Below are 288,358 nucleotides of genomic sequence, written 5' to 3' on the forward strand. Positions count from 1 at the left end.
AGTTACCCCAACTGCACTGTGTCAGCTTTCTGAACCAGAGCGCACTGACTTCTGCTGCTGCTGGGGGTGGAGGTTACCAGTTACCACACTGTGCACATTTGACTCTATAATATGTCACTTTCACCTGAGTGTATCACAGAATATTCAACATTCAAAGTGAGTGCATGGTGACTTCTAATTGGAACGCTTACTTTACATTTATGGCGGGATTTATGGAGCAGCACACATCATTACCTTCTCCACACATGAATGATCATAACTCCTACCTCATTATACCTCCTAATCTTATTTCCCCTCCTGGTCAGTTGTTTATGAAGGCAAAATGAAGCAACGGATCAACCTTTCTTCACCATCACGTTTGTCTGCGGCCCACTCACTTCTCTTCCCCCTCTTCATTTTCATCTACTAACTGTAAAAGAAAAGAAAAAGTCATTGCCATTTAAGAGACGAGATCTGACATTTGTCAGAGAAATAGCACTTGAGTGCTATTCTAACTGTAGGAGCATGGGGTAATGTGTAAGAATAGTTGCCATGACTACATTGACATCATTTCTGGCAAGCAGGATTGAGGGCTTCTCAATAGAAGGTCTGTGCAAATTCTGGCGGTGCGTACGCATTGAAGGGACTTTGTGTGGAAAGGCTGTGTTTTGAGGTCATCTTCAAGCTCGTATTAGATGATGTTTCTGTTCATATCTAGTAATGATGATGCTCGGTGTTCGCTTAATCTGACATCATCCAGTGCAATGCCTGCCCAGGGATGCATCTCACCCACACAAACAGGGAGGGAAGACAGAAATCTGTTTAAAGGAGCGTGCAGCGGGTGCGGGGGAGAGGGTTACAGTCCGAATAGAAGATGTGCAGACGGGGGGATAAAAATACAAATCACAACGACAGGGACAGCCTGCCTTACTGTAGCACACTCCATTCAGTATTCATGGAAATGTGACACATTCCCACAGCAATGGATGGCTCTCACTCCAAAACCCATTCCATCCACAAGCACTAGCTGTTCATTTCAGAGCGTAATTGAATTCCTTTAAAAGTCGATCTGACTGCAAGGGCATGGCTCTGCCATGTAGTGCTACGCTGAGGCCGGATGGCAGCAACAACACTGTGCGATTTTGTCTCTCTGCCATGCTCATGTTATTAAGCTTAATGCGACTCTGTTCTGTCCTGTTGGCTGATTCATGACACAGCACCCGGCATGCTAAACATAATCCTCCAACATGAAACCAAACAGTAGAGCAGAATGGTATTTAAATGGGAGGGGCCCAGCTGATCCCCTATTGTGTAACCTTCCTTCTCCTCCAGATGGCTTGATATGAATCTTTCCAGGGGTCAAAACACTGTAACCCGGCTCAAATATAAAACCGCTGGGTGCTACATGGCATGAATACGTTCAGTATTCTACACGGGAAAACATTTCATCCCCCTCTGCAGATGCACGGCCAGTAAGCTGAGTCTCAGACTCACCGAGAAATGTCTGTGTTTGTCCAAGCATGCAGGCACCAGAGAGTGTCAGGGGGGGCTGTGGATGCAAATATTACCACTGCTTATATTAATGACATTCCAGGCTCTGGTGTGAAAAAGAGCCTCCTTCTGCCTGCCACATGATTTGTAAACAACTTCAGAGGAAGCAGCACGTAATACCCGACCCCCAGGAACACCCGAAACATCACAGGCATGTACCAGAGTAAAGACTCATTTGTTAAAATTTTAAATAATTTGCTAATCATCCCATCTATGCTGCAGAGAAGTCCTTTTTTGTCTACTTTTATCATCACAAATCCAGTGTTTAAAGACAGCATTCCTTTGAATTGAAGTGAAGAATAAAGCAGGTGTTTGTGCATGTGTGCACGAAGCTATAAATTCCAGTGAGCGGTGTAATCTTAGATTGCTATCGCTACAGCTCTGCTATGAATACTAATTAAGCACCACCTCCTCTTCCACGGGTAAAATTGTATTTCAATAACATAGCAGTAAAACTTCTGTTCCACGCAGGATCACATTTATTCGGCTGGTAAATGATATATGCAGGGAGAACTCCTTAACAGATTAAATGACAGACAGAAACCTGCTGCAGAGACTATTCTGTTTGAAAGAGAGGAGCTCAGGAAACAACAGTGAAACACAATTCTGCCACAAACGTGCTCAGAACTGGAAGATAACAGCTTCAGTGAAATGCTGTAGGTGAAGGTTATTGTGTACATTTTTATAATGTTTTAGAATTTGCTGCCATTTTTTAAATATACTGGTGACATGACAACTGGTATGCAGGAACAACTTAATTTTGACAGGAGAGGAAGGAAAACAACTAGTCAATCCCCAGTGAGAACTTTTTCACAAACTATTTGAAGACGTTAATTAAACGCCTATGTTTAGTTTTTGAAATAAACACTAGATACGTGTGTCTAATGAAAGGATGAGTGCTCAGTGAAGAAACCCCTCTTCCTAATAATCCCCCTATACCCTACTGATAAGTTACATAACCTACTTTATGGCCCTTAGTTGCCACGGCAACCAAACATGCGATGCCACCTTCAACAGATCCAGGCTCTGTTTATGCAAGCTAGCCAGTTAGTGACAATGCCAATACTAACTACCCTACCACATGGCCCCATTTTGACCCCCACCATTCAACCGTGTTAGACCGATGGGCAGCCGGAGCCAGTAGGCCTACATCCACAGGGCTGTCAAGTGAGAACCTCACTTCACTTCACTGGTGTTTCATCCAACAGAGCTCAACAATGATCCTGAGTCGAGAAACTACCAATCCCACAATCCATTGCGAATGATTTCACTTCTTGTTAAATTTTACTTTTGTAGTTGTTATAGTTTTTGTGATTACAAGAGTTGTAATATCTTGTAGTTTCTGTTGTCTTATATATATATATATATATATATATATAAATTACATTCACTACGGGATGACAGGGTTAGTACATTTTGTGTTAGCTACCTAGCTAGCTGCTGTAGCCTGCTTGCAGACTACGTGTTCGGATTCTGCGCCGTTAGACTGGTGGAGCTCGCTGTTACATTGCCATGGTAACAGCGAGCTCCAACAATCTGTGATCATGAGTTGTGTAGTTCTTTTCCCCTGCGATGGTTATGACATTATGGCTAATAATCAAATCCGCTATGGAAAAAACTCACTGTTGAAACCCTATGGCCAGGATCGTTTCAATTGGATCACTTAAAAAAACCTTCCAAAAAATCGTATATTTATCGAGTATGTTTAAACATTATTTGTCTGCAGTTGTGTGGCACAGCCGGTTGAAAACACTTCAAATATAAGCAGCTACATTGACACAAAACAGTCAAGTCATTGGTTTCAATTAAATGCCAAATAAAAAACAATGAGCTGAAAGAGACAAACATGCTCAACTGGAGGGAACTGCAGAGTCAATGCGTTACTGTCGGCTGTGACTAAGTGGTAGAGTCGGTCGTCTCTAAACTGGAAGGTCCTGCAGCCACACGTCTGATGTGTCCTTGTGCAAGACACTTAAGCCAGAGTTGCTCTCGCTGCTTCGTCAGCGGTGTATAAATGTGTACCATCAGTGTAATTGGGGTGTGAATGGGTAGGTGTGACCTGCGGTGTAATTATATATAATAATAGTTTGGTCTGAATATATATTAAATAAAGATTCATGCTGAGGCACAATGCTGAAGTCATGAAATGTCGAAAAGAAAAGCAATAAATGTAAGTGAATTGATAAAAAAAAAAATGGCTGCTATAATTGAATGAGGATTTCTTCAAAAGGTAACAGGATTTTAAAATGAACTGCAGGAAAGCTAAGATCCTAGTTATTATCTATTTGTTTTGCCCTTTTGGCCTGTATAATAAATTACTTTTTGATATTCTTAGTAGAGAAACAACAAGATAAGAAAGTGCTTCAGGATTTACCATAAGCTTAAATTGAAAAGGGTAATAAAAAAAGTCTCTATCTTATCCTGCAGCAGAAGGATTTGGAGCTCAAGATATCCAGAGAGCCCAACTTGGTAAGGCATGAAAGAATGAAGTCACCTTTTCCAAAAACATTTGAGCTTTGAAGTCCACTGGAAAGAACAGAGTCTAATAAATCTATCTGAGCTCCCTCAGTGTTAGTCAAATAACCAAAAGAAATGAATGCTGCCTGTGACAGCTTTCATTATACCACATGTTCACATGAGCAATCGTTTTATTGCCAGTTCTTTAACTTCAATGTGCCAAAATCCAATTTCTTTCCATATAAAACATATTTTTTCCCCATGCTAATGTTCTCGGTATTATTGAGCATGTGATGTTACACATACCAGATTAAAATCCACTGACCACATCTGGGATCTGAGCAGAGCTGGTGTGCAGCTACAAAGCAAGAGAAAAGAGAGAAGGATTTCACAGTATTGTGTGAAGACAGGAGAGAAAAATGTCTATGTGAACTGACTTCACTCAAAAATTTGCATGAGTCATGCTAAAACATTTCACTTCATTAGCTGTGTTTACCTCCAGGTCCCAGCCAGACGGACTCACAACAACAGGAGGAAACTACGCCACTAACCAGATCCATACTCTGGTGGGGAATAACAAATAGGTCATTGTTAAGCACCACCTACCCACAGCCAAAACTAACATTAATACTCAGTAGAACAGTGGGAGACTGAGCCGAGGGATTCTGGACCTGCTCGTGATATTTTTTATTTTACAATACTGGGAACATGTATTTCTGTTTTGTGATGCATCATTTACTGAAAATCAAAACCTGTACGAGCATTTGTTCATAGACACACATTTCCTGTGCTTTGAGGAGACAAACACTGTGTCTCCAAGGCCCCCATGGTGTTTGTGCACAGGTTATCCATCACATGAGATCCTCTGTGGTGGAGGGAGTCATCCCTCACCCCTGCTGAGACTCAATCTGGAGGCTGGAAGGACTCTCCATTGTGCCTGCAGCATCCTGCAGCCTTCTGGCTCTCACCCGACTGCATTTTATAACACTTTGTTTATGGCACTGGGGTGTTATACTGAGCTAAACATCGAGTGTGGCATTGTAATAAATCACAATTCCCCTCCATAATACATAATATTATCCTAAATAAAAATTGTCTACTGTTAAAAAACTGCAGGCTGAAAGGTAAAAAGAAATAACACTATAATACAAAAAAAAAAAAATCCCTTGAAGACGAGAACTGCTTTAATAAGCCTGATGAAACAATCCCTCTCTACTTCTCTTCTCTTTGTACTCTGCAGATGCTAAAGCCAATTTTCTCACTGGGGATATAGCAGACTGTCCAAACCATTCTGATGCTTGCCATAATGAATTATGTACTTTGAAGCATATACATTTCTTTTTTGTAGCCCAGCAGAGAAAGATGAGAGGAAATTTTCCATTTTCTCTTTTCTGCTATCATGATTTAATGAGAAACATGGCTTATATTTGCAGAGATGTAGGTATATGATTTGACTGAATCAATAATAATCCACTTATATAGTCTGTTGTCTATCGACTCTAAGCCTGTAGGGAGCAGCTCTCCCATAAAACAGCTCTTAAATTCAGCATTTATACAGACATGACATTTGAGTGGGATTTTGAGTCAGAAGGAGATACTTCTGTGTCTACTCTCCCCCCCCCCCCCCCCCCCTCCAAAGAACAGGCTGTTTCCTCCCTTGCCCCACCAGCTGTATAATTTATGTGGCATTGTATTTATTGTGCAGACACACCGTGCAAGAGCCCATGTTAGGTAAGAACAGGCTGTGGCGTCAAAAACACCTTAGGCCGGACAGGGGAGAGCTTAAGCCCTGCACTGCACAGCTGCTGAGAAGCCATTGTGTAACATCGCATTTTTCACAGTCCACAGACTTTATAATGAAGAGAATTTTATCACAGGTACACAGCGGGAAAAATAATGTCAATATTTACACAGATGGTAATTATGGGATTGCATCTGTTTTGTCAAAAGGGGGTGGAATTTGTGCTGTATCATAAAACTGCACTCTCAGGGAGGGGAGCCTGAGTTTTGAGTCACAGCTACAGCTGGCTCAGGCAGGGAACATCAAAATGTCATTGGAGAGGAGCAGCAACATAAGCAGTGTCAGGTGTGTCCCTCCGCCACAGTGACTATCTAGCTGCATTTAACCCAGCAGTGGAAAGAGCAGGCAAATGTGGTTTCATGTAGGTGGCGACTCTTGTTGGCAACGTGAGTTCTACAGACTGTAATGCTTTATCATTACAATGAACTCCTTGTTCAGCCTTACAGTATGTTCTATTCTCGACGGATTCAGTCGCCTGCAGTAGGAGGATCTTTTAAAAGACTGAGCTTTCCATTAAACGTACATGTCAGTCTTCAACCCTACATCGGTGTTGTTGTTATATTTATTCATATAATGTTGCACGGATTGTATTTTGCCACAAACATAGCTTTAAAAAGATATTTACGGGGGGAAATGCGCTCGAATTAAATAGTCCACAGCACATGAAAGGCAAAGCACAACCGTAAATAGAAGCATGTGGTTGATTGAGCACAAGATCATCCAATCGCAGGGGAAGCTGGGGCGGTGGCTGATGACGAGACGGCCAGCGGCCAATAGGAACACGTTGCTGGGTGTTGACCTCTGCGAGCCGCATCACCACCTCCTCCATGTCCGTGGCGGAGGACTACTATAAAAACAAATCAGCCCAAGTTTTAAAGGGCAGAGTTGTAAAAACTCCCAGGCTGTGGGGAGTTGGCTTGTCAGCCTGTGAATCGGATTTTCAACAATACCTCCAAGAAACAAAAATCGCCTGGAGAATTATAAGATCTTTTGTAACTCTTTAAGAAAGCTTTTCGACAGACTCTGTAGGGTTTTGCCGGCGGACGGATTTCGTGCAAGAAGGACCTGCTGTGAATTTCCATGTAAGTAGATGTAAATATCGTTTTATCAGCGAGAGCAGTGTCTTATTTTGCTGTCATTTCCTATTGATTAGAAAACTTGCATTAATTGATGTTATTGAACGATGATCCTGTAGACGTGTTCAGGTTGTAACCAGCTAAATGCTACTTTACTTAGCCTGCTGTCAGTCGTCGCTGTCAAGCTTAAAGCCAATAAAAACTCAAATTTTCGCTGTGAGTAGTGACGCTTGTTGCCATTGGTGGTGCCCATTTATCTTCTATTACTCGGTACACACACTGTCACAGCGAGGAAAACGCTGATAACCAGCTGGTCGAGCTAAACATTAACAGTATCTCGGCGTCCAGATAGCTAGCCTGCTACATCTGTTCACACCCTTTCATTCAGCTGGCCAGCTAATGCTAACAGGAGAGCTGTGTGTGAGGCGAAACGTGATGAGAAAGCAAGGCGTTTTTTTTTTTCGTTTTGTTTTTTTTGCATTTTTTTGTCACCGTCGCAATGCCATTAGAGCACAAGGTCTGTTTTTTTTTTTTTGCTCTGGCTTTATGGTCGTGGTTAGACTTTGGATGTGGATTATGTAACGTCGCAGGCTCGTACGTGCTCCTCTCTGTGCTGTGAGCTTCAGTCGATGAGCAGCAGGAGAGCCTCCTTTTAGGTTCTTCTAGATTCAGGTCCTCCGCCCTCCGCAGAGGTCAACTAGGCTTGCGTATTTTGTCACACTAGACTGTTGGGGAACACACACTGCTGACACCGTCTCTGAGTCAGTGGCTCCTGTTTATTTATAGCTGTTGATATTGTGCAGCTGAGATGAACCAGTGCTGTGCTCCAGGGGGAAGTGCACGCTGAAAACTGAGCACTAGAAGTTGATTTCTGGGTATTTATGAATCATTCTTTCTCGTACATTGACTAAATAATCGTTTTTTCTTTCGTTTTAGGATCCTGAACCTAACCCTGCTGAAGGAAGGATATTCGTTTTGGCAACAAGCTCTCGATCAGATTTTCATTACGCTGATCACTGCTGCCTTGGAGGTTTTTGCAACACTCGGAAAAAGCAACTCTGTGTCGGAAAGAGAATCACCCTCGCCACTGAAGCAGCTATGCAGCTTGAAATTCAAGTAGCACTCAACTTTATTATTTCCTATTTATACAACAAACTCCCTCGACGACGTGTGAACATCTTCGGCGAGGAGCTCGAGAGACAGCTGAAGAAAAAATATGAAGGCCACTGGTATCCGGATAAGCCATACAAAGGTTCAGGGTTTAGATGCATCCATGTAGGGGAGAAGGTGGACCCTGTGGTGGAGCAGGCAGCCAAAGAAAGCGGGCTGGACATTGAAGACGTCCGGAATAATCTCCCTCAGGACCTTAGCGTGTGGATCGACCCATTTGAGGTTTCATACCAGATTGGGGAGAAGGGACCAGTCAAGGTGCTGTATGTGGATGATAACAATGAGAACGGGAATGAGCTGGACAAGGAAATCAAGAACAGCTTTAATCCTGAGGCCCAGGTCTTCATGCCAATCAGCGACCCTGTTGGGGCTTCTTCAGAGTCCAGCTCTCCCTCTCCTCCTTTCGGGCAATCTGCTGCTGTGAGCCCCTCCTTCATGCCACGCTCCACCCAGCCCTTAACCTTCACCACTGCCACTTTTGCTGCCACCAAATTTGGCTCCACTAAGATGAAAAGCAGCGGTCGGGGCAACAACAACAACAACAACACCAACAGCAGCAGTAGCAGCAGCAGCAGCAGCAGCAGCAGCAGCAAGGTGGCCCGCAGCTCCCCTACCAATAACCTAGGTCTGAATGTCAACACCCTGCTGAAGCAGAAAGCCATCTCCACCTCCATGCACTCACTGTACGGGCTGGGCCTGGGTCAGCAGCAGCAGCAGCAGCAACAGCAGCAGCAGAAGGCCTCTGCGCTCTCCCCCAACGCCAAGGAGTTTGTGTTCCCCAATCTGCAGGGCCAGGCCAGCCCCAGAGCTGTGTTCCCCGGGGAGGGCTCCTTGGGACTCGGCCCTCTGCAGTACAACAATGCCTTTGACATGTTCGCGGCCTACGAAAGCCTCAACGACAAGACCCTTATGGATGGCCTAAACTTCAGTCTGAGCAACATGCAGTATTCTAACCAGCAATTCCAGCCAGTGATGGCGAATTAAACTCATCATCGCGATGTTATTTATGAATGATGGTGGCTCAAAGAGAAGGAAAAACAAAACGCACACTTAGAACTGGACTTTCAAGGATATAGTCTAGTCAGTCAAGCGCATGTGCCCAAGGGTGTTTTTACTGTGCCCCCTTGAGTTTGTTTCTACTAAAAGCTTGTTGTACAAACACATCCAAGCTTGGTTACTTCAATTCAACATGCATCCTTGTTTTTCTTTTTCCTTTTTGCCAACCAAGCACAACATTTTTTACCATGTTGAGAAAAATTCTCCGAAAACGTAAAAAAATAAAATAAAAAATAAGCTTCAAGTTTTGGCCTCTTACAGTATTTTACAGGTGGTAAGACAAGGCTGATTTTTATGAATTGGCACTACTAAGTGGGGTTACTTGGTCTTTTTCTAATTGTATAATTTAATTTAGTACAGAGTTTGTAAGATATCAGAGTATATATTGTTTCTATGACATGGTGTTGCATTTATATCTTTTTACTACTCCAGTGATCTGTGATGGCTGCAGCAGCTTTTCCTTATTTTTTCTTTTTTTAAAGATAATTGTTAAAGAAATCCATCTTCAAAAAAAATCCATCAAATATTCTGAAGATTGTGTACAGAGTATTCCTTAGCGGTGGAATTCAAGTGTAGGAATATTTGCTTTTTTTCCTGAAAGATGAATTGTATTTTCTGTTAAGAAGTTAAAAAGATTTTTGCTATACTATGGACAAAATGTAATCGTATGAATATTAATTTTGTACCTACATTGTGCAATACTTGATAAAAAATACGGTATAACAAAGTATTTTGAGTCAGTGTCTTACATGTCAAGAGGGACTGAAATAGTTTATATTGTTAAGTTTGTATTAAATGCTTAAAAATTATATGCTTGTCTTTATTTTTTTTAATTTCATATTTGCACCCTGGTCTTTTTAATAAAATAAACTACAGTTGAACATGATCTTTGGTTTTTTTGTATTGCTTGTAGAAACACAACAGTAACTTGTGTTTCTTAATAGTTAACCCGTTGCCGTTGGGCAATCGTCAGCCTGAGCAGATAATAGTATTGACAGTCACATGCTGGGAGCTGCCTCGTGTGTCATGAGGGCGACTTGAGGTCGGAAATTGAGTCTCGACTGTATGTTCCATGTTGCGACACAAAGCTGGGAGCTTATGAACTGTAAACTTTGGATCAGTTCAGGATTTGAAGGTGGCGGATAATGTCTCAGTTACGGGGAGGAGTAGCCACGTGATGCTGTAGGTGTGAAGACAGGTGGAGAGCTATTTATAGGCTGTCACACTCATGGTAGCACTATGAAGCATCACCTTTCATTTAAAGCCTCCTGCCTTTGTTTATTTTGAAGGTGGGTATGAAACTGTTGCCAGTTCTTATTTCCTTTTATTGAAAAAAGATTGATTAACTTTTAAAGAATGGAGCACACAGTGCAGGATACAGTAAATAGATTTATCAGCCTAAAAACACAATAAGATTTAGCTAAGGAGTTTCTGCTCTACAGCATCAATAAAAGCTTTTAGCTTTTTCATCTACTTTCCATTTTGAAACGCAGTACTACCATAAAACTTAGCCCCGGCTTTTTACATTTTCTTCAGTATATGAAATGACCCAGCCTTTATGTGGGACAAGCTTCCATGCGAGACTAACCTTTAAATATTTTCAATCAAAACTCGTGCACAGCAGAGATGGGAAAGACTATAAAATTTTTACACCAGAAAACATATTTAAATGTGCACAGAAATTAGGATAACATGAAAATGTCACTGATTTGGTCTGTCTTGGTCCATACCAACCTGCTGCACTGTCAGGAAGAGAGGGAGACCCCCTTGTAGATTTCAAATGAATCAACACTTAATGCAAAGGGGGCGTCTAACTGAGAGCTTCCTTTATTTGTCAAAACATGAAGCAACAGCAGGCTAGTTAAAGGGAAAGTTCACTTTGACAGTGTTTTTGAACATATATTTGGGTAACCTGAGTATCTACTGACCACAAAATGTAAAATAAATCCATCCAGTCCTTTGTTTGTGGTCTGCATAAGTCTTACAAAACAGAGAAAAATGTTCTGTTTTAAATTTGCTCAACTTGTGACGTCACAGTGGGATTCTGGTAAAAAAAAGAATCCCCTCCCCTCCAATGGACTCCACCCCCAGCCTAGAACAAAACTTTTGCGCAGGTCCGCCATTTTTAGTCTTGCTACAGAGGAGTGATGTCTACGGGGAAGACTCAGGGGGGGCTCATTGCATTTAAAGAGACATACACACCAAAACGGAGCTTTATGAAAGAGCTGGTTTTTACAGGGTCACAAACCTCCTCTGGTGCTTGATTCATGTTTTTTTTGACCAAAGCACAGCACATATGTTTCATTTAGACCACAGGGGACTGTTTGAAAAGGTGGAAAAGGGGTATATATATATATGCCCTCTTAAAAGGAACTTGGCCTTAAATTGTGATGGGCTTTTATTTGAAGCTTTACGGTAGTTCTCTTGTTACATTTGATCTACTTTCATGTATAGATGAGTTTCACCATAATAATTGAAATATGGAGCAGGGATTGTTAGCATTAAAACATTAGTGATAGTTTGGGAGAACGTAGTGATTCCTCTGGTTGGCTTTATCACGGTCTTGAATGTCATGTGAAGGAAGAGCGGAGTAAAGAACAAGCCAAACATTCATCAAGAGTTCCAACAGCATAACTAACAAAGGACATAATCACATTTGCAATCATGTATGACTCAAAGCTTAGAGAAGGAAAATAACTCAAAAGATTCCTCCTATCCACTTCCTCGTAGAGTAACGTACACTCAAGTGTTTATGGCTGAGCAAATGTAGCTACCTAAAGACACCTAAAGACAGTTTAATACGCTCATAAAAGACAGACTTACACCGGTATTTACTGGCTGAGTGACAAATGCTGTAGTAGTGTCCTTTATAACATTGTTATGTAACTACTTACACTCAGATCATCTGTAATGCCATGTCATGATTACAATAAATATCAGTCTAACATACAAATACAGAAATACACATACAAGAATAATAATAATTAAAAAATGGGGGAGAAAAAATGGAGAATCAGGTGCTCTTCAAGAACAGGGACAGAAGTCAAATAGCTAATAAAAAAAAAAAAGACGAACAAAGTTTTATGTGTGGAGAGGCAGTCTAAACTGAAAGTTCAAGGCACTCTGATGTCGTATAAAAATCAATTATTAAACAGGGATGTGTCTACGTGTTTCGACAGGACATAATTGACTGCGATAAACACAGGTGCCTAAATAGGATGTAATGTGACCGACGTGATGGTCACATGATACATGTGCAACGTCTGATTTAAACAGTAAACAAACACAGCAAGACATCTGTTATATTACACGAAATACCTCAGAACTTGTTTAAGTAGGGTATACCATGAAAAAACAAGTTTAGAGCAAACACCTACATATGACATTACAGAATTCTGAATTTGTCAAAGACATAATTCATTTATACTAAAACACAAAGTGGAAGCAAAACCACCAGGGCTGCTTCATTATGTGCTGAATCACATCTACATAGAAGTAAAGCTATAGGCTAATGATGGGAATATTTTGTGCTGCATGATGGTGCAGTGGTTAGGAGTGTTGCCTCACAGCAGGAAGGTTCTGGTTTAAATCCCCGTTGGATAGGAGCCTCATTTTGTGGAGTTTGCATGTTCTCCCCGTGCATGCGACCTCCCATAGTCCAAACACATGCTCATTAATTGGTGACTCTACATTGCCCGTAGGTGTGAATGTGAGTGTGGCTGGTTGTTTGTCTCTATGTGTCAGACCTGTGATTGACTAGTGAACAGTCCAGTCCTCTTGCCCAATGACGGCTGGGATCAGCTCCAGCCTCCTGCGACCCCGAATGGGGAAAGCGGTATAGATAATGGATGGATGGAAGAGTATTTCACTCACAATCAATGGGATGCAATTTGATAATTATCTATTCATTATATTTGAATGATTTTCTGAATTGGGTGATGTTAAACATCTTGATTTTGACGATTTATGAAATTTTCTTAGGGGGTCCGCTGTAGCTCCTCGTTCATGACAAACCACCTTAAGGCCCTATGGATAAGAGGGAAAAAAAAGAAATAGAAAAATAATGGTGGAGTGGTGTGGAATGCAATAACGACGGCGGAGGAGAAAGTAAGGTTTGAATTTAGTGGAGGTGTGTGCGAGGTATGGTCCTGCTCCCGAAACTTTGCCATAGAGCGTCTCTTACTTTACTACTTACTTCCTGCACTGCCTGGTAGAATATTTACAAAGGTCAAGATGGACAAGCTTTTTGTTTGGTGCAATAAAGATTCCAAAACATTCCTGGTAGATGTTGTGAGTATGATCAATGCCTTTGTGTACAGAGACAACAGTCTTTGCTTACGTGGTTGCTTTCATACAACACACGCTCTGAGCTTTACTTTCAACTCCCTAGAACTGTGCAGATTATATTAGGATCTATGAAAGTGAGTGTAATGTCTGTACGCTGTGTGGGTCAATACATATTCTGAGGTGAAATCCAGTCAGGTGCTAAGTCAGGAGCTCTTTACTATTCAAACCAAAGTCTATTTCCCTTTTTGTGTGTGCTGCTGTAATTAACTGGGTCGGCCTGTACCAGAGAAACTATTTCAGTCCTCAGCCCAATTTGCAACTTTCCAATCAGTATTGAAGTCTTTCAGTCCTTGCAGTCTGCTGGAAAACAACATTTAAAAACATACACACACAAAATTATTCACACACACACACGTAGTTTCCACATGGCTAGCTCAGCTCTCTGGGATAAACAGGCCCACAGATGGTCTGGTGTCACACCATCTGGGAGACTCCCAGGGTATGGGGTGTTGCCTTGCTGTGACTCCATCTTGTCTGTTCCTTGAGCCTGCTCTCCCCCTGCTTCAGACTGATACATTCCTGACATGAGCTACACATATAACAAGCAGGTCCTTATCGTACGGCATCTCTCACACACCCTGCAGTGTTGTGCTCTCAGCATACAGGGCTCGTGTTTGTTCTGAAGGGTGTTTCTCAGCTGAGGGGAATGCAGTGTTTAAATGTGGCTTCCAAGAGGTAAATGAGCGTAAACATGCTGTTCTTAAGTTTCTAGAACAAATTTGAAGCTTGATTGTTCAGCATTAAGACCCTGAACTTGGGGAAACAGTGAGTCACAAAAACATTTACGCTAACATAGAAAGGAAGTAACTTTAAGCAACCTGATATTCAAATTGTTTAAATAGACATAATTTTGAAGTTTTGAGAAACAGTATGGATTTTATGAACGTGTTCCTTTATTTGCCCTCATGTGCAAAGTAAATATAAAGCTAGAGACCATGTACCACCTTCTGTCCAGTAGCCTATATACTGCATACTGCCTTATAACCCAACCTTTAGCATGCCGCAAAATACTAAACAACGGGTCAACGGGTGACAGATTTCTGGTCCGAGTCTTGAATAAGCTATAGCATCAAGCTAGCATAACAATCAGTCCGTTAAAAGAATTTAACAACAGTAATCATGTTTTCATTATTAATACAGATACATTTTAATTTAAAACGACAACATGTAAAACATATTATAGTACCGTTTCTGATATTAGTATGTAGCTAGTTGGCTGGCTAAAAGCTCGGCCATTAAATCGTCTGAGACGCAATGCACTTTGGGGCGGCTGTGGTTCAATGGCAGAGTTGGTCGTCTCTCAACCGGAAGGTCGGAGGTTCGATCGCCAGCTCCTGCAGCAACATGTCTGAAGTTGTTCCCACTGCTTCATCTTATGAATGTGTATTGATGGATTAGTTCATTTTGTTGGACTTTCTTTAGCAGCCTCTGCCATCAGTGTGTGAATGGGTGTGAATCAGAATCAGAAATACTTCATTAATCCCAGGGGGAAATTTGGTAGAGGTAGGTGTGACCTGTGGGGGTTAAAGAGCTTTGAGTAGTTAGCCTAGCTTAGCACAGAGTCTGAAAATCAGGGAAACAACAAAGTTGTCTGAAGGTTAAATACATTTCAACCATGTTTTAATCCACAAAAAAAATAAAACAGTGACAATATTATTATTTAAAGGGGGACTACTTCTTATAGGTGCGGCTGTGATACAAACAATTTGGTTCAACTTAAAATCAATAGATATGTTTACATTTGGAACGGTTGTGGCTCAGTTGGTAGAGTCTGTCGTCTCTCAACTGGAAGGGCCGAGGTTTGATCCCCAGCTCCTGGGCAAGACACTTAACCCCAAAATGCTCCCACTGCTTTGTGATGGCATATGAATGTGTATGAATGGGTAGGTGTGACCTGTGATGTAAAAACACTTTGAGCTGTCAAAAGACTAGAAAAGCGGTAAGTAAGAGGTGCTTTTGGCAGTTTTTTTTATTACCTTTAGACAGATGCAAGCTATTTATTATCACTTTTTTGCCATTTTTGACCTAAGCTATGCTAAGCTAGCATACCCCTAGCCAATGAGAACAAGTCTCTTAATTAGTCTTTTCCTTTTTTACAAACAGCATTAAAAAACAGACAAGCTAAAAAATGTGCATAAAAAGAGAAATGAATCTGTTAACTAAAAAACAGTATTAAAAGCCTTTATTTCAGACTATTGGAAGAGGATAAGCAAAGCCGTATTTTACACAAATTATGCCGTATTATGTCAAGTCTCTGCATAACAATCTATTCTCTTGTCCCTGCCAACTATTAATAGACTGCCACATAATGCTTGTTGAGCCGGTTGACAGATAGAACAATGCTGTTTAAATCATGCCGCCACGCATATCATCCATCTCATCATCTTTTAGATTTGAGCTTCTCTTCCTGAGAATTCATCACAAAAGCTAAATCTGAATAGATGATGAGACGGATGATATCAGCATGTGCTTAAAACAATCATGTTTCTATCTTTTCTCTTCGTAACACAGAGACTTGACATCACATCTAGGTGTGAGTAAAATATTTATTTATCCAGTGTGAAAGCAAAAACACGGGATGACGGGAGGACATTTCCACTTCACGTCAGTTCTCCTGGCACTGGTCTCATGCAAATAGGGCTTTAGCTTCTATAAAGACTGGAAACATAGTGACACAGACTGCTCATTTGTTAACATGGTAAATAGTCTTTTGTTTAAATGAGAGTATGAACAAAAAGTTGTCCTTTAACAAGAGGATACTCAAAGTGCACCACTTTTTCTTGGCTGGGATCAGTGACTTTCTGGAGTCAGGTCTGGTTGCTTGGCAACTATTTCATGCCAAGAAATTGGACAGAGCAAAGCTAGCTCTCTTCCCCCTAATTGTCCGAAATCACTCACTGTTCACTATGTAGTGCACTATAGTGAATACGCCATTATAGTGGTGTCAGAATGCTGAGTGAGCATAAACATACCCTAAATAGTGCACTCATTGTATCCCACAATGCATTGTTAAGTGATGGTCACTATCCAAGCTGTACCATCATGCTTTGCGTTACAAAGATCTTTCCGATCAGAAACTGGTTTTCTGAAAATAAACTCAATATTATATCAGTTATCACTGAAATTCCTCCTGTTATTTACCGTTATTGTTGATCCTCGGACGGAGTTCAGCTGCACGTTGGAGTTGTGCGACAACCATGACGTCACTGTCTGCGGTCGGTGAGTGGGCCGAGTAGTGTCTGAAATGTTTTATTTTGTCAGGCTGAATGAGTGCGCTATATAGAGTGCACATCCTGGTCTATGTGTGTAGCATGTACAACTGAGTTTCCCACTCAGCATTTAGTAAAGTCTTCTTAAACTTCTCGACTAACACTCTGCAAGAACTGACCTAATTTCAGAAGATTAGGCATCAAGTCTCTTATAAATTTCAAATCCATATGGATTTTCTTGCCTTTCATAAATATCCTGTTGGAATGTTTTTCATCTCGTCTCAAGTTTTAAAGCTAACATTTGTTCCTTTTGAAAAACATTTTATTAAATACTTATGAAGAGAAATTATGTCACAGTTTTTTTTAAAGATTTATTTTGGCTCATTTTTTACCTTTTTGTCAGTTTGGTAGCAAAGAATCAGGATGTCTGATACTTTTACCGTCTACACAGCTAAGGTAGCTTTCGCTTCACCAAAAAGAACAGGTAAGTGTCTCAGCTAAGTAGACAAGAGGCTGGTTTCTTCAACTTAAGTTTTTTTGTAGACAAATGTAATTGCTAAGATTGGAGTTTTTGCAGAGTTCAACAAAGGTCACTGATGGGACCAGCAATGTTCTGATTGTGTTCAGAGCTGGGCACACGTCTGGTAATCCGTCAGTCGTGAATTATAGTCATTCATTTTTTAAATTAATTTTAAAGGCGTAGATGTTAATTTGAAAACACAATTATCGAAACCTTTTACTTCCTGTAGATGTGGTTTCTGTTGACGTCCACACCCTGCTCTTAAATGATAGGAAGGATCGCAAACAACCTGAATAAGAGCAGACAGCCTCCTGTACTTTACAGAGTCTCTGCCCTATTGGTGCTTTTATTGTGAAATGCTGCGTGAAGCTACAATAACGTAATTCTGGTGCATCGCGTGTGTCACTTTGAGTTATCTAAGTCATCATGACCTCTCAAGAAGTCGATTCTCATGACATTGCCAAAAGCTGATGTTTTGTTTTTTATTTGATAACACTGGAATTAACTGGTTAACGTCTATTAAAGAGAACGTGTTAACTGATCAAAGGTAGACAAAGTGAGATTTTTGATAAACTGTGCCCACCTCTGGTTATGTGTTATGAAACTGCTGTAACCTCTCAGATACAAACACTTTACTGCAGGAGGTGAAACTGTAATAGAAAGATTGAGCTGATCTACATCCTGCTGACTTCTCTCACTTGTTTCAGCAATTACAGATGTAAAGATTCAATTTGAAGATCTAACCGGCTGACGTGTTGTAAACAGAGTATTTACAGGCAAAGGGCAAGCCAGAGTGAGTCATACTAAAGAGCAGATGATACAGTTCAACTGTGTGTTTATCACAAAGCTGCGTATCAAACCGCTTCCAGCGAGAACAGATGGGTCCAAGTATTTCAGCGCCGTGCCAGAGCACAGAGAGGAGCAGGCAGGGTAATCTGACATGTTTTCGATTGTCCTTGATAACAGATTAAGATTCTCGATCAGTGCGGCGTGAGCTACAGGCCCATGAAACATGAAAGGAATGACACTTTTCCATCCTGTCTGAGATTGTTCATATAGGTACTGGCAGGTGGCCACCTTGATCAACACTGTCAGTTCTATTAGAAGCTCATGGTCAGAGCTGTTGCCTTCACAAAATGAAAGGAGGAGAGGTTCCGCACCTGTTCCTGGTTATTGAGTTTGGCACGTGCGGTCCGGCTGGAACGTTTCTGGAGGCTCACGCTCCAGAGGAACTGCCACGCGTGCGAGAAGCACATCTGCAATTTCAGGAAAGCTCAACATTTCACTTGATTAAGAAGAAAAAAAAAAAAAAAAAAAGACCAGAGAGAGGGAGGAGATAAAGAGGATATAAAAAAGCCCCGTCCCCGTCTGTGTTATTCCCTGATAAAGCCGTAGCTGAGACTTTAATGAATACAGGCTGTTCTGCGTTTGGCCAGGACAGAACCTCACTCAGTCGCTGCTTTCAAGTCCTGCCAAGTCATTTTAGTAGGGATCATCCATTCGACCCTATTCTTATTCCAAGCCAGACAATCATTCAACCTGAGAGCACCACATCTCAGCAATATGGAGTCATAATCCATATTTCATTGGGGTTCTATAAGCCTGAGAGGAAAGGGAAGAGAGGAATGTATTGTTGCTACTGCACCCTCTCTCTCTCTGTCTCTCTCTCTCTGTCTCTCTCTCTCCGCCTCTGCCTCTCCTGTCTCCGTCTGTTTGTTTTGGTTTGAAGGCGCAGTTGAAGGTTACAGTACTGAAAGGGTGTTGCACACTTCAATAGGTTTAAAAATAGACCTTGCAGAGTTCCTGCGTCATCCTAGGAGAATCCTCGCCTCGCACACTACCCCTCCTCCCTCCTGTTCCCACCAGCCAACCGTGCCTCACTTCACAGCAGGGACTACTTGTATGCTAATACGGTATGGAACAATTCCTTCCCCTCGCACCTGCATCATAACCTGCGCTGACGTAACGCCTGCAGAGGCATGAATACCCTTCTGAGGAGTCTGGGTGGGTCCTGTTTTGGAGTTATGTAGAGTATGCTAGCCTCTCTAAGTCGGCGGTATGAAGAGAAGCCGGAAAATCAGGCAGCTCTGCATGATGATCTTGACAAAGGGAGGGAGATACACAGATGTTTTTCTGGCTACATAAATGGCAAAACCATGTAGCCATGACAACACTTTCCCTTCACCTTTTCATGCTGATAATGGCTTGCTGAAGCTTAAAAAGGAGCTGCTGAATTACGCTCAGGCAATTCATTGTTAATATGACGCAGGAGGTTGAGAAAACACTTCAGGGTCTCTCAAGTGTTGGCTCCTCTACTGCTAATCAGACGGAAAATGGCAGTGAGCAGCGTATGCTTATGTCTGCACCTCCATATTGGAGCTGAAAGCTATCAGAGTTTGTTTTCTCCATTATATAATGTGTTATGAGTTGATACTATACAGTATCTTTACCACACCCTTCAAATAAACTGTGGACTCCACAGTGACATAACCCAGCTGTTTATTAATAATAATAACAACAGAATGTCCAAGGTTTGTCATAAGATGACGAGTGAGCCTTTTTGTGAGCCAGAGGTGATAACACTTAGATAAGAAGGTATGCATCGCTATGTCGTTCTAATTGTTGACAGGTCATTGTTTTAGGGATTTGACAAGTCAAGCATATTATATTGTATCATCTAGTTCAGGGGTTCCCGGCTCCCCCAAAATAAAGGTGCCAGAGACTGGACACACACACACACACACACATGCACACACACTAATAGGTGTCACCCTCTCGCTTTATCCGTCACCCTTTCACCCATTCTTTGGTCTCTGCGCTTTAGCCATTGAATCAAAGAGTACAGAGATGGGCTAACCGGCTTCTTCTTTTAGCTGAGGCCTGGTGTGTTTGGCATAAAGCTGTACGCACTTCTCGCGAGAGAACAACGGCCAGCTGCCAAAGTTACATAGTGCTGAAACCAGGCGACCTGGGGACCCTGTGGACACGGGCTGGATGGCCATTCTCTCTGTTCAAAGTTACTGTACAACTAGAATGACTTGGAAACTACCATTTCATGTAGGAAAAGTTACATATTGTTGCTTTAAATCATTAGTGAATGTTTAGTGAGGTCATAAAACAATTACAAGAATTTGGGTAATTTTCTCTGTGCATTTCTCCTTTTTGAAAAAAGACTCCTTTTTGGGGAACTAAATCTCAGAGAAATAGCTCAGAATGTAAGAAAACGATTTTGGTATTTTGTGTGCAGTGGCCCTTTAGCTTTGACATTTTCTGCTTTGACATTCAAACCACTGGATGGTATCTATCCCTTTAAATATTCACTGAGGTGTTCTTGTGATGAGGCACATTTGTATAATTTTATGGCCACATTACTCCCGTAAGGTCGTGCTTGGTGTGTGTCTGAGGACAAACGGATGCAAAGGAGTTGATGGGTTTTGGTGTGGTACCTCTCTCTCTCTCTCTCTCTCTCTAACCTCTCTAATATATCTCCCTCTCTACTCCCGACTCCTCCAAACACCATCATTCTCTGCAGAGCCTGGGAAGTTTCTCCTGTATTTGATGTTCCCCGTCTGTGTAATTTAATCTCAGCGATTCCCTGCAGCTCTCTGCGACCATAAACCTCTGCTCTAATAATAGGAAGCCCGGGCACAGTCTCGGCTCTAATCTCTGCCTCTGTGTGTGGATGTTTGAGCGTAACTGCTCTTGCCTCTGCACCACAGAGATAAGGCTACATTTGTTTTGGCCACTCCGGCACCGGGCTAACTTTCGTTCACAAATTGCAATAGCGATACAGAATCAGAGAATAGGGAGAAGGAGAGTTTGATATAAGGAAGACCAGACCCTTAAACCGTTAATGTTTGGTGCAACTTTGCTGTTACTGTGCAGGCTTTCTATTGTGAGTATTGTCAGGAGACTGATAGGACACGAGGAAATGGTACCAGTGATGAGTGCAGCGTTAAGACATGAGAGAGGAATTTCACTGATTAACAAGTTATGAAGTGACTCTGTTGGCCTTTAAAACTTCTGCCATATGTGTCTAAAACAGAATACTTCCCACACTCAGCTGTGGCCCATTTGCAAAACATAACAAAACATGACCTCCAAACAAAGTCTATTTTTCTGTAGATGCATAGAGCTGGGAAAATTGAATGAAGAGAAAAAACATTATCCAGTAGGCTGAGGCGATATGTGTCTATACTTCTGCAGATATATCAAAAGCTTTAAGGTTTAGCTTTAGAACTTTAGGGCCAAATTTGGATCGTAAATTCCAGTTTTTAAACTCTGGGCAACGAGCAATTTATGAATGGCAACAAACAGGGGTTAAGCAACAAGGCCAAGTCTAGGTAACGGAAAAGAGTTTTGAAATGTTCAGGTTTTAAGGGCGATAGTTTAACTCAGTGGTTCTCAATCTTTTCCCAATGAGTACCACCTCAGAAAAGATTTGGCTCTTTAGTCCCAGCATTATGCCCAACATTGAAATACAGTAGCATAGGGATATTTAACTACAAATTCAGTTTACACAGGATGGCGTGGACATGGCGCTCTTTCTCTGTACAACTCCCAAAGAATCTTGTAGCTAACGTTGCTACTTGAACTTGCGCTGGGTTCACTTGTGCACTGTCGTCAATTTCAGTTTCTGCTGTGCTGCTGGACATAGCCGCCGCACTTTTCTTTCTAATATTTGCTGTTTAAAGCCACAAATGCAATGTTTTTGAACCGCCATTTTTGCTTTGCATGTCAACCATTTGATTTGTACATTTTTAAAATATAAATTTTTTAACCCCATCACAGCAGCCATAGATTCTAATCTGTCCTCAGCCCTTAACTGGACCCCCTACTCTCCCCTCCCAATGTTTCATACCTTTATCCAATACCGGCAACAAAAAAAAATTCACCCATGCACAGTTTTTGACAATAAAGGAAACAAGCTATACCAAAAAATTTTTTTGTATCAGCCTTTAAACATGTTTGATTCTGTTGTAAAAATGTGCATTTTAACATGGGACCTATTGAAGATTCCTTGGCTTTTTCCGCCAGCCTCAAGTGGACACTCAAGGAACTGCAGTTCTTTGCACTGCCGTCATATTCAACACTGGAGGTTGCTGCTTGGTTCACACATCGATGTTGGCATACGCGAGCTGAAACTATGATACTGTGATTTTAAAAACGAGGGTCTGCTGTTTGTAGGTAAAACAGTGGGTCAGAAAGCCAGTTAAGTTGATGATAGGAATACTTAAGGGCTGAATGTTTTGCATGTGTTTTATCAAAGATGCGAGTAAATAAAAGACAACACAAACCTGTTTCATTTTACATCTTTGAAAGTTACGGTAACAGCTGGAAATGACAACAGAGTGAATGTTGTTAGTGCAAAGTCGCAATGATTCAGAGACTGTGAGATCACCTTTTGTATGAGTCAGATGGAAGGGCGGGGGACCATGTGTGTCTGTATGTGAGTAACCATTCAGAGAGGGAACACCTCAAGACGACTCAGGGCTAGAGAATCCCTCTCTCCAATAGAGAGCGATTTGTTTGAGTGTGGTCATTCAGTTCCTCCAGGGAGTGTTAGGAAAACTGTCAATCACTCTTCCTCTGCCTGAGCGTCTCCCATCCATCCGCATGACTTAAATATAAACAGTGTTTGCAGACTGAACGAGTAGGAGGTCAGGTTGTCAGAGTTTTCAATGCAAAGGCAGAAAGTTCTACATTTAAATACTTAAATAAATGCTCCCCTTTTCTCTCTCTGTCTATGCTTGTTGGGGCTCCATTGCCTCACAGCAATGTTTCATTTATGACTCGCATCAAAATAGAAGCTGCGCCATCAGCTCCTGCTTCAGTTATATTTCTCTCTGAGAGGACAGTGGTGTGGAATCGGCATCAAACTCTTAAGCAGACCTCTCCCACCGTTTAAATATTTCACTAGCCGAGAGAGCAAATGGCATTGTGAGGCGCTACACGATATTCAGTGAAAGGCCAAGGTGGAATGGAAAAAGATTCGCATCTGCGCCATTTTTAGGACTCCTCAAGAGCAAGCGCTGCTGGGAAATCTGCCGGCTGGAGTAACATCAGCTTCAGATCTTTGCTCAGCGGGTCGATACAGCTTTCATACCACTCCTCCAACTCCCAGGTGTTTCTGCAAAAAACAACTCATCCAGCGTTGTCTGAGACTTGTAGCCCTGATGTCAAAGACATCCTGCTCCTGCTGTAACATAATTTCTCATATTCAACATTGTTGTCACTTCAATACATCATGCTTTTCGCAGACAGTTGACCATGGATGGCTAAGCTTTTAAATCCCCGAAAGGAATGTAAGTGTATCTTTCTCATCTGAAAAGAATAGAGATTCAAAGACATACCTTCTACCTCGTCCTTTGTTCGTCTGACAATGACTCGATCTAATTGACTCTAAGTGCACAGGTTACATTTTACTGTCATCCTACTTTGCACTTCTGCATTCCTCCGATTCCTGAAAGAAAAGTGTTATACTCACTGAAAGGATGACACACATTCAAGGGCAACACTCCCTTCTCCTCCCACGTGGTTTGGATTAGAACCTTTCAGCAAACACACAATGTTCACAATGTTCGACTGCTGCTGCTGGAAAACCACCAGGGACAATATTATACAGCAGAGGGATGGGGTGACAGAAGTGTTCCTGCTCGGAAAATGCTTCTGTGAAGTGCAACAAGTGCAGCTGTGTGCTGATGTAAAGGTTAATTCCAGTTAATTACAACATGGATTTTTTTCATAGTGATCACCTAGGATCATGCTCTGCCTACCAAAGTAATTATTGAGAACTTGCAACAAAATGTTATGACAATGGGCGTTGAATTAATTTTTTTTCCAAGGGGTGGACACATACAAGTTAGTATATATGAAGCACTTTAATTATGTTATTTAAGATCAATCATTTTATCAGTCAAAACATCCATCTCATCAGCTAAAGTAACCTCATACACATGAAAGCTAACAACATGTAACACATACTTTGTCATGCACAGTCCCACAAAGAAGCCAACACATTCTCACCAAAGGGATTCAAGTACTGATGCTATCACTGCCCTCATTTCACTCCCATTCAGAAGAACAGTGTCTCTTAAGAGATGTACCCTTCAGCTTCTTTTAAGGTCAAGTGTTTTCCTTTCCAACACATGCTTCAGTCTGTATTAAGGAACAACTTATCAATTATTTTTCTATCGTCATAAACAAGAATTTTCCTGAATAGGTTCATGACCTGAATTCTAGAGTCTGCAGGGGCCCTAGGCAACATTCACAGAGGGGGTCCTCAAACCAGAATTCATCACCAGTTTGTTAGGTTATAAATATGTTACATTATGTCATATAATAAAGACACACTATAGACTGATCTGTGAGTTATAGTAACTTATGTTAAACATCAAGAACAAGCGCCATAATTTAAAGCTAACAGAAGTTATGATATTCAAGTGTCTCACCCCCAAAGTTAAGGTTAGACGAGCAGCATTCAGTCATTTACTGTTTTAATCTTCATCATCTGCTCCACTGCCCTTCTTTTTTTTCCTCTTTCATTTAATGCTCCCAGGTTGATAATTCCTTTATTTTTCCCTCGGTGACTTTCATTGACAGACTTTTCACAAGATAAATGCTTGCGACATTTATCAGCGCTACCAAAGTGAGTGTCAGATGGGGTCCCTAAGCAGTTGCCTGCCTTACCTGTAGACAAGCAGCACCTCTGGCTGGATCAAATTGAACCCTTCTTGTTTGTGAAACATCATTTCTGTTGAAGAATAGTGGCGACCTCATCATGTAGCGGCACATTCTATCCAGTATGTATGGATGTGTTTTGGGCCCAAATACACCGAATCTGTGATGTTGGGGGTTTTGGTCATGCCTCATAAGTTTGGGGACAGTGTTAGTTTACAACAGAGCTAACACCCATGACAGTTGTTTACATCTGAAGAAAGGCTAGTTCTCTGCCCTGAACGTACGCACGCAATGCATCCACGGAAAGCGAGAGTGAGACTTTGAAATTACATAACCACTTTAACTCAACTTTCATGCAGCAGCAGAATTTCAAAATAGCTCACATTAGACATGCAGCCGAGCTGTGAGCGGAGTAGCACTGAAAAATTCACTTTTTCAAAGTCTGAGAGTGTGTGTGTGTCTTCGTCCGTCCGTCCATGTGTGTGTGTGTGTGTGTGTGTGTGTGTGTATATGTGTGTGTTGGAGCCAAACAGTTTCTCAGCATTAGGATTCTCATTACAGGATCAGTGCTTTCATCCTTGGGTTCAAAGCGCCGCCCTAGCCGACGGCAGTGGGCGAGCAGCTACATACTACCATTTGATGGAGGGGGAGGAGGGGGAGGAGGGGGAGGAGGGGGAGGAGAGCAGGAGATCAGAGGGGAACGGCGGGACACAGCAGACACGGCAGAGAGGATGGAGAGATGAGGTATGGGAAATGACAGGTAGGGGAGAAAGAGGGAACCCTGTGGAGGCAACAAGAGGGGATGAAGGAGGAAGTTTAGGGGCGCTATGAAAGGTGGAAAATTAGTGGGGGGCGGGGTAGTTTTGGGATTATGTAACGATAGTAGGGATGAGCACCTGAGTCTACATGCATATGCTCCCTTCTGCAAAATGCAAAGTGAGAGTCCAGTAACAAACAGACCTGAGCACCGACTGAGAGGCATTTGAAATACAACACAGTAGTGTCTCTATTATTCAGTCAGCGGTGGAGGAGCGTGCACTCAGGCAGCTCTCCCTCTCCTTCACTAGCGGGCTTTTCATCAGCAACCTGGTGAGATCACGTTGCATATCGAGTGTTTACATCCAATTGGTGTTATTTTCCTCCCTGTCCCGTGCGCTGGCCTTTCCACGGGGCCAAAGATATTTATTTCTCATTTTAATAGCCTACAGTTCTTACCAAGCAAATCAATAGAGTTACATTCTGCTGGCGTGGCTCAGCGGGTAAATGAGCAGCTCTGCACAGCGGCTGACATCTATGGCCATGTAATGGAGTGGATGGGATTTCAGCTCCGCATCAACCTGAGACATGAGAGCATGTCGAGGTGAGCCGAGCAGGGCTTCTGATTGGGATTCATTCTGTTTGTGTGTGTGTGTGTGTGTGTGTGTGTGTGTGTGTGTGTCCCTCCTCATTGTCCGGCTCCTTTATTAGCAGGGGTTGCAGAGCATTGACAAGGGGGCGGGGTCTGTGTCAGGAGGTGTCCCCTTCCATCTTTCCATACACTGACCTTCTGAGGTGACACGCTCAGCTTGGCTCCACCATACGTTTGTGCATATGTATGTTTGTGTGTCTGTGTGTCTGTGTGTGTGTGTGTGTGTGTGTGTGTGTGTGTGTGTGTGTGTGTGTGTGTGTGTGTGTGTGTGTGTGTGTGTTATTATCACTTTGTGAGCCAATGAATCATTGGCAGTGATGGCTGCTGAGATGCCTTTGAGGTTCAGAGAGCCGAGAGAAGGTCAATTCTCTCATGATTCTGTCCACTGTGCGTATTCAATCAAATCCCAAGGCCCCCCCATCATGCCTTCACACTCCTGCTTCTTCTTGATCAATTTTCAGAAGTTTTTTGATGAAAGTTTGTTGATGTTTATTTCCCCCTGCAAAAGAGGATTGATATCAGTGTGTCTGTCTGTCGTGTCTGTGTGGCATCGTGCTGGAGCCTGAGCGCAGTGAGCTACGATTGTCATAAAGGCTTAAAACTGATGGAAAGCTTGGATCTGACTTAAGTGACGCTAAAGCTAAAAAACGGCTAAATGAGCCAAAGGGAGAGTCTTTCTATAAGATAAACAGTCCATGAAATGAGATGACAGACACACTGACACATGATGACCAAAACAAGAACGTAAAATATTCTTGAGACTCTTTAATCCAGTGACTAAAAAAATAAAGAAAGAAAGGGAAAAAAACTGAAATGCATTTGAGACATTTTACAAGATCCCACAGTCACAGAGGAGACTGATATCTTTTTGGACTTATCTGGAGCCTAAACAACCAGGTCCAGGGACACTTCCTACTGACTGTTACAGCTAAATGGACTAAAGGGTAAATGGATTTGAGCTTGTACTGTATAGCACTTTTCTAGTCTTCTCACTACTCAAAGCGTTCTTTACAACCGCATGTCACACCTACACATTCACACCCTGATGGTAGAGGTTGCTATGTAGTGATACCATCAGAAGTAACTAATCCATTCATACAGATTCATACACTGCCAACAGCGGGAGCAATTTGGGGTTACATGTCCTGCAACATCGGACATGTTGCAGGGGATTGAACCCACCCTCGACCCTCCGGTTGAGGGATGACGACTCTACCAACTCAGCCTCAGCCGCCCAGCTGTACAGAATGTTTCCCTGAGCTGTTTGTCCCTTCTCCCCTCCTGTTGTCTCCAGCCCAGGTGAAGGTGCACCTAGCCTCAGTTTTTTGCTTATGTTGGGAAGAATTTTAGTAGCATAGAAATGAGCAAATGCAAACAATTAAAAATGTTTCAGGCGTTTTCACATTAAAAACAGCTTTGCAGTGAAGCGTGTGTCGAGTGTAATAAAACGGTTTGGCACGTTTGTATTTGTGGCACGACGGGAGGCAGAATCCAGCTAGTCCATGATGACATCCGGGTGCAATCTAAGACCGCAGACATCAGTGACAGTTTTCCAAGCCCAGAAGACACTGATATTTTCTCCACACGGCAGCAAACAACCTCTGTATTTGTTACCTCAGCTTCTCCAAATGAGCTAAAAAGGACATCTTACTCAAACTGAAGATGTTGCAGGTTAGATTTAAGCCCAATACCGACTTTTACTTCACTTTTCTATAATAACTTTATTTGTATTTATAAAATATATTTATTTTTTGTACACTCCCAATATTCAGCTCACAGTTTTTTTTCAAAGGCCAGTTCACAGGCTAATCAGAGTTTTGGTGTTGTGCTGTGCTCCTCTCTCTCTCTCTCTCTCTCTCTCTCTCTCTCTCTCTCTCTCTCTCTTACTCTCACTTACTCACTCAGTCACTGTGATCGTGCATTGGGAACCTAGAAGATAAAGGTCTCCTGCAAACGCTGGAATGGTTCTTGTGTGTACAATAAACGTAATCTTGCCGGTGCCACAGCTCAAGGTGGAACTGTGGTAAAAGAGGAATCACAATTATGTGAAAGTGTCAGAAGTCAAGTTATCATTCAAGCAACAACATCTTCCCCCACAGTAGATTTAAGGGACTTGCACAATCTAAGGATAACCAAAGAGATCCCTTTGTCATATTTGTTTGCCATCCTTTTGTAATCAGGAGAAGATAAATTCTTTTTTAAATGTCACCTATGACAAACACCCACACTGTAGCTCTGGAGAAGGGTGTGTGTGACATTTTGTTTCCTCATAGCAGAACCATTTCTTCAGTTTCATGGTGGTGCTCTGTGTCAGCACCTGATGGACTTGTTGATTTCTGAGTAGGAAGTGTTTGATTATTACTTTACGTTTCCTTCAGTCGTTCTGGGATTCACCTCAGCTGCGTCCTCTTAGCAAAGACGAAAAGGTTAACAAATGTGCTACGTCCAGTTCCGAAAGACTTTGAAAGCCTTTACCAGACTCCATGTGTACACACTGTACCCACTGGAGAATTTATATCAAACAGCACACACTATTTACAATGATTAACTATTGTATTTACTTCTGTGTGTGCACGCGTGTTTTATCTGCTGGTCTCAGCAAAGTGATTGTGTTCAATATTGATGCGATGCTCTTCACGCCTTTATGGAGTGTAAAATTAACGAGCTGTCGGCTATGTGGATGAGATTAAATGTTATATGCGTGTGTGTGTATGTGTGTAAGAGTGTGCATGATTCATTGGTGGTGGGCGTTTGGAGAGCTGCTGTTCTGCATGTTAAACTGACGCCACAGGCGGTGAGGGTCAGCATGCTGCGAGCTCAGGGAAAGAACTCCAGTGGAAGAAGTAGAAGCTGAAAACCATCCCTCCAAGACATCACATTTAGTACATACATTCATTTTATATGTGTTGAGTGTGTTGCAGCCCAGGCTCACACAATTCTTCAAAGAATTAAAAACATAGATTCGAGCATGGAAACACCAACAAACTCTCTTTTTCTGGCACTCAGCTCAGACTGGAAACTTTTTACATTTCAATTTAAAATTCCTTTGTGCTTACAAAATAAAAAGTCAGCTGATGTAGTAAATACAGCCAGCCTGTTGGAGTGTTCAAGGGCAATAGATGGGTCAAACTGGCAAAAAGCCCTGAAAGATTCAGATTCAGATTCTTTATTGTCCCACAATGGGAAATTTGTTTTGCAGCAAGAGCACATTAAAGACAAGAAACACAAGGACAACATCAACGTAAAACATAAGCCAAACCAAATTAAAAAAAAAAATCAAAACAAAATATAAAACCCAATTAAACATTGTAATAAAATCAATCGAGCTCATACCAAGATGGGAATTCCTATCAAGTTAAAGTGCAAAGTGGAGGTGTGCAAATGTGCAATTCAAGTGCAAAAAAGGGCAACCACAGGGCTAATTGTTGATTAATATATGAATTGCATTGGGCACAAATGAGACCTGGAGTCTTTTAATCTTTCTCACAGGAGCTCAAGGTTATGTGTTTTTTTTCTTTTTCTATGTAATGTGCTTGAGCTGACTGATATAAAGACCCTATTGTGTGGCTGGTTTGGAATATACTACCAAATGAAGTACATTAGCTGCAGTTGTGCCACGTGACACTAAAACCTGGAAATATGAGTCCATGCACACAATTCTACATATTGTATTTCCATGATTTCTGCTGTAAAACTGGGAGATATGCTTCTGGGAATGTCAGCTGGTTATTCGGGGCTTCTGGCATATCCAACAGTTAGTTAGGCTTTCTATTCTATGTATCGCCTTAAAGCGGAAACCTCCGGTGAATGAAGCCAATGCAGAAGTGCAAAATCCTGCAGTCCGTAGAGGCTGGCTGCAGAAGCACTGGAAGTCACATACACATCCCATTCAAAAAGCCTGTTTTAATGGCCAAAATCAACATGTTTACAGCCTGGTACAAAAAACGAAATAGGTCTGATTAGCTCATCAGTACACACTCTACGGGGGTAGTCGACTGAAAGTTAGGGTTAAACAGCCTCTCCAGCGTTGATACCACCATCAATGGGACGCCAAAAGGAGGCTTCAGGCTTCATCCATTAATATTTACAATCTATGGTTGCCTTTGTCTACAGTCTGTCCAGCAACTGGAGAATCAAGAATGGAGCTTGTGGTTGGAAATGTATTCTGAAAGTGGACTGTTAGGCGTAGTAGTATGCAGATAACAGTCAACGTTAGGGGTTAAACGGTTCACAGAGGTCACGGTAGAATTGTACCTCGGTTTTGGGGTCACGTCCTGATTAAAAACAAAATCCAAAAGTCCTAGTTGCATAATTCCCTGTTTCTGCCATGTGTGACGGCCCCTTTTCTCCATTTAGACATGTGACTTTTATGTGCATTCATCTTCCGAAACAGTGATGTCTGAACTGTGTTGGTATGGATCAATGACAAATAGTGTAATAATTATCAACGTAAACATGAATTAAAGACGTTGTATGACAGGTTTGTTTTCCTGCATACAGCTAACGCAAACTAAAATGCTAGTAGAGCTAGGGGGAGCTGCTCTACCGGAAGGTTTAGGGTTCAATCTCCAGCTCCTTCTGCATGTCCCAGGTGACCTTGGGCAAGACACTTAACCCTAGTTGCTCCCACTGCTTCTTCAATGGCGTGTGAATGTGCATGAATGGATTAGTTAATAGTGATGGTCACTTTACAAAGCAGCCTCTGTCATCAGTGTGTGAATGTGTAGGTGTGACCTGCGGTGTAAAAGCACTTTGAGACTTCAGAAAACCAGAAAAGCTGGGGTGCAGGATAGCCTAGCAGTTATGTTGTGCACCCCATGTACGAAGGCTAATGTCCTCATTGCAGCAGCCATGGGTTCGAATCCGACCTCGGTCTCTTGCTATATGTCACCCCCCCCCCACCCCCCACTCCCACCCCCTCTCTCTCCCTGCAACATTTCCTGTCTCTCTTCAGCTGTCCTATCTAATACAAGCAAAAAAGCCCAAAACATATATGATAAAAAACTGAAAAGGTTGAAAAGCTAAAGTTCATTTAACTTTACAAAACAACTCATACTACAGTAAACATATAACTACCATACTCTGATTATATGCAGAATTACAGATTAATCAGTCAATAGGAAAAGCTGCAGAAAGCTGTGTTGTTTTCTTGTATTTTTATCTCATTAATATCAGCTTCACCTTCCTGCCTTTTATGCTACTTTATTGGTTAAAATAAGCAGCTGTGCGACAACTGATGCGAGTTCCACTTTTGATGTATACCTCAGTCATTAGGGTTGATAAATATTCCGGCGAGAATCCCTTTACTCAAAGCTGTCACTGTATTGAATTATTGTGGAGGGTAATCCTTCTAAAGAGCAGGTTCACTTATCACAACGTTGCAGTCGCTGTGTAGCTCTATGTTACCTTCAAGCAGTAACAAAATTAAAATCACAACAGTCTTTTACAATATGAACATTTCTACCTCTCTAATTTGAGGGCGTAGAGGCAAACAAGCTCCAGACTCTGAAGCTAAAGCTGACTGCTGCTGTTGTTTAATGCAGGAGGTATTTTGGGGTGTGGGATGAATAAAACATCAGAGCACCTTGTTTATTTCCATCCTTCAACCGTAACTCGTTCTTTACATAATTGAATTCTAGTCCGTTCGAGGCAGTGCATCTAATTGAACCTCTACCCGTTAGCCGGGGAATGATTTGTTTCCATGCTGACTCCGAATTCTGATCCTGGAAGGGCTGCTTCTCTCCTCTTGGAGGGGGGGGGGGGGGGGGGGGGGTCCTCTGGACACATGAAGAGCTTGGGTCAATGTGTCCAATCATGTTTGTGGTAAGAAAGTGGACTGTTTGTATCACCCTTTTCTGCTCGAGGCTCCTTCTAATGTCTGTCTCTGTCCTTGTGTATTTCAGTGTGTGTGTGTGTGTGTGTGTGTGTGTGTGTGTGTGTGTGTGTGAAGCAGCCTCTCTACCTGGCAGCATTTCAACCAGGATGATTTACACACTGAGCTGGACTGCACCCCTTCCCCCCCCCCTCAGGTCAAAGTGTTCCACTCCCTCCCCCTCTTCCTCTCCTTCGTTTTCCACACAATGAGATATTGTTGATGTGTGATTTGTTGCCTCATTGGTTATGTTGCACATTACAGTCGTGAGTGCCCCCCCCCCCCCCCCCCCCCCCCCCTTGACAGGCTTTGATTGTACGAAATGTTTCCCTCATTGTGAACCGAGATTCTTTATGCACCGCCATGCCCTCTCCATATGGACGCCATTGTGGCTCAGAATTAATGATCGCATTCAACTCCTACTTCCGCTTTCTTTCTTGCTGAGGAGCAGTACAATAGCATTCTGCTCCAGTATGTAGCCAGGGGGAGCAGAGGCCTTACAGGTAGTGAACAGTGAGTGAACCTATATTGTTTACAAAAAAAAAGAAAAAATTCGTACTCCCAATTCAACCAAAACCACGGCTTGGTCAGTGACCCTTTGCGTCAAAATGTGTCTATCCAGGTACCCGTCGGGTCTGTCTTTAATCTGCAGAGCTTCATGTCCAAGTAAGCAACAATAAAAAAGAAACTTGGAATTAGACTTTCAAAATAACAAGCACCAATTTTTATTTATGTAACTCTTTCACCTCCAAGTCAATGTAATAATACAACAACTTTCAACAGGGACTAAAGTGTCTCTATGGCTTAAAGGCACGACCCAGTTAGCCCATCTTGATACTGTTTGATTGAGACAGAGAGCATGGTCAGCCACATGTCTGATTTGGCAAGGCATCCTGAGGCTTTATCGGCAGCGTATGACTGTGTGTGAATGGATTAGTTACTTCTGATGGTCACTTTACACAGCAGCCTCTGTCATCAGTGTGTGAATGGGTAGGTGTGACATGCTGTGTAAAAGCGCTCTGAGTAGACAGAAGACTAGAAAAGTGCTATACAAGCTCAAGTCCATTTACCATTTTACCATTGATTGATACATACATTTAGTACTTTTGTTTCTCTGGGTAATTGAACCCTTTTCTCCCGGATGTTTTTTTGACCCAAACATAACCACTAACCACACCAGGCAGAAACAATAAGCTTGAGGACAGCATCCTAGAGTGTCTATAGAAAGACTCCTTTAGCATCACATATTGGGCAACTTTTCAAGCTTTTGAGAACAGGCCGATTTACTTTCCAGCTTTTATGCCTTTATTTGATAGCACAGTGGATAGAGTGGGAAATCAGGGAGAAAGAGAGAGAGAGAGAGAGAGAGAGAGAGAGAGTGAAGAATGGGGGGTGGGAGGGAGCCGCACTTTGGACTCGAACCACTTTGAGGACTATAGCCTCTTTCCTTGGGTGTGACAAGGCTACATTTTAATGTGGTTAAATAATATTTGGTGCAAACTTTGTTTCAATGAAGTGAATGATGAACACTCTTATACTTCATAATTGCACTTGTTCTACATTCCTCTCTCTCTTGGTTAGCTCAGCTTGTACAAAACAAGAATGTCTCCTTGTTTACAATAAATGAAATTGATTTTAATCTTAAGCTGTGTGTCTTTATAAACTGACTATTGTCATCTTTAATGATTTATATAAAATGAACAACTCTTTGCTATTACTTATTACTTGTTCTCCACCCGTTGTGGAGTTTTTCTTTTGTACTCCTGGCCGGCTTGTTTTGTCTTTGTTTGTTTTGATGTGTGTGGTTAAAAATAATTGAGAGAGAGCCATTATGCTGTTAGGGTGCAGGTCCTATAAGGTGCAGTCATCTATTGCTGTGATTATTCTTAGCTCGATGAACAGAAGAAGTTTCACAGAGTGAGTGAATCAGGGCCGTGTAGGTCCAGTTAGGCCGGTTCAGCAGCCTGGCCCTAAATGGATATATGACTCACTTAATGGACAAAATGCCCTGTATGAGAACAGAAAATCTGCCTGCAGCCAAAAAGCTTTTTGGGTATCGATCCATATTCTTTGTGTACTTTGGCTTAATGCCACTCTGAGCATCCTTTGGTGCATGTTGTCTGTCAGTTTTTCACATAATTGATGGTGGCAGACAAATCTCTACTACAAGCTACATTTTTGGAGAAGAATAACATCTTATGCTGCATAAACATATTTTTCCTCAAAGCTTTTAAATGACATTGAACCAGTTGCAGGGTTGGGCACTCACACGTAAATGAAACAGCGAGGTTAGGGTTAGGGTCATTTTCAGTTAACCAGTTAGACCTCTAAAGGCAAATGACTCAACAGCTGATTTTAAGCACGTCGCCAAAAACATACCTGTCTATGAGTCTACTAGTATGGCTTACAGATCGTGGAGCAGGCGGGGTTTTAAATCAAGCGCCTCCTCCTTGGTCTCCGGAGCTAATGTGAGCTGCACCTGGGTCTCCAGTGTCTGCAGCACCGCACACTCTGACAGCTAGTTTAGTAGAAGCGTGTTGTTGTTTAGGTCGGTGCTTTGTTCGTGTGAGAGAAGTTTTCCTTCCTGCAAATAGACGATAACTCACCGCTGTAATCTCGTCGTTTAACTCAAATAGGTAAAATAATGTGGGTATTTCAGAGACAGAAAGCTCACAGCTGAATGATCACTGGCCTGTGTTTGTTTACAGAGTGCAACCTTCTTTCTACCAGGACGCTACTGTGCTAACGTTAGCGTAATCTCGCCCGCTAGTTGTCGGCTGTTTCACATAAAGTAACGAGTAACGAGTGCATTTAAATGTCAGTAATTGTAACAGTGTTATTGAATCTGAGAAGTAACTTATTCGTGACTAGTTAACGCAAATAGTAGTGGTGTGACAGTAACGTGTTACTGCTCATCACAGGCGCTTATCATATCTGCAGCATGTAGCAACATGAAAATACACCTGTTGAATCTAATATGAACTCTGTTCTAAAATAATCAAGAGGAATCTAAAACACATAAATAACTCAGGCAAGTTTGCATTTCTTTTTCTTTCAGGAGCACGACAGAACCAAAAAAGATCTATGTTGAAGATTGATGGTCTGAAGGTTTTAAATCCTTTCAGAATCACTCTGATTTTAAGATGCAACTAACATTTAACTGATTGGTTGGTTTGTAGAGGGAATTTTCATCAGCCTAAGTTCAGTACTTATATAATTTACCTTATGCAACGCAGAAGACTGACTCCACTGATGCTATCTCAAACTAACTTCTGATTAACCTCAGGTAAAAAGGTGGAGCTGGAATGGAGCTTAAGCATGCAGGAGGCTCACCTGTCAGTCAGATCAACAACACGCCTGATCGTGAATAACTCTAACAAGACGATGTACTTTTTAAACCAGCAAGGTTAAATTCAGTTTTACACTCTGTTGTTGAACATGCTACACACACATGCACAAACAGGATCTTATGGACATAATGGAGAGATGTCCATAGGATGTTCAGAGGGAGTGCTGCACACAGCTTTGCTCAAGGACACATCAGCAATTCTCAGGAAGTGAACTGGCACCTCTCTAGCTACCAGATCAAATTCCAGACTTAGTTCGGCACTGGGGCTTGAACTGGCGACCCCCTGATTCCCAAACCCAAGCGCCTACAGACTGAGCTACTAAATTGAGTAACGAAAAGAAATCACTGCTCCGTACAATGTGTGCCTATAAAGAAATAAGCCAATCAAACCAGATCTGTATTTTGAACCAGGCTGTTTATATCTGCTGTCAAAATCAGCATTTTAGAATGGGTGTTATTGGGACTTCCATAGATTTTGCAGCAAGTGGACACTCGAGGAACTGCAGTTTTTTTGCACTTCCACATCGGCTTCAATTTTTAAGACCAGAGGTTACTGCTCGGTGGTGGACATGCATCAAGGGACCAAGATGGGGAGTCGAACATGCATGGGATGCCATTAGAAATATGACTCTGTACGTGGGGCACCAGCTCTACTGCCTGAGTCAAACTAACGCCCCCTTAATAACTTTATATTCAATTTAGACTAAATTTTAGGTTAATTTCAAACTTCAAGACAGCTTGAAGGTGGGAGGAGATGCAGAAGCTGAAACTCTCATACACAAAATGAATCCGTTAGAAGCCAGCATATCTTGTTAAACAGTCAATAGTCTAAACACTGGACCTCTCTGTTTTTTATTCCACTGAATGTCACTCTGTATAATAGCATCCACTAAATTCATGAACGTTGAATAAATGGATTGCATGCTGGGCTTGTTGTCAGGGAGACTACCCTGCAGGGGGAAGGTCAGAGGTCCAGGACTACTTGCAATAACAACCAATGTGCATCAACAGTCATGTATCGTTTAAATGTGACCTTGTAAAAGTAAAAAACACTGCCTTGCCTATCTGCTCACCTCCTGTAAGCTGCTCTGAGAAACATTGCCGGCTTAACTCCCGAGATGTAAATATTGCACAGTTTATTTTTTTTAATGCATCTTCCATGAGCTCATATTACATTCTCTGTCCTGGCTTATCCACCCTGAATGATAAAGAATGATACAGAGAAACAAAAAGTAAGCTGAGCTCTTGTTTTTTGGAGGAAGGAGGATGTGATGGAGGTAGAGGTTACAGTCTGAGTGAAATGAATGAGAGCGGGCTCCTCACCAGCACGACGTATGGGGATCATGCATGTTGTGCAGTGACTGACAGCCGGTTTCAAGTGAACAGGAGGGAAACCAGAGACGAAGAAGGTCACAGACGCTGCACTCACAGGCTCAGGTTGATTGGGTCAGTGTTTCCACTCACACCTCACCATCCTCCAACTGACGGCACTGCAAAAAAAAAAACAACAACCATCAGAGCAAGTCATCTTATATTTTCATTTCACATAGGTGAATCGCCCCACACTGCAGGAAAAAAACATTATATACAGTTCAGTGTCAGCTTACAGCCTTCACAGAGGGTTTGTTTGCCTCTTTGTGCTGATATCCCATGATGCACGACTCATACTGATACCTACAAGCTGTGATGATTACCATGGATCTTTACAGAGATGCACTCTCAAGGATTATGCAAATGTGTTCTGGCTCAGCAGCCGAAGGAGGAGGATACAGGATCCTGGGGAGGAAGTTACTCTAGCTGGGACAAAGAGCCGAGGGCAGCAGCAGTAAACAAACTGAGACGTGACAGTTAGACACTGTGAGAGACAGCCACAGGTCATATCTGTCACCACTCACTGCTCTGTTATTCTTTCTCTTCTCTTGTGGTCTCTTCTTATACTCAGAGACCCCAGGGCCCTCTATAACACCTCAAAAGACACACTCAAAACTATTTCTCCAGCTCCACACTTCATGGCTTTTGCACATTTATGAGACTCGTCCATAAAGATGATGCTGCACTGATGAATTACAAAGGAGTCTTCATATTTTGCCAACAACAGAAAAAAAGGTTTCTCAGTTCATGGAAAAATACATGTTTGGAGATTTAATTCAATAACTTATGACAAGTGTTGCTAGTAGTGTTGATACAGCCAGCTCCAAAATTTAAAATGTGTGAAGGTGAACACATCTTGGCTGTGGCTCATTTGGAAGAGTCGGTCGTCTTTCAACTGGAAGGTTGGGGGTTTGATCCCCAGCTCCTGCAGCAACATGTCCGATGTGTCCTTGGGCAAGACACTTAACACCAAGTTGCTCCCACTGCTTCGGCGGCGTATGCATGTGTGTGACTGGGATTAGTTGCTCCTGATGGTCAAATAGCATCCTCTGTCATCAGTGTGTGAATGTGTAGGTGTGACCTGCAGTGTAAAAGTGCTTTGAGTAGTCAGAAGACTAGAAAATAACTATACAAGCTAAGGGTCCATTTACCATCTAGCCAGGCTCACCAGCAGAAACGGCTGGGCCCCTGAAAGGCCCAGTGAATGTGCCTACCGGGGATATGATTTAACTCAACATATGCACATTCAGTCAGTTGTGTTAGCTCTAGCCTCCTGGCTAATATTAGCTCCCTCTGGGCCCGCTTACATCTGTAACATTACAAAAAGAAAAGGTTCATACCATTTTAAGAAGAGGTGGTTATCATATATTATCATATAACCACAATGTGATATTTTGGATTTAGGTGTAAAATAAAACATGGTTATTGGTGATTGAAATTAGGATGGACCGTGTTTTTTTTTATAACCTCCCCATGCGACTGGGCCCCCACAAACCTTTCACCTTTATCCCCCCTTATGGGCAGTCTTGCATCTTCCATTTCAACAACACCAGATTTAAAAAAAAATGCAGAGCCAATACAATATATAAAAGATTATTTTATTTTGACATCATGTTTCAGGCATTTCATTCTGTTGTCACCATTGTTTGTCGGGAAATGGATGAAACATCATCTAATCAACAATGAATACATAAACAAGTATTTATATTCAAAAATCTGAAGAATATACAGAAGATGATTCAACTTCTTTTTAGTATTGTTTCTACTTTACTTATTTGTATCCCACGATTTCGGACTGGATTCAAAATATATAAATATATTGTCTACTGGGGCTTAAGTTAGCTTAAAGGTAGAGTCAGTGTCTTTTTTCCTAAAATAAGACGGTGTCTGCAGAGTCACTGTCTTCTGTCTGGATTTGAATGTTTTGGTTGACTCGGTTTCTGGCGAGGAGCTGGTGTGTTTCCCCCTCAGCAAATGACAGAGACAGGTGCATTTTGGAGTTGATAACATTCAACTACTTGATTTCATTCAAAACACTGAATATGGCAGATGCGAACAGAGTGCCAATAAAGAGTTAAGTTATCAACTTTTCCATTGCAACAAATGTAATAGTCTCAGGTAGTTTGCAGTGTAGGTACAAGCAGTAAACGTACACTGCAGTGGGCGTGCGCTTCTGTTGGTGATGATCCCAGGAGGAGGGGTCCAGCTTGACAAACTTTTCTACTTACTCCACCTTTAAGCTGTCTATTGTATAAGTTGTCTACTTGCAAGGCAATGATTTTTAAACATGTATGTATGTAATTTATATATACGTTTTAGGGGAAAGTTCTGCATTTGATTTGGCATTATGCAGCACTTATTTATTATTTATTTACTTATTGTCCTCCATAAGAATATGTCTTTATGTAAGCTTCAGTTGATTGATTGAATCATTCATGATTTATCTTCATCCTCCATACAGAGAGGTGTTGCTTAATGGTGGAAGGGGGAGTTATTTTTATTGGTTATTATGAATTATTTTGATGCTCAACCTTAAGGAAAGGAATCCTTGGTGAAATGTTCCTGACACATTTCACACTATGCACAAGAGGCAGTTAAGACTTAACTTACGGTAAGTTATTCTCCATTTCCTGAGGTCACATGACAACACACAGCATAAGCAAACACACATGAATTTTGTAACCCCTTGGAAGTTAGCGTGCACGCCCACTCACAGCCACACAAACAAACAGTGTCTCATTATATCTCAGCTGCGCCCTGCAGCAGGGTGAGTATTTAGACAGTTGTCCGGAGGAGTTTGCAGCGAGTTGCGGTGTTAAGATTCTGAGCAAATTAGTTTGGACCCTGAGGGCTAAGTCGATGCCAGCCTCAGGAGCACTGTGCGTGTGTGTACATGTGCCTGTGAGTGTGTGTGTGTGTGGTTGTACTGGAGGTGGAGGACATCACACGCAGCCCTGTGTGCCTCTGCCAGTTTCCAAAAATAAATGGGCATTTGTGCTGACCCCCTGTTGATGAATTCATCTGAGGGGAAAGGTCAGCGATGTGTCAGCAGTGTGTATCACGTTTGTGTGCCTGTGTTTGTCCTGCGTCGCTCCTCCTCATCGCTCTCACTCTTACAGTAATACACTCTTCACATGTCCTCTCTCGTCTTCCTCCCGTCCCTCTCGTTGTGTATCTGCTGTGGCAGCTGTTGCTCTTTTTTAATTTTAGTCGGCCTGTTGCCTGTCTGGTGATTAATTGGATGGCGGGGCTCAGGTTGTAAATAGACGTTCTATTCTCATGCTTGTTTTCCCGGTTAGGAGACCTCACGGCTGATTACAATCCTCCCTGAATGTGAAACACAGCAGGTGCGAGAAAGCTCAGTGTTAACACACAAGTACAGTTGTCTGTGTTTCCGCCCCTGTGTGTGTGTGTGTGTGTGTGTGTGTGTGTGTGTGTGTGTGTGTGTGTGTGTGTGCGTGTGTGTGTGTGTGTGTGTGTGTGTGGTTCCACTGACAGACTGGAAACATGTGACTATAAGCGAAACACACAGACATGTGATCAACGCACAATAATATATTTTTGCCTGTGCTACACTGTTAACACATCGGCAGTAACCAGAAGGCCCGAGATGATGTCGCCCCTGAGTCATTATCCTAAACGTGCACAACAATTTCATAATTGCATTTCGAAATAGGAAGGCCACCCTAACACAACACAGCAGATGTAATCCGACTGTCCGTCAACAGGCCGCCATGTGTCATAAGGCACTATTACAGTGACTGCTGTGAGGGTCATGTGACTGACAGAGAGACCAAAAGCGTTCTGCACATTCTGTATGAATCACGTCAAATATGACGACATGGACAGTGGGCCTTGGCTTCATAGTTTATCCATATTGGTGTTAGAGCACTTCATTTCTTGGTCCAAAAACATCTAAGAGGTGCGTCCGTTCAATATAAGAATTATACAACAGGCTTTACTCTGGCTCACTTCAGACAAATTCTTTCGTTTTTTTGTTGTCCACACAAACTCTCTTTCCTGCACACACACAAAAGCCTGCTGAGACGAGATTGGTCAATACAGTTTGGTCTACAAATATAGGCTACTACAAGTGCAAACCAGAACATGACCATGCTTTCAGGCCTTCTGAAAATCAAGACCTTTGTGTACGGATTCTATATTTCTATGCAGAATCTGTGAATAGAGATTAGATGCATTAATACACGTGAAACATTTTGTAAGACGCTCGATATTATACAGTTAAGTTGGCAAAAAAGAAAGAAACATCTTTTGAATTTTTAAATTAAGCTTGCATAGAATCATTTCACATTCCCTGCATCATGTGTCTCTGCAGCAATAATTCGCAGTCGGCTGACATGAAATAGTTGCAGTTTGATTCGATTTAGGAACCAAATTGAATAGTTAAAATTTCAATATGTGAGATATCTACTTAATGAAACGATAAAATGACTTTACTGTATCATCAGACATTAAGGAAACATGCAGTGCTGGTTTCTCTGACAGCAATGCAGCAGCCAGTATGTCCTCCTGCTAAGTTTAGAGTCCACTGCAGAATGGTTTCTTTTTGTTTGACCAGAGAAAAATAGATGCTTTTAAGGCATCCCCACACGGCCTTTTTGGACGCCTCACCAACAGGTGTTGTAGTGATGGAAGCTGCCAAGCGAACTGTAATTGAGGAGTTCTATGTTTACTCGAGCTGCTGATCATCCTCTTCTCTTTGCTCAGCTGAAGATATATTTCATTGTGATCATTTACATTTTAATTTCTCACCTTATATTCATACTTTTCCCCACATTCAGCTGAAGATTTTGTTCATTTTCTTGACTTGTGCTGTGTCTCAGCTTTGCTTTTAAAAGGCTACCGCTCTCACTGCAGGCACACTCACAAATGGACAAACGCTTTCCAAACACACGCACTCATTCACATTTAGCACTCACCTATTAATAGACCCGGTTAGGTCCAACGCCTTGCTAACGTCACTCGGCTTGTCAGTAAGTCTGTGCCTTGAATACAGCACCCATGACACCACTGACCTGTCACATGATGAGGGGAAACAGCCAACAATCCAGCTGCCCCATCAGCTGATCCGCGGGAATAAAATAACCTGGAATCACGCAGGGAAGAGACACCATCAGGAATGAAATGTTCTAGTCGGGGGTTAGGGTTAATGTTAGGCAGGAAATTATGAGATAATGAGATGCAAGAAGGCATTTTAATTGAAGAAATGTAATTGTTTGTAATAACAGAATGCTCAGCGTCTCTGCAGACATGGGAGAAAGATGTGTGGATGTCCAGCGATCCTGCTGCGACTGCTGACATCGTCTGTGAAGTTGCTTAAAATGTACTTGGCAGACTCTTGATAAGACGGCAGCCTCCTGATGAAATCTCCTCCTTTAGTGTGAAACTCCAGGAAATTACTATTCAGGCAGATGTGTGTTCTAAAGTCCTCGTTATTTCCCCTGGACACAGAGTTTTTATTTAGTCTGTCAGCAAATGAGGGAATGGCTTCGTTTGTTTTCTGTTTAAATCTTTTTTAGCAGTTCTGTTTTTATCCTGATCGAGAGGTTGCTGTAACTTCTGTCATTTTCCTTTTTTTCCGGAGTTCCAGTATCACGTTTGCAAAAGAAACACAATGTTTTGAGCAGATCTTGGGTTACTAAGCAACAAGGGATCAATTTGGTTTTTGGAAACTTGAAGTTTCTAAGGGTGAATTCACACCTGAGCCGTTTGAAATTAACTCCGGTGCACTTTCACGGATACTTAGTTTTTTTTAGGGTGGTGTGAATGCTCAAATGAACTCTGGTGTGGACCAAAGAACCTAACTCTGGTGTGCTCAAAAACAGGAGTCTCGGTTTGCTTTCGAGTGCAGACCCAACATTCATCCATCATGAGCACTAAGTGACATTTAGCAAAGTTAAAGTGGCAAGAAAAAACTTCCTTTAAGAGGCAGAAACCTCGAGCAGAACCAGGCTGATGATGAACAGCTGTTTGACGATATTGTGTTGGGCTTGGAAAGATGGATGTAGGATGAAGGAGAAAGATAGGGACAAATACGATGGTCAAATTATGTCATCTCTCCCTATTCCTTTCCAAGCCCGGCGCAGTCTAGGCCTGTGAAGGCTGTTTCGTCATGAGCCGGGGATCCAGCTGAAGATTTCTGCCTTTTAATAAGGCAGTTTTTTCTTACCACTGTAACTTTTGCTGCTTTGCTAAAGTGATCATGATGGATAGGCCGGGTCTTTGTAATATAGCGATAAGTAAGGTCTTTTTACCTGCTCTTTTGTAATGTTAAAAGACAAAGAGTAAGGTCTTTTACCTACTTTTTGTAAAGTGTCTCGAGATAACACTTGTTATGATTTGACACTATAAAGGTTGATTGAATTGATGTGTGTAGTATTAACAAGAACAACTAAGTATGATAATAATATTCATGTTAGCAACTATTAATGATGAATAAAACAAAGAGTACGGTCTGCTCTTTTCGTAAAGTGCCTTGAGATAACATTTGTTATAAATTGGTGCTATACAAATAATTGTTTTATGGGGACACATCTAGTTGTATATGTCAGTGTAATGTTCTTAATTGATTTGACAGAAATACAATTGCATAAACATAATATATGTAATATTTATGTAAAGCACCTTCTCCTTTGCAAAAACAAACACACACACATACACACACAAGGAAACACACCTGCTGAACCACAGGCCATAAATATCAGCAGACCTACACTGCATGTGTGTTTGGAAATGCAGGAGTGTGACGCTATGAGGTACGTTAGATTCAGGAGCTAAGTTTGTCCTCTCCTGGAGCGGGTGTTGATGACAGGAATACAACCCCGGTTGCTCTGCACTCTGACAGCACAGAGGCATGTGTGAAACTTCTCTGTATGTATATTTAAAACACTCAGAACAACACTTATTCCTACAGACTTATGTGAAAGTTCATATCGTCAAATTTGTGCGTTCAAAGTAATGAAGGGAATTATGTGCTAAAATGTCCGGTTATAGCTTTCAGTTTCATCTGATCGAGGATGAGTAGTATTTCTGTTTTGTCTGCAGCTTTTCACCAGTTTAGATGAGAAATATTCAATATGACATCCTGACCTGACCTGACCTACCCTTTTGTTGGCTTTATCTCCACACACAGCAACTGTAAAGGTCATTAATCCTGAGTGCTCTCTCATACGGGCAGAGGTCATGATACCACGACACACACACAGGCCTTAGTCTGTTCTGTAAAAAGGATTTCATGTAGCGTACGATAGCTGCTTTCTTGTGCCCCTGAAATCATTATTTCTCAAAGGTTTGTGATGCTCATAAGCAAACACCAGAGTAAGTCTGAGTTGGTTTTAGTTTTTGAGCTGTAAGTGGTGGTAAAAGAATGTTTTAATATGAGGAATAGGTCTTCTTTTTGTGGTGAGCATTACAAGATAACACTGACATGAGTTAAAAACCTTCAGGCAAAGTGACAACAGTGAAATGCCCATGAGCCTGGACTTCCCATCATCCCCCATTATTCTCTCGTAATGTCTCACACCTGTCTGACGCTTGTGTGCTCACATACATGCAAACAAGTCTCAGTGATACAGAGCGCAGAGACACACAGTCACAGTGATAATGGAGAACTGCCGAGTGCTTGCAGTAAATGTATGGATCTATCAATCACAGAGAAGGCACTACCAACGCCAAACAGCCAGTAAAACGGTTCTGCTCTTCCTCATGCCTCCAGGTTATCCCATCTCTTAAAATGAGGACTTACACCAATAGGAGCTAGATGTAAGATTTACGTTTGAACTTAAACATAGCTGGAGCAATTCACTAATTTGTAAGGGGGGGGACAGCTAGTCATATTCTAAAACTGCCATTAACAAAAAATGGCATCTTTGTGTGTTAGAAGAGCATTTCTGGCATTTGTAGTCCTGACCATGCCCTTGTTAATCGCTTATCCGTAATCTCCAGAAACACAGCTGTTATAATTTTTTTATTTGTGCCCCTAAAAACAGCCCCCTCTAATGCTAGAAACTATCTGTGCTGAACAGTGAAGAGATTCTGAGAGCTTGCCAGCCAATAAATGAATTAGAATTTGATCGCTGGCTCATTTAGTGGAAAGAGGTTTCTTGCTTAGCTGGGAGACAATTAGAGCCAATCAGCTATGAACACAGCCTTTCAATAAATCTTATTTTGGAGCAGTGCGGTGCAGAGTCCCACCGCTCATTCCAGTCTTACCTCAAACAAGACATCCCTCCTCCCTCTTTCCTTAAAAGGAACTTTAAGTGTATTGATTTTCTATGTGATTATTATAGCTTTCATTAACACAGGCTTCAGAACAGAGCAGTCTACTCTACTAGTCATGGCACCCCAAGGACCTGTGTGTGTGTTATCGTCCTTAAATATGAGAGAGTGGATCTATTAGATGTTCAATGTATTGATTTGGAGAAGCAGGTTAGATCGGTCGGAGGTTATCAATAATCAGGGCAGCTTTTGCTGAGTCAGCATTTCCGTAGAAACCTGCTAATAATGTCAGAAGCTCCCTAATACAGAACGAATACAATACAATACAATACTTTATCGTCCCCCAGGGGGAAATTTGTTGTCTTTGCACAGTTGGTACACATGTATACATATATGATGACTTGGCACAATATTCTTTTAGTTCAACTACAAATGGAGGGTCAAAGAGATAGTGGATCATTCTTGTTGTGTACAGGGATGCTGAGTAACAGTAGAAAAGTGGGGGTGTGGGATTTTAAGATTTTCATCTGAGAGCAAACAAGCCCTGGACTCAGCGTGTGAAAAGGAAAGAGGGTGCTGGGCTAACGTTACTAACATTAGCATAAGCTGGGACAGGGACTCTTTGATTTAATAATCTGTGCCTGTGGTATAATAGAGTTTAACAGTATGGTTCCTGAACTAGAAATCCCATTCATTTTCTCCTTAGGGGATTTGATTATTAGCCATAATGTTATAATCATCCAAGGTATGGCTAAACACGAGCTCCCTGAGTGTGAAACAATGATATATGCTTCTGTGGAAGGCACAAGTTCGTATGATATTAACTTAGATTTAACTCGAACATGGTTGACTTGCAATCTCGGGGAAGGGAACTACATTACCCACAGTCCTAGAACGTGCAGCGACATCTTCGACTGGTGGAGTCACTGTTACCATGGAAATGTTTACCACCCCTGGACACTTTGGCTGTTTGCTGCTAGTACTGAAGTTTGCAGAGGTTCAACACACTATAAATGTATATATTACAAACACACACAAACTCTACAGTGGCCCTGAACTGCAAAGTACAACAGCAAATTGATTTGATTGATTTGACATTTTCTTCTGGAACCAGAGCTGCCATAAAAGTTGGCGATGACTGTTGACCTCTGTACTGTAGGTTTATTGCTACTGCAGTAGTTAGTTTAGTTGTGGTTGGTAATGTTTAAGAGTGGAGGATTCTGTTTGGTCCAGTGATAAGATGTTGCTTTAAGATACAGTTCATCAAAGAGATGGAAGATAGATGCTACAGAAGCGCTGGGACGCATTATCAGAACTTCATACATTCTCTCACAGGCGACCCTAGCCAGAATTAATCGAGCCTGGAAATGCGTTCCGGCAGCATTAGGCCAAGAATCCTTTTTTCCATCTACATCCATCTGGAGGCTTTTTCTGCTGCCTCTATTGCAGTGCTGGTGGCTGTTCTCCTTAGCAACCGTCTCATGCCCAGCAGGGTGTAGACTCCGTCGAGAGAGCGGCCTGCAAAGCCTCTGCAGCCTACTTCGAGTGGATAGCAGTGCAAAACTGAAAATCAAACAGGCACAGCTCCATTATCAAATAGGTTGAACCAACACGTTCAACAAACTCCTTGTCAGTAGTCGGAGAACCATAAAACCATTTAAGGGACCAATTATGAAAAATCCACTTTGACAGTGTTTTTGAACATAAATTTGGGTAACCTGAGTGTCTACTGACCCACAACATGTGAAATAAACCCATCCAGTCCTTTGTTTGTGGTCTTCATAAGTCTTACAACACAGAGAAAAGAGCTCTGTTTCAAATTTGCTCTCATTGTGACATCACAGTGGGATTCTGGTAAAAAAAAAAAAAAAAAAAATACCCTCCCCTCCTCTGGTATCTCCAACCATGGACTCCACCCCCAGACTAGAGCAAAACCTTTGCGCAGGTCAGCCATTTTTATTCTCGCTACAGAGGAGTGAAGTCTAGTGGGAAAACTCAGGGCGGGCTCATTGCATTTAAAGAGACACACACACCAAACGGAGCATTCTGAGAGAGCTGGTTTATACAGGGTCACAAACTTCCTCTGGTGTTTGATTCATGTTATATTTTGAACAAAGCACAGCACAGATGTTTCATTTAGACCACAGGTGACTGTTTGAAAAGGTAGAAAAGGAGTATAATATGTCCTCTTTAATATGAATTATGAAGGGAACATGAATGTGGGAAGCAAATGGCAGTGCATAAGTGACTGACCTGCCAACATACCATCTAACCTTACAAATACAGTGTTTTGTCGCTAACAGGTTGTCAGTGTTATTGGGGATATTTACCCCTCTGTTGGTGCTTGTCTGCAATGCGTAATGCACTGAGGTGAGGTGGTGGGGCGAAGTTGTCCTCCCCTAATCTACCATCAGAGGTAGTTACAAAGACGTTATTGGGGGAATGCACTGACAACGTGTAGTGTTGCAGCCGGCATGGCGGAGGAGTGGTGTGTGTGCGTGTATGTGTGAGTGCAATTGTTTGTTTATGTGAAGCTCCTGCTGAGTCTTCACACGCTGTAACACCATGTGAAACTACGCACTACACTGGGACACCAAATATGCTGCTGTGGATGCAACGTGCAAGTACAAAGGCATTATGACAGTGGAACTTGTTATGATGCAGTTGCAGAATAGCAATCTCTAAAAGGGCTTTTTGTCGTCTTGCATGGCTCAAAAAGCAAAAAAGTGAAAAAGATCCATGTGTGGGATACAAAGCCTTGAAGGGATGAAAGAGCCGGCAGACTAAATAAGAAATAAAAAGAAATATTGCAGTGTTCTGTAGAACTGAGGGCCTGCACCCCAGCACAGGAAGGAGGAGGCTCAGGAGGAATATTGGGATTCAGCTCCAGTCCTCCTCTTCTGTTTTCTATTCTGTCTGAGTGAAGCAGGCGGAGCAGGAGAGATAGACTGCTCTGTGTATCAGCACTCCAGGGGCTGCATGGCAGGCAGACACAAGTTTCCAACACTTTCTGTACATTCACATGGAGAGCCTGTTTGAGAATTATATTACCTTTGCTGTGCATTTTACAAAACAAAAGTGCATGCAGGTGCAATATTGCAAAGTGACACAGCACCTGAGAGAGCCTGTAGCCTTAAAGCAGAGGGAGAGTAGAGGTCCCTTATGAGAAACATGTGTTTCTATGCACCACAGCTAACCTTGGCTAGGCAGAGGAACTGTTTGTTTTGGGCATTCGTCCGTCTGTGTGTGTGTGTGTGTGTGTGTGTGTGTGTGTGTGTGTGTGTGTGTGTGTGTGTGTGTGTGTGTGTATGTGTGCGTGTGTGTGTGTGTTAGAAGGAGGTACATCATCCCTCCACTTGAGCAGTCAGCTGCCCTTGGGTTACTGCAGTATTTCTCTTTCACTCTGTGCCACTTTATTACTCTCTCTCACGATCTTCCGGGTAATTGTATCAGACATAAATGCAGACGTGCTAGACGAGCATATGCGGTCACACACACACCGGACACACACACACACACACACACACACACACACACACACACACCCTCGCAGGGCAGATGAGCAGGCTTGAATGACCCCTTGTCTCTGAGCCGTTGCTAAAAAAAGCATCTTTCCCCGCTCCGAGTTGATGGAATTGCATAATGAGTGTGATGTCAGCATTGTTCTTCCCACGGTAACAAGTGACGCTGACAGGCGAGTGGAGGCGAGGTGCGGTGGAGTGATTGAGGTGGATGTAGAGGAAAAGAAAAGCACATACTGTAAAGCAGTGAAAGTCAAAACTGCATCCAGAGTTATTTCACGACACAACACAGCCATTTAAATGACACAGTGACACAGCAAAAGAGAGGAGAGTCCCATAAATACAGAGTGGGATGCTGTACATTCTGTTCAAATTGGTATTTACAATTTTCCGCCCACACGAGATAAAGGCTCAGACATAGAGCAAGTCTGTGAAAGCTGAACTCGTCATTAAATATGTGACCTCTCTCATCCTCCTGCTCATAAAAAGTGTCACTGGCTAAGCACGAATGCAGAGTGCAGAGCACTAAAGGGGCTGGAAATCATTAGAGCTGGCACAGAATAAAAGTATTAACTCATGAAAAATGCTAAGATACTTTACAAGGTAACTGTTCTGCATTCAAAACGTTAATCAAAGTCATAATGAGTGGGATTAACTGAAAAAGCAAAGTACAGACTCATAAATTATCCCTCTTAATCATCACTTATATGAGCAACAACAAATGTCTGTTGGCTGTCTGCACAGACCCTTCTCTCTGGATGTTTGTAGGCATCAACTCTTTGGAAGCAACATGAGCCTCATATTTATAATTGTGCCCAGGTGAGGACTCCAAAAAGTAGAAGTAAACAGCAACTAATTTACTTTCTTCTGTTAGCTGGTTCAAAAAAACCTCAAATCAGGGCTGGATGTATGTTAATTTGTAATTATCATTATCATCGTCACACAAATTTTTAGATTTTTGACTTTTAACGTTGAGGTTGAAATTTGAAACACAATTATCAAAACATTTAACTTCCATTTCCAAATGTGGTTTTACGTTAACGTCCAAGCCCTCCTACATGTTTAGATGTTTCCTGAGTACGAGGATACAGCCGTCTGTAGTTTTTACTTTAGAGGCTGATGAGCTTCCTGAGCCCCCTGCTGTAACAGATGGGTGACATCACTCCGGCTTCGTTCATTAATATTTATAGTCTGTGGTTATATGTCAATTTTCAATACAGACACATAGTGCGTAATTTTGAGTTTTCTGAGTCATCATGACCTTTTGAGAACTGAAACAGGGTGGCGGTAGCTCAGTCTGGAGGGACTTGGGTTGGGAACCGGAAGGTCGTCGGCTCAAGTCCCAGTGCAGACCAAATCTAAAAATTGGTCTGGGAGCTGGAGAGAGATACCAGGTCACATCCTGAGCAATGGCAAGGTGCCCTTAAGCAAGATATCGGAGCCCCCCACCAGCTCAGGAGCATCTCCTCTGGGCAGCCCCCTCACTCCGACATGTCTCCATCAGTGCATGTCCATAAGATCCTGTTTGTGCATATGTGTGCATTTCAGTCAATGTGTGTGTGACATTTTCAACTACGGGGTGTAATATTGAATTTCCCCTCTCGGGATTTAAAAAGTACATGTTCTTCTTCTTAAATCTATTTTCTTTGCAAAAACGATTATGTTTGTTTAGTTTTTTTATGAATACTGGTTAGTGTTTATGTTACCCACCTCTGCCTTTAAAATACTGCCACACATAAAGGGTAAAGTGAGGGTGGTTATAAACTGTCTTTTCTTCAGACTCTGTGCACTCTTCTATAAAAGGGGATGTTTCATGCATCACTTGACGGCACACAAAGTTTAGTAACCTGAAGGCCGTCTCCTCCAAGCAACAGGGATGAATGGCAACAAATCTGACTTCAAACATGATTCTGATCTGTATTCAAGTATTCACTGATCTGCATTTTCTGATCTTTATCAATGACAAAAATAATGACTGAGCAAAGCTCCAATGCTCTGTTTGGTGTTGGCAAGATGATCCTTACAACTTATTCTCGATTCATAAAGGATGGAGGAAATATGAGTAAAAGTTAACAAAATGTTTGATCAAAATCAGAGCCTCTTGTGCAGAGATATCCTAACTTTGAATGCACTTTTTAAAGTATATCTTGCTTTATAAAGTTATCAAAGGATCTCTGTGAAGTCTGCATTTGCAAAGTAATTGTAACTTAATCAGCCATGGATGTAGTGCAGAGAAAAAGTCCCGCAGAATGAAGTACAAGGAAAAGCAAAACATTTTTTCCATGCCATTTAAATCCAACTGCATCAAAACACACCTAGTTCTACCTAAAATCAAGTAAAGAATAAATAGGCCTTTATTCTTCTAACAGCAGAACAAGTGTCTGTGATTGTGAACATGGCGACCTCTTTCACAGCTGAGTGACGGTGTTGATTTTCTGCTTTGCTGGATTCATTTGCGGTCATGGTGCTTTAAGTATCCGCTGTTAACTGAGCTCATCTTCACTTATTCATCTCGAATGATCGCTCACTTGCATAGCTCTTCATGCACCCATCACAGTTGTTCATAAACACGCCCCCCTGGTCTGTGTCTCATCTCCTCTTCTGTTTCTGTGTCTGTATACTTGTACAGTCGCCCTGGAGAGAGACATCAAAGCCTTTGTTTTTTCCTCTGCTTCAACACATGAAAATGTTCAGCCTTTTGTTTTCCATTGGCAGAAGTCGACAGCACCTGGAATCTTTTCTCCTTTGACCGAGGCTCCAAGCAAAACGGATCTGACACTAAAAGGTGGTGAAAATGTCAAATGTGAGCAACGGCTGCAAACTCTGCAAAACCTGCCCTCCATTTGATAGACTGGTTTAGTGGCCTGTGGTGGCAATCTTGGAACCCTTCGGCAATCACATCGTCTATCACTATCTGATAACCGATTTATATGTCCGGGAACAGATGTCAACTTCTCCATAATTCCAGTGAAGCCAGCGGTTAGCGTTGAATTACGTCCAAGCAGAACTTCAGAGAGGCGATAACGACTGCAACATAAATGCGGTCACTTCTTCATCCATAACATGCCGGAGTAGAGCCTGCTCATCTGTTTGAATCTCAGGTCTGTTCAATCAGAGGAGCTAGAGTTACAGTTTAGAACTATTTATTTAACAGTTAAGGAAAAGAACATTTTGTAATGTCTTTGGCGATTAGACTCTGATGATGACTTCATGCACTAAGAGGGGTAGAGAGGCCGACAGCAGAATAGGATACCCCCCCTCCATGTAGTCTAGACCCTGGTGTTGGTGGTGATAGAAGAATGCAGGATGTGATGAGGAGTGGGGTTTCTGAGGCTGTATCTGAACTCTGCTGAGCTGGAATGCAGGTGACCGGGGCGGAGGAGGGTCGCAGCGATCGCACCGAAACAACAAACTGACTGCAGAAGAGAGAGGACGGATTTAGAAATTTGACAGAAGCAGGACGATTATGAGCTGCTTCACTCCGAATCACTTCAGTAGTATTAAAATAAATGTTTGGTTTTTAAAAAGTAAAGTAAAAAGTCTTCTAGTTGTATCTTTCATTGCATGAACTTAATGAGTGCAGCTTTAGCTTCATGACACCAAGAAAATATCATGGAAGTGAAGAAGAAGTCATTAAAATCAATCAATTACAATGTGCATGTACTCAGCTTGTGCATGTTTGAATTAAAACAAATATATAGAAGATAAAGCACAGAGAAGTGACATGTGCACAGGAATAACAAAGAAACTGTATATTTCCAGTACACTAGCAGAATGAAGTATAATTATCTTAAACATGACACATGACACGCTTTTTACAGCAGTGTTTTTTCCAATCTGCCCGCTTCCCACTGATGTCACACCTGCTGCTAACCATATAAAATGTCATGACTTTACAGCCCATAGCAGATCTAGATAAATATTACTCTGTTCCGCTGGCAGAAAATATGAAATATAGCCAATATTATCTTGACAGAAAAGAATAACAATAACATCTGGTCCGTTGCTAATCAATTCCTGAAGGATTCTTTCCATTTTTCTAACGGATGTGCCTTCAGGAAGCCTATTATTTTCTTCACGGCTAATTTAAATGTTGTTTTCTTGCAGCATTTCAAAGAAGAATCACTTGACAGTTTGCAGAGAAAAACATAACTGCTATCTGAGTCTCTGGGTGATGACTTTTAAACTTCATTCTTATTATTTTTTGGGTCCAAACATGCTGTTATCCGTCACGTCAGCGGCGTCTGGAGAATAGCAGGAGGAGGAAGTTGTATCCCAGCTCTGACTGGTTGACTAGAGTTACAAATGAGACTGCTCCTAAATACCAGCAGAGGGGAGTTCATCTTCTCTGTTGCCCTTAAGCCATTTCTAGAAGAGAGTTATCACTGGAGTAGTGAGATCAAATATGCATCTTTAAAAGAGATCTGTCATACGCACTTACACCATTAATGATGTCAGTCTGGGACACTTACTGAGCAGCGTTGTGAGATGCATAGCTCAAAAACCTCCTTATTTATTCTACTCTGGTGTCAGTAAAATCCCTCATTTCAGCCTCTGCTTGAAACGTTTCATTTCAGCTGCTTTCTCTTTAGCACCTCATTTCCACATATTCGCGGTCTGTCTGCGCCATGCATGGTTTTGACCTATCGGACATCGTGCGCCCTGACCCACTGGCTCCGTTTTGGGAATGTGACCGCAGCACAGGAGAACTACAAGATCACGCGGGAGTGACGAGAAAAACATGCAAACAACATGCTGCTTTGGTTGAATTTGTTGTCATAATGTTGATAAAGTGATGAAAAATGCGATTGTGAGTCTGTATATTGTGTTTCCTTTTGAAATTGACCTTTACTTGTCTGACTTCCTGTCTGGGTCGTTATATTCTGTCCAGCTTCACTTGTGCATGCAGCGTGCTCTATCGATAGACTAGCAGCTTATTTTGAAACGGTGCAGAGTGCAGTGGTGCTGCTTGCATGCTCAGGAGACGGACAGTGCCGCTCGTTGTGGAAACACAATCATTGGTTAGAGTGGAAGTGAACGGCGACATACTTTCCACACACAGAGTATGTGGAAATTGACCACTGCCTCCCACCTGCCCATTTTCCTCCAAATGGCCAGCTCTGTTTGCAGGCACAGAGAAATTTGAGTGTGCTAGGGGATGGATGTTTCCGGGATGAGCATGTCCTACAACTCTACTCCATGCTTTGGATTAGAGCTGGAGTAGTGGTTTGCCAATACCTCGGCAGAACCTGATGTTCGGGATAACGCCATCAACTGTGTATCTTGTGTTAAAAACAATGTTGCAGAGGTTTAGTATGGACATCCAACAGAGTATCATGAATTCAAAACACAGATCAGCAGAATAGATCTCCTTTAATAATATAGAACATTTGCTAAGTATGGACGATGAAAGGTTTTCCGTTCATGCAGTCGATTATTGTTTTTATGATGAATATTAAATTGATATTAAACTGATCCATCAAGATACAAAGCTTTTTAAAAACAATATAATCCCCATTATTTAAATCATCACTAGTATCAAAAAGTCCATAAATCTTTAATAAATCTTCAGATCGTCAGTCATATTTTAATGAAAAGCTGCTGAGGAAAGGAGAGGAAGCACAGAGTTGGCAATGTTTCTGTCGCAAAATGTATTTGTGCAATTAGCAATATGAAGTGTTTGGCTGCAAAGTTTGGTCATTAAAACAAGAAATCACCCAACACTGGTTTCCTAGCTCTCGCATTTCTGTTGCTTTGATATCAAAATTGGTATCAATACCTAATGTCGTAGTACTCGAAATCGGTCTTAGTCTCAAGCCCGGTCTTGAGACCACTTTTTCAAGGTCTCAGGCTCGTCTCGAAATCGAAAGCATTTATACATAGAGATTTTTGTCTCGGTCTCAGACTGGACGGACTCTGGATTTCAAATCAAGGCTGTCACTGACAGGTCGCATCATTACTGTGATTAGAAGGAAAACGCCTCCATCTATAAGAACAAATAACTTCAATTCATTCATAATTACATTTTTAATCCCCGGTTACGTCCGCAACCTTCTCGGTGTTCATGTCTAAGTGAGTGACACGCCTGCTGCACACAAGATGATGATTCTTCATTGATGTTTATGGTCTTGGACACTTTCAAAACCGTTTAATTTCTGACTATAATCTTATAAAGTTTAATATTCTGGCACCAGACAAAGCCACAAACCAGTGTGCAGATCACAGTGTGTTGACACCGCCTCCTGCCTCCTTCATTAAGTCAACAGGTTCAGGGCTAAAAAACAAAATGATAAACAGTTTTTAAAGCCACAAAACACACACATAAACACATTGTTTCCCCTCCTGCTGTTTTTCTGAAGCCTCGTAGATTCACTGTGCTGTGGGAGAGATCAAGGGTGGCAACATCAATGTATTTCGGTCACATTAAACAGGAGCCAGCCTGCTGATCTGGTGGAATAGCCATCTAATTACAGTGTAGGATTGGAGGAATAATGAGTGTAAGCAATGGAACACAGCAGGAGGGGGAAGTGGATGCTGAGACCTCTATTGTTCAGAGCTGTGGAGAGTCTGAGTTCACTAACAGTCTAATAAGCTGTTTTTAAAGAAAGAATGTACTTTCTCCATCCTCTGCTAAAGATCCCTTTTATTGTTTCATGATGTGACACACGACCTTAAAAGCTGTTTTGACGTGCTTTGAATGTTAAATCCTTTGTGGTGTTATATGCCTAATCTGTTTGTTGCATTCATCAAAGCAAAGCAGACATCAGACCCACTTGAGGACCAAGCTGCAACCTACTGTCCTAAAAAAAAAGAAGCTAGTGAGCAATTCCAAAATACTGCACTTCACTCAAGTGTCCTCTTGAGGCTGGCTCCAAAAGCCTGAGAAGTCACATAAACACCCCATATAAAAATGTCCACTTTGACTGAAATACACAGGTTAACAGCCTGGTTCAAAAAAACTATTTTGGTCTGATTAGCTAATGTCATTATCGGTACACATTGTTCGTTGGATGAATTAATTTTGTGAGCTTAGAAAAAAAGCGCTGCAAGTCCGTCCAGTCTCTATGACAGTCTGTTGAGAACGGCAGCTGTATGCCCGACACAGCCCCAGTGGTGTCAACAGCACCTCCCTGAAAAGCTGAAATAATTTCCACTTGAGCACAAAAAACACTGAGTGCTCGGAAATAAAGGACGCTGCACTTTTTCTCCAGGCGGGTTAGGGTTAGGGTTAGCATGCTGCTGCAAACTCTCTCTAAAGACGCTGGTGCTCAGAAAAAAACGCTAGGTGGACACAGGGCCTTAGAGTTAATCATAATTAGGCTCATGGATAATCTGGCTGATGGACGGGATAGTTGTAGCTGTTTTTCAGGAGGTTGAAACTCCACCTCTTTGCATGTTAGGTTGACCAAAAGTCGGTTTAGAGATCGCTTTTCCAACATGTTGAACACCATGGATGGGCTTCAGAACTTATGGGTGATGTCACTGAGTCTAAATTCATGTGTATACAGTCCATAACAAGAACCTGCCTCTGGTACAGCCATGTTACTATTCTGCAGACGGATTCCAAACCTGAAGCATCATGATGGATTATGTACACACTCTGTTACTTGGCGGACTGCAAACAGCAGGGGAGAACTCCGCTGTGCAAATAAGCAGTGTCTCCCCTGCTCTGACGCGTATGCATTGACGTCACGCAGTTAACACGGCGTGCACAGCAGGAATTGTTCCCAGTTGTGAATGTAATCATGTCCCAGCTGCCCCCGTACACACACACACACACACACACACACACACACACACACACACACACAAGATGTGTTTTCTTACCTCTTTTTAATGTTTAGCTGGGGCCTAGAGATAAGTCCAAATATAGCACAGGAGGGAAATGGGAATGCATGAGTCACCAGTATCAACTAAATGGAGGTCCGCTTGTAAGTTTCCATTTTAATTTTAAACACAGGGGAAAAAATTGGCACATCAGCAGTGTCTGAATCAACAAACACTGACGTTCAATTTTGCCCATGTGGATTAAATTGGATCAGTTGATCAGGATCAGACGTTCAATTTTCTTTTTAGTTACTAAACATGCGGTTTTATGCACTAAAGTGTGAAAAACAAGAGTGTCGTTTGTATATTATTCTTAAAATCTTTATAGTAATGAGTGTCACAAGTTCAGATGCAAAGTCCTCGTCACATTACACCACAGTAGGCACTAATGAGAATTGAAGTCATGCTGTCGAGGTCTCTTTTCAACCATTTCAACCAGCTAAAAACAGTTACAACATCAATGTTTCACAAAACACAATTTAGATTTCTTTTTCATTTTACGGGCTGCAAGGAGGACATAAATGATGATGATAGCTACATTTCTCCAAATCGTTTTACAGTGGTTGCTGAAAACCCTTTCTATAAAGACGTACAATGCATTTTATTCTTCTTCATACAAAAATCATAAAGGGGGCCTTGTGATGTGAACAAGAAAGTTCAGAGCAGTTCAGAGTCATTGTAAAGAGAGCAGTTTCAGACATTCACCGCATAAGAAAACAGAATAAGATTGGACACATGCATGTACGTACTGTTGGCTGTACTGTTCTGACTTGGAGACAGAAACACCCCTGGGTGCGGATGTAATTGATTTATACCTGACAGGAGGGTTGCTTGAAAGAATGTGGTGGCAAATGTTGATAAGCAGCTGACTTCTATGGCGGTAAATGTAATATCAAATCCAACTTGACTCATTAAGTGTTTTGTTTAAATCGTGTTCAAGTACTTACTTATTCATTTGAGCTGCAATTCATGGGATGTAACTTGAAAATTGCTGATAATATGTATGATGAATCTTGTGACACAGGCAGATTTACAGAGGAAATCTTTTGTAAACATAGACATAATCAAACTCTTTAAATAATTCTCAATTTTGAAGGTCTTTTCATCAGAGTTCATAGATGTTTAGAAGCACACTGGGATGATAGGAATCAGATTGTGCCGATTTGACAAAAGATAATTTTCCACAAAAGCTCTGAATATTCCCGAGACAATTTCAGGACTTTCAGGTCCTGATATTTTCTGGAATTACATCAAGAGTTTATCAGTTAGTAAATGTCAAACAGACTCTCATAACTTCACATACTGTTTGCTTTAGGTGAACGGAGGAGGGCACCTGGATAGAGTTTGTAGGAGAAGAAGGAAGAGCCTCCAGTGGTGACCATTTCTTTTTTTATTAAGGTTTACTTTTTAGGCTTCTTTTGCCTTTATTTTAGAAACAGGACAGTGTATAGAGTCAGAAACCAGGGGGAGAGAGAGTGGGGAATGACATGTGGGAAAGGAGCCACAGGTTAGATTCAAACCCATCCGCCCACTTGGAGAACAAAAGGCCTCCGTACATGGGGCACGCGCACTAACCACTAGGCTACTGGTGCCCGAATGGCGACTATTTCTGTGTTCATATCACTCTAACATGAGTGAGGACATTGCTGCAATACAGAACCATATGGTAGAAAACATCATACTGACAACTAGGGTGAGCAGTGAAGAACATAATATAGAAAACTCAGCGCAAAGTCAAACACGTCTTTACTCCCACGCAGTGAATGTTCCAGAGTATTGCCTGCTTTGGTCACACATTAGCTTGACCAGACTACACACCAGTTTTTTATCAGGGGGTGGCAGAAAAAGGTCCACATACAGTCAGGTTGAACAGATTTGACAGTTTGCATTCAAATACGCCCTCATCCCATTCAATGTCTGAAAATAATTCCAGAGTGCAGCGTATGGGTGAAGGGCCTGTTGTGAAGTTACTACTGCACATCAATCAATCAATCAATCAATCAATCAATCAATCTTTATGTGTATTGCGCCAATTCATAAAAAGTGTTATCTCAAGACGCTTTACAAAAGTCATATGGGATAAGATTGTTGTTGTTGTCCACACTTCCTAGCCACTGAGGTGGAGGTCGGAGCAGGCCGTGAAGGAGGACGGCGATGGTTGAGGGACAACACGGTCCGACGGTGGTGGCTGGGCGCCTGGTGATGGTTGGGACGACACAGTCCGATGGTGGTAAACTTGGTTTCCATTAGCGTTCACAGTTGAAAGTCTGTTTGTAACTACACTAGTGGTTTGCCAATATCCAGTTTAAAAATCTGTCAGACAGCAGTGAAGGAAACGGGGCTCAACAGTGTGGTTCCGAAACTAAAAATCCCATTAATTTTCTCCATAGCGGATTTGATTGTTAGTCGTGATGTCATAACTAGCCAGGGCAGACTTACCACAGGCTACATGTGCATGAAACAATGGTTTGTGTTCCTGTAGAAGACACAAGTTCATATCAACCTCGTTTTAAGAAAAACATGTTTCATTTGCAATATCAGGAAGAGAACTACATATCCCACGATCGTAGAGTGTCACAACGATGTCTCTGATTGGTGGAGCTCACTGTTACCATGGTAATGTTTGCCGCCCCTCTGCACCGTAAGCAAATGGGAGTTTTGCTAGCAGGCTAGCTAGATGGCTAGCTAACTTGAAATGTACTAATAACCTTGTTATGCTGAAGTGAATGTAATTTATATATTCACACAACACAAACTACAAGATATTACAACACTTGTATTAACAGTATAAAAGCTAAAACAAAAGCTAAATTTACATTTAAAAAGAAGGGATATCATTTGCAATGGATTGTGAGATGGGTAGTTCCTTGACTCCGCAATTTTTGAATTGCCCCCCGGGGACAAATAAAGTTTTTTGAATTGGATTGAATTGAAAGAAAAATATGAACACAGTCTTGTACCTTTGCCTTTTTCTCAGTTTTTCAATGACGATGGTGCTGAATCACATGTACTGTACTACTGTTGGTTGTCTTGGTTCCAGCCTTCAAAATGTCAATGGAGGATTCGAATGGGGAAATGCACTTCCGGAGCCAGAGCCGCCGAAAAAGTGGGCAGCAACTATTGAGCTCAATATCAACCGATAAAATTGCCAAAAACGTTGGACTCAGTGAGGTTGGTTTGGCAATGTTTTTTTTCTTGCAACATTTACACCCACCCAACACAGCAACAGGCCAGATGTAAGGAAATATAGAGGGACAGTAATTATGTCTTCTTTTATTCTTTACACAACCAAGTCTGTCACTTTTAAAGTTCACACTGAATGTCTTTGAGGAGAAACTGTTTCAGGGGCAAAGCTTTTATCCCCATACGACTTATCATGTCTAGATTAAAAAGATAAAACACAATGATATTTAGGGGAATGGTTAACCTGGCAGTGTGGTAAAGAAAGAATCCGGCTGCTCTGGCACCTTTTTTCATCCCCACTTTTGAGTGTGGCCATCTGGAAAAAGTTTTGCTTAAACTTGAACTTTTCTTGCTTCCGTCTTCTCACAGTGTGTCCTCCACCAAGATTTATTTTTAGTCTCTTATAGCATTCAGGAAGCAGGTGACGTCATCAGCAATGTTCACTTTGTGGAATTGCTTGTTCTGTCTTGTGCAATCCACATCCACAATCTGAAACCTGTGATGGATCCAAAGCAACCCAAACATATGCCAGGTTTGTCACAGATTTTTGTTTGGTAGGATAGGTTCTTTCAATGTTGGGCTCGACAGAAGCTAAAGGCAGGACTCTTATTCAGAGATTATAGAAAACAAAGGGGTGATGGTGTCAGGAATTTACAAGAATAATGAAGGTACAATCAATGCAATGTATAATGTGCTGTGAGTTATTATAAATATGTCCTTGTAGATAAATATAGGTGCCCTGACTCCTCAGTACAATTCAAAGCAACCTGGTGCTCAATCAAAATGTAGTCGTCAAAGGATCGGTCCTTGGCTTTAAGGAACACCACATTTTTCTCGAAAGGTATTTTGCTTTTTATTTATTTTTTAATTCTTTGAGCCCCACTAACAAAGCAAGCTATAGTTTAGGCAGTCAACTCGAGCTCACATTTGACATGCCTCATTCTCAACAACCACCTGACAACACCTCCTCCCAATTAGCCATCTATTTAAGCAGCAAGATTTCCGGTCTCTCCCTCTGCTCTCTCGTTGTCAGCTCTTACCTTGCACCAGTACTACACTCCTGCTCAGACCCCCCACCACCACAGCCTCCACCTGTAGGCTCCGACTGAGAGGGTTTAAGATATCATCCCATCACTCATCAAATTTCTGAAAGTAAATTAAGACTGTGAGGAGTGATGAGGTCGGAGCCTAGACGCCAAACACAAACTAATTTATGTTCTGCCGCAATGCATATTTTAAATGATACAAACGTGAGTTCTCTGACTGAACTCCAATTATACAAAAGTATATTGTGTGAAAGTAAAATATTAGGAAAAAAAAGGATCCATGAAACAAGTCAATGTCATAAGTAGGCCTAGATTAAACAATAGAACACTCGTCATAAACAGGAGTTAGATAATACTGAAGACCTTTTCACGCTCTCTTTCTCTCTGTATCTCTCTGCAGAGCTTGTAGTTTTCAGCACATCCTTCTTGCAACAGCAGAATAATCAGATATGGAGGGACTGAGTAAAGGGAGATTGTCCCACAGATCAGTCTCAGAGGATATTGTTGTTTTGGAATGACAAGGCGTTAAGATATTGTGCTTTAAAGATATTTGCTAGCAGTGAGGTTACACTGACCTTTGACCCACTATATCTAACCAGTTCAAGTGCCAGTTTTGAAGACATATCTGCCAGGTGTTCATGAGATTCCTCGTTCACAAGAAAAACAGCAGACATTTCCTGAACCACTGTTTGTGTTAATGGCAGGGTTGGTAATTTTTGAAAACTAGTATGATTTTAAAAGTAGCATTCCCTCAGTGCTTCGTCAACACCCACCCCCTCCCCTCTGTGCTCCATCAAAAGCCACGCCCCTCACTTACATGCACAAGTGCCGTTGCTCCAGAAGCAGACCTCAGCTCATCGCTTGCATTGTGTAGAAACTACGTCGTCTCAAGTTTCATTCAGGGGTAAGTAAACACTAAAGTTCATCATACATGTAAAAAAAGGTGACTATTTTATTACTCACAACGGCCAACGACAAACTCACAGTATAAACTCCATCATCAGTGACGCGCTCTGAGTGTGGGCTAGTGCACGCTAGAGGTAGAGAATGAGCAGGGAGACAGGGAGGCGTGATAGGTTCATCAGATTGGTACCTCGTGGCAGACATTGGTTGATGTTTTTTCATGCTTACAACTGCTACAGATGATGGATTTTTTCAGAGCACATGACTGGACCTAAAGACAATTTCAATCAAAATCTTAAAAAGTGCATCTGGAGAAAATAACCAACCCTACCTTTAATCTTATCAAAGGTAAATGAGGAACAATGTTCTTTAAAATGTAGGTGAAGCTACCCTTTAAAAGCAGAGCAAAATGCAATAGTGATAACGGATAATATAACTATTATGACTTCCAGACATGTTCAGACATGCACAAGGACATATTGTACAAAAGCATGTACGGTTACAGAGGCATTAACTATAGAGCTGCAATACATGTGAACGTGAGTTTAGCCTAAGGTTAGCTAGATAAATAAAAGAAGAATAAAAGAGGTGCTTCACATTGGCTGCTTCCCTGGAGACCAACCTTAAACCTTGAGAAGACTAGATGAGAAACATGAAAAGGCTGTGACTCATCTCATCTTGTTTTAACACGGTCTCCATCTGTATTCGTGCAGCGCAGCCGTCCTGGACTTGGTCTGTCTGTTGAGCCCCTCTGCGGCTCCTTGAGTTCACACAGGACTGAGGCTTTCCCAATCAAGTGGATATGCTGTGTCACTGCGAATATCGAATGGAGCATTGTTTTTCTTTAAAGACGGACTCATTTAAGTTTCATCAGGCTGCTCCTGAGGGGTTGGGGGAGAGAGCCGAGTCCAGTTGGCAGAAAGGAGGAGGGCCACCGTGGCATCAGCTCGGGCCATGGCTGACCACCAAATCTAACAGAGTGGAGCCTCTTTTCATCAAGTGTCCTTCTGCACTTCTCTCCTGTGCACATTAGTACATAACAAATCTGTTCCAGTCCAGAGAATGAAGCGGTTTCTTCACTACTACAGAGACACAACAATCTCACAGCAGGGCTGGATGAAACTCTTAACAGGGCCCCGGGCCATTGTGACCTGTGGGATCCTGATAGGCCACCCCATCGTTCTTTCCCCCACATGGTTTCACAGTTACTGCACTCATACACTCAGCAGCCAGTTAATCAAATACACTCCACTAAAATAAATAAAATGCATTTCAAAAGTATGGAATTATATACTCCCTTTCTGAAGTTTTGGGTTTAAAGTTTTGTTTGACCCATGTATCATACTGGTACTGGGCACTGACACAGAGTACCCTGACTGTATAGCCAGCTTAGACTGATCAGACCAGACTCAAAAGAAACGTTTTGGTTTACTGTCTGTTTCACCAGCCCCTATGGATTTTGTCACTGCATTGCCCCTGTTGCCTAGCAACCTTGACAGCCACCCCTGCACTAACCCAACACACATCACGTATCTTAACCCAATACTATAAAGGTAGTTTAAAGTGTTTTTTACTTTAGTATTGCTAGCTATTATATTAAGTAGAAGCTCATTACTTATATGGGTTAGTAAGGATGCACCAGTTGGATCCTTTGTTGCCTGGGGAAACGAGGACTGATTTTCCGGTCGCATTTGAAGAAGCCTTTGAAATCGGTCAGCCTTCGACGTCCTATTGTGATGCAGTTGATCAATACCCTGAATTGGTACAAAGCTAGAGACAAGTTTAATTTTGCTTATTTAGATACACCTTGAGGTTCAATCAATAAATCTGTGTTTGTATCAAGCCAATTTTAGCAAATGTTATTTCAAGACAAGACTTTACAAAAAGGGCAGATCTAGACGGTACTCTTTGTTATTCTGTACTCTTTAGTTATTTATCTGTAACTTAAAAAAAAGCTAGGGGCTTGGTCCTTGCTGAATTGGGACACAGTTTCTGTGTAAACCCATAGTTAGCTTAAAGCTGACAAAATTGTGCTGAAAATGTCCCTGCTGTAACTGCACCATGAGTAGCTTGCTGTAATGCAGATGACTCAGAGGCTGGCAGTGCTATTGTTTGCATCCCCCCAGACCCTCCCCTGACACCTCCTAAAATAACTCCTGGGCAGTTACACTTTGCACCTGACTTCCAAAACGGGTATGCTGTGAGGTAAGTTGGTCACTTGCAATTACAAGACGGTGTTTGTTCTTTTTGATGTTCACGATTAAATGCTCGTCATTTTGGCTTGAATAAAAGCAATCCATTTTTACCCAATTATGAATGTAAATAAAAGAAAAGGATTACAACAAAGCACTTGAAGCCCTGCATGATTTTAGGCCTGAGGCAATGCAACAATATGAATCAATACAAACTCTTCTCCTGCCTCATCTTTTCCCTGTTTTAAATTACACTCAAGTTCATGAATTTTCTTCTCATCAAACTTTTTATTCTCTAATGGAACGGACCGCGATGCAACTTTTTACCACCCTATTTATATCAATTAGGGAAGGCTACACAGAAACAGTGTTCCATATGTGGCCTAAATAATCTCGGCACATGAGAGATATGCAATGCTTGTCCGTGAATGGGAATGTAAAGAGTGCAACAAAGATTTACGTCTCACTCAACAGATTGTGCCTTTAACAGGCAGGATTAAAGGAACACTTCCCACAGGGCTAACGCTGTAATCTGTTGCATTGCCTTCAAATCATGTGATGTTTTTGACCAATCAGAGGATTAGCTTCAGAAATATGCGTTCAGTTTGGAATCTTCTTTGGGTATTGTTCTAGATTACAGTTTACACGAGGTAAACAGTTCCTGGTCTGTTGTGGTTGTGTGTTTGTGTGTGTATGTGTGTGTCTGTGTGTGTGTGTGTGTGTGTGTGTGTGTGTGTGTGTGTGTGTGTGTGTGTGTGTGTGTGTGTGTGTGTGTGTGTGTGTTTGAATCTTTAAGTATGTGGCTTAACAGATTGTTTTCAATGTTTAGCCTGATATTTGTGTCAATATGTCTCAACAATTTCAAACAAATTTGAGCGTGGGATTGTTGTTGTGCTGGCATGTGTGTGCTGAGATTGTGTGCCTGTGCTGCTATGTGTGTGTGTGTGTGTGTGTGTGTGTGTGTGTGTGTGTGTGTGTGTGTGTGTGTGTGTGTGTGTGTGTGTGTGTGTGCTGACTGTGTGATAGAGTGAGAGAGAAATAGGAGAGTGAACACGATGTACCCAGGCACAGTTTTCCTGGGCCGGGTCCAACTGTCGGAGTCTTCTTGCAGCTATGTACTTTGGGGACACCTCCAATGCACGACCCCCCCCCCCCCCCCCCCCCCCCCCCCATATTCTCTATCCTTGCCCTAACCTGATCTACCCCTGTGACCTCACTCAACCCCCCCCGACCCTACACATACTGCCACTAATACCCCTCCAATGTCCTTGACTTTCTGTCTTGTACCTCTTTCTCCTCCATTCTCCCCTCTCCTTTCTCTCCTGCGGGCTTTTTACTCTAAACCTGACCTGAGTCATCCCAAGGTGTTATGGAGACTCTTAATGGTTTCTGTAAAGCGACCCCCATCTCCCCTCCACCCATTCAGGCTCTTCTCTCTCTCTCTCTCTCTCCCTCGCCTCGTCTTTTGTCGCTCCCTACCTTTCACTTGTCCTCTGGAAGCTTAGCCGAGTGGAGGGTTTGGTCATGTGAAGTGAATGCTGTCTCCTGTGCCAAGCCTGCAGTCTGGCGCCAGAGGCACAAAGACAGAACAGAAACCCCTAAAATACACACACTGACACACACACACACACACACACACACACACACACACACACACACACACACACACACACACACACACACTTAAGTGTTACACCATCACATGAACCACAAAGTTAAAGTGGTAATCCTTCAGATCCTCTTGTTTTTATTTTGGAAACACGTCTGGTGCTAAGCAGTCATTACAGTGGTGTTTAAACTCGTTGGCGAGGTTCTTTCTGTTGAACAAGTTTTTGACCACTTCTTCTCAATCCGTAAGAAAAAAAAAATCTTCGTTGCAACAGGTTTTTTTCCAGACTGAGCAAAACAATAAACAGTAGGAGGCAAGGTGGTGGTCATCAAGGTGACTTGAGGGTTTTCTCTTGGTTTTCAGTCCTATGAGGGTGGTTCTGTTCTTATAACGGTAGATCACCATGGTAACTTACGCTTGCAGGTTATGTTTGGGATAAGAGATCCTTCACTGACTTTACCAATCAGATCTTTTGACACAGAAGTCTGTGAGCTAATAGTGACAGGGGAGGAGGGAGAGGCCTGATAATAGTCTGTAAACATTAATGGACGTCACCCATCTGTTACTGGAGGCTCATCTGCAGCAGCTGGAAATCTTGTCTCATCCTAACTTTCAGTCAAACTAACAACAGGTTTTAAGCGTCTTGACAAACTGTTACATCGCCCCCACCTCTCAATCATGTCAGCTAAGTGCCTAACAATGGATAACACAAAAAATCTAAACGTTTTCAAGAAAATTCACCCCCTGTACATTGTGTGACCATTATGACAATACTGTAACTTATCACAACTATTTTGTTTTTTGCACCAGGCTGTAAACATGTTTTTTTATGCTGTAAAAACTGCACTTTTTTTGCATGTGACTCATGGGGCTCCTGGAGCCAGCCTCAAGCGGACATGTCGGAGAACTGCAGGATTTTGCACTTCAGCATCAGCTTCATTTTTCAACACCCGAAGTTGTCGCTTGTGCCTGATTCACTGAGAATGGATTGCGCCCGCTAATAGCACGGATGCTATCTGCTGTCTTCACCCTTTGTACTTACTTCTCCGTATGTTAACCAGAAATAGAAATAAGCAAAATATCATACAGCAAGCAAGGAAAACTATACAGTATATCAACTTGGAATTGATTCGGCCATGATAGCACAGAGGAGCAAAGTGGCTACATTAAAAGCATACTATGCGACATTCAGAGCAGAATTTTGGATCAAAACAACCATTTCTTCAGACACACCTCATCCGTCCCTCAGCTCTCCTCTCCGTTCAAGCCTCCACTCTTCCCCTGCCAATCCTGTTTCACCAGCAGAGTTCTGTAAGGCAGAGAAAGCTGCAGATGAGTGCTAATAAACATCTGAAGACACGTTTCGGTGATCAATATTAAGTCATGATATGGATCTCAGTTTATTTAGTTGTTATAAGTTTGTCCTGTCCTGTCTGATCAGGGGTTGACATTAAGTTACATTTTTCACTGGCCCTCCTGGGCCACTAGTTTTGACAGTTCACCGGTCCGATCTTTGTAACCACAGGCCCAAGAACGATACTTTTGATTCATATACTCTTGAACAAATGTAATGTAAAAGTAATTTAACAACGTTTTCTAATTCATTGAGTTTTTCTCATATGACATATTCTGTATTTTATCCTTATATTTATTTGCTCACTTTTATTAACCATGCTTGTAACTGTAAGAGCCCACTTTATGGAACTGCTATTAATATAAGGATGTTATTAAGCTGTAATTGTTTGTGTGATCACATCTCTCTCCATCTTTCCTCTCTGCTTGAGAAACTCTTCAGCCACTTTAAAGTCCTCCTCACTCCTCCTTAGAGATTTTCACTTTAGGAGCTCTCAAGGGCTACGAAGCTTATTGACCAACTTTTATCTTTACCAGAATCTAGTCTTTGATAAAGGGAAATTATTAGAAAGCTTAATCATTCTCAGAATGTTCTTAGAATTGTGTCACTAAGAGTAGGTCTTAGTACAAAAGAAGCTTTGTGGTTTCAGCCCCGGGTCTTCTCTATAGAGTACCCGATGCACTTTTAAGCATGAGGCATACAGTACATTTTGAGCTGCAGTCTGTTCCAGCCAACTCCAAGCAGGCCAATGAAACTGCAATCAACCTGCCCGGACTCAGGATTTAGTAGAGGAGTTCTGGTATGGAAGCTAGGCTATACACCACAACATTATTTATCTAATTTAAAGAAAGTCCCAATCTAAAAACCAAAGTTGGTGTAAGTGAAAGGGTTTGCTATATTCAGAAAATGTTCTGCGAATTCCTCAACCATTAATGTAGTACTTTTAAAAAGTATTCAGTTTTGTGTGAGACCTTTACTCAAGGTTTGCTTCACAGGATGTTTTATATCCCTCAGTGAAGCACAGCCTGTAGCTTGCTCAGTTGATATATTCCCCCTAAGAGGCTAACCACAGCCTGAAATCAAGACTTTATTCATGAATAATACAACATCATTGTTGAGTTTACTGTTCTTATCCACACACACACACACACACACACACACACACACACACGCACACACACATATATATATATAAATATTCATAGTGTAATGTATCATTTGAATTACAGATTTATGTAACATTTCCTTTGTGTGCACTTGAAGTGTAAGTTCAGTTGTATTTCATTATGCATGCCGTGACTTCCTGTTGTGATGTTTTGCAACGAGCTTTACGTTAAGTAGAATGAGCAGGAGATTGGTCATGGTTGGTTTCCATGGCTAATGAAGAGCTGCTGTTCCAGTTGCTGTGATGGATGGAAGGAATAAAACGTGACGTGATAACATACAAGTATGATTCTTTGGAACATGGATGATGAAGCAGCAAACCGGACACTAATATTTGTACTTTTTACTTAGAAAGTATGACTTTTTATCCTGTTATATAACAACTTTTTCCCCCCAAAAAACTCAACTTTATTTTCTTGTTATTTTGATTTTCTTCTCATTTATCATTAGGACTGTATTCTAGTTATATCACAACTTTCTTTTCAAATCTCAGATTTTTGTCATTAATATGGCTATACTACTTAAAAAATAAATCAAACTCCGTGGCACAATGAAAATAACTTTATTGTATTTTACTGTAAGCAAACAACACGTTCCACCTGTAGCTTCACCTTCAGGTTCAGGTTCACCCAGCACAGTCACAGGGCATACACAGGTGTGTTTAATACAAATGGTCACATGACCAATCATCAGGTTGGGGCCACAGAGTTTTGATTTATTTCTCATGGTATGTTCCTGCAACCGTGCACACCTGAGAACGTATAGGCTGTGCACGGGGTAACCTGTTGGCCATTTAGATATGGCTATACTAATGCATGTGATAGCCAAATATATAAATGACAGTTTCTTTGTTACAAGCAAGGCGGAAGAGGATGATGACTCTCAGAGGGGTCTCAGAGTATCATGATACTCAAAGTTGTTTGAAGAACATTCCATCAAGAAAGAGGCTTTGTGTTAGAAGCAGGTTAAACCAGTCAGAGAGAGATTTGAAGTGTCCAAACAAGACCAGATCACTTCTTTAAGAATGGATTTTTTTTTGGCAGTAGAGGCTTTTCATGGTAATAAACCCCAGATCAGGAGGCGGGTCCATGGAGATAAAGAAACACTGGTACAGAGAGCGGAATGGGAGGAAAGATTTAGAGAGCGAGATGAACAAGGGAATGAGGGAACCGACTGGATGAGCGAGGGAAATCTGGGTTTAAGAGCTTTGCTCCGCTTTGACACGAGCAAATTATTCCGAGCCTGCAAACAATGGAGCCCAGAGAGGAAGAGGACTCAGCTGAGATCAACACCATGTAGGAATTAATGAAGTTCTCCGGCAACACGCAGCAGAGAGATTTTACAGTCTGGAGGCTGGAGACGCTCTCCTAAATTGTGTTTTGATAAAACAGAAATGTCTGAAACTTCATTTTCCAATGAAAACAGCTGCACTGATTAACAAGACGATTTGGTCTGCTTTGGCATTTTGTCATTCAATTAGCAAAAGTTAAGAAAGCTCTTCCGTCTGCAGAGACCCCTTTTACACCATTTTTTCAGGGATTGAATTTTAAAAAAAAGTGTGTTGATAAAGCAACAACAGCTGCAGCGAAAGTTAAACAGACCTCAAGAATGTACAATGTACAAAACATGTTTCTTTATTCTCATCTGCCATGAAGGATCTGGTACCATATCTGTGATCAGTGATTTATTTCAAATGCACTAATATGTTTGTTGAAACTTTCTATCTGTTTTATAACCAGCCAGCCTACCTGCATCTCTGCTCACCTGTGCACACTCGCCCTGAGAACTCTTGCAGTGCATATTCAAATAGCAGGAAAAAACAAGGTGAACCTAATTGAGGGGGGGAACATTCATGTTTTTTCAGGGGGAGAGGCTTTTTTAATTGGGACCTTCCTGTCCTGATGCAACCTTTTCTTTATGTAATGTGCAGATCAGAAATTATGTCACACAGATTTAGATTGAGGTGGATCGACTCAGCGCTGCCAAAAATAAATGTTTTGTTTGAGTCTTGTCGAGTTTACCCTCAGTACAGCCTTAATCCCGCAGCCAAATCGGGCTTCTTCATTATGCTTCTGCTGTTCTGATGTTTACACTGCAGCCTGTTGGCTGTTAATGATGAGTGTGTGACATGACCGAGTGTGTAACATCCCTGATAGATCATGTATTGATCGCTCTCTCTCTCTCTCTCTCTCTCTCTCTCTCTCTCTCTCTCTCCCACAGACACACACTCTGTGCCTTTCTGTTCTGCCAACACCCTGATTAAACCTCCAAAGCAGATTGCATAATACACACATCAGAAGCGGGGCAGTGGAGATTTAGAGCAGCAACCTCTCCCTCTCACTCTCTCTCTCACTCTCTCTCCTTTCTATCTCTCTCTCGCTCTCTCTCTCTCTCTCTCTCTCTCTCTCTCTCTCTCTCTCTCTCTCTCTCTGATGAAGGGATTGCATAAGGAAAGGGAAGGGATGGATTCAGGTCATGATGGCTCTGGGAGCCAGTATGAGTGATTAGACCAGACACACTCAGGCAACTGGAGCTCGCTCCCTGTCTGGAGAGGAGAGGAAAGGAGGGGAGAGGAGAGGAGAGGAGGGGAGAGGAGAGGGATGGAGGGAAGTGAAGGAGAGACAGACAGAGCAGAGACCGGCCTCCCAGGCTGTCAAACCATTCCACTTGACTGCTGTTCTATTCCTGACCAGCCTGTGTGCTGTTCCAAAAATAAAACACTATGAAGGAGTGGGCGAGCACTTGCATATGCAACAACACTCCCCCTCCTCCTCTATAAAAAGGCACTGTGCACACTAACTTCTCACATATTGAGCAAGCTTAAATATTTGATTAATCGGGCATTTAGGCAGCCATTTTCATATGTTGGGATTGAAAAGAGCACAACTTCACCAACTAACAAGGTGCATGAAGAGAGAAAGGCTTGAAGAGGTCAAAACGCTCCAGCAACATTTGTAGTATGAAGATCAACGTTATTAACTTTATAAGACAGACGTGTATCGTCTTGTGGCCTTCATCAGGGTCATCAAGAAACACATTGCAAACATCGTTTAAATAGGCTAGGTATACGAAATCAGAAAAATGGTAAAAAAATATCAAAAAGATAAAAAATAAAAGATAACCAATCATATACATCCACACTGTTGAACTGTTTACCTAATGCCTACCATGCGATAAAGAAACTTTAAAAGAATCATGTCTGACCCCCTCTCGGACATTTCAGTCAGACTTTAGATTTTACAAATACTTGGTATCTTACATGCTCATTGTTTAGAGATAACAACTAGATTCCTATTAAAGTTTCTCAAGAACACATAAACTGTAAGCCTGTAAACTTTCTTTTTAGTTTTCTTACATTTATCTCTAACAATATGGAACAATAGTAATAAAAATTCACTGACAATGAGTATTACTACATTTTAGAAACTAGGCTTTTTATATTTCTCGTATTTCTGCACGCTAAAAACATTCCTGGAGTTGGGATATGTTTAGCCGAGCTTAGCAAAAAGACTACACACAGATGTAAACAGATAGCAGTGTTCTTTTCAAAGATCAAATACTCACCTTACAAACCTTTGTACAGCTAATTAATCCAAACGTTAATAGTTCTAAATTAGAAATGTGAATGGCTGAGGATTACCTGCATCTCAAGATACTCTGTTCAATGTTTAGCTTCCTTAAGCTGCTTGTCAAAGTGTCTTTTGGCTGCAACATCATGTGGTGTGTAAATGGGATTGAGTGGCATGTAGTATAAACATAGAGCGTATACATATTTTTAGTCTCAGTGATGTCACCCATTGACCTCTGAAAAGGCATTTTGAAGCCACACAATGGCAGTCGCCATATTGGAAACGATGTCTCTATACCTAACTTGCAAACAATCCAGGGGGCTAACACACAATGAGGTGAGATGGAGGTCAGGCTACAGTGTCCTAGCTAACAGTTACAATGTGCCTGCTTATCAGTCAACTCAGCCATGCCTAAACAAAAACTAAACTCTTAGCATTCATTAGATCAAAACAGATTAGTGCCCCTGTTCAGTTTTTAGAAAAAAAAGAAAAGAGATTGAACCAGGCTTTTTGCTGTAAAAAAAAAATGTTTCAACTGGGAATCAATTTCTGTGGATTTGAATCCATCCAAAGAATAATTTATTCTGCACTTGCTGAAATTTTACCAACACCAAAAATGTAACTCTTCTCAGTTTGCAGTTGACTGTCTCTTGACAGTAGAAGTTGTGTTCAGCTTACCATGAAACTTAGAGACAAACTAGCGAGCATGGCTAATGGTTCAATGTATCAGATTGTTTAACAGGTGTATAAACAAATGTTTACCAGTGAAACTTTGTTAATAGCAATTGACTTACTAGCATACTTAAAAATTAAGTGACATTTGTGAGATTCAAGAGCTGATAGGTATGTTTGTTTTCTTTGATCAAGAAAAATTAATTCACTGCAGAAGTGCAAAAATAACCACAGTTACTCAAGTGTCCACTTGAGGCTGGATTCCAGAGACCCAGAACTCCCATACACACCATTTTAAAATGTCAATTTTGACAGTAGAAATGAAGGTGTTTACAACCTGGTACAAAAAAAATGATAATTGGCTGACCTTATAGGCACATACTGAACAAGGGGTTGAATTTTGAATGCCTAATTTTTGAGTTGTGCGTGATTAGGAGCGTGACTGATCTCACTACCAGCCTTCCTGTTGTATCTGTTTGTTTGGAGGCTTAAAGCCCCCAGTCGCCATATTGGAAACGATGTCTCTATACCTAACTTGCAAACAATCCAGGGGGCTAACACACAATGAGGTGAGATGGCGGTCAGGCTACAGTGTCCTAGCTAACAGTTACAATGTGCCTGCTTATCAGTCAACTCAGCCATGCCTAAACAAAAACTAAACTCTTAGCATTCATTAGATCAAAACAGATTAGTGCCCCTGTTCAGTTTTTAGAAAAAAAAGAAAAGAGATTGAACCAGGCTTTTTGCTGTAAAAAAAAAATGTTTCAACTGGGAATCAATTTCTGTGGATTTGAATCCATCCAAAGAATAATTTATTCTGCACTTGCTGAAATTTTACCAACACCAAAAATGTAACTCTTCTCAGTTTGCAGTTGACTGTCTCTTGACAGTAGAAGTTGTGTTCAGCTTACCATGAAACTTAGAGACAAACTAGCGAGCATGGCTAATGGTTCAATGTATCAGATTGTTTAACAGGTGTATAAACAAATGTTTACCAGTGAAACTTTGTTAATAGCAATTGACTTACTAGCATACTTAAAAATTAAGTGACATTTGTGAGATTCAAGAGCTGATAGGTATGTTTGTTTTCTTTGATCAAGAAAAATTAATTCACTGCAGAAGTGCAAAAATAACCACAGTTACTCAAGTGTCCACTTGAGGCTGGATTCCAGAGACCCAGAACTCCCATACACACCATTTTAAAATGTCAATTTTGACAGTAGAAATGAAGGTGTTTACAACCTGGTACAAAAAAAATGATAATTGGCTGACCTTATAGGCACATACTGAACAAGGGGTTGAATTTTGAATGCCTAATTTTTGAGTTGTGCGTGATTAGGAGCGTGACTGATCTCACTACCAGCCTTCCTGTTGTATCTGTTTGTTTGGAGGCTTAAAGCCCCCTTCATCTCCATCTCTTTGCCTGTTGTTAGGTAGACCGAAAGTTTGATAGCGTCCGCATTTCAAAAATGGCGACCAACATGGATTGGCTTACAAATAGCCCTTCAGAATCCAATGGGTGACATCACTCAGGCTTCGTCCATATTTATATACAGTCTATGGGCCAGATCCACTAAGAATGGATTGCAACTTTTAAACAAAACTTTCAAATGGGGCCCCATCTCCTGGACTCATCACCCCCAGAAGTGCACATTGCAAGATCTCTGCAAAGGGGGCACAACTTTTGAGCTCTCTGCCCACTAACATAAAATTAGAGCGCCAACATAATGCTTTTAAAAAAGGTCTTAAACAATGGCTAAAATCAAAACAACAGTGCTTAAATGAATAGCTTATGACTGGTTTATTGTCTGATCATGTTGCCTTTGCTCTACAGTTCATATGTATTTATTCGTTCTCGTTTTATTGTTTTTTCTCTGTTTTATTGCTTTTGTCCTATCTTAATTGTTTTCCTTTCAAAAGCCTCCTGTGGACAGGTGTATAGCATGTATGCTAAAACACTTAAACAATGCATTGCTTTGTCCTATGTATCTGTGATGTCCATGCAAAATAAAGTCTATACAAAAAGAAGTAGTATGTTTTTTTACTACTTGTTTACTTACTACACGAGCTAACCCCCTGGTGTTTGGCACCTTCCTGTCCAACACAAATCAGAACAATGAGCTTTATCTGCTTGGCGTTTTGCTTCACAATGAATACATTTTCTCTTCTTTGCCGGTTTGTCCCTTTCCTGTCATATTTATCGGTTTGAATCATGTCCAATCGCTGAATTGTATCCAGGCCTCAGCTGCGCGCTGTTACTGGCTAGGGAAAACACACAAGCACACCCCCACCCACAAACGTCCTGTGTCGACCAAAACAAAACAAAGCATCAAACCCAGGCAGAGGACAGGGTCTCTGCAGACACAGTCACCACCACACATGTATAAGGCACATAAAGGACGACTAAGTGGCCTTACTTTTGTACAAGTCAATATTACATTTTTTAGGAAAAAGCTACTGACTGAATCTATAAATGTTTGATGTGAAATGAAACTCCTCCTATGTAATCTTTGCTGATGTTATTCTCCTGAGGATTTCCATACTACACAGTCAGCATCAGATCTTTTCATACATAATAACAAAAACTCTTGACAACAATGAAATATTCAGGAGCAGTCAATCAAGGGAAGTAAGCCGCTGGTGAAAGTGTCACATGGTTACCTCGCCACGACATGACATGAAAATAAATGAAGAGAGGATGCACTTTCTCTCCTCATTCTCCACCAGTCGGTCACTGTTTTGCCTCAAGCAGTGAAACTTGCTGAATGTGCATTGTGTGAATCAGTTTTAGTGTGTGTACGTGTGTAGTTGTATGTTGTCCCAGTCGATTTATTACATAAGGACAGCAGCAGCGGTGCAAACGGAAGTGACCAACGGCTCGGTAAGCGGTTAACAACATGAGCTTGTAAAAAATAATCTAGCAGCTGGATGGCACACAGACTCCTGCAGTCCAATCGCATTAGTGTCTTCATTACATGGTCAATTATCTGGATCTTAGATAAGAGCCCTAGAACTGGATCAGTATCAGAACTACTTTGATTGAATGTGTTCCTGCGTTGCGGCTGATATTTTTTATAAAGCACCTACAGGGTCTTAGTTTGTATCAATGCTTCATCAGTCTATGGCAAAAATACAATAACAGGTATGAAGTGGATGTGAATAATGTTCCAAGCAGACAAATCTGTTTCACTGTGCCTCGTCATGGATGTGAGACGCATTACGTGAGCTTGTGCTGCCCTCTTGTGGAGCCAAAGGTTTGCTGCATCAGTTGCATCTCTGTCGAAACTGAGGAATACAGAGATTTTATTCATGTTTTGTCCTGCTTGTTCTTCTAACCTTATCAGGTCATGTGAGGCAGGAGGATATCCCAGCATGCACCAGGAAATTCCATGAAGTCCCAAGTCAAATGCGAAATGAAGTTATTTTTGTAAAACACGAAGCATCTCAACTTCCCTGCTTTATAGTTTAAATGTTTTCATAGTCTGGAATAAATGCTTTGAGGTTTTTTTGGAGTTGGGTAACATTCTTGTCAACAATTTTTTTGTTTAAATTTTCTTTGTTTTTTAAAAAGATATTAAATTTAAGTTTAAACACAAATTAGAAGAAATGTTTCTTTTGTCCTATTTAATTTTGTGTTTTTCTTCTTGGATATTTCCACATGGGAAGTGATTCCCACATTCTATAATGGATGGACATCTGCATCATTTGCAGCCAAAACAGCTTGATGCAGACAAGCTTCACTCAGCACCAGAGGATGCTGTTGCTCACACAACCTCTTGAAAGAGAGAGTCATATAAACCTACACTGTAAAAACATCAATAAATACACAGTTTACTTGTGAAAAAAAAATTATCCCTACTCAAAAAAAAAAAAAAACTATGCACAATTCCCCCAAATACTCCAACAAACCATTACAACACAACCAAAGAGGCAAAATCACCCACTAGCACCACACACACAGCAAGAACGGTACTATGGCATAACCAAATGTCCTAACACACACACACTAGCTAATAATTACAGTAAACCAAAAGGAAAAACACAACCAAACACTTGTAACCATACACTTTTGAAAAAAATGCTGAATAATTGCCGGAGTCAGAAAAAATAACCACTCCAGTACCAGATAGACAAAAACCACCAAAAAACCACAACACAATCAAATTATACAAAACCACCAAAAAAATAAAAAATACCACAGCACAACTTAATATGGCAACACATCCTAATTCTTCACCGAAACCAAATAAATCACAAATAAATATCAAAACACAACCAAAGAATAAAACACTGAAACACAACCAGCGATTCAAATGACCCCCCCTCAAAAAAGAAAATAACACAGCACAAGAAATATCACAACACTTGTGTGGAATACTACAACCAACCATTACAACAAAAACAAAGAGGCAATACCACGCACTAGCATCACACAGCAAAGCTATATTCCAAGGCCCAACAAAAAACACAACTCAATCAAATTCTACTAAATCACCAAAATCAACCTAAAACCACAACTCAACAAAATTCTACATTGCATCTCCTTCTAACCCAATTTTTTAAATCTCGGCTCAGTTTTGGCAGATGCCTGTTCAACATAAGTCTGGTTTTGCCCAAGATTGCTGCTTTTTAAAAGGACGTTTTTCCTCTCCACTGTACCTTTGCTAAATGTTGCTTAGTGCTCATGATGGATTCATGTTGGGTCTTTTTAGATAATATAACAATGACTATGGTCTTTTACCTGCTTTTTGTAGTTTCTTGAGATACCATTTGTTATGATTTAGCACTATACAAACAAAGATTGATTGATTGATGCAAAACCACCAAAAACAACCAAATACATACACAGAATACCCTAACTAAATCATATACTGCAACTCTATAATACACAACAATGCAGCCAGAAACCAAAACACCAAGTAGCATGACTGCCTAATTTGAATGAAACTGTTCCTTCAATTAACTCAATGATGCACTTATTTTCTTTTAGCATCAGAGTGTCTGTAACCATTGTCAACGATGCATTTGTCCAACTCAGAGTGTGATTCAAGAAAGTGACATCATTTCCCCAACTAAAGAAGAGGATCCAAACCTCCCAGCCTCAGAGCGGCTACCACCTACCAGTTTCAAACCTTTCAGCTGCTGCTGACCCAGGATGATATACTGCCACTGGATCCTGTTCATCTCCAGTCAATGCGTGTGAGTGGCTACTGTATCTTTTCAATTGACATCACCAATGATATGGCCATAACAGATGCAGGTCATGAATCAAAGGTCTTAAACCACCCGGCTAGCTGATCTGTTCAACATGTGCTACCATCAGATGTCCTCTGAAAACACAACATGGACGGACAACATAGAAATACACACAAAGAGGAACAGGTTCTACTGTCCCGGTGTCTGCAGTCTGTTGGATCCTCTCTACCTGAAGCAATTCTACATCTAAGCCTTGCATGGACCACACTGACTATCCAGCCTTGTGTGAACCGAGTCAGTGAACGCAATGACCCCATCACATCAGCAAAGCCTGAGAGGAAAAAGAAAAACTGAGCAAAAATTCTGCACAGCATATCAAAGCATAACTCTTGTACCTTTTTATTTGGCCCAATTTAAATTAGAAGAGCATGAAAGTGTTTGAAAAATAAGGATCACACATGTTTCAAATATGCTGAATTTTAATTGATAGTAAATTGTGCTTTTGTAGACCTCAGACGATGCTCTGAAGTGCTTAAAGGTGTGTTTTTTTGTAATGGACATATGCTGGGGAGTCAAAGAAGAAGGAGAATAATTGATAGAATCTGAGATTGTGTTCATAGGTTTTAGTTTGATAGTTGAACTAGTTCACTTAAATGGACCGTAGGCCTGACTGCTATTTCTATCAAGTTTACCAGCTGGACTGAAACCAAGCCACATTAGAGGTGGTGTGCAGATATGTACCACCAATTACTTTTATGGAAGCGATGTTTATAACCAGTCTGTTGTTTAAAGACCACTTAATCTTTAAATCTCATACTGGGGCCTGTAGCACTTATTTGCTCACAATATTTAAAAGACTAAACCATGTGGATATGTTTTATCTTCTTCTGCATGGTGTATTTGACTGTATGTTTTTGTCGCAATCATATGTCTCTAAAAACTGGAGCTTTAAGTTTATTATTAGCATGAGTAAGTTAGTTTTCTTGCCAACTCAGCAGTTTCCAGTCTGTAGTTTTGAATGTTGATGTTGCTGATGTTTATTAGTGTCATATGTCCCTATCAAACAAATAAGTAATACACTGTATAAAAATGAATTGAAAAGTCCACCAGTACACCAGCATGAAACCAAAACCTTCGCTATTCTCCGTCGACACACCTTAAAAAAGTGTCCTTTGCTCGGGCTGAAATCGCCTGTGGCCTGCATTGTTGTGTTAGCATGCTAATGTTAGCATGCTTTGGTTAACTTATAGCTTCACATTGCACATAAATTGACAAGGAATCACTGGGATCTAAACGCACTTACGTGACATCCAAATTAGCAGTTTGTTCTTCTGCTTTTCTCTAGTCCTCGACTAAAACAGCTTTATACACAAGGCCGTCCCGTCCATTTAAACATGATGTAAACACGGCTCTGACAACATTACAGCTGATGGGACTGAGGCTTCCCACTTATTGTAGACAGTCATGACTCGGGAGACATTTACAGAGGATATACTGGATTTTTACTGTAGTTATGTTTAAAATGTCACACATTCTACCTTTAAAGTTTCAAAATTGGCATTTCTTTACAATACCATGTCGGTATTATGGAGTTACTAGTAAGTATGGAGGAGGAGAAAAATATAATGCTAGCACCAAGTTAGCAAGGGTGCAGCTATGATTACATGTGACAATAATTGGTTATTTTTTGCTGAATGACTTAGACCATAAACAAACTTAATAAATGATACCTATCAATTAAAGTGTACAGCTTACTCCTTACAATGTGTTTTTTGTGTAACTGATCCGTGAACAAGACATTTTCCAGGTTGCTGAGTGCAATTAAGAATAAATAATAAAGGTAATAAACCATCAGAGCTCCCCCTTCTGACCATAAGAAAGAACACAGATTTAAGGCACTTGTGTATGCTTTACTTTCAGACCCTCAGCCACTTCTCCAATGTCTATGGTGAGGACATGAGTTTCTATAAGTTTATTAAACAATGTATAATAAGAGTCGGGATTTGAAGAGTTTTATGGCTCTGAAGATGTGATACTATTCAGTATTTAACAATAAAACAACACAAAATGAGAGATAATGTGAACTGTTCCATTTAACAAGCATTTTCTTGTCATAGTTGTCGCAACTCACCATCACTTCATCCATTCTAGCACGATATAAAAAGTCTAGGAACAAACAAACTGTTGGTACGTTCGTGTTGTTGATATGAAAATGGTTTGTGTTGTATTCATGTTTTGTCCAAGGTGCTGCAGATCTAATATGTATCTGCTTAAGAGGCTCAACAGCTGCTGGAGTGAAGGTCTGAACTCCCTGGTGGTTTTGCTGCCAGTAAAGGAACGCCGTACATGGGCTGATCTCCCGCCTCCCTCGCCAGCCGCTCTGGATGGGAGAAACAGAATCTCATCTGGGAAGTAGAACACCCTCGTCGAAGCCCACCAAGGCCTGTTCCTAGTAACCCAGAAAGGCCTGCTGGCACCACATGAAACAAATACTTCTCTGGTAGTGGATCACAGTTTACAACCTGGGCTCCTTCACCAATTAGACAGAATAATGGAGGCAAAGCAACATAGTTTTTACAATGCCACAGGGGTCTTAAGAAATGGAGGGATTCTGTTTTGGGGGGTTGGAGAGGGGTAGAGGGAGAGGTGAGCAGGGGATACGCTATTCCCAAGTCTCTTTTATCACAGCCTGTCAGAGTAAGCACACAGGTACAAAGAGCAGCTGCTCTCAGACCTCCACCAGAGACCCTGACTCTCAAATCTAACCAATGTTTGACATAAAGTCATTATGAACGCTGACAACAAGCTTTAATATCAATTCAATCTTCCTTATGATTAAGATATTAATTTATATATCAAAGAAAAGATCAAAGAACAATACATGGAGCCTTAAGAAATATCCAAAATCTTTATTTTCTTTGAACGTAACACAAAATACAACAATATGCTGCTTCATTTCTGATGAAATGTAAAGTACAAAAAAAGAGAAAAAGCAGAAAAGCTTTCATGATAATAAATAGCAAAAAGTAAGAGCAAGTAGATACACACATAAATGACTTATTGTGGGAACAAACTGGCAGTTCATTAAATATATTACAACTTATCCACTTTGTTATTGCAGATGCAAGATGTTGTACTGTGTGATGACCTGCACAGGTTTATGGATGTTTTTATTCAACATGAAAACTGAGAAGTATAGGGGGGAAGGTTTGACGTAGTCGTGCTTTCACTTATTATTAGTTCCAAGCAGAAATATGACTGGCAAATGCAGTATTTTAAAAGATTTGTGACTGTCAAATTATGGACTGGCTGAGTCAATCATGTCTATTTGGTGCTTTAATGCAAGTCTGCAACCTCCATTTCTGTCGGAAGCAGAGAGGGTACGAGGGGAGCGGGAGTCTGGGGGATTAAAGTAACAAGGGGATCATGATAGATGTCTCATGGTATTTCAATCAACAACACCAATGACTGCATCTGTTAAGAAGAGTTCTGCTGCAAACACACAACGTGACATGTCATTACACATGTTAGAGCATTCAAAGACTCTTTCAAATTTAGCTAGAGCGGTTCTCAAATTCAAATATTACAGCAACTAACGTTCAAAAGTTACCAGTCTTTTGCAGTCAATTCAGGTTTTTCTAACTCTAATCTTTATGTACAGATTATATAGCTAACCCTACTGAGGGCTGTTGGTGATAGCTTTGAGAATATCACACGTGTTTTTAGATATGACCTCTCTCAGCTTCCGTACACGGCGAGGGCTGGAGGCGCCCACGTAGCTCTCTGGTTGAAGGACGGCCATGCCATCATTCACGTTGCCCATGATGATGACCTGTCCCTCAGCGGCAGCACCTGTGATGTTTGGGCACGGGCAGTTCCAGTCCATGTTCTGGAAGGTTACCTCAAGAGGCTCCTTGCCAAAGAAGCGGAGTCCCATCTTTTCGTCCTTGAGGATTTCTTCCACGATCACAAGGGCGTGCCCTGAGTCCTTCTCCTCTGTGAGCTCCGTCATGTGACCCAGGACAACAAAGTCGCTCCGGCAGAAGCTTGTCACAATCTTGCCTCTCGGCTTGCAGGTCTTGCAGTGGTGATTTTTTGGGTAAGGGCACATTTCTTCACAGGCCTCTTTGGATTCAAAGTTGTTGTCGTTACCATCACACCCTCCGTAGATGAAGGGCTGACACTGCCTCAGGGTGCTGCTGTACGCCCAGCGTGGCTCGTAGGCCTTACATGATCCCTGCAGGCTGGGCAGCCCGCACGGGCCTGACAGCTCAGGGCCACAGCACTGCATACACTCCTCATATGTGTCGAACACTTTCCTGGGCTGCTGGCTGTTGTTGTTACCGTGGCAGTGGGTGAAGGAGAAGCAGTTGTTTGTCTTTGGCTCAAAGTACCAGCTGACTTTCTCCAGCTCGCTCCCACAGTCCTCTGAATTGTCAGGGGGTTTGAGACACTCTTCAGGCAGGCATCGGGTCACATTCTTTGGCTCAGTGGTCTCGGGTGGGTCTGTGGGCAACACAGTTAAAGGATGGTTGGCCTTCACTACACCAGATGGGTTCTGAGCCATGCAGGTGTAGACACCTGAATCATGCGGCTGGGCATTGTAGATGACCAGCTGTCCGATGTTTGTGACCACCATGTTACCTTGCACATGATTAGGCTTCATCACCACCCGCTCTTTACCCTCTAGCAGCTGCTTCTCCCAGGTGATCTCAGGGCGCGGGCGACCTGTCACATCACACAAGAAGCTGGCTGTGTCACCCACATTCACAGTCTGGTGAATGGGGCTGCTGACCACAATGGGTGGCTGTGGCACGGTGGGAGGTGGGATAGTCGCCTGAAGGGGAGCAGTGGTGGGACGGAGAGTGGTCGCCTGGGGCAGCGAGGGGCTGGTGTTAGGCCAGGTGAGGTGGAAGCGACAGGTGACAACAGACAGGCTGATGCCCTTGGAGCACGCCTCTGCATCCATGTAGCATTTGTTGTAGTAGGTCATGCCATCCGAGGCGCAGGTGAAGTGCGGCTCCCTCTCACAGCGGTCTCTGCATTTACACACCGGCTGGCCGTCCCAGATGTCACACTCAGACCCCTGCTGGGTGCACATGAAACTGGCACATGTGGCTACTGCTGGCATTCCCTTTGGGGCTTTGGTCCCATCCACATAACGGGCTGCCACACAACTCCGATTCCCACACACATTCTGGCAACATTTTTCAAAGGGCTCACACTCCTGCAAGAGGAGAAGAGAGAAAAAAAAGTCACAAGACTGCATCCATCTGGGAGGCATTTTGATTCAGAGAGCAATGATGGTATCATAAAAAAAGATTCACTAAATATGCAATTAATTAGAGAGAAGCAGTTAGAGAAAAGCATTTAAAATAAAATGAAATAGACAACAGAAACTGCATGTTGAAAACATCACATTTTAAAACCCTCAAGTGGTGAAAGATATCATCGTATTAGTGTCATTTGATGACATTACCTGGTCAGATTCACACTCTCGTGTGCAGGTACTCATTGCATCCACCCACAGGTTTGGGTTCATGTCATTGGGGCAGATTCCCGCATGAGAATAGCTGATCTGCGACAGAACTCCAACCTGCGTCTCCATCCACAGTGACACACACGCCAGGAACCAGATCCAGCGTGGAAAAAGCATCCACCACATCTCCAGAGCGGAACACAGTTCAGCAAGCAGTGAAGTTATTTAGTTTAAGATTTCTGTGATACAGCAGTGAGGAAACTCTGATTGGAAAGTTGGAGAAACGGAACCACAACTCAGAAGCGCATCACACGATGGTCAGGACGATGCGAGTCAGCTGATTGATCTGTCTCATATCCCACTTCGGCGGCAATGATGCTCTATTTATACCACCGATCCGCAGCCATCACCGTTACCAGGACTCGGCAAGTTTCCCGCAATATGACAGTTCTGGGTTGCTCCTGAAATGTTGGAAGAACTTTTTTTTCTTCAGAAGTGAGTGGTTAGCTTTGGGCTGGACTGGCGGGGCACCTGCCTGTTAAATGGATTGCTGGTAATCCCGTTTAACCCTTTGCGTGCTCGAGAGGCACCAGAGCGCACTGCGCGCAAAGACGCACGGAGAGAAGAGACTCAAAGGCAACATACTGTTTCATTGTTAAAGCTGCAAAAGTTTTCCCTAACGACATCAAATAAGTTCAGTTAACAGAAACGGAGAACTTAGGAATTTGACCGCGGATGATCTGCTCTAAATGTTATTTACGATTGACTTAAAAAAAAAAGAAAAAATCAGCCTGCATGTTAATTGGGGTTATCACAAACTGTTCATGGCGATTTTTAATCACATGATGAAATCCTAACCTTTTCATGACATATGGTTTTAAACCATGTAAAGATATATTAATCACAGTTAATAGTCTATTTCTTCAACATTATTTCCTGCTCATGGTTTGCAGTTTATATTTCATATTATAAGGTCTAATTGTTGCTCTATGTGATATTTCTCTTAATGCTTTACTATATTTGTTTTGTTTTTAATCTGTAAAGTGGTCTGAAAGGTTTAAATATAAATGCTGCTCTATAAATAAACTCACCTTGTTTAACTCATTGGTTTTGTGTCTAACAAACACTTTTTGGAATAGATTTTCAATAAAGTCTCTAGACATTCTATTTTCATTTGATATCCTAAAGTTTTTATGTCAAGATAAATGTATGGAGGGATGAGGAGATTTATTTCTCTCCTAAATGTATCACATCATTTTAATAATAACTGAAAATCTTTCACATTTTTTTTTCATCAAACAAAGAAAGATGTAACTGTCCTGCTTGTTCAATTTGAGATAAAAAATAAAATAAATCAAAGGACCCATAAATGGTGGAAAGAGTTTCACTGAATAGGCCATATGTACTATATTCTATTTTTATTCTTTGGGCATCTTCTGAAGCCTTTTTGAGCTTCTTACCTCCCCACCACCACTGTCATTACTCACTATGGTCATTTTGAATTGTGTGCAAATAAACAAAACTAATCCAAATTAAACTAAACTAAAACACATGTTACTTGCAGGATATGTGGGCAAGCAGAGAGGGAAGCCCTAGAGCAAACGCAAACGTTCATTTCTGCTTGGTTGCTAAATATTAATGAAAGCATCTAAACTAAATATTTAAACTAAAGTGACATTTTTTTCTTGTCAGTTTGTTGCATTTCCACGGATAGTAAGGTGGGCAAAAAACACATGAAGGGCCTTGAACTCTAACTAAATGCAGCTGGTTTGTAAAAAGGATATAATGAGAAGGATGTATATTCAGAGACTTCCTTAATACTTTAGGAATTTGTTTGACTGTTATTTATTTTATTAAAAGTCTGACAACTGCTTGAACACAAGCTGAGTTTATGAGTTAAATGTAAGAGACGTTCAAATACATGTTTAGAAGCTAGTAGCACATTGCATGTAAAGCAAATGTAATATTGATTAATCGTTTTTCCTGTCTCCACAGTCTCTACATGTGACCAGTGATACGTGACTGCTGCTGCACAACCGTTTTCATTCAGCCGTGGACTTACACATAACAGTACACATGCTCTACATCCTACAAAGCTTGTCTTTGAGCACCGGATCAGTTGTGTCAGTGCAAACACTTTGTGTGGATTCAGGAAAAATACACACATTACTGAAAGCAAAGTCTTAATTACATAAAAAGAACAAGTCCTCATCCAACACACTCAGGTCTTCTTTTATTGGTTTGGCTTCACATCCAGGACTGAAAACATTTCTGCATCAGATCACAGACCAGCAGAGGTGAGATGAGGATATGGCTTGAAAAAAATGTATTTAAATATCAGGTGATGTTCTCCAGATTGGGAGTGTTTTTTTGGCAGATGGTTTAATGAATGAAAGTGTTATTATCATTTTCTCTGCTCCCTCCTTTCCTGTGTAAACTCCTCTGACTGGTTTCCTCTACAGTTCAGCTGAGGACAGCTAATAGACCGCCCTCCTGTGCTAAAACGGCCGACTCCTGCTGTCAAAGTGTCGGTGTGGGAGATTGTTCCCGATGCAGACATGGTGGTGGTGTGTATGTGTGCGCGCGTGTGTTCATGAGTGTGTGCAGGAAAAAACAAATAAATAAAACCTATTTATCCGAAAAAGCCTCCCAAGCTTCCAGCTCCAGAGCTGCATGTCTCAATCCTGTAAGAAGGATTATTTTTTTGCACCATTTCCCTGCTAAGGAAACAACAGCTGAACGCACAAACATATTGCATGTATGGTTGACTATACATGAGCTTATTATAACATCCTTAAATTGCATCTGTGTCCTTCCTGGGATTATGAACTTCACACCTGATATTCTCCTCTCATCTAATTCCTGCCAAATCTGACAACATCAAAAAACATCATGGATTAAATCAACATTTTATTAAATACAAAAAATGATTATTGTTATTACCATAAAAAAAGGCTTCATATTTTCTGTCATGCCTCCAGCACAAAAAGACGTCGGCTGATCTTACACAGCCCTCACACAGTCTGGAACTGTCATGTCCAAATTTAAAGTTTCATATGAAGGCCAAATTAAAAAACTGTCAAACCATGCAGACGGCTGTATCTCGGGGCTACAAACATGTAGGTAACAGTAGGAGTTTTATTTTTCAGGAAGGAAAACATCAATAAACAATGCTTTCCTTGAAAATTAAATTACATAGAAACCCTGAAAGGCACAAAATCATCCCAAGGCTCCAGTCAGAGGTTGTTTGAGGATTCGATGTTTGAACAAAGGAACATTCTGTAAACTTTTATCAAACAGATTCTTGTGCCATTTAGAGAATGAAACTCTGAACCAGTGAATTTAGACATATCATCAGTGTAAGTTGCATGTTAGGGTTTATGGTCACATAGCTTTGTACCTAGCAGCTCCAGAAGCTCAGCTTTACTGACATTTGATCATTAAGCACCTGATAATACATTTACCATCATGTACTGAGAATAAGTACAATTATTTGGTGGAGGCAGCTCTGTGTGCACCACTGGAGTCCATGTTACATTCCCCTAAGGGGACAATAAAGTGTATGGTATGGTATGGTACGCTATGGTATGGTAGGTGTGGTGTGGTGTGGTTGAGAGTGGTGTGACATGACATGACATGACATGACATGACATGACATGGTCTGGGATGGTATGGTATGGTATGGTATGGTATGGTGTGGTGTGGTGTGGTGCGGTATGGTATGGTGTGGTGTGGTATGGTTAGGAGTGGTGTGGTGTGACATGACATGACATGACATGACATGACATGGTATGGTATGGTATGGTATGGTATGGTGTGGTGTGGTGTGGTGCGGTATGGTGTGGTGTGGTGTGGTATGGTTAGGAGTGGTGTGGTGTGGTGTGACATGACATGACATGACATGGTATGGGATGGGATGGGATGGTTTGGTATGGTATGGTATGGTATGGTATGGTATGGTATGGGATGGTATGGTATGGTATGGTATGGTGTGGTGTGGTGTGGTATGGTTAGGAGTGGTGTGGTGCGGTATGGTGTGGTGTGGTGTGGTGTGGTATGGTTAGGAGTGGTGTGGTGTGGTGTGACATGACATGACATGACATGACATGGTATGGGATGGGATGGTTTGGTATGGTATGGTATGGTATGGTATGGTATGGGATGGTATGGTATGGTATGGGATGGGATGGTATGGTATGGTATGGTATGGTGTGGTGTGGTGTGGTATGGTTAGGAATGGTGTGGTGTGACATGACATGACATGACATGACATGACATGACATGACATGACATGGGATGGGATGGGATGGGATGGTTTGGTATGGTATGGTATGGTATGGGATGGTATGGTATGGGATGGGATGGGATGGGATGGGATGGTATGGGATGGTATGGTATGGTATGGGATGGGATGGGATGGGATGGGATGGTATGGTATGGGATGGGATGGGATGGGATGGTATGGGATGGGATGGGATGGTATGGGATGGGATGGTATGGTATGGTATGGTATGCTAAGCTATGGTATGTATCATATTATTTATAGACAAAAAACACGCTCAACTGACTTTCAACAAAAAATGGTATCATATTATATCATATCATTTGGTATGATATGACATGGTTTGGAATAATATGGTATGGTATGGTATGGTATGGTGTGGTGTGGTGTGGTATGGTTAGGAGTGGTGTGGTGTGACATGACATGACATGGTATGGGATGGGATGGGATGGGATGGTATGGTATGGTTTGGTATGGTATGGTATAGTATGGTATGGTATGGTATGGTATGGTATGGGATGGGATGGGATGGGATGGGATGGGATGGGATGGGATGGGATGGTATGGTATGGTATGGTATGCTATGGTATGTATCATATTATTTATAGACAAAAAACACGCTCAACTGACTTTCAACAAAAAATGGTATCATATTATATCATATCATTTGGTATGATATGACATGGTTTGGAATAATATGGTATGGTATGGTATGGTATGGTATGGTGTGGTGTGGTGTGGTATGGTTAGGAGTGGTGTGGTGTGGTGTGACATGACATGACATGGTATGGGATGGGATGGGATGGGATGGTATGGTATGGTATGGTATGGTATGGTATGGTATGGCATGGTATGGTATGCTAAGCTATGGTATGGTATCATATTATTTATAGACAAAAAACACGCTCAACTCACTTTCAACAAAAAATGGTATCATATTATATCATATCATTTGGTATGATATGATATGGTTTGGAATAATATGGGTCTCCGTGCTCATCTATGTTCAACAAGCTACAGCAAGTATCAAGTAAGCTTAACAAGACAGGAAGTGGGTAAAGTCCGCCTTACCTTATGAAGAAATGTGAGTGAGAGTGCAACTTAGCATTTAATTTTAATTAAAGGATTCAAGAAAATACATAAATAAGGGCTAAAAAGTTATCTCAGCAAGGTTTGGAGATGTTTAATATGCCATGCATTAATGTCTTTTCTTCATCATTTAAAGCTAGTGCCAGCAGGAGTTTAGCTTAGCTAGTTTGAAAAAGTTGGGACATGTGCTAACAGCAAGCTTGGCTTTGTCTAAGGACATAAAAGTGCTTGTGTGCTTTCTTGTCAAGAGATGACTGATACTAGTTTCCTGTTTGTACATTTACAGAGAAGCTACTCCTAGCAGCTAATTAGCTTAGCTAATCTTTTATCTAAACAGGGGAACACAGCTATCATCACTTAAAGGGCCCATATTATGCTTTTTCTGGTTTTATATGCTCTTTAGTGTGTTTTCCAAGTGTCCTGTGCATGTTTAGGCACATCTATGTGCAAAATTTCAAAGTCCGCGGAAACGCGGCTTCTCCTACGTCCTCCTGTTAGCTGTAGCATTAGCCGCATGTAACGCTCGGTTCTAGCCCCCCTCGATAAAAATTTGTCAGTCCGGAGTCATTGTCAGTGTGAGATCACTGATCTAAGCCCATTGGCTCGTTGTGGCAAGCCCTGCAGCTCATGTTGAAATTTCCGAGACGTGTGCTGAGCAACTGACCAATAACGACAGAGCGGATCGGCAGACCAATCAGAGCAGACTTGGCCCACGTGGGGTCTAACAGTGGGGGCTCAGCAGAGCGTAGCTGACGGACTCAGAGCGTGGAGGGAGCAAGGAGGAGCAGTACATGAAAACAGACACTTTTTTTGGACTTTAGTGTGAACGTGGCTGCACAAGCACTGAAAGTCACACACACCCACTCAAAAGGCCTGTTTTTTACAGCAGGAATTAACATGTTTACAGCCTGGTTCAAAAAACTAAATTGGTCTGATGAGCTCATGTCTCTATCTGCACACGCTGTACCGCAGGGTGGATAGCTAATCCCTTTTGATTATATGAAAGATATTTGTATTCACAGTAAGGCACGTAGCTGACCTGACTGACTGACGGGCAGGCGCACTGCTGGAGGCTTCATAAGTCGTTAGATTGACTGAAAATTAGGATTAGACTGCATTTCCAGCATGGCGACCACCATCGACTACCAAAGCCCCTTGCAGTAACAGATGGGTCACTCAGGCTTTGTTAGTAATATTTACAGTCTATGATATACATACATTTTTATTTACATAAGAAAGATTGCAGGTTTATTGCAGCTTTGCATCTCCTTTTACTTTGATAAGCAAGAAGCTACATTCCTGTCTTGAACAGTTTGATCAGCACAGAAGAATCTTCTTTTTTTTGGTCAACACTTCTCTGAAGTTGTTTTTAATGTTCCTCTCACTTCTGGTTCCTGCGCCTGCAGCATTAAACTGACGGGGCACGTCTGCAGAGAGGCAGAGCCAAACCTCCCTGCCGTTTCATGTCGCTTTGCCCATAGGCAGGGACATTACCAGACAAGTTGGCAGCTGCACACTCATTCATCCCTGTTCTGTCAGTTTGAGCACATCACAGACACAAAGCGAGTCTGTGCCTCGGTATTTGGATCAGCATCTAAATAGACTAACCGCAGCTTCTCTATAGAAACAATCAGAGCACATTGTTAATGTATGTGTGTGGGGGGCAAGAGACATTCTAGCAGCAGAGGGATATAAGGAGAAGTCCTCATGGTGTGTAGTGGAGTGTGTTTCAGTGAGAGGACAGTTCTACCTCTTGATCCTAAATCAACAGTGAGAGCGGGGGACTTCGATTTCTCAACTCACCTCGAAGTGATAAAACAAGATCTGTTCAAATATGCAAAAGGAACAACAACAAATAAAAGGGAGACATTGTTCCTCCGTTTTTCTTAGAAATATTGATATTAACACCCACTTTTGGAATCTTAAATGTTTGACCTCATTTGATGTTATCAGTGTTGTTTATGTCTGTGCCTGTGTTTGTGCACTGTTCCCTGTATGGTAACCTCTATGGATGGTTACCTCTGATACGTCTCAGGTGACTTCTGCACACATTTGACCTGACCTGTCAGTCCAAGTGGTAAAAAAAACAAAAAAACTAAACATCTTCATTCGTACATCTCAAGATTGGTTGATGGTGATACTGAGTGTAAGAGAAGGGGACAGTTGAAAGAAGTACTTGTGTTGGATCTATCATAGACTGAGCGCCCTCTAGTGGATGAATGGACCAATTACAGTTACTTTTCCCCTTCTCTCTTATGACTGATGGTTATACAAACTCAGCCGATTAATCCTCTTTTAATGGCGGTTGTAGTGTTGCATTGTTCTTCTATTTTACTTTTAAAAATGAAGAGAAATGATCATCATGATAATTTGGGAGGATAAAGTTTTGGTTGCTGTTGATAGTTTGCCCTCACCACTCAGGATATTCTGCCTTTGTACCTGCACCCCGACGCCATGGCGCACACTAAGTCATCTGTGGCTCAGTTGGTAGAATTGTCGTCTCTCAACCAGAAGGTCGAGGGTTCTGTCCCCATGTCCAATGTGTCCTTGGGCAAGAATTGCTCCCACTGCTTCGTCGGTGGAATATGAATGTGTATGAATGGGATTAGTTACTTCTGATGGTCTCACTACATAGCAGCCTCTGCCATCAGTGTGTGAATGTGTAGGTGTGATCTGCGGTATAAAAGCACTTTGAGTAGTCAGAAGACTAGAAAAGTGCTAAATACCTATTTATTTACCATTAACTACATGTAGATATGTGAGAAACCAGCTCATACTATGACACTACCAGTATCATTTGGGTTTGACTTTCCATCTTAGGGGTCATCAGTCGTTGGGGACTTGGGTTGGGAGCTAGTGGTTCGCTGATCCAAGTCTGAAAATGTATCTGGTAGCTGCAGAGGTGCTTGTTCACTTCCTGAGCACTGGCACCCCGGCAGTCTGATAACCTGCAGAATAAACATTTCTTCATCCTTCTCTAATTAATAGACATATGACCTCAAATACGAGGGATACATGATACAATACAACTAGATAAATGTATTGAATTACTTTAATTGTGATGCATTAAAGGAAGAATGTGCAACATTTTACACATAAATACAGCAGAAATCAAGTATATCCTGTGTTAATGTCTCTTCTGGTCATGACTGTCTATCATGAGTGGGAAGTGTTAGTCCTGCCAGCTGTACCGTTGTCGGATCCGTGTTTACATGGACGGGACGGCCTTGCAGCACGTTGCTGCAGGAGCTGGGGATTGAACGACCTTAGTAATGATTCTAGGGTTGGTAGGGGCCCGAGGCAAACATTTACAGGGGCCCCTCCAACGGCAACTGACTCCCGGGGGTGATTATCAAACTCGTTCACAGCCAGCTAAGCGCACACATTGACGTTGGAGACAAAATTGACTGTACTGCTAGCATGTTAATGAATATACCATGATGTGATGCTCGCGAAAGTTATGCTATTCAAGTTTCTCTCCACTGCTGTAGTTTAAAGTTGGTCAGTCCTCAGGGGCCCCCTACTGACCAAGAATTTGCCTGCCCCGCTTGTTGACAAGCAGCACCGCTGCACGACCTTCTGGTTGAGAGACGATTGACTCTACCACTGAGCCACAGACGTCCAGTTCAACCTCCAAACATATTGACGAGGAACCTGTTAAGAACTTTCTTCTGGATTAGTTCAGTCTTGTCTTTTCTCTCTTATCTTATTGAAATATCTCCTTTGCAAATGTTCCATTCAATGTCCTTTTCAATGTCATAAAGAGGGAAGCGGGTGTAAATGTTCACATAGACTTTGGACTCTGACTTTCTAACAGGAATCTGAAGTCTCTTTTCCCAATCTGGAATGAGCATTGGCACTTTGACTTGGATGCTTCAAATCATGGATTGGCCTTCCACCTTACTCTTCTATGACGCCTCCTTACAATTCCTAATTTAAAGACACACACACACACACATTGTTTTTCCTTTTTCTTTTTTAATAAAGGCATTATCATATGTCATATTTTGGTGGTACATAATTCAAGTTTTTATAGATTTGGTTCACAAAAGAATCACATTTAACTGAGCAAACTTCCCTAAATGAAACAATTCTGTAAAACGTAGCTTAAATAATGTTAGAGTACAAAAATAAGTGGGTTTATCACAAAGGATGCTTTTCGAAGAGGAAAGTACAGTGGCACAGCATTTTTCTTTGTAGAAAAAATAAAATAAAAAAGTTCCTCCTTTTCTTTATTTTGTCGTTGTTTCGCAGCAAACAGCTGATTACAAAATGATACATTCACTGGCTTTCTTCATCCCACTGGCAGAAGGCACTAAAGCACACACTTGGATCAACTAGTATGTGCACTTATGGCTTGTTTTGTTTCCTATTTAGATGTCAAAGCGACAAATGGTTTTCCACACAGGACAACACAGTCAGTGCCAGAAACTCAAGACAATCACAGAGTATGAACAGTACATGTCCTGTCGTGAGTTCAGGCAAACACTACGTTGCAACTTCTAATTGATCCAAGTCTGCAAAGGAGTCCAGGCTATTTTCAAGACCAGCAGTAAGTGCCCTGATAAGCCTTAGTTCCACTGCCAGCTCTGACGTGCAGTCAGACTGAACTGAGCTGCCCCTCGAGGCTGGTTTGTAACAGTGCAGACAGAAGGCAGTTCTACTGCATCAGCCCTGCATCTTTAGCCATGCCGTAGAAGATTCCTCTCTGGGATATGAGGTTGGTTGGAGTGTCGAACTCTGCTATCTGTCCCTTGTCCAACACCAGCACTCTGCAAGAAAGAAGAGGAGAGAAGAAGTCATTTACAAAGCCTGATGTATGATGTACCAGCATATAAACCGTTGAGGGGAGCCCTGGTATTTTTAAACCGTGTCCCTGCATTGCAGATGTTATATATATATATATATATATATATATATATATATATATATATGTGATTTGGGGTATAAATTACTCGGGGGGGAGGGGGGGGGTTCAAACAGTTTTGGAATTACACTACAGCCAGCTGCAGCAAACTTGGGCGTAATAAGTCTGGAAGAAATTTGGCACTAAAACCACCCGCCGTCCCTGATGCCAAGCCTCCATCATCAGACTTTGTCGTCCCAAGAACCACCGCCGTCCTCCTTCATGCACGGCCTGCTCCAGCCTCCACCTCAGCGGCAAGGAAGTGTGGACAACAGGAAATTGAGGAATACAAAGGAGAAATCCTTCCTGCATCTTATACAATATGCTCTTCTGTAAAGCGTCTCGTGATAACATTTGTTATGCATTGATGCTGTACAAATTATGATTGATTGATTGACTGACTTTAGTCACTGATAGGCTCAGATCGTTACTTGAATTGCATTGTGTAAAATTTACCCTATAGGATAGTGGGATACTTTTTGTGGCCATAAACAATACTTTGACATCACTCCCTTTAAAACTCCTCGACTCCACTGACAAAACATATTTTTTTACAGAACACAAGAGTTGCCGGTCGATCACTGCACATTTCTGCGTAACTTTAAGTCTCTATAAAAGCACAGACCTTTATACTCTTTAGACTTTAAATCATATTCTGTTGAAGTTCCCTGTCTGCAGGAACACGGCTGTTTTACAGCTTCTTACTGTTTCTGCTCTTTTTCTTTGCCAACTGTTTTGCACCAAAGCACCAAGTCAAATGATTCGTTGTGTTTGTAAATGAACTTGGCAATTAAAAAAAACCAATTCTGATCTGATTAAATGAGGCAAAGCCTACGAGTTAGTTCAGGCAGACAACTCGGTCTGCACTGATCTCAAACTTGACAAGAGTCAAGTGAGTCATTCTCAACAATCACCTGACAACACAGCCTTCCAATTAGCCATCTATTTAAGCTGCAGGATTTCCGGTCTCTCGCTCTGCTCTCTCATTGTGAGCTCTGACCTGTGGTGGAGCACTCTGGCTCAGCCCCTGCCTTTCTTAAGGGCACCTCGGCAGTGCTCAGGAAGTAAACTGGCACCTCTTCAGCTACCTGGATCAATTTCCAGATTTGGTCTGCACCGGGACTTCAACTGGCGACCCTCCAGATCTCAACCCGAGGCCCTTAGACTGAGCTACTGCTGCGCCCATGAGCCATTACAGCCTGTGTTTGGTCTGCTGGTCGAGAGTAAATCTACTGAAGTCGTTCAGACCCTTTTAATTATTAAGTCTAGGCTTATAAAAACCTTTATTCCCTTTTACACTCATACGGCTAGCAGGCTCTACTTTACATTGTAACATATCAAATAAATCCTAAATCCCTTTATAGACTCATAACATGCAACACTGGTGTCCTGGTCTGTCTATTGAAGTGCTGACTGTAGATCATTCAGACATACAGTGCAGCAGCGTTGTGACCTCCAGATCGCTCATCTGATTCAGCACTTTGTGCACACTGCTGATTACTGACTGAATCTTTGCTGCTTCTTAAGAAGATTTGAATCAATAAATTCACTGAAATGATTCAACTCAGAAAGATTTTCTCTGGTGGAGTGCTGTTTAAATAATTCTCATGATGGCATGTTGCCTTGAGCTCAGCAGTTCTTCAGAAATCGAATGTAATATAAACTGTCAAACTTAAAGTGCTTTGATTTTTACAAACAGAACAAAAACATTCTGTTCCAAGTGCAGTTCAATCATATAGCACTACTGCACCTTGTGTAATCCATGATTGTGTTGAGTCTGTGAGCGATAGTAAACACTGTGCAGTCCTCAAACTGGGTTCGAATGGTCGACTGGATGAGATCATCTGTCTCCAGGTCGATGGCAGCTGTCGCTTCATCCAGGATGAGGATTCTCGTCTTCCTCAGGAGAGCTCGGGCCAAACACACCAGCTGCCTCTGGCCCACACTGTAGAATAAAACATGAGCGCACAATGCATCAAACACGAGAGACTTTCCTTTGTCTACTGCTTCTAATAAGGCAACAAAAAAAAAAAAGGATGAGTCCCAACGCTGCAGACCTGAGGTTCTCTCCTCCCTCCGCACACTCCAGCTCCAGTTTGGCCGGCTGGTTGCTCACAAACTTGTGAAGGTGAGAATGCTCCAGAGCTTTCCACACCTCTTCGTCATTGTATTTCTCAAAAGGGTCCAGGTTCATCCTCAGTGTGCCTGAGAACAGGACCGGCTCCTGTGAAAAAAACAAAAAAAGACAAACACTTTAAAGATGTTTAAAGATAACAGACAGACCGAATACATCACTTTCATTGTTGTGTTATTACACTTTGGAAGATCGAAAGTAGTTTTAGAAGATTATTTCCAAACAGAATGCTAAGACAAAATCATAGCATTCTGTTTTTTTCTTGGTTTAATTCATTCAGTCTGAAAATAGTGGAAATTGCCCAACAGGAGTACACGATATTTTCAAATGGTAAATGGACTTGAGCTCATATAATGCTTTGTCTAGTCTTCTACTCAAGGCGCTTTCACACTGCAAGTCACACCTACACATTCACACACTGATGGTAGAGGTTGCTATGAAGTAAGACCATCAGAAGTAACTAATCCCATTCATACGCCACCGATATAATGTCATTGTCTTCTTTTCTAAAAATGATTCTTTTATTATTTTGACATTAAAATGTAATTAGTTTTCAAGGTTGGAAGAGAGACAACCCCTGCCTGAAACACAATGTGCTAAATGCTGCTTTGAAAGAATGATACTGTAGTGGTTATATTGGTATGGACCTGCAGTGCTAGTTCAACCAGTCAGCTATTCATCACAAAAATGTTTTTTCCTCTCTCCTGTATTGTGAGGTGTGTGTGTGTGTATGTGTGTGTGTGTGTGTGTGTGTGTGTGTGTGTGTGTGTGTGTGTGTGTGTGTGTGTGTGTGTGTTGTGTACCTGTGGAATGATGGTGAGTTTTGACCTCAGGTCATGCAGGCCGATCTCAGATATCTTCACCTCGTCGATGGTGATCTCTCCGCCAGCAGCTTCAAGCAACCTGAAGAGGCAGAGAGTCATGGAGGACTTTCCTGCTCCTGTACGACCTACGATACCAATCTATAGAGAGGAACACAGCTGTGATTAGAGAAGCCATCCTGCTGACCTTTTATTTTTTAATCCTTATTGATCGATTAAACACAACCTCCCCCCCTTCCCCACCTTCTCCCCTCCTTTGACGTTCAGAGTGAGCTTCTTCAGGACCAGGTCCAGTCCCTCTCTGTATCGAACGCTGTAGTCCTGGAACTCCACGTTCCCCTTCTGGGGCCATTCAGGCGGGGGCTTCTTGTCCTCCACCTCCCAGGGGGCCTGTGAACACAAACTCAGCACTTTGGACTAGGAAAACCTTCTGAACAACTCATTAGCCTACTACTTGGATTGTAGAGCGACTGATTTGTTTATCACTCTGAAAAGTTGAAGAGTCAGGAGCAGAACTGCCAAACATTTATTTCACCTCTGAGACACCATGGATGATCCAAACAAAAGTTTTCACTAACAACTATAGCAGCTTAGAAAGACGCACGCTAAGATTTGAGACAAAAATACGACATTCATCCAAATTTTTTTTTTCAAGTTTCTGCAGATTAGAAACTACATGTGTAAGACACAAAACTCTCTAACCCTTCACTCTCTCACCTCTATAGAAAAGTTAGCAGTGAACCATCACTCCACGAGTGGTCAGATTTCTCGCTTTTACAAGATAGCTATGGACAGCTCCAAGGAGTCCTCGGAAAGGAAAAGACTTGAGTGGTGTGAGGATATAAATGATGAGATCACTGTCGAGGATTGGCAAGAGATCTGCTTTAATGCTCAATCCATAAATACCTGTTTTTAACATCTCCAGTATAAGTGGATAATGAGACAACATATATCACAGACCCTGTTAAATAACCCCAGTGTTTCCCCTACCATTATATTGGGGGGGGGGGGGGGGGTGGCCCCAATATAAAAAAAAAAAAAATTAAACAATTTTTTTTAATTTTTTTTTTTAAAGATTTCTTTTTGGGCTTTTTGTGCCTTCATTGTAGGGATAGGATAGTGGATAGAGTCGGAAATCAGGGAAGGAAGTCATTTAAAGATACCTTTCCGATAGAAAAGGACATCTGTCATTAAAAGTAATACATGAATACCAAGATTCAAGTGTTTGTGTCGTCGTGTCGCTGTGTTGGCATGTCGGCTTGGAAATCAGTTAACAGACCAAACCTACAGAAGTGGCTCGAAGGATTACTACTCAGTCTTACCTTAGATAACCTTACTATGGTAATTAAGGGAAAACATTCTAAGTTGAAGAAAATATGAGGTTCTTTTATGGAATTTATAAAAGGGAAAAAGTATGTAGATGCCTGTTTGCCTTGATTAATATAATTTATGTGTGTTTTTCTTACTTTCCTCATTACATTGTTGTCCTTGAGGAATCCAACTTATTTCAAAATGGTTTGATGTCAAAGCCTGGTATTGTACCTTGTCGTGAATGTTCTTGAGTGCATCTTAATTGTAGGTTTGTCTGTATATCTGTGTAGTTTTTGTTATATTGAAAGTGTAATGTAATATTGAAAATCTCAATAAACACACTTGCTTGAAAAAGAAAGAGGCACGCTGAGACAGCTCTCTGAGAAAGTACACTGTGTACAGTACTAACGGCCTGTTTGTCTTATGTAACAGAGGGGCCCTGGCTGGCACCAGGTGATCCAACGTTTCTGGAGCTGGTTATGGTTTATAGGTCTGGTGTTTGTTCGAGAACACGTCTTGGCAGCAGGCTAGTTCATTAGAATGTGGGCAAATTCCTACCTTTTAATTGCAGCACAAAGCCAACACTATTAAAAGTTTGAATGCAAACACATGCACAACTCGACTTGAATTTCTTTGACATATTAGAAAAGGAGAGGTCACACCTTGAATGTTCATACACATGTATAAAGTGGAAGATACCTCAGTCTTGGTCTCAGAGTACTCTTTCACTCTCTCCACTGCTACTATGTTGTTCTCCAGATCTGAACACATTCGCACCATCCAGTTCAGAGACATGGTAACCTGAGAAGAAAAATATAATAATACACTTTTAAATGATCTTGAAATATATAATCGCCATCATTCTGAACACTGCTGTGTGAGATGTAGTAGTGAGTGTTTGAGAATATTAGTAGTCAACGCAAAGAGGTCTTCATAGTTAGCTTAAAGTGACATGTTTAGAATCTGACAAAACAATGTCATCTGGAGGCAATGATAGATGATCAACATTGTAAGCTAAAAGGATTAAAGGATCACATGTTGTGTAAAATACACTTCACCATGTTTTTCAAACACTAATATGTGTCCCTAGTCTTTCTAGAAAATCTCCAATGATAAGTAAAGTCCATCCTCTCCGTCTTTTGACTGCTCCACTTTTCAGAAAATGTGTGCTCAAACAGGCTGTTTGGAGATTTTCCCTTTATGACATCACAAAGGGCAGTAACCCCTCTGCCCTTTGTGATGTCATGAAGGTAAAATCTCTTAACGGCCTGTTTGAGCACACAGAGGATGGACTTTTCTCATAATGAGGGGGTTTGTAGACAGACTAGAGACACATATTAGTGCTAGAAAATCATAGTTAGCTGTACTTTGCATATATGACTTTTAAAACAATAATAATAACTTTGTATATCACCTTTAATAACACAGGCTTACAAAGTGCTTTGATGTACAAGCTAACGTAACTAGATCAGTGTTTAAAACATTGTAGAAATTATTTAAAGGAGTTAAAAAGTTTGCTATTAGTAAAAATAAAAAGATTAAAAAGTGTTGCATTAAACAATCCAAACGAGTTCAAACAGGTTGCTTTAAAAATTGATAGTTGTTTTAATATGATCCATTGCTTTTGTATCACAGTGACTTAATGCCACCAATTTCAAAATAAAAGTCATTAATGCTAACTTGCACATGTACACCATGTTTAGTAATAAAACTTCACCATGTTTGCCGTGACTTCTAAAAGGTAGCTGAGTTGCTGTATGATGTCACGTATTATATAGCAGTGGTTTTTTGTGTACCTGTAGAGCGTAGGACACGGACAGACCCACAATGCCGGGGTTTAGACTCTCCTTCCCCGTCACAGCAAACAGAGCAGCAAACAGCACTATGCAGTTCCCAATGAACTCGATACGCACGCCGAGCCACCTGAACAACACGACCTTACAGTTAGAAGATTCAGACATCATGTAGAACAAATGAACCGATTTTTAGCTTCTGGTACAAACATGTTATAGGGGCAGAACTATAGAACTGTAGGTTAAATTAGCACTTTGTCACATATCTTCAGGTACGCTGTGATACTGGTCAGGATAAATAAGTCAGGTCACAGCTGTGCTTTGAAGATTATAAACACCTGCGGCGACAGCTGTGCTCCATTGTTGAACTGTTTTCATTTTTCTTTCTTTGTATTCAGCCACTGGTCTGATAAAACTGGCACTGTAAAGTAGCATTGGCTGCAGAATGTATTTTGTCGACATGAGCTGAATGTGAAACACAGTCAGTCAAACTTTGCATCTTCAAGTTGTGACAGATACAACATGTAGACGGCATCAGAACGTGACACGAGATCAACTGTTTGTATTTATTGTTTATATTTCAGGGGCCACAGAGAAATTTGTGTTATGAATTGATTTCAAGAAATTAAAATGGATAAGAGAAACGTGACCTTAAGGGGAAATGTGTAGATGACACTAATGGAATAAGCATTTACTAGAAATCCTGCATAATGGAATTATGCTTTTAAAACACTTTTTTGCTAATTTTGATTATCATATAGCATACCCATTAACTCATGATTATACCACTCATCTGCATTTTCTATACATTTATTTTTGGGCTTTTCATGCCTTTCTTAAAGAGAAGGATAGGGTCGGACATCAGGAGAGAGAGAGAGAGAGAGAGAGAGAGAGAGAGAGAGAGAGAGAGAGAGAGAGAGAGAGAGAGAGAGAGAGAGAGTGGGGAATGACATGTAGAAAAGGAGCCACATGTCAGATTTGAACCCTGACCGCCCGCTTTGTGGACTACAGCCTCCATACATGGAGTGCACAAACTAAACACTAGTCCACCCGCTCCCTCACTCGTTTGCATTTTGAAATATGACCAACTTCTGTTATGACATAGAGTCAGAAGAAGCTGATATTTGGACCATGAGAATACCTTCTTTTAAACCGTATACTTAAATTAGGTATGATATACATTTTAAATAAGACCTGTATCAGACACTTCTTGTCGTGGATCAGTGACCTCCTGGTGTCCTGTCACATTCATAGGAGAACAAGAAAATAAGATTTGACTGCAACTGTCCTTCATGTAAGCACAAAAACAATTATTTGTGAATTTTTAATTTCAGTTTTTGTGGATGAACAGAATTCTCTTTCCACAGAATCAGGCTAGGGTCACTTAGCTGAGCTACACAGCTAACACCATAACTGAACAGATATTGATTTAATCTCCCCACCTTACTTGCAACATGAAGTAATAAAGCTCATTTATCTATGCAGAGGCCTTATCCATCTCACCAGTGGATGTGAACAGAGGGATGAAAGACGACACAAAGTGTTCTGCTGAGCTGAAACAGGAAACTTACCTGTTGGACACTATACCAGGGTAGTAACTCTTTTGGTTGTCATCCACTTTCATATCACTCATCAGAACAAAGGCAGAGTGTCTGCCATAGGCTCGGATTACACTAGAGCCAGTGACGGTCTCAGAGAAATGGGAGTATATGGGAGAGCGGCTGACTGACTCCAGACGCTTTAGCTGCCGAGACGTGGCAACATAAAATCTCTAGAGGGGTCCGGGGGTGGGGGGAGAAACAAACACAAACATTACAACTGAACAAGTTCTCACAGGTGCAAAATGATATTGAAAACATAATAATGATGCACACACACACACACACACACATACACAAACACACACACACGCTGTCGCATGCAGAGAAAGCCTGTGCAAAACAAAACACCTGCAGTCCTCATCTGAGCGTTTGATAGGATGCCAGATAATCTTACATAAGCTCCTCAGAGGTGGTAAGTTCAAAGTCTGCATGTAAATGAGCTCTCCTGTATGTTACCTCCAACACTGAAGACTGCATCCAACCTCATACTGTACATCGAAGTACCAACCGAAGGCAGAGAACCAGAAATCCCGTTACAAAATGAGTGAGTCGAACTGCAGGTGTTTTGTTTTATCACATGTTTGAACATTTAAAATGTAATGTTTAGTCTAAAACATAAATGCAATTATTTTTCAAATGTTAAAATCATAATTTTCAGTATTTACATTTGTAATCGTATTAATATAGTGAGTGTTGTTTTTTGTTGTTATGGTTTGCAGTATTTTAACATGTTCAATGAAAGAAAAGCCCGTTTGGAAGGAAAGATGACGGACAGCTGATGCAGCAAAGAGACAGGCCATGCAGGAGAGACACCATGACAAGGACACAGAGGAGACGTTCAGAATCAGTGAAGCTTGTCTGAGTCATGAGGAGGTCCAGTTAGTGTTATTATTGAAGGTGATGAGCACAAAATCCTAAACACTCTGACGACTTAAAAAAAAAGAAAAAAAAAAAGTCTCTAATCCAGAGCAGCACAGAGATTTCCAGACTTGTAAATCCCTCATATGAGTCACGCTCCAAAGATACTAGACCCCTTCCTGTTCCAAGTACAGCATTTCTGGACAAAAATAAATAAATAAAGAAGAAGAAGGCTCAAGCCAAAGTTGAAACAACTGTGATGGCTTTTTTTCTTCTTCACAATTTGATGTGTGTTTTCACAGGCTGATATGTACGGAGGCCCTGAAGGCCCAAAAAGTAAAAACAAAACAACAAAAAAAAAAACATCTTGTATGCACAATATAAATATCTTGTGTGCAATAGATAATACAATTTTTATTTTATTATGTTGGGCCTCAGGGGCTCGGTATATTTGTATCCCTTGCAACAAAGTGAAATGAGTGGAGATCAGACAGCAGTTATATGCTGACTGTAACCTCTGGAGGTCTGCTGAAGGACTGTGGTTATAATCACCTTGTAGTGAATTATCAAACCTGAATCTACTATAGGCATTAATCCACCTTCATACGACCACTTCCTGGCCACCTACAGTCAGTCATAAGCTCTTTATCTCTCTTTATATATAAGAGGAACCAGTGGAAAAACAACCACAACCCATTGGTCTTAGAGCTAGTCAGTCTAAAATTCTGCATCATGAAAACAACTAGCTGTTCATTTGCAGAATCTTTGCCTGATTGTTTCAAATTCAAATCATTAATGGTTAAAGTAAATCAAAAATGTAATGGTTAGCACTGCACTCAGCTTCATTAATAACAGCTTTCAGGCAGAGCCACATCATGTCAGGAATACTTCAGTTATTAACCAGATAACTAGTTAGGGCAGATTTGACTGCAACAGAAGTTCATTCTGACACTCAAGATCTGAGTGGATCTTGAAAGTAAACTTAAAAAAGGCTAAATAGATAAAAAGATGAATTCTGCCTGCAGAGCAGCCGTGCCTCTCTTGATTGATGTCGTGTACATGTATCAGGAATTCAAATTTATTTTATTTTTAATTAAAATCTTAAAGGTGCATGTAGTTTGGTAGAGAAATGTCAAAGTTGGAGAAATTTACAGTTTCTGTGGTATATGTTCATAACTCTATACACAAAGTGTCCTCAAAGGAACATGTGGTCCCTGTAACACTGTTTGAAGATAAAATGCTACGCGAGAAGTTGTGGTGGGGGGTTTGTGTATTGAGTTCAGAAAATATAGCATAGAAGTGTTCCGCTTTTCCAAATTTAAAATTTCACTACCAAATCTACAAAGTGCACCTTTAACATAGTTTTGGTGTTGAATCGGCGGTTTGCTGACTAGAGCTTCCACAGTCTTAGACTAAAGTCTGATCAGTGGGTCAGTAAGGCCTCAGCCAGCTATGACTACTGACTAGCAGAGACCAAACTACACTGCAGCTACAGCACTAGAGCAGTGATCAACACTCCAACAACATGCAACAGTCTACCAGCACACACACTCAACACTCGCAGACATGCATGTTGTATTAATGAGTTAGCAGACTTGTTTCCTATTTACCTGAACCCACCAATAGAACACCATTAATGGGGCTATGACTATGAGGAACATTGGGGTGAGGGCAGAGCATATGAGCAGCACATTCAGTGTGTACCAGAAAGTGCGCATCCATATGTCAATATTGTCTGGGATGTGGGAGTCTATAGCATCCACGTCTTTGCTGAAGCGGTTTAGTAACCGCCCAGTGGGGGTGCTCTCGAAGAAGGTCTGCGGAGCTCGCAGGACCCCCTGAAGCATGTTGAAGTGCATGAGCTTGGCTGCCTGCAGCATACTGTAGCCCCGGCACAACAGGCAGTTAACCAACAACAGCACACCTGTGAGGAGATGGGTGGAGGGGAGGGGGAGGGATCAAGTGTGACAACAAAACAACACCTGTGTTAAATTGATAAGGAGCCATTCCTGATGTCTAATGAAACAGCAGCTTCTGCTACAGATACATATTTCATATTGTGTGTCTGTGTGTGCGTGTGACAAATGAACTGTTTGTGAAAACCCAGATTGCTGCAAGTGGCAGAAAACATTTTGGACATGTCTCCTTACACTCCCAATTGTGTGTAAAAAAAAAAAAAAGAAGCTGCCTGGGTGACATGTAAGCCACCTGAGTGTCGTAGCTTTTAAAAACCAAGTGGTAGCCTTCATTCATCCTCGCAGAATATTTCCTCCAGAAGGACATTTCAAGGTTGGGTATGACATGATTCGATATATCTTCTTGTAATTTCAACTGTTTGAATCCCTCCTCCCTCCAGTGGCAGCAAACCGTGAAACTGAAAGTTTCAGGTTACATAATTTACATATTAAGCAATACTACAGGTCTGTTGGGCAGAAACTGACACTTAACTACTGGTCAGCAGAAACCAGTGATACAAATACAATACTATGTACAACTACAATAACTGAAATGAACAGAAGGATAAAGATGTGACATGAACTTCTCAGGGGGAAGCAGCCTTGCCATCATTAGACAATGACTGGAAGTACAAAAGACTTTCCTGCAAACAGCAGGAGACTTTTCCACACACCATGAGTGGAAGAAAGTGCCTGCAATCTGAAAGGTCTCAGATTGCAGGCACTTAAGGGCTCCAGATCTAAGGAGTGGCCTTGAGCCTTCCAATGATCCCTTTCAATCACCACACCCTGAAATTGAAGGAGGCTCGCAGACGGATGCTAAACTCTCTGGTTCAGCCTTGGACAAAGTTCATTCTTACAGGTTGCTGCACAGATCCTGGTCAAACAGGCTGGGGAGTGTGGAAAACCACATGCTTGATGGCCACCTGGTAGAGGTCATCACAGGGTCGTCCTTTGATTTGCTAATCCAACTCGTGAAGCAAGAGAGCTAACAAAGGGAGTAGAGCTCATGTATATAGAGCATGCCTTGGCTTAGGGGTGGTGAGGACATCCAGTGACAGTAGTGTCCTGTTCCACAGGAAACTCAAAGCCAGCCATGTCAAAGGAAGTCTAACTCACTCACCCTGAGCTTCCCTTTGAGACTTCAGTCATCTTGTCCATCCTTAATATATGAAATTAAAAAACCGCCTGCATACACATCTGAATATATATTTTGTAATGCAGAACACATTTCAATCACTTTCCTTGTGCATGTTGACACTGTGCAGCATGCTGTTATTAAAGGTGCCTGTGTGACATTTGGCTCATGTGGGTTTGACTAAGAACTGACTTTGAGTATGATGGATTTTTGGGTGCCCGGCCTTATAATTCCAGTACAGACAAAACGTATGATAGTTGGAGTAAAAACTGTGACCTAGCCACAGGTCACAGAACCTTAAACTGCTCACCTGAATTTCAGAGTAGCACGGAAACAAAGCAAGAGTTGTGACTTGCCTCAGGACACAAACAGAACTTTTAGACATTTAGCAGCTAGCTAAAGACCATCTGTAGGCTCCTCACTAGCTTTAATCTGACGCTTATGGACATCCGATTGCACTCTGTGCATACAATCAGGACAACACCCACCAAACAACACAGAGTGGGCTTTCCTCCCTGGACTTGCAGACAAACACACTCAGGCTACCACATGGTATTTCTAGCTGCGACAAACAGGTTGCCTTCATGTACACACATTCCTTTGTTGATATGAGATCACAACTTGATCCAACCATAAGGAGATTTATCCAGATTGTTTACTAGCACTGGCAGCCAGAAAAAAACTACCAGAGTGGTGTAATACAGAGCAAGTCCACCAAAGACTTCTCTTTCATCAGCAGGCTCAACACCACTTTGACTCAAATAAAAAGATGATTCATTAGTAATCATATCAAAAATGGTTGACCTTCATTAACATGTATTCACACGTTTGGCATCCAAACACCAGTCCTCTTTTGTTCCTGAAGTTTAAATCTGTAAACCTCATTTCAAGATATGTTTAAAGGAAGAATGAGCCACATTTTACACATAAATATAGCAGAAACCAAGTATATCCTCTGAAAATGTCTCTCTGAGTCAGCTGTATTTGTGTTGGAGCCGTGTTTACATCATGTTTACATGGACGGGACGGCCGGCTCCTCCCCTTGCATATAAAATCTGTTTTAGTCAAGGACTAGAGAAATGAAGAAGAATGTACTCACTGCTTATTTGAATGTCACATAAGTGTTTTTAGATCACAGTCATACTGTGTCACATTATATGCAATATGAAGCTAAGTGCTAACTAAACAGCGCTAACATTAGCCTGCTAACACAACAATACAGGACACGGGTGATTTCAGCTGGAGCTGAGGACACTTTTGTCTGCCGCTTGCACGTAATGGTGTTTAATTATGGTGAGTTCTAATTCATTACTCCTTTGTGTGAACTCGAGTGGAGGGGGGGGGGGGTTGGAGGTGTGTCACTGGAGGAGAGCGGAGGTGTCGGCAAACAGCCGTTTGTCTTGCTTTAGTGCTGGTGTTCAAGGGCAACATCTACTGGATCAAAAAGTCACACATTCTTCCTTTAAGGGTTAAAAATAAGGCATGAAGGATGTAGTGATAGTATTATTCCTAACGAAAGAGAACGTGCCAAACTCATTATTTTAAAAAAAAACTGCAGTAGACAACATATTATTGTACAGGTGTTACTCTGCATCACTGCAAAACACCTCTGATTATGATCTGATTTGAAATGGTTAAATTAAATGTGTATATCTATAAAGAACATATACTGTTTGAGGGAGTTCAAAAGAGAAAAATGAGAAGAAGTCTGAGATTTGTTTAAAGACCCACACAGATTCTTCATCTAACCAGCAAACAACTTGTGTTCTATTTCAGTACCTGCTGGAATCAAGGCACCCTGCAGTTAAATACACTGGACTGTGATTAAGACCCATTTAAGAAAGGAGTGTGTTGTTTTAACAAGCGTCCTCCACTAGAGGGAGTTTACACATCACTAAAGACTGAGAAGAATGACTTTTGGTACCCAACCTGTTGTATACATGTTGAGACTGGCTGTGTTGCTCAACGTGATAGTGTGCATGACTTTTAGAGTGTGTGTGTGTGTGTGTGTGTGTGTGTGTGTGTGTGTGTGTGTGTGTGTGTGTGTGTGTAGAAAGGTTTGGAAGCAGGCTGCGGGCAGGACAGGCTGCGGAGAGAGCAAAGTAAATTCATGATTTAAAAAAAAAAAAAAAGGAGATAATCATGACTGCAGAGGCTCATCATGGACAACATATCAGGCTGCAGAGGGACAAAAGGCAAAACTGGAAGGTTAAAAAAAAGCTGCTGTGCCAGCATGCTTGTGGCATGCCATTCCAGGAAGAGGAAGAGAGGAAAAACGTCGAAAGACAAGGAGGAACAGAGAGCAACATTTAGCACTTGAACGACGTAATCCTGGGTACCTGGACGAAGACGTATATGAATGTCAGGGGTGCTATGACAACAGCAAAGATGGGTGTGCTGGAAACTATAACTATCATGGTGGAGAGAGAAACGAAGACAGTGCCCAGTAACATGAGCACAGTGGCTGGAAGAGCTTCGTCTATGATGTAGATGTCCTTGGAGAAGCGGTTGATGACGCGTCCTATAGGCGTGGTATCAAAGAAAGACTGTGGTGTGTGAAATTTGTTGTCGAGCAGATTATAATGCAGCTTCCTGGCTGCACCGATGTTCCCCATGGCTAGTGTGAAGGAAGAGATCATGACCAGGATACCTAGGAGGAACCAGAGGAGGTGGAATGGATGGGGGGGAAAAATATTGGAGGAAGGTTTTAAATGTGGAATGAAGAAGCAATGGAATTATGTGTAGACATCAACAGCATCTATCCTGAAGGTAAAGGTGTAAAGGTTTAGAAGAAGAACAGCTGTTAAACAATATGCTACACATCTACAACCTTAGAGCATCCAACCAACAGAGAAGGACCAGAAAAGAACAACGCACGCAGATGTAATGTGTTCACGCTCTGTAAATCCAAAGCATCTCTTCAATGACTAAACTCCACAAAAAGAAAACCTCTTACTTGCTGCAAAGCAAATACCTCAAAATATTTAGAATGAAACGAAAAGCAACATAAAAGGTTGTAGGTGGAAGATGGATTTTGGCACCATGGAGAGCACATTCCTGACAGGGTTCATTAACAACTGTAGCACCATGATGTGGCAACACATTAAAACACAGTTTGAACGTCTTTGCAAAGAGCAGCTTTAAGTTAAAGTGTTGATATGAAATAGCATGTGCATAACAATGGCTGGTGTTTAAATTGACAGAATGCTTCATCCAGTTCTTACTGTGTGCAGTGATTCTTACCTTGTGCAATGCCAAGCGCTGCGTACACCCCCACCCTCAGACGAATATTTTCCTGAGTCTGATTTCTTGGGGCGTCATTGGTCCACTGGCTGAGCCAGACGTTCGCTCCGATGGCCGCCCCGCTCTGACAGCAGTACAGGAAACAGATGAACACTGACAGGAGAGGTCCCACTGCCTTTACATACTCCAGGTACACCTTGGATTTTACCTGGTAAAGATCACACAGTGTGAGCTTCTACAGCCTCAGGGACAAAGGATTCATAATGACTACAGTGCTTTTATAATATAGATATGCATCATTTGTTACTTTACTCTTTGACATCAAATAACAGTAATATAGAGAGATGTTGCAATAACCTGCAGATAAAACAGAATTTTTTTTCTATTACAGCCGCCGAGTCTTTATTAAGATTCATGGTACATTCAGGTCAACATGCCTTGCTCTGTCTTCAAGCATGAAGCATATTATATTGGTCTGAATATAATTTGTGTTTTTCTTCTTCCCTGAAACATATTTGAAAATCTTATATTCAGGGTCTAGACTTTTAAAAGTGGCGATCCTATAATCAGTGGGAGGGTTATATAATCAGGGGTTCGTCATATAATCAGGAGAATGTCTTATATATTCAGATGAATGTCATATTCTTAATGAGTTTTTATTGGAAAGGTGATGTTGTTCAGTTTATGAGGACAGGTTTTGTTTGTGTCTTATTGAATGCCTCCCTAAGTTCTGTCTGAAGACTAAATAATGACTTAAGTATTGATAACTAATAAACATAGACTGATAGATTATGTCTAACATGTCACCAGGACCTAGAACTGAAAGGCAGGGTTGGTTACTTTCATGATAGTTTTTGAAAGTAGCATTACTTCAGTGTTTTGAGTGTGGGCTTGTGCACGCTAGAGGTAGAGAACGAGCAGGTAGACAGGGAGGCGTGATTGGCTCATCAGATTGGTACCTTGTGGCAGACATTGGTCAAAGTTTTTACATGTGTTCAACTGCTACAGATGATGGATTTTCTTTGTTCCTTTTTCTGAGCACATGAATTATTAATTTCTGTCAGGACCTAAAGACAATTTCAACCAGAATCTTTAAAAGTGTATCTGGAGAAAATTACCAACCCTGCCTTTAATTAAGACCCATATTCTTAGTTTGTAGGTTGAGGATTCTATTTCTGTGTCAAACTTGAAAAAATCATAGTATATAAATGACCATGTGTCAGTCTGAAAATAAAGACGATGAAAGATTTACATGAAAATAAACAATGACAGTTTAGAGTGAGTTTAAGGACTGACCCTGCCTGTTTCTGCCTTCTCTGCCTGGATGAGTTTCTCCCCGCCCTGTGATTTCCTCTTCTCTTGTAGCTCACATTGTTTGCTCTGCCTGCAAGTCTGCCTTCTCACCGAGCGGCATCTGGGGTTCTCTCCATCTGCTGAAATCACACTGATCTGCCTGTAATGAAAGAAAAACATAAATACAATGAGTGGCATGTTGTCGGAAGGCGCCATATACAAAAATATGGACAATGATTCATGAACATGTCTTCTCTATGTGTCTGGAATGATCACATTTTAAAAGCCATCCAGTAGCTCCCCTGACCATTATGATCTTTTCTTTTAGTTCTACTAAAATGTTTCCTGTTTTGTATTTTTTAGGTATTTCCTCACCTAATAAACTTTCTCTTGGCTTCATTGATCACCGGCTCGTTGTCCACCATGTCTGTGTGGTTGCTAAGGGCGTCCTCGGGAAACAACTCCTCCTCTTCCATTATGTCCTCTATAAAAGCATTGTTAAAATAATATCACTGAGCTGTGTTAAAAAAGCACAACCAAACAGTCCTACAGGCTGATGAAACGAGGTAAGACACTGTAAAGGTAAAAGGATGTTATGCTCTACCAGTGGCCTCGTCCTCCTCTACAATATCCTCCAGGGCGTAGTTCCTGAGAAACTCTGCAAAGGCTCCGTTCTGATTGAGCAGCTCCTGGTAGGAGCCCATCTCTGACACCCTGCCGTCCACCATCACCATGATGTTATCCACCTGAGGCAGGAAGCTGATGCCATGGGTCACAAGGATACGAGTCTGCAGACAAAAGAAACCTCGTCATAAATAACAGAAATAACAGGCTGTACTATTTCAAAGGAAACCTGGGGGGAAATGGAAGAACAACCTCAATGATAAGCTTCAGTTCTGTGACACAAAATATTTGCACTTTACAAGCTGAGAAACAGGAAGCCAACCAGCTCTTATAAGAGGCTGGTGTGATAAATATGAAAACAAACACATACTGATCAAAGATACAGCCTCATTTCAAGATAAGATAGAACTTCCTCTATTGAAGCGTGACAGTCTTCAGCCTCTGTAGCAGCTCTGTGCCATGTTACATACTGGAGGCACACTGGGTCATAAGTTTAAAATATACACATGCTTTTGTTGGCTAACTCCCACCAGATACGTGTGCATAGCGTGTCCGCTCCGGTACGTTACGGCTCCGTCAACCCCCACAGGCTGCATTCTCACAGCTGGAGTGCCGAGACAAAGGAATTGCGAGATAATACGGTATATGTGGTATAAAACCATTTAAATCATAAACAAACACACATACATTTGGATGTTCTGAATTGTCAAAACCGAGTGTTTTATCCTGAAAATAAATGTTGTTTTCGGTGTCTTACTTCCCGTCCCGCTCAATCTTTTCTGTGGTAAATTGATGCGCCGTGTTCCGGCATCTGGAAAAAATAGAAGTTTTGCATATCTGATGCAGAGTGCTCCGGACTGCGGGAGCTGAGACGCAGCGCGGCGGAGCACACACATTTAATTAAGTAAAAACTGCTGTGTGTAAAAAATGTCTATAGCATGGTTAAAAATTCCTTCAGCGTACTTACGGTACTTTGACCTTTACAAGCCTGAAACAGTTGAATACTGTTCAGACTCTAAAGGCCACATTCAGGAAGAGATTTGTAGAAAAGAGCGTAACACTTTTTTCACTTTTTTCACAGAAACAAACTGATTTGTTTTTATTCCTTAAAAGAAAAAAAACCATAATGTTCAAAACCTAGATTTAGACCCTCCTTACTTTGCCTTTCAGACATCCCTCTGGGCCAATGAGGTTGTCAAATATGTGCTTGGCCACATGGGCGTCCACAGCTGACAGCGGGTCATCCAGCAGGTAGACATCAGCATCGCTGTACAGAGCTCGGGCCAGACTCACCCTCTGTCTCTGCCCACCAGAGAGGTTGATGCCCTGCAGGGTCCAGACACAAAGTTAAAATCACATTAGTACCTTTAGTCGTTGACGTGGTTTCTTAACACAGGTTATTTCTCAAGAAAGGGAAATGTCGAGGAAGTTAGAATAGGAAACGATTAAATGTCTTAAGCCTGATGTTTGATGACAAAGAACAAGAGTTTCTGATTCGGTAAAACAGAAAGAAAAAGCGGTTTCTCGGTTAAAGAAAGGAAAATGAAAGTGCTTCTCTTTCGAACCTTCTCGCCTATCTCAGTCATGTCTCCTCCAGGCAGCACTTCCAGGTCAGGAGTTAAGGCACAGGCGTTCATAACACAGCAGTACTTTTGGTCATCGAAGGGCCTCCCAAACAGGATGTTGTCCCGCAGGGTGGCGTTCTGTATCCAGGCCTGCTGGGGTACGTACGCCACTGATCCCTGAGGAGAGAGGAAAAACAAACGCTTATTTGGGAGGTAGTGTCTTTTTATATATTTTCCAAAATTCTTGTCCCAGATTTCTAATAATTTCCTCATATTGCAACAGATTATAACTGGACAGCTACAGAGTTCAGCTCAAGAAGCACAGGCAGACATTAAAAACAAACGCACATATTTACTCTCTCACTTTAAGGGAGATGAGACGATCATTACTATCCTTATTATTGGATGTGCTCTTCTATTAAACTAACTACACATGAGATTCTGTATTTAAACATTAATATGAGAGTGGGGCCTTTGAACAAGGCTATATGGAACATTGAGAGAGCAACAATGCAGCTCTGGAGATGATGCAGGTCAGACTGAATCAGAAAATATTTTTAGTCATACTGTCAAACACAAACACTGAACGGGTTTAAACTCGCATGTTTTGCTTACTTCGGGAATCTGAAAAAAGAACATATCACCAGGTCAAAGCAAAACGATAGCTCAATTTAGTCTTCAATTATTATTATTATTATGACATTTGTTTTTTATGATTGTAAGGCAATGGAAAATCAAGTAGAGCCTCTGTAAATGTCTCTCTGCTCCACTCCTTACGTATAAAAGCTGTTTTAGTCAAGGACTAGGTAATACAGAATCTGAGAACATACCCGAATAGAAACCTCTCCTTCCAGTTTCTCCATTTCCCCCAGCAGTGCAGAGATTAGGGAGGACTTGCCACAGCCAACATGGCCGACCACAGCTAGCAGGGAGCCCTGGGGCGCCATCACGTTAATGCTACAAACAAAAAGTCAGCATTAACATGTTTTAGGGATCACCTCAGGGATACCATGACAGACATGCGACGAGTGCAAACAAAGAGCATATGAGGCTTTTCATGACATACTTGTGCAGAACTGGAGGATCTTCTTTGGCCCAGGTGAATTTCCCGTTGACAACTGTCACTGAGAAATCTGTTGAAACAAAAAAAAAAAAAATTTTTGTTTTTCCTGCAGCTTTTGAATAAGTGACAGTGTAATGTAGTCTGACTGAAAAAAAAAAGGCATTTCTGAACTACTAGCTTTGAGTTACTGAGTGTTCACGCTTTATATTTCAAAGAATGATGACAAAGCAGGTTTTCTGTGTCTGTTAGGCTGTGTTGATTCTGTTTAAAGTTTGTACAATGTGAAAAAAAAACATGACTGAAGCTGAGCAAGGTGGAAAAAAAAACAAAAAACAAACAAAAAACTGTTTTATCTTAACAAAAAGAGGAGTCGTGTTTAGATTTACCTGTGGGTGTGTTTTTCCTGTCAATTGAATTCAGGTCGAGCTCATCGTGACTCAGGAAATTTTGGATTCGCTTCAGTGAGACGCTGGCCTGCAATGCAGAATAAAGAAAAGGCCACTCTAAACAAACCCATGCAGAGAAGGGAGGAAAAGAAACAGGAAATAAGGAATCATTCCTACCTGTACCAAACTGCTGATGACTTGGGGGAGCATGTTGAGTGGAAACCTGAGGATGTTAAAAAGCGAGAGCGATACAAAGGCCCTCTCTGCATCCAGAATGTGGGTCTCATCAACAGTCACGTACACAGCAAATGTTGTCAAGGCAACCTGGAAACACACCAGCAAACAGGCCTCTCAGACATCATGGTCTATCAGTTTACTGAAGAGATGTACGGCAGACTCATCTGTGAAATCTAAACACACCTGAACATGACTCAGCAGTTATATCAGAGTTTTTAATCACTTATAAACTCGCAAAAGTGTTACTCATCTGACAAATAAAACATGACACACTGCGATTAATCAACCAACAGATCTATCACGGTCTGATATATATGAGGATCTATGCAGTAGACAGACATGTGACCTTTAACCTAAAGCAGAGAAAGTATCTCATGTGGAAACTGCAACAACAACAAAAAAAAAAAAGAGGAAGATGCATTTGTTCCCTCAGACTACCCCAATATTTCCTGCTCGGTTGTCATGGAAACCTGCGCAAACATTTACTGCTCTAAATAACACTAAACTAACAGACCTCCTGGAGCAGGTCACACTTTTCACTAAGTTAATGATCTGGGTCAGGAAAAAGGCAGCCAGCTGATGAAAAGTGTTGCTATGGTATTTGCTTGTCCAGTCTTGCTCTGAGGTAAACGACGCCTGACTCTTCTGTTTTGTTGTCAAGTAAGGTTATCAAGCATCCTGCTGGTTACTTCATTCTATAGTGGAGAGAAATCAGGGAGGGAGAGAGAGAGAGAGAGAGAGAGAGGGAGAGAGTGGGGAATGGCGTGCGGCAAAGGAGCCGCAGATCGGATTCCTGCTTTGAGGTCTGCAGACTTTGGATATGAGGCGCGCAAACCAACCAAATACTTTTAAAAAAGGATGAAAATAAATTTGGTATCGCTATAAAAAAAAAGTGCAACATAATCCAAGAGTTTCAAGTCAAACAACTGCATCTTACGCCCTGCAGTTATTATCTAAAAGTTTAGTTTAGAATCCGACCTCGGCCCTTTGCTGCATGTCATCCCAAACTCTCTCCTCCTGTAATTTCCTGTCTCTCTTCAGCTGTCCGATCCAATAAAGGCAAAAATGGCCCAAAATCATCTTTAAAAAAAAACAAAAAAAACAGCATGTTCCTGGTGTAGGCATTGGCAGTCCCAAACAGCATATGATAACACCGTGTGACACATCACTGCTAACTACAATGGCGACTGTTTGCAAAAGTACATTCTATTTATTCTATCAATAACAGATCCCACTTCACCGGCCTCTTGTTAGGAGTAGCCGTCATTGCTGGATGGAATGCTGTTCTGTCCTGTAGCTCATATGTTTGTCCCGTACAGAGCCCGACCGATCAACAGAATTTCGTTAAAGTATCATTTTATTACACTAGCAGTTCTCTATCTGGCTGTCACCAGCAGAGGGCACTTTATGGATTACAGCAAGCATTATCCCCCTCCAGAGTGTCAAGTAGTGACCATCTTGTCTTCATGATGTATCTTTTCCACAAGTGTTTGATAACTGCATTTGAGGGATTAACACAATCAATGTGTAAATCTATATGTATCTCTATGGATCAAGCATAGATTTAAGTAATCATATCGGCCTATATATGGGTATCGGCGCCAAAAATCGCATATCAGTCGGGACAAATTCCTGATACCAGTTTTTAAACTTCAATGTTGTTAGTAAGGATCAATGCAAGATCAACAATACTTATACATTTTTTGTTGTTGTCCTAGGCCTCCAATATTAGATGAGCTCGTAGCCAGGCAAACTCCTGCACACTGTGCAAATACATCAGCACTGTATATGCTTGTTGCAGCTTTTGGTTAAAAATATGATTGAAGATCTGAAGTTTATTTTTAAAGCTTTGTTTTTGCAGAACTTTTCGATCCTATAGGTCATTAAAAATAATGGAGATTTGATCACTTGACGACAGGATGTTTCGAAAAGCAGTAAAAAAAAAATGTGACAACAAGTCACAAGTGTGGGTCACGATCTGTGGTGAGAAAAAAGCTAGAAAAAGCTACAGTACAAGAACTGCTCAACAGACAGACACAATTAGAGAGAGGGCGAACGAGCCACTCCATGCAAAAACATCTCTAAATGCACAGAAGGGCCCAGATTGTCGTATCTTTTTGTAAACATCTAACTTCTGATAGAAGCTAAATTTAGACAGGGTATACACATTACATTTATATAAACGTCACTCCGACCTTCTGGTTGAGACTCTACCGCTGAGCCACAGTCGCCATTCATGCAGCTTGTTGGATGTGTTGGGTCTTACATGAACCAATGACTTTAATTTCTACTTCCTTCCTTTTTGCTTTTAAGAATCTGAGTTTGGCGACATCTGCGCTGAGCATACCAGGAAAGGGGCGCTGGTCCAGGCCATGGTGGACAGCGCTCCCAGGTAGGCTGTCTTGCGCAGAACGTTGAGCTCCTTCTGTCGGATAGCCAGGACCTTTTCTTTGAAGGAGTTCTCCCAGGCGTACAGCTTCAGGACTTTGATGCCGTTCAGGATCTCGTTCATGAGCTTGATACGAGAGTCCTTGTACTGCATCTGCTCCACCTGGGAGAGAAGAAAAGGGGAATGAAGAAAAGGGACATGAAGATGAGGAGAGGAAAAAAAATTGCTCTTGATCCATAAGTTAACAAATGAAATATAATGAATTCCCTCTGTTTTAGATAAAGATAAAAAGAGAGTAACTTGTCATATCAGAAATGAATAATAAAAAAGACATTGGCCTCCGATAAACATAAGAAAGCATTTTTCACAGAAGGGCTGTGTATTGTGTTCTCCATCACTTTGTATGGTGAAGTCAGGCGATAAAGGCATCTCTTCATGGCCAGTACGATCAGTAAATAGAGAGTAAGAAGTTCAAGCAGCAAGACTGGAAATGTTCTCTCACACATTCATCCAATTTTCTTCATTCAACTTAGCCACTCCCTCTATTCCACTTCCACCGCCTCCCTGCTCTGGTGATCATCTGATAATGGGCGTTAAATCTTTAAGTAATAATCCAATCATCCTGCTGCTGTCAAATTTTTAAATCTGTTCTCTCTCCTCCACAGTCAGTTTGTAATTTCTGTGCGATCGCTGCAACCATCCTCTGCCCCGTTCACCTTCATTCCAGCTCAGCAGAGTTCAGATACAGATTAAGAAACCCACTCCTCATCACATCCTGCATTCTTCTATCATCTATCCATCTCCACCAGAGGGGTGTCCTATCTCATTACCCCTCTGGGTGCATAAAGTCATCATGACGGAGTCTAATCGCCAAAGACATTGCACATTTATCTTTTCCTAAACCGTTAAATAAACATTTGTAAACTCTTCTTTAAGTCTCTCCTGATTGAAATATGCTTTAAACAAAGAAAGCCTGGTTCAGCCTGGTTAAAATCACATTCACCCTCATTGATAATAAGTATCAGAAATATGCTTGTAAAACAAATTGGGTCACAGGGGGCATAATTCATTTCAATCTTTACATCATCATCTTCTTGTTTCTACCTGGTAGGCTCTGGTCTTCATGGCGATGACAGCATTTAAAGGGATCAGCATGATCATGACAGCTACACCAGCCAGCACAGATGCACCAAGGGTCTGTCAAACACAGGCAGTAAAAACAAAAGAGACATGTGTTAAATACATCTGTGAACATGTGTAACAAAACATGGAGTATAATGCCTGGTCATGACAATTTATAGTACCGTAAAATACCAGTATATAAGACGCAGGCTGTTTTGGGATTTCCCAGAGAGAATAAAGGTTCAACCCGTCTTCCTGCGTGATGATTTCTATTCATCAGAGTCAGCAATGTTCAGTTTCTGTAGCTCTTTTAGTACAATGTGTTTTCACATTCTGTTTGCACTCCTACTAGCTACAGTATGGTAGTTGAGCTCTCCGCCTGCGGTGAAAGTTGTGAAGTACCCACAGCCCCCTAGTCGAGCAGGCCACCTCGTTAACTTTAAAGAGCCTATATTATGCCCTTTTTTGGGGTTCGTATATTTAATCTATGTTCCTACTTTTGTACGTTCACAATAGCTAAAGTCTGAAAAAAGTGTCTGTTTTCAACAATATACCATCGTTTCTGTAAATGCATAATTACGAACTCATGAAGGAGAAAATATGTTAAAATGTAGTGCAGCCCGCTTGGTCTGCGTCATTATGTATCCTAGCACATCTTACAATCAGCTTGGAATACACAATGAATGGGGTTGAGTTTTCAATCGCGTCAGATCGCGTGCAGTGAGTCGTGGTGGAGGCAGCACTCGCGGTAACATCAGCTTTTTATACAGGAATATTGGTCGCACCAGTATATAGGACGCAACCGACTTTTTAGATGAAAGATTAGGTATTAAAAGTGCGCCTTATACACCGGATTTTACGGACATTCTTATATAATCTGTGCATGTACCTGCCAGAGGAAATAAAGCGCCAACATGATCTGAAGTGGAGCGGACCACAACATGTTGAGGAAGGTGGTGAGGTCCATGAATCTCTGTGCGTCCACAGACATCAGGTTGACTACCTCTCCCACTGTAGATGAACGCTTTGCAGCATTCGTTATCACCAGTGCCTGCAGGACACAACAGTGAAAAGTCTCTTTCTCTTCCATAATGCAAACTGACATATGAGTAGCACTGGGTTCACTTGATAATACAAGTGGAGAGTTATTGCATGTACATGGTGACTGCATTTCCTAAGAAAAAGGTAACATGCAAATTTCTTGCATACCTTCCTGTAGATGGCTCCTATGATGGCTGTGCGTACATTCATGCCGGTGACAAAGCAATACTGAAAGTGCCGATGGAGGATGAGCGTCTGCAGGAAGGCTGTGAAGAACATGAGGAAGGCCAGCGCGTAGCCCCACCAATTAGGAGCAGTCTTGTCTTTTGTGAATGAGATCAGCATCCTATGAGAGTGAACAAAGAAGGGAATAGTTCTTAAAGATTAAACAGTGATGAAACATTCTCCAGTGTGTTTCCTTTAGTCAGTGTGTGAGAAGTCATGACTCAGGATCAAGAGCTTAACTTCACTTTTCTTCTTCTTCCTTTTGTTGTCCTTTGCTCTGTCTTCTCAGATCAAATTATGTTCATGGAACATCTTTAAAGAACTCAAACGAGTCCTGAGTTTCAAATATTCATTAGCTCAAGCGGAGACTGAAAAATATTACCTCGAGCTTCAAAACATCACCTCTTTCTTTAACCTTCAGGGATAAATAGATAGATGGATGGCTATAGATATACACACACAGATATTTGCGTTTATCCATCAAATGCAGAAATAAAACACCTTTCTAAAAGATTTAAATGAAGACAAGATTTTTTTTTACAGTTGAACAAAAGTCAGAATAACAAAAGTGCACTGAAACACAAATTTAAAATGAGAAATTAACGATTATAAATAAAAAAAACTATTAAAACATTTTAAGTGAATAAACAGAGTTATATCGGCATATTGGAGATCAAATGAGCTGATAGTGATGGTCACATGATATGCTGATGTCGGCTGGCCGATTTATCGGTCGCGCTCTAAAAATTACACTCATGACATTGACTTTTTTTTATGGTCCCAGTGGAAAGTGTTTTTTCTTATGAAACAGCATGACATTACATATTCAATATATGCAGGAAAGACATTCTGAAGACATTTCTGAGATGGAGAAAATTGAAATTACAAAAAAAAGCAGCTCACTCCAAATTTCCACCATTTCCATCTGATTGGAAATGTATTTACATAATGATGTTGTTTCCTGAACAACTACAGTAGCTACTATATCAGGTAATCCAGCATGAAAACACGGATCAACATCATGCAAAGAGGCATTCTGAAAATAGTATCCAGGAACACTGAGACAATGTCGGCCTGTTTATAGTTGGAAATGTGCAAATATGGTGTAGTAATAAAAGCGTTCAGTCGTAATATGTAAACCTTTTTCTTTACCTGAGAAGCTGAGGGTTGACGAACGTGATGACATCCTGCAGGAACTTGAAGGCCGAGCCAATCAGAAAGTAGGGTCCGAAGGCTTTGATGAGGGAACGCAGGAAGGACGGCTGGCGGGGAGCAGCTTTCTTATTGGACAACAACACCTCTACTTCTTCAGGGCTGGTTTCACCTCCTCCAACGTGGTTGGTGGTTGATGGCGGGGGTTTGGAGTACAAAGCCTGGCTGGACAGATTCGGATCACTGGAGAATTTGGAGGTTTTTTGGGTCAGAGACAGAGAAGTGGGGATAATGAGTAAGTTTAGTTTAATGAGTTTAATGAGTAAAATTCTGTCTTGGTTTGATTGTCACAAAGGGCTTTAAGCATCAACACATTTTAGTTCAGTCATATCATTGAATCCCTGACCTTCCAGTTGATAGAAGACTCAATTTTGAAGTTGTTGCTCAAAAAAGCATTATGATGAACGACAAATTATGTAATCCTAGGCAGCAAGACATAATGTAAATAGTTTCCTGGAAAGGAATGTTTATCCAGCTAAAGAATCTATGTTCCAGTCCCAGCTTAAAGCTCAGGAGTCGGATTCCAGCAGTGAACTAATTGCCGTCTAAAACTTGACAGAACAACTGTGAAAGAATTCAGCTTAACACCAAACAGGTTTCCATACCACAAGTGAAAAGGCCTTATCGAGCGTTTCTATATCGTTTTACACATTGCTCTCAGAGGCACAATGAATCTCAGACAGGGAAACTGCAGCACAGGGGAAGGAAGCGGCAGGGAGGTCAGAGTTCTCAAGGCTTGTTGAGTTTTGTGTTTGTCCTTAAATTCCTCTTTCGGCACAACGTGGAAACAAACTCCTTCTCTCAGTGACCAGCAGCTACACTTATCACTTCAGCTTTTGTCTCTAGTATGCAGCTGAACACACTTCAACAGTGGAATGCAATATTGAAACATGAGAAAAGTCACACATTCTGCAGCATGTGGAGAAGTGGTTGGGGGAGGGGTCTAGCATCCTTTAAAACTGAAAGTAAGAAACAAAATGACTCCATAAATATACAGAAAACACAAGAGCAACTTCTCCTTCTTTTTTGTTATCATCAGTTTATCACAGTTTGTTTAAGTGTACATTTAACCGCAGTGGTGCAAGTTAAGTACAGACAATAAGGGTCCCTGCTGCTAGAACTACAAAAAGCATTCTTATTATGGTTCCCCTTGTGCAAGAAGCACTGAACATACATCTAACACACACACTCATATAGAGAGAGCACTGCCCTCTAAAACAACATCCTCGCCCATCTCTGTTCTGACGAGGCCGTGGAAGGTGAAGCTGCTGACTTGGACAGAAGCCGCACTTGAATTTTGTAATCCAAAGGCAACAGACATTTGTTTCAAAACACATAGTTTTAGTTTCATACAGTCAAGTTCACATGCACTTGAGTAACACTTGTAGATTCCACTTCCTCTTGTAACTAACCACGTGTCATTTGAACTGTACACACGGCGGTAACACCGCCAACGTCCTGCTGGAAAATCAGATTTAGGATGACACACTTACATTAAGGCGGCCATGATTTAAATATATGGTAATGGGTAATGTGATTATTGAGCTTGTCCATCTTGAAGGACTCCAGTTCACAGAAACTTGTCCTTTCCCTTCTTAACTGGATTTTCTCCCATTAACTCGGGGGTATTCCATAAAAAAAAAAGGTTCTGTAAAAGCTCAGTTACGGACGATTTGATGACTTAATGCCAACTTTTACTTAAAGCCTTACCCGTTCCACTAACTCAATTAAACCATGTCAAGTGTTTTCACAAATAAGACTTGAATAACCTCTAGTGTGCACTCTCATAGTACATGACCATAGTAATTGTAAATATATACAGTATATACTATATAAAAACGGGAAATTCATGTTTTTTTTTTGCAGGGGTGGAACAGAAACCTTCTAATTAAATTAGGTGATAAATGTATCACCTAAAAGCAGCCCTGTGATGTCACAAAGGGAAAATCTCCAAACGGCCTGTTAGAGCACACATTTTCTGAAAAGTGGAGCAGGCAGAAGACGGAGAGGGTGGACTTTTCTCATACTTTGGGGGTTTGTTGTTATAAATACATGGTAATGTGTATTTTTCCACAATACGTGATCGTTAAGTCCCATTCATACATGTTTCTCCTCTTCTTTTACAAACATACCTCTTGGCTTTGGACTGCTCCTTCTCCCACTCTTTGAGAAGTTTGGGCACCATCATCTTGGAGCTGTCCCGCTCGTTCAGAGACCACAGGTCTTTGGCCTCCAGGGGCATTTTGTAGCCTTTAATGGCCATACTGAGGAGGAGAAAAAGAGTAGTTTGAAATAAATACTGCAAAAAAGAAACGAACACTGATGTATAAAAAAAAAAAAGACATATCATCTTAAGGTTTGTTATCCTTCTTTTGATAAAGATAAAGATAAAGATAAAGATAAACTTTATTGATCCCCCGTGGGGGAAATTTGTGCATTACAGCAGCTCCAGAAAACAGGGGACGGGAATATACTTATAAAAAATAAAAATAGAAGTTAAAAACAGATCAAACATATTTACATCATTTAAATAAAAAAATACAATACTGTAAAAAAATACAATAATGTAAAATTACACAGTAACTTGTTCTTAAAGAAAACACACACAGTGTGTAGCACCCTTCATCTCGAAAACAACTCGTATGATGCTCCCTAAAAGACACTCAACTGAGCTGGCTGGATGTTGCTAATCATCATTAAGTGTAAGCAGATTTTATTTCCCCGGAAATTAGCTAAATGTGCTTTCCGGCTCAAGGGGGAGATTGGCTTACAGAAGAAAACAGAAAGATGATGCTTTAGTTCCATAAGAAACAGCGTCCTCTTTTTTTGATGAATCAAAACAAGTGCAGATAATAGGAGAAGTGCTGGTTTGAGCTAACAGCCATCTGAAACATGGCCTCACAAAATGTACACGATAGCTCCCCAGTGATTCTGTTGAAACTACATGGAACACTGCAGGCGGCATCAAAGTGTCCAATTTAGAGTACACAGAAAAGGTGATGTGTCATAAAACATTGCCACTGGTTTTGCCAAAGTTCATCACCCAATTCACCTTAGAGCCAATCACTTTCCAGCAGCCTCCTAGGAAGCTGTGCAACTGCTACTGAATTAAGCTGCTTGGAGAAATTAGCTGCCACGATGGGAAAAATTAATTATTTATCAAACAACTACAGGCAATAATAATAATACACAGACAGAAAAAAAACAATATTTCCTTTTATTGAGCCTGCAGGCAAGCTCCTAGCCAGCCAGCTAGTTAAGACTGATTGTGAGTTTGGCTTTTAAGTTGATGATTCAGGTAAAGTAAGAGCGGAAATTTCAGTAGCTGTTTTGTTACTTTGAAAATAATCTAAATATAAATGTGTTTCCTCAAGATGGTACACTACTTTACTAAGAGCAGTAAAATAGAGACTTTCTCTGTTGCTGCACAAGCCAAGACGAGCTAGCTAACACTGCAGACGCTATTGGCCTGCTTCACTAAGAATTGTTTGTGGCTGCTAATAAAGCCAAAGATTGCGCGGCTCGTTTGCTCCCGCTATCTGCTCCATCTGATGATATTCATGCGCCAGCACGCCCACAGAGTTGTCCTGCTCCGTGTAGTGTGTTCTTGTTTTGCGTCTGAGTGTGAAGAAAAGCCGCCTGCACCTCTACTCTGTGCAGAGATAAGCTCTCATGCTGACAGAGCTGTTTCACCCACATAAAGATGATGAGCTAGGAGAGGAGGGGAAACTTTTTTTAGAGGTTTTTTTTTTTTTTTTTATGCCAGACATTAAATATGTGAAATTAGTTTCACTGTTTAGAATAAAGGTTTCTCTCTGAATGGAGCAAAAGTGCGTCCTGATGCACAGTGGCTCTAAAGCTCTCCACAGATGTGCATGAAGTGTCGAGTCACTGACGGCTCCAGGTTGATTTAACTAGAGATGCACTATCCACTTTTTTTTCAGTTCCGATCCGATTCCAACACTGAATCCGATTTTTGTCATATTGAATAATTTTGTTGTTGTTGTTGGTATTGTCTGTAAGGCTGCACAGAGATGTAATGAACCCGGCATTGTGCTGGCTTCACATACAAACAGGAAGCAGCAACAACCGTCAGGTTCTCAAACTAAACATTTTAAACTGAAGTATAAGAGTTGTACTTTTAATTATATAGAAGGAGCTGCTCCATTTCGTCTGAGGGTTGTCATGGAGACGATATGTGGACACTTCTAACAGTTCAGTCTGAGCGTCTACAAAGCGAGACTGTGCGAGTTGAGAATGTTTAAAGTTGCCTAACCATCTTTCCTGATCAGTGACATGGATTGGCACCCACAGTTCGATATCCGATACGTAAATAACGTCAATATCGTTATGATACCGATTTAAGATCGGATCAGACCATCTATAGATGTAACCCCCAGGGAGATAAATAGAATTGTCAAATGAGACAGGTGCACTCAAGACGCTGTCTGCTAGGTAGTGCAGTCTGCACACATTTCAGCCTTTGCACATGCTTTTTGGATTGCACATTATCTTTTTCTCTCATTCGCAAAAGTTAAGCAGCACAATCCTTCTTTGGGTCAGGCCCTTTGTCTTACTGAGGAGTAATCAAGCTTGCAATGTGGCCAAGATTATTCTTAGCCTACAAAGCCTGGCGTGTTAGGCAGGTAACTGTGCAGCTCTGCTAGGTTAATTAAAGATGTAGAGAGGTTTACTGCAGCACTAGAATCTGGTTGGTCATTTCAAGAATAACTTAGCCTTTGTTGTTTGTAGCTAACCAGAGCGTTTGCTATATTTTGTAGCATTGTTGAGCTACCTTGCTTTAGAGAGTCAGGGGGGTAAATGATTGGCTGATTATGATTTGTGATTATGAGTATATTATAGATGATAGATAAACACATGTTATTAATATTCTTTTACTGAGTAGCTAAATAAGATCACAATATTTTCAACATTGGTTTTTGGTGCAGTTACAGAGACCCGGTGTGAACCCACCTCGTGAACCACCAAAACGTGATGGTGGAGAGAAAACCCGCTGTGGCTTCAGGACAGGGATTCTGAGAAGAAAATGAAAAAAGTGCATGAAAAAAAAAAAGTAGGCCAGAGAGGTTAAACTGGGATAAGGAGGACGTATTTCTGAGAGCAGCCACAAACACTCGTGCTGTCTATGAGTGTAAATGAGAGTGTGACCACTTGAACAAGCCCCACAGCACACTCAGACGTTCAAGCACTCAAACAAGATGTTCTCACATACCACACACACACACACACACACACACACACACACACACACACACACACACACACACACACACACACACACACACACACACACACACACACACACACACACACACACACACACACACACACACACACACACACACACACACACACACACACACACACACACACACACACACACACACACACACACACACACACACACACACACACACACACACACACACACACACACACACACACACACACACACACACACACACACACACACACACACACACACACACACACATGCTTCATGGGTTCTGAGTGAACACTGAAGTTGGATGGATGACTCACAGGGTCTGTGACAACATTGGAGAAGAGAGGCGGTTTCTCGTTGAAGCAGCAGAGGATCAGTTCACAGACCACCAGAGCGAAGTAGAAGTAGAACGTGGTGAATCGCAGCTTGTCGGTCACTTCGCTCTGAAATGTCAAGTGGGGACACAAAAATACAAATCCAGAAAGAGGTGAGTTCAGGTACACTGTAGTTATGATGTATCTGATTTCTTTTTCCCCAGACAAAGTCGTTCCCCCTCCTCCAGTAAATTGGCACCAGTCAGTGTGAGGGTGGATGATAGCTAACTTGAGCTTTTGGCGCTCATCGCCATTACATTTGAATTGTGATTAATTGTGTAGCCCTAGTATATGGCTGAAAATGATCAATGAAATCCTTCATTACATCATTAAAAATTCACAATAGAGTAATATGAACAAGAGCCCGATCGATTAATCGCCCAGTCGATAATAACAGCCGATATTAGCATATTAAGTGACTATTGGTATCGGATATTACTAGATTTATACACCAGTCAACTAGCATTTCATTTGAGTATCATTGTATCACAATCGCAATTCACTCTCTGGCAGTCACCAGCAGAGTGCTACATGGATCTTGTCTTCATTACAAAACTTTTCCAAGGTGTATGATAACTTATTGAAGGATCAACGCGTTATGGGTAGATATATCGGTATCAGTTTTTGTTCTCTTCCTAATATCGATATCGGTATTGATCCCAAAAATCCCATACAGTCAGGCCCTGCTATGAACCTACTTCCAGATGTACAGCTTCACTTTGAGTTATAATGGGAGTTGATGTTAATGTTCTGTCATTGTTTTTTTCTTTGAGTAACCCCTTTGTGCTTTATGTTTGTCAAGTGCCATATCATTACTACTTTTACAATGTTGACCTTACACTGTTTGTTCTTGGGTGTTATATTACCCGCTGCTGTCTGAACACCATCAAACATATGGTGGACTATTTAGCGTACGTAAGAAGGGGGGGGGGGTGTGCAATAGCATGACTGTAACACAGAGCAGAGGTGTGTTGTTCCATCAGTTACAGTTTATTAGGGACATGATGTCACAGTGTCAACATGTTTATCAGACTTTATTATTATATTGTGGTTATTAAGATAACAAACAGCCATCCATTGATCTGAGTTCTCTCCTCCACCACACACAATCGCCTGGATCAGCTCTACAAAGCCATGGAGTGGTAACACCTTCCCCTCTGCAATCACTTTTATTTTTTCTGAATCATATTTGGACCAACTATCTGGATCAACGTGATTAGAGCAGCTCAAGTCTGCTGTAGCCTGAGCTGACCCAAACACATGGCTGACCGGCTCGCCACCTGCCTTTCTCATTCTCTGACCCACTGACCGCCCTAGGCTCGGCGCACACGTGTGTCTGCCCGCTGCATTACTGTAAAAGCGCTGGTATTACTTTTTAATCAAAACAAGGTACAAAAAACAGAATATTTGGGGCATTTTTGGAAACAAAGACGGATTAAAGCTTGGGGGGGGGAGTACAGAAATGCCTCACATGTGCAGCATGAGTTTGTAACAACCACAACTGATCCCAGTTATCCCAGAACAGTTAGACACACCTTCTGCTACCTGGCATGCACCTGCAGGTCCTACAGTATATGTGACATGTCGTCTGCCATTAACCAAACATGAAAGATGCTCTGCCCACGCGTGGATTAAATAAAAGCAAACATCATACATATTGAATCATGGCGACTTGCATTTCTTGCCCATCTGTCTGGGGTAGTGGATTCCAGATTCAGGTTTCTAATAGCAACAAACATTGTACATCATTTGCTCCCACTATCTGCCCTGTCTCCAGGTCTAATTTACAAAGCGTTAAGTGCAAGCGATATTCCAGCACTAATGTGTGGGCTTTTTTGGGCCTTTATTGTAGAGATAGGACAGTGGATAGAGTCGGAAATCAGGGAGAGAGAGAGAGTGGGGAATGACATGCGGGAAAGCAGCCACAGGTCGGATTCGATCCTGGGCTGCCTGCTTGAAGGACTACAGCCTGTGGGCGGCTGTGGCTCAGTTGGTAGAGTCGTCGCCTCGATCCCCAGCTGAGCAACATGTCCAATGTGTCCTTGGGCAAGACACTTAACCCTGCATTGCTCCCTCTGCTTCGGAGGGGGTGTGTGAATGGATTAGTGTTGTACTTACTCTCTGATGTACGTCGCTTTGGATAAAAGAGTCTGCTAAGTGAATTGTAGATGATGGTTGTAGATGATGTAGCCTCCATATATGGGGCGCGCGCACCAACCACTGCGCCACCAGCGGCCCAAATGCGACTTGCAACCCCACTTTCTCTTCTCATCTTTTCTCCCTCGTTAGATCAAAATCCTGCTTTTAAAGTAAATGGTGGCATATCATTCTGTAAAAAAAAAAAAGCTTGTGGAGTGCTTGATTGATTAAAAGACTCCTCAATTAAAGGCAACGAGTGACCAGCGAAGGTGAGCAGTGTGACTCACAGGCTGTCAGTACAACACAACCTTCACAGTAGCATGAGAGCTCAACTACCGTACTGTACCGTACAAAGTGAAAACAGATGGTACTAAAAGAGCGACACGGCTGCTGCACGGAAATGTCATTTTGTAGACTGCTGAGCACAGTGGAAATCCTCACAGGTTGACAGCTTAAACCTCTTTTTCCCTCTGGGAGACCTCCAAAATCAGATCTTTTATTCCAGAATTTACGGTACATTTTCTGGAGTTTTGTGCACCCATTAACATCAAAGTTGTAAATTGAATAACATTCCTAAGGAAACAAATTGATTAATTCAACTGTAAAATAATCATTTTTAGCCTGAAAACAGCCACGTGTTCGATTTTGTGTGAGAAAGTTGTCACATGAATTTGTGGTATTAATCAACAACTGTACTGTTTTGATCGTCATGGATATTTAATGATCAAGCTGACTTGATAGATAATTCATGTTTCTTACTAGCTTTTTTTCACGCTGTCTTGTCTTAATGTGTGTATTCCTTACATTTCTTCATCTTTTTGCCTGCAGGGTTTGTTTGCTGCTGCTCTGTTGGAGAGCTGTGCAGCACTGGAGGTGAGATAAGTATGTAAGGAACAACAGGCCTACTATTCCCTCTCTGCTTAGTGGTGGCCTGGTGTGAACCCTTCAAAACATCCACTCAGTGTAAGCTCCCGACCAACTCTTGAGACAACAGCGGGGGCGAGGGAGGGGGGGGGGGGGGGGGGGGGGGGACTGCTGCAGTGTATTCTTAAACAACAAGAACAATGAGGATGATACGAGGCAGAATATAAGAACAAAGATGACTTGGAGTACAAGTCGGCAAGGAGACAGTTACAGTTGAGGATAAGAACGTGAGGGAGATGCTGAAGTGGGAGGAGGAAAGAGCGCCAGGCGGAAAAGATGAAGACAGACATGTGATGAGAGAGGCATTTGAGGACTGCGGTGTGTTCTCACCTGACTGGAGGCCTGTAGGATCTTGGAGCGGAAAGGCACGATGGCACACAGCACAGACAGGAACCAGAAGAAGAAGAGGACCCCTGAGGACTGAACCCCGCGTAACCTCTCAAACTGGATCAGAAACGTGGCCAACAGCTGAGAGAGCAGGGAGTAGGGGGGGGAGAGAGAGAGAGAACTGAGTTAGATTACTGAGGGCATGTAAGGTGAGCCACAGTTTATGACTGGGTAAATCTGTCATACTGAATGTCGGGCTGCAGCACGAGTGTTGCTGCAGCACGAGTGTTCTGGGTATTTTTTGAATCCCCCACACACACCTCAAGAGAACAACAGACACACTCTCCTTATTATTAGTGATGGCTTCAAGTACTCAATGATGTCATCGTTAAAGTGATGTTTCACTCCTTGCACACCTGCACACATGCTGTTTTAGCTCAGTTAGCGGTGCATGCACCATGTCATGCCGTGACCAGGGAAAGGGATGTGTGGAAGTACTCTGACAAAAAAAGACGATGATAAATTGCAGCGACCGTAATGTGGCATTACATTTACATATGATAGAAATACTAGTCTGATGCTTAACCTCATGTTCTTTAAGCAGGAGAAACCAATGGAGACAGACAACAGGCAGTGGCGTTTCACATCGTTTGCTCATCAAGCTGATGCGATAGCGGAGAAGATTATGCTGCTAATGACAAAATCGGTGACTGCAGATATTCTCCCATTTGCATTTGTGGGAAGAGAAGGCTTCCACGAGCTGAAGGCGTCTGTCGAGCCCGAGTTCAGGCCACAATCAAGACGAACAACAGCTAAGAGAGTGACAAAAAAGTGACTCTTAATACAGACTTGTGAACGCTCAGAGTTTAGTAAATATTAGGCTAGGTCCAGGAGGTGTGTGTCTGATGTATATATTACATTAAAATATGTTGTTAGAGAGTGATAGGTCACTCTTTCTTGCTGAAAACCAAAAACTACTCTGGCAGGCTCAATAAAAACACATTCATTACTCTGACAGGAATGATGTGTTTTGTTTTATTAACAAACATCCAACTGTGTGTCCCTAATCAATACTGCAGACTTAACCAAAGCAGCTCAACTGAGGTTAATGGTGCTTCGGTCCTTAGTGCTGCAGATATTTGTCTCATACTGAAGTCATTCTCATATTAATAATCTGACTGGTGTTGAGGTCTTTGACTGGAAAAATGTAGACTCTGGACTTTCTTAACATTTATTAAGCTATTCAAATGTGGACCAAGCAAATGAGCGTCCTAAAGTGACCCCACTAATGTGGCAAAATGACTTTCATAAAACATGTGACATTCTAGGAACATTGTTTTCACAATATTTACAACCCTGTTCCCCTCTCTAAACTCGATTGTTATTATTATTATTTTTTAAACAATATTTTTTCTTGAGTCCGCCTGTCTTCTAAACTGAGCACGCTTCATAATTATGAGAGAGAGAGAGAGAGAGAGAGAGAGAGAGAGAGAGAGAGAGAGAGAGAGAGAAAAAGGGACGCGCAGTCGAGTCCGTGGCCGCACATCAGAGAACAACACAGAGAACATGACAGTTGCTTTGTGTCTTTACTTTGAGTCATTTTAGTCAGATACAGCCATGAGACTCTGGATTTCTCCATAATGAAGGCTGTCAGCGTTATTTATCCGCGTGCTTGTGCACGTGCATGAAGTGTACTGTGACGAAGCACACCTCTTTTAAGCGTGCCAAAGCCAAGGAAGTGTACCGTGCTTGAGCACAGCACGGAGCGGTCACACTGGCCAAACTAACTGGACTTCAGGGTTTAAGCGTGCTTGGGCACGGTACGGATAGCCAGTGTGACCGAACCCTTAAAGGACTTGGAGGCGGACACATCTGGCTGTAGATGTTCTCCCAGATGTGTTTGTGGATGAACTTCACAAAACATTTGTTATTTGTGTCTTTAATTTTTAATAATATATTGTTTGTATTTGTATGTTCGGCTGCTCGTTTGTGTGAAACTTCGTGAAATGTGCTGCTGCCTTATCTCGGCCAGGACTCTCTTAAAAAAGAGATTTGTAATCTTAACAAGTTTCTTTCCAGGTTAAATTTCAAAAAGTAAAAGAAAATTCTTCCAAAGCGTGTGACCTTTTCATGTCAGTTGCATCCCAAGGTTCACTTAAGATGTGTTTCAACTGAAACGGTAGGGAAGCAATTTATCTCTCGCCTTTCTTTGCAAACAAGAATCTCCACAGACCAATTCATTTTCTCTGAGTGAAAGTACACCCTGTGCTCTGAGTGACTGTACATGAACCAAACCGGTTTTACTGGAACTTGTGTCAGACCACCTTTTTTTTTTTTTTTCCAAGAACAAGCAGATCAAGGGTTTTAAAAAAAAAACACACAGTCATCATGTGCCGTTTGTATCAAATGCAGGGTGGTTCAAGCCTTACTGAAAATCAAGAGGAGCAGGAATGTGTCTTTCCATTGTAACAGGAAGGAGGTCAAATATCTGTATTTACACAGGCTGCAGTCATGCCTCTGCTTTTACTCACTAAACAAGTTGTACTGGCTATAAACTGGTGTCTGTTCCAGCTATCCAGTTGAAATGTAATAATAATTAATGACTACATAAATATGAACACTAACATAAAATGTGTCAAAATGGCAACCCATGAATGTTATCTCCCACTTCAAATGAAATGTTTACGCAGTAGTTTTTTCATGATTTGGTATTCTGTCCTCTATATTTCTTTATTCAGATATTCTGGACAGCGATGAAAACGGCAGGCTCAGTGAGGCTATCTCTCATCACACTGTGTCCTCAGATAACGTCTCTGCAGCGTGAGCTATTCATCTGCTTGAATTTGAATATGTAAAATAATGTTTGTACAATTCCACGGTAAAATCTATATTTGTCCCCGAGCCCTGACTCTTCAAAAAGTGATCATAAAAGGTGTGGAAATGTTTACCCAATACAAAGTGAGGACTGATAGAAGAAAAACACGCTCTCCTATAAAAAGCCATACAAATATCTTCAGGAGATTTTTTTCTTCACAGGATATGAATTTCTATGCAACTGGAAATCCTCTCACCATGGTCATGCCAAGCACCAGCGGGGTGATGAAGAAAATGGGCGGCTGGCTGTTTTCCAGCCGCAGCTCGTGGAATGTGTAGAAGAGATCTGTCCAACACACGATCCATAACAGCAAACCAAACACCTGAGAGGAAACAGAGAGAGAGAGGGAGCGTGGGTACAAATAAAAGAACAGAAAGGGGAAGTTAGTGAGACGGTTTATGGGCTGACAACGTATGCAAACATTATAGGATGGAGGAGTGTATTTACAAGTCCAGACCAAAAAACAGAGAACTGAAAATTGACAGATGAGGGGCGCCGTGAGCCGAGTGGTTAGTGTGCGCACCCCATGTACGGAGGCTGGTGGCCACGGGTTCAAATCCCACCTGTGGCTCCTCCTTTTTGCATACTCCCTACTCTCGCTCTCCCTGATTTCTGACTCCATCCACATTCCTATCTTTTCAAATAAAGGCATAAAAAGCCCCCAAACAAACCTTTAAAAAGGCAAATTGACAGATGGAAAGCTTTACACTCTGTTCACATTCTGTGTTATGATGTTCATTTTAACCAGCACTCATGAGTAAAAACCACCATCATTGGAACAGAAGAAGCTGTGAGATCCATCCATCCATTATCTATACTGTTTTTTCCAGTTTGGGGTTGGGGGGAGGTGGTCTGGAGCCGATGCCAGCTGTCATTGGATGAGAGGCGGGGTACACCCTGGACTGGTGGCCAGTCAATCACAGTCTGACATATAGAGACAGACAACCAGCCACACTCACATTCACCCCTATGTGCAAGTTAAGAGTCACCACTTGACATAACGAGCATGTCTTTGGACTGTTGGAGGAAGCCGAAATATCCTGAGGGACCCCACAGCATGCACAGGGAGAACATGCAAACTCCACAAAGAGGGGCTCCTGTCAGACGGGGATTCATACCAGGGACCTCCTAGCTGTGATACAACAGGGCTAACCACTGCAGCAACATGCAGCCCAAAGGTGTGAGATGAGGAAAGACAATTTTTATCCCGTGTCTATGAATAGAAAGCCAGCCAGCAAGCAGTGTCTGAAATATTAACCGGGGATGTTATCGGCTTCAGGAAAAGTAGCCAAAAAAATGTAAATCAACACCATCATATTTATGATCCAGTGAGTGATATTTCCCTGCATTACAGAGCTGAGGGAGAAAAGGAGGATTAATGCAGTGTTTCCCACAAATACCTGGGTGGGTAACTAAACCAAGAGAGCTGTATCACATCCGCTTCAGAGAAAGAGAGAGAGAGAAGGTCCACTCTCCGTACACCTCTCTTGCTCATATCAAAACTGAAGCTTCTCATGGCTTCTTTCAAAAAATTTAAATGTACAGCTGCTTGCTGCTGGTGCTGTCTTGAACTCCTATTAATAACGGAAAATCGAGTGAAACTTTTCAAAACGCAAGGCGTAAACCTGGCGGTTGTGTGGATGGATAAATTGAGCAGATTAAAGTTGTTTGTTGCAAAACTAAATTAATTTAGAGGGGAAAACACGTTTGATATCACTACAAACCTAGTATTATAATATACCCTAAGATATCTTGTCATTCTGTGGGAAACACTGTAATGTTAAAACAAAATGTGCAAGCTTCACATTATGGCTCTGCCAGTTACCCAGACTCAGCTGCAGTAGCTTTTACGCAGACCATGAGGTAGAGCAGTGGTGCAACAGTCCTGTTTGAAAAGGTTGTGTAAAAAAGGCGACTGATGAAAGAAGAACGCTTTCCACACTGACAAAGAACGCTTCCCACACTGACAATCCAGACCACTGTGATGTCATATCAAACCAGGGCGTCCGTACTTACTGTTTTGATTCTGTTCATTATGGACATCATGATGTATCCTTTGTTGTTTCTCTTGAGATAGAACAGATACAACGGACTGACGGCCCACAGGTAGATGCACGGCAGCCATGACAGGACAGACAGCTGGAAACACTCTGGAAGGTCGGGTCGATTTGTGTGCAGCGTCTGATTGGCTACCTGCAGAGACACACACAGGGGGGAAAAGGCATTTTAGCTCACAGTCCTGCATAGTCTCATATCAAATACAGCCACACAGCGCTCTGTGAACCATGCGAGACTCTGACTAACATGCATCAGCACACTTCCACCACCCACACAAACACAGCATCACACCCTCCTCAGACCAGATGCTTCCCATTGACTAAACTATGTAAACTGTGGAGAATGTGTATCTATGTTCAGAGGGCAGGAAAACATGATGTTTCAGAAACTTGTGCAATACAGCAAGAACATTTGAATCAAAATTCCACGATTACCAGCTCAACGAGAATCCTCAAAGAGGCAGGTTAAAAGTTCAGATCAGTAGCATCCTGCAAGTGTTTACTGTATGTTATTCACTACTCTTTTTGACTGAGAATATAAAATCAAAGCCCTGAAACATAAATGTATCTACAAATATGTATATTTATTTTTGATTTATTAGAGCACATAGGCACAGGTGAAAGGATCTGTGGCACAGTGAAGCATCATACAGAGCTATACAACTTTCAGGTGTTTGCAGGGTGTTTACCTTGAAGATATTCTCATCGTAGCAACAAAAGAGTTAAAAAGAAGGAATATAATGTCATCAATAGGCAATTGAATGTAACAGGATTTTTATCCAGAACGTGCTGGTTAGGTTTAGTTAACTAAGTATATCTCGTTTCTTTCAGGGTTAAGGTCAAAGAACTACCCTGAAATGTTTCTTAAAATATTCGAGCCATTTCTCAGTTCAAATCCGCTTACTGAGTGATTCCTTGAAAATACTACACAGTGAACTTGAGCTCCGAGTAACAGACTGTGTAGCTCAAGGCAAAGCCGCCCATCCTCCCCTTACTCTTTTTTTTTTTTTTTTTTTTTTTTTTTTTTTTTAAATGGTGTTTTCACACATGCACAAAACTCTCGTAAACGACCCCAAATGTTCAGGGTGAGCTGCATGTGTGAACACAAAATAACAGATCTATAACTCCGACTTTTAGCTGCCATACAGTTATTAAAGTTTCTGTGTGAAGTTGGGGTAAGCTGATGTGTGAACAACAGCAGGTAAAAGTCATAAAGGTTCACCGCAGGCGAGAGAAAAGGGGTTGTGACGTCTTTATCATGAGAACAATGAGATTTTCATTGAAATACATTTTGAAAGAAATGGTGATGAAAGTTGAGGTTGCCTAAGCACGCTTCATCCGCAAAGTTTGTTTGATGACTGTGAGTGCTCCTATCGGTGCTCAAGTATGGTACACTTCCTCAAAGTTAAGGATGGAAGAGGTGTGCTTCAGCACGGTACAGTTCACTTAACTACAGAAATAGGGTTTTTACGGAATAAAAAGTAAATGGAAACGCCTTAAGAGGATGTAAAAAATGGGTGTTAACGGGTGGACATTACTCTTGACTTGTCAGTTGGTCGTGTCAGGGATGGTTTTTAAGTGAAATGAGACATTCAAAGACGCAGAGGTGTTGTTCTTTCCCATCGCTGTGCCTACAGAGAGACCCCACTGTCTGTGTGGTGGCTGAGCTACTGGTACACCTGAAGGGAAAAAATTCTACTCGATCATTGCGATTCAAATATGAATGCACAGATGACAGACGGAGAGAGTAAAGCGTTTGATGTCATGAGGTGGAGATCACTTTGACTCGTCAACTGAGCTGTCTGCGATGTTTTTAAAGTGAAATGAGACATTCAAAGGTGCATCGGTGTGATTCTTCACCATCACCATGACAACACTGAGACACTGCAATTGATAAAGGCAGAAACTCTCATTAAAGTCCTCCATCTTGGAAATATTTTAAATATTACAAACCCCAGCATCCTTTCCGTGTCAAGTCCTGCCTCCTGAGACCCAAACCATCCAATTTGTGAGTGATAAATGTGAATTAAAACGGGCTGTATATCTGAAAACATGTAAAAGCATGAAGTCCGTGAAGTCTGAAAACGTGCATGCTAACTGTAGGACTTTATCAAAGCAGCTTTCAGTTCACAAAAAGGAATCTTAATCCAACTCAATTCTCAGCTTACAGGGATCTCCTCAATTGGTGTGGATAATTGGATTGGAGCAGCTTGTACATAAAACATAGCGACATAAAAAAACTAATAAATTGTACAATATAAAAGCATCAGTAAGCCGGGGGACAAAGAACAGAGCATTCATTATTCTGATTGCAGAATTGATACATGATATAAAATAGTGAAGTGACACAAGCAGGCTCAAAAAGGAACACGCCTTGATGGAAGCAGAGAAATATTTGCCTGGACCAACATGTTGGGCAGGAGCCAAGACCAACCCCCTCCCCCCATCACTCTATGGGAAACATTAAGTAATTACCCTCTTTGCACCGCTCTCATTTCTCTTCCTCAATTATGGCGCTCCGCTGTCAGTCATCGTAGACAAGCAGGACGGAGGCACACACACTTAACGTGGAATAGTTGGCGCTGCGCTTTTCACTTTAAAAAAAGAAGAATCATGTGGGAGAATTGTGATTCACATTTTAGTTAAGCATCGAGCAGCCATAGTCTGTATCGAAAACCTATCAACTAGAGGTGTGAAATTCTCCTTTTCAGAAAACTCCAATTCTCCAGAGCTCTGATCCGATTCAGGGAGGATTCATTAAAATACAGAACGATTCAGAGCAGTGATATGTAGTGTTTGAGTAAGAGGCAGAGGTGAGCTTCTGTTTGATTAGAAGTTACAATCACAGAGTTGGTCATGTAGACAACTCTAAGCCACAAGTTAGGGCAGCTTGCATGGGGACCCTGACCCCTAACCCTACCAAAGATTGCCTTAAAGGTCAGTTTAAGTAAGTCGCAGAGGTCCCCAAAACGTGTCTGTGAATTTTCTCGTGAAAAATCCACTTCGATGGGGCGCTGTTGACCTGTGCATCGAATATATGGAGGCTATGGTCATCGAAGCGGGCGGCCCAGGTTTGAATCCAACCTGTGGCTCCTTTCCCGCATGTCAATCCGTTTCCATCTCTATCCACTGTCCTATCTCTCCAATAAAGGCACAAAAGCCCAAAAATAAATCTTTCAAAAAAAAAAAAAAAATGTCTATAAACCCCTCTTTTTCAGCCCTGTTCAGAACAGTCACTTTCTGTGGAAGGGGATGATGCTTGGGCTTTCTTGCACCATGCTCAATTGTTTACGTTCAGAAGGCAGAACAAACACCTAGCTGTGGGAGTGTCACCCACCTGGGGGAAAATCTCCAAACGGCCTGTTTGAGCTCACATTTTGTTTGTCGACACATATTAGTGGCAAAAAAACACAGTAAAGTGTATTTTGAATAATATGTGAAATTTATAAAAGACCTTTGATTGGTTAGAAAGAACCATTGGTGGAAAGCACAGCACTGGACAAAAAGCCAAATCCTACCCACAACTCATTTGTTTGTTTCAGCAGTCTGTGGCACTTAAACTACACATTCACAGCACATATTGCTATGACACTTATCTCCCTGCCTACCATCAGCAGGTATTATCTGCTCATGAAAACACAGGAGAGAAAGCACTAATTCTGGCTCCAAGCAAAAAGCAAAAAGTAGCTCCACATGTTAACATATCAATGTTAAATTTCTCCATGACATTGTATGAAAGTGTATGATTATTTATTTAACTGCTGGAGAACAATAACTGGACAATCCAGAGGACATCCGGAGAAGAAAGGCAAAGTAAGCACGGGTCACGGTGTGATGCGGCCTTGACTCGGCAGTTATCGTGCTCTCCTGGACTAACACAGTCGAAGGCCCACCCACAGAAAGAACCAAGATAAACACAGCTGCCAGGCTCCGACCACTCACCATTCATAACCACACCCTCCTGCTGAAGCATGTGTGTACGGCCACTGTGAGTGGGTGTGAAAGTGGTGTGGTGGTTAAAAGGTGAAGGGTAATTGCTCCTGTGGGTTTACAGTGAGTAGAGTGGAGGTAAGCTAGAAAATGTCTCCTCTTCTTCATACGCTCTTAACTTTTTGGCTCATGAATCCTAAACATTCGGGCAGCGTGTTGAAGTGGCAGTTTCATAAGTCTTCCTTTACAGCAAAGAATGAACTAACCACAAGACATGATTTTCCTTTAATCTAAACCCCTTAATCTTTACCACAAAATGGATGAACTAAAGCTCATATAATAACTCAACAGAAAATAAAATAGACACTGAAGGTTGGAAAAGTGGATTTTTCATATCTGCAAAAAAACACAACAGAAAATCCAACTTTTTTTGGTGATTATTTTAGAAGCAGAAGTCACACTTTCAATCACTCCAGTCTGCTATTCTTGGTCTCACTTGGAGGTAAATTCAATTTGTTTGCTTTTTTGAACTCTTGGTCTAGATTACAACACATCCCATCAGGCTCACTACTGTGAAGGGCAACTTTCACACCTTTCTGATGTCTTAAAAAAATCAAACAATCTTGAGAAAATATTGGATTGATCAAAACATTTAGGTGGGCTTTAAAAAGCTGACCATGAACAACGGTGTAAATGGTTAAAGTTTAACTAGCATGAGTCATAATTTACCTCTCCAGTAGTTTACTGCTATCTCACTATTATAAGACATCAAGTACAGGGTGAACGGGTGCCCCCCGAATATTGGGTCATTTCTTGTTTTTAATTACCAGTACCAACTTTGGAAGCAAACTCCTGCACACTGTCTTAATTGAACACATTGGAATTAATGGAGTCTTCACTTGTTCCCAAAAATTGGGGATAGAACCATTTTAACATAATTGCATCACAATTATCCAGTTGAACTGACCTGTAAACTTGAATGGGCAGCCCTTGCTCGCTCTCTCACACGCAGGAAAAGTGGGTTAAAAATTAGGCCCGACTGATTTGGAATTTTTTGGGCCAATACCAAATTGATATTAGAAAAGAAAAGAACCTATTGGTATATCGGCCAATATCTTTTTTAGATCTAACTTTGATATAAGATCAATAGATTTTTGCTTTGATCCCTCAAACGCAGTTATTAAACACTTGTAGAAAAGGTAAAATATAATGAAGAGAAGATGGTCAACTGTGCATGTACGTGCATCAGCGCTTCTCTAGGGAGTGATAATGCGTATTGTAATCCAGCGCCCTCTGCTGGTGACGTCCAGAAGAGAAAGCGTGATACAATTAAACTCAAATTAAATGCTGATCGATATATTGGTGCATAGCTGCGATAAAATTAGCCGATACCGACAGTCAATGGATATGCTAATATTGTGGGATATTATTGGCTGGCCGATAAATCGGTCTGGCTCTGTTTAAAATATACTCAAGATCTGTAGCTTGTTGAAAGATTCAGAACGTCTTTATACTGTCGATCATTAAAATAAAGGAGACTGCATCATTTTTAAAGCAGTGATATTGAAAGGTACAGAAGCTTTGGCAATCTTGACGACCTTAATCCAAATAGCTACACGTTATATGCACCATGAACTCAAACTCCCTATCTGAGTCAGCCTGGACCAGGGGATTGACAAACTACAAAAGCTTTCTGTTAACTTTACTCCACATGTTGGAAAAAGAGGCAGTGTGCAAATATCATGTTTAATGACCAACGGAAGCGCAAACAAATCTCATTCTTATCTTGGTAACAAAAGGCGCTAAATGTACATAAGATGTGGTTTAATATGCTTCCATTGATTCATTGGTGATTCTACAAAAAGACGTTCACAGACGTTCATCTGTGTAAAAGACAGATGTGTGCAGATATATGGACCTTTGTGTTGCACTGTACGGTAAAGTAAGTTTCCATGTCTGAAAGAAGAAACTGAAGGCTATACAGTGTAGGCTGTTTGGTTGCTATGAGAGAATGAGCTACTTGCATAAACGACCTCTCTTTCTGAATTACTTAATCTCATTTAGACGCTGTTTTCGAAAGCTGCGGTCTTAAAAGGATTACAGATACAATCTGAAATGTATATTTCGTAACTTCACACGAGAGAATCCAAAAGCCTTGAGAATCAAAAAGGAATATATATAAAGCCAGCGAGAATAATCGGTTTCCCAACAGAGCTGTCTTTTTCTTATAAATGACATGAAAAAGCTGCACTAACACGCTGCACTTAACTACTTAAAGGCAGAGTGTCTGGCCTTTATTCCCTTTCACAGGCTTTTATCACCACACTGGAAACCTGAAACCTGAAACTTCAACAAAAGGTGAGGTGAAAAGGGTGAGGCGCTTTGCGATAACAGCCCGCCAGCCAGCATAGACTTGGACAGGAGGATTAATTCACCCGGCCGGGGGGGAAGCCAAACAACAGGAGAACAGGCAGGCTGGAGTAAATGAACTCTAAGATGGAATAATACTGGTCGGACAGTTTTCTCACTTGTGAGTCACAACGCTCTGTTGAATGTACATCTATTCGTGAAAGTAATCACTGCTTGATGCATGAACAGAGTCCGATTTGGAGTCAAGTCCCATGTCTAACATGTATTATGCACCATTATCAGAGGTCTCCAGCACTCGATGTCGGATGGAAACAAGAAGTTTTCATATTAGCTCTTTCTTTGAGTTTCAAATCGTGCAGATAGCAGCCCACTGAAGGTTGGTAAATAAAAGGCCTGCACGTTGTGTGTAAACATTCAATATTATGATTTATTTTCACCATTGCAGATGGTGTGGTCAGACACAGCTCATTTGCATTTAAAGGTACAGACACAGAAACAGCCTGTTCTGAGCAGGGCTGAATTAGAGGGGTTTATAGGCATGATCAAATACAGGATCAGAGTACATTTATAACAAGAAACTTCACAGACATGTTTTGGGGAGCTCTGAGACTTATTTAAACCGGTTGAAAAGGAGGATAATATGTGACCTTTAAGACTGATGTTATCTGAACAGCAGAATGGTGTAAATGCATGTCCCAATTGTCCAGAGCTCAATGTTTGCATTGATGAGAATGCATGATCCTGTCAAACCAAATCCATCCATCCATCAAATGCCTTTACCGCTGGATGGCGGGGGGCTGGAGCTGATTCCATGCAGTCAGATGAAGCTCAAGCTAGCTGTAGTAGCAGAGAACTCCCATGATTCCCCGCTAGCCTCAACGTCATCTTTTGTTATTGTTTTGATTTTACATACTGTGCGTTTAAAGTTCCAGATATTTAAATTATGATTGTAAAGTTTAAAAAGGTTAAATGCCCATATCTAAGCCTATAGAGACTCACGGCATTTGTTTGGAATTACTTCCTGTTTGCTTTCATATCGCTATATTTTAAAAAAGTAAAAAGGTCATTCAGCCCATACAATGACTATGAAACACTTAAAAAAGGAGGGGTTGAATCTATTAAAATAAAAGTCCAAAATCTCAAATTCAATCTGGGTCTTTTGACTGATAATTCTTTAAAAGGGGAGGCCCTACAACCACTAATATTAGCACATGTCTGTTCTTGGCTTTGGGAAGCCATCAGCCAGAATCTACCTCATACTGTAGGTAACGTCATCTTAATTACTCAAAGAAGCATATAAATCACAGAAGAGGAAAAGCAATAAATCAAAAATTAGAAGACAGAGAACACAGGCCAGTGAAGACATGTCCTATCACTTGAGTATTTACCAAACTCAACATTAATCTTCCATTCTCTCTTTTCATGTTTAATCAGTCGGCTTACACAACATTCAGTCGACTTTGTTGTCTGCACAAAGAACAAAAGAAGAAAGCTTGACAAGGACACATTTGTCAAAAGAAGGGCAGATCCTTCTGGAACAGGAGAACAGCAGACCGGATCTAGCTTTAGGTATACTGTGAAGATAAAAACTTCAATGTCGACGCTCCCTGCAGAAGTGAACGTTAATGATAAACAGATCTCACTTGACATCAAATTACACTTTAACTCGGGCTAAAACCATTTGGAACATGCACGGCTCCAACATGCTGTCCAAATTGTTTATATACGCCGGGCTTTCAGATGACTCACACTCCACCCTCTTCCCTCTCTGCTCCTCCATGTTTGTGCTCCTCCTTTCTTTTGACTTGATGTTGTGTGAAGTCAGAACCACAAAAGACAAAAATAACTTCATCGGATTTGTGAAAGTTTTACAACAAACAAACAAAATGTGTCAGGTATTTAACAATAGAGAGCCCCACAATACACATTTTTAGATGTTATACAAAATGTCTGTGTTAAATGGACCTCATGTCACAGAATGATCTATTTCTATACTATAAGTGGTCATTATGGGGAATAATTGGCTGAAAGGACATTAGTGGTAAAGCTAATGGTAGCAAGTGGCGCCAGGTCAGAAACAAATTGGTGGATCACACTGACCAGACAAAATCAATTTTTTTGTTTATTTGAACTCAACTCTGGTGGTAGTTCATGAAGAAACAACACGTGTATCTATACTGAGACAGTATATAGATCAATATAAATCAAAAAAGAGGCTGGGGATTTTTGACTTCCTACTTTGGGTGGGACAACAGAAAGTACTTGAACTTTTGCTTTTGCTGATAATCCCCCCGCCTTCCGGAGGACTTTAATTTCCTTGACAAGAAGCTTAATCATACTCGACGTTTTAGAATAAACTACAGACAAACCAACAAGTGAAAAACAAGAATTTCCACTGGGAAACTGCTGTTTGGATGGTTATAAACAAGCGGCAAACTCTGGTGTTGAAAAATGAAGCCAATGTGGGAGTGCAAAAAACTGCAGTCCTTTGAGTGTCCTCTTGAGGCAAGCTCCAATGTGGTTAACATAGGGCAGGGTGACAGTTTGTTGAGGTGTTAAAACAGGATGATGTTAAGATAAGGAAGATATTCTAAAAGTCTAAAGGCACTGATACAATAGTGTTGGTAACCCAACATGTTGTCCAAAGTCTTGATAATTTGATACTTTTTTCTTAAAGGACACATATTATTCTCCTTTTTAACCAGTTTGGTCTCAGAGCTCCCCAAAACATGTCTGTGAAGTTTCTTGTTCTAAATCCACTTTGATCCTGTCTTTGATCATACCTATGAACTCCTCTATTTCAGCCCTGCTCAGAACAGGCTGTTTCTGTGTCTGTACCTTTAAATGTAAATGAGCTGTTTTTGACCACGCCCCTCTCTGGAAGGGCTTGGGTGGCTGAGACTTTCTCGCTCCATGCCCAAATTGTTTACAGTGGAAAGGCAGAATCCGAGGGCAGAACAAACCACTAGCTGAAGGAGTGTCACCCACATGGGGGAGGGGTTACTGCCCTTTGTGATGTCATGAAGGGAAAATCTCGAAGCAGCCTGTTTGAGCACACATTTTCTGAAAAGTGGAGCAGGCTAAAAACAGAGAAGATGTACTTTTCTCATAATTGGGGGGTTTGTATACTGACTAGGGACACATATTAGAGTTAGAGAAACATGGTGAAGTGTATTTTGCATAATAGGTTACCTTTAAAATATTACAATCTTCATGAATAATAGCATTGAAAAGTACCAAACCTTAAAAAAAGGACAGATTTTAAGTCTTATTTTTAATTCAAAACAGCTAAAAGAGAATTAGAAAGCAGCTCTAGTCCACACAATGTCACAGCAGAAACTTGCAGGTCCTTGTCTCTTACATCAAGTGCAAAGGAGGTAACAGTGGAAGTGGCAGTAAATTGCAAAAGACAACATTGGCAACATTTTGTTACCAAAACTGTCCAAGCAAACATTCCCGTTACTGTCTATCCCTTTACAAAGTAATCTCATCATGAAAGAGTCTAATCACCAAAAACATAGCTCATCTTTTTCTAAACTGTTAAATAAATAATTGTAAACTCTTACTTTAGTCTCTCCTGAAAGTTGTTTATCAGAGCAATGAAGTTGGATATGTGAGGTAGTGTTGTCACAATACCAGATTTGAAACTGTGTTATGATACAACAATACTAAGACCATTACCATTGCAACAAAATAGAAGTCCTCTGATTCCACTTTAGGCTAACTGTCTAAATTGCCCAAATAAATTGGCAGCATTTTGGTACCGAAATGTTGCCACAATAAACATTGTACAATTTGCAGCAGCAGATTTTGGATAAAAATATGACTAAAGATATATCAAGTTTTATTTTATAAACGTATGTACTTTTTGATACAACGGATGATCATTACAATACCGGAGATATCGTTTTAGAAATCAAAGTTTTGAAAATTTTAACAACCTCACCCTGAGGGGTCAAATGTCAGGAATGACTTGATGGTCTGCTGTCCCTGTCTTCAGCTGTAATCCCAGTCTTCTAAATCGTCATATTATAGATTTAAATAAATATGGAGGTCAATCATAATAGAAAATATGCCAATAGTGTCCATAAGAAGAAGTAATGGACACCTTGCAGCCAATCAGAATCAGGTCCAAGTCATACTATGGACCAAAAACAAATGTTTTGTGTGAAATTCTTATCCATGTCAGCTGCTCCAGTAAGAACCCCAATATGTCAGTGGTGATTAATCAGTGACAATTAACCACACTTTTAAAGTAGTACAGGTGGTGTGAGGGTGACAGACTTCTCTTTGGCTTGTTGGTGTAATTAGCAGTCTGCAATAATTCCTTGCATCAGGCTGTCCATCTGTTCTGAGTTACTGAAAAGCTCTGGAGTCGTACGAATGGAGGGCCCATGGCAGTAAAGCCTGCAGGAGGACAGCAATTTCTGCTGGCCATGTTTGCTACACTCCAACGGTAAACACCAGTGATGAATGTTATTCAATTGAGAATAACATTGTGACTGAGAGCGTGCACACTGTTACAATAATACACTGAGCTTGCTTGCTGTGGAATATGGAAAACAATAAAGAACTATATAAAATGACTTGTGAGATCTCTCGTTCTAATGTGCTGATGAGACACTTTCACATCTCCCAATTCCTTGTTTTTTGCTGCATCAGCATTCCTTAAAATCAGGAAACAGACTATACATTTGTGGATTTACAGTAAAAGGTATACAATGTTTCAAACATGCTCATTTGAAACAGCCTTCAGTAGTTTGACTTACTCACATATTTGATAAGCCTTCCAAAACCAAACAGGGAGGATGTAGTGTCAGGATATTATTTACACTCTGAGGGCATTCATAGTCGTAGTTGTGCATTCAGGCTCAATAACTACTGGTTGTTAAATTGTGTATTGGTCAGAATCCTGTAATAACATACAGATCATGATAGAATGGTTCAATGCCTCTTGCCCAATGACAGCTTGGAACAGCTCTGGTCCCCCACAGCCCAGATAAACTAAGTGCTATAGATCATCATTGCATTTTTCTGTATTCAAACTTATGTTAGGAGAACGTGTCATTTCATATAGATCAAACTCAAATATGCCTTTCATTTTTTTAAATTCAAAACAGTGAGATCTGCATTTGTATGCACAATCGCCTCTATAAAGCCGTTTTCACATCACTCCTGGCAATATCTAGATCATTTCAGGAAAACAGTGGAAAACACAATGTCTGGTTTCCAATTACATTATACCGTCATAATCAGTCGTACCATCAGTCTTCTACAGACAGTGAAGGCTTTGACCTTTAAGCTATTGTAGATCTCAACACTTCACTTTGTAAATCAGTCCCTTGTCATCATGACTCTGACTTCTTCAATTACAAACAACTTCTCTTCTCTCTTTTTTCAGTTTCCATGCATCTTGAAGAGCCCATATTATGCCCTTTTTGGGATTCATATATTTAATCTATGTATCTACTTTTGTACGTTCACAATAGCTAAAGTCTGAAAAAAGTGTCTGTTTTCATGTATTGCTCCTCCTTGCTCCCTCTACGCTCTGAGTCCGTCAGCTACACTCTGTTGAGCCCACACTGTTAGACCCCATGTGGGCCAAGTCTGCTCTGATTGGTCTGCCGATCCGCTCTGTCGTTATTGGTCAGTTGCTCAGAACGGTTCTCGGAAATGTCCCGCCTCTTTTACCAAATTGGGAATGCAGCCACTGGCTCCGTCCGAGGGGAGCATAAACATTAGCACCTTAGCACTACTGTGCTACCGCAGGCTACGGCATATAGTGGGCGTGCTACAGAAGTTAACGGGCGTGCAACATAAGCTGCAGGGCTTGCCACAACGAGCCAATGGGCTTAGATCAGTGATCTCACACTGACAATGACGTCGGACTGACAAATTTTTATCGAGGGGGGCTAGAACCGAGCGTTACATGCAGCTAATGCTACAGCTAACAGGAGGACGTAGGAGAAGCCGCCTTTCCACGGACTTTGAATTTTTGCACATAGATGTGCCTAAACATGCACAGGACACATGGAAAACACACTAAAGGGCATATAAAACCAGAAAAAGCATAATATGGGCCACCCATACAGCACAGAACCACTGACAACACCTTCTGTCTCCTCCAGTCTGTGAAGACGGGGCATTCGAGGTAAACTCTGCTCCTCCTGCGTGCCTGTGCTCAGCCTCAATACAGAGATGTAATCCAAGCTGCTGCTGCTGATAGACTGAACTGTTGGTTTATAAAGCTGCTGATAACGCAGGCTTTGGATCAGACAGTCGATGCATCCTAAATGTAAGACTGTCTACCTCTACACCTTGTGTATATATGTATGACACAGATAGAGGTGAACGTGTCTGTGTCTTATTCTGCACCTTGTTGCATCAGGGTGCATGTTTAAACCTCAGGGGCTTTACGCCTCGTTTCCACAATCTGAGTAATGTTAATCTGCTAAAATATGGTTGTACTTTATGTACTGTACATTCTTTATTAGTTTAATGTCTATTAGCTAGATTAGTCTGTTTTTGGGATTAATTACAGTCAGTCAAAACTTCGGGCTGTGAGGGACATATTAAATAGATTGTTGTAGATTGTAATAGATTGTGTGAAAGCGATTGGTGGGATCTATGTGCATATATCTAACCTGCTGCATTAAGTTTTCTGTTCCCCAGCATGTTCTTTTCCGCTCTTCTGTTAATATTTTTGCAAATAACAATGATGTGGCAAATATCCTCATTATATATATCGCGTAGAAGACGTTATGTAGCTTGCCTCAGAAGACCCCCCCCCCCCCCCCCCCCCCTGCACTCCTCCCATCTGACAGGGACAGTCTTCGGCTGAGAGGAGGACGATGAGATCAGGAGGATTTCTGGGACAGTCCTCCAGAAATTGTCTGGAGTACAAATGCGCAAACAGCTTTGGTTACATCTCAGGGGCAGGCTGCTGTTGTGAAATTTTCAAGACATTTTCTGAATGTGTGCAAGAAAACAGCTTGTGGACAGCTTTGAAGGTCAAGAAGCCAATAAGTGGTTCTCAGAAGAGGAAGAGAGGGATACGATTGTTAATGATCAAAGTTAATAGCCCAGAATAAAGAATTACTAAATGAACTCAAAACACCTTTTTCTTTTTTCTTCTTCTTCATAAAATGCCTTTTCTTCATCACCAAAGGGCAAATTGACTTCTGCGTACCAGCTTGTTTGTGTTCTAGGGCACACTTGCGTCTGGCAAATCTGATTTGATCTTCAAATAATTGCAAATAAAGTCCTTTGTTGGGGCTTAGCGTTTAACCTAGCTCGCTCTCAGCGGGCACTGTCGAGGGCTGGGGGATTACAACTGCCTCCAGTTTGTTTGAAGTGGACGTAAACAGCAGTAACTGGTTTAGTGTCCTCAGACGACCTCTCTAACCCGCCAGCCCCCGAGTGTGGTTTCCAGCCAGAAGAAAATCAGGTGCACAGACTTAACCCTTTTTAAATAGCAAAGTGGTGTTTGGAAGGTTTTGGATCTGGATTTTCAGCATGGGAAGTGTTCAGGTTTCAGTTAGTAGTACATTTAAAGTCTGACCACTTGCCTCTCAGCAGCTTTTAGTGTAAAGGAGAAACAGGCAGAACGTGACCTGCACTAATGACATACCATCAACGGTTCCCTGTTGATGATTTATTTATCTCCATAATCAGATATCTGCATAAAAGAGCAGCTAACCGTCAATTACAGATCCAACACGTTAACTTGAGCAGCAAATCTGCTTCACGTTGCGTCATGAAAGCCAGTCAGCGCTTACATTTACTGACCACCTTAAATGCATCATCAGTATCTATCTGACCTCCATTCAACGAACGAGCCTTTTTAAAGTTGTTTTTCTTCTCCTCTTGAGGACAGACTTGTCAAAGTCTGACGTTTATATTTTTACAAATCTGCAACATGATGCTGTTATTTCGGCAAACTTGTTTCCCCCGAATTTCAAGTAAATCGTGGAAAATCAGTTCACTTTTTGGGCTCATTCCGCTGAAGTGAGCCAGAAGCTCTTTTTTCAGAATGCAAATCTGCTACATTTGGAAATGAAGCTCCGCCGTCATCACGGACCTAAGACATTCATATCGTTTCCGAATGGCGTTATACTGGTGTTTTAGTCTGTGTCACATTGCCTTACAACGTTGCAGAAGTGAAAGAGAACACGGGACAGCGGGGGCTCCACAAAGACACACAGTCAGACGCGCGCACACACACAGCTCTGTACCTGAACGCCGCAAAGAAATGTAAGTCTTGCTTTGAACTCATTTACACTAACCGCTGAGTTCACCAGAATAACAGAGACATTTGGATCAGTTCCCAGAGGTTTATCGTCAATCCAACGAGGATTGTCGACAGGTTCTGAGATCGAAGACTATACTTGACCCTCCTCATGTCTAAAAAGACCCACCTCATACAACAAGGCAAACAGATAGATACATATGGTTGACTCCAATGTCTGAAAGGCAGAGAAGCAAAATACGGGACCTCAACTTGGTGCTCAATAAAAAATGTTTATCTGAAACTTTTTGCTTTTTGATGATGACGCACAAATCATTTCCTAACACTGCACAGTGTTAAAGTACCTTTAAGATGTGTGTAGGCAGATTTCAGGCTATTGACCGAGGCTATCATTAACAAGTAAATAAGTATAACTCATATTAAAGCAAAACACTTGATATTTTTGTCGTAAACTTGTAGTTGTTTCCTGTTTTATTTACTTCCTTTATTCATCTGTCATTCCTTGTGATAAGTGGTCACACGCTGTCAGAAGTATTTTGGCATGAAGTAAGGAAGGACCAAGATAAAAATCATTTGGTTTGGATATACACATGTCATATTTGTTTTACGCCTGTCTCCAGAGTGGAGAACACTGATATACCACACTAACACTTAGCTCAAACTAGCATCTCATGATCACTGCCCTTGCAACATTTGCTTAAAAACCAGCAGCATAAGTTTATCTTAAAAGACATCCATATATGTGGACCTTTGGAGTTCATGTCGTGTTGCAGGAATGCAATATTGCAAAACAGCACTGCTAAACCTGATGCAATATTTGTATCAATTATGGCTCTGACCCACATTAGAATTTCTACGAGAAACTGAGCATGACCTCAGTTAACACGAACAGGGTGACATCATCTAGGTAGTCTACAAGATGTCGCTGCTGCCATCTCTGGGGAATACTCAGGGGAAATAAAGAGCCTCTGTGATATTTCCAATTGGATTATTACCTTTGTTTCTTTGGTAGGCTACTACTAGGCATATAGGCCTACAGTAGGCCTATAACCAATCTGCTATAATGTCCATGTTCTTAGTAAGATGAGAAGGATGTCTGTGGAGCCTAAATATGTTATTAATGCAACTTTATTTTCGATGTAATCTCATTTGCCCGACAATTAGGCTGAATGACTGATGCTACTGGAGGGGATTTGATCACCATGCTGACAGTTCCCAGTAGGATATTATTGTGCATTAGCAGGCTATCCCCCTCATTAGATAGGACTACTCAAGGGACGCTGCTACTGTATACTGACTCTGAGATAAGTTTAGGAGCCTTATCCTGTCGGAGGTGTATCATAAACGCCACAGTCACATTCATACTCAGAGTTGTTTCACGGTCTGTGATATTCCTCCTCGAGGAGCAGCACACACGAAAGAAAGCACGTAATGCAGCATGACATTAAATGAGAGCTTGTTAACACGGTAAACGCTATTAAGTGGGTTATTTATAGTTAGTCACGGCAGTTACTGTACTTCTGAATGGCTGCCCGGAAAGGGGGGGAAAAGAGGCTCATGACATAACATTGTAGGCTACTACAACCTCGTCAGGTAGCGCCATAAAGACCATTGAGCTACTGTATCTTCATGACATACAGGACATTGGTGATACAGTGCCGGTGTGACAAAACGTACTCACCCAGAAGGGACGCTCTGGTCCGCACAGCCTCTCCATCTCGGTCACCGGGAACCAGCAGAGAGCTCTTTATCCCCTCTACAGGTCGTGCCGTTTCTTGCCGACCTGCTTTCCGATTCCTTCACTTAAAAAAAAAAAAAGCCACTCGCTAAACTGTCACATGCCACACAGACAGGTATGTGTGTTACGGAGGCGCCTTGGTTTGTGTGTGTGTGTGTGTGTGTGTGTCCCTAACCAACAGCGTGGACCGACAGACAGCGTCTCTGCTCCTTCCGCTCTGCCGAGAGACGGGAAAGAAAAGTCAGCCGGAGCCAGAGAAGAATTATTTCTGTGGGAGGTTGTCGTGATGGCAAGGCGGGGCGGGGCGTCCGCTTTACGAGGCCCCGCCCCTCTTCAATCTGTTTCCTGCTGGCGAACACACCCCACACACACACACACACACACACACACACACACACACACACACACACACACACACACACAGCATGACTCAACAACTTCAAGGCATGGTTTATTGCTGAGTCACGACTCGTCAGGTTAATTTGAGGTGAGGAAAAGTCGGTTTAGAAAAAAAATATAGGTCGAGTATAGGGTTAATATGAGTTAAAGTGGGACACTTTTTGAACATGTTCCTTATGTGGCAGTTTTAATTATGATTAAAAGCTATGTGCTAAACCCCCTCATATGATAGGATACTATTATAAATAGCTAAAAAGCTCTAATATACTCTACAGAAGAACAAAGAGAGAACTCCACACAGGAGAGATAACTCTTCCTCAAACAGCACTGACCCAAAACAAAATTTGTCCAGGAATTATTTGTAAAGTGGACTCCTTTCATTGGTTAACTGGAACACTTGAAACACGTTTAGTTTTATAATAATAATAATAATAATATATATATATATCCCTTATTACCTTTTATTTCTAATTATAGATTGAAAAAGTGAACCATCGTAAAAATCTCATTAATTATAGGCTACATGCTAAATCACAAATAGTTTCGATTTAACATTTCTGTCATCTTTTTAACTGAGTAGTCAAAATTATAAATCTAAAAAAAACACATGCTTGTCCAGGGGTGGAGCCAGACTTTTTCTGACCTGGGTGGCCACACTGGGGGAACTGACTTGAGCAAGGTTGGTATTAAGTATGTGTCCACAAACTCTCAATTGAAAAGCATTTACTTACGTGTTCCATCTCAACTAATTAACTTCACATGAAAAAAACATAAAAGATGGTATATTCCTGTGTTGTTGCTTTTAAAAAAAAAAAATGATACAGGATGGCAACAAAATAATCTTCTTAAGGACTCTTAAAGAAAAAATGTGCTACATTTGACACATAAATACAGCACAGGGAATTGCAGTACAATTTTGTCCAACACTTGCGCTTAATGGTGCTTAATTATGCTGCGTTGCAATTCATTCCTCCTTCGTGCGAACAAGAGGGGTCGGAGGTGTGACGCTTGAGGAGAGCGGAGGCTTCAGAATAGCGGAGGTGTCGCCAAACAGCAGTTTGTTTTGGTTTCATGCTGGTGTTCAAAGGTGACATCAACTGGAATAAAAAATTGCACATTCTTCCTTTATTCCATTCTTCCATTCCAAAAAAAATCACAATTAAAAATACTTCCAAAAGGAAATGTACCCCAACAAAATTCAAATAAACTAGTAGCAGCCTGTTGCAACACAGCCCAAATAGTTGATTTTAAAATAAGTCTAGACCCGCCCCTGAAAAGGGAATTAAGGGATCAATGTAAATTTTTAGGATGCACCAGGTGTGGCCAATGAGATTTTAAGGGGGGCCCTGGCCGCCCCCTGTATGGGCAATCTGCTCATCTGAAATATTTTTGCTTACCTGAAAATAATCTGCCTGTCAGAAGTTTATTATTTCTCTCAGAACAATTTAACTTCTTTTTCTATACCGGACAATAATATGATATTGAAAATTCGACTCATTTCAAAGTTATTCTCAACATTTCGACTCGAATACCAAAATGCATTTAAAAAACAAAAACAATTCATAACTTATAATTGTTTTCTAATGTCATATTTTGAATGTATGTGTTAGAGAGGTGACAGCTCCTACACATTTAAATGAGAGCGATGACACCTCTCATACACAAGACTTCGAGCTCTTGTCTGTTCAGCTGTGCCATCTCTCCCAGGACAGGAATACCAAGCAGTTAATGCACACTAATACTGAGGCAACATTGGACTGTTCTGTTCTGTAACTAACATCTGTCTAAATCTGCTTATATGAGATTAAAGCAGTATAGAATTATTAAATGAAGGGTTGGTCATTTCCTCCAGATACTCTTTTCAAGATTTCCGTCAGCTGTAGCAGTTGTAAGCCTGTAAAAACTTCGACCAATGTCTGCCACGAGGTACCAATCTGATGAACCAATCACTCCTCCCCGTCTCCCTGCTTGTTCTCTACCCCATGCTTGCACAAGCCCACACTCAAAGTCACAGCTGACAGAGTTTATACTGTGAATATGTCGTTAGCCGTAGTGAATAGAAAAGTAGTCACTTTTTTTTACATGATAAAGTTTAGTGTTTACTTAGCCCTGAATGAGACTTGAGACAACATAGTTTCTACACAATGCAAGCGATGAGTTGAGCTCTGCTTCTGGACCAATGGTGCTTGAGCATGTAAGTGAGGGGCATGGCTTCTGAGCCAGGGGGGAGGGGTTGGGTGCAGACGGAGCACTGAGGGAATGCTATTTTCAAAATCTGCCTTTAAATCTCAACCTTTCGGTGTCAGGGTAACATGTCACGATGAAAAATGGCCATGCATTGCAATAGTTAATGACTGTTTATCTTATCTATCTTACCATGCCCTTAGACTTAGGTTTGCCAAAACCTCCTAAGGTTACAAGCAAACACATTCTTTAACGAAACATCAATGGTTAGGAGCACTGCGTGGGTCCTCAATCAAGCTGAACAGCAAACAGGGGCTCTTCGGGGAAGGTGGAAAGAAACACTGAAAAAAATAGGATATTGTTCTGTACACACAAAGTTTAAAAGCCTTTATAATAATCATGGCTACAGGTAAAGTTAATAATGTGTGGTAGACCCCACATTTGAGCTTATCATAGCCTTCATCATGGAAGTAAAAAAAAGTATTTGAAAAGTATTGTACAACAAAAGCACAGAATTTGTGGAATTAAATCCTGCAAATGAGAGGAAAAACAAACAAAACTCATAATCTTGTGTTGGATCCCTCACAGCCAAAACAGAAAAAAAAAGTATGTTACAGAAAGCCAGGGGCTAGCTTAACCTCATTTCACATCAGAGAAATAAGACTTGTTGTCCCAAAACATTTTTAGAATTGGGAGGTAGGTATTTAAAAGAAAACATCATATGACTTGTGTGTCTATACTCAGATCCATGTCTTGAACCTGCAGTTCATCGAGTGTCCGCTTGAGGCTGGCTTCAGAAGTCAAATACAGAAATAAACATGTTTACAGTCAGGTTAGAAAAAACAACATTAGTCTGAATAGCTCATGAAAAACTTCAAAACTCATCTGTTTTGAATTGATTCATTATTCATGAATTTGCATAATTAGTGGCGTGGCTGAGTCGGCTAGCAGGCGGGCGCTTAGCTGTTTGCCAGGAGGCTTATGGCCCGCCCCAGCTCAAACTCTATGTCTTTCAGTTCTAGACTGATTGAAAGTAAAGTTACGTTTGCGTTTTTGACATGGCTACCGCCGTCTTCTGGCTTCATAACCCCTCTTCAAAAACCGATGAGTGATGTCACTGAGACTACGACAGGTTTTATACAGTCTATGGCTGAGAGCTTACAGCATGGGGTAAACTAGCAGGAGCTCACAGCCAGCTGCATAGCTCAGAGAGTAAACACACGAAGAAGGGATAGAGATTTCCATTACTGATTTCACTTCATTTTCATTTTTAACCATCCAATGTCTGGTCACCACCATGCATTTAATAAACATAGACAGAATTACCTGCGACAACTGACCTGAGGATATACAAGTGTCGTGGATGACAATCAGAGAAAGCAAGTCAGTATTGTATCTCTACTCTCTACTCCTGTACATCACAAACAAAGCATACGACGAGGCAGGAATAACACATTTACTAGACGTCTGACAGTTATGGTAAATGGGCCAAAATGCTCCACTTGTAGTATGAAGATCAACTTTATTAACAAAAACGACGAGTTTCGGCTTGTGGCCTTCATCGGGGTCATCAGGGATGAACTTTATTAAAAAATTAGAATGACCCTGATGAAGGCCACAAGCCCAAACGCGTCGGTCTAATTTGTTAATAAAATGGATCTTCATACTACAAATGTTGCTGGAGCATTTTGCTGGAGCATTTTTCAAGCCTTTCACTCATCATGCACCTTGGAAGTTGGTGAAGTTGTGCCAGAAGATCCCGCTCTGCTTCTTCAGTTATAAGAAATGATAAATAGACCTGAGCTTGTATAGCACTCTTCTTGTCTTCTGACAACTCAAAGCACTTTTACACCACATGTCACACCTACACATTCACACACTGATGGCAGAGGTTGCTGTGTAAAGTGACCATCAGAAGTAACTAATCCAATTCATACACATTCATACGCTGCCAACAAAGCAGCGCAAGCAATCTGGGGTTAAGTGTCTTGCCCAAGGACACAGTGGACATGTAGCTGCAGGAGCTGGGGATCGAACCCCTGACCTTTCGGTTGAGAGACTACCAACTCTACAGCAGCCACCAAACAGTTATAAAAAGGCTGCCATGTAACTGTAAATAAAAACATGCATAGAGAAATCCCACTGTCATATTTTTGTTGCAGGCAGTTTAAAGGAGGTAACATTATCCATGTATGCATGTCGTCTTCACTTTATTTGAAGAATTATTTGGTTATACTCCTCACTATGACTGCAGGATTTAGAGCCTGCCTTTAAGTGTGATCATTCGAACTGTTAACACATAATGACAAATTAGCTTGCATGGAGCATACTGACTCCTTAAAACAGGGGTAGTGTGAAAAGTTACTGAAATCTTTTACTTAAAAGCCACACTTGGTTGTGCGATTTGATGCACACCGAAATATGCTTTGGTTTTTAAATCAAGTCTCTGCTGTTCGATAATACCTAAAACACTTAATAGAGAATGCAAGAGCTTTCTGAGAGCTATCAAGTCCTGCTTGTGTTCTGGAGTCTGCTGTTTTTGTGTGTTGAAAATTAAGGTTATTTCTGCTTGAGATAAAGAGTTACTGGATGTTGAGCATTCAAGTTATCATTAATCTCTGAGCTGTGGTTTTGGTTTCATGTGATTAAACATTTAGAAGAAAAAAAAACACAAGATAAGGTATGAAATACCAAGCTCATGCAATATCCTGTAAGCAAGTTAATTCAGATAATATAAGTCGTACAGCCTGGAATAATATATAGTCCATTACTTAGAGCTTTGGACATCATATCACAAAGCTTTACTTTCCTGCAGCCATGGGCGGTTCTCAGCAGGGGCCAACAGGGGCCACTGTGCCCCTGTAACACTGAGCTTGGTCCCCCCTGTGGCCACCCCTCCAAAATGAAGAGCCCCACTCATAACACATACACAGTATTTGACTCAACAACCGAACTCACAGTCTAGTATTAAATACTGTAACTGAAACAAATATAAATCATGGTATTTTATGTTGTTGTATTTAATGATGTGCGCTATTATTTGGCATAATATATATATTTTTAAAGCGATCATCTTTCTCTATTTTTCACCTGGGTTTAATGTTCCCCTCTGACAAAACAACTGGCCCCAGTTTGGCCCCCTCAGTAACCGCCACTGCCTGCAGCTAAGAGATATTGCAGAAATCAGACCTATTCTCTCATTTACAGATCTTGAGCTTTTAATTCAAACATTTATTTCCCCACTGTATGCATCCCTCAGCCAATCACCTCTTCATATGTTAGATGATTTAACACACAGCAGCTGGATTATTTACTATAACTAGTCTTTGATCCCACGTCTTTCTTTGTTCTTGCATCGCTCCGTTGGCTTCCTGCTGAAATTCAGAATCAATGATAAGATCCTGCTTGTTACTACAAAGCACTGCATGCCCCTGCCTAAAGTTACATTTCGCCTCATTCCATACTGTGATGGTCTACTCTCTGTATCATGTCTGTCCCCCTCTGTCATATTGCACTACAGGTGATCAAGCCTGTGCTGTATTAGCACCCTCTAGTGGTGCAACAGATAACGGCTGATCCTCTGTACAGGCAAGCCTTCATGTAACCCCCATTTCCTGTCTAGAGTGTACATTTGCTTTTTTATGCCTCAGTTTAATGTTGTGATTTATTTTTGTGTGTCATACATTTTTTTGGCATGTTTTTTGGTATGTCATCATGTCTTTGCTTGTGAAGCACTTTGTAACCAAATGTTTTGACATGTTTTTCATTTTACTTACTGTAACTCTGGTGATGTTTCTGGTCTCATTTTGAAAATGAGAGCGGGAACTTTAGCCCTGTTTCCACCAAGTGGTCTGGTTTGGTTCAGTTCGGTACGCATTTCCACTGTCAAAAGTGGAGACGGGTACTAAAAAAAACAATCCAATACTGTCCTACTTGTTTGGTACCCTTCTGTTGGGGTGCCAAGCGTACCGATCCGACCCTAAAAGGAGGAGCTAGACACACTGCAGTCCGCTGATTGGTCGAAAGAATGCTCACTTTCTGAGCAACAGTTGTTAGAAAGGACAAACACATAAACGCACCATCTTTAAATATCCTGTGGATCCGGAGAGAGCCATTTCAAGGCTGTTTTTGTTTTTTTTCCAACGAATGTCCTCCGCCCCATGGACGACCTCTGGGATGCAGACCTTCTTCAGAATCATTGATCTTTGTCTACTGTGTAAGGTTCTTCTTTGTTGAATTTATTGGCTGTCTATATTGCACCGCTGTGATTTAGTGATGTGTAAGGGTACAATTGGCTGTGAAAACGCCAGTAAGATCAGGGTTCGCGTACCAAACTGTACTGAACCAAACCTTTTGAACTGGATCTCCTGCCTCATGGGTGGCAGAGGTGCTCAGCAGTAAGTCCCTTGTTCTCCTTCTGCAGTTGTCACTCCTCCTTTTCCAGCAGAGGGCCTGATTACCACACGTTAAGCCACTTCTCTTCCTATGTTCCAAGAGGAACTAACCCTGGCTGACAGACAAATGATTCTGTGTCTATGATTAGTTAAATCCTATACCCGATGCAGTGACGGTCAATGAAATTAACCATCCAGAGATTAGAAAAGTGTGAAGTCATCATGACATACAAGGGAAGCCCTGTGTTGCCTTTAATGAGCTGTCACAAGTACTCAGCTTTCACAAGCTTGACAGGACCTGTAAAACAGAAGCTCCGCCCCCAGAGCCTGCAAGGCCACTTACAGATATCTGTTCATGCAGGCCAACAGGGATTTCCCTCTCACTCACTGTAAGCTGTTTGATTTAAAGTGGAGAACCATTGCTGTCGGCAGAAGTGGTAATAATTAATTTCCTAATTTTTTAATTTGCAAGTCAGTAAGGCCTGTAAAGCCATGATTTTTACAGTAAAAGCTGCATGAACACAACTCACACCATGTAGCTTTTTATACTGATATTATGAAATAAAGTAAATTGTGTCCTAATGTATTATTGTCTCTTTGTATTTCTTGGTTCCAGTGATGACAACATGAGCAGATAACGTCATTTAACTTGTGGAGCATGTCACTCCTGGTTCATGTTTCTCTACAAGGCTGAGCACACCATCTAGTGGTCAACTGGGATAAACTATGACACGAACAGACGGCATCAGTATCAGGTTTATTTTTGTAATTAATGCTCGGATAATTTTGAGTTGCAGAAGAAGTAAAATCACGACAAAGTTTGCCTTAGCATTAGCGTAAGAGTTAGCATTAACTGACCATTACCAGATCTAAAACAAATTCTCTAGAAGGTGTAAGGCAGTATTTGAATGTGATGTGTTAAAAACTATTGATTGTAAATTGTATTCTCTTCCTGCTTTCATTCTGTAAAAACCTAAATTGGATTTTATTTTGTGACAAGACTATGCAGATGATTTCATTCCAATGTTAGTCCCACCTGTGCATTTGGTTCACAGGCTACATGGTACTTCTGTCTTATTATAGTGGTCTATTACTGATCTAAACAGATTCTGTATCAATCTGCACGTCCTCTTCCCCAATGATACAGAGGAAGGTCTGCACGTCTGCGGCCTTCCATGGCACAAGGCAGAGTGTGCTGACATTTTTCTCAAAAAAATAAAAATTAGAACCTGGTCTCCACGAGATCCACAGGTCTATCTAAACATGGAGCATTTTGTGTTGTCCTTTATTACCCCTGTTGCACAGGAAGTGAATATTCTTTCAATCAATCAAAGGACTGCAGTGGCTCTAGCCCCACCTTTAAGGGTTGGATGGGTATGCTTGGCACCACAATTTAAGGGTAGCATAAAAAGTAGGATGTTTACGGATGTTATTTGTTTGGGACCATTCCCAAATGTTGTCAGTGGAAATGTCAAAATATGTGTGCCACACTGAACCGAACTGTACAACTTGGTAGAAACAGGGCTAATGTTAGCATCATTGGTCAGCCTGACAGCAGCTTTTTTGATTTGAATTTTTTATTACAAGCATAAGACAACATAAGTGAAAAAAAAAGACAGAAAATGAATAATAATTACAAACAGTGGAGAGTATGATGCAGAAAACATTGTCTGACATTAACCGAGAGGCTCCTATGAAACATAGCCATCAGTTTTAACTAATCCCAGTCATACACATTTATATGCCGACAAAGAAGCAGCGGGAGCAAATTGGGGTTAAGTGTCTTGCCCAAGGACACATTGGACATAAGCTGCAGGAGCTGGGGATCAAACCCTTCCGATTGAAAGTCAACTGACTCCACCACTGAGTCACCGCTCAATGTCATTCCTACACTACCTGTGCAATTTATTTGCAGGCTGATGGCCGGAGATGATTTAGGGCTTTATAAATGACGAGCAGGATTTAAAAATCTATCCTTCGACTCACAGGAAGCCAGTGTAGAGATCTGAGGTGTTACACTTTCTGTGTGCTGGTGAGGACTCTGGCAGCAGCGCTCTCAATGAGCTGCAGCTCTCTGATGGATATTTTTTTATCAGACCTGAAAACACCGTTACCATACCCGAGCCTGCTGAAAATGAAAGCACTTTCTCTGTGTCCTCAGACTTCCCTTGAGTCTTGTTATAATTTGAAGCTGGCATAACGTGCAAATTTTGTAACGCAGTTGTTAAAATACAGGTCGTGCTGCTGTCCTGTCCTCAACTTCCCTCTTTGTGTTTACACCCTCTGTCACAAGTTCTGCTTTTAAAAAGGGCTGAACTTTCTATTTCCTTGTGTTCAAGGTGTTCTTCTTTACTATTTCATAATAACATTACAGTATGAGTAATTTAATACTGGGAAATACGTGGTTAGTAACTTGAAAGGGAGTCCTAATAACACTCCTGGGGCCGTATTCAAAGCTTCCTAAGTACTACGAGTTGCTCCTATGACAAAATTCTAAGAACATTTTTGGAGTCAGGACATTTTCTAAGAATTTCCCCTTAAAGTAAAAACTAGAACCTGGTAAAGATGAAAGTTATTCACAAAGCTCTTTAGCCCTTAAGAGAGCTACTAAGGCAGTGATGCTCAACCTGCAGCTCTCGAGCCACATGTGGATCATTTGGGACTAGTTGTGGATCTTTTATACTTAAACAAAAAATAAAAATCCAAAGTAATTTTTAAAAAAAGGGAAACATTGTCAGCAGAAATTATTCTTTGCAAGTCATGTCACTGTGTTTACCCACACATATTTTAGGAAAGAAAGAGGTTTTTTGATTGTTCTTGCAGAAATAGTTTTTGGTCAATGTGGCTCTTAAGTCTGACAAGGCTGAGTACCACTGCCCCAAGGTGTAAAACTGTGAAGAGGAGCGAGGAGGACTTTTAACGGGCTAAAGAGTTTCTCAAGCTGAGGAGAAGATGTATATGTTCTCCAAACACTAAGAATTAAATTGAATCATAGTTTGGCAGAACTGACAAAAATGATTTGTGCAGACATTGTAAAGTGAGACATGCATGTTGAGTTTCTCTACATGTGGTTACCTCTACAGGTGCATCCAATCACTAATTAAGGCTCTTTAGTACATGTTGATATAACTATCAGCATGTGGAGAGGCTCCTGCACTTGTGGGCATGTGATTTTAACCGTCTTGTCCGCTATATACTTACTAAAAGTTCTTAAACTGCTTAAAGTTTATATAACATATACATCTGAATACGGCCCCTGATGTAAAAGTCCTTGCTAGCATTTTCTAAGCTGAGTTAGGAGGTCTCTGAGAGGATTCTCAGAATGTTTGTGACTACGGATACAGCACTGCTTTGTGCTGGCTTGACATAACAAACAGGAAGCAGAAACAACTGTCAGGTTTTGAAATTAAATGTTTTTAACTGAAGTGTAAGAATTGTACTTTAGATCATATAAGGAGCTGTTGCATCTTGTCTGAAAGCCTGGATGCTGGTTTTCCTGCGATAACGAGTTCATTTCTGTAGATCTCGAGAGGAAAGCTGAAATTATCTCATTATCACGGGAAAACCAGCATTGTCAGAACAAGACACTAAAAAGTCAAAGTTCTGAATGAATGTCCTCTTAGGGCTTCTGTACATTTCAAACTATTGTCTTGCTTTTTTTTACTTCCATCTTTATGTTGCTGGTATAGAGTAATTTAGTTAAAAAAAAGTAAGTAAAACATGATTTATATCTAACACTTGGAGCTGAGGCACTTCACACCACAAGCTTGTACTTTAACACTTTAACAGGTTGCTGCTGCTGTGACACATCGGGCAGCCAGCCGAAGAGCTCACGGGAGAAGGTGTAGAAAACCGCAAAATAACAGAGGAAAGACTTTTTTTTTTTAAAACTAACACGCAGCAAAAAGTCACAATGTACATGAATCTATAAATGTGCTTGGTTTGTCACTTCTATTCATACGAAGCTATCACAGTGATTACATTTAATGTTGAGCTAATGTGCTGTACGTAACATGCTCATCTGGTGCCGGATCCTGCTGGAGAACAAAACAAGGGAATCAATTGGAAGAACAGTAATACATATGTTGGTCACACTGGATTAAAAAAAAAGGAGATAGCTGTTGTGATAAGTTATGTATACTAGAGTAACCAGCAGTGATATCAGACATACATTTGTTATAGCAGAGTGTTGTTCTGCTTTGGGAGCGAGCAGCACAGACACCTTATTCAATCATTTAGTTACCTTCTCCATATTTGGTCTCCTGTGTGAAATAACACTGTATGTTAGTTCCGCTTCAGCCTGTGAGGAAGCAGCAAAAACAAACACAAGAAAAGTTAAAAAAAAGAAAAGTGAAATTAAGGTCCTGCAGGTTTTCTTAAAGGTGCACTTTGTAGATTTGGAAATTTAGAGAAGTGAAACAAGTCTATGGTAATATTCATAAATTGCTAATCTGTATGCATGTATGATTGGATCTCAAATTTCAATAACAGTAGGGGCATTGTGTAAAATGTAGGGATGTAAAGATTAATTGTAAAATCATGATAAATGGATTCAAAGGTGTCAAGATTCACACTGATACTCTGAAAACTCATCGCAATAATATCGTGAGCAACCAGCAGCTGTCAAGGCCCTGACACACCAAACAGACTGCAAAAAAACTAGTGGCGACGAAGGCCGCCTGTAGTGTCAACTCAAAAAAAGTGTTATCTCGAGACACATTACAAAAAGCAGGTAAAGACCTTGCTTAATGCTATATCACAAAGACCCGGCTTAATCCTCATGAGCACTATAGCAAAGCAGCTAAAGTTACATTGGTAAGAAAGTCTTGGCCAAAAAGTTTCACTAGAACACACCGCAAAGACTGCAGCTGACGGCCAACCACCACGTACGTTCTGCGCATGTGTGAGAGGCAATAAGCCAGCAGGTAGCGGTAGTCCGTAATCGTCAGTCCAAAAAGGGGAAACCGGGAGAGGACGAGGAAGAACGCAGATAAATAAACCGTTGTTGTGATATGAGAAGACAACTTTCTAACCGCTGTCGCTCAACACTATATTACACACGTCGTAATATAAGTTATTCTATAAGAAGAATAATGGAGAATAATGTCTGATAAAAAGCTGAAAATGGCACTGGTTAGCCAAAAAAAGGCTAACTGGGGTCAACAGGTAGCGACGGAGCTGGACACGTCGCAAAAACTAGGGCGATGACCGCTCACCAACGGACCGACGGCCGACAGTCTCCTTGGTGTGTCAGGGCTTTAAGAAGAGAGGCGGTTGGCAGCTGTAGAGCAAGATTTTGAAATTGAGGATGCACCAACGTCTTTTAAATCGGAGGTGTGGAAGCATTGTGGCTTCCCCAAGACAGAAAATGAAAGAGGACAGAAGATAACAGACGAGACCAAAACTGTGTGCAAATATTACAAGAAGGCAGGGAACTACACAAATAACACAACCAGCATGATGCAGCATTTAATCGACACCACAATGAGAAGCTTCAATCACTTCCCCTTGTTGAGAAAAAATATATATTAAGAGGCCCAAATCACACTGAGAAGAGGGTCTGCAGCCCCTAAAGGAATCTGTTTCTGTCATCATTTGTCTACAGTCTCATTTTGTAAAATAAATCATGAGAGAATCATATGGAAAACAGGGTTGTAAACAGGGGCACATATTTAGGACCTCTGCATATTTCTTCACAGAAAATAAATCGAACAATGTTAGTAACATTAATTAAAAAAATGAATAGGAGCATCTGCAGCCCTAACAGAAATATCAAATTTGATGACAGTTTTGTCTCCACATTGAGGATCATTTAAGCATTCTTTTGAAACAAAATAAAGTATTTCCTACCTTTGCTGCAGCTGATGATTGTGCTTTTTTCAGCTCTAGAATGGTTAAGAAAACATCTGTTAATGCCTCTTGATGCTGTACTGGAATACAATCTTCAACAAATTATTATTAATTTAAGTTATGAATATTCTTACTGTGTTGTCTCAAAACACACCAGAAGATCAAGGCCACTAACACAATGACGATGAGTACACTCGCAGGAATGATGAAACGCAGTAGGTAATCAGGACCCCTGCAGCAACAGTAAACACAGATGGATGCAGATAAACATATCTTAAGGTAATGAATTCAGACAGCTGAAATAATTAAACATATACATGTTGTCCCTTAAGTGGTAGGGTGTCTGTCCATAGATGAACCATGACTTAGGACACTGACCTTTCTGATTGCTTCTCAGATGTGGTATTTGCAAAGGCTGACGTGTGATTCACAGGTTGGAGAGAAATGTTCGTTAACTGTGTTGTTATTTCTGTGGTTGTTATTGTGGCTGTGAGAAACAACAAAATGTCAGCAGAATCATATCACATTAATGAGTAGTCTCATTTCTATATTCAATTGTCTCCCAATTGCTTATTCCATGTAATCATATTCCAAACAATGGCACCAGTAAAACCTTTATTCCAGGATACATTAATAATGGGAAACATTAAAGGGGACATATTATGAAAAATCCACTTTGACAGTGTTTTTGAACAAATATTTGGGTAACCTGAGTGACTACTGACCCACAAAATGTGAAATAAATCCATCCAGTCCTTTGTTTGTGGTCTGCATAAGTCTTACAACACAGAGAACAATGCTCCGTTTCAAATTTGCTCTCCTTGTGATGTCACAAGCTGGATACTGATAAAATAAAAAAACAACCTTCCCCTCCCCTGATATCTCCACCCATGGACTCTCCCATTACATGCATACGCCGCCCACGAATCACGAAGCAAACGGGCGATTCAGGATTAAGTGTCTTGCCTAAGGACACATCAGACATGACAGAAATGACTTACAAGTGTGCAGCATGTTATCAGTCTGTGGAACCTTTCGAGTAGCTTTGCAGAATTTGCAGCTCAAAAAAATCCTTTGTTATCTTATACTGGCCTACACAAAAACCACTCATTTTAGCCTCTGGCTGAAAGTGTTCATTTCAGCTGTGTCTCCTATCATGCCCACTTTTTACTGATTGGCCAGCTCTCTGGAAGCCTTCAGAGGGGCAGAAGGCTGCAGGGCTGCCATGGAGGTCGGGCTGCTCTCTGGTGTTGGGAGAAGAGACCCTATGTTAATAGGTTTCAGCAGCTTATACGTAGAGGGATTGGAAGCTGTCTTGTGAATTTCTCGGTTTCATATTTTAGGGAACTATCGTGTGATTAGCAGGACAAGCCATTTAGCGCATTCTGCAGACTTATCCTGGGATTACTCCAACATAGGTTTAGCTCATGATCTGAAGTTTGCCCATGTTTAGTATAAGTATCCAGCATTGTAACACTATATGTGAGTTTTAAAATGGAGGTCAACATAATAGGTCAACCTTAAATCTCCTAGGTGCTTGAGCCTTCACATTACTTTCTGTCATCAAGCTATGCCCTATCTAAACAATAAATTCACTTCCTTGTTTCCTGGAGCGCCCCTACAGGCCTGGAGCACTTCTGTTCAGCATTTGTCTATTTGCAGCTGTTTTTTTTTTTTTTAATGAATGTTTTTGTTTGGCTTTTTGCAGCAAGTTTTCTGGGTCCGCAGCCAATTTTGGTAATTTCATTTGTTTTTGTCATGTGCTTTTGAATTTGTATCGTTTCTGAATATGCTGCATGTTTATTTCCTAATGTAAGTCTTTTTGGCCATTGCTGGTTCTTTGCACTTTTCAGCAAACCATCATTATTCACTCAAATTCTTTATTATGTAAAAAAACAAAAACATAATAGGTTCTGAATTTGTATATCAACAATTTCATATGCACATAACATCTATAGGAGAAGGGCCATAGACTGGCTGCTGAGGCAGAATATGTGTCAAAAAAGTGTATATTTAACAATTATTCATCAGTGTACGAGTGTACTGAATGATGGGCTGTGTGTGACGTTTAACGGCAAGGTTTGATGGCTTTCAGTGTATCGATTGGTTTCAACCTGACAGGTTAAAGTTCTTGAAAAAGAGTGCTTGGTGAAGCATGGAGGATCATTTCCAGAAACTTGTCTTGGCAATCAAAAAAACGTCAAATTCAAACCTTTACTTACGGCTGCGAATGTAATAACTGAACATTTTATAATACTGTACTTGTATTTTCAAACTATTTGTTAGTAGTATGATACTTACTGGTGATCGGTCTCTCTTTAACAGTAACATGCACAGGCATCTGTACGTCTCCTTTGGCGCCGTAATACCAGCCGCTGCTCTCTGCCCTCAGTCTCTTCAGAGTCACAGTGAAAACGTCAGGGTTACGTTTATCTATTGATCCATGTGGCTCCTTTATACAGGACCCTCCCAGTCTGCACCACTGAATTTCTCCTCTGTTAGAATAGGTAAAGCGGATAGCAACATCTCCTCCAATAAATCCTGTAACCTCCTGATGAGCCACGGAGAGCAGGGGCCGACCTCGAGGGAGAGGGAATAGAATTTACTACAACATTATGGTTAACCATCAGTACTTTCTGCTGTTTGATACATCTTGTAGATAAACGACTCCAACATTCACACTTACTCATGAACATGTTTTAAAAGAAAACTGTGACCCACTATAGTCTATAAACCTTATGGGGTGCTGGTTTGATTACAATTACTCGTCAATTTTAAGACAAGTAACCAGCGAGGTGGGACAGACGAAAATGAAGCCACGATAAGCCTGTGAGCCTGAGCTCAGGGTTGACAAACCCTCGGCACTGACATTTGTGGATCATGAACAGGGGTAGTGTTAAAAAAGTCACATGAAAGCAGACAGCTGATTGAGAGCCCAGCCTTGTACTGATGACTTTAGAGCAAAAAAACTTCACATTCAGCCGTTTATAGTTATGTACTTACTCTATATATTTGCAGATCTGTGTACTGTACACATTTGTAGGTGTGTGTGCAGACCTGCGTACGACATTTTAGTTTTGCTACGATTAAAGCTCCATTAAACAAAACATTATTTAAAAAAATAATAACGATTAAAGATTTTTCAAAGAGGAATTCCAGTATTTTTTAACCTTTGCCCTTTATTCAGTTGGTGTCTTTGGTTACAGTGATCCAATTAGGAGTCTGTATTCTGTGGGAGCTATGTATAAATATCTGCATCATGGATGTGTGTAACAATAATCTCACAGTGATTTCACACATCTAACTCTCTGTGTTTTACTGCACCTTAAATGCAGGGTTGGTAATTATCGAAAACTAGCATGGTTTTGAAAGTAGCATTCCCTCAGTGTTCAATAACCGAACCTTCTAATGAAGTCTTGAAGCTTTGAAACAAGTGATCAGTTTCTGACGTGAGTCTATTTCTGTACTGAACCTAAATTAATGTTGTCAGTTATAATACTCTCCTTCAGGAACAAACATTAACACTTAAATGGATGTATGTACATTGAATAAGACAATATTTTCCTAAAAGGGGATATTGCAGCCATTACATCATCTCTCCCTGCTGTAGCAATCTTCTTTAATTCCAAAACATGAATTAGTACTTTTTAAAGTTTTGAAGACCACAAAATATATAAAAACATGGCCCAGGTTTCTTTCCACTTGGTCTTACCTGCAGTGACTGAAAGCTGAAACCTTTTCCCATCATCTGCCCCATTGTTTATCTCCACAATACACCAGTAATGAGAATCAGAAAGAGTCACAGGATCTATAGTCACAGTGAAGATTCTTTGCTGTTTGTCATCAGAGATTGAAAAACGTCCTGAACGTCTTGGTTCATTGGTTTTAACTGTGTAGGAGCAGGAACTCCATCGATATCCTTGACACAAGTACTTCACATGGTTTCTGTATTTAGACTCATAGAGACATGGGACAGAGATGGAGCCTCCAGTCTTCACTGGCACTTTACTGACAGTCGTAACGCTGTGAATTCCTGCAACAAGACCCAAGAAAAAATTCAACCAGTGACATTTAGAGAGATTCAATTATAATCACACCATCCTCTGACCTCCTGGCATAAATATAAGGAAACACAAATGTTAGAACTTTGACTGACCTGTGAGTCCAGCGAAGATGAGAAGAGCGCTGAGATGAGCGGCCATGTCGGTGAGTGAGAAGAGGAAGACTAAAAAGTGTCCTGTCGTTCTGTTAGAATGACTTCTACTTCCTCATGTTACCTTATAAGTCCACAGTTTGACACCCCATACAATGTATTTACAGAAGGTGTTAAAACCTATACTCTCACTTGCACACTACACATTACAGATTGCTGCAGTTCTACCCAGAATCCCTTGTTTCAGAAGAAACCTTTTTTATGTCAGGATTCTTTATTAGTCCAGGGGTACTATTAAAGCCACCTAGGAGGGATTTTTAACTGCTCTTGAAACAGACTGAAAAGAATAGTGATGCCTCTTTATGACCTACAAAAACAAATGAGACCATCAACGACAAGATCGACTATTTCTTTTTCAGTATTTTCAGTGCGTGTAACTGCTGCCCATGGTAGTTGTCAGACGAAATGAGTTACAGCATTTTTTTTCCACACAAAAAATATTCACCGTGAGTGATACATTTTACTGTTAAAAAAGGAGCAGATGTTTTGGTAGTAAACATTACCTATGCATTTACAACACAAGATTAGCAACGAGATGAAAGGTCAGCTTTAACCACAGGGGGCGCCAAAATCGACGAGAAAGAAAAAAAGGAGCTTTAAGTAAGTCACATGATCTTCAGATACATTAGATTTGTATTTTTATACAATTTTTTTGTACTGAGAAAAGTCTTTAAGATTTATTTTAGGTATGATATCATGTGTATTGTGTTTATTAAACAGCTGCCTACAGCATTAAAAACCTTATTTTAGGGAACACTTTACACCTAATGGGAGCTAGGTTTAAGATTTCAATTATGCCTCAGTTGCAACTGGTGCAGCATCACCTAGTAGAGGGTAAACTCTGTCTCAGGTTTCTTTCCAAAAATTGGAAAACCAGGCAAAGTCTGAACTTACTGTACACAAAACACCTTCCAACCTGTACAGATATGTAGAATTATTCTATTGTTCAAGAGATTGTGTGCTTTTTGGTAATTGCATGTTTTGCCCAACAATACTTTGACTAACTTGATCATAAAGCAGATGGATGAAAATCCTACTAACGCTGTTGTTCTCTTATGTTTCCCTATTGTACCTTTATGTGGATGTTGCTTGAAGAGATTGACTTTAAATTGCAACATTTCACTTGTTACACAAGACTGTGAAAGTTTCTGAAAGATGTTGCACAGCAGTTCTGAGAACTGAGGCAAGAAGGCATGGAACCACAAAATTAAATATGAAGGACAACATCACAGTGTGATACTGTCTTTCCATTTAAATGACTCCATGTTCTTAAGAAGATACTCAGTTTAAGGATTAATTTCATCAGCAGGAGGACAGGTTTATACTGACACATTTTGAGCTTAGAAAATGTGTCTCATTACTTCCTCTTTTTTTTTTCCAACTCTTTTTATTTAAATTTTTCAATAAAGTGACAAACATTTGTAAATGACAATGATACAGTCTGAAGCACCCATTCCCCTCCCTCCTCCCACCCACCCACCCAGCTCAGGTCAGAACCAACCAGGGACATATGACACACACATACACTCACTCAGACAGCACATTAGACACAACAGCAGACAGACAGTCCTAGAAATAAAGGTAAAAGAAGAGTGATATGGGTAAGTAAAAAAAAGACATGGGTGAAGTGATCATTAATAAGAGAATACCAGTATACACAAACATACCGGAAAAAAAGCCAAGAACAAATAAATGATGATGTTATTTTGTATATGGCAAGCCGTTTATATGGCAAGCCATTTAGGAAATTAATATATTTGAACAAAGTCTAAATATATTGAATGAAACTTTGAATATATTGAATGAAGTCTGAATATATTGAATGAAACTTTGAATATATTGATTGAAACTTTGAATATATTGAATGAAACTTTGAATATATTGATTGAAACTTTGAATATATTGAATGAAACTTTGAATATATTGAATGAAACTTTAAATATATTGAATGAAACTTTGAATATATTGAATGGAAGTCCGTAGCGTTATATCAGATGGCATTTCAGTAAGAGACTAACAAATCCCCTAAAGTGTGCTCAGCAATGTTTTGTAGAACATTACTACTCATAAGCAGTAAAAGTGTTCCAATAATTGATTATCTTAAAGGTGACGCATTCTACATTCAAAATTATTCATTCAATTTTGAGTACGAAGAGCTGTTTCAAAAAAGTTTTCACAGTCAACAAACTATTAGTATATTTCAGCTGATGTCATTTTGCAAAACCAGCATATTCAGCAGGGTGTCTTTTTGATGACAACAATGAAACTGGTGGATTTGGAGAATTGAAATCAGCTTCAATTCCATATATTCAGATTTTGTTCAATATATTCAGATTTTGTTCAATATATTCAGACTTTGTTCAATATATTCAAAGTTGCATTCAATATATTCAAAGTTTTGTTCAATATATTAATTTCCTAAATGGCTTGCCATATATATGTATATATATACATATACATATATCACCATTACACATAAGGCCACAACTGCATAAGTCAGTGCCCCAGTTGGGCCACCTCAGTCAAAAAAGTCTGGACACGCCCCTGCTTGTGTCGGGTTGAAGCAGACTCTAAAGGTCATGGAAAGTTCAGACTCTCACGTTAGTGTTTATTAAGTTTCCTCTTGCTGTTCCTCATTTTACTCGATAAACATACAGCTCTGAAGAAGTTGTGTTTTTCTACAGAGCTGCCGATGACGCCATTTTACCTCATGAGCATCAAATAATATATCAAAACTAAAAGTCAAACAAAAACTTGGGCATCAATCTGCATGATAAAAAACTAAGACTGAATCTGTGTTTGAGAAAAATTGGAAGTTTATTTTGATTGGGAAAAACATGTAAATACAAGGGATACTTTGTCATTGAAGGGAAATATAAAAGTACTGAAATAAAGTTTTAAAAAAGACAATAGTAATGAGCGCAAGAATAAGATCGCAGATACAACAAGCGGTTGAAATGAGTTTCCTCATTAGACCCAGAGTGCGCAGGAACGATTATATATCCCGTCTGGCCTGGGAACGCCTTGGAATCCCCAAAGAGGTGCCTGAAAACGTTGCTAGGGAGAGGGAAGCCTGGATTGACTTACTGCGCTTACTGCCACCACCAAGAGAATAACATTACCATGAAGAGAATAACACAAGAGAAGTATAGGAACAGCTTCAGACTGGCTGGGTCTCTTCAATCGGCCATTTTCTTCAGTTCATTCTGTTAACCAGTTACTTCCCGTCTGCATTACACTCAGCATTTCAATCAGGAGAGACAATTGAATAAAGACAAATATTAATTACAATGAAATATGGAAATGTTTCTTGACAGAAATATTTTTGGCACTTGGACTCTAAGGGGTGGGCGATGTGTAGAATGACAATTCTTAGCAACGGCAGAATAGATCCCCCCCATGGAGTCCAGACACTGGTGGTGGTGAAGCTGATGACTTGATGAGACCAGATGGGATGAGAAATGATGGATGATGATTCTGCGAGATGGTGGAGTTGGAGAGGTGGAGGGGCGCACGAAACATGAGCTTGAGAGACAGATAAACACACAGGAAAAAAAAACACGGATTTCATTCCTTTCATACATGTTTTTAATTCTGTGTGGTTCTTCAATTTTGGAATAAGACATGTTGGAGAGTTTCTGTATTTGTTTTCTTTCCTTTTTTCCATATATGCTGAGCAAGTATTATGAGAGAGTCTTTTAGAGTTACCTGGTCTTAGGTTTCTGCTGTTGTCCTCACATAACTGAATGTTACGTTGTCTTCTGGCTGTTAAAGAAGAAAAAAGTTATTTACAAGAACTCACAAAAAGTCTTCAAAAGAGTAAATATTGTATTTATTACCACATTGTTTCAAATAGAAAAAGTGAACGTTTTACTGGGATCGTTGGTGGGGACTGTCTGCTGCTATTGACCGCCCCCACCCGTTTGCAAATGCACCTTCAGTCTTCACTGTTTTGCAATGGAACAGTATCTGCAGTTACACAGTGTGGATAAGGGACCTGCACAGGTAGATAAATTGGCATAGCATACCGATATTGCAGCTGATGGTTGGGTTGTGGTGCGGTCTATAAGGGAAACAAAAAAAATCACATGAAACTGACTATAGTGCAATGAAAATGATTTTCTTTCACATCTGAAAGGTGAGTGTGATCTATTCAGTTTATTCAGTCAGCAAACACTTACTTCGTCTTTTGAAAATAAACCATACCAACAAGCCGACCAGTACAATGAGGACTAACACGCTCAGACGTATGGAGAAATTCCTCAGGTGAATGAAAACACTGTGGAAAATTATAAAGACAACACATTTTTTTGTTTTAAATTTGGCCTCCTTTAACTATCTTGTGTTCAAGAAATGGTTGCACCAGTTTAAAAGAGTTTAAATTGAATAATGAATAATATTAGCAGCTAGATCAAATGTGCATTGAACAACATGGATCTGGATTCAATAACAAATGTCTGAGTGATTAATTACTCCTAAATAAACCATTGTGTGCATAAGCTCAGGAGCCTGACCTGTTTGATTCAGTCTGAATCGTGGTGTGTTCCTCATATCCAATGGAAGACGTATGACTCACAGGTTGAAGAGTGGTTGTCAATGTGTTCACATGATTTGTTGTTGTCAGTGTGTCTGTGAAGAAAAACACAGGCTTTAAAATATATCACAAAAATGAATATGAGTGAATTCTAATTTATCATGCTTGGTGAAGCATGGAGGATCATTTCCAGAAACTTGTCCTTGCAATCAAAAAAACGTCAAATTCAAACCTTTACTTACGGCTGCGAATGTAATAACTGAACATTTTATAATACTGTACTTGTATTTTCAAACTATTTGTTAGTAGTATGATACTTACTGGTGATCGGTCTCTCTTTAACAGTAACACGCACAGGCATCCGTACGTCTCCTTTGGCGCAGTAATACCAGCCGCTGCTCTCTGCCCTCAGTCTCTTCAGAGTCACAGTGAAAACGTCAGGGTTTTTTAGATCAATGGTAACTCTTGTACCATCTATTGATCCGTGTGGCTCCTTTATACAGGACCCTCCCAGTCTGCACCACTGAATTTCTCCTCTGTTAGAATAGGTAAAGCGGATAGGAACATCTCCTCCAATAAATCCTGTAACCTCCTGATGATCCACGGAGAGCGGTGGCCGACCTCGAGGGAGAGGGAACAGAATTTACTACAACATTATGGTTAACCATCAGTACTTTCTGCTGTTTGATACCTCTTGTAGATAAACGACTCCAACATTCACACTTACTCATGAACATGTTTTAAAAGAAAACTGTGACCCACTATAGTCTATAAACATTATGGGGTGCTGGTTTGATTGAAATGACTTCTTTGAGGCTCGACAGACGAAATGAAGCTACTATAAGCCTGTGAGCCTGAGCTCAGGGCAGACAAACCCTCCACCACAGACATTTGTGAATTAAAACACACATTTGTGGATCATGCATGGCAGTAATGTTGCAAAGTCACATGGAAACAGACAGCTGATTGAGAGGCCAGCCTTTTATTGATGACTTGTGTGCATTTTCAGCTCTTGGAGCATAAACACTTCACATTCAGATGTTTACTGTATAATTATGTACACATCCAGAAATTAATCTAAATATTTGCAGATCTGTGTATTTAAAGAAGAATTCCAGTATTTTTCAACCTTTGCCTTTTATTCATTAATTATTTTTTCCCGCGTTAGTGTCTTAATGACTGATGGTTACAGAAAGAGTAGAACATGTTCCAGTTGAGATTGATCAACGCACTCACAGACTAAAAAAGATTTTCTCCGTGTATGCAACATAAAAAGGATCACCACAGAGATAGGTTTTATTTGAAAGAGGAAATTGATCATGTTAAAGCCACCAGACTCCACCGATAGAAAAAGTTATTTTATCCTTTAGAATAGAGTTTGTGGTCCACTTGACCAGTTATTGTATCCAGGGGACAAATTAACACAACAATGTCACCCTGGGCAGCAACTTTTAAGTACCCCTCCAAAATGCAGCTGCCCACCAAACCCACCAACACTATAGGCCCACTACCACAGAATCAGCGAAGGGGTATGATGGCTTGCAGTGGCACTGTGTGAAAAGCTGTTTTGGCACCAGCGGAGTGGCTAAAGTAGGACGAGATTTAACCAGATTTTTTACTTACTTACTGCCCTGGGGCCTTTACACATCTCAGGCCCCTGGTCCCGGTTGGCCTAATGGTACATCTGGCCTTGACTGTATCTACATGTTTTGTGACTTTGGTCCAATCAAGAAAGTATTAGATCAGCAACATTTGAACCTTCGAATTAAGTCTTGAAGCTTTGAAACAAGTGAACGAGCTAACATCAGTTTCTGACCGCGAGTCTATTTCTGTACTGAACCTAAATTAATGTGCTCAGTTATAATACTCTCCTTTAGGAACATTAGCACTTAAGTGGATGTATGTACATTGAATGAGAAAATATTTTCCTAAAAGGGGATATTCCAAAACATAAATTGGTACTTCAGTTTTAAAGACCACAAAATATATAAAAACATGGCCCAGGTTTCTTTCCACTTGGTCTTACCTGCAGTGACTGAAAGCTGAAACCTTTCCCCAACATCTGCCCCATTGTTCATCTCCACAATACACCAGTAATAAGAATCAGAAAGAGTCACGCGATCTATAGTCACAGTGAAGATTCTTTGCTGTTTGTCATCAGAGATTGTAAAACGTCCTGAACGTCTTGGTTCATTGGTTTTAACTCTGTAGGAGCAGGAACTCCATTCATATCCTTGACACAAGTACTTCGCATGGTTTCTGTATTTAGACTCATAGAGACATGGGACAGAGATGGAGCCTCCAGTCTTCACTGGCACTTTACTGACAGTCATAACGCTGTGAATTCCTGCAACAAGACCCAAGAAAAAATTCAACCAGTGACATTTAGAGAGATTCAATTATAATCACACCATCCTCTGACCTCCTGGCATAAATATAAGGAAACACAAATGTTAGAACTCTGACTGACCTGTGAGTCCAGTGAAGATGAGAAGAGCGCTGAGATGAGCGGCCATGTCGGTGAGTGAGAAGAGGAAGACTAAAAAGTGTCCTGTCTTTCTGTTGAAAGACTTCTACTTCCTCATGTTACCTTATAAGTCCACAGTTTGACACCCCATACAATGTATTTACAGAAGGTGTTAAAACCTATACTCACTTGCACACTAAACATTACAGATTGCTGCAGTTCTACCCAGAATCGTTTGCTTCAAAAGAAACCTTTTTTAAGTCAGGGTTAAGTCCAGGGGTAATATTAAAGCCACCTGGGAGGGATTTTTAACTGCTCTTGAAACAGACTGAAAAGAATAGTGATGCCTCTTTATGACCTACAAAAGAAAATGAGACACTATTTGAACTGCACATGGCGCTGCACGAGTTGCAACTGGCAGTAGTGGTCTGTCTTTATTCGTCTGTTTTCTAATGTCGTCAGTGTATAATCGACCAGAAACAATCTGATTTATATCTCACTGCTCGTCGCACACTTCTGGGTATGGAGCGTTTATTCTTTATCATCACATGGACTTTGTTGGCTGTGGCTCAGTGCCACTCGCATACGGGCCGGATTCCTCTTTTTTTTCCCAACTCTTTTAATTTACATTTTTCAATAAAGTCACAAACATTTGTAAATGACAATGATACAGTCTGAAGTACCCATTATAAATGGGTATACGTAAATTATAAATTCACACAACACAAACTCTGAGATGTTACAACACTTGTATCAACATTATAAACACTATAACAACGACAGAAGTTACAAGAATAAGAATAATCAATATCATTCGCAATGGATTGTGGGATGGGTAGTTCCTTGAATCCGAACAAAAACGATATACATACAGTAGTCTTTTTTTTTTTTTTTTAAGATTTATTTTTGGGCTTTTTGTGCCTTTAATGGAGATATAGGACAGTGGAGAGTAGTAGAGTAGAGCTGGAAATCAGGGAGCGAGAGAGTAGGGAATGACATGCGGGAAAGACTGTAGCCTCCATACAAGGGGCGCGCGCACTAACCACTGCGCCACCAGCGCCACCAGCGCCACCATAGTCTTGTACCTTTGACGCCAATTCAATTGTATTATAGTCAGGAACATTGGGGTAGCTGGTTGTTTGGTTCTAGGCTTCAATCACTTGGTTAGGTAAGGATTTTATGAATTTTTGATGGAGGATTTGAATGGGGACATTTACTTCTGGAGCCAGAGCCACTGAAAAAGGGGGCAATCACTATTAGGCTCTTGTCAGATACTTTTTTTTAGTGACCTGGAGCTTTACTGTGCTGGTTGGTTGGAGATGTTTGTGAAGCATTGCTGTTTTATACTAAGCAGCTCCATCCCTGTCTGAAGCAACAACTTTGTGTTCAGTAAGAATCAGTGTTATGGACCAAGCATGTAAAGGCATCGCGATCTCACCCCCAACATGACTGTGATGTTGCTCGGATGATCTCCCTTTCTGTGCTATTGGCTGATGCAAATCAATATCTGAAACAAGTACCTTCTTTGTTTTTTGTTTTTTTGTTTTTTATAGCCAAACACTTAAACAGAACCAAAGAACGCCCTGCTGGATGTTTGAAGGGAACTTTAAGGGAATGGCTTAACCAGAGAACCCTCTGTAAGTCTATTTTATGGTGTTCATTATTGTTTGTCTGAGGGCCTAGTTTTCTTACTGAACATGCTTTAATTACTCTTGTTTGTGTCTGTGTATCTGTTAAGCATTCAATAAGCTGTCAAACACGCTTTCTAGTTGCAGACTGTTTGGAAGTCGACCTCACTGACTGTCAAACATTTTTACTCTTTATCTCATAGAATGACAAGCCCATCTTCTCAAAGGAAAATCATTTATTATCACTTTATTGATGTGATGTGCTTATACTCATATCGTTCACACACAAAAATAACTGGATTAACACGACATAGGAGTCGCCAGAATCTTATTTTGCTACTTTCCCCTATATTTCTGGATACTCTGTGCCAAATTTCATATTTATATGTCTATTGATGCACTTTCTACAAGTTAATTTGTGACTTTACATTATCTTGACTTAAGCATTTTTCTAAAAGGTTTTTTTTGGCCCCCCAGGACCAAACGGCCCCGAGTTGGGAGTGGTCACGCGACGATGATGGCCCAAGGTATGAGCCAAATAAAAATCATAGTGAAAAAAAGGTAGCAAAACATCCTGAGGGAGAGACCTGGCTCCCGGACTATATGTCCCCAGTTTTTGGTTCCACCACATTCTCTGCTTGTTTGTGGACAGGAAACCACGCTGACTGAAGACGAGCAAATCATTTTGGATTTGGAACTCATGAGAGCGTTCTAGCGTTTTCCTTCTGCAGAATTCAGATGTGGCAGTGATACCAAAAATGTTATACATACTGGAAATAAGATGCTATTCAGAAAACCAATCACAGGGATTGAGGTCTGCTTTGTTTGGATGGGTAGCTACAATCTTTTAGGGGTGCACGTCAGGCTTTGTACATAAGCTTCTGCATGGGTACAGGGCTAAGCGATCCTATGGCTTATGATACGGTGTAGATTGGACGAAGAAGTATCAATCAGGCATTTGGAGAATAAGAGTAAGCTCTCATGCTCTGAGGCCAGTTACTGTACATTACAGGTTGGTAGAAAATGCCTACTTTGAGTGTTTTCATGAAGTGTATTTCACTCCCAAACAAATTTGTATTTGACATCTTTCATTCTGTCTTTGTAAACTGCATCAAAGTGTTCTGCCTCTGCCTCTGTTAGCTGGTTTTTCCAGTCCCCAGCAATTCCTGAAACACAGCATGCAAAAGAAGTCACAAGTCAGTCAAAGAAATTAATATTTAAAAATGTGAGTTAATGATTTGTTTGCTAAACTAACAATGTGTAACCTTTTATTGTATATAGCGTATGTATGTTAGTATTATATTAATATTCATCAGTGAATTTTGCTCTGTCACGTTGAACAGGAGATTTGAGTAGGCCTATATAATGTGTACTTTTTTAAATCTCCACTTCAGCAGGCACGGCATGTCAGAGTGGGCTTTAGTAAGATATTCTTGTTTTTAGGAAATGAGCTTCTTTTCTGTCAGAATTCACTTCACTGTTTTTCAAAATGACAAATGAATCAGCCTCACAGCAAGAATTCTAAATGTCTCCAGTCATTTCAGCAAAGGTAAGGGGGACCACAAGCCGAGCTACAAGACCAAAGTTCAACTGCTGACAAAAATTCAACATCTGATCATGCGTCATAGAGTAAAAACTCGTTAAGGCTGAGGTAAGAGTTTGATGTGGCACTAGGGGAATAAACAAAGAGTTAAAAGCCAAATTCTTTTAGACAGAACTAATTTAGAGTTGGAGTGACCCCATACTGAAACTGACCTTTCCTGAGAAACTCTGACTTTGTCTGGTCCATGATTTCACTCGGAACCAGAGAGTAGTTTGACATTTTGTTGTGCTTCATGTTCTTGAACAAACATTGTTCTGCTATCTTCTCTACCGCCTCAGCGTCCAACGATTTCTCCAAGAACTGAGCGATTCTGGTCACAGAGTCCTTCAGGTCCTGCAGCGGAGAGAAACATTTCCTGCATTGAATGTCACAGACGTGGACGTGTTTTCTTTCACATCCGATGTTAAAAATGATTGTTAAGTCTTACCATGATCAGCTCTTCATATGCGATGTACATAATGTGCTCTTTGTCGTCAGCATTCAGCCAGCTCTTCACGTGATCGAACCATGAGCCGAACATGACTAGAAGGAAAAGAAAGTGTTCAGTCATCATCAGTAAATGATATCTTCCATCAACAATCACTGTCATTTATTTCCATCAAAGTTAGCAGTCTTTGCACAACACTACTGTCTAACACCGTGTCCTAACAGTAGGCATTGGATATCATGTTGCGTCACTCATGATCGCACGCTCGCTGTCCACACAGCATCCGTTAAATATTTCATTCTCTGCTCTTAAAATGTCAATTTCCCCTTGCAAAGAGTACTACTTCTAGTGCTTTTCTGTTGAAGGTGGACAAACAGAAGTGCGGTGCGTTGTATTGAAGAGTTGTTGACTCAAATCACAGCACTCTGAAAACTGAAAAAAAAGAAAAATATTTTCTTTGGTGTTGTTGACAAAAGTCAAAGAACAACATTTCAATCACGGATAAGGATATAATTAATACACTTTAATCTCCACTTAGTACAACAAGCAAGCTGTGTCCAGTGAGAAAAGCTAATGCCAGCCCCCTTTCTCGTCTGTCTACACGAGCGACAGAGGGGAAAATAGAAACAGGGCGTTGGAGAAGAAACAGATAGGGCAGATAGGACACTCGGATAGTAAAAAATAGAATTAAGCTGATTTTGTCACTGACGCTCGCTCGCTCCCGGACTGTTAGGACAAGGCTGTAAAGACCATTCTTGTATTTTAAAACTGGGCGATACTTAAACATATTTTTGAATCTTAATGACAAATGGGCAAAAAAAAAAAAAAGGTTAGATTTGGAAAATGTGCAGGATCAAAGTATGTCAACTTGAAGAGTCTGCTTTGCCACTGACGGGCTTGGACGTCTACCTGGCGGTTTCCACAGGATCCGCCTGCACAGAATACTAACTTCCCCCAAGGTTTTGCTCCATCAGACGACACGTGACCTACCACACTGGGTCAGTTTCTGTAGAGCATGAGCAGCCACGAGCAACTGTACTTTTGGGTGCACAAGATCACAGGAGAACAATGTGTAAACAAGCAGGTGAATTTGTCTTTCCAAGGTAGCTTTGCTATTCATTTGGTGTCCGCCATGTTTTGACATAATGTTGATAAAGTGATGGCATAAAGGATCGAGAGTTTGTATATTGTTCTTCATTTTGAAATTGACCAGATGCTCTGTGCTTTCTCTTGTCTGAATTCCTTTGTTTGTTTATTTGTGTGATTGTGTTACTGTGATGTTTGACATGTAAACTTTGGAACCAACATAATATTTAAAATGACAGAACAGAATAGAATAGAGGACAGAATAGAACGACCCTGAGAGGAAGTCAGACAAGAGACATACAAAGGCCGGTCAATTTCAAAACAAAATACAATAGAAGGACTCACAATCTTATTTTCCATCGCTTTCTCAACATTACATCAAAACAACAAACGAACAACAAAGCAACCTCAGAAACACAAAACAACATGTTTTTTTTTCTTCTTTTTTCCCGTGTGATCTTGTAGTTCTCCTGTGATGTATGTACGACTGCTCATGGCTGCACTCCGCTGCGCTCACGTTTCAGAAACAGACCCAGTGGCGCACAGACTGATCTGGAAATTGAGAGTTACTACAAACATCCAGATTCTGCGTAAAAAAAAAAAAAAAAAGAAAAAAAAAAAGGTGACCAAGAAGACCCATCTTTTCAAGCGGTCTCTGTATGGTTGTCTGGTCTACACCAGGGTTTGCTTGACGGCTTTCACACCAGCGCAGACAAACCGCACTTCTTTTTTTTAACTGAACCCAACAGTCGGGTTAGGTATGAAAATGCCCAAAATAACATTCTTAGCCTGTCAGTGGCTTAAACAAGAACTTTGAGTAAATGCTTTTCATCTGACGAACTTGATATCCAATATAACTCTGAAACATGAATAAATAAAGCCATGATTTACAAAGACCTGAAGTTCCTGTCAGTTACTGTGATTTGTTGTGTTATGTGTCAATAAATACTGAACATTTCATGCATGTGAAAATGACATCTACCTTCTCCGTTAAGGAATTTGTGGAGGAACTCGCCCTGTGGGCCCGGCTTCACCAGGAACGATGTTATCCCAAAATAGTGAAAGGAAGATGTGAAAACATCTTTGGGGTTCCTCATGACATAGACGACCTACAGTGACGACAAACATCTATTCATCATATGTTGAGCTTGAAGACTCACTCTTCCAGCATGGCGCAGTAGTTTCATTACCTTCATTTAGCAAATAGATTTACATGTTAGGAAAGACTTCTATTTGACATCTACATTCTTGAACAGACCACATATAAAGAGGAATTAAGGCCTTTGCACGCAGACACCTGGCACACTGAGTCCGCTGCCTTTATTTCTCCATTCATTGCGAAAACACATGAAGTGGAACTAAGGCCTTTGCACGCTTTAGACACACTTTTGTAATCTCTGAAAAACCCTAATAACCAAAGCCACAGGCTCAGCGACAGATTTACCTTTGGCTTCACTTCAAAGAAGGACGGTGGCATCATGTTGTATTGGAAATGTGTGGAAAACATGCGAGGAGATGGCCTCTGTTCAAGGTTAAGGATGCAAGCACGATTCTCCTCCAGCCAGGGAACTCGGTCCCAGTTTGGAAGAGTCTCAACAGAAGCTGGATCCCCTCCACTGCTGATCAGGGGTACAATCTCCTGCATCCAGGTCGTTCCTGAACCAAGGGAAACAGGAGGTTAACTGAGTAGTGTAGAAACACTAAGCACTAATGCACATCGTTTCCTGTGATCTGATATATCTTATTGATTTGTATGCAGCTCTAAATTAAGACCTACTGTAGTAACGTCAACCCTAATTTACTGTACAATATCCACTTACAGTTTATAACTCATATTGCTGAAACACTAACATAAACCACATATAGAGTAAAAAGGAAATTGTGTATTTGAGGGGGATTTCTCTCCTGTTAAAAGTTTGACATCCAGTTTAAAGTTTGACACTGCCCTCTTCTGTCATCTCTTTGTAATTGATGCTGCTAATTTTGATGCTAACTGTGATTCTTGCCCAGTCTCGATGTCCACCATGCAGCCTCAATATACATATAAACACACACAATTTGAGAAATGAATTGAGCATCTTGTGTCATTCATTATCTAACAATAAACTCCAGGGAATAAAAAGTCCCTTGGTTGAGATGAGGCCTTACGTGCAGAAACAGTAAGAAGTGACCTCCTGATACTTAGTAATAGTAATTAATTACAAGTGTATTCATTAAGTAAACCTTAAAAACTCAAAGTGTACCACATTATAAAAGCTTCAATGAGAGCTGGGAAATGAACAGATCTCATGTGATAACTTTAGAGATGGGAACTGTGGTTTTCTTAGCTGAGGGATTGCAAATGAAATAGATTTGAAATGACAATAACATTATTTTTATCTAACATACAATACATATACATATATATATATATAGATACATGACTATGGGCCCTTTTTAATTTAGACAAGGTCCCAGTTTGTTGATGCTTTTATGCAGCAGTTGTGCCATATTACTGCTGGACTCATCATTGAAGGATGGAAGGAAGGAAGGAATAATGTCACCACTCTCCTCGACAACCTTTTCTTTTTCTTCAAACCATCACACGTTGTTCAACATGAACTAGTTGTTGGATATTGATACGATGTAAGCTAAAGTATGGGGGCGGCTGTGGTTCAGAAGTAGAGTGGGTCATGCTCCATCAGAAAAATCTGGCCACACATTAAAGTGTCCTTGGGCATGACACTGAACCTTAAATTGCTGTTAAGTCCGCATCATGTGTGGATATGAATCCTGAAGTGAGGCCTGGTATTTTGCATAGAAGCATCTGGCCAGGTGTGGCCAGTAAGGGCTTGGAGTGGTTGGAAGTAGAGCCAGAACGATTAATCAGCCAGCCGATATTGCCATATCAAGTGACTATCGGTATCGGCTAATCTTATCACAGATATGCGCCAATATTAATAGATTTATTCACCAGTTAAAAAAATAAATGTCATTTGAGTTTCATTGTAACTAGATTTTCTCTTTCCCCAGCAGAGGGTGCTATATGGATTACAACAAGCATTACCACTCTCCACAGTGTCAAGTGGGGATCTTTTCTACATTATCGAAGTTTTTCAGAAGTGTTTCATGACTGCCTTTGAGGGATCAACACAATAAATGGCTCTATCTATCAGGGCTGGTTGAAAATATTGATTCATCATTGCAGTTATTTTTTTCCCAATACAAGCCCCTCTCCACTGGGTTCACTGTTGGTGCTGTGAATTCAGGTCAGGCACATTTGTGCACTTTGCATATAGTTTTTGTCCATGCCATCACAGCACTGTTATGTTTTTTACGATTTGCTGCAAATTCAGCTCAGGCACAAATGTGCACTTTAGGTCAAACTGTACTTAAGTGTTTTATTATTTGTTCATTAAAGAATGAAATGATAAAAAAAAAAAATTGAGCCAGTTTGTTCTAAACCTATACAATATATGCACACATAATTATTTAACAAATATCAGAAGGTACTGTGATGAGTTATCTGAAATCAAACTGAATTGTGAGATTGTGGACAATACCCAGCTCTGGTATCTATAAAGATTGAAGATAAAGCTAAGAAAGATATTGGCCAATATATCGGTATCACATTTTTTCTCTCCCTAATATCGATATCGGAAAAATTCCATATCTGTCAGGTCTAGTTGGAACACTAGAAGTATATTTAGTTATAGGCTAAAGGCGTTATATTAAAAGGGGACAAATTATGAAAAATCCACTTTTACAGTGTTTTTGAGCTTATGTTTGGGGACCCACAAAATGTGAAATAAATCCATCCAGTCCTTTGTTTGTGTTCTGCATAAGTCTTACAACACAGAGAAAAATGCTCTGTTTCAAATTTCCTCCCCTCCCCTGGTATCTCCACCCATGGACTCCACCATTTATTCTCGTGAAGGAGTGATGTGTACCAGGAAAACTCAGGGGTGTTCATTGCATTTAAAGAGACACACACACCAAAAAAAGGAGCGCTCCGAGAGAGCTGGTTAATACAGGGTCACAAACCTCCTCTGGTGCTTGATATATTTTGACCAAAGCACAGCACAGATGTTTCATTTAGACCACAGAGGACTGTTTAAAGAGGTGGAGAAGGAGTATAATATGTCCTATTTAAGTGCAGTGCATGCATAGGGTAATTTTGTTCATTAGATCTTAAACAGTTGTAGCTCTGTCACTGCAGATCTACAGATTAATTTAGCTCATGCACAGCATACATCTGGCCCACCTAACTTAATAGATTTGAGACCAAGTACTTTGAGTTTTCTGGTGTATCTTTCATCACTCGAAGTACACTGATTTACACAAGTCTACCATATTTATGATAAATACAATCTTATGTCATGGTGGTAACAAAGCCAGTACTAACTATACAAGCTATCAAAACAACATCAAAGTTGTACTGGCTGTCTAATTCAATATTTTTAGACGACATTCAGATCTGGTAAAGTTTCTTTACACTGAGTATTCCTTCAAACTGAACTGCATCCCAGGAGTAACTCCAGCCTCACGTCAAACATAGAAGAACTTGTTTTTAGTCTTTTGTGTTTTGGTGAGCTATAAAGATTTCCCCACTTGGACCTAATAAAGATACAAGACTTAAATCTACATTCGGTTAAAGTAAAGGTCCTCGGGGATTAAATAGGTGATCTCTCATCTAAGAAACATTGATCCACAGTTTAATATAAACACGTAGGCATTGTAAAAGTAGGTCAGCCTTTAAGCTCCAGGTGCATTACTCAACGTCTCCACGCCAAACTCGCCGGATACTTTTGTAAATCAGCTACTTTGTCTTTCTCAGATGTGTTAGTTCTGACAACCTGAGTGAACGACCACAGCAAGTGTGAAATGTTTACGTGACACTTGAAACTCAAACGAGTTGAATATGACACTTTGTTTATTTTCTTATGACAAACAAGGGTAACCTGTAGGCGACTTAAAAGTACGAAACTCGGTCTAAAATTCCTCGACACATTATGACAGCTTCGTGTTTTATAACAGCAGACATTAGGCACGGTGGCAACCTGAGCTACTCACCTGACTTGGGATACGTTACAATGAGAATATCATCAGGGCGAAAAGTGAAGTCCTCGTAGTATTTGAGGCTCTCTTGGGGGTGCAGAAGTGAGGGCAGATAGACCCCCTTGTACAGGGTGTACAACTCTGCCTCACTCATTGTTCGAGGAAGAAAATTCTAAGACTGTCTGCTGTTGTAGGAGGGTAGCCAAAGTTTCATGCTGCGTTCACGCTCTCCTCGGACTGTCCCTTTCTCCGAGTTGGTTTTTAAGTGTTTCGACTTTGTGTTGGCGAGCTCTAGTTTATTTACAGTCTATGGTTGTAACGTGGATACAACGTAGGCGATAGAAAATAACGTTGTTTTTTTTTAAAGAAAAGGATCTATGTCACTGGATCGTGGACAACAAATGATGATTAAGTAGCCTATTTTATCTTATTAAGCCTACAATATCGCTAAGACGTTAATCCACGTGAGAACTAGGCTATATAATTACATTTAGATTATTAACATAACGTTTTAGTCTCCTTGCTTTAGGGTAATATCATGTTAAGACTTGTATCCATGTTTTTTCCGACTCTCCGATTTGATGTTCCAATTTAAGGAAACCCAATCCTGATTTTTCACAGTCGAAGAGCGACTTTTCCCCTCCCTCCCCCTCTCTCTCTCTCTCTCTCTCTCCCTGGCGCTCTCTCTCTCTCTCTCTCTCTCGCTCTCTCTCTCTCTCTCTCTCTCTCGTATTAAAATGGAATGTGCATAGCAGTGCAATAATTGGACTTTTAAGAAAATGTTCCTATATGAAGTAAAATAGTTTTAAGCCTTTGTGCTCCATAAGTTATGTGTTTATGTGTTCTATATGTCCAATAATCCTCCATAAGTTTTCTTTAGCCTTAATATACTGTGTGCGTTTTCTGTGATGTTTTAAAGTTTCAAGTGTGTAAATCTAATTGGAAGTCTTGTGTTAGGTTAATAGGGTCAAATGTAAAAAAAACAAAAAGCAAAAAAACAATCACTTTAAATTGAAGACTGTGTTGTTTTGTGTTGCAGCCAATGCACTAAGTGGAGGTGGAGGCAAGGGAGTGCACTTTAAAAGCAACTTGGATAAATTGGTTTTTAAACCTAAGTAAGTGGGAGTAAGTAACTTTTGCAGGAGGACGATTTATTCTCAGCCATTTAAAAAAAAAACATCTTTGTGTATGTTTTGTCTGAACTAAATAGAAATAAAAAACCTTTCACCAGACAATTTCTGTAGACAAGAGAGAATAGTTTTGGGTCAAAACAGTTATTCCTGAGTTAATATAAATACACAAATAGAGGATTAAAATGTATTTATTACTGCAACATCAAACAGACATGAGCTAATACAACGAGCAGTGAAAGGAAAATCAAAACTGAACCTGATAGCTTAAAGAAAAACATGTTGGTATCGCTGTGACTGTGAACCTGCGATAATAAGAGCTCATGAAAAGATCTGGTTATGGATGAATGACATTAAATAAATGTGACAATATTCAATTCAAAACTGCTTTTATCAACAACATTCATCCCGTATCCCATCAGTTTATGCAAAGATTGGCAAACAAATGACACATCAGTTAGTTATTGTTGTTTTTGCACAGACAAATGTTGAATGGCCGTGTTGCAGTGATCTCATGTTAACAGCAGACTAGTATATCTAATGAACTTTACAATGGGGTCATGCTGAGATAGTGTTATTAGAAGTAAAAAGGGGAACCAGTCTGTAGCAGGCGAGTTGACGTTCAGGTAACAGCACCTTCTTGTTTGTCCAGGTCTCTCACGTGCTGAGATTTCCTTCCAAATGATGTTCAAGCTGCCCCTCACCTGTAGTCCTTCTAGCAGCGACTTTCAGTGTGACTATATGGAAGACTTTGTGATTGGTGGATGTCAAGCGATGGATAAGTATCCTTCTGCATCTGGTTTAAGAGTTCTATCATCCTGCTCAACATGAAGGCTTGAATAGAGCCAGGCTCGGTCCAGAAAGCAACTGACAGCAGAGATGACTGAATGTCAACGAGATCTTCTACTCTTCCTCAAGTGGTGCATTTAATGTCTCTGTGAAAAGACGCTGTCAGCAATCAGCCTTTATAGCCTTAGACATCCATTCAGATCTGGCCACCAGTAACCTCAGTCTATCACCTGATGACTGGATCAGCTCCTTTCCACTGACAGAAACGATAACAACAAACTGTTATCCAAATAAGATGATTTAACACCCGTTGCTCAGATCTACAGGTAAACCTATACTTACCTCTGGTAGTCCATTCCGAGCAGACTGACTCCATTAACAGCCAGGATCCGGTCTCCTGGCAGCAGCTTCTCACAGCGGGCTGCAGGAGAGTCTGGGACCACTGCACGGATAAAAACGCCTTTCACCCTCATGTTGGTGTCCTGAAAGAGAAGGGCCAAAGTTAGTGCGCGACTACACGATTCAAATTGTCACCCCCACTTGTCTGCACTAAAATTACTAGCTGGTTAAACAAATTATTGTAAGATGGAGATGAGATTTATTTTTGTGAAGCTTTATTTTATAGATCTTTATTTTTCTCAGGTTGAGATGATATGCATTATTTAATTTAATGCTAATCCATTTATATTTACATTTTGTACTTTGCAAGAGTATCTGTTTGATATGATGCACTTTGTCTTTAAGGTTACTCATGGTTACGGTTGGAGGAGTGATATTGCTTAAAGACAAGTAATGTGTTGCTGTTGTTGTTCCCGTGCTTTTGCTTACCCACACCCGAAGATATATTTAATCAAGTATGTTTAGTGTTATATTTAACGGAAAGACAACCCAGGATTAAATCAACATCATCCAAGAAGTGCCGTTACATTATTAACATTTTTATATGTTGGCCCTCAATCCCTGTCAAGTGTTGTGTCTCAGCTGTAACACATCCTCTTGCCACTAGATGGGGCTGTCGACCCAGTTTATGGGCCTTCTCTCCTCCGCTCCACTGCCTAAATGTCACGAACAGATGGCATCTCATAGGAGCAGCATTTAGCAATATTTTGATGAAGAAAATTGAGATAAAGCTGTAAGTAGGCTGTGTTTGGTTAAACTGGCATACTGACCAGAGGAATAGTAACCACATTAATGCTGCATTCAGGTGCTGCTCGAGTGGTCCAAGTTTCCGAGTTTGGAAGTCGTTCTTCCGACTTCAGTGTGTTCAAGTGATTTCAGTTCGGAAAGTCGAAATGTTGTAACAACAGCAAAAAAACAGCGTTGATGCTACGAAGAAGAAGATCAGTGAAATGTCACTGTTAAAAGTTATATTTGAGCAAAAAGTTGATGTGCAATAACTGAATTAATAAAACAATTGTTAACATTAACAAAACATATTTTGCCCCCCATGTAATGACGATTCTGACGTCAAGTCGGGAAGTCGGGCACCTAATTCTTTTCCCAGTTTCCGAGTTGTTGTTCCGACTTGAGCATGAATGCAGCAGAAGCACAGGCATGATGTGCCATGGGTTTATTTTATAGGGGGCGCTACAACTATAAAATGAAGGATTTCTCTGGCTTTGATAACCGTTGGAAATATTTGAGCTAATTTAAGTACTCAACAACAAAATATATAAAACATTTTTAGGATTAATCCATTTTTAATGAGGTATATTTAAGTGTAAACAATTTAGATATTAAACCTTTAGCTATTTTTGTACATTACTTTTTAACGACTGTCGCCACCATAACCAGGTCGGTGTTGATGCCAAAACAGCTTTGTTTAATTTTCCACAGCAAAGTTCCACAGTGAGTGAAAGTAGGACGATGCATTTCCACAGGAAACACAAAGCATACATGTAAGAAATCCCCAAAGAGATCATTTGTACCCCTTCGTCCACAGGGGTCAGCGAGATTGACGCGTAATGAAAATTCCTAACGGGAGCTTAACGTAAACAGTTTCTCATTTAATGTTAGCGCATGTCTTTCACTCACCCTTGTGTCAATCAGAGCAAGACCAACTCCACAGGCACCTCGCTCCAGCTCCAAACTAAAAAGCTCATAGTCTTTGTCATCATAATGGTCCTTGGCCTCTTCCTCCGCCTGATTCTCCTCTTCCTCTTTAAGCTTAACAAATCTCTTCAAACTGGGGTACTCTGATTTCAAAGAGTCTCCTTTCAGTGCAGACAGACATTCAAACACTAATCCACCTGAGGAGAAAAACAAGGGACTTGATGAGTTTTCTTGTACTACAGACGAACAGTAGGCTGGAGATTTCTCTCAGTACTATACCTTTCTCATGTGCATCCACACCGGACGACCAGGGGAGGGCCTCACTCTCACCCCTCACCCATTTATCTGCCTTCACCAAATCGATAGGATGAATGATGTGGGGGGTGTTAGGTGGGGTGGGGAGACAGGTCGGGTCCAGAGCTGACCTCCTCGTTGAACCCGTGTCGGTCTCTCTGCTCTGCATCTCCAGATTTCTGAGCTTATGGGACAAAAGGAGGGCACCGCAGGAGCCGATCTCATTAAAGTACTGAGCGGGGGGAGGAGAGTGTGGTGATGGGGGTGTTGGAGGTAAGGGAGCAGAGGGAGCAGAGGGGAATTGGAGTTCATGGACAGTAGACAGAGATGACACCATTTCAGGAGCCGATTTGTCCAAGGATTCCTGACTGGCTGCTGGTCGGATATCCATCTTAATCAGTTTGACCTCGCTGGGATTGGTACCAACCTGGAGGACAGAAAGCATGAAACATTTAGGCTGAATAAAAAATGTTTACATCTATTCTATAAGACAGATCCATGGGAAAGTAATGCGCATTGTCTTACTTGCAGTGAACAAACTGCCATTGCACAACCAGGTGATCTAATTGTGAATGAATTGAAGTTATCTTTTAGAAAGGGGCATTTCCTTTTAATCGCAGCAGTGACGTTGGAAAAATAGCCTATCAGTGGTGGTCTTGACCGCCCACCCATCGGAGACTGAGACAAGACCGATTTAAAATGCTTTCAATATCCCAGATGAGACCAAGACCTTAAAAAAGTGGTCTCGAGACCAGTCTGAAGACCAAGACCAATTTCAAGTACTACAACACTTTTATAGTTTACTACAAAGTGAGTGATTTCAGACACAGCCAATGAAAGTTCTTTTAAAAAGGAAGGCTAAGTTCCATCAGGTTTTAAAGAGCCCATATTCTGCCCTTTTTGGGGTTCGTATATTTAATCTATGTATCTACTTTTGTACGTTCACAATGGCTAAAGTTTGAAAAAAGTGTCTGTTTTCATGTACTGCTCCTCCTTGCTCCCTCCACGCTCTGAGTCCGTCAGCTGCACTCTGTTGAGCCCACACTGTTAGACCCCATGTGGGCCAAGTCTGCTCTGATTGGTCTGCCGATCCGCAAGCTGCTGGGCTTGCCACAACGAGCCAATGGGCTTAGATCAGTGATCTCACACTGACAATGACGCCGCACTGACAAATTTTTATCGAGGGGGGCTAGAACCGAGCGTTACATGCGGCTAATGCTACAGCTAACAGGAGGACGTAGGAGAAGCTGCGTTTCCACGGACTTTGAATTTTTGCACATAGATGTGCCTAAACATGCACAGGACACTTGGAAAACACACTAAAGGGCATATAAAACCAGAAAAAGCATAATATGGGACCTTTAATGTGCAATAAGCTATCTCTCTAACTGCAGTAAAGCTGAGAAACAGCATCAGTCATATTTCTGAACTTTTATCAGGACGGCACAACAGATTGCATTTTTGTACCTTTTGCTCATCAGTTGCGTTGACCACCTCATACTTTGAGTCAGAGAGGGTGCAAATGAACTCCTTGAGCTTGTCCAGCTGCTCACTCAGCCACACATCTGTGACCTCGCTTCTCAGTTGGAACTGGTAACCACTGTCTGGCAGCACAAGAGGATGATGGGTGTCGAAACTCTCCAGGATGTCATCTGAGGAAGGACGGCCATGTTGCATTCATTTGGAATATTTTGAAGTGAGTGAAAAAAAATGCACATGAGAAATTCCCCGGATGTTTATGTAAATTGTATTGTGAATATTGCGATAATGAAATAGCTGACCAGTAAACAGGACGACTCACCGTTTTTTTGTGCTGCAGCCTGGTCGAGAGCAGACGGAGCCCAGGTGTGTTTGAGGAGAGACGCTGGGCTGTACAGACTCAGCAGGTGGTTCAGCTGGGCCGGACTCAGGGCAGGGTACTCAGACCGCAGGTCCAGCCAGGATTTCTACACAGACGAGAACATGGGCGCACATTTAAACTGAGATCTGTGAATTCTTGATCATTTGTGAAACTCTACTTCTGCATCCTCTGCACATACACTCTGCAGGCTCTACATTACGCAGTATTTCAACTCTACTTTCCCTTTTACATTTTATTCATTTATGTGTTGAGCACATTATAGTTCATAAATGAAGCATTGCAGAAGGGCCTGAACCTGCACTATTTCTAATGGCCAGAAGGGGGTGGAATTCACTAGGTGCAAAAAAATCAGATGTCAAAAGACATCAGATTGCGTGAATCTAGATAAGGGAATAAAGGCTACTCTTGACTTGACTTTTTAAATCATTAAATGTCTTCCTAATCAGTATATGGACCTAAAACTAAGTTTCACATCTTAAATACAGCTTGATGGTAATGTTGTTGATGATGGTCCCAGTCTGGTTAAAAAATAGATAAATAAAATCATTCAAAATGCTGAGGACTAAATGTACATGTTTTCACCTTTAAATTAGAACTAAAACCACCCTCCTTTCACTCCTATCATGCATGCTAACTCAAATGTCCCCTCCTCTTATTACACATTTGACTTATTACACATTTGACAATTTTATTTTTAAAAAACACTTTTTTTTGGGGGGGGGGGGGGGGGGGGGGGGGGAGTGAATTGGAGTGATCAATTCATGCTGATTTTTATCGATATGTTTCAAATTTAAAAACACTTGAAGGTCCATATAACTGCACCTGCCTTATTTACAGAGGATTTCATCTTTTCCTTGTGTGCTAGATTTGTGTCTCCCAGATGTTGTGATGTTATTTTCATAAAAACTGGAGCTGGTGTGCCGTCATGGACATAGCTCTCTTTGACAAGACATTCAAATTTCTGGTTAAATAAAGGTTTAAATTAAGAAAATAAAAAAACCTACGCATACAGCTGATATCTCTTTTCTTCCTTTTCTGCTATTTCATTTTACAGCATTTGCATAGTCACACCGTGTCTTGAGGAAGAGAATATGTTTACCGACAACGTATACATTACGTTTTTATGACAGCAGCACAGCAACAATACGACAGCTTGTAGTAGAAGTTCCTGCTTCCTTGAGTAGGTTTGTTTTAAGGTCAAATACAGATTTTTATAATTAATGATGTTATTGGTAAAGTTTATAGTTGGACTATTCCTGTTGTGTGTGTGTGTGTATGCGTGTGCGCCCATGCATGTGTGTCTATTCTTACCTGTAATAAGATCTTTCTAGGTGTAGCTAGCAGATTAATTGCAGACGAGAGAGTGTGTGTATGCTTCAAGGCAGTTCTCCCAGTCCAGCTGTGTGAGCCCAGTCAAGGAGAACGTTAAGATTGGACCGCATGCGAACACCCTGGGACCACTGGAAGAAGCCCCGCTCCGAGCCTGTGTGTAGATCAGGAGAGAAACATCTTTAAAGTCAGCTATTTTCTCAGCTGAAGAGCTGCAGGACAAACTGAAGTGGACCTTTGTCAAATACAGTTTAAGACTTGAGTTTGTGAGTTTTTCGTCTTCTCCATCTCAACACTTTGGATCCAGAATGGACCATACTTGGTCAAGTGGTTTTGAAAAGCATAACCATGTCTGACAAGTCAATACTGTAGCAACTTGTAAATCACAGTTATCCACACCCTAAAGCATAAACTGCACAATAAATGACACCATCATTTACTGAATGAAAATGATACTGTAGTGAGTCAAACTTTAAACTATAAACAGAGATGTACACACGTTGGGAAAAATCCCACTTAAAAAATCAAGTGACATTAAGGCTCATTTTCTTGTCAACTTAAAATACATTTGGACTTCTTTTGTCAATCAGTGATGTTTTTTTTTACCCCCTGCTGGTCGATAGGAAGAATGCAGGTTTGACACTTTCATTTTGACTTTCACTTTTGTAAAACAAAAAAAAGAAAAAGAGTGAACCCACTTTTGTAACAACAATTTCTTATTTTGGAAAATAGTCAGTGGCAACAATAACCTCTGTTATGTTTTGTGGCTTGGTATCATTTATAGCATCAGTATCATTGAGGAATGTGATAGTGAATAACAGGGTTGAAGTTTACACTGTATCTCATTCCCTTGAAAAGTCTCTTTTAAAATCTATTTTTCTGTTAGGTCTTAAAGCAGAGACATGTATCTTTCGATCTATCCATCTATCTGTTTGCGTTTCTTTGTAGCTACATTAGATTCTGGATATAACCTGTGAAACACTGATACCTCTCTCCATGAGTGAGTTGAAAAGTGACGCATTGATGAAGTAGAAGAGGTAGCCAATGAGCTGCGAGGAAATCTCTGCGTGGAGCTGGCAGTCCGACAGCAGTTTCCAGGTCTCGGTCAGAACCTCCACAAGCTGCTGGATCTCACCAGGGACCTGCAGCCCACCCTTATCCAGGACCGGAGCACTCTCGACAGTCACCTCCAGCTCAGGACTCCCCTGGACAGGTCGTAGTCCAGAAGGCCAGGCAGAATGGGGTACAGGACCTGATGAGACAGAACTGATTCAGTCAGGGAGAACTGTGCAGCTCAGTGTGGGGTTGACTCACTCGACCAGAGATGGCTAACAATTCCTGTGGGTCAATTTGAGGTTGGAAAAGTTAACAATGTGTGGAGCATGTTCTGATCGCTAGGATGAACTAAACATATAATCCTCTAACACAAATTAAGACCACCCATTCAGCCTCTGCATGTCTGTCTCTGTGTGTTTCTCACACTACGACACAGCTGATCAGGCAGAGAAAAACCAGCAGAAACAAGAGGGACAGAGACTGTTACATTTCCTTCTCTGTAGCCAAAGGTCCTCACTGCTCTTCAGTACGAGCCTGGACAACGATAGCTTTGTTCAGCCTAATTGTGCACAGACATCCCCCTTCCCCTCCGATCTCACTCTTACACCCACCAAGCTTCCGAGGCCAGCGCCAGCCAAAGATCCACATTCCTAAAAAGCTGAATATGGCTCATGTGGGCTTGGCATGGTGCTGCAACAGGGCTGCTGAGTGAAGACTTCTGAAGGAATCCATACTGAGAGGATCATCTTACATTTACTGTAAGGCGCCGCAGGCAGAACATGAATGTAAGAACGCGACAGCCAAGGCTCCCATCACACATGAGACAATGGAAATAGGCAAACATAAAGTCAAATAATCCTGAAGCGTTTCTGGTTGGAAAATATCACTCAGCAGAGCCAAACCAAAGAGGATTCATTTATTCTGGGATTACCACATGCATCCATGGCATGCATTATTCCAGATTCAAAAAGTGTGTATTCTGTACATGCTTATTTGTGCATTCAGTCATTGTGATGGACAAGTAAACACACAAGTCTAACCACAAGCCTGTTACAGTGCCTCTGTATTCATAATGACATGACTTTAAATGGAATAGCTGCTCACCAGTGGCGCCTTTTGTTTTCCATCCCACAGCAATTACACTCCCATTAGCATGAAATATCCAACATAAACAAAGATTTACCACTTCTCTTTGTTTCTAGTTAGATTTTACTCTGACCAGAGTATAGGGACAGGGTCACTTTGTGTCTTTTGAAGGACTTTCTGTCACTTTAAGAACTGGAAGGGAGGTAGAAAAAAGGTAAGAAAGAAAAAAAACCACATTTGTTGAGCTAAGTTTTTAAGTCTTGCCTTGCTATGCTGTGACTGGCTAGTAAAGCCAAAATGCCAGTCATATGAGTTTTACTGTGGAGCCCAATGTTCATATCCTGTATAGACCATCCATTAGACCATCGGTGCCTCTTCAACCTAACTTTCTATCAATCTAGAAAGAGGCAAAGAAGTGGAGCTGAGGGCCTTAAGCCTCGTGGCAAACAGCTACAATGCCTCAACTTTGCCACGTCCCTAATTACGCGTATATGATTCACTTTTAGGCCTGATATAAAATCAGTACAAAACGATAAAGCAATGACCTATTGGTACCAAATTCGGACCTTGTACCAGGCTGTAAACTGTTTACTTCTGCTGTCTAAATGAGCATTTAAACATGGGACTCAATGGGGATTCCTTGGCTTTTCCAGCCATCTTCAAGTGGACACTTAAAGAACTGCAGTTTTTTGTACTTTCACATGGGCTTCATTTTTCGACACCGCTTGATTTAAACTTAAACACTTAAACGTTTTGAAACTGTTACATGCAATAAACTGTGGTTAATTGCATTTAATGCACAACAACTTGTAGTCTTGGTTCAGGAAAAGAGAAACAAGTCGCTTGACATTTTATAACTGTGGTTTGGAAGTGTACCCCCGCCCTAGAGCCCTAAATGCAAACTTTGAGACGAGTGCCACAGCACAAAACTGCAGGATAAGGTGGAGCTCTATAGGGGGAAAAAGTAAATAAATCAGCCCAACCTCCATCTTCTGACCTTGAAGCATAAAAAACTCCCCTGCTTAAGTAAAATTCTGGGTCAGACTGGCCACACTGCAGTAAGCACAGACATAAATCACTTTTGTCAACTAGTGAAAGGAGAAGGATAGATATTCTTAAATAAATCATCAGGCCTTTGCCAGGTTAGTCCTCAGCTTGACATCCACATTCCAACCAAATTCTGTTGTGTCGGTCCAGGAAAGATGAGGATTAGTGCCTGCTGTGAAGTGGCAGACATGATGGATGACACGACAGGCCTGGATTTACTGGTAAGACCAAGAAAAACACACCACCCCAACTCAATCTGAAAACACTGAAATGTGTATCCACACTGGAAGTTTGGTAGTGCTCTCCGTCCATACTGAAATAAAAACAACAAAAGGAAAACATCTACGTCGTCCTCATCATTAAAAATTCATCTTTGTCTTTTGGCGAAAATGAAACACATTTCGGTTAAACAACAACCACAATTCCTGAATGACTCATCACAAAAGTTTATTAAAGTTTGTTGAAGCCATTTGAAGGAAAATTGCCTCCTAAATCATCTTCCTGAACACATTAAAGAAAGAAAATGGGACTTCATTCACATTTCCAGCTCACACACTTTGCCTCCTGCTGAATGTTTTGAACTTTCTGACCTCAACAGCCACAGGAAGAAAACTACCTCTCTAATGTGCAACTAAAGATCTTTGGCTTCTGTGTAAAATATATATAAAACATCACTTAGGGCCACATTTAAAAACAAGTAGAATTCTGGGAAATTGGTTCAGTCAATTTTTCTTCCATTGAGGGTTGAATATCCATCAAGCGATAGGTAAGTCCGCTGGGAGAAAGACTGGTTGATACAGAGAAAAGGGTCCGGAGCTAAAATTAAAACCAGACTGCTGCAGCAACGAATAAGCCTTTAAATGGTATGCCCTCTACCAGTTGAGCTAACATATGTTTGGTAGTTTTAAACCTAGGTCCTACTTTCACATGATTTGGTGTCTCAACAATAAAAAGGTATACAAAGTTTTGGAATTTCTCCAGCAGATTGATTAAGTCAGCGGCAACAAAACCATCTGTTATGGCTTCAAAATAAACTTTAGAGGCAAACGCACTTCAGTCGGTCGTCTCTCAATTGGAAGGTCGAGGGTTTGAGCCCCAACTCCTGCAGCTACATGTCCAATGTATCCTTGGGCAAGAAACGTATAACCCAAAGTTGCTCTCGCTGCTTAGTTGGCGGCGTATGAATGTGTATGAATGGATTATTTACATCTGGAGGTCACATTACAGAGCAGCCTCTGCCATCAGTGTGTGAATGTGTAGGTTTGATCTGCAGTGTAAAAGCGCTTTGAGTCGTCAGAAGACCAGAAAAGGGCTGCACAAGCTCAAGTCCATTAACCATTACTTCATCAGAAGTGCTGCCAGCTATTTAAGCCCATAAAGAAGTACAAAGAATTTGACATTGAAAAATGTTTCCCCATGTTCTAATATTTTTGAGGGGCCCTGTCAGTCAATGGTCCTTACTTGTCTCCCCTTTACTGCACCCTTGCACTTGATCAAAACTCACCCACTTAAAAGTGCTTGCTTTTGTCACTGACAGGTTAGGATTGTTTTAAGAAAAATGTCTGACAATATTATAGAGAGGAAACCCACAGAGATAGATCATTTTGATGTTGGTAAGATGCTCCTGTTAACAAGAAACATCTGTTTCTTTGTTTTCTTCAAAGGCAGCCAGACTCCATTGACAAAAACAGTCATTTGATGTTACAGCACACAGGAGCTGCTGGACTACTGTTGTCACCGTGGATTAGTTTGATTTGTGTTAATGTGTGAATTTGTTGTTTTAAAGGATGAGTTTTAAAGGGATCAAAGACGACCCTAAAAAGCAAACAAACTAACATATAAAGATTAGAAACGTTGAACTCTGCAAGGTTCGATCTTCTCATCAATGGAGTCTGGTTGCTGTGAGAAGGGAGATGGAGCTAACAGCTGTACCTGGTTAAAATGGATCTTACCTTGAAGAAATAACTTGTGATCTTACTTTCAGCAATGTTGTTAGAAAGTTAGAATAAAAATCTGAACCCGTCAGTGGAAACGGAAACCACTTGAAGTCAACAAACTTAGATTTCACCTCATTTCTGTCTGAGTGTTTAGGACAGCGAGAATAAGAGGTCCTGAGAACACAAAGAATACTGCCCGGTACTTTTCTGCGTGATAAAAACACAGAGATAGTGATGGAGCAGTCCAAGAGTTGCCTTAAAGGTGTTCCAGTGTATGAGCCTATGGTTGGCCCTAGCAGGCCATTCTACCCAATGGTGAGTCCAAGCTTTACAGTTTGTAATGAACCTCATGCATGCATGGGAGGATATGTATGAAAATATATATAAATATACATATAAATAAAGTTGAGTTGAGTCTTTTCTATTCAATCCTTTGAAATTCCAACCACATCATTCAACACTTCTGTTGAACTGAACCTGACGGCCGCAAACCATGTCTCCCTCAGAGCAAATCTGTGAACTCATACTAGGAGAATTTAGACTCTAATAAACATGTCAATTCATTAGACATAGCAAGTGAAAACACTGTGAGCATACTGCTTTTAATTTTGGGATTATTTACGGATTTACTTACAAGCCACATCTGGAATTCATTTGGTTTCATCAGGCCCAGTTGCTGGGAGAAATGAGTGCTTTTCTAGGGCAGGTAGTTAGATAACCACATCCAGCATTGAGCAAAAAATGTGCTGTCTAAAAACTTTCAGGGCAGCAACTGTATAGAATTCCTATAGTTTCCTCTTTGGAGATACTGTGTCCTATCAGAGATATCCTTCCTGTAGGGAAACTGAGAGAGAAGTTGCCTCAAACCTGATGCACCAGGGACAAAGTCCAACTGAATTCCAACTGGCAGGACATGTGAGACCTCGGCTTGGCTGCTGCAAACAGACCAGTGCTGTACTAATGGGATCTCTGATGTGGCTCAATATTAGACATGGCTTCTTTTTACTTTTGGGCCTTGGTGGTTTGGATCCTCCAGGTCATTGGCGAGGCTATGCGAGCAGAGAATATGAGCGCATGTGTGGCTCAGCTATCATGTTGAGTTAAGCCACTGTCTGAGGAGGAAATGTAAGATTGTACTGTATGAACAAAAATAGGCCAATCTCCTCATTAGTATTTTTTTGGATGGTCTTTTTTACCCACACCCACACAGCTCCACTGGAAGTGTGTCTGAAACTTTCCCGGCTCAATTCCATGTCATGGGTGTGGTGCTTCAGTAAAAACTGTGGCTACAATGAAATACAATTTTCTCTTTTTCCAAGGAGCTCTCTACGTAAGAGAGTACAGCAGGATCGAAACTTTGCACATTATAATACAGGAATAAAGCTGAGATATTAACTGATATAGACTGAGAGTAATAATTGGTAACATGAGTAAGTTTCATGGACTTCATTACCCAGATACCCTGTGGTGTCAGCCTTGGTGCGTGTAAACACAGTAGACCTCCTTATTGGACCAAAAAGTATTTTTCTTTCAAGGGAGGATGATGAGGTAAGGCGGGAATGAAAGAATGTTTGCAGCCAATTTAACCCAATTTTTATTGGGGGGTTAGGGTTCATTCTTATTTTTATGTATGTAGAGTGATAAAAAAAAAAAAGTGATCATACATAATCAAATAATTTATTTTTCAGCAACATTATGTAGGAATTCAGTATGGTGCACTTTGGCACCCCGTGAAGGCCTCCCCCTCATCAACAACGTGCATTTGTTGATCGTCTATGGAGAAATGCTTCCTATTAAATCGAAATTGAAGGTATTATATCAAAAGATGTTTCTAGTTTTCTTCTTGTGCAAATGCGCCGACTGTAGTTGATGTTTTAAAGAGATTCTGTAGTTGAAGCATCATTTGATAAGGGATACAGATAGCCTCTGCTCTCGTTTTGAGATGATAGCATTTTTCGCATGGCAGCACATCTCAACAGAACACCGGCAAAGACTATGAGAGAAGTCAAAGAACCATGTCGACTGATGTCGACTAGTATGGCATCCTTTGTCACATCCTCATCATTCTCTTAGCCTCATACATTGTAATCAAACAGTACAGAGATGGGCTAATTTACTTCTTTTTATAACTGGAGGCTGCTGTGTGAGCTAGTGCCGTAAAGCTGTACGCGCTTCTTGCAAGATAACCTCGGCCCGCTGCTAAAGTCTCCCCGTTAAAAGTTATGACGCTATTAAATCAAGCTTTTAAACTACCATTTTAAGGTGGAAAAGGTCTATATTGTGGCTTCAATTTTGAAAAAAAATGATTAAATAGTGATCAAATTATTAACAGTGCAGCTGTAAGACCTTGCCTTGTCTATGAATACCCGGACTTTCATGGTTTGGTCTCAGTTATTATCAGGTAAAATATATCTTGTGCTGAAACATTATTAGGGCTTTCACACTTGCAGAACAATTCCTGATATATGCCAAATTTTTCTTTTGGACTTCAGCCTGAGTTTCTCCTGCCAGACCCAGAGTATTTTTTTCTGCAGCAAGTCAAAGTGAGCTGATGTGAGAACGCTGCAGGATATTCTCAGGAGAATTCATCTCGAGCCAATGGGAGAGGGAGTGACGATACTGTGACTGCTGCACGGTGCATAGAGTGCCTGCATGCTATCGCTACAATCGCCATGCTCGTAATTAAACAGCAGCATTGTGTTTTCTGTTTGTCAGTATGTTGTTTTTCGCTCTTTTGTTGACATTTTGACTTCATTGAACTACATGTAGCATTGATCTTAAGGCAAATATTCTCAATATAGCATCGCATAGCAGACTCTGTTACTTTGTCTGCTTCTCCGCGTCTTACCAAGTCCTCGGGAGACCCCCCCCCGACCCTCCTGAAATAATCTAGATATTTTCAGGAGTGCATATGTGAAAATGGCTTATAAATTGCAAGCTAAAGCTTAGTAAGCAGCACTTGGAGATCCCCGACTTGATCCTCCCCCTAGCAAACTCTCATTCACACACATGCATACATACACGCACGCACGCAAGCACGCACGCAAGCACGCCCGCACACACACACTCACAGACACTGGCCCATGGTGTCTCAAGTCATAAAGCCCTCAGTGTGGTCTCCCAGTGTGGCTGGTTGGTCTATTAGAAAGCTGTCTGAGGGGCTAACTGGGCTCTTTCTTCTAAGCCTCTCTCTGATTATTTTCCTTTCTTGAACTATACATCATAATCATCTATGAGAGGAACACAGGGAGCTGCTAAACACTCCTGGCTTGTCTGCTCTCTCTCTCTGCCAAGAAAACAGAAACTTACAGGGTAAATCTGGCATTTAAAAAGACTGGGCCCTACTTTTTTTTCTTACAGATTTTGGGGTCTGAATGACAAACGAGTACAAAATCTGTGAAATTGGATGGATTCAGCCAGCAGCTGCTAAAGAGCTGTTAAGGCCTTAAGATGATCTTTTTAGGACATGTAATCAAAGTTTGTCCATTATAGATTGTTGTTTTTCCGCTGAGAGGCTGAGAGTGTTATAAAAACGCTGTGACAGCTTGTATGCGTAGGCCTTTTTTTGTTAAACAGGAACAGCTGTGAACTATTTCAAGCCACAACACTCCATCAACAAAACACTAATTCTACCTGTCAGAACACAAACCATGCTGGTTTAGCACTGCAAAGATCTGCTGTATTTGCGGACGCTTCTCTCTTGTGTTGTGTCCGAGCATATAAGCAGAAGTTCTGCAAGGCAAAAATGACATGGTCTTTATCATTGGAGTCTGGTTTCTTTGTAGAGAGTGAGGTCTATCTCTGTAGGGATCTCTTCTGTAGATGTTGTCACACACTTGAATATCACTCCGAGGGCCTACCTTGATCACAAAATGTTTTGCCTGCAGACATTGAGTTGCAGCCATTGCAGCCTGTCTCGCAACTGCCAGCTGTATTGATCTACTGGGGCAATTTCAAAACTTATGTTACCCTTTAGGTATTGAGGAGGCAATGACCAAACCTGGGTGTCTTCACCCATGTGTTACTGCAGAGGGCTTTGGAGTCCCATCGATGGCTGTCACTTTTGCAATGAGATATCAAAACTTCTCCCCCCTGTATTGTACTGTGCATGCCTATCCAGACATGAGCTGATCAGACCTACCGGTACTTTGATTTTTTAACCAGGCCGTTAATATGTTAACTTCTGCTGTACAAACTGGCTTTTTTTAACGGGTGTGTATAAGACTTCCGGTGCTTTTGCAGCCAGCCTCAAGAGGACACTCAACCAACTGCAGGATTTTACATATCCGCACTGGCTTCATTTTTCAACACCGGAGGATGACGCTTGTTTTAAACGTATAATTTTAACAGAAGTTTTATATAAATTTATGCTGTAGCTATGTGCCTTTTCATCGTCTTACCTTGGTGGTGTAGTACACACACTGCTGGAAGGCTAGCAACAAGACCTCTTCCAGGACAGCTAATGTTTCCTCACTGGCTGAACGAATACAGGACAGGCGGAGCTCCAAGAGGGCTGAAAATCACACAGAAACACACTTAAGTTTATGTTAAAATGTTAGCTGTATGTTAAAATGAAAACTAACAAGTTAAACTTTCATTTAAAAAAACTATATTAAAATATTGAATTAGTAATCTCCCCTTTTCATGCTGCTAGAGCAAACAAATATTTAGCTCTTACCTTATTACATCATAAACACAAGAATATACACTTAATTAAATCTTCTTGACCATAGTATTTATTCCAAGCTCAATAGTAGACTAACCCCAGGTCTCCACCTCCTTGATCTCTTCATCTTCCCCTCCTGTTTCCTCTTCCAGTCCCTGCTCCTTTCGGGTTCTCCACTCCAGAATAAGAGGCAGCTGGAACTGGATGAAATGCAGCAGCTCCAGGCTGTTTGACATCCACACCACCAGGGGGTGCAGTCCAGACATCACCTCGTGCAGTGCAAGATCCTGGAGGTCCTCGCTGTTTGAGCTTTCAGTGTTGAGTCTAAAACAGGAGAACATGTCAGGAAGGGGTTTATGGACTGTAACATTACTGACTGCTGATTAAAAAAATAATCATAATGTGTTGGGCGCTCACTGTTCAGGTTGAGCAGCAGCCAGGTCCTTAGTGTGCTCCTGCATAACAACAAAACAAGATTAAGAGTCCATCATTTAGTGGTAATATTGAAGTAAAAACATTTATTCAATAATAAATGAAGATTTTTCTAAGAAAATACAAACAAAAACTCAAGTGTGCAGTTCAACACATTTACTAATGTAAGACCAAAATAATTTTTTGTACCAGGCAAAACATGTTTGTTTTTGCTGCCTAATGGACGTTTTAATATATATATATATATATATATATATATATATATATATATATATATATATGTATATAAGTTTTGTATGGGGCTTCTGGGTCCTTTGGAGCCTGCCTCAAGTGGACACTCAAAGAACTGCAGTTCGTTTTTTTGCACTTCAGCATTGGCTTTATTTTTCCCTCAAAAGAATTTGCTTGATGAGAGAATGCAGAAGTCAGCAAATTTCTTCATGAGAAGAGGGCTTGGTTTAATTTAAGTGGGGTTAGAGAAACCAGAGTTGCACTCTGTTGATGTCACTCAGACGAAGCTGGTGAACTACAATAGCTAACCGGACACCAACTTGCAATCTGTGAACATGCTTCTTATCAGGCACAAAAGGTTTTAGAGCTTTTACAATTTCCTCCTCATATTCTGCAGACTGAAAAATTACCAGTAAATTGGATTACAGGGATTGCTAACTGTCAGTTTTAAGTGAACAACCTCTACTTCTAATGGAAAAATAAGTTAACATCTAACATTTGAATGTATTTAGGTCTTCTTCATGCTGTTAGCAATGCAGAAGGCATTAAGGCCTTATCACAAAAGAAAGATCCCTTTTGTGATAAGGACTTCTAGACACTCTCGTTCAACCTCTTTTAGCCCCAAACTTACCCACAAGGCACTCTGAACTCCACTTGCAATAAGTAACAACAGCCTGCGCAGGTCTGACGTGTGAAGACTTGCTGATGAATACTGAACACACAGGCACAGCAAAAAAGAAGCAGTCAGTGGTCGTCTGTCTTTGATGCTGCTTCCGATAGAGAGGATCTCCTTAACAATGCGATACTCATCCTCTGTCTCGTATTTCAGAGTCAGGCTGTGACCTTTGGGTGATTTTAAAACGGGAGGGCCTCTGTTGAGAGACTGTTTGCTGCCCGAGCTCTGGAGGTCAGTGAAATTTGAAATGCAGGTGTTGCAGAGGATTACAGAGTTGCTTTTTGTTGAGGCAGAAGTGGTGTGATCCAGCATCCAGGGGACAGCAGCCATGTTGGGTCCAGAAGTAGTATTGCTCACTTCCTTAATTTATAAGAGAGAAAACCCTTTAAGTATTTTTATACATTTTCACTCAAGACATTTGTGGAAAAGGTAGAAATAATGAATACAGTAACTAATTTGCAAATAATCAATCGGCCCCCTTTTAGTGTCACTAATTGGACTCACTCTTACCTTGGGTGTCAAAGCTAAGGGATCCTTGAAAAGAAAGAGGTAGCATTGCCCCAGCCCAATGACATCACCAGGGTTAAGCTGCACTTCTTCTCTCAGCACCTGGCCGTTCTTCATGACCGTGGCGTCTTGACAAGGGCCTATCATGGTGGGGCTGCCAACACTGTGGCGATGAAAATAACAATGTCTGGGCAGGATGTCAGCGGCAAAGAGAATGATGTCAGGCTTGGACCCGTCTTCGATGTCACTTTGCCGACCAAATACAATGTTTTGTCCGGCGAGAAGGTAGATGACAAAGTCCTGTGTGCAGAGAAGAAAGTTAAATTATCGTACTTCTTCTACAACAAACATCACTGATATTCTTCTTTCTGTTGATTATGTTTCAATTGTATTGTGTCCTGAAGTCTAATGTATTTAATTTTTTTACAGATCTGTTCCTGCTGATGTTGTTTTCCTTTGTGTTCTGTTATGCTACTCCTTCTAGCCAGCTCACTTGCCTTTATGCTTGCGCTAACCTTTACTTCTAATTAAACTGTGCTGAAAGAATGTACATTTTCAAAGACTGTACTTAACAATCAATGTGTCACCAACAGTGACTAACACATTTAACACCAATACTGTTTGTGGTAACTAGTATCTAGTTACCTTCTAGATTCTAGATGGCGTCACAATTGACATTTAAAAGTACAGTACTTTATGTGAAACAGCCAAGCAGGCGAGGTGAAGCTAACATCAGCACAGTAGCATCCTGGGAGAAAGAACGCAGCAAGAAAACAGAAAAGAAAACAGGCCGATGATCATTCTGGCGTGAGCTTATTCTATTTAACCACAAGAAAACAACAGTGTGTTGTCGTTTATGTGCAGGAAGGAACATTTCTGTCAGAGAGCTAAACAGCAACACGCTAACTACTAAGCTAGCTGTTAGAGAGTCCTGCGCTGCAGACACCAGAGACCTATAGCAGCTCATGTTAGATCGGCAGAACTAGGAGGAGACACTCCATACAAACATACATACAAACTCCATTAAAACGCCGCCTGCTCCACGATCTTTAAGCCAGACTATAGACTGATAGACAGGTATCTTGACGGCAACGTGCTTCATAACTGTTGAGTACCTATAATGACTACAGTGTTTATTGAAAGTTGCATGTTGTCACAGCAGAATTCTGCCACAGCAACTGAGGATTGATAAAGTAACTCTCAAGTGACTTTTCAAAGTAACTAGTTACTTTTATCAAGCAGTAACTCTTCTGGTAACTCAGTTACTTTTTGATAATAGCAACTAGTGACTGTAACTAATTTTCTTCAGTAACGTGCCCAACACTGGTCACCAATTGGTTGTTGCCTTGAGATTGACATTTTTCCATCACCATCTTTGTTTTATTTAACCAGAAATTACCCTTTTTTTGGACAAGAGGCTGGACCTGTACAGTAGTATTTGGTTAAAAACTTAAGTTTATAACCTTCTGTAAGTTCTAGCTTCTACCAGTGATGATTAGCTAGCATGTACTGTACCAACCAAAAAACAAGACAAACAGCCAAGATCTCAGAACCTCCTTAATTAGATTTTACTCAAGGAGAGGAGTAGGAGGAATCCCGTCCATGTAAACCTGATGTAAACACAGCTCCGACAACAGTACAGCTGGCGGGACTAAGGCTTCTCAGTCATTGTCGACAGTTATGATTCAGAAATATTTACAGATTATATACTTGATTTCTGTTTTATTTATGTAAAATGTCGCACATTCTTTCTTCAACATATAGTAGATTTTTCCTTTGTTGTTTTATTGATAGTTAACTTTATTTGCGGTGGTGAAACTAACATTTCACCAGTACAGAGAAATCAATGAGTTGCTGATGTTAATCTTACTGTTCATCTGTTTATTCTGCCCTTCAACCTAAATTTTGTTCCAAGGAAAAGCAAATGTCTCAAGAACATTAATCGGCTAATCACGACTAGCTTACATAACAACAGTGTCTTGGTGAAAGCAGATCATGTGGAGGTATTAGAATTGCAGTCTTGATCCAAGCCTGATTAGGCAAACTATGTTTTCTTAGCCACAGTGAGTGGCAAGAACAATGTGCAGGCTTTATTATGTTTGACATTCCCTTACAGTAATCTGTTTTTTCCAGTTAGACAAAAATAACATGCTGAATCAATGCAAACATAAACTCCCTAAATCTTGTCCATAATAATATATGTGGTAGTAGATTATTGTCCAATGACAGATCTTTAGGGAAAACAGCTGTGACGCACAGTCAAAATCACAGCAGTGTATCAGGATTAGTGTGTGTGCCTGCATGTGTGTGGTGGTTGCCCTTTGTTGAAACCATGCGTAATCAGCCAGGAAGCAGTGCCAGGTTTGTCTTTTTCAGTTTCCTGATCAGTGTTTTTTGACACATGGTTTTCCTTCATACAGTTTGCTGACTTTTTGAAAAATGATTCTCCCCTTTAACTCTCCAAACACCGAGAAAAAATGCTGTTATAGCAGCAGGTTTTAGGAATTTGTAGGAGTAACTGTGTTGATCTGTTTGAATGAGATACAAGGTAAAATGTTTTAAAGGTCCAATATGAGATATCTACTGAATTAAAACATTAAATGACCTTACTATATCATCAGACATTAAGGAAACATGCTATGTTAAAGTGCTGGCTTCTCTGTCAACAGTTAAACTGCCAGTGTGTCCTCCCTCTAAGTTTAGATTCTGGTCTTGAATGGTCTGTATTTGTTTGGCCCAGAGAAGGTTGGCGGTTTTAAGGCTCCCCACACGGCCGTTTTGGACTTTTGCCAGGCAAACTGCAAACCAAAAGGTGTTGCAGCGATGGAAGCAACTGGTTCAACAAAAGCCTCTGCATTGTTCCAATAAGTTCCACGACCAGAAACGTGGTGAAACTAGGATAAATATTGTAGATGCTTTTGAAAAATGGAGAGAGGTTAAAACACAGAAAGGTTTAAAGACTCATGCAGAGCTGGCTAAACACTGAAGCTTCAGTGGCAGTGAAATGTCAACCTGCATGCACATCGTCTCTATGGAGGAGGGTTCACGGGGAGATAGCTCTGTTCAATGTTTTGAATTTGGACTGCAATACCCATTTTAAACACTAGGTGTCAGCCTGTAAATGAGTGGTTCATCTTTTGTGAGAAGTTGTTTAAGCTTTGCTAAGCCCCTTTTAGCTAGGCTAGTTGAAATTATGATTAATTTATTTCGAATTACAACTTTAAATCAGTTTTCCAAACCAAGGGTCCTTCAAAAAACAACCTGGAACAATTGTTTAAAGTATAAGAAATAATCACTGTCACCTTAAACTTGCATTGTTCTGCAGATTATTCTTTCTACATTAGGACTCATGCTTAATGTTGACTACAATGGTGTGCTTCTCAAGGTCTAAGACAACAGTCAGATGTTGCTAGCTAGTCCTTCTTTCCACAAGTGCATCTTCTCTGGATGATGGGATTAGAAGAACTTGAATAGCAGTATTTTGACAGTTGAGAGAGGACATCTTTCCTGCCAGTGGGCTGGGTTTCGGCACATTCAATGGACGCACCAACAACATCCCAGAGATTACTGCTTTAACTGCCATGATTTTGAAACTTTATTTTATAAATCACTGAAATTTGGCCTGGTGGTTAATTTCTATACTTAACATACTTTTTTTTACATCTTGACACAAAGTGTACCTCTATGTGTTTGACTTCTCAGTTCTTAATCTGGATTTAAGAGGGAGCTTTATGGGGATATGAGTCAAAGAAAAGTGCCATCTAAGAGATTGTGAAACATTGTATAAGGGAAAAAAGGACGCTTTCACTTCCAGAGTTAAGTCACTAGATGGTCATACTTCAGCACTCCAAAGCGCAGTGTGTGTCTGAATGAGATACCTGTGCGGGGCTGCAGCCCTGCAGCAGCAGCAGATATGGACAGTCATGAGGAGGGTGAATGGAGAACTGTGTGTTGCTCTCGTCGCTGCTCTCCGTCTCCTCCCTCTCTGACTCCTCTCCTTTCCGCTTGCCTCTCAGCTTGGATGGACAGAGGGTCTCTGTTTTGGCCCGCGAGCCTCCGTCCCCCTCGGGGGGCGCTGCGATGCTGTGAATGTGATTCTGTTCAGGGTTTGTTTTTGTACGCTTGTAACTCTGTACCGAACTGTGATTCAGGCTCACGCTTCGATCCTTCGGACAGTTTTCGTGATCGGCGTCCTGTTGGTTCTCCGCATCAGAGTCCAAGAGGTCCATCTCACTTTTGCTCCTCAACATTTTGTGGTTTCGTCCCATTGTCCTCTCCATGAAGGTGGAGGTCACTCTGGAGCGGCTCTTCTGCAGCTTTCGAGCCTGGGCATTGATACCTAAGAGGGAGGGAGATAAATAAACATGTAAAGGTGTTGCTGCTTCAATGTGGTCAATTTTAGCTGCAGCATGAATACATAAAGCAGTGGGGTTATGGAATTTAGTGATAGGGCAACACCCGTTTTTTTTTTTTTTTTTCCTGAAGCAAGGTGAGCTGTGTGTGAGCCTGCATGTGTCCCATCATTTGTACATGTTGTATTTATGCCAGAGTCAACATGGAGAAGCCTCATACAGGAAACAGACATCAGTGGAAAAAAAGGGAGAGCTCATGGAAATAAAATAAAACAGTTCACCCCACTGAGCAGGCATACACACACTGACACTGATAGAACGCTATCACAGGCTGCACCATTCATAAAAGCAAAACACAAAACAGGACACACTTTTACTCCATGACCACAGCTGTGTCAACCCACAGTTTGGTCCTCCTGAACAAATGACAGAAAGTGGTCCAGTCTGCACGTTTACAGAGCTATAAAGTGTTTGTTTCCAGCCACTGCGGAAAGTTCTGGATGTTTCTCTGCTGTATCCTGCTTTGTGAATATAAGTTAATGTAAAAATGTTGACAGAAAGGGTGTGTCACTGGAAAAAGTGTAATTAGATCACAGTTTGGCTGCATTGTTCATCAAAATCGAAAAGTTCCTTTGGCCACTTAATCGCTGTAAGAATGAAACATATGTCCAAATTTGTAACAGAAATTAAAGAGAGAGAAAAATAAAATATAGATCCATTAAATATGGTTTGGGTTTGTGTGGCTTGGCAGATTTCACGAGAGAAAATAAAAACGTGCCAACACACCACATTTTTACTGTGAGAACTCTCAAACTGAATTTAACAGTGCTCCGTTTAACAGTGAAAACTTTTATTCCAGAGCGTGCAGACACCCTGAGTGTGAAATCTTCAGACATCAAAGCACCGCGAGGCCACAGTCACACATTGTACCAGCAGTAATGGTGTCTTTGTCTTTGGACGTCTTCTCCTCCACAGAGCTCCTCTTTTGGAGTTCAAACCGTCTCGCCAGGCCCTCTCTGGGTTTCCATAGTGACTGCAGGAGGAGGGGCTTCTCATTGTCGCCCACGACTCGGAAACCTTCCGTCTTCCACTGTTGGTTGCCAATGGAGCCAATGGTGTCACAAAGAACGTAGGACTCTGCCTCCCTTTTCCCCAGGCCGTACCTAGAAGACATAGTGAGGTGGGATATAATAAATAAAAGTGACAGGATAAAAGTTGTAAAACTGGTAAATTCCACTTACAATTAATGATAGAAGCTGTTTTCTCACATATACACCCCTGAACATTTTCTAGAACATTTTAGTACAGCCTGCCACTTACATTTTTCAAAACTTGTTATTTACACATATCGCTCAAAGTGTGACGTTTTCCCTGTTGGACACGAAGGGGGAGGGTCTCGGGAGGAAGACAGGACCTTAAAAAGACGCTGTGGTTGCATTTAAGCCTTGTATAGATGTATAGACATGTTATTGGATGTATCCATGGTATCCTTTGCCCTTTTTAGACATTAGGGATTTTAAAGCATTGTTTTTCAGTGGAAGTACATTTCCTGCCAACATGTCACAAAGGCTCTTCCTTGTTCACCAAAGAAACCGCTTATGTCTGGCATAAAACATTTTCCAACTCCTCCTGGGGAATCAGAAGGCGTTCCCAGGCCAGAATGGATATATAATCCCTCCAGCGAGCTTTGGGAATTTGTAGGAGTAACTGTGTTGATCTGTTTGAATGAGATACAAGGTAAAATGTTGAAATATCTACTGAATTAAAACATTAAATGACCTTACTATATCATCAGACATTAAGGAAACATTCTATGTTAAAGTGCTGGCTTCTCTGTCAACAGTTAAACTGCCACTGACCCCAGGGTCTCCTCCCAGTTGGATGTGCCTGGAGGACCTCATGAGGGAGGCGATCCACCTCAGCTGGCTCATTTTGATGCAAAGGAGCAGCGGTTTTACTCCGATCTCCCGTCAGATGTCCGAGCTCCTCACCCTATCTCTAAGGCTGAGCCCAGCCATCCTTCACAGGAAACTTATTTAGGCCCCTGTATCCGCAATCTCATTATTTCGGTCGTTACACACAACTCATGACCATAGGTGAAGGTTGGAACGTAGATTGACTGGTAAATCAAGAGCTTTGCCTTCCTACTTCTGACGCAGCTCTTGCAAAACTGCTGACGCTGAACCAAAGTGCCGGTCAATCTTGTGATCCATTTCACCCTCACTTGTGAACAAGACCCCAAGGTACAGTACTTGAACTCCTTCACTTGAGGCAGAGACTAACTCCGGCCCAACGTTTTCCATGCAGAGAACCATGGCCTTGGACTTGGAGTTGCCAACCTGCATCGTGACCGCTTGGCACTCATCTGCAAACTGCCCAGATGCCTGCAGGAGGTTCCAGCCTGAGGAAGCCAACAGAACATTATCATCTGCAAAGAGCAGGGATGAAACTCTGATGTCCCCAAACTGGTAAACCCTCCTCCTCCCGTTGCACCTGGAGATCCTGTCCATGAAAACTACTAACAGAATCAAAGACAAGACACAGCCCTGGTGGAGGCCAACGGCACGGGGAGCGTGTCTGACTTTGTGCCGGGAATGCGAAACAATAACAGAGGAAAGAGGTTGAAAGAGGCGAAAACGGTCCATGGCACATGAAGTTCACACAGAACGTGCTATTGGATATGGTGCTGTTTAAAGACTGCTGAATGGAAATGGAAATGTCAACAGAGTCTGGCATGACGAGGTAGAAAACCTTTGTCAGGTGCTGCGCTGATTCATGCACATCTGGTCGACGTGTCTCACTTCACCATCAGTGGAAATTTTCTGTTAAATTTGAGTATGAAAGCTAGTTTAGCTCATTTTATGAAGACTTCAGATTGACCAGTCGCTACTCTACACAACTCTAGCTGTAGATTCTAGTGGACTATTTAAAAGCAATCAAATAATTTCCAAGTCAATATTTTGTTTCAAATTATTGCTTTCCTAAGAATGAGACAATAAAAACTATATCGAGACACACACACACACACACACACACACACACACACACACACACACACACACACACACACACAAACACACACGCACACACACACACACACACACACACACACACACACACACACAGCAGAGGCTGCTAAGTTAAGAGCCCAAATGCAACTTGAGCCCAACTTGAGGTTCAGTGTCTCACCAAAGGAGACTTTAAGTTATCGACTGTAGTTACTCGAAATCAAACCACCAACTTTCTCCTGAGGCAACACACCTAAAAAGAATGGTGTGAAAGTGGCGGACAAAGCACCACAGTCCGCTTAACGACAATATTTGCCTCTGTATCAATGCTACAATAGAATCATAATATCAACAAAAGTGCAGAGAAGAACATACTGCAAGGGGGAGCAGAAAACGTGACGCTGCGGTTTAGTTAAGTGGACTGAGATCGTACCGGTTGCTTGGATACAGTCTATGCACCGTGCACCGATGGCAGGGAATAAATGTCACCATCCCCTCCCTCTCATTCGAGTTGAATTCTCCTGATTTTATCCTGCTGCGTTCTCACATCATGACTTTCAGCAGAAACATTACTAGGGGGGCTGGCAGGGGAAACTCTGGATAAAGCCAGAGTGAAAAATGTAGCGGTTTGCGTTCACACATGCAGCTCAAGTGAAAGTTGAGTCTAATATTGGCTCTATTCTTAGCTCGAGTTCTCAGTTAATTTCTTAGATGAAATTTCAGCAGTAGCTTCAACTATTCCAAATGTATGATATTCCCCGTATGTTAGTCTCCAACGGATCATGCCCTGTACCCACATCCTCCTGGCTCAGTGTCTGCTGGGGTAAAAACGATCAGTAAAACATACAGTAAAAAGCAACGGAGCATTATTGTTCATACAGCAGCCGTTGTCAACAGAGTGTTGTCATAGAGACAGGACAGACATGTAGTGCAGAGTTTGCCCTCATTACTACTTATTAAAAGTAATTGTTGAACATGAATTATGATCTTAAAATGCTTTGCTTATGGCTGTTAAAAGTTCAAAGTTAGCAAAAGCATATTAGGATCATAATTCAATTAGGAGGGAAATGAGGGCAAACTCTTAGTTACTTATGATTATGATTATTATCTATTAGAGTATGGTCATGTAGAATAAGGTAATAATGAATAAGCAACTCATTAATGGTGACTATTGTGACCTTAATTGAAAGTGTTACCCAAAGTATATTAAGAGCAGCTTTCATCAGAAACATTTCACAACATTTAGATTTGCCGACTCAGGATTGTTTTTAGCCAGGGAGTGGGGGTTTCAGTTTAATCATAGTAACACCTTATATGGATATTCCATTAAACCTGCGTAAAGTAGGTCAACAGAATTGAACATATCAGGAGTCAGTGTTGAAATTTCCTTTAAAGCTTTGGTCAAACCCTCACTAAATAAGATATCTAGTAATGATATAGCTAAATGTCATGCCACAGTGTACACTTTCACTGAGGGAAAAGAGAAATGAACTTCATCGTCTACAAGCTGAAAACCACTTGCATTAATCATTCCATTATGTTTTTGGCTGAAGCGTTGGCGCAGACTGACAGACATCCACTCTCCGGAGGGAGGCTGCCTCAGCAGAGCTCTGGCTGACACTGGCTGTCTTTCACGCAACTCTGTGGTTTGATCAAGACATTTTCAGCACAACTCAAATGAGCTATTTGCACACTCTGTTCGTTGTAATAAACAGAACAACGAGTCGACTTGGCTTTTATCCGCTGGAAATGTACTAATCATAAAACATGAACATTCTTTCCTTTCATCAACCGCCAAAGTTTTCTACATCAAGGACTCTTCTGACTGCTTTTATATACAAATGATGTAGCACAAAGGTGTGCTGCAGCACAGGAAGCATGTGGATGGACTCACACACGAGGACCCACATGCAAAGCAGACACATGTGGCAGGCAGACACAAACACACGCACACACACACTCACACATGCTGAGGTAACACATGGCCTTTACCGTTCAAGGGCCTCTTTGACCAGCTCCTTTGCGCTGGAGTGAGTGGTCGCCAAGACGCTTTTGTAGTGAGCTCCCTCGCAGATGTCATTTCCAAAGATCTTCAGGATCCCCGGAGCAGTTATCTGATTGGACAGCTCCGATGGGTCGTCAGCTTTTAACACATCTGCACAGATCACTGCATGACAGCACAGGAAAAGGAGTTTCAAGGCTGGCTCTCAGTTTTGGTTTAAAAAGCTTTGAAGGCAGATAGATGTTTATCATGAACGCAGTAGAAAACTCAGTCAAGATATTATATACTGTAATATAAAATGAATTTGAATACAACAGATCATCATAAAATAAATACTGGATATCTGTCATTTGATCAAGTTTAGAGGTGTCATTCAAAACCTCATTTAAAAATATAGCAATTTAGTATATTTCCAGTTTTATGGTACTTTTTTAAAGTACATTTTAATGCATGTGAACAATGTTGTTACAGGCGGCCATTAGTCTCAGTGATGGCTTTGTCTACCCTAATTAATGTCCGCACCCTTATTAAAAAGTAACATCAGTTAGTTGTTGGCTTTATTTCATTTAATTATTATACAGGAAAAGATTTAAAGTAATGTTTCAGTAAGAGTTTCAGTTAAACAGGCCTGACTCAGTTAAAACTGGTTCACAGCAGGTTCCTGTTCTTCTTAAAACATTATTCACAAACAGCTCATTTTTCTGTCCAGACTGTATCTGTGTGGCTAAAGACATTGACATCTGTCTGCACACAAAAACTGGCACAAATGTAAAAAAAATCAGTGTAGAGCTGCCCTTTCTGTTTCAGCTGTCTGAGTCAAAAGTCCTGAAAGTCCTAAAGTAGCCGTTAAGACACACATTAAGTGTAAGCCGAGCTATCTATCTTCTTTTAAAGCTTTGAACGCAGTGCTTAAAGAAGCCTCTGTAGCGTTAGCTATAATGCTAGATGATCACAGAGCTAAATTTACTTACAATCCATGAAACCTGCTGTCTTCACTCAAACCCTGTGACCGTTGATACTGGTACGCAGAAGATGTTTCAACTGAATGCAATCAACCAACAAGCTGCTGTATTATTTCCCAATGATTGGATAGGGGAAGTCATAACTGCATAACTTTTTGTAATACGTTTCCGAACTAAATTATTATGTACATCAGGGCCAAATTATAGTTAGAATGTTGTTCTTGATCAGGTTGGTTGATGAATCTGAAGTTAAAATGCACCTGCCAGAAGCACCTGTAACCTCTGATCCATATTAATGTAAAAATGTAAGGTTGGTGTGACGTACCGCTGCCTTTCCTGGGTTGGATAGACAGTGAGGACCTGATGCCTGCTGTCAGAGCCATGGAGCCTGAGCCTGAGGAGGGGACGCGGAGGAAGACACCCGAGAGACGGTTGGTATGGCGACGGATGCGGTTCTTGCTGGGCTGTCTGATGGCCACGCCCTCGGCTGACCTGCTGCTTGATGAAGTGGAAGAAGCTGATCTGATGGATAGAAGAGACGAGAAGAGAAAGATCAAATTAATCAGATTAAAATCTATTCTGAAGAATTGTCTTTGAGCAAAAACAAGTGACCTCATTGCTTCCTCAACCGCTGACCTGGATCCTTTTAGGGCCTTAGGAGAGGATTAACAGAACATCAAGAACAAAATGTAGGACTTTGGTTTGGTGGACTTTGGCGCCCAACCAACGTCTCTGTCATAAGACACATGTAGAGCTGTTATGCCTCCCCCTCTTAGACAACATGCATCTGTTTACTAGCAGAAGGTGCGAAGCTGGCAAATATGCTGTGAGAACCCAAAAACCCATGTTGACCCACTTCCTCCGTCACCGTCCTCTTCCTCTTAGCCTCAGCCATTGTATCAACCAGCATAGAACCGGACTAACAGGCTTCTTTTTTATAACTGAAGGATTGTGTGTGAACTAGTACCGTAATGCCTCACGCACTTCTCGCAAGCTGACCTCGGACCGCTGCCAAAGTCACATACTGCAGTAAACAGGAGATTGGGCCGTGCCATTCCCACTGTTGTGAGTTATTGTACCATTAAACAGACCTATAAAACCATTATTAAAGGGGGAAAAAGTTACGTATTGTTGCTTTAATGAAAAATTTTAAAAAGTCATGCACATCACTCAGTGGATGCTGGATCCAAAAAACACAAATAGGTAAAGAAAAACAAGATCTGCATATCAAGAAGCTCCTGTTTGAAGGATTCATTAACAAGTGACATTTAGTCTGGGAAGAGCATGTTGGCTCTCGTTTTTCTTTTCTTTACATCTTGTTGCTTTAAGAAATGGAAAAGGGGGCAGGGTGGGGGGGTAAGTGGTTAATAAAGAAAAGCGATAAAGAAAAAGAAGGGGCAGCCTGAATACAGAACAACAGAATTGGGAAGTTTAATAATGACAGTTTAGTGATGAGAAAGAAAAAAAAAAGCATTTGATCTAAGGGAAAAAGTTGCAGAAATTCATATTCACAAGCAAGCATTTAGATTATATACAAGGAAATGCCCAATCAAGAGGAAACAGAAGCTTCTGACAAGACAACAGAGAACGTACCTAGGAGTCTGTCCTCAGTACAAGAGCATCCAGTCTCCTTGTGCATGCCTCCCTCAGCTCCCTCAGTACATTAATGAAATAAAGAAGTGTTGTTTTCCTTGAACCAAGCCTGTAAGCTTCTTACCGCTACAGCTCAAAGGTTCTCTGCAGTGACGCCATCACTCAGATATTAGGCTTTTTTCTCAATAATGATATTAGTGAAACTGGTCAACGCCATATTGAGTCTGGTTGTGTGGTTGAATCATTTCAATACATTACACAGCTGAGGTTAGCTGAGGTCTACAGGAACAACATCATGTCTTTGTTTATATAGTTCCTTTAAAAACAGGTTTGCAAAGAGCTGTGACATCAAGCCTGCTGCCAGTGCTAGATTCAGTATCCATTCAAAAAGAGAAAGGTCCACAAGCTGTTCAGCTCCCAATGAGCAACTTTAAAAAGGATCGAAACGTTATACCTTAATAAAGATGCTCAATGGGAGATGAACAGTGTGTGGAGTTTAAAGTGAACCCATTTGAATCCATTTAAACTAAGATTCCCATACATGTATGAAGGTCAAACTGATTAAAGATGTGTTGATGAGAAGTTCAACAAAGGTAAAAAAAAAAAAAAAAAAAGGAAAAAGAAAACAAAATATGTGACAACCAGCCCCGGTCTCCCCTACAGCGCTTACCTGTCAGAGGATCCTTCAGATTTGTGGAGGACTATTTCACTAATTGATGTTTGCTTTTTAATAGCATGAGAAGATTAAAACACATGCTCCAAAAAGGAGGGGTGGGGGTTCTCTAATAAAACCTCTAATAAAACCTCCAATAAAGACCTAATAATTCATCCATAAGAAATGTAAAGTCGTTCATACTCACTGCTGAGAGCCATCACTTGTCTTCCTTCCCACCTTGACAAACCGTCTCTTCGGTGAAGCCTCAGGTACGATCGGAGGTCTCGGTGGGAGAGAACGCAGCTCCTCAGAGGAAAGCCTCATCACATTCATTCCTGTCTGATCAGATTATCTGGGTATCCGTGCGCGCGTTAAACTGCTGGAGATAATTCCAAATAAAGACAAAGGGGGTTCTATCATGTCCCCTCAGTCTGTGATACACATACCCATTCCTGGGATGTTTTCAGTCAGGACTTTCGGCACGGAGCACTTCAGCTGCTGTGGAACAGGCGCTGCAGATGTTTCCACACTACATCCAGCTGTTTGGGGGGCTGCTGTTGCCGGGGCTGTCCATCCACCGACGGCGGCTCAAGTCACAGCTTTGCCTAACTCTGTTTCAACACGCATCAGATGAATTGACAGGTCAGACATGCGCAATTATTTCGGGGATGTAATTTACTGCCCGTGCTGCTGGAGGAAGGAAGTTTGTTTTTGAATTCAGAACGAACCCGCTCTCCAGATGTGCGGCTACAACGCAAATGCGTCAAAGTGCCAAGTCCACAGACCCGCCCACCTACAAGAAAACTGTCAAAATATTAATCTAAAAGAACGACTTTAATTTTCTGCATTCAGATGTATTCCTTCTTTTGTTGAGGAAAAACTTTGGACATTATTTGTAGAGGCGGTTCTGTGCGTCAAGAACTAAATGAACAGTGCCAAACATTGCTGCGTACACAGCGCCATCTGCTGGCTGCACACAGATCACAACCGAGACCAGGCCTACTGGCTTTAAGAGTCATTGCATCTGAATCTGATAGATTCAATACTTCAAAGTTGAGTGTAAATGTCTGTAGAATGTGCATGAATTGTTTAAATATTATTACTTATTTTGTATTAATAATGAATGAATAATTAATTACTTAATTTATTAATAATTACTTTTCTCATGTGTTTTGTGAGCATGTTTACTGATGCAGGTGCAGTTCAATGTGCAGTTATGCAATAAAACAATAACAAATACGCTAATCTGTCAATTTTGGTCGCATTTAATCATAAAAGATGCCTTTACAATAAAATGCAATACACTTTAAATGCAGTCAGTTTCTCTGATTTATGTTCACTTGGACTACAGCATCAGTAGTGTGGAGGGACATGTAGAGGCCTATACATGGTATTACTTTTTTTTCTGTTTTGGGATACAGGAACATTTTTGAATTTAGTCTTTCAGCATTACTCAGCTCCCGATATCTAGCTGGAATCTTTGGACACAGACGTCTGGTTTTCCAGGTTTCAGTCGGGCACAATGAAACAAAAAACATCACAGCTTCCAGTTTACTGCTGGCACAACACGGTGTGAATTTGAAAACCACAATCATTGCAGAGTCTGTAAGAGGAAACGTAACATAGGGGAAAAAATGGTAAGCTGCATAAATCAACTCCCATATACAAAAATCACTGAAATTCTCCTCACACAATTTCCATAGATACTCATTGAAATGCACGGAGTTGTCCATGTGAGGCTGAAGGTCCCACCATAAGCCACCAGGGGCCATCAGCAGACTTAAATGTAATTCATGATCAAATAAGTTTAAGGTAACAGTAAAACAGTAAAATAAGAAAGTTATTTTGATGTTACAGAGATGATTCACAGAAACAGGCCACCCCTACATAAGTCTGTGCCCCAGTTGGGCCACCTCAATCAGAAAGTCTGGACACCCCCCTGATTGTTGTTGTTTAAAAATATTATGAATAATATTATTATTTTGTTGTCTAAAGTGGTATCATTGTTTAGGATGAAATGAACTTAAATAAAATAAAGGGGAGAAAAAACAGACTGGGAGTCATATACCGAGCAGCAAGTCATATCAGTCAGACAAATTTAGAACAGAGGTAAAGCAGACTGCAGTGATCAGAGTCAGACAGACAGGAGGGAAGGTCAAATACACACCACACATCAGAAAGATAAAGTGAACCAGAATGCACACCATAGATAAATGTAGGGCAGTTGAGTGAAATGTTAGAGAATGTTAGAGATATTTTCCTGGGAGCTCCTGAGCTCTCCTCTCTTGTAGATTCTTCTGGATGGTTGGTGGGGATTAACCCCCAACGCCCACCCCCCAGTCCCTATCCATTTTCCTGCATCTTTCCTCTATCCCATTTTTAATTTTTTCCTCGCACAGTTTGTGCAATTGGCTGTTCATCATGACTCTGGTTTTGCCAAAGATTTCTGCCTCTCTAAAGGAAGATTTTTGTTACCACTGTAACTTTGTTAAATGTTGCTTAGTACTCATGATGGATTAACACCGGGTCTTTGTAATATAGCAAAGAGTAAAGTCTTTTACCTGCTCTTTGTAAAATGTCTTGAGATATTTGTTATGAATTGGCGCTTTTCAAATAAAGATTGATTGATTGATTGATTGATTAATTGATGATAAAAAGGGATAATGGAAATGGAAAGAAAGTGATTAGTTTGTTTTAAAAATGTGTATTTACTATATCTCAGTGTAAACTTTTGAAGTTGAGCAAATGGAATACGACACAGTGGAAATAATGAGTTGAAAAAAAAACAAAGATAAGAAAAGTTATGTTAAAAAGCTAAAGTTAAACCAACATTACAAGCCAGTACATTAGCTGGCCAGGAGTTGACCATGTTTCAGTCTCCCATCGCAGTGCTGCTCAATCATTTGTGTTGTAGCGCCACCATGTGGGAAAAAAAAGACCTCTGAGCACCCGTTGTACCTTAAATTATTTCATGAAGTCTTAGTAGAAACAATGGGGTTCCTCACTGCTGTCTGTGTCAGGACCCTAAATAGAATATTCCAATTTTGAATCGGATTTTGATGATACTTCTGTTGTGAATAAGGGTGTGACTTGTCTTGATTTAAGGTTTGCAGCAAAACTGAAAAGTAAGACAGTCAGGAAACTTTGAGGTGTTAGGTTGGTGTAAGCAAAGGGCAAAAAAAATGACACTAATGTGGAAGTGCATAAGCACCGGAAGTGACATACACACTCATTCAAAAAAGACTGTTTCTTATAGCAGGAATGAACATGTTTACAGTCTGGTACAAAAAAATCGACATTGGTCTGATTAGCTCATGTCTCGATTGGCATGCTCTGTACAGGGAGTTGGTTTTTTGATAACTCATCGATTTTTATGTAAAGGCATGTAGCTGACATGACTGACAGATGAGCACAATGTAACAGTTCGCCAAGTAACCTAAAACCCTCCTCAGCTTCGGCTCTCAGCCTGTCGTTAGGTTGACTGAAAGTTAGGCTGGATTTGCAGCATGACAACCGCCATCAATGTACTTCCTGCCTTCAGAGGCGCTGCTTGTCAACAGGCAGGGCAGGCAGCTGCTTGGGGCCCCAGGCCAGTATGGGGCCCCCGAGGGCTCATAAACTTTAAACCACAGCAGTGGCTCAAAATGTGCAAAGTAGGAAACCCCCCTAAGTGGCCCCATCTGACAGCACTCACTCATATACTGTAATACTAAATGACTGAATTAATTTGGGGAGAGACACTTTTAACGTAACTTCCACAAAAAATGTGTTGATGTCAGATTATTTATAACATGAAAATAACTGTTGCACGATATAAGATGATAGTTTCCTTTTAAAGTTTGCATAAGCAATTTCATAATTTCCTGTAAAGATGGTTGCACCAGATTGAGCGGTTTGTTAATTTCCATCTGTAATCCCACATAAAAGTGACACAAGACAAACAATAATAAGACTCAACTCCATAGAGAATAATAAAGAAACACACCTGACAACACTACATAATAAAAAGCTATAAACACTGTGGAACAATGTATATCCTGGACTTAAGCCTGGAGCATAACTTTAAGACACGATGACAACATTTGGGCTTCACACCATAGACTGTATAAAGAGCAGATGCGTTTGTTCCGTCCATTATTATTTACAGTCTACGCTTCACACCCTGAGCGTGACATCACAGCCACATGGCCTATGCAGGAATATATGGTCTATACTGCATTTTCTTTCTGAACATTGTGAGCATGCACTATAGGCATATGTGCCCTTTTTAAGAGCTGGCTTGTTTTATTTTGAAAGGAAAAAGACTGAAGTAATCGATTGACGTTAAGAGAAAAGACTGAGATTTCTTTTTTTAAACATAAGAAAAGTTTTATTGGTTTAATGATTTTTTTAATGATGTGTTCCCTCGAGATTTAGAGTTAAAAATGTTTGTCTCTTTCACATTGAAAGAAGGACCCACATTGTGTCTTATAGTTTCAAATAAAATTTCAAATAAAATATATTATTATTATTAATATTATATTTGTTTAATGCAAGTCTCAAAAACTGCACATTTACACAAACAGTAGAGCACATTGTTAACAACACACTTCAGTACAGCTTCATATTACGCTACATTGCCCTTTGTACTAAGCTGTATTCTTACTTACTCTTATTCGTGTAAAGACTTATTGTACTAATTGCTTGATATCTTACTTACATTCTTATTCTATTTTATTCATATTTTATATAGCTATATTTCTACTGTTATATTGGGTTTAGAGCAACTGTAACGACCAAATTGTTCTCTGAGATTAATAAAGTATTTCTGATTCTGATTCATATTACAGCACTGAGCTTCATTGGGTTGATACTGTTTCAGGCAGAAGAACTCACTAAGCACTCCATCTTGTGGCGAAAGTGGGTAATAACAACTTATTGGCAAAAACAGTTTTTTCGTATTTTATCTGTCTTTGGAGCATAATGAATATTCTTACGAATTATCACATGTTTAACAACAACATCAATACAAGAAAGGGGGTTCAATGTTTTATAAAGTCATGAAATCCCTTCCCTCACATGTCCTTAAAATCACACATATGGTAAATGGACTTGAGCTTGTACAGCTCGTTTCTATTCTTCTGACTACTCAAAGTGCTTTTACACCTCATGTCACACCGACACATTCACACACTGATGGCAGAGGCTGCCCATTCACACATGCCGCCAAATGAAGCAGTGGGAGCAACTTAGGGTTAAAGGTGCACTATGTAGTTTTGTTAGAGAAATTTGAAAGTTGTAGAAATGTACAGATGTTGTGGTGTATGTTCATAACTCTATACACAAACTGTCCTCAGAGGAAAATTTGGTCCCTGTAACACTGTTTGAAGATAAAATGATACCCGAGAAATTATGGTGGGGGTCCCGCATCAGTGACACCGTAACTCTCTTGATAGATTTTTAGCTCCAAACAATGTTCCAGGGACCATTTTTTTCTTTGACAAAAGTTTGTTTATTTAGTTCAGAAAATATAGCGTAGAAGTGTTTCACTTCGCCAACTTTCAAATTTCACTACCAGATCTACATAGTGCACATTAAGTGTCTTGCCCAAGGACACATCGGACATGTGACTGCAAGAGCTGGGGATCAAACCCCCGACCTTCCGATTGAGAGACCGACACTACCAAAAGTTGAGCCACAGCAAACCTAAATATTTGTGTGTATTGCCCAATTAACAAATTTGAATTCCGGAAAGATGCTTTGAACTCAGTAATCAGTAAGTATGTGTAGACAGTATTCAGTGAGACGTTTCAGTTCATTTTGTGTGATTCTTGTTTTCCCAACATAACTGGTGAACTCGTGAAAAAACTGCTGTGTTGCAAAATATCATAACCCATTGAAAAAACATGACTTATGATCATCATGACAGATAATGTTGCACCATACCCTGAAAACAACACAAAAGGAGAGGGGAAATTGTGGTCAAAAGTGCAGCCAAGTGATGAAACATGAAAACTGGGACTCTTGTTCAGTCCATTTACCATTTAGTTCAGTAGGTAGAGCAGGTGCCCTATGTGGAGAGAACATAAGGTCAACAGTCACTGGTTCGACTCCTAATAAGAAGCCAATTTGCGCATGCTATCCCTTCTTCCCCATATTTATTGTCTCTAATTAGTTTTCCTGTCTTATAAAGACAGACAATGCTGGGGAAAAGTCATTCTAGAGGGCGCTGTTGGCCTAGCGGACAGTTTATGTACTGTACCAAGACTATGGTCCTCTAAGCCGGCCTACTGATAAGTTATTACACCATGCACCATATTATTAAATTTTCATGCATAAAAACATCAAGCTTAACATTTGTTAATAACTACTGCATTATGTAATTCATCATAAAATGCTGCAGATTATTACAAAATGTAGAGGTTATTACACAAGGAAGTGAAAATGTGTCACATTTTGTCCATTGATTTCATATTGTCTTCTTACAGGCTTAACCAAATACAAAGTCAGAGGAGAGCCGTGCCTTGTTTCTCCCTGTGGTGTGGGTGTGGCTTATTGTGAGGAAAAATCTTAATCAGAAACGGGTGCGGTTCATGAGCGAGTGACGATAACTTACTACAATGGTATGCAGAAAACACCACAGGAATGAAGGATTTGTTTGAAAAAAAAAAAGTATGTTCATGGAGCTTAACCTTCAAGTAGAAGATAATATATACTTCATTAATTCCGCATGGGGGCATTCAATTTCTACAATCTGTTGTTGAACATGCTACACACACACACAGGCTGAAATACACACACATGCACAAAAAATGAATGGGGAGATGTCAGAGTAAAGGGGGGCTGCCCACAGCGAGCTATATGGGCTGTGAGTTTCAACGTTTGAAAGAAAGCTTCGTCCCTTGATGGAGCAGGCAAGGACACCTCACATAGAAAAGAATACTTACAACCCCCCCTGCTGTTTGTAACAGCTCTAGGCTGTCTCCACACATGCACATGAAGTGTGCTTGTATCTGCCGACATCGAGCGACTCCCAGCCTTGGACTGATTTAACCCTGGCCTCAGCTCCTGCAGCCACATGTACGATGTCTCCTTGGAATGGCACTTAACTCCAAGTTGCTCCCACTGCTTCGTCGGCGACGTATGAATGTGTCTGATTGGATTAAAACAAAATTAAAACAATTCTAACCCAACTACACCTTGACAAGATCATCCACGCCCTCATTTTCTCCCGACTTGACTACTGTAACTCCCTCTTTTCCGGAATCACAAATAAGTCACTGTCTCGACTCCAGCTGGTCCAAAATGCAGCAGCTAGGCTTCTTACTGGTTGTAACAGACGACATCACATCACTCCAATTTTAGCTTCATTACACTGGCTTCCTGTACGTTTTAGAATCGATTTTAAGATTTTACTCATTACTTTTAAAGCGCGGACGGGGCTGGCTCCAAGCTATATAACAGAGCTACTGACACCATATGAGCCAGCCCACAGTCTTAGATCCTCAGGTGGGGGCCTCCTGGTCGTTCCAAAGTCGAGACTTAAAACTAAAGGTGACCGGGCCTTTTCAGTCAGGGCCCCTCGACTTTGGAACGACCTCCCTGAGGAGATAAGACTCGCAGATTCCCTCAATTCTTTTAAATCCCTTCTTAAAACATACTTTTACAGACTTGCTTTTATGTGATGTCGTCTTCTTAATGTCTTCTCTTACTGGTTTTACTATTTTTATCTTCTTTTACTTCTTACTGTCTTTTATTTATGGTCTTATCTCGTATTTATGCTCATATCTTAATCTCCTCTTGTGTTTTAACTTGGTAATTTCTTATCTTACTTACTTTGTCTATTTATGTTTCATATTTATATTTACTTTTTATTTTTATTAATATTATAGTTTGGGGTTTTTTGATCCTTTAACCACTTGTTTTTATTTATTTTCCTGCTCTTACCTTCTTATTGCTGTTATCTTTTTATTTATTTTCTTCTCTTTTAGTTTCTTACATCTTTTTAAATCTTTGGTCCTCTTGGTCTCAGCTCGTGTTGTTGGGTTCTTGTGTTCCTGGGTTCTTATGATGGTTCTTATGATGGTTCTTATGATGGTTCTTATGATGGTTCTTATGATGGTTGGGTTATATATGTCTGGTTGTGTATCGTGCACTTTGGGTTCTTTTCTGTTGAATTGTATTTAATTATTCTTAATATTTTGCATCTGTTATATTCTTACTGTTGTTAATGTTCTTCTGTGTTTGGTTTAGTTTGCTTTGTTCTTGCTGTTTGTCAAAGCACTTTGTAAACCTGTGTTTTTAAAAGGTGCTATATAAATAAAGTTATTATTATTATTATTATTAGTTATTACTGATGGACACTTTACACAGCAGCCTCTGCCATCAGTGTGCTATGGGTGTGAATGGGTAGGTGTTACCAGCGGTGTGTAAAAGCTTTGAGTAGTCAGAAGACTAGAAAAGAGCTACACATGCACAAGTCAATTTACCTGTCCACCTTTTGCATGCGTTTTGTAAATTTGACTGTGTTGTTTTGACTCGTTTGAACAGGGTTAGCTGGTGCAAAAGCCGCACGGTCCTTTTTGTTAATCAGGCCCTCAGTCTGGACCTGCTGTTACAATATGCAACATTATACAACAGCTAGTTCCAACCAAGCAATCTGATTGGACAAGAGGCATTCCATGTGTGACGATACAGGAGAGCAACATAACTGGGACTTTTCACAATACATCACTCCTAAGCCAGGAGTTCTGAATCCTTTTAATTAACATTTACAGATGACAGCGTTGTTTCTTTATTCATCAATCCTGTTCCTAAGAATCACAGCAACTGACTAATTTCACTGGTTTCATGATCAAATTCATTTATATTAACATACAAATAAAGGTTCATAAAGATTTCCAAGATTTCACCTCTTAAAAGGATGTTTTTTTCTTGTCACTGTAACTTTTGCTAAAATGTTGATAAAGTGCTCATGATGGATTAACTCTGGGTCTTTGTAATATAACAATGAATAAGGTCTTTTACCTGCTTTTTGTAAAGTGCCTCAAGATAATTGTTATGAATTGGCACTATACAAATAAAGATTGATTGAGTGATTGGTAGATTGATTATCAGCACTGATTCAGTTGTAGGCATGAGGCCATAATAAGAGGTCCCATTATTTAGGTTGTTTAGGAGGACATGGGAGAGACATTGACTTGATAACCAAACAAACTGAGGGCAAAGCTTTCTTTTGGTCAAAGGCAGCTGTTGCATGTCGACAGAGGCTGAGAAAGAGACAAAGCATCTGCTCTAAACCCTCCTTCCTTCCTTCCTCACTCTTCTTTTCTGTGTTTTTTTTTCCCACACCCACCTCTCATGTGTTTCTTCTCTGCTGTGTTTTTGTTTTTCTCCCTGCTGGGTTGGACTTTTGCTCCGAGCTCCTCCTCCACAGAGCCATTAAGCTTTGCTTTCCTCTATCTCAGACGTCACTATTTCTCTTTATCTCCTCCCCCTCCTTCTCTTATCCACTCCCCCCACTCCTTCCACACTTGTTTGGAGGAGCAAGACTTTCTGGCAGACGCTGTGTGTGTGTTCTGTGTTAGAGGAGAAAAAGAATGACCTGAGGAGGGAGAGACAGGACAACGACCTCAGAAAGAAAGCAAGGCCTGCTGCAGAGTGGGACAGAAACTGAGGGGAAATCAAGACTATTTTCATTTCCAAAGAAGAATTACTGGACTTCAACTGCAAAAGTGAGATTCTTCTACTCTGTATGAAATGTTTTTTAAGCAAAAGGTCAAATAGTAGCTGTTTGTTGTTGATGCAGTAATATGAATGCTTAACAAATGAATCATATAACATCCAGGCATGTTGGCAACAGGTGCTTTTTGTAAACTTGGTGCTCGCTCACACACTAATGACTGCACTTGCAAAGAGATTCCACTTAGTATCCTACATGTCCTAACAGATAAATGCACTTGCAACTGTAGGACAATCCGTTCCCAGACATCAGACCTTAGATGCCCTGTACTTCCTCTCTGAGGACCGATAGCTTTAAATATCAACAAAGACAAATAAATGGCAGCTAATCTGTGTTCGACTTCATCAACTTCAGCCAAGCATCGTGCTGGTTTTTGAACAGAAAGACTTAAAACTGAATCCTGAATTTGAGCTGATGTATTGCCCTGGCAAAGAATGATACTGCTGCATCTTTGAATGTCTCATTTTACTTCTCAGTCAGGTTTGTTTGTGTGGTTAAGGTAATGTCATAACCTTTGATCTACCAGAAGGTCCTTGCTTTATTTCAAAATAAAAGCCACATTTATTTAATACAAAATTATGGAATTTCAAACATGCGATTAAAAATGTAATTAATCCTGATTCAATTTTTAATCGTTTGATAGACCTAGTAACATCACTTGTTAAAGTAAACTCTGTAGTATAGGTCAACATTGTTAGTAATGAATGCTTATGCTATGTGAGATTACAGTAAATCTTTGGCTCAGTAATGACTTGTCATTTAACGTTTCACACCTTTTTATGTCTACAATCCAACTTAGTGGAAACCTCTAGCAGCTAGGCCTATCTAACTCAACCTTTGTGGGAGGTTGACTTTTAGATTGGGGTTCGCTGAATTGTGAAAAGATGAGTGCTTGCTCACCAGATTGGCTTTGGCTTTCATTATTGTATGCCTGATAATGTTTGCAGTATTTTCCAGTTGCCCTGAGAAACATTCGTCACTATCCATAGTAGCCAGTCCGTCTTTATTCAGAAAAAAATGATATCGCATAGAACAAGTTAACCCTCATGGTTTGAGGTAGGCTTTGCAACACTCAAAATTGTAAGACCCAGGGCTGGATCCGAGTGCGCTTGACCCCAAAGTCCTTGTAATTGGATCCGTGTGTCCTCGTACAGTACCCTTGTACTGTGCCCTAGTCTGCTTGAAGAGCTGGACTTCATGAATACAGTCCGCTAGAGTTGAGAACGCACCCCTGCTCTAACAAGGAAGTGGACCACTATATGACGTAATTCTGAACTTCTCGACTTGACATGGACTTGTAAAAAGTGTCAAGTCCATCGCTGCTGATGGAAATCACTTGAGCTACTTTGCACATTTGCCTTTATATTAATTTCTTTTTTCATTTCTTTTTTAAACTATTCTTTAGAATACTACAGTGTTTTTTGAAGAATTGATACAGTATTAAAAACATGATATTGTCTTACCAATGTATATCAGTACTTTTTACACCACATTTTGGTGAGACAGGATGCAATGACCGTCTCAACTCTTAAGGTGGGGCTTTTTGTGACAGACCAACACTGCAAATGTGTCTAAATTATTATATGAATGGACTTCTGTTCTTTGAAGAAAAATGCATGAATCATATCAAGCTACAGTCTTGATAAAGAAATGATTTACGCCCCAATGCATCCATTAGTTTCCGAACAGATTTTCTTCTGCTGGAAGCCTGACTGTCAACCTTCCCTTCATAAGAAGTTCAGCTGAGGATTTCTCAGACTGAAGTAACTTCATGCACAGGAACGATCTCCTCAAGTCTTTAGAAGCTGTTTATCAATCAGCATTAATTTCTCTACTGTCCAGTTGATCCGTGGGAAAAAGTCTGTAAAGGGGTTAAGGGCTGGAAAACTGCAGACTGTTGTTGGTCACTAAGGAATCTCATGCTTTACAAAAACAAATGTTTTTGGTGTGAGTGACCACTCTTCATCTCATCCTGATGTAAGTCTGAGGGGACCTCATATTCTGACATACACATTTATTGCTGTGTGCTCAATGTTGTTGCTGTAGTTCACAAACTTTGAAAGATCATTTATTTTGACTGTATTATAAAAATACAGGGTGCTAATTTGCAATCTTTGTCGTTGTAAATACAGTATTTTGAGAGAGGAGGACCCTCTGCAGCTACTCTGTGTCTTTCCAAGTTTTCTCCCCCTTCCCTCCCGTGCAGGAGGGTACAGATTTGTCAAAATTGTCTTATGCAAGCTTCCCAGCACATGCACACACAAATATAATAAAAATTACCTAAGCTGAAATACACGCAAGCATGTGAAGGCTTGCCTGAACTGCTACACCTTTTTGCCACACTGATTTTGCTGAAGTTGGTATTTTTTTTATATTTCTCTGTATATTAAGTCGTCATCGGCTTTGTGCTATATCAAGGAACAGAATCTGACCATTTTCCTACATTAGTGAACTATTTCTTAGTTTTACTGTTTCTGAACTTTTAACGTCTCTTTCAATCAATAGCAGACTTTCTTTGGTTGAAGTTTGATATTATATCTATACTTTATTTTGCTCCTGTGTTTTGAGGACAGGTCAGGAGATACCATCTTTACTCACGTATATGTAATTCTGATGTTTTGACATGCTGCTTATACTGAGGCAATCATTTTGATATTTACAAATGTTTGTTACATTAAATCTTGAACTGGGGAAAATGTAAATGTTCTGAACATAAATGATCATAGGATGGCTGTTTGCCAAAGTCCTTGCACTAATTTGCTGGAAGGTTTTTTTTTTACTGTAATGTTTGGCTAATGTTTTAGTCAAGTGAATGCATTGAAAGTTCTGTTAAAATGTTTTTAATGTTCACTAAGAATTTGTGTATTTAGGAAAATTGTGTCAAAGCAACTTAAAAACATTGAAGTAATCGGTTTCAACAAATGTTTTAAGCAAAATGTTGTTTTAAGTTTGAATTAAGCTGAGTTTTTAATTATCAAAGTATTCAAAACTAAATTAAACTCAAAATAAAAAAAACATATAAATAATACTTATTAATACATGCAACAATAACATGCAAATGAAGTTAGTGTCACTTAAAAAAGCTAATAATGAGTTCAATTAACTCATCAGGTTTTACAGTGTGTCGTTAACGTCGCTCCCTGATAACAACAAGTGAGACAACAGAGCGCTCCAGATCAGGAGGAATTCTAACTGTGGATAAAAGAGAGAGTAAGCCTCTGTATTGACTTCTAATTTAAAGTTGTTTTATTATATGATGTACATTTCTCTTGGGTCTGTTGTTCTTTTAGCGGGTTTAAACGCGTCTGAACCCACTACATTCCAGTATGTTATGAAGTCATGACTTCAAACCTGCACAGGTATCCAGAAACCTGGAAGATCATATCTTCCCCTTCTCTCGTTCTGTTTTTGTAAGACAAAAGTATCCATCCTTTAGATTAAGTAACATTTTACACATTTTGGAGGCAATTTTATGTAGTTGATGACCCTTAAGTTCTAAAAAAGTGAAAGTTTACATTGTTTTGGCACAGTTAAAGGATTGTATCAAAGGATGTGACTTTCACATAAAAGGAACTGGATTGATTATGTAGACATGAGAATGTGGTTTGTGGCTGTATTTATTTCAGGAGTAGCATGTCAGAAAGTGGCTTTTAGTTAGGTCTGCAGTTAGTCTTAAAGCTACAAGAAGGGAACTGTTATTGGTCCTTGTTTGTGTCAGTTGAGGCTGATGTTAGCGTGTTTGTTTTTTAACTGTTATAGCATGTCATGTCAGCATGCTTTTGTAAAGAAACAAGAATGGAAGTAGAGTGTTTTAATTGTAATTTAAATGGTTTCATATGGACACAAAGATCAGGATTATCCGTCTTTCTTCTACTGACGGTTCATCTGCATTTACAGATTCTACAAAGAAATGTGAAATCTGTACACAGGTGTTGGGATATTCGGCTTGTGAAGTGTTCTGCTTTCCATTTGTAGTACATTTGTAGTCCGAGCTGTATTGACCAATTACGTATCAGCAGGCTTTAGCGTATAGAGACGCAACGGTCCGTGAGGACAACGATAAACAGGCAGAACATTAGCAGGCCAATGACATACACATATGCAGATATCTGCATTAAATGTGAAGTTAACAATCAAATAAAGATCAAACATTTAAACACGAGACATACATCTGCTGAACTCTGTGGTGCAAAAGCCAATCAGCGTTTAGTTTACCTGAATAACTGAAACGCAACAGAAATGGTCGAACCATCCTCCATTCAACAAACATTTTAGAAGCTATTTTCTTCTCCTCTTGGGGACAGACCTGGAAAAACTTGACTTTTTAATTCTAACATTGAACTGATACTCAGCAGATGAACTGGTGCTACTCTGAGATGTTATGGGCAAAGACATGATGGCGTTTACATTGCAGACACAAACGCCACATGAAAATGGAAGTCTTGCCTGGAAGTTGTTTAACGCAATCTGCTTGCTTCAATGGAATTAAGGAGAACTTCCCATCCATTCTCAGAGGCTTGTATTGTCCAACAGATGATGAGGGACGATTATTGCAGATGGGTTCTGAGATTGTTAGAGGCATGATGGCACAGTTTTGTCGCAAATGTACAATTAAAGGAAAACCAACAGACTTTCCAAACCAAAGAAAATACTTTTTGTTACTGAAGGCCCGAATCAACTTTGGACTATATACCTGAATGAAGATACGTTTTAGAAATAGGTTGAAACACTTAGGGTGTGGTGGGGGAGGAGGGTTGGCGGTGCGCTGTAGTTTTGGTGCATAAGAGAGACAACTACTCTGAAAGTCACAAAATAAACCATAAGTATATTAGTGTATGAATTTTATTATAATATAATCTTAAAATTGAGCTTGACACACAGATGCTACTGATAAGGGTTTCGGCATTTGTTTGTGTGAGACGAAGCTCATTCTCCGCCTTCTTACCCCCTTATGATCATAAGGGGGTAAGAAGGCAGATCACGTTTAAAATGTTGATCAGCTGAGATGGATACAAGCAGTCTGTCATGAGCAATGGTTGGTTGAACATTGGGCAGGCATGCTGTCTTTTACTCCAATACATTGCAGATGGTGTATGTGTTGTGTAAGTTCAAAGACGTTTGGGTTCATAGTGGGAATTTAAATCTGCAGTTAATCTGATGTGTTCACTCCCCTGATTCTAATCTCCTTTTAAGACACACAGACCTACTGCCTGTCATCATTCGTACTTGGTTGAACCACATGAAACGTCATTCTTTGAAGTGAAACATCATTATGAGCACACAAGCAAAATCGACAAACTACCCAAATCTTCCAGTTTGGTGTAAACTTATAGGTCCGAATGGAATATGAACATATATACACGTTTTTATGTTATTAACTAAGCAAAAGAAAATCATTGGAATATTCTGTATCAGTTATATTCACATACTGGCCATTTTACTCCAATTAATAATCTAATGATTCTTTAATGTCATGCAGCTGTGTTTCAGTTTGTATGCTCATATATTAAGGGAATCTTAATTCCATCGCTTTTGGGTTGATTAAAAAAAAAAGAGTGAGTTTCCTCAGGCAATGGAGCTCAACAGGAACTATCCCATGCATTATCTCCATTGCTGTATTTAATTACTTGTCCTAATATCATAACCATTCACTGTAGACTTACCACAAGCTTCCAGTCGGCACCCGCCTCCCCAACAGAAAGCAGCCAACTCCGCGCCCATGGTTAAATGCCAACCAGAGGTTTCACCTATCATTGGCACGGGTAAAAACACCCAACCTAGAAACATCTGAGTCAACCAAAGAAAAAAATCAAAATACGGACAGAGGACAGGGTCTCTGCAGACACTGTCACCACTACACATGTGTGGATCCATAAGTGATAATTGAGCAGCATTACTTTTGTATAAGTCTATAAATATTTTTTTTTAGGAAAAAGCTACAGACTCTATCTCTATACAACATATTTATAAGACATTTGCTTTATTCGGACAACAGGTGATGTTTAGCAACTTCCTGGACCAGTTGTAACCATTAGCTAGGAAGTGTCCAAATGTTATATTACCATTGAATGGTTTTAGATGATAGAACAGGAGTAGCATTAATGATTAACTAACTTATTAGTAAAATTCCTTGTGTGTGTGTGTAAGCATACCTGGCAAATAAAGCTCTGATTCTGATTCTGGTTTCCGAAGACGTTTCCAAAGTGAGCTGCATCTTTAATGCAAATGGTTAAATTTTTCAACCCCACTTAATCCAGATATATTTGAGCCAGCCCCACGGTAAAAAGTCCAAAGGAAGTGGTTGTGAACTGATTTGTGAATACTATTCAGGAAAATGGGCAAGTGAGTGGGCAGGTTGCTGACTGCTTTACGATTTTGACTCTTTCTTTTCTTCTGTAATTATGTCCAGTAACACGTAGCACAGAAATGAAGGGATCAGCTTGTTGCATCATTTGCATCATTTGCTGTTTGCTAGCATGTTGCAACCATTACGCTCATTGATTCCTTTACATCATTTGACAAATACATGATTCTGTGGAATCATATATGTTTTGAACGTCTAAGGTCCTTCTCTGAGAGCACCGACCTCCATTTGTGGAGTGGTGGTAGCGCAAGATCCGGTACATCGTGTCTTGTTTTCTGCTGATGCTAACTTGCACTGAAGGGGCCAGCTGAATAGGTTGGACATCTTACTTAGATGCATCTTGGGCACATTCCCATGGAATTTTTCTTGTCATATCTGACTGTGGCCTGCCACTGTGTGTTATCTCGTCTGTAATAGAAATAAGACTCAACAATAAGTAATGTATATCAAGGACTGTTATTGTGTATTTTAGATGACTAAAGCTTCTGTGTGGGTCCTGCTGCTCCTCTGTTCATGTCCGCTTGACTTCTCACGCCCCCCTTATGATGAGAGAAAAGCTCCGGATCCTAGCTGGGACAGAGTGCACCCAAAGGACCACCAACAAGATGCAAGGTACCCTTTTAATCCTTACCTACTATGTCATTCATTTGAAGTATTAAGTATAGAAATCAGAATGCAGAAGGAATGTTTTTATTTTCAGCTTTGTCTATAGTATAAATTAAAGAACAAAAAATAAGGGAGCCTGTATTTGACCCTGTTGAATGCCTGGGTTTAGTTGTACTGTATGTAAAGGCGCAGGGAGGTGAAGGAGTGTCGACGCTGCTGTGACCCGGGAGAGGAGCCCCCCCATCAGTACTCCAGTCAACAGTATCCCCAGTACAAAGTTGTACCACAGATCAACATCACTCTGCTCAAAGGTGAGATCAAGCAAAATATGATAACATGTTTTTATGTTTTTATTCAATACACAATAAGACCAGAAAGGTTACACTGTTACTGAAAATCAACATCATCATTGGAGCATTACTTTTAGTATCCACACATCTCTAAGGCATACATTTTAAAATATACAACAACAGGACAGTAACAAGACACCGTTTCATCTCAAACTTTGATAGGATTCTATAAGAAATCAAACAATATGTGTATCTGTTTGACACCATGGCAACACAAAGAGTAACCCTTGACACCCATTATGGGGGTTATTTCTTGTGTCTAAATTCCCCAAAAACATTGGGATCATTATGATCGCCGACATTGTCGTCTCAAGTTCATAAACATGCCTGCACTGGGCCATTGAACTTCTGTTACAGTTTAATTGATTCATAAAGAGTTTTAGTTGTTTTGGTTGGCTGAATCTTGAATCACACAGGGGAAAAGTATGTGTTTGTAGTCTTTGTAAATCTTGCACATGACTATGATTGTTATTCCTAGGCGAGAAAGGTGATACCGGAGAACGAGGACACTACGGTAAATCAGGCAGAGCTGGTCAGTTGGGTCTTCCAGGTCCTGGTGGCGTAAAGGGCAGCAAAGGCAACATGGGCCTCCCTGGTGAACCGTGCAAGTCTTACTTTGCCGCCTTCTCTGTTGCTCGTAAGAAGGGTCTACAATCCAACGACTACTACCAGACTCTGGTTTTTGACAGAGAGCTCGTTAACCTCTACGGTCACTTCAACATGTTCACTGGTAAGTTCTACTGCTACGTGCCTGGCATTTACTACTTCAGCCTGAACGTGCATACGTGGAACCAGAAGGAGACGTACCTGCACGTGATGCACAATGAGCAGGAGGTGGTGATCCTCTACGCCCAGCCCAGTGACCGCTCCATCATGCAGAGTCAGAGTCTGATGCTGGAGCTGGAGAGTGGCGATCAGGTCTGGGTCAGACTCTTTAAAGGCGAGAGGGAGAATGCCATCTTCAGTGATGAGTTTGACTCTTACATTACCTTTAATGGACACCTGATTAAGTCCAAGAGTGAATTGTAGTGATGAGAGGGGACAAGTTGGAGATGGCACCTCAAAAGCATGTAAATATGGACAAAAATGGTCTCAAAGAACCTTAATGTATTAAGAATGTGTTATGAAACGATATGTCTTGTAGACATTTTAGAATAGAAACAAATAAAATTGGAATTAAAGGCATAGGTCATTTTTTTACAAGAGTGGTTGTATGAGGTTATTGTCAATAGTAACTGCTAATTTCCACATAGACAGTGGACCCCAAACCCTGCCCCAGCACATTTGAAACGGAGCAGAGAATACTGGCTCTGTTGGCACGTTCCATGAGCATTACTAGAGTGGCAGCGAACTGCGACATACAACAATACAAAAAAATTATAGTTTAAAAAGTATATTGTAAATGTTGATATTACTGCATACTAGATTGAGATGACTTTAAATAACACTTTTGAAGGAGGTCTATAAAACAGCAGCATTCAGTAGGGAGCAAGATGGCGATTGCTGCAGACTGAAGGTGCCATGAAGGAGCCGCTTGGACCCCTTGATCTAGAAAGGTCCTGAAGTATTGTTATTACTAAGTCCCACTCGTAGCTCTCTGGGTTTATGGATATGAGTTCACAGTTACGCTTCTCTCCTGTCCTCCAGTCTACACAGAAGTTTCCCCCTCTCTGTTTTAAACCTGCTGAGTCTCCATCTGCAGTTTTTACTCTGGTCCATGAAGTATCCTCTAGGATCTATAGTGAAAGTGCGTGTCGTAGTTGCTGTAAAAATATTGCTAATTTCTAAGTTTGGTAGTATTTGTTGTCTCTTTCAGAGCCCGCAGCTGATCACTTTAGGCGGAGCACAATATTGCCAAACTAAGTGGCTTACTGATAGAAAAGTATGGTGCTGAGAATTTTCTCTTACTATGTACACTTGGCCTGACATTGTTTTTTAGTGTTTTCTTAAAATTAGCATAATTGTGGTATGAATTACCAGGGATGTATTAGCGAGCTTCACTGCCAGTTCTCTAGACGGGTTCTAAATAAAGTCACGAGCTGGCCGGCATCTGCTGTAGCGAAAATACCTACTGATGACAAATACCTCATACAACCCTACTTCAGAAAAAAACCCGAACTATCCCTTTAATGCAATAATCTTTTTTGTTTTAAACAAATCTCTTCTTTAATGGCCATATACAGGTTATTTAACAGAATTTCAGGCATTTTTAGGTCCAGTCAAGACTGATCCATTTTGGATTTTCTCCCTTTATATGTGTTTATGTTCTTCTGTTGTTCGGAGGTTTACTGACAATCAGATGCTATGCCGAACAACACAGCGTGACAGATGCTGTCTGGTTTTTTGATTCTTCCTGAAGATCATTACTATTTCTGGCCTACTTATGTAATTATTTTTTGTTTGCCTTAATATGTTATCACAAATATTTTTGACATCTATATTACCCTCCTAACCTTGTCACTGTAAATGTAAACAACAAGGGGCGGATAGCTACAAGGTGGTAATTCAAGACTCTTAAAGGAAATTTCTTAAAGGAAGAATGTGCGACTAGATGTTGCCCCTTGAGCACCAGTAGAAACAAAAACAGACTCCTCTTTGGCCACACTGAATCCTCCGCTCTCCTCCAACGGCACACCTCAAACCCCTCTCCACACACATTTGCACAAAGGAGTTATCAAACTGGATCGCACCATAATTAAGCTCTAAGCTGCTGCATTGTTTTGTTAGCAGGCTAATTGTAGCGATCTTTAGTTAGCTTGTAGCTTCACATTGCATGTAAATAAACACAGAATGATCATAATCTGAAAACGTGTCAACATGTTATTTTCAAGCCACAGATGCGTCTTATTTTCACACTGTATCGTTTGCCAGAGATACATGCAAACAACATAAAAAGCGATGACCATTGCCAACATCAGTTTGTGTCGTTGTGTTTATTTTGAAATTAGAAAGTGTCTTTGGAGCAGCCACAGTCAGGCAGGAGTTAACTAGTCTTTTTTTAATTTAGGGATATTTACTGCAAGAAACCCTGACCAATAAGAAAGTATTTTCCTTCACACATCACACAATGAATTCTGCTTGTAAATGTCCCTGTGTGAACACTGACCAACTATTGTAACAAAATAGTCCATGATTGGTACCAGAGCAGACAAACTATGGGCGTGAAAACGGTCTAAGACTTCTGTTGACTTCAACAGCACATCGATGAGAAGATTTACTGCACACAAGAGGGAACATCAAAGCATTTAGAAATGTTGCTTAAGGGGTAATAAGCCTGTCATCATTTGAAGCTGATGCCCATTAAGTAATCAAGGCTTAAGAGTTCATGATGTTGACCAATTGTAGACTTTATTCTGCTCTCTTACTTGTTCTTCTGAGATTTAATTTGACCACAAGGAAGAAGAAAGTTCAACAAAAGAAGAACATTCATGTTAAATCTTTGTAGGTATGGTCCCATCTGGAGAGAGAAGACCTCTCAGTCTTCTTTATATGAAACAGTCATACTTCATTATACTTTGTTGTACAACAACAAGTGGTAATAATTTTAACATTTCACCATATTCCACAGAGGGAGGGAGTGTTTTCTTTTCTGAAAATGAGCAACAGATTTTGGTTGATATACTGGTTCTCTTCCCATAAATCATCTTTTCCAGTCAGGGTTGTGAAGGAAATCGTTGTTGTTCACAGAGGACAGGCACTGCTGGAGATCGTAGCATGATTGTAGATAGTAGTAGAAGAAGAAGAAGAAGATTACTTTATTAATTCTGCTAGAGGAAATTACATTTTACAAACAGGATCCTATCGTCATGCACTAATGGAGAGATGTCCGAGTGAGTGGGCTGCCCACAGAACGCGCCAGAGAGCTGCTGGGGGTTCAGTGTCTTGCTCAAGGGCACCTCTGCAGCGCTCAGGAAGTGGACCAGACCATTTTCCAGATTTGCTCTGCATCAGGAGGACTCTCCAGTTGACATGGGCAATGATGTTTGAGGAGTTGTAGGAGACTTCACAACTCTGGAGTCAATTCTATGGACTGTAACGGGTTTGACAAGGTTTTCATTTGGGGTCAGAGTCAAGACTGACAAATAAAAATTATATGTAAACAAAAAATAGTCAACCTGCACAAAATATGACATAAGCAGGAGCCACAAAACAATCCAACAAAACAGCAATGCGATTTCAATAATATATATTATCACATGTAGCAACCACACTGCAAACAAAATGAATGTGCGTGTTTGGAAATCAAAGTTCACTCCGGTATACCCACAACCCACAGTTCAGTCCATTTCAGTTCAATGTTCAAATTGTTTTTTTTACCGCGGGCCTCGAAAACAAATAAGGAAACTAACTCAAAAGAAAACATAATTTATCCTTTATTAATCCTGCGAGGAGAAAATCAATTTTACACTGTCTAATGAACATGAACACAAACATAGGCCGAAATACACACACATGCACAAACAGGATCCCATGGACATGTACTAATGGAGAGGTCTCAGAGTGAGGGGGCTGCCCACAGCGAGCGCTCCAGAGCAGTTTTGGGCTTCGGTGCTTTGCTCTAGGGCGCCTCGGCAGTGCTCAGGAAGTGGACTGGCACTTCTCCAGCTGCCAGACCAACTTCCGGACTTGGTCCAGCGTCTCTCTTCGCGGTGCGACAATCAAAACACAAACAAACAAAAGACACACCAGGTAGGCCTACTCACGGTACCAAAGTTTTGAAGTCAGTCAGTATATTAAGTCAGAGTTGGCTTTGATCCATCGGAAACGGCGTCTCCTGACTCCAGGGAACAGCTGATCCGCCAGGAACAGGGAAATAAACAAATCCAACCGGGAGTCGGCCTGACAGCAACGGACCTCCAGCGACGAAGATGTCACACAAAACGGATATAACACAGACTTCCAAACACGCTCCATGCCGAGGTAACACCGGTGACTTACACCTATACAAATCCCCTTCCTGGAGGACGGATTCAGACTTCACGGCACTGTGGCTGTTTTTCAGGAGTGTGAAATGAATGTGGGTGGATGACGGAGGAAGCAATGAATGAAGGTGTGTTGAAAGAGGATTCTGACTCTGCAGGCGCTACAAGACTATTCATAACTTTAGACTGCCTTCAGAAGGGCCGATCTTTGACAGAATGTAGGTCTAATATTTCTTTTTTTTGATGGTAGACAGATAAATATATGGTGTTTGGCAACTCAGGGTTAGCATCCTTAGAGGGAAGGAAGGATTGCTCAGGCCAAGACTGACCAGAGACTGCCTGGTCTACAGATTAGGTATTTGTTGGAGTGGTCAGATGTTCCTTACTAATTTCCTTGAAACCAACTATTTACACACTTACACACTTTTAAGTTTAAAAGTTTAAATGTCAGCCAACCGAGAGTCTGCCATTTCATTTGAAATTTGCCTCCTTAGCAGCATTGTCAGTAGAGATGTTCATGCCTCAGATAATGTCTAAAATGTAAGATTGGGTATCAGTTTATATGCCCATTCATGCACCTATCTATTGCTATAATGAATAATTCTAGAATAACATCAACTTGTTTTACCAAAAACATTTCTTCTTTGCCACAATTAAAACTGCCTGCGCAGCAATTTGCACCCATAGACTGTATAAAACATGGACGTAGTATCAGTGACACCCATTGGTTTCTTAAGTGGAGTTTTTTTTGTTTTTGTTTTTATATTTATTTTTGGGCTTTTGGGGCCTTTAATGGAGTCTCTTGTGCAAAATCAGACCACTGTGCAATGGTAATGTTTCGGACAAACTGCACAATCACGTAAAAGAAATAAAAATGCATCTCCTTTGCATTCAACAGAAAAGCTCTCCAAGTGTGGTGTTACAGAACGACAATGTTTCTGTTGTCAGGGTTTAGTGTGAATGAGTCTTTAATCTTCTGGACATCCAGAGCCTTGGTTCTTCTGCGTGTATGAACAGGCAGGCTGGTTTTGTTGAGTCAAGGGTTTGGCATTCTGTTTCTCACGTAGGGCTTTACACACCCCATGCAGGAAAAACAGCAACTGAAGTGACGCAGATTTTGCTGGCAGTTTGACAGATATCCTGAAACCTTCATAGATGGTGCTGCAGTAGCCTCGTGGTTAGTTCATGCGCCCCCACTCTCTCTCCCTGGATTCTGACTCTACCCCCTGTCCTTTCACAATAAAGGCATAAAAAGCCCAACTAGATTTACACATAGTAACTAAAATAAAGATAACTCACTTACCGGATAGTTTATCCAGATGTCTGGGAGGAACACGTGTTGAAACCTATTCCACTGAGATGTAAAAGAAGAAAAAAGAAAAAAAGAAAAGCTGATTTAAAACCAACTCTTGTTGGGCTCTTTTATGTAATTTATTATGTTTATTGTCCTGCTTTTTATCCTGACCTTTGAGTTTGTAATAAAGTTTCAAATCAAATTAAATTGAATGTTTTTTTTTTTATTTAAATCCCAGCTGAAAGTCACTCAGTTTGTGTCAACGAACATCACATGACTTCATGCCAGTTTACATCAACTATTAATTAATGATAATTGATGGTTTATTTTTTATGTGAGTATTTATATTTGTGCTTAAATTAAATTACCTTTTTGTATCACTTTACGTTTCCAAGCAATCATTTAGATTTTAAATTTGCTTTTGAAGAAATTCAGATTCTTTATTTAGCTGGAATTATCTTAAAATAGTTTATGTTACCAAAAAATACTGTTTTTATTTTTTATTCCAAGTACAGCACAAAGTACTCTCCATAGGATGCTGAGAATTTCCTATAAATAAATAAAACTGTCTTAATATTATTAAAATATTGTTTTTGATGACACCACTTCCATCCCGAGCACCTGTCACTTCTTAAAACAGCTTCATGTTTCACTTAGGCTCCTTTATAGTCCTCTAAACATTTAACATGTAACAGCTATTTAAGATTAGATAACAACTGATACAACTGGAATATAAAGGAGAGAAGAGAACTATTCAGGACAATTCCGACATTATATGCAGTGAATGGCAAGATAAAGTGACAAGTGTTGATTTCAAGTGATTTGGTTTGATTATTGCAGTATTAGGTGTAATATATAATAAGGTGCAAGAGGAAGTGAGATATTCACTTCAGTATGATGGCGGTGGGCACAAAGGTGAGGCGTTGGCTGAAGGAGCTGCCCGTCTGCCACAGCTCATCATGGAGAGGGTGAGAGGTGTTGTCTCCCCCCCCCCCCCCCCCCCCCCCCCCCCCCGCCACCACAGTAAAGAAGATTGCACTGGACACCACAGACTGGTAGAAGGTCTTCAGGAGTCTGATGCACATGTGAACATCTGCCTCAGAAGTGATTCCACCGAAACACCACATGATGGCAGCCTTCACCAGTTGTTGCTCTGCTTTGAGAAGATGATATGCTGGGCTGCGCTGAGATCAGTTATTTGGAACGTATCGCTGACACCATGCAGCTTCAACACTGCTGGACGGTCATCAGATATACGGCTGTCAGACTAAACCATTTCAAATACACCTTTTTTTTACAATGACAAAAGTTTGACTTCACCTGATGTTTTAAGGCTCAAATCTTTGTGTGAGGAAAAAATTTACACATACCCTCTACCTCATATGTTTACCCTAATACTTCAAATAAAAGCACATGCCAGTTAAAGGCCCAGTCTGGTGTTGCCGCACATTTTAACCAATCAAGGCAGATCTCAAGAAAAAGCAGCAAAATACAAAAGACACAGATAAACTTCAGCAGAGTCCAGTCCAGAATAATGCCAGTGTTTGTACCTGTGCGAGAAAGAAGGTTAAAGGTCAGTTGGAGAAGTGTGTGTATGTGTGCTTCCACAGAATGCAGGCGTTGCCTCCTCTCAGAGTCTCCTGCATGATGCTGCGGATAAAGACTAAAAGATTAACATCTCTGTGAGGGACAGGAGAGACGGGGAGGACTGTGCTGCTTGTTCTGATTTGAGAAACGGAAATAAATGTTGAAATTTATGTTAAATTTAAACGCTATAACAAATGCTTTGAACCAGTAAATACACCCTGATATTTTTTACACATCTCCGTAGGCCAGCAGAGCACTTCTTAGTGTTTACAGGAGTCTCTCTCTCTCCCCACTACGGTGCAGCAGGTTGGCATAGATGGGCTGTCTTACAAAGAAATAACTGATTTGTAATTTAATTTGTATTGATAACCTAATTTTGTACACAGTTAAATAATCTTTCTGTTGTAAATTTACAATTTTCTAAGCCTTTCCCATCTTTGCTGTGCACCAGTTATTTTTGAAAATGATTAAATATTTCATATTGAAGATTGTCCTAAATAAAAAATTAGAAGCAGTCTGATTTCAGAGGCTGTATTGAATAAAAGCCTGGGCTATTAAAATACGTTTTACAGTAATAGCTCGATTCAATTGAAGGTTTTTTTTTTAACTGAAAATGTCTAAGATGTAGTAGCAATAGGATAACTCAAACTATAATAAAAGATAATTCAACACACAAGTAGAAAGTGACTCAAAAATACAGCACAAAAACAAAAAGTACGTTTTTTTTTTTTTTTTTTGTCGGAGTCTCCAGTCCATTTTGTTTCATTTGTTTTATTTTTTATCTTTGATTATTTCTGTGGGGAATATGTTGAAGCAAATAAAACTCTGGGTTAAAACCTTTACCTGTGTAGCAGCGTAACGCTGTGTATGTTTTGGTCTCTTTTGTTTTATGAGTCTTGATGTAATTGTTCTCTGCATAATTAAAACTACAGTGCAAATCTTCCCCGGTACATCACGGGAAGAGTTGTGCAATGTGTACAATAATTTGACGAAATGCAGCGAATCTCAGTCTGGTCTGCATTTTCCTTAAAGTTAGAAATATAGGTAACGCTTTACCATTACAAGAGTACAAACATTACAAGTAAAAAAAACATAACTAATGCATGATTCTTGATCAGCTGAAGGATCCACAGTTTCTTAATGCATTAATTAATAAACCATCAGTGTACCATTACTCTTTACATGTTGCATATTTTATGAGAGTAGTATTCTATGGAATAAAAAGCCTCCAAATTAGGCTTTACATGTATCTTTGGACTCTTTAGGGGACTAGTAGAACTGCATGTACTGTATACTTGTCTAACTCTTTCTCATAAGTGTAACGGGTAAATGTAAGTTTGCAAAAAAAACCTTGGTGAAAATCGAACACAATGAAAGCAGAAAAACATAAAGAAACACTTAAACATCACCCACAAAGAAGTTAGTCACAGAAAAGTAATTATAAGAGGGGAAAAATAGAAAAAGAAAATCACTGAATGTAAAGCAAAACCAAGGAACTAGAATAACTAAAAAACAAGACCTGTTGACCAAAACAGAAAAACAGTTTCTAACTTCTTCCAAACAGGAGACATAAATAGAATGCAATGCTTTCTTAAGGGTATCAACGTTTTTTAAGCTATAGTAATCCTTAGTTTGCGCAAAGTATGACGGAGAATCCAATGTGGATGCATGGCTGGAGTTTTCTTCTTCACACGGGGCAGCAGAGGCAGAGCTGGATGGGTCATACTTTGGTTTCCTGCACTGTTGGATACAGAAAAATATGGCCTTCTCTGGAAATTAAATTAAGGATGGAAGGAAAGGAAAGACAGACGAAGCATTAAATAACTGAGAAGTTGAATTGGATGTTATCTTACTGCTTGTCACTATCTGTAAATCTTTATATACTAATGTATGTAAGCACATATTTTCCAGGGAGCTCCTGAGCTCTCTTGTCTCATTGGTTCCTCTGGATTGCTGCTAAGGAGCCCCACCCCCGTTTGTTCCTAACCTTCTTCCTGCATCTCCTTTGATCCCAGTTTTTAAGCCCTGCACAGTTTCAGCACATGGCTGGTTTTGCCCAAGAGTTCTGCCTCTTAAAAGGACAAATTTATTGCCACTGTGACTTGACTAGAGATCATGATGGATACACGTTGGGTCTTAGTAATACAGCAATGAGTAAGGTCTTCAGTTACAATTTGTCCTGAATTTGCGCGATACCCAGAATAAAGATTGATAGATAGATTGATTGATTGATTGATTGATTCATTGATTGATTGATTGATCTTATTTGTCACAAAGCACCAGCATGCTCAACTCAAAAACTCCTTACAAAAATCAGTGCTAGTCAAAAGTAACATTGTAACAAAAACAAAAAAGTGTCAGCACTCACAAAATACTTTTAATGGTGAAGATAAACATCAGCTGAAGGAAATGCTGACGAAAGCCCATAGGGGGGCTTTCGCTGTTTATCTTCAACATTAAAGTTTTACAATATTTTTATGAGAGTGCTGAGTGTTTTTTGCCGCTCCTATAAAGTTACTCGCTACAACTAAGAAGTCATCTGAAAGGGTCGCTGGATAGTCCAGTGGTTAGGTCGTATGCTCCATGTGGTTCCACTCCAGTTCTTGGCATTTTACCTCATGTCATTCCCCTCTTTCATCCCAGTTTCCTATTCTCTCCACTGTCTGCTCTCTACAATAACAATGTGAGTGTAGCTGGTTGTATCTATATGTCTGTGTCCTGAAGTTCAAAAGCACTTTGAGTGGTCAGAAGTCTAGAAAAGCCGTATACAAGCTCAGGCATTTGCCAATTCAGAAGACCTGAAAACCACAGGACAGTGTGACTCTACCTGGTCATCAAAATGAATGAATCAACAACGGCCCCACACTGCTCTGGTGATATTACCCACAGAATCACACAGCACTGCGGCCTCTGCAGTATCATAGCAGGGTCACCTCTTTTTCCATTAATTTACCAAATAACAGCATCCGTCACCCTCGCTGTGGCACACCAACATCCAGCCATCCTCGTCCCCAGAGGCTTGTGGGTATGAAATACAGCCATCACGATGGCGGATACATGATTCTATATGTGAGGGTTACGAGCAGTATAAATTTTTAATTCAGTGAGCAATTTGAACGGACTGCTTCTGACATGGAGATGCCGTCTATTTATTAGCACATGCCGATAGGAGGCCTGCGCTAAATAATCAACCTCAGAGGGGCTACGGGCGAGGCATTAATATTTCATACAACATGCTGTACCTGTGTATATATATAAACATAGATTGTCCTGGTTGTAATTTCATCATGGTTTATTGGGTATTAAAGATTGAACTCTGGTTCCCCCCCACCTGCTTGTTCAGTAATCAGTGTGTAGTCCCAAACCAGGCCTGAATATCAAATGACCAAAAAAAAAGAGAGCTGACAGGACAGGCTGTGATTTAATTCTACAAGGCTCATGCTGAACATGATGGTGTGGAGCGCGGGTCATATAGAGCTGTGATCTCTCTGGTGAGATATGCAGTATTTTTTTTAACTTTATTCAAATATTCTGTTATTGTTGCTATTAGGGGTATTGTGTTTTGCACCGTTCTAGTGTTGGATGATAAAACATACAGAGCCCGCTGCAAGCATGCATTTAGCTGCAAGGAATAGATGGGTCCGGACAGGAAGTCAGACAAGGAAACGCACGGAGCATCCAGTCAATTTCAAAATAAAACACAATATACGGACTCTCAATTGTATTTTCCATTACTTCATCAACACTACAGAATGGACAACATATCATTACGGTGGCTGGGAAGGGTTTAACTGAGTTACAAAGTGTGAAACACTTACAAAGCTTAGCCTAATTTACATTTTGTAAAACATGTTTACATTTTATAAAACCATACTACAAAAGCAAAAAACTCATCAAAATCAAAACCAATTTTTATGACCCAAAAGTGAATAAGTGAGAGGTCAGTTAGTTTGTCATGGTGGAAAGACTGTTTATTGTGACTGGTAACGGTGTTCTGCTGTTTTTAAATTTGTCTCCGCGCTCGTAAAAGTGTTTCTCATATTGAACATTTTTGTCTAAAATGTAAATTTGTTTTGTCCTGGGTGATCTGTTTTGCGTTTGTAATTTTGTTGAATAAAATATAAAAATGTTTTCAAAATGTAAATTTGTCTCAAGGTTTGCAAAAGTGTTTCACACTTTGTAAGTTTGTTTTGCACTTCCCAGCCACCGTAAATCATCCTCAGAAAGACAAAGCAACATGTTGTTTGCACATTTATCTCCTAATTCCCGTGTGATCATGTAGTTCTCCTGGGATCTTGTGAACCTGTGTGTACAAGCTCCAGAAACAAACCCAGTGTGCTTTGTCGGACGTAGCAAAACAGTGGCGCTGACGGATGCAGCACCCATGGACTGTGTGGAAATTGGCAGTTATCCATCCACAGCTCCTTGAAACTCCTGTTTCACAGTTTTTATGTCAAAAGAAATAAACATTGAACATTGAAATTGCTCTTTCAAGTTCAAATGGTTTTAAAAGAAATAAAAGCCAAAGCTGAAGGGCCTGTGTCCACCGACAGTTGAACCGCTCACAGCCCACGTTGCTACGTTACTAAAACTTCTGCTTCACTCGTAAAGTGTATTTTAGGTAGCTCTGTCAACTAAGTATTCACTTCAATTCAAGGAGGTATCACCAAGAAAACATGAAACAATGAAAAGGAGTCGTGTTCTGACATCAGCAGCAGCTCCACACATGGAAACTGTTCCTTCACCATTGTTGTTGACAAAGCTGATGTTTTAAGTCCCGCCCCCTCTTGGTTGCGATTGGTCGGCGAGGGAGAAGTGACATTGACGAGCGCAGAGCTGTTCCAAAAGTTGAACTGTTGTCGACTGAGAGTGCAGCGACAAAAAAACAGTTTACTTTGAGGGAGTTTTTCCGATGAGCACGCTTGCACTGAAACCCTGAACTGCTACTCAAAAAACACCGTCTGTGGACACAGGCTCTAAATTACAGAAGAGGATTAGGGCCACTATAAACATTTTTTGGTTCTGACTTTTTTGGGGGGGATTCTGTCTTTAATCTCAGAATTACAGTATGTCAACTAAAATAAAAAAAGTGAGAATCAAACTTTTTTTTTTTTCAGTGGCCCTTATCCTCTTCCGTACTTAATGCATGAATTATATAACTTTTAGAGTCCATCAGTTTTAAGGATATGAACCACCTGAAAACACTTACTACACTACTTCATTTCAAAAAGAACAAATGTAGGCTTGTACAGAATTCTTAGTAACCTTCCATTGAAGGCATTTCTACGACATTGACACATCATGTTCACTTCATAACGTGCACCACGACATAATGTTGTGTCTTTCTGTGATACCACATGCTTCTATGCACACATTTTGTTTGTATTTCTGAAAGCTTTCAACTGCCTCTCAAGAGCTTCATCGTTGTTGTTGCTTCACTTTTCCTCTCTTCGCAGCATGAAGTAGAGATCAACATGTTTGTGATAACTTTTCCATCATTGTGGTTTCAAATAAGATATTTAATCCGGCACCTTAAATTCTCCCTTACTTCTCCCATGGGAGTAATCTCCTATACTGGAATACTTTTAATGGTATCTCCTTCTCTCGCCCTCCTTCCTGTCGTCCCTCTCTTTCCTTACTCTCTGGCTCCCTTCACAACAGACCTGCAGGCAGAAAAAGGGGCTCAGGAAGAAGAGAATCGCTCTACCTGCTCTGATTGTTGTTGCATAATTAAAGACAATGCCCAAAGCGGTGCTACTGAGCCCCAGGTGACACACAAACACACTTCCTCCTCTCAATCCCTGCTCTTTCTCTTCTTTCACTATCCTGATCTGCCTTCCCCTCTTTTCCTCTCTCTCTCTCTCTCTCTCTCTCTCTCTCTCTCTCATACATAAATACTCTTCTATGGATGATAGCAAATAAAGCTTGCAAAATGGTGCACACTTTTAGAGTGTTTTGTATTGATCCCAGGTTATGAGTGCAATCAATCTGTTTGCTAATAAGATATGGATATAAAATAAACCGTAGATATGTTTATGACACATTCACATATCACAAAGTTTCATCATTTCATGCCTTGAAATACACTGAGAGGAATTTGGAGGCCCTTTTGAACAAGATTACGAACTTGTATGGGTTGTCTACAGATACTTTTAGACTTTCAATTGTTGATATTTTATCTCTTCTTTAGTTGTTGTTGTTGTTGTGGTTTTTATAAATCACATCAAAAATGCAAACTGTGAGTGAGCAGGGAAAAGAGAAAACCAGGAAGAAACAAAAGAAGTCCATTAGCCTGGTAGCTGTTTCATCATTGAAGGCTGAAACAGGTGGGGAGGGGGTTTATGTGAAGTGAGAACTAGGGGGGCGTTAGGCGGTTTAGTTGAGTTTTCCATGTAATGAAGCTGGCTCTCCTCCTACCTAGATCACCATGGTAACTTACTCTAAACACATAACCTGATCAGGACAAGGTTATATTCAGAGTCTCTGATTTACATAAGCTATAAAGTGCTGACATTTCCTGACAATAAACCCAACATGCAGTAAAGATTCTCAGTTGGGCGAAACCGTTGTGCCGTATTCCTTTACCATTGGATGGCGCGCGACCGGCCCCACTGAGTCTGTTTCTGTCATGAGTGCAGTGGAGCGCCGCGGAGGGCAGCCATGAGCAGCTGTACACACTTTACAGGAGAACAACAAGATTATTAAAGAGGAAAACATGCAAAGAACATGTTGCTTTGTCTTTCTGTGGTTGATTTTTTTGTTCGTTTGGTGCCTTTTTTGACGTTAACGAACAAATCATCTGGGTGAACGAACTGAACTGAATCACTTACTGAAAAGAGTCGTTCATTTCTCGACTTCAGTTGCGCTCTCCTCTCTCCCGTCTCGTATCTCTCTCCAGACCGTAAGAGTCGCTCAAAGCCCGCCCTCCCTCTCCCTTTCATGTCAGTGATACGTACTGACTGAACCAACAGGACGAAGTCGGTCGGGAGCTCTGTGTCGCTAAAGCCCGTCTCTACTTCTCCCTCTCATGTCTCCAAAATTGAGGAAGTAGAAAATATATTATTTAACATTTAGGTGTCGCGAAAATGTATGTGCTTTTTATAGCTGCTGTTAGTTTACAAATGGCTTTTATATCCAACTTAATTTCACTCAGCTGACTGTTTTAACATCTACTAACGATCGTGTTTCAGTCAGGACAGTGTGTGTGTGTGTGTGTGTGTGTGTGTGTGTGTGTGTGTGTGTGTGTGTGTGTGTGTGTGTGTGTGTGTGTGTGTGTGTGTGAGCTCTCGTTCAGTGCACGAACTGAACGAGAGCTCCGCCTCCGAGTCACTCTCTTCCTCTTCTTGTACTGAACAGAACGGTCGGGGAAAATAAATGTGATTGTTTTAGCAGCTTTCAGTTTGCAAACTGTAGCTTTATCCAACTAAATTTTCAGCTCATTGGTTTATTATTCACCACCGGCTGTTCTCAGTACGATCGCGAGCAGAACTAAACGTTCGGCCGTGTTTCAGCTTATTAAATTCTGATTCACAGACAGAGCTGCGGAGAAGTACTGAACGAGTCGGTGAACGAATCTTTTGAACGAATCAATTTACTGAACTGATTCTACTGATTCAGTACACTGAAAAGAACTGCTTTTCACATCACTATGTCTGACTTCCTGTCCAGCTTGAAGTGTGTCTGCAGCGGGCTCCATTGAAAATAGACTGCCAGCGTATTTGAAACGCTCGCTGCGGAAACAGGAGCATCGACTAGAGTGGCAGCTAATGTTGAGGCATGTGTGAAAAGGGCTGGAGACAGAGAAGAATAGACTGACAGAGAGTTGGAGAGAGAGTGGGTAAAAAATGGAGAGGGTGACTGACACAGTGACAACAAGTCAAACCCGGCAACTAGAGCAGACTTGACCTGAACCCCTTCTTTGTACTATAGCAGGAGTGTGTGAACGTGTGTGTGTATATATATGTGTGTGTGTGTGTGTGTGTGTGTCAGGGCAGGACCTCTCTTCCTCATGTCTGTCAGGGTGACAATGATTGTTGGCCAATTTCTTGACACCTCAGAGGTAAAAAAAAAACAACTAAAAAAACTAGGCAAAGAGAAAAAGAGAAAAAGACAATGTCGACAACATGAAATAATCATCACCTTCTCCTCCCCCGGCCGAGGAAATATGAAACATTAATACACACACATTCCTGCTGCTGCTCCTCCTCCTCCTCATTCACTCCGTCTCCATGAACTCATATCTCTGGGGAGAAAAACTAATAAAGAGGAAGAAAAATGCAGGAATGATTAAAAGCTGCTCCTATGCAAGAGACACATTAAAATCAAACAGAACAGAGTGGAGAAGTGGGGGGGGGGGGAGCAGGTTGAGACTTAAAGAGGAAAAGGAGTGCAGGTAGACAAAGACGGAGCGATGAGGGAGGAGAGGTGAGAGACAGATGATGCAGGCTGGAGGCAGCAGTCTCTTTGTCTCTGTCAATAGTTAATATTCCAGTGGTCGGCCTGACACCTCCAACTCATTTCTGTCTACAAATATTTACACTGGAAAGTCCTGTATCCATGTTTTCTTTGCTGTATACACACACACACACACACACACACACACACACACACACACACACACACACACACACACACACACACACACACACACACACACACACAAACACACATTGAGTACAATACACACACATGACTCTTCGTGGCTGGAACAAGGCAGTGGGCTTGTGTGTTAAAACAATGCATGTCACTCCTGTTATTAAAGGGATAGTTCAGACTTTTTGAGTTGATGCATGAGTCGGTGTATTGCTGCGTTCCATTTTACCTCGGAACTCGGACAACTCAAACCCGAGTCATCTGCGTTCCAGTTGCAAGTCGAACAAGCAACATGGACGCCTCCAGGAGTACCTTTGTTTTGTTAGCTAATACCAGACGATAACAAAACACTACGTGATACTTTCTGACCTTAAATAACATGAAAACACCTCCAACAGAGAGAACTTGCACGATACCATCGGTGTGATTGATTTACTGACACAAAAAGACGATTAAGCTGCTAATTAAGACATAAGTTACAGCTTAAACATCCCAGTGGGTGCATGTAGCATCCATATTGGATCTGAACTCCAGCTACTGAAGGTTCTCTGAGTTTCCGAGTTGGAATTCTGACTTCAGGGAGCCCTCCGTAGCAGATTCTCAAGACTTCTGTTCTTGCCGGATGGGAATGGAGCAGATGATGCCCATTTCAAGCTCTACAAGTGGCCACACTAGTAAGACCCACAGTGTTGTGTTTAAAAGAGCTGTTTTGGTCAAAAAGTGTCTTGTGAGGTCAGAATGAAATAAAAACGTTATTTTTCTTCAGAACTTACTTACTCTTATAAACCACACAAAATGTAAATGAAATCACATCATTAAAAAATGTACATGTTGATGGGAAAAATTAAAGTCCAAGTCCAAGTCCAAAAAAACCAGTCTGTAGCTCTTTATGTTTTTATTTGAGAGGAAGCTGAAGACAGGATGAAAGAAACAAAGATGTCCGACTGCTGCCCACAAGAGGTCAGTTTAGTTGAGTAAGTTAAGTTCTGTGAGAAACTGAAGACGTTATCCTGTGTTTAAAGCTGCAGTTCGGAGACCTTTTAAGAGCTAAGCACAGGTTTTCGTTCCACTTTATTACGTTTTTAAATTTTAACAAATCGGAAAGTTCTTCGCTGCAGTGAAAGCAATGAAGAAGCACTGTGAGCTGGGAGGAACTCTCGAGTGACCCAAACACCATAAAGCATTTATTGTCTGTGTTGTTGTTATTAGAGTACAAACACACACACACACTGAGCTGTCTGCAGGGGGTAGAAAAAGAGAAGAAGCACACAGTGGGGAGGTGTAAAGCGGGGTTGACGCCACTTACGGCTTGTTTCAGCGCCTATTTTATGGGTGTTAAAACAACAAAATAGGCTTTTAATGCGGGCCGAGGCCAGATGTCGATGTCGTTTTGGGGAGCTCTCCTCCCTCCTGCCTCCCTGTGTACTTCATTAATCGAGACGTTAAAAGATTTATCTGTGTCTTCTGCTTTGTCGTTTTTTCCTCCACTAACTCCCATCCTCCCTCTTGTCCTCTTTTGTAATTAAACGGTTCAGGCTGCTGCCCTGCGTGTGTGTGTGTGTGTGTGTGTGTGTGTGTGTGTGTGTGTGTGTGTGTGTGTGTGTGTGTGTGTGTGTGTGTGTGTGTGTGTGTGTGTGTGTGCATGCAGAGAGAGAGCACAGACAGACAGTGTGTTTTCCTCCCCTTCTTCGCTCCGCTTTTTCCGTTCTCTTTTTGCAGCAGATGCTTCTGTTCTGCCTTAACGGCCAAGGATTCCAACTTAATTAACACTAAATAATTAAGTGAATAAACATGCTAAGCGCAGCAAACTCTCACACACACCGCTGATACTCATACACTGTATCTGAATCATCTTCAGGGAGCCGCTTGTTCGGGCTGTGAGGAAACAGGGAAACGTGTCGTAAATTTAGTTGGGGAAGGTTTTTTTTGGAATGAAACAGGCTCGTTCTCCAAACAGTGGAGTAATTAATGTGCTTAATTCTGTCATTAATCATGTTGAACAGCACAGGTAGCACACTGACAGTGTTCAGTCTCTGAGGCCTCGACTGCATGACGCACAGATATTGCTTTCGTGGTTCATGGTAAACAAAGGGAACAAAGAGGTTTCGTTGGTTATCACATAGGATGTTTTAAAATGTGTGGGGAGCATGCTGCAGACCTCTTTGTCTTTAATAGTTGGGGAAACTTTTATTAAGTGGGGGGGGGGCGGGTGGGGGGTGGTCGCCCTGCTTAGCGTCAGATGCAATAAAAATGTGAAAACCAAAGTTTGTCAATGAAAGTCACCGGTGGGAAATGAAAAAGAATGATCTGTCTGCGAGGGAAAAAGAGGAAGAGGGGTAGGCGCTGGGACACTGGGAGACATAATGGTGATGAGCGCTGGTTGGAGGGGCCCCAAATACATTTTTTTGCCTAGGGCCCCATGAGTCTCCAGAATCGCCACTGTGGTTCAAGTTGGTAGAGTCCGTCGTCTCCAAACCGGAAGGTGGGAGGTTCGATCCCCAGCTCCTGCAGCCACATGTCCCATGTGTCCCTGGGCAAGACACTTAAACCTGAGTTACTCCCGCTGCTTCGTCTGCAAGTGTGTATGAATGGGATTAGTTACTGCTGATGGTCACTTTCAACCAGTGTGTGAATGTGTAGGTGAATCGTGAAGAAGGGCTTCGAGTCGTCAGAAGACTAGAAAAGTGCTATACAGGCTCAAGTCCATTTACCATTGACATGCATTATTCATTATGCGTTATTATAATCAGTTGTATAAACGTTACACAAAAGTTGTTATTTTAAAGGAGCAATGTGTAACTCTGACACCTAGCGTCTAAAAGGGGTACTGCAGTCCAAATTTAAAAATTGGAGAGTGCTGTCGTTCCCCCCGCCCGTCCCAAGAGTCGATGTGCATGCAGGGTACCATGTTGCGGATACAGATGCTTCTGTGCTTTTTGGAAAAGAGTGGGGGTGCCATCTACTTTGTCTGGTCATAACAAATACAGTATCTAAAGTTAGAACGACGACACACTGGCTGCTGCATTGTTGTCAGAGAAGCCAGCACTTCAACACAGCATGTTTCTTTAATGTCTGATGATATAGTACGGTCATTTTATGATTTAATTAAGAAAATATCTCACAAAAGGGTATGGCAAAAATTACACGATTCATTGCTTTCGTTTATTCTCAGGCTGGTTGTTAGGGACGTGGCTCTTATTTTATTTCATCTTTATGGGATGAAAATGTTTTTTAAAGGAAACCCTAGTCTTGTAAAAAAAACAACAAAAAAAAAAAACCTAATGGTTCTGTGTAAACATCTGCCCTCTAGGAAGATCCCGTTAGGATTCTGGACTGTTGCATTGTGTGAGTGCGTGTGTGCGCGTGTGTGTAGGAGCTGTGTGTGTGTGTGTGTGTGTGTGTGTGTGTGTGTGTGTGTGCACATGAAATATCAGTGTGAGTGTGGGTCTGTGTGCGCTCCAGGGACCTGCTTCATCAGAGCTCAGCCGAGTGTGTCAAGCGGTGATGTGATCTGGTCCGCGGTGACATGCCCTGCACTCCCCCACAGCCACCGACTAGACACACACACACACACACACACACACACACACACACACACACACACACACACGCACACACACACAGCTTTGCTCCAGTGTGTGGCCCAGAACAATAAGGGCTCATTTGGTGAAATGAATCTGTCTACCACTGAGGCTCTTCCTCTGAGGAGCCTAATCGCACTCAAATAAATGACTAAACTGTGTAAGTGTGTGTGTGTGTGTGTGTGTGTGTGCGTTTGTGGGTGTGTGTATATTTGTGAGTCAACCGAACACTTTCTTTGTCCTTACACTGTTTTTATAAGAAAACTCATAGAATTGAAAGGCCTGCTGAGGGGCCGCCATCTACCCAGATGTTTTCCTTTTAATCTCTTATAAACTCTGTTTAAAAGCCCGACTGGCACCGGTGCCCCAAACCCTGCTCCCAGTGCTCCCAGTGTAGCTCCCAGCACTCCCAGTCTTGTAGCCTCAGCAGCGGTGGCAGCAGCTCCTGCAGTACTGGTGTGAATGGTGGTAATTAATGGATTTACACATTGAGCTCTTGTCAAACACATGCCAAGGGCAGGGAGCTCTCCCAGCACACCATGACGATTAACTTCTTCCACACACACACACACACACACACACACACACACACACACACACACACACACACACACACACACACACACACACACACACACACACACACACACACACACACACACATACTGGTGCGCACAACTCTAAGTCCCTCCGTTATAATAACCACATGCATAATTCCATCACCAGCAGGCACACGCAGGCTATTACCTGAACCTGAAGGCCCTTCACTGGAGCTCTGAGACTGGTGAAGGGATGTTTATGTGTGTAAGAGATAAAGACTGATGGAAGTGAGATGGAAGATTCAGGAGATGCTGATAGAAAAAGCTGGAATGGACCAGAGAGGTGTGACATTTCTAGAGCTCTACCTGACTCAGGGTTGGTCAGACTAATCCAGTGGAGCAGTTCAGTACAAAGCTTTTAGAATTTGAGTTCTGTTCAACACTGAATCAATCTCATACATCAGATTACTTTAGTATCATTTTTTTTTCTTTGTCATTTAACAATGAGAGAGCAGTAGTTTGGCTAGTATTCCCTAAATCACATCTACGGATCCCCTAAAGGCTCAGGTGAGAAAAAAAAGAACGATTTACAAAAGTATCTGAGTAAATATTTTATTTTGGTGAACCTTCTCAAACCCTTTTGTAATAATCTTTGACATCAAAGTTGATACGGGTTATTTTGCAAAGGTATTCATGTAAGTTATTAAGTTCCATTTTACCTGTTGTAGCAGGGGGGGGCTCTAATTAATGAAGCACACTTATTTCAGTGCCCTCCTCCTCTCTGCATCTCTTATCGCCTATGTTTGCTCTCCTAACCCAGCGGTGTAGTGCAGGTATGCACAGGCACACGGAGTATACCCACTTATTTTTCAATCGCCATAGGGTATACCCACTTATAAATCTCCTCTGATTCATGGAATTGATTGATTGACAATAATAAGTAGTATGCTGCAAATGTTCCCTGGACGGTGAAGTGATGACCCTGTCTACTCGGCCTCTAATTGGCTAGTACGCACTTAATAAATATTCAAAAGGAGTCTTACATGTCGCTGTTTATACTCTGCTGGACTGGACACTTAAAAAAACATTTTGGGGAAAAATAAAGAGTATATTTATTCACTTCTTTAGCCACCACTACACTACTGTCCTAATCTGTACGGTGGACAGCTGAGGGATGAGAAATAAAAAGTGGTCTAGGAAGAAACACATTCCTGCTTATCTATAACTGCATGCAGAAAGTAAACACTTAATAGAACTATGTCTACCAATAAAAACATTCAATGAAACATTCATATCAATATACTATGATACAAATACATTATTGAGTTTGGTAAAGGAATATCAAATATGCACAACACCACACACAATGGCACACCTTTTAAAAAGTACATTCAATAAGAATTCCAACAAGAGAAATGGGTTTAACAGGAGTTCTCCATCTTCCAACTGTCAAAGCCTCTTCTCATTGTCCTGCCCCTCTATCACTCCTCTGAACATCTCAGGCCCTTCTTTTCATTCAGGCTGGGAGGAAAGAGGGGAAAACAGACATGTGGAAATAAAAGTCTACGAGAGGAGTAAATAGAAAATGGAAGAGGAGGAGGAGAAGGAAGAGGGCAGTGGAAGTGGATAGGGCTGTAAACACTATCTGGCATCCCCACTCCAACTGCATCCCTCCATTTTAAATACCTGCTGGCTGAGCGGCCTGCCTGTCTCCAGCCTTCTGTACGTGTGTTGTGTGTGTGCATTAGGAGAGAGATAATTTGTGTGTGTGTGTGTGAGTGTACGTAAGTGGATGTGACTGAGATAGATGACCAGGGGTAAATAGAGCTATACCTCACAGCCAACAGGGAGCAAGGCCACTGGTCACACAGCAGGATACTGTAAACTCCCTCCTACTTGTCAACACTGTGTGTGTTTGTGTGTGTAATTGTGTGTGAGTATGCTAAATGGTTAGGGGAAACTCGTGAGTTTGTGTGTGTTTTTGGGGGCATAACCTTTATGGCCATGCACATCAACATTGTGCATCAATTCTAACCCAAACGCAGCCCCTCTGACTGTGCTTGGGTTTAAAAAAAAAAAGTCTTAACTTCGGCTTCTGCTGCAGGTCATCGTCCTCTTCCACTCAAAAGCAGCCTCGGTAAGTGAAAAACGACTATTAGACAAATGTAAATAAACACGATGTGTTCAAATGACACAGATTTTGGGGAGAAACTTGTCGTTTGGAAAGGAATTTGTTTTCCAGGCAATCTAAAACAGATATTAAAGATGGATTCAGGACCTTTCTTTCTAGCCCAAGCTGTTATCTCTTACAATACCTGTTCTGTAAATCGTTGTGTTGTCTTGTCTATCAACCATAGTATCGATAGTAATATCAAAAAAGACTCCAGGACTCCTTGAGGAGTCTTGATAATGGTGTCAAGATCAATCAAAAATGAACGTTCTCCATCCCTGAGCTTCATAAAGCAGAACTCAACATCTTCACTGTGACTCTATCCATAAGTATAGCATCAGATAAGGATGACCACCACTGACACTGGACAAAAATCGAATCAAACTTCAAAATAAAAGAAAGTAGCTACCTGTGAGCACGAGAAAACAGATCAAAACACCCGTAGCAACTACTGTGTTAGAGGTTATTAACCTCGAGACTCTGGCTGGATAATGGCTACAACTCAAATTCCACATTAAGGCAAAAGAAGCTTCTGATAGATAGAATCGAAAAAATATCTTAAAGCCCAAAGACCGTCCTATAGCGACATCATCAGGGTTGTTTTTCAGACTTCCATTGTTGAGTACTAGAACTAATGAGTAATGAGTCATTGATAACATCTCTTCAGCAACTCTAACCGGCTCCTTCTCTTTAGTATATTAAGCGGATCACTGGGGTCCATTTTTAACATGATTCCCATCGATTGTGACTGTTAGCTGAAGGTACACACACCTCTGCCAGTGGAAAGCAGCTCACCTGAACCGGGAGTGACAGGAAATCGTAGGATGTCAGGAGAAGTCAACAGTAATTGTCAGTAATTCACCTCTGTAATTGCCTCAAGCTCACTAAAGAACACATTCAGCAGTTATTGCCATTCAATTATATCCAATTATGAATAAATTATAGAGCAAACAGAGCTGATGTAATTTGCAGAAGGCTTTTATTTTCATTCTCCTCTCTGTGTTGAACTGGCAAATTGGAAAATGGGCAAAGTGGGATTTTAATGGAGCCCCAGCAGTTGGAGTAGAAAGAGGTCAAAGTAGAGCAAACAGAAGAAAATATGAATCAGTGGGTTGTTTAAACCAATGCAATGTTTTATTTTAAATGAATGTTTTATCAAGGGATCAATTAAATATCACAGGGTAAGTCCTTTCAGAGTTAAGAGCACTGGACTTTCACAACCTAACGACCCTTTGTCAGCAGTCAGGTTCACTGCCAATTTCTGTGTGCCGCAGTCCTTCAGCGCCGCTTGCTGTACTCTAGTCTATGCTCCTGTTTCTACATCACTCGCCGCGGTCCATCTCTGGAGCGTGCAAGCAGTGCCACTTCGCTCTGCTCCATTTCAAATAAGCACGGAGTCTATTTTTGACGGAGCCCACTGCAAGCTCGTGTCAAGCTGAGCAAAATACATCGACCCTGACAGGAAGTCAGATGAGGAAATGCTCAGAGCCTCAGGTCAATTTCAAAATAAAACACAATATAAAGTCTACTGATCGTATGTTCCATCACTTTATCAACGTAATGTCAAAACATGCACCGAATGAACAACAAATCATCCTCATGAAGACAAAGTAACAGGCTGCTGACGGAACACAGCTTGCATGGACTCTGTGGAAAGTGGAAGTCAAGAAAAACCAGAAAACCAGATAAAGCCAATCTAAGACGTTCCCAGGTTGATACTAAGTAGTAAATCTTGTAAATAATGAGGGGTCTGGTCATGTAAAGCCTGGGAAGTCAGGAGCAAAATACTCAATCAATAGGAGGCCAATGAAGAGAAACAGGAATCTGAGCAATATGATGTTGTTTTCTGAAACCTGTTATTTTCCTACATGAGAATTTGGGAACAATTCAATAAAATAAAGGGGTTCACATCTTAGGTTAAGGGGGTGACATTTTAAATTCACCTAGTTAAAAGATGCATGCATGAACAAAATCTGGTATCAAAGCAAAGGCTAAAAGCATTCCAATATGGCAGACTTATTTGACTTCAAGAATTGTCTGTTTATTGTACATTTTTTAAATATCTAATATCTATGCTATGAACCACCAATGCTGATATCATAAAGACTAGCAGAAACTTAAATAACAATTTGAGTCTTTGATTGAAAACCAGTCTTCATTACTTTTTAATGGTTACTTTTAAGTGAGCAAGTCTTTGTGCACATTTCGTACTGTAACACCAGGTGTATAAGGCACACTTTCTCAGGCAATATACATTTTTGGGCTTTTGCCTTTAAGTGGTCAGGACAGTGGATAGAGACAGAAATCTGAGCGAGAGAGAAATGGTATGCAGGCAAGGAACCACAGGTCAGACTTGAACCTGAGCTGCCCACTTGGAGGTCTTTTGCCTCAGTAAAGTAAACTGGTGTGTCATGCGTCGTCATGACCACAAGTGCAGCCGCTAACCATCAACCACTGCATGCAACCAGATATGATTGATATCTGGCTGTTGCTTGCTGGGATAACAATGGGGACGGGTCTGGTAGCGACACATTTTAACAGCTTTTCTCTCTCATTGGGTCATAATACTGAATGTACAGAAAATGGTGGTATACTGTTATGTAAATGAACTTTGTGGAGTGCTGGTTTGATTGAAAAGACTCCGAAATTAAAATGTGACAAGCGGAGGGGAGCAACGTGACTTTAGGTGAATTAGTTGGCAGCCATGAGTCTCACAGCTACCAATGTTGGCTGAGAGCTCAACTAGCATACTACTACTTGTATTTTGGACTTAATGGTATTAAAAGGCTAAGGTCGATTTGGGTTTCCAGTGGCTATAAAGAAAAGATTTAAAAGTCAGTTAATGCCATTGCTTATTGCAAGTTTGACTTTCTTCAGAGTGTGCTTCACTCATAAACAGGTAGTGTAACCAGGTGGTAAATGCAGTACAGAGGAAGTGGCAGCGGTGCGGTGAACATGACTGATGGTGGACTGTCTCTGCGTGTGTGTTCATGTGGCATGCCTTAATAACGACGCCACGAGATGGCTGACACATCTCCTCTGCCTCTGAAGAGACCGTTTTAGTGGGGATTTATTTTGTGGAATGAATTACCCTGTATAATTAAAAACCTTAATCTCTTTTTTCCCCTCAACAAAACAATTTTGTTCAAACCCAGAGAAGCAATCCAAAATTAATTTACCGCACCACTGAGTAGTATTAATGCTTTGCCGGTCCCTCCCCCCTCAGCCACCCATCCACATCCTCATCTCTTACATGGGTTATGTGATATGAGATGATAGGCAGTGTGTTGTAACATGGGATGTTCTCTGTGTAATCATCAGGAGCAGAACAATACACAAAGGACTGGCGGGTATTAGCTCTAATAGACCGTCCTGTGGGGGACTATTGTCTGACACTTCTTTCTCTGTGTGTCTCCATGTGTGTGGCTTGTGGGCCTTCAGCTCTTCTGGTGCTACCGCTCTCTCATGTGTGTCAAATCATTAAGGACCATAGAGGAAACATGTCATGCTGCCTAACTGTTTTACTGTGATAGTTTCAAAGCTTAAGCTGCGTCGTTTCATAATTTATCAACCAATTAATGAGTTGATCAGTCAATCAGCCCAAATCCACCACAAGTGTCTATCTCAGGGTTTTCTTGGTGCCTTGGTTTACGAGCGCCTACTCATCAGAAAGATCACTGCAGGGACATGAAGATGAAATCCTAATTAAAGTTATAAATTTGATTAAAAGAAATTGTTAAATCCCTCCATTGCCAATTGATGAATGCTGTTACATGCCTTGCAGGGCTAATGCAACTCGCTCTCATCGCTTATGTGTAAAACAGTTTGAGATTTTTTTACACAGAAGTTTGAGATTTTTTCACAGACTGGAATCCCGAGGACGGATCTTATGGCCAAGATTAAAAAATGTATCTCCAAATATCGCTTCTCCTTTAAGATGCCATCAAGGAGCAACAAATTGATCCTGAAATGTGCAAGTGGAAACCTATGGGGGTGATAAATGGCGTCAACGCTAAAGCCTCAAACAACTGCAGTTCCTCAAATAGCCACTTGAGGCTAAAAATGGCAATACATTCAATCATAAATAATGGATTACGCTATTATGCACAATTAAGGCAATTACAGCTTTAACTAGGGATGGTAGCTTAAGTCCATTCATCATTATCTGTATCAATAAGCAGTATTGAAATTGATACCTGTATCAATACAATCATAATGAAACCCATCCCTAGTTATGTATGAAAGATGAATGCTGCTAGCTGTTTGTTCGGTGTCAGCTAATGCAGTCACTGAACCTGATGACTCAGCAGTTTTTGTTGTGTCGGTACATTTTGGAAAGATTTGATTTCTGGTTTTTCTCCTCTCTCAGGAGTATGAGCCTAATAATTAGCTAATTAGCAAATGAGTAGGTATTGTCTTTGCTCTCTATACCTGGCTGGTTATCTATTAGTGTTTCTAATACCTTGCTGTATTTGTTGCAGCCTTTGCATGGGAGTCAGCATGTTGTTGGCTTTTCCACACAGAAAGCATGGCAGCTATAGTGATGAGATTTAAAGTAACCCTGTTAGTTTCACCAGCACGTTTAGCTTTTACAGTCCCAGCTCTGCAACCACCACAAATAGAAACTCATTCTGTGGCAAACACTGTCATTAACCATCTAATTAGTCAGATAATTAATTAGCCTTGGGCATAGACTCTATGGTGATAGATACTCTGATAGTGTTTGCTGATACACTTCATCCTCTTGAGCTCCACATGGTCCAGCTCCAAAGAAACCAACATTACAGCTGTCACAATGCCAACAAAGGGGAATGTCTGACGTCATGCTTGCAAAGCCCCGTTCATAAAAACAGTCTATGTTAAAGGAAAGTCAATTAGTGGTTCGTAGTCAGAGCAAAGTCCTTGGACATAATAATAACACAACGCTGTGTGTGTGTGTGCGTGTGTGTGTGTGTGTGTGTGTGTGTGTGTGTGTGTGTGTGTGTGTGTGCGTGTGTGTGTGTGTGTGTGTGTGTGTGTGTGTGTGTAAGTGTGTGTCTGCATCCTTGCATGTGAAAGAGTATTTGCAGACTACAGCCGAAATTATGAAATATCCTGTATATTTTTAAATACATTTTATGTATAACTTTTTCAGAAGCGACAAAATATTCAAAAATATAAAATCATTTTCACTTTTCATGTCGTCAGCTGGAAACCAATAGGCATGATTTGCAGCTCCAAATAACTCCTTAATTAAAAAACATAATTTCAGCCTCTGCCTACGTTCTGATTGGCCAGCTCTCAGGGAAAAGAACTGGTTGGTATTGGTATTAAACTCCTGTTTTCAGTTTCAATTGCTGCCAGGTGTGTGCCAGTTACAGGTGTATGACTGGCACCTGATTGACAGCACTTGTGGGATCAGCTTGGTGGTGGTTGACCTTCAACAACTCGTTGAAGGAATGGGATCCCACAGCAAAATGCGACCAGGCTGGTGACCAGCATGAGGAGGAGGTGCCAAGCTGTTGTGGCTGCGTATGGATCTTCCACATGCTACTGAGGTCCCTGACAGTATAACATAAATAAAGTTTAAAAATGGCCACTATGTGTTGTTTTTTCCGTATTGTTGTGGAAGAGTGCAATCCACCCAATACACCAAGCAACTCAAAACGAGAGTGAATATTGCAGGGGATTTTTGGCATTCCACGAATGCACAATCCTTACAAGTTAAACATTGTTTTGAAGGTGACTAATCAGGCTTTCCAACAACATATAATACAGCACCAATAAGTATTTCAATCAGGACCACTTTGTCAAAAGAATACTTTGATGAAATTATTTATATTTGGCGATATAGCTCTGTGAGGGCTCTCACTGCCCGTTTACTGCACGCGTTTACTTGGAAAGCATTAGTCAGGAACAGCACACATTCCTGCCCTTCCCGTGCATATACGGAAAGCTATAGGCAGGGAGATAAGCAGCAAACTCCACAGAGCAAGCATCAATGACAAGCATAACATTGATTAAGTCAGAATAGCAGAAAAGGAGGCGGTGGGGAGGAGGAGGATTGAAAATGCAGCTTGCAGAGGGAGCAGCAAAAGTAGGCAGGCTAGAGCAGTTTAAATAAGGCGGCATATGTACTATTTGGCCAATAAGATGCTTCGAAGCGAATCAGCCGGCCATCAGCTGATGCGGCTGCGTGAGATCAGCTCTTACTGAAACTCTGTCATGATAACAGAGCGTGACTCCGTGGCCTGCCTGAACTAACACTACGCTACATTATTAAAGGGGCGAAATAAGGGACCGATAAAACGAAATAAGTGACCGAACAAAACGTTTCCAAACATTTTTGGAGGAGTTTATTTAACTCAAATTGAAAGGAATTGAGGTGTCATGTCTGTCCTCTCAGAGCTGTGACGTAGTGAAGGAAGGGTAGCCGTATCGTTTCCCCTAAATTCTCATATCGGAATTTCTCCAGATATGAGGTACTAGAGAACTCCTTAAGCCAAGCTCCATAGCTGAGGGATGTCTCTTATTTCCAGCCTTTGAGAATGATTTTTTTTTTTTGCCATGCTGGATTGATGAGGATTTCCAATATGAGGCTGGTGTGACCAGCCTAGAATCAGCTGTTTCTGGGTGTGGAGGGAGATCATGTCCATAAACATCCGAGTAGCATATCCTGTAAACATTTAAGGTGAAAATAGTAAACAGAGTTATAAGAGTATTACTTTCCATGTCTGCCCCTTCAGGAGAGGGCCATTACCTGAACAGACACCTCTAATCAGTAACTCTGTGATGGTCTGAGTGGTCCCTGCCTCCATTTCCTGTGAGGTGAGACCACCAAAGCCCCACTGAGGACAGAGAAAGCTGCTAAAACAGCGAAATCTATTGTCTTGGACGGTGGCGACAGCGGAGATTGTTTAGTACACAATGGAAAGGGTTTGACGAAGTGCAGCGGAGGAGGATCAATGCTATGAGGTGTGCCTGACTGTTTTTTTTCTCTCTTCCTGTGTGTCAATGCAGCGTGTGTGTTGTGTGTTTCCTGGTTACTGTGGTGTAAAGAGAACAGGGGGGATGTGAGGTGGGACGTGGGATCGATGAGGCATTTGTTTTGTTTAGGTAAATGATGTGGAGGAGACGGACAACAGCACTCCGTCTTGTCTCCCTAAGGAGATGGAAGACAAATGGCTATTAGTGTCCCATCATCCCTCTCTCTCTTCCTCTGGCATTTATGGTGTACTTGGTAAGGCTGAGAGCGCCAGGCTGGTAGAGTTTAAGCTATTCACTGTGTGTGTATGTGTTTATAGGAGGCCACATTAAGCCTGGCCTCTGATGAACACTATCACAGGCTGTGCTGTACATAAAATGCACCTTTGATCAGATCATTAAATGAAGGCTAAAAGGGACGGTGAGTGAGTCAGCCTTCATCATGGTTTAATCATCTGTCATTATGCAGATGGGACTTTGAGCTCTACAAATATTTGTGGTAGCAGAGTCGCCCTGCAGGGAGAAAAAGTTGTATTGATTGTCGAAACGTAAATGGCCAAAGCCTAGGGGAAAAGACCAGGCATCAGATTTCAAGTAGTGAGATTCAAAAGCAGACACAGTTTAATGGTGTTTTCAAGTTTAATAGATGTAGCTGCCATAACAACATCCACTGGTTTACCTCCTGTTTTGAAAAGTTGATGTCTTTGTCTGGGTTTCTTATGGTGTTCGACCAATATGGGATTTTTGGGCCATTGATACTGATATATCGGCCGATACCGTTCTTAGATCTATGTTGGATACGTAGAGATAGATGGATATAGATATAAACATTTATTGTGTTGAGTTGTAACGCTTGTTTTAATCAATATAGCACACTTTGCTGTTTAGTTTAATTCAATGATACTCAAATTAAATGCTATTTAACTAGCCAATAAATCGAGTAATGTCAGTGCATATTTGCTATAAAATTAGCCGATACCAAAAGTGAATTGATAAGCTAATATTGGACGATATTATCAGCTGGCCGATTAATCGGTCGGGTTTTTTTAGTGACCTTTGTTCTTCTTTAGTTTGAAGATAAATACAGTATTTTAATTTTAGAAATAAAAAAATGTTTACATTCCAAATTGTTTTTGTTGTTGTGAGATTATGTTTAACAAAACCACTGACGTTCATGGTGATGAACGCTGTCTGGAGGGGCCCTCTGTGAATTTTTGACTCTGCCCCAACAGACCCCAGAATCACGGCTGATGATGCTGACACATGAGCTCTCTTCCAGTTCATATTCAACACCTGGAAGACTATTTGTGACCGCAGGCAATGGGGCAGGCACATCCTTTTACCAAAGGCTCTCATTGGCTGTTATAGGCTGTCATCAAAAGGTCAGATTTTGCTTCCAAAAACACAGTAACGCCAAGTTAAATTACACTGGACAGCAATTATAACGTGTTGTTTGGTAATGTGTAAAAGTCAAAGCGGGTAGGCTTAGCTTTGTTACAGTGCCTGTGCAAAAAGGGGTACACATATGCACCTACAGCAGCTTTATCATAAACAAATCTATAGCACTGCAGTAGACGCCCAGAGAAACTGTTGTCAGGGAGGTAGTTTGGACAAACAATACAAGACTTGAACCCAGGTTACAGGGGTTGGAGGTCCTAGTGAGAGGAAAAGTAACAAATGAATGAGTCCATTTTTAACGGACTCTTTTTGTTTCTATTTGTTGCTTTAACCACATATTTCTTTGCCTACATGAAACCACTTGTTAGATATGAATAAAAGAGTTGCTTCCATGTGTGTCTGAGAGATGATAATTGGCACCTTTTGTATCTTAACAAGACAATAAAAACAATATCTTCTTAAATTTAAGTTCCCTTACCTCCTTTGTAAAGTCTCTGCATCCTTTCTGCTGTCTCCACATCAGCGATCCACCGTTTACAGACACTGGCTTTTACAGACTGACGCAGAAGTTCAGCTCTTTTCCAGCAGCTGTGTGGTTGAACTGATCAAAGCATTGGTCCTCGAACATCCATAGGCCTGCAGCGTATTCTGAGTTTGTTTGGTCGGCCTGATACTCCTAAAAGTTCACGTATTTACAAAGAGGGGCTTAATTAAGGGGCTCATTTGAAGCAATGTTTAAATAATGGTGTTGAAGCTGAAGTTGATGTGGACCCCAAACATTTGGTAGCTGTTAACTCATCCAAAGAAGGTGAAGAAAAGAGTCAGCATACCACTAGAAGGAGCTATTTATCTGTGTATCAAAGAGCATGCTGGGAGACACCACAAACACCTACAGTAAGGAAGCGGTATTAATTCTGTTTTTGGGGTCTCTGAGAGAAAAAAGGTTCAAACTGTACCTGTGTGATGATTTCCTCCGCTCAGCAACGTCTATCACGTGCTATTTCTATGCAGCTGTCGCTCTTTTAGTCCCATCTGTTTTCACGTTGTGGATCTTTCACTTCTTGTAGCTACAGTACGGTAGTTGAGATCTTAGCCTACGGTGAAAGTTCTGAATTACTGACAAGCCCACCAGTCGTGCTGCCAACCTTCGCTGGTCACTCGTTCACTTTAATTGAGGAGTCTTTTCAATCAAACCAGAACTCCAAAAAGGGTTATTTACTGAAAGATATACAATTGTTTTCTTGAAAGTATGATGTTTAGCTAATGAGGGAGGAAAGAATCAGGAGCGGGCCATTAGAAAAGACAAGCAACAATGAATAGAGGCAACATTTCGTTATTAATTTCTGTCAGGACCTAAAGACAATTTAATCCAAAATCTTAAAAAGAGTATCTGGAGAAAATTATCAACCCTGCCTTAAAATTTCATTATAGTAAATTACAATTTAATTTGTGTTATGTTTTGGTCGAAGGATTGAAACAGATTTGAAAACAATCCAAAAACAATACCTTGTGCATACGTTCAGGCTCGTTTTCTTTAGGGGAAAAAAAAAACACTATTAAAAATCCATCACTCTGTTATGTGTGCATGAATAGATTTATTTCTGCAGATGATGCGTGATATCACTTTAACTGCATTAACAGGGAACTTACTGAGGAAAGAAATGTTTTTATTCATATTAATCATGGTATTAATAACTGTAATAATAACTGTGATAATAATGTACCAGTATCTGTTATAAATAGTATTGTTTCTTTGAAGCACATTGGGAGCATACAGAAATCAAACCAGGAAAAAGAAACCAAAATTAAAAAAAACTAAAAAAACAACCAAACCCAGTAGGTACAGGTGCAGAACAGAAAACTGTCTGGATTGCACAGGTCAAGTAAAGCCACAGCCACACATGAAAAGTATTTTTTTTTTGTTGGTCTAATATACAGTTATACAAGATTCTGCTGTTTACAGAGAGAAAGGGAGGATCTGTACATAAGAAATACAAAAGCACATTGAAGCCTCAAACAGATAAAACAGACGGACAAATAGAAACAGAATGGAAGGAAATTCATCGTCTTCTTTCTAGTTTACTCTCTAGTCACCATTCAAACCTTTGTGCTTTGGGGATCTGCATAGGACTGGGTGGTTGTTGGGAAGGGGAGTGACGAAGGTGTGGGAAGGCAACAGTATACTTACAGCAAACGTGAAATAGCCTGAATAAGAGCAGAATTTGTCACAAGATAAAGCATTATTTCTGTATTATTACGAACTTCTTTGAATATTGACTCGCGGTATTAAAGTTTAAAGTGTAGCGGGACTCGATAACACGCTTTGAACTAGTTATGGTTTCATGGTATTCATGGTGGAAGGTGATGTCCTCTGTGCTGGGGTTAATTATCTGTGTGCAAATATATATATATATAGAGAGATATGTTCCTTTTCTTAATTAAGATGTTTTGGTTACCCTTACGAAACACAACAAGATGAAGAGCAGGCAAGAAATGTGTCTCATCAATAATAGACAGGAGGGTAATGGGTCAAGGTTTGGTCAATTCAGGCAGCAGAACTACTCGGTTATGTTTGACAAACTTGTGGTTTGGGTTGATAAGCACATTGATTTGCAATGACATGATAAATGAATGCATGTCACATAACTGACATATGTTCTGAAACTTAAAGCTACTGTGAGAAACGTTTGGATTGTGTCGATTACGGCGCCCTCTCTAGACAAACAGACATATCTTATCTCTTCTGATGGGATGTGTTTTTCCTCCTACTTTCTTTTAACAGTCAAATGTATCACTCACTGCAAATCTTTGCTGTGGAGAAAACCTGCAGCCTGGGGTTTATCAGTTTGTCTGACGCCTACCACCTTGTTGGCGTTTACCCACATTCAAAATAAGTGTATAGGAATAGTCAATCTTGTTACTGATGGTCTGGTTTGCTTTTGTAGTTCCATAAAGAGAAATTTATATAAATTTCAGTTTGTTTTATAACCAATGAAAAAATACACCTGCAGTAGCTTTAAATGTTGTTTACTGTGATTTTAACTTGACTGGTGATGCTTCAGTATTTATGATATTTGAGCTGAACTTCATACATCTTCTTTTTTTAACATTGATGTATTTTGGAAATGCTAAATGAATGATGCTCAAATTTAGCTTTGCCAATCCCAGCTAGAATGCTCTTACATTGTTTTATATATAGGCCTACATGAACAAAATACTTGTTCATACTGTTAAGTTGTGTATAGTTCATTTACTTTCACTGAGCCCTCAGTGGAAAAATACAAGTTTTTTGTAAATCTGTTTTTTTTTCCTTCTTGGCTCTGTACAATTCTCATGGTAAGAATTTGTACATGTCCTTTAGGCAAACCTGCCTGTGTCTCTGCAGAAAGTATACCGTGGCCTTTAAAGGTGGAGGTCAGCGGGCAAGGGGAGGTAGGCGTGGTTGTTGGAGAGGAGTGGGGGGTGTGGCGAGGTCTGTTTGCCAGGAGGTTTCAGAGGATAATAGCTGCTTAAGGGCTTGCATCTGAGGTATTCACATTATACTGAAATATAGGGAAAGTTTTGCAGAAGACCCATACAGGTTTTGGTAGGAAGCTCAAGGATTGTTTGTATAGTATGTGCACTGTGGAGCAGATGTTTTCCTAAAGGGCGGAGGGCGGGGTCTGGAGGGGGAAAAGGATGGAGGGACTAAGGGCTAAAGGCAGAGAAGGACATGCTAGCTTGAACAGGATAGATTTCTCAGGGTTACAGTACTGAGCCACAGAGAAATCCAGCGCTAAAATGAAAGCTGCTTCGCACCCTTGTTTTTGATCTCTCCAACTGCTAATGAATGGACAGCATTTACAGTACGTGTAAACAGGACACAATTGTTGAACCAACAGCAGGAAGAACAGAAAAGTTCAGAATGAGAAGCAGAGATCTGAGGATACCTGGATCTCCGCTAAGATTGACATCGTTAGTTGTTTTTCAGTAGGTTTTTTTTTTTTTTTTTGTGTGTGTGTTTGTTTTCTGTAAAGTCCCAGTCTCTTTTTCTTCTGAGTCATTTTATCCCAGTTACACAGATCAGCACTCGCCTGCTTTGGGATGGTGGTGGACAGGCTTCTTCTTTTTTTTTTTCAAAACAGTCACTCCACCAGATGAACCCGCACACACCCGTGTAGTCTTTGAAGAAGCTTTGAGGAGTCCATCCAGAGACACAGCCAGGTACTCTATGAACCAGTCACTTTGTCCACTGTGCTACACGCACTCTGTGAGGGAGCCCAATGGAGCCACACTGGAGGAATCAACATATTCTTTCACAGAATTTTTTGACCGAAAAAACCCCCCCAAAAATCTGAAATCCTCACTGACATATAGAAGAGAGAGACAGAGAAAAAGACGAGGAGGAGAAGAATGTTCAACTTTCCCCACTTTTATAATTCACTTCACATCAGGTCTACAGGAGGCGGACAAAATAATGGAAACACAACATACCAGAGGTATTTAAGTATTAGAGTAACTTAAACTGACCTCTGACAGCAGCTAAACAGTTTGCAAGCTTTGTAAGACGCCAAATATCTTTAAAAAAAGATCCTTGTTTGAGCCAATTCTCAGACAGAAGATTTTGACGGCGCTTTTTAAAAAAAGAGTGAAATACACATGTAACATAATGAGTCTGCCAAACTGGCTTGCATTAGCAAAAATATACAGATGTAAATGAAAGCATGTTCCCTTAAGAATGTACTGTCAATATCTTGATGAAACCACTGGTTGTTTCCGTTATTTCATTCTCCTCATGTGCCTATAAGGAGAGTGCATCCAATCCCTTGTATTCCCCCCTTTTTTTCATCCGCCTCGTCTTTTTCACCCCCCACATTGCACTCACCCACAGCACCGTTAAAACGCTAAGATCCAAGAGGGGTGTGGGACAAAGACCGAAAGAGAGAGAGAGAGAGAAGAGACGGAGGAAGAAAAATCAATATTTAAAAAAAAAAAAAAAAAAAAAAATCCTCTTATCTTTCCTTCCTCCATCTTGTCTTTCTCTGGCACACATGGACAGGCTGCTCCCCGTTTCCTTGTTCTTATCAAATTTGAAAAGCCTGGCTGCGGAAAAATTCCAACTGATCCTGTAATGATTACACATTTCTGTCTCTCTAACTGGCTCCCACACTGGCTGCAGGGCACTGGTGTTCCCTTTAAACGCTTCCCCTACCATCTTTACTTCTACTTTATTCCCCCTTACTTGCCCTTTTTTTCTGGCCATGGCATTACCGTCTGTCTGGGTCAGCAGAAGAAGAAGAATAATAGAAGTCCAGCATATTATCAGAAACATTTTTGCTATATCATTTACACATGTATATAATTTACAGAATACTGTTTTTTTTTTCAGTATATAGAAAACAACAACATCTACCTAAAAAGTTTTACATTCAGTAGCTGAACCGAAAGGAAACCAAACGAATGTCAACGGAATTAAACATCACACAAGTAGAAACCTCATCATACATCGACAGTGCATTGAATCCTGCATGAAAGTTGGAAATCAAAGGCAAACTTATGTCCAAGAGTTGCAGATCACAAATAGATATATCTATATTCATATATAAATGTTTTTTTCTTCTTACTGGTAATACAATAAATACAACATTAGTAAATGGCTACAACGGACTCTCCCACCATGCCTGACAGCATGTAATTAGTACAACGTTTAAATATAGAAGGATGTCACTAAAGTAGAGATCCATATAAATAGAAAGTTTTTAAAGAGACTCTTAGGAAACCTTTTGTGACACTTTTTAAAGACTTCACATGGGGCTTTTTTTTCCCCTCTATCCCACCGTGTCTCCCTCCCTGGTGGTGGAAGTCGAGGGAAGATGGATGGAAGGAGTTTCGCGCGACGCTCCGAAAGCAGACAGCTCCCATGTTTCTAATTTGTACAACCCCTCTCAGACTGCCTGTTAAACCCACCCTTACCCCCACCCAACACGATGTACAAAAGCAGTTTACTACACAGCACAGCCACCTCTAACCACAACACTACAATGACATGTTTGGTCGTGATGTCAGGGGCCACCAGGCCTCCAGCAGACATGACCTACTGCTCCAGCTGGGCCTCTTTCTTATCTCCATTTGCACAGACCCATGTAGTGACACTTAAATATTTCTATGCTTAATTTTTGGAATCAACAAAATGCAGACAAAACGAACAAAACACAACTACACTACTGCAGTTTGTTAGTGGAAGACAGGCTGAAAAAGCTTTTGTCTATCTAAAGAATACACCATGTTTCCTTAAGAATCACATAGTGACATGTCTGCTGGAACGGCTACCCCCCCCCCCCCCAACATCCCTCACTGCACACACATACATACACCAAGTCCACACCCACCCCAAAACCCCTGCACCATAGAGGGGCAAAGGTTGAGGGGTGCAATCAGAAGACGGGGGGAAGCTGGTATCTCCATACCTCACCTCCGTCTTCCAAATTGCAAAAACAACATTTATACCCAAGTTTCTTTTTTTTTTTGTATACATACTTACTATATTACACACATATAATATATCATATGTATATAGGTACATTAGTGTTTGCTCTTTTTGGAAATCATAAACTTAAAAAAGTTTACAAAAATAAAATGTTTTATGGTGACCTCTCTAATTGGTCTCTTACGCTCAGCAAGGCTTGTTTTTCAGGGGTCAGAGCCAGCAGGCTCCCCTTCCCCTGGACTACAGGCTCAACGGTTCAGGCCCCGACTCAGAGCAGGTCCACAAACATCGTCCATCCATTCGTCAGATCCTATGTTTCATTCCTGATAGAAGGCCGGGCTCCTTTACAAATCTGCTCGTTGTTATAGTTGTTTTTTTAAGCATCCTTCTGTGTCCACGTTGTTCTTCTCTTTTTTTAAAGTTGATGTCCATCTGTACTCATCCCTCTAGTCTTTCTTGTATTTACTAAAAAAAAGAAAAAAACAAGCACGTCAGTGTGAATCAAACATTCATCTACATTGCTGTATTTTCTCCTGTACAGTGTTCAGAAATACACATAATGGCACGGTAAAGATAATAACATCACAATGGGCATGTTTTACCAATTTTAACAAACAGCATATTTTTGACTCAGACATTTTGGCTGATTTGTTGCTGATATTTTATTCAGTTCTGGTTAAGAGACAAAATGATTTGAAGTAAGCAGAAGGCATTATCCATGTCAAAGCCAGCAGCTCTTCTTACCAATGATAAACTGGAGCTGGTAACTGAGAGTCCATCAATGGGAAGTAAAAAGCAGAATATTAATTTGACCAAGGCAGAAACTCACATGACCAAACTTGTAACTTTCTTCCTTGGCTATACAGTTTTAGCGAGACATTAGCTTCTGAGGCTAGCAGCAGCAGGACTAAATCAGCCATCCATTGGTTTTGCTGTAGACTTCTGCTGTATATTTGATACAAACACATGTAACTAAGGCAAGCACACCAAGGAAGTGGCTACTGGTTTGGCTATATTTGAGGCAAGAAACACCATGGCTTGCCACCTCGTCTTCTGGCCGATCTTGTATTAGCTTCTGATACAAGCAAGATACTAACTAGCAACCTACTTGATTTGCTACTTGCTTGGCCTGGGCATAAAACTTTTGAACTTTTAAAGCTGGTGACTAGTTATCCGCGTCAACAAACAAGAAGGATCCTGAACACCAGCTTCCAATGATGGTAAATAGAATCCCAAGAACTGCAACCCACTTAATAAGCTACAGGCAAGGCTAGCCATTAGCTTCTGGGGCTGGAAATAAGTGAGCATTAGCGAGCAACCAACTTGACCAACCAGTGCAAGCCTAGTCTGAAGTCAGTCAGTTTCTAGGTTGGTTTGTCACTCAGTTACTAGAGCGTTTTATTGGCAAGATCAGTAGACTTAGCCTAGCTGCTGCCTTCTGAGCAAGATAGTTTTATCAGCAAGGTCCATTCGTCTTTTGCTTAAATATTGCCAAGATGTTTGTGAGATGCCCTCAACCTGGAAACGCTCATATAAGGATGAAGTTTACTTTCAAAAATCGAAAATCAAGAGTGAGTGTGTGTCTGAGGGAGGTTGAATCTTCAGAGGCGAGAACAGAAGAAGCTGACTTTAATTCAGCATAGCTTTGTAGTTGTTCTGTCCCGCCCCTCCAAAGAGAGACAAAGGGAGAGAGACAGAACCTGCTACACCACTGAGTCGCCAATCACAGCTAATAACAGCATCCTCTTGTCTCAACTCGGCTCCCTCCCAGATAAATTTTCATATCAGGGTCGCTGTGAGAATTTAGCCTCTGAGGGAGAAGAAAGGAAGGCGAGATGAGGGGAAAAGAAGTTTTGAGTGTAGAGGGCTGGGTCTTTAGTGGATGTAGAGGAGAGTCTAGCTGAGAGCTAAGCTGGGCTGACAAGTTCGTTAATCACTTGAGGCAAACACCTCCTGCAGACGTAAATGGCTTTAGAAGTTCTTGCCACACTGCAACCCTGAAAACCCCCTTCCCCCATTTTACCCATCTCTGGCAACCTGTCTCCATAAATTGAACAACTGGTAGGCAAGGGAAATAATTCTGTTGGAAGCGTACTGGTTGTTGTTTATAGTCTGAGTAGTTTTGACCAATAATTGGGCTCAGAGACAAAGGACGGACAACGCACCAGTCTCACAGAAAACTTGAAAACTTTTAGCTATCGTCTACTGACAAAGTTTGACCAAACAATCTTGTTGCAGATTATCTCTAGACTCGACTAACGTTTAAAGTCTCTTGGTAGGCTTTAATCTTAAAGCCAATTGGCTTTAAGTCTGATGACAATATAGGCGCCAGGAGCTATGGCTAACTTTGTGGCTCTTCAGTTGTATCCAACTGATACTGGAATTAGCGATAAAGGACATCTTGGCCAAGACTTCTTTCTCTTCCTTCACATTAGAAATCACCTTGTCTGTTCTAACCTCCCGAAGAGAGAAGAATGACTGAGATAGAGAGAAGTTAAGAGGTGAAAGATGAAGCAGCATCATCAGTCATGTTTCAAAACTCAGCTCAGCTTATTTTGTAAGCAGGAAAAAGGAGACAAGAAGAGACAAGTATAAACATGACAGGTGTCCCAAATTATATTGTATAAGTATATGTTAGTATATACAAATCTGAGGATTAACAGTTCAGTATGATATATATTTGAAGTAGAGACAATAAATCAAAATGCATCAGTGGTACATTCACTGATTTTCTTTGCATTGCACAAATTTGCTGCCTCTTACATATTAAGCAGCTGTGGCATGTGAGAACATTTCGAATAAATGAGAAAGTTAAATACAGAAAAAAACTGAAAAGAGGAAGAAGTCCAGAACTTGGCAAATTATCAATTAATTAAACTGTTTTTCAAATAATTACATACAATACCAGATCATATATAGAAAAACAAGAAAAAAATCACACACATCACATTTAAACTAGAACTACACATCATATATTTGGTTATTTTTTTCATATAAAACATTTATCTCTAAAAAACCCCTTAACGTCTAAACCCAAGACTGAAAAACAAAATGAAAACACACATTTTAAAAGCTGTCGATTGGAAAAAAAAAAAGGGGGGGGGGGGGGGGGGAGAGAGTCTAGAGAACAGACATGAAAAAGGACTCTGGAGATTGCTTGTGCCCTTCTTCTCATATCTGCCCCTAAACCCTGGAACAGTACTGTGATGACTCCTACTATGGCTCTATGAAAAATATGTGGCCTTTAAATTGGCTCCCTTGTGGCTCCTTTGATAGTAGAGGCCCGCTCTGTTCATAAGTCTTTTGACTCTGGCTCTGTCACCCACAATCCCACAGAGGAAAGTCTGTGTGGCTTTCTACTGGAGCCACAGTCAGTTACAACACAAACAGACTCAAAGACCAACACTGAGCATTTATGTTTATGTATAGAAATGGAAGGCAGTGGAGAAAATAACTTAAGAAAGAAGGAACTTGTTGAAAATGTTCTCACCATCATAAACAACAACAACTACTGGAATCAAGGGACAGTGGAGCAGCCAGGCTTTTTGAGTGGGATGGCCCATGTGGGGCATTGAGTTATGCAGGGACAACCTCAAGTGTGAAGTGCACACACACCAATTTCTATCTTCATTTCCACTGTAACTTCTATAATGTAAGAAGGGCCTGACTGATATGGGTTTTTTGGGCCAATACTGATATTGATATTGGGGAGAAAAACAATTTGATAAATTGGCCGATATCGTTCTTAGAAATATGTTCGATCTGTGGAAATAGATAAAGATTTACACATTTATTGTGTTAATCCCTCAAATGCAGTTATCAAACACTTGTGGCAAAGATATACAGTATAAGGATTGGAAGACAAGGTGGTCACTCAATTGGAAAGTAACTCTTCATGTACGTGTGTCATCGTTCGACACTCTGGAGAGTGATGATGGTTGTTGTAATCCATATAGCGCCCTCTGCTGGTGAAAAATAACTTCTAGTGTAATCGATACTCAAATTAAATGCTTTTTGAATGGTGAATAACTCTTGCTATATCGGTGCATATCTGCAATAAAATTAGCCGAAACCGATAGTCACTTGATATGGCTGATTAATTGATCGGGCACTAAATGTAAGTATCTAAATTATGTTATATTCCCACGTACAAATTAACACATTGGCAGCATTAAATCATCTTTGCTTGATTCTTTATGGACTTAAAAAGAAGACGTATATTCAAAGACGAAATTTCAACCAATTCACAAGTAAACATGCCAAATGGAAATCCAAAGAATCGTCTGGCAGCGAGTCGAAAAAAGCGTTTGGATCCTTTTTTTTTAGTTTTTTTACACAGGGCCCAACAACTCTGACAAGGCAAATAGCCAATAGTTTAGGATTTTGTGGTGGCCACTGGAGTGGGCCAACCCTTGTGACAAGTATTACGAGCCTAATATAATGAATACTCGTAAAGCACAACTGTAACTAAGTTATTATTACTATTGTAACTATTTTTATTACACCTTATGAACCCTTTATTTTACATGTAGAAATTGAAAAACGAATGGAGGCACACATTGCTGGACAAACTAAATAATGACAACATGTTTACACTGAGCAATATTATACATGACATGTTCTTAAGTTTCATATTGGGACAAACATGTACAAGTAGACTTAGATTTTTTTTGACAGCCTAGTTTTGACTATGTATTGGCTGATGGGTATATACGTCTGGCTTTATTGTCCGAGCCATTTCTGTCAGGTGTTGGAGAAAAACAGGTGGGAAAACAAGGGACAGAAAATTCCAGAGTCAAATATTTTGGACGGTGGCCTATGCATTTCAATCTCAAAATGAATCTATTAACAAAGCCAATTAAACTTAACAGTCATTTTCAGCCACGACAACTCTTGTCCCCAAAGAACTGAAAAGCTCAGACTCACAGCAAAACAACTGTTGTGACGTTGTTGCCATAATGAATCATGTCCAGTTAAAAAGAAGGAGATGGGGACAATATAGAAGGAAAGTCAGGTATACTAATATATATATATATATATATATATATATACATATATATATATATATATATATGTTTTTTGCATTTTACATTGTTTTGGGGAATAAGAGGAACTTGTTGCACTTCAAATGAACCGTACTCGACTTTCCTTGTTTCACATTTGAGTGTCTGGCTGCTTCGTCTGCCAGCACAGTCTTTGTGTTTTAGTGATGTCATAAAATGAAGAAGCAAACAGTCGTTTAAAACGTGTGCTCTCTTTCCCCAACTGAAACAAGCTCAAACAAACAAAACAGAAGCAGATAAAAGAAAATGAAGTGTCTTGCCTGAAGGTTATTTAGGAAACACTGCTACAGATAGGAGTAGACCTATGGCTCAACAGAACACATCTCACAGACACATAGAAAGGCTTCACATCAGATCGAAACAAAAACAGTTTTTCAGAGTCGTTAGCGTCATATAAAATGTTGTCTTTGTTTAACCCCTAACCACTAATAGATAAGCATAGAAAAGGAAGAACAATATTTTTTTCTCTTCTGATATATATATATTCTTAAGAACCTAATGTTAATATCACTCGAAGTAAAAGACTAATAAATACTACACTATAACACTTTGTTTCTATTATACACAAATACATAATAACTTCCACAGCCTGAAGACTAACATGTAATTCAAATGTTAAAGTGCATGGAGGAGCGATGGATAGAACCAAACAGAAACAACGCTTCTTCTATTTACATTAAGATGGAAAGCAGTTGATATCCCATCACCACTGAAAGTACATTCCACTGCGTGGAGGATTAAAGAGTGTTTTTGTGTGTAAAGGGCCTATTTAAGATAGGGCGCTGTATGTGCTGTGCTCGCCTCTAGTGTTGCAGTAAGGTTTAAGATCCAGGTTTCTGTCTAGCATGTAGTCCAGTATTGTTTTGATGAAAAAGTTGAAGGTGGAGACATTGCATGAAAACTAAGATCTCAGGTATAATCGGTTGTCTGTATGGCACTCTCTTTATGTTTTTTCTTTCATGTCCAAGCTGCTCCAAACCAATTACCCCAAGAAGGATTCGTTGTTGTTTGAAATGTATCAGCTAATGTGTACAGACTATTTGACTGGGGTGGCCCATCAGGGCCCTGACTTTTGCAGGGGTGGCCCTGTGGCCCCTGTCTTGTGAAATAGATTTGCAAAGTTTTTATTTACAATTTAAAGTACAAACAAAATGAAAACTACTATCAGCATTCTGCAAAAAAAAACACATAATAGTTGTTTTTTTCACAAGTCCTGCCTCTGACAGGGCAAATAGCCAATCACAGTTTAGAATTTTTGGGGTGGCATTTGGGGTGGCCAAACAGATTTCTAAAGGGGGCCCATGACACCCCTAGCTTCCACTCTGGACACACCCCTGACTGTGAGGGGAAACCAGGAGTCGAAAAGTTACACTGGGTGTAATGCAGGGGCTTGTCTTAACAGCCTGCAGACATGTTAGATTAAGGCCACATATTGTGTGAGTAAAGAAAAAATAAAGAAGATGTGTGGTTACACAGAGAGAGGGAGCTTTGTAAAATCCATATTTAATGTAACAATGGACCTATCGTGGTTGGAAACAGCAAGAGAGATGGAGAAAAGACAGTCTGCAGACAGACACAACAGTGACAGCAACAGACCGGCGAGCGGGAATGTGTGTGTGCGTGTGTGTTTGTGTGTGAGAGTCTAGTCAGTCTGGTATATCTTCAAATGAGATCAGTGCTTATTGACTGAGCTCTCTTATCTCTAATCTGTTGGGGTAAATTGCCTCGGTTGCTGCGTCTCTTCCTACTCCCCTTTCTTCCTGCGCTACTGACTCCCCTCTTTACGATCCCATCAGACACAGCAGGCACAGATGCTATTTACTGGTGGGAGTGTGTGTGTGTGTGTGTGTGTGTGTGTGTGTGGTTGAGAGAGAGAGGGAGTTGGATTGGTGGATGACTGAATACTTGGGGTGTATTAGACAGTCTTGCCTGTGTTGGATTCAGCTTAGATCTCCTAAACAATGCAATGTGTGAGTGTGTTGAGATTTATTATAATATTAGTATCATTAGACCAGAACTAGACCAACTGGGACTTCTACCAGCCCTTTTCCCCAGTCAAATTAGATGTGGCTCTTTAAAACAAAAATACCACCACTCATTCCTTATACTAAGTAAAAGGTGGGGAGCTGCTGCATCACAAGGACAGTTACCTTGTGATTGACACAATCCTACAATGGCAAACGAGAAAATGGGATATTTAGAATCCCATCGCACTAAAAGATCCGCAGCTGTACATAATTTAGTCAGAGTTTAAATTATTTTGTTTCAGTTTTCTTACTCTTCATCTTCTTATTCAAATACAAAAACCCAAAAAGATAATGACTAAAGACTAAATTTATTAAGAAAACCACTTGTGAAACAGTGATTTTACTGTTCTTACTGTCAGGCAAAAAGGTTGCCGCTTGCAAGATCAATAGGATTTCAATTTTCAGTTTAAAAGCTTTCAAAGATGGAATTTCTTTGTGTCCAACATGATTTTTATTTTCTATCCAAACAGAGTAGAGATCATTACAACATCATCTGATTTCCTTATGGAACATGGATAAAGATTCATCAGATTTAAGTACAATGAGTTTTTGGGTGCATGTCAAGAAGCTTATATTCACTTCTTTTTATTCACTGTATTGTGTTCTGTAGAACTCCAAGAAAGGGAATCTCAACAATTAGAGACCCGCTAGCTTACTTTTTAATTCCTAAAACCACCGTCATTAAATCTTTTTCAAACTATTTCAGATTACATGTCTGTGTAACAAAAATCATTGTTTGGTATATCTCTTGGCATCTAGCCTTTGTATTAGCCTACTGCAGCCATGGCACTGAACCAAGGTGGAAAAACTCTTCTCTAAATAATGGTTATCTGGGGTTTTGATGGAGAGTGGAGGTTATTAGGTTGAGCAGCCTTTCTGTTCTCTGAATGACCCTCCAGGACTTATCAAGCTGCCTCTGCACTCCAGCCTGACAACCTCTTAAAACACACTATACCTTGGGGGTGGAAGTCACCTTGAGAGTCAATCTCCCACGGGAGAGAGAGAGAGAGAGGAAAACAGACTGAAAAACTAGTTCAGGCTGCAGCGGATACAAAAGACTTTTAACTACAATGACTGAACATCCATCCCTGCACTGGCTTCACTACGCCTCTCTGTTCATCTTTCTTTTTTATTGGTCTTGAATTAGAGCTCTGGGTGACAACTCATGCCACCGAGAAGTCATCAAACTAAAGCAAGTGAGAGATCTTGTGTTTGCATTGAGCACCCTATATTTCCTTTTTTTTAACTTGACATCCAATAAGATGGTCTGAGGTCGTTTTGTGAAAGAGGACATCACACACGGTTTGTTTCTCTCTCCAACATGTTTCCTGAGAGCAAAGACAGATGCCTGCAGACAAGAGATGAATCAAACAAAGCTACACTTGAGTTTTCTACCCTGATCTACACCCATTTCTGTTTCAGCCAATCTATACTGGAAAAAAAAGGTAAAAAAAAAAAAAATATCCTGTGAAACGTGTGAAATAGTACGAAGGAGTATTTGAGAATAAAGTCTTCATTTTTGTCTTTAGTTTTAGTTATAGCAGCCGCCTGTTCGAAAATGACAAACGTGGAGCATCTTGTGAAGCTTTACTTAAAGGTTTCACAAACAAGGAAAACTTCCTATTGCAGTCTGTAAAACAATAGTTTGACAAAAAAATATCCGATTAGTTGTGTTGGGGCTTCACTGATGCAGATATGAAACTATATGCTTTTGGCACATCAGCATCACGTTGTCATAAAATATCAGGACCCTCATTGGTTACTTTTTCCAACAGGTTGCGGCTTAGGCTCATTGTCTAATAATGACATGATGTTAATGGGTCAGCCAAAATAAAACTTCAGGTCAGTATACTAGTGAGCAGTCTCAGCCAGTTTAATTAACTCAGAAAGAAAGATTAACCTTTTTTTTTTTTTTTTTTACATCTGCTCAGTGAAAAAAGTTAACTTGATTGAATGAATAATAATAATTTTGTTCTTCTGAATCTGACTCTTTTGAAACAGTCAAAATGGGGTTGAGATCAAAGAGAATTATCACCTAACACTGCTCATTCTAACTCTTGTTTTGGTTGGTAGAATCAGCTGTGATATGGTTAAATCATCTCCACTATCATCAAACTTTCTTGACTAAACCTTCCTGCAAAATCAGAATAATGAACCCACTACAGTACCTCCCAAGCACCAAGTGTGAGAGATTAAAAGAAACGACTACACGGCTCGTTGAACATGATGATTAATGCCCAAAATACGATTAATGCAGCTTTAACATGAACATGGTGCTGAGATGTAAGTATTAAAGTAGAATTTTAGGAACATGTTCGCCCATCTGTTCGCTAAGTAGTCAAACATATTTGTCAGTTTTCCTCTGTATGCATTCATAGAAAAAGCAGGATTATTGCCTTGTGTATGCCGGGCATGGGGAGTCATGAAACAGTGTGAAGTGTTGTGTGGAAATAATGTCGTTTTCTCCTTTAAAGCCATTCAGCAGTAATGGGATACCTCCTGCCTCTGGCACCACGCCAACGATCAATGGACTCGAACACACTGCTGCCCAATTTGCAATGGATGCCATAGCTCTTGCTCCACACCCCTGCTAGACATCACTTCCTCCTGCATTCAGATTCCGTAATACATCACTCCTTTTCCTCTCACAAATTTCCGTTTCATAATGCATCACTTACTGGAAGCCATTTTGTTTCAAGTGTCACCTCGTTTGGAGTTGAACAGCTTGGAGTCCCGTTAAGTCAGTCCAAAACTCAGCTCCAGTTGTTGGCTTCCTTTAAAAATGGAGCCAGTGCTCCAAATGGTTCAAGGGCTGTTTTTATTTACTGAGAGTATCCTTAAAGTTTACTAAAAATGAGTTTCTCCAATCAGAGTTGCACAAAATGAACACCTCTTATGCATACAGTGGAAAACAATCTTCAAAATAAAATCTGGGACATACGAAGCACAGAGGCCACCACAAAGGAGCTGAGTAATGGAAACCTTAGAGCCACCTTAACATCTTAGAGAGGGAAAGATTGGGGGACTTAAAGTTTCCCCGCTGTTTCCCTTTTTTTCCACAACAGACATTTCAATGCAGATACATTCAAGTCAACACAGAGTAACAAAATCTTGTTTTTTTTTCAAAGGAAGTACAATACATCAGTAAATGACAAATGTTACACTCTGTAAGTTGGGAAGACTTGAGAATGGTTCTTGTGTGTCAAAGTCACATTTGCCAACAGGAAGATTTTTATTTTAAGTTTTCCATGAAGAGGGTTAAGATGGTTATTTAGTGGTTTCATTTTTTTTTTGTGTAAGTCTTTTTTTTGTGGGAAGCAAAGGGGGGTTGGGGGAGTCTCCCTCTTTTCTAGTAGGGAGTGAAGCGACTGCACCCTCCTCTGTAAAGGCTAGCCTGCAACATCAAAGATGAAAAAAAAAGTCCAATCAGTATTCCATGTATGTTGGTAATTGTTTAAAAAAAGATAACTTTTCTTTTTCCTCCAAAGATACATTCCTCCCTTTTTCCACTTGTCTTGTTTGATGTCAAGTGTATTTGTGCAGAAGTTAGTTCATTTGTGAAGTTTTTAAAATGTGGTTTTGTGTGTGATAACTGCATGTTCATTAGCAACACTTGCTAACACTAAACTCTTTGGAACAGCAGCTCTAGCATCAGTTTTGCATGTGCAGGGCTCTGTCATAGATGTAGTGAGAATAAAAAGCGAGACTTTCTCCCCGGCTCATTAAAGCTTTCTGAGAAGTGTTCCATGTTTTAGGATGTTTGGACATTCAATGATAACTAGCATGTTGTGAACTTTGCATTAAAGTTGCAGCTGGTTAGGTTTTGGCACCAAAATGACTTGTTCAGGAGAAAGATCAAAGTTCGACTTTAAATTAGGGCTTTCAAAATCATGCTTATGATTAATCAACCTTAACAGGTTAGTATTTTTAGTAATAATATGATTTTAGCGGTTAATGTGCAAGTTCACATGTAGCCTCATTCCCCTTAATTAGCTCTTTGAAACATTTGGCGACAGACAAAAGTGGGCCATTAAAGACTGCAGGATTGACGTTCTGATCATGAAGCCTGATGTTCCTAAACAGATCTATGGACTGACATTTTTCAGTCCATAGAAAAAAACTGAAAAAAACTGTCAAATAATCTGTGTCATTAACACACAGATCCCTGTCAAGAGCTGCCTAACCGCTAGGCGCTGATGGCCTAGCTGTTAGGTCGTTCCCCATGTACGTAACCATAGTCCTGCAAGTGCGCGGCCTGGGTTTAAATTTAAATTTGATACGACACCCATGGAGCCACACCAAAATCCTACATCAATTGTTTGGGCTGTGTTGTAACAGCAACTCTCTTTACATGTTTAAATAAGTCATAATGACCATAAATTCCCATCTGACATAAATTACTTTATGAAATAATCCTTCATACTTTAAAAAAAGGCCACATTAAATGTTTTTTTAACAGTGATGCTATCCATCCGTCTAATTTAGAATATCTGATCATATTTACAGCCACAGTTAGGCCTGAACTCACAAGATCTGACAGAAATGTTTCTCAAAAATCATCCACACTTTTCGCTTTTTTTAAAGAAAAAGTTAAGAACCGTCATTATTAAATAGATGTGACTTACAGTGTGATTGAAATTGAGTAAGTGGTGCTGTTGTGTTAAAAACTGAAGTGAGGGTTTTGTGATGTGGGAGGATGCAGAAAAAGGAAGGAGTAATTTGAGGAAAAAAGAGAAGAAAGTGTAGAATAATCAGGAGGAAAACACAGGCCACTGTTTTTAATTAAGTAAATGAAGAGGAAAAAATGGTCGCAATTAATGAAGGCTTTTAGCTAGCAGCTGCACTAGGGAGGCAGGAAGAGGGGGGTGTTCGGGGGACACATGGTGGTAGGGCTTTCCATTTCCATCACCACAAACACGTCAGCACTCAGCATCAACACTCAGCTGTCTGGAGTCCAAGATACTGCACCACGCAGCAGCTTGACTGCAGCCGGTTTTGCTACCAATAACTTTAATTCTCCCACTCCTCCTCCTCCTCCTTTTGCGGTCTATCTTTCGCTCCTTCTACTTTAATCTCCCATGGCACGTCGAAGCATGTACTAGATGGTCGTTAATCTTTGGAGGAAGTCCCTACCCACACCCACGAAAGAAAACAAATTGTACTTTCTCTGTTCCCCCGTTTGTCTGGGGCGCTCAGTTTCTTTCTTTAGAAAGATTTTTTTTTTTCATCTTTGATGTTAGCTGCAAAGCTAGCTAAAAACAAACATTAACCATTCGACTATCTCCCCTTGAAAAATTTGAAGAGACTTGTTTCCTGTGGGGAGGAAATCTCAGTCTCGATTGGATTTTGAGCAAGTAGCTTCAGGCCAATGAAATTGAATGGGGAGTTTGAGAATAAGGCAATGTCCCTTTTTCATTTACTGAAGTGGCAAAGATTCACATTAAACATTAAAATGCTTCCCTCAGAGGAAAACACAACTCACAGGAACAACAAGTTGAAGAGTAAATATAGGCTCTTTGTTGAAGATAAGACTATTAATAAAGCAAGCAAGCGATACACTTGATTTGATTCATTCGTTAACTTTAAGTAGTTTTAGAAATCGTTCAGTTAAACTTCTCAGATACAAAATGGGTCTCTTTTCATTTTTAAACATCCTGGTTCATACATTTTCTTATTGGAGACAACATTGTGATTCTGAACCAGACTCAGTTTGGCACAGTATTCAGACGATCAGAAGTTAAGAAACAACTTACCATAGTGCCCACACTGTATGTGGCTGCAGGACCAATCGTATGGTGATATGGGTCTGCTGTTGCATAGACTCTGCCATAACTATGGAAGAAAAAGCAGACAGATACAGTGTTTACTATGACTATACAATAAAACAATATATGTTGTAGAGAAGCTGAACTGATGTTTATCGGACCAATGGATCAAGACAAAAGCTGGATATTTTGCAGCAGCAGAGCCAACATTTGCATGACAGGACCCCAGTATTGTTAATAGATTACTAACTTAATTATCTCTAATTATCTAAGAATATTATTCAGAATCTGTAACTGTAAATGGACTTGAGCTTGTACATCGCTTTTCTAGTCTTCTGACTACTCAAAGTGCTTTTACACCGCAGGCCACATCTACCCATTCTCACACTGATGGTAGAGGATGCTATGTTAAGTGTCCATCAGTATACACATGAATACGCTGTGGAAGAAACAGCAGGAGCAACTTGGGGTTAAGAGTCTTGCCCAAAGACACGTCGGACATGTGGCTGCAGGAGCTGGGAATCAACCCCCAACCTTCCAGTTGAGGGACGACCGACTCTACCAAATGAGCCACAGCCATCCTGCCAAATGTGTTCTGCCAACATCACTTCTTTGGGTGTAGCCACTGTAATGTCACCCATTGTTGTGGAACAACATTTGGAATTTTGGCTTTCACCACCTCTACATCTGCATGTGGTGGAAACTGTGATAAACGTTTTAAATGCTGTTATTGGCCAGAGAAAAAGCCGGATTTATACTGAATTTTACATTTTTCAATTACAATTACTGAAAAAATAAACAGCTGACCACTGAGAGTGTTTCAGTAAAATCAAACACAGAACAAGGCCTTCTTCAGGTTGCCAGGGCAGTGACCTGCCAATTACAAGTTAACTATGCCCTAAAAAAAGGTCATGGTCTTGTTGTCCATGTACTGTAAATGGGACCATAATTCACAAAGTGGACATTATACCATAATGCAGATTATTTAATCCCAGCAAATGATATAATACAATGTATCAATTAATTAAGAAGTGGGGTTGTATACTTATCAACACATGTATCATCAGACATCTTTTACAAACCCCTGTAGTTTACCATGCTGGTTATTAGAAGAATACAGTTCAAAGACATTTTAAAATTGTCTTTGAACCAAGAGGCTATGCCCCTTTCTTAGAGGCAATGATTTCCACCAATGCCCTGGTCTCTTGATCCATTAGGCCATAACATCAAGGCTGTGCTGGATCAACTTGCAAGGGGACCAAGGGGCAAATTTGAGCTGTGGACTCCTAATGACCCCCCTGCTACTACCACTATCTTTAAATCGTGTGTATATCTTGTTACCTTTAAGTGCCCCATGGGTACACACTAGCAAACATGGCAGCAATATTAGATTTTGCCCCAAGAAACCAATCCTTCACTGGAATACAACCTGTCTTATGTTTGCTGCGTGTCGATTTGTTTGTGGTAGTTTCATTCAACATATTTTTATACAGACATATCCACCATGGAGGATTCACAGCTAATGAAATAATAAGGCTTATAAAACAAGATCGAGCTTTCAGCCACTCATCCACAATCAATCACAGGTAATAATACAGTTCTAAGTTCAGTTCTTGGTAATTCAAGTAATTAAACTCCAAAGTAAGTTCAGTATCAGCATCAGTATTACATTTAGAGTCTTACATTTTATTTACAAGCTGGTAGAAATAGAATGCTGCTCTAAACTTGCAGATATAATCAACCTCATAAGCAACTGTTAAACAACCCATTCACTACTCAACTCTCTAAATCAGGTTACATGTGAATACTCAATTCTGATTGGCTGAAGGGTGTCCATTAACTTTGAATATATGGACACCTATGGAAGTTGTTCCAGTTAAACAGTCTGTTCACTGGTCTAAATTAATGCGCTGCAGATGGAAAGATAAGTAACCATAGCATGTCAACTCACACTGTACTTGCAAACTGTTTTCGCACAACCAAAGCTTACCAATTGAACACGTTATGTCAAGACATAGCATTTACAACTGTCAATAAACTTTCCTTTGAAAACTCCCACAGAAGTCAGATCTAAGTGTATTAAAATTCTCTGTCTGACGCACACTCAGCGTGACCAACAACCAAAAGCTAGCTAGCAAGCTAAATCACAACAAATGTTCTCTTGTGCTGGAGGTCTGCAACTATTTTCTTCCAACGTTTCTCTTGTTCGTATCCTTCATGGTAAAAGGAGGAAGATGCACCAAAAAGACATGCCTGCTGTTGCCATGGATCTCTCAGATGCTCTCTACCAGATTTCACAGGTGTAATCAACGATACAAGCCCTGAATTGGGAGAATCGAGCATGCCATAAATGAATCCAACTGTGTGGAAGCAGCTGATCAGGCCTTGATCAGCCCTCTTGCCCCACTGTACACTGAATGGAAAACAACATCTGATTTCGCTGATATTCAGGCTGACTTCAAAATCAATTGTGCAACCCAAAAACCTGGTCTTAAGTGGTTTCAATTCAAACAGGCTTAGCCTTTCTGGCTCAGATTTGACCAAATCTTTCCAAACTTTCTTTTGCGACCAAATATTATCTGAGATCGTGATGGAGAGGAAAATAATGTTTCCATTGCTGTAAAACCTATGGCATGTCAATGATCTCTTCAGGGACTGCTCAAATCAAAGGATTTGGGACATGCTTTTTTTTAAGCAATTGACCACTTCAGGGAAGCCACCATCCTCCAGTTTAGCCTCCACATCATACATTCATAGCGGATAATGGACTCCTCATTGGGCATTATCCCCTATTTACTACATGCTATGGAACTCCTAAGAGGTTGTGACGGCTCTTTAAGGCATTTTTTAATATGAGGTAGTAGATTCACAATCTGGATGACATTTTGACTTACTTCTCAAACATAAAACTCTTTGAACCAGTACAATTCAAAGGGGGATTTAATCAGTTGGGAAATACTGTTAATTGTTTCCCCCCTTCCAAACTCCAACCAGCAGACATAAACCTTGTGCCTGTTGGCTTTGATTGAATGGATTTGATAATGGATAGGGAGGGCCGACCAACCACAATGAGTATGCATGAGACACATAAGGCATTGGGTCGTCGATTTTAACTGGGGTCTGGAGGAGAGATCTATAATCATTTCCCCCTCTCACTCACGCAAAGGACAGGCCTATCGGATGAAAATGCAATCGATGTCTGGCTATAAATGTACGTTGTAAAGGTGAGAGTGTGTGATTGCAATGATTTGTTTTACCTGTTTCAATTTATTAGAAAAAGAGAACGAGTGTTTTATCTTCCCGGATGATGGGGAAGGATTGCGATAAAAGATTAGAAAAAGGAATGGGCAGAGTGATGAGAGGGGTAGATGGCTGAAGAGTGGTAAAAAAATCAGATTGTGAGGAAAGAGGACAATTAATAAAATTATTCTTTTGGGGGTTCACATTGATGAATAAGGAACAGAGAAATGAAAATATAGGTTTTGGTATATAGGTATAAAAAAAAAGAGATGAGGAAAGAATTTAAACTATATATCACGGATGGTTTCCCACCCCTCTTTCTAAGCAGTCTTCTTCTTCACCTCCCTCTCTACAGTATGTCCCTCCTTCCTGCCATCTCGCCTGTATCTCTCTCTGTCTGTCTCCTGAGGCTTATTTCCAGTCTTTTCACCAGCATTGGCTTGGAACTAATCCCAACCCTGAATGCTCCTCCCTTTTCTTATTCCACCACCCATTCCTCTCCCCCCCCCCCGTGCCCCCAGACCGCTTTATTTATACTCCTCTCTCCCTGTCTTGTTTGTTTATTCTGCTCTAAAAAGTAGAGGGAAGCCAGCAAAGGTCTGGAGGGCAAAGATAAGCAGTACACTTCTGTGTTAGACAATGCGTCACAGAGGGAGACCTAAGGAAAGGATAGTATTGAAGTATTCATGTAGGAGGGGAGGAAAAGGTAGGGTGAGTTTCTCTGGCTGAGCATATCATTTCTTTTCACTGATCTGTGACAATTTTCTTCTTATGTCATGCCCAGTGTGGGACTCTTAAATGCTGTTACAACGTTGTACTGCTTCATTCTAGGTCTTGAAACCAATAAAAGAGCTTTTACACCGTCACACCTGCCCATTCACACCCATTCACACACTGATTTAAAGTGACCATCAGAAGTAACTAATCACATTCATTGGCCGCCGCCGAAGCAGCGGGAGCAATTTGGGGTTAAGTGTCTTGCCCAAGGACACATCAGACATGTAGCTGCAGGAGCTGGGGATCAAACCATCCAAACCATATAAAATGCTGACACACGCGCCATCTTTAGCATTAGTGAAGCCGCCACCATCCCCCCACTGCACGCCACCTGACGCGATGGAAAATTCCCCCATCCATTGTGTATTGCATGCTGTGCTGGGAAACATGTGCGACACGAACCAGGCTGGCTGGGCTGCGCTAAATTTTAACATCTTTTCTCCCTCATGAGGTCGTAATCACGCATTTAAAGAAACGGTTGTATACTGTTCAGTAAATAAACCTTGTGGAGCGCTCTTTGACTGAAAGCATCCTATATTAAAGTTAACGAGTGACCAGTGGAGGTGGGCAGCACAACTCGCGGTTCTGTGGGTCAGTACTTCACAACTTTCACCCAAGGATGAGAGCTCAACTACCAAACTGCAGCTAGTAAGAAAGCAAACTCCACAAAGTGGACGGAACTGAAAGAGCAACACAGCTGAGCAGAAACTGCACATTGTCAACTTTGCTGAACAAATTAGAAATCTTCACGCAAGAGAACAGTGTGGTCCTTTTTTCTCTTTGGGAAACCTAAAAAACAGACTGCGTTTATATGCCGGTGCAATTTATATTCTGGATTTTACAGTATATATTGTCTCTTCAGTTGCTGGTCAACAGGGGATATGGGAAATTTCATTTTCTCAAATTCAATGTTAACAGTAATTGCAACCTGATGTGTTGTCAGATGTTTAACATAATTACATCGTTTGAGCTCCACTCAGAGTGTGACGTTTGGAAAAAGGCTCCCTCACAAGTATTCTACTTTTGATTGGCTCAAGACAGCAACACAGCAGATTCAGTGGAAGAGTTTTGTTGCATCGGCCAAAGCAGCCCTGAACACGACCTAGCTCACTCTGATCTTGGCTGGAGCTCAGTCTGCATCTTTCTGTGTTGTACTATCTCCCCCTGCGCTGTTAAATCTGAATCTATAAATGTGACACATGAATATCCTCGGCATGACTCTGTCTTTTCAAATATGATGTGTATTATACGCAGCAAAATAAAAATAAAGTTCTTTAAGATCTTCTGAGAACTCGTACAAAAAACAAATATGTTCTAAAATCTACAGTAATCCAAAGTGTTGTTGTCTGTTTCCGAGCTTTACAGTGAGAACCGGAGCTACAAGCTTATTTAAGACGACTTTTCATAGTGTAGATGAAAACTTGAGGGCATGCTGAAGTTAGACTTTTAGAGATAATATAAAAACGTATATATTAAAGAAATGACAGATGATGAAAACAACAAAAACTGTATTGCATTGGTTGGATTGGGGCTTCGGATAGCCTATAGCGGTTATGAAACACTCCATGTATGGAGGCTATAGTCCTCATCTCAGCAGCCGTGGGTTTGAATCTGACCTCAGCCCTTTGCTGCATGTCATCCTACACTCTCTCCTCAGCTAATAAAGGGAAAAAAGCCCCAAAAATTATCCTTATTATTATTACTGTGGTTTGAATTATAATTCATAAATTCTTCTCTCTAAGAATTCTTAAGTCCATTAGACAGTCAGTCCTGGTCGCATTTTTCTTCATCGTAGCTCTACCATGTGTAGACAGAGTTAGTCTAGTGTGTGTTCGTCTGTTTGGTTCTGTGTGTGTGTGTGTGTGTGTGTGTGTGTGTGTGTGTGTGTGTGTGTGAACACTACACAGACAGAACAGAGGCAGAGTGTCTCCGTCCCCAGCCCCCTCACTCTGTGTAAGACCTCTCTTATCCCACCATAAATAAAACTCCTCCGCCTCTCCTCCCCATCTCCTCTCAACTGCACCTCACTGCCCAGGCTTCCCTTTAAATCAAGGAGGCTTAAAAAATAGAATGAGAGAGACACAGTGTAAAAGATGACAGGAGGAGAGCGCACCGAGGGATATACCGCACAT

At 40.8% G+C, this 288,358-nt stretch overlaps 8 protein-coding genes across 12 annotated transcripts in view; 2 read left to right on the plus strand and 6 right to left on the minus strand.

Annotated features, from left to right (window-relative positions):
* The first annotated feature begins 6,657 nt into the window (after nucleotides 1-6,657).
* On the plus strand, nucleotides 6,658-9,976 carry LOC109988600 (protein Tob1). The gene is made up of 2 exons (XM_020640140.3): nucleotides 6,658-6,870; nucleotides 7,801-9,976. Exon 2 carries the CDS (start codon nucleotides 7,963-7,965, stop codon nucleotides 9,016-9,018), a length of 1,056 nt encoding a protein of 351 aa, XP_020495796.2. The 5' UTR covers nucleotides 6,658-6,870; nucleotides 7,801-7,962; the 3' UTR covers nucleotides 9,019-9,976.
* A 70,243-nt stretch (nucleotides 9,977-80,219) lies between these two features.
* Nucleotides 80,220-83,555, minus strand: LOC109988603 (WAP, Kazal, immunoglobulin, Kunitz and NTR domain-containing protein 2-like). Its single transcript, XM_020640142.2, has 2 exons — nucleotides 82,800-83,555; nucleotides 80,220-82,547 (listed from the first exon to the last, which is right to left on the minus strand). The coding sequence occupies exons 1-2, from the start codon at nucleotides 82,983-82,985 to the stop codon at nucleotides 80,997-80,999; spliced, it is 1,737 nt and encodes a 578-aa protein (XP_020495798.1). The 5' UTR covers nucleotides 82,986-83,555; the 3' UTR covers nucleotides 80,220-80,996.
* Nucleotides 83,556-92,128: 8,573 nt separating this feature from the next.
* abcc3 (ATP-binding cassette, sub-family C (CFTR/MRP), member 3) lies at nucleotides 92,129-149,546 on the minus strand. Of its 2 annotated transcripts, none has more exons than XM_020640095.3 (31): nucleotides 149,258-149,546; nucleotides 132,988-133,164; nucleotides 131,168-131,293; nucleotides 128,100-128,237; nucleotides 124,650-124,775; nucleotides 124,062-124,123; nucleotides 121,220-121,351; nucleotides 119,028-119,270; nucleotides 117,819-117,996; nucleotides 117,499-117,660; nucleotides 116,592-116,684; nucleotides 115,446-115,649; nucleotides 113,039-113,185; nucleotides 112,862-112,949; nucleotides 112,479-112,545; nucleotides 112,243-112,369; nucleotides 111,413-111,589; nucleotides 111,006-111,173; nucleotides 109,828-110,011; nucleotides 109,599-109,707; nucleotides 109,227-109,383; nucleotides 107,931-108,138; nucleotides 103,205-103,518; nucleotides 100,707-100,906; nucleotides 99,139-99,265; nucleotides 98,042-98,143; nucleotides 96,275-96,421; nucleotides 96,014-96,172; nucleotides 95,134-95,300; nucleotides 94,827-95,021; nucleotides 92,129-92,942 (listed from the first exon to the last, which is right to left on the minus strand). In XM_020640095.3, exons 1-31 carry the CDS (start codon nucleotides 149,291-149,293, stop codon nucleotides 92,831-92,833), a joined length of 4,632 nt encoding a protein of 1,543 aa, XP_020495751.1. In that variant the 5' UTR covers nucleotides 149,294-149,546; the 3' UTR covers nucleotides 92,129-92,830. The 2 variants fall into 2 exon arrangements, with proteins under 2 accessions (XP_020495751.1, XP_029134337.1); XM_029278504.2 differs by lacking the exon at nucleotides 103,205-103,518 and adding an exon at nucleotides 107,027-107,337 and having other exon boundaries at nucleotides 149,258-149,545.
* An 8,310-nt stretch (nucleotides 149,547-157,856) lies between these two features.
* LOC109988575 (polymeric immunoglobulin receptor) lies at nucleotides 157,857-173,426 on the minus strand. The gene is made up of 15 exons (XM_065949985.1): nucleotides 173,359-173,426; nucleotides 172,915-173,235; nucleotides 171,210-171,509; nucleotides 170,869-170,983; nucleotides 170,536-170,633; nucleotides 170,383-170,417; nucleotides 170,108-170,119; nucleotides 169,801-169,879; nucleotides 165,854-166,174; nucleotides 164,443-164,721; nucleotides 162,520-162,628; nucleotides 162,276-162,373; nucleotides 162,142-162,176; nucleotides 160,535-160,591; nucleotides 157,857-160,328 (listed from the first exon to the last, which is right to left on the minus strand). Exons 1-15 carry the CDS (start codon nucleotides 173,402-173,404, stop codon nucleotides 160,275-160,277), a joined length of 1,959 nt encoding a protein of 652 aa, XP_065806057.1. The 5' UTR covers nucleotides 173,405-173,426; the 3' UTR covers nucleotides 157,857-160,274.
* Nucleotides 173,427-174,234: 808 nt separating this feature from the next.
* sult2st2 (sulfotransferase family 2, cytosolic sulfotransferase 2) lies at nucleotides 174,235-183,351 on the minus strand. Its single transcript, XM_020640133.3, has 6 exons — nucleotides 183,152-183,351; nucleotides 179,544-179,755; nucleotides 179,082-179,208; nucleotides 177,014-177,108; nucleotides 176,739-176,919; nucleotides 174,235-176,149 (listed from the first exon to the last, which is right to left on the minus strand). The coding sequence occupies exons 1-6, from the start codon at nucleotides 183,288-183,290 to the stop codon at nucleotides 176,040-176,042; spliced, it is 864 nt and encodes a 287-aa protein (XP_020495789.2). The 5' UTR covers nucleotides 183,291-183,351; the 3' UTR covers nucleotides 174,235-176,039.
* A 1,090-nt stretch (nucleotides 183,352-184,441) lies between these two features.
* LOC109988585 (ras-associating and dilute domain-containing protein-like) lies at nucleotides 184,442-216,028 on the minus strand. Its single transcript, XM_065949929.1, is given in 20 exon segments — nucleotides 184,442-185,311; nucleotides 185,398-185,537; nucleotides 187,090-187,304; nucleotides 187,387-187,828; nucleotides 188,869-189,053; nucleotides 189,203-189,347; nucleotides 190,574-190,641; nucleotides 190,644-190,745; nucleotides 191,580-191,765; nucleotides 191,810-191,843; nucleotides 200,118-200,230; nucleotides 200,481-200,707; nucleotides 200,801-200,838; nucleotides 201,678-202,082; nucleotides 202,233-202,529; nucleotides 206,108-206,568; nucleotides 207,512-207,744; nucleotides 211,582-211,756; nucleotides 212,879-213,075; nucleotides 215,007-216,028. Coding segments are annotated over 20 exon segments (3,885 nt in total). The 5' UTR covers nucleotides 215,135-216,028; the 3' UTR covers nucleotides 184,442-185,217.
* An 8,276-nt stretch (nucleotides 216,029-224,304) lies between these two features.
* Nucleotides 224,305-234,759, plus strand: LOC109988598 (complement C1q tumor necrosis factor-related protein 1). The gene is made up of 4 exons (XM_020640137.3): nucleotides 224,305-224,514; nucleotides 231,359-231,498; nucleotides 231,679-231,803; nucleotides 232,321-234,759. The coding sequence occupies exons 2-4, from the start codon at nucleotides 231,359-231,361 to the stop codon at nucleotides 232,869-232,871; spliced, it is 816 nt and encodes a 271-aa protein (XP_020495793.1). The 5' UTR covers nucleotides 224,305-224,514; the 3' UTR covers nucleotides 232,872-234,759.
* Nucleotides 234,760-264,463: 29,704 nt separating this feature from the next.
* The window catches only part of LOC109988579 (RNA binding protein fox-1 homolog 3), a 542,301-nt gene continuing 518,406 nt past the window's right edge, over nucleotides 264,464-288,358 (minus strand). For all 4 annotated transcript variants that reach the window (XM_065949245.1, XM_065949247.1, XM_065949244.1 and 1 more), the window contains 2 exons: nucleotides 282,198-282,276; nucleotides 264,464-269,819 (listed from right to left, as the gene is read on the minus strand). In XM_065949245.1, the coding sequence (XP_065805317.1) occupies nucleotides 269,817-269,819; nucleotides 282,198-282,276 (82 nt within the window). In that variant the 3' untranslated portion in view covers nucleotides 264,464-269,816. The remainder of the gene's footprint in view (nucleotides 269,820-282,197; nucleotides 282,277-288,358) is intronic.

The sequence above is a fragment of the Labrus bergylta genome, chromosome 21, assembly GCF_963930695.1.
Source record: "Labrus bergylta chromosome 21, fLabBer1.1, whole genome shotgun sequence".
In the NCBI taxonomy this organism is placed as follows: domain Eukaryota; kingdom Metazoa; phylum Chordata; class Actinopteri; order Labriformes; family Labridae; genus Labrus; species Labrus bergylta.

What these genes read in the sequence shown, in the direction of transcription:
- LOC109988600 (XM_020640140.3), top strand. Translation starts at nt 7,963, where the DNA reads ATGCAGCTTGAAATTCAAGTAGCACTCAACTTTATTATTTCCTATTTA.
- LOC109988603 (XM_020640142.2), bottom strand. Translation starts at nt 82,985, where the DNA reads ATGTGGTGGATGCTTTTTCCACGCTGGATCTGGTTCCTGGCGTGTGTG. An exon ending in GAGAGTGTGAATCTGACCAG is followed by an intron (nt 82,548 to 82,799) that starts GTAATGTCATCA and finishes CTCCTCTTGCAG; the next exon opens with GAGTGTGAGCCCTTTGAAAA.
- abcc3 (XM_020640095.3), bottom strand. Translation starts at nt 149,293, where the DNA reads ATGGAGAGGCTGTGCGGACCAGAGCGTCCCTTCTGG. An exon ending in TAATGAACAGAATCAAAACA is followed by an intron (nt 131,294 to 132,987) that starts GTAAGTACGGAC and finishes GTTTCCTCTCAG; the next exon opens with GTGTTTGGTTTGCTGTTATG. An exon ending in TAGGAGCCATCTACAGGAAG is followed by an intron (nt 117,661 to 117,818) that starts GTATGCAAGAAA and finishes TGTGTCCTGCAG; the next exon opens with GCACTGGTGATAACGAATGC.
- LOC109988575 (XM_065949985.1), bottom strand. Translation starts at nt 173,404, where the DNA reads ATGGCCGCTCATCTCAGCGCTCTTCTCATCTTCACTGGACTCACAG. An exon ending in GTTTATTTTCAAAAGACGAA is followed by an intron (nt 170,418 to 170,535) that starts GTAAGTGTTTGC and finishes TTTCCCTTATAG; the next exon opens with ACCGCACCACAACCCAACCA. An exon ending in GTGTGTTTTGAGACAACACA is followed by an intron (nt 162,177 to 162,275) that starts GTAAGAATATTC and finishes TAACCATTCTAG; the next exon opens with AGCTGAAAAAAGCACAATCA.
- sult2st2 (XM_020640133.3), bottom strand. Translation starts at nt 183,290, where the DNA reads ATGAGTGAGGCAGAGTTGTACACCCTGTACAAGGGGGTCTATCTGCCC. An exon ending in TGTAACGTATCCCAAGTCAG is followed by an intron (nt 179,756 to 183,151) that starts GTGAGTAGCTCA and finishes CCCTTGGTTCAG; the next exon opens with GAACGACCTGGATGCAGGAG. An exon ending in GTCAGAGTTTCTCAGGAAAG is followed by an intron (nt 176,150 to 176,738) that starts GTCAGTTTCAGT and finishes GCTGTGTTTCAG; the next exon opens with GAATTGCTGGGGACTGGAAA.
- LOC109988598 (XM_020640137.3), top strand. Translation starts at nt 231,359, where the DNA reads ATGACTAAAGCTTCTGTGTGGGTCCTGCTGCTCCTCTGTTCATGTCCG. An exon ending in GACCACCAACAAGATGCAAG is followed by an intron (nt 231,499 to 231,678) that starts GTACCCTTTTAA and finishes CTGTATGTAAAG; the next exon opens with GCGCAGGGAGGTGAAGGAGT. An exon ending in CAACATCACTCTGCTCAAAG is followed by an intron (nt 231,804 to 232,320) that starts GTGAGATCAAGC and finishes TGTTATTCCTAG; the next exon opens with GCGAGAAAGGTGATACCGGA.